This window comes from Anas platyrhynchos, chromosome 6, assembly GCF_047663525.1.
Source record: "Anas platyrhynchos isolate ZD024472 breed Pekin duck chromosome 6, IASCAAS_PekinDuck_T2T, whole genome shotgun sequence".
NCBI lineage: Eukaryota > Metazoa > Chordata > Aves > Anseriformes > Anatidae > Anas > Anas platyrhynchos.
In genome coordinates, this window is record NC_092592.1 from 36,267,101 (window position 1) to 36,555,458 (window position 288,358).

A 288,358-nucleotide genomic window follows, 5' to 3' on the forward strand; every position below is an offset into this window, starting at 1 on the left:
AGTTGATTTAGACAAAATCTCTGAAAAGTAGTACCAGACAGGGTGGTGGGCATAGCACAGATGTACTTGGAAAGACTTGAGCATCTATTTTTTTAGGTCAACTTTTAACAGTACCTTAACATTCACTTAAAAACCTGTCACACCAGGATAGTATCAGCAGTGACCAGAGAGGTGACAGAGAGTGCACGCAGCAGGGCAGAGTCAGGGCATAAGTTGCAATGGAAATAAGACACTGCTGGTAGCTGCTGGAACCAAAGAGGCAAAATGATCCAGGCAATTGGTAGGAAGCACTCGGATATGTGGACTGAAGGCTGGCGAGCCACATTGTACTGTAAGAGGGCTGGGGAGCAGATGTCCCCATATACAACTGAAGCCAGAGCAAATTCTCTTCTCATGAGCTTGCTGGTGCAGCTCGCTTACTCCCAGCTTTTTCCAAGTGGGCTTTCTTAATCAACCAATTAAAAAAATAAAAATAAAAACTAGTATGGGGCTTGTGGTTCAAGTTCTTGCTCAAGAAATAGAAAGGTCCCTTTCTTCACCTTCCTCTGCTGGCAGCACCTGCAACCTACTTGCTAGTTTGTGCCATGTGGGACAGCCAACCATGACCCTGAAAAAGATTAATGATGTCATTAAACATGTGCTAAAGAATCCTGTTCAGATACTCTCACTTGCCCAAAGACTATTTAGTTGTTCCATGCAAAGCAAAATACTTTTAACGTGAGAAATTCCCCACTTCAGAAAGCCATACATTTCAGTGGTTAGGGCTAGAGCATGTCTGTGGGAGGTCAGTGTTGAGTCGCCTCAACCAAAGGAAAAAAATGTTCCTGGGGTTTTACATTGCAGGTAAATTTACATTACTTTAATCAGCGGCCTATGGGAAATGGCTGAAATACACATTTTGAATCACTGCTTTGGAATTTAGGTGTCCTGGCTTTGCTATTGCTATTATTTATTCGGTTATTTAGGGATTTGAGGCACTACATTCCTGATGGACGTACTAGCGTTTTCATCTGAAATAACAGTGTGACATCCTTCTTTCAGCTGGTGTGGTTTTATATTTGATTGCAAGTGAAAGTAGTTTCTGTAAGAGTGGAGAAGTCTGAGCAAATCTACACATGGCTGACAGGCAGGGAATACTCTGAAGCCTGCTGTGACTGCAGGCTGAGGTAGGTATCAGGCTTCTCCATGATGTTAAAGCTCAGTTTCCATATGTACGGGAGCAGGGTTGTAGGCAGTTTGGAAACTTCACTGATAGAAGCCCCAAAACCTAGAAAAATTAGACAACTCCAAATTTTACTAGTTATTTAGGGGTATCTAAAACAGTAAGTCGCTGCTATGCATGTGAAAAATCCAGATTCAGAGTTTCCACCACACTTGTTCCAGCAACACTTTTAGTATTTGCTTTCAGAAGGATTACTTGGAAATTTTAGCAGAAATACAAAAAATGTTCATCCTTCTTGTTTGCTGCTTAGGGAAATCCCTCCTAATGAGCAAACCTGTGTCTACAGTCAGTAAAGTAGCATCTCTTAAAGTTGTGACATAAGTTGTAATAGGGTAAATACCCTTTCGTTTGTAGACTTCAGGGTTAGTGGCATTACCAAGACACCCTTTTGCAGATTCAGTCTAGTGGGAAAATCAGAGGACTGTAAGTTCAGAGAGAGCCCCAAAATCATTAAAAGAAGATGTGAGAGGCCTGTTCTTATCCAGGGCAAACACTTCTTGCCTCGTGTTGAGCAAGTTTCTAAGGGTTAGCTCCATGTAAACAGTCACAGACTAAATAGGGCTGCTAAGTCAAAAGGTGAGATCATGGAAACCACTCATCATTTATTGCCTCACCTCAGAGGCCTCTGAACTACACGCGCTGTCACTTTTTGACTTTAAAAGTTTCCTCTGGTTTTGGACCCTTTTGCAAACCCAGGATTGCCTCAGCCCTGGCCCAGCCAAGCAGCCAGGCATGTTGTCCACTCCACTGAGGCTCTGAAGGTAGACATTCCCCACCTCACCCTGTGAGGCCTCAAGGAGGGAAACATTCCCAGATTACATCTAACACATGCTGATACATTACTCTGCTCGGAGGAAAGCATAGTGATGGCCACTCTCTTACAAAAGTTAGTCGGAATGATAAGTCAGATTGTTATTTAAATATATATCTGTACGTATATAGAGAGCAAGAGTATTATCCTAGGAAAAAGGAACTCTTCTTGTCATGGTAGATGAGAAAAAACATATATTGAGCTGCTAGTAGTGTGGCCAACAGCCATGCTCGAGGTTCCTCTGAGTTGTAGTTCTTCCTCAGCCATCATGCTTAAGCTGTGTGAGGACAAGACAGAAGTCAGCTTTCTGTGTACTTGAAGGGAGAGAGAGGCAGAGATCTGGAAAACAAAACCATGACATTAGGAATTGATAGAAGAAGTGATCTGAGTTATTTAGCACCTAACATCAAGGAGATTTAGGTGCATACAACGACTGAAGGATAATCAGAAGGAACTAGTACCCATAAGCAGAAGTTAGTCAGAAGTTAGATCAGAAAATCACTGATAACTTCTACAAATGGTGTTTCTCTTTGAGACACTGGGAAGGATCTGAGAAGCTTCTTGTCCAAGCTTTAGTGTTTGGCTTTGCTAAATGCAAGACTCTAATGCTGCTCAGAATCTAGCAGCTCACACTGTCTTGGGAGTGCAGTATCTGTAGAAACCAGATTCTGAGCATTTCGGTTCATCTATTTATATGCAATTGACAGCATGTTGAAAAATGATAGAGAACATGCCTCCCAGAAGTTTTACATTTATAAAATGTAAAAATGGAAGCTTATTAACACTCTAGCTTCCTCATCATTATTCTTTGAGGCACCTCTTGTGGGTCTCAATGTTTCAAAATAAAAACTGCCACCCATGTGGTGGTACCAAAAAAAAGGAATTTCTTATTTACTTGAACCAAAATTGATTCTCAGAAATATATCTTTCTGCTGTGTATGTCATAAACTAAGCTGGCTATAATTGATGTTTCACAGACAGATATAAGCATATTTCTACCCTGTAAATTATCTCTACTATAGATTGTTGTTGTCCTTGTGGCAGTTTCTGCAGAGCGCTTGGGAGTCAATGCAATCACTTACTGGCTCCCACATTCTCTGGGGAGCATATGGTGCTCCGTGTTGTCCATATGCCTGTTTCTCAGAAACAGCGACTCACCCAGAAATGTTTGGAAATGTTTATTTGTGTGTATGTATATGAACACAGAGATAAGTGTGTGGGTGCGTGTTTATATATTTAACTATGCAGAAGTAAACTTTCTGGCTGGAAGTTGGCAAGGGTCAGTTGAAAGTGCTCTGTTGAAATGGTGGCTAAAATAATCAAAAGTCCTTTTCGCGTCCTCACAAAACCAGTGCCTCATTGACACTTTTAAAGCATGTAATTTGGATGGGAGTGGATATATAAAGGGGATGAATATATAAAGAATAATATTATATATCTTAATTAACTGATCAATAAAACAAAGAATGTGCATTGGGAGAAATCTTGGTGTTTTTTTTTTTTTGCATAAAGAAAAAGATTTTGTTGAATTTAAAGAGGAGCAGGTTTGACCCAGAGAGAAAACAACAAAGAAATAAGGAGAGCTGGAACACACAGATATGTGCATTACCATAACATAACATGTAAGACACAACAACCATGGCCCATGCATGCAGAAAATCGAACAAAGGAGAAAAGTTCAGAGAGCCTTACACTGATGAGGATATGCACTTATGTGGTCAGATGGGAGGTCTGAGTGCCAGGAGGCTGCTGGCATCTAACACCAGCTGAGGATCTGAGTCACCCTGGGCCAGTCACATGAACTTTTTGTGTTTCATGGAAACCAAAATGAGCTAGGCAGAACCTCGCTGGAAACGAATACTGTAGCTAAGAAATGTTTTCCAAGTCAGCTCATGAACATAAAGATTCCTCTGGAAAGTACCTAACAGAGCATTTAGTAGAAGGCGCTTTCAAAAAACTCCAAAGAAAGTCTTTGCAAAAGTATTCTGATGTTGCTGTGAGCAGTTTGGTGGCAGCCCCCTGAAAACTCTGCTCCCAGAAATCTCAAGCCTTCAAATTCCAGTGAGACCAACCCTTCAGAGATGCTGCAAATAAACTTAGTATTTTCTGAGATTCTCAATATTTTATTAAGCCCTAGACAGAGGAAGCCAGAAGAGAAAAAAAATCTCTGTGTAAATGTTTGGTCCTACTGAAGTCAATGACTAATCTCATACCAAGTTCTGTGGGCCAAGATTTCTTCCTGTACTTTTAGTATGTAAAAATACGTTACACAAATGAAATTAGAACTTCTCTGAATTCTGGTAATAATAATAGCAATCTGAGGTAAGTTTGGGAAGAATCAAATTTGAATGATTCATAGATTCAAGTACTATTGATCTTCCACATTAGCAGTTAGCCTCTGCTGGCATGCAGTTACTTAATTCTTTGTGTATTTATGATAGTTGCAATGGCTGTTTTTAAGTGCTATATGTTTCCATGCTTGTAAGTAGTATAGACTTAGAGTTTATTTACACTGGGAAGTTTTGGGAAGTATGTAAAACTGAGCTGCGTAATGTGGAACAACTGTTGTGCAATGAGTATGCACAATTTCTAGTTAAGCTTCTTCCATCTGAAATACTCTGCCTATGCATTTAGGGATTTTTCTTGCTGCAAGAGTATACAATATCTGCCAAAATTTCTTGAATTCTGGGTCTTTGGAGTCACAAAAAAAAAAAAAAAAAAAAAAATCCCTACTCCGTCCATCTGTTTTTTTACAAGTCAGGGCTGTTTTGCAGCACTGGGTCAGTAGGGTGGAGAAAACTGTTGAGCACTGTGAGCCAAACAGCTGTTGCACAAACCAAAGTGCTGCAGAGAAGGGCTGGTAAGCAGTGGTAGATGCCAAAGGCGCCTGTCCTCATAGGAAGGCCACCACTGGAACACAGCTGGGGAGACTCTTCCTGAGGCCAAAGGATGCATTTCCCAAGGACAAAGAGGAGCCGGCATTCTGTGTAGGGCTGATGCAGTAAATGTGACAAACAAAGGGGCTGCAGCTAAAAAGGAAAATAGGAGTTCCCAAAGGAGCAGACAGAAAAAGAACTAAGTATGTAAAAGACCTTGAAATGATGAAAGACATTAATGGAAAGTGATGGAAAGGGGGAGGTCATAGGCACATGGCAGTTGACAGGTGAAAGCTGATTTCCTTTTGGGTTTCTGTTTAGTAACAGATGTGGCAGGAAGTTCCAGCAGGAAAAAAACTCACAGAAACCACACCAGAAGTGTTGAGAGGTGCAGGCAGAACAGTGTCTGTCACAGAAACAAAGGCAATATTTGTATGCATTGAAAGGGCAATCTCTGATATACATGACAAGAAATGTAAAACGGCTCTTTGATTTGAGCCACAGACAGTCTGACAGCTTTCAAGGCACACGAGATTGGATCAGACCCTGTGTGATACAAGAGGTCTCCTAAGGGAAAAGCAGACCTGGTTTGTGGCATCTTGGTCGACGCAGGCTCCAGGCAGACCCCAGGGGCTTGTTCCATGCAGAGGCAGGCTGGGACTTCTCCCTTCCCAGCTGACACAGCAGGCAGCATGCTGGTGTTGTACCTAGGGATGAATTACAGCAGCAAAGGTAATGCTGAATATCACCACCCCAAAACTGAGAACAAAACCAATGGAAACATCATCCACCTTGAGTCTGGCTGTGCTGCTCCTAATCACCCTTCATCTCCCCCTTTAGGAGAAAGGGAAATTTAAATTTAGGGGGAGATGAAGAGAAATTAGGAGGAGCACAGTCAACCTCTGGGGGAGATGAAGAGAGTTAAGGATAAGAATAGTCAACCTCTGGGACCCTTTCCTCACCCCTTCACCTGGAAGTCAGATTTCCAACCAAGTACAAAACTGAACTGGGAGTGCTGCCCAGCCACTGCCTGCTTTGCCAAAAGCCGGTACCTGATCTCAGCTTCTCAGATTTTGTCATCAATCACATAGGAACACAACTATAGTAACACTAGTGCCCTACTTCTTGGGCTACACCATGATCAGCCCTGTAGGCTGCTGTGCTACTTTAGAGATCGGTTTTAAAAGCAGTAGGAGACTTGGTGACGACTGGGAGAAACAGCAAGCCTGTTCTAATTGCCCAGGGTGACATGCAGTTATATTTAAACATCGTAAGGCAGCCCAGCTGGGATTTTCTCACCAGCATTACATGTCTGCGATCTCCAGCTTGAGGGCTACAATTGTCTAGTTTATATTTCTGCTTGTCAGACATAAGCCTGAGTGTGTTCCCTAATGCTCTATGCCAGAGAGGGACAGGCGTGAATACAGAGATGGAAATTTCCCAAATATGTTTGTCGTAAGACCACGTAAGTGGAGAGAAGTTTGGCCCAGTTAATAATTAATAGCACATTTTTTAAGTAGAAAAAGTCATCCTGTTTGCTATAATTCATTGTTACAAAATGTGATTATATTCTGTTGAATTTACGAGGGAAATCCTCAAAGCTCTGCTTATTTTTTGGTGCCAGAAGACTCAATCTTGTTTTTCCCAGCAATAATTTGTGATATAATGAAGAATTTGGTATGATTTACACTAAAGAGTTTATATCTTCAATGTAAATAAACGCTGTTCATTTTGTGCCATTAAGTCTTGAAAGCTGAGCTGAGAAATATGTTTTAAGATGCAGTTTAAAAAACAGTGAAGATCAGAAATGATAAATAGCATGACAATCTTTTGGGAAAGGATGTAAGTCTTCATGCTTCCAGGACATAAGATAACCTCTAATTAATGGGGGCTAGTAAGAATTTTTCCTGTCAGCAAGTTATTTCATAATTGCCTTCTGTAAGGCTTCCTGTACTTTTCTCTGAACCAGCTGTTATGCTTCTGCAGGAACAGTGTGATAAAATCAATAAATCCCTGATCCAGTCCTATATTTCTGTGATTTTTTTAAATTTTTTTTTAAATGGGAACTTTCTAGCAGGCCAAGATCAGCTTTCTTTATTTGTGAGGCACAGGCTGCTAAATCCTAAGGCAAAAGAAATGACTTTCTTTCTTTAGTGATGCCTTCACTTGTGACAGGAAAAACAAAACCCAAATACTTCAAGTCATGTGTGGGCAAGCAGGAAGGAAGGCAAAGCAATTTTTTTTTTCAGTGAGTTTGTCTTGAAAAGCAGTTACTTGTCTTGTTAATATGGACACACAGCACACATATATTGTATCCTTCTAATAGGATGAAATAAATAGCTTATGACTTGTGAGGTTTGTCTCCAAAAAAAAAAAAAAAAAAAAAAAAAAGTATACCCAGCCTTCATTGGAGCTTTGAAGCTGTGTTTAGTAAGCTTTTGCTTAGAGTTGTCTACAACTCTATTATTTATCATTTTCCCCTAATATTTACACTTGTCTTAATCAAAACTACTTTTGGAGTAAAATCTCATTTTTGCTTTATAATAGTTAAGCCTCCAAACCTATTGACTGCAGTCATAGAGAATCATATGTCCATCAGTTCAAAGATAGATGGAGGAAATCTCTTTCTGAAAGTGCCCTTGCCCTTTTATCTGTTATACAAAGAAGCTAAGGGATTGGCTTAGGCTTAGGCTGGCTTAGTTTAACTTTAAGCTAATTGAAAGCTGGCTAAATGAATCATGTCTTATGTTCATAACGTGTCACTGGGAAAGAGAGTTTAAGATCTCTAACTGATAATGTAGCCTAAGAAAATAAGATATGTCCACCTTTTAAAGTATAGAAAGTGGACATGGGAAAGGGAATACTTCTAACAAGTGATAAAACTGTGGCTACGCACACCTTGTTTTGGAAGGTGATCCCTCATGCAGTTCAGGGTCAATCCAACAGCGGGACACATTACTGAGGTATATTTGCAGTTTACTCCATCCTCTCCTTCTCCCATCAATGTCATTATATTGTCTTTTTTTGTTTGTTTGTTTTTTCTTGTTTGGACATGTACCAGGAAAAATGAATGCATTCATGTTTCAGCTCCCTGTAACTTCAAGAAGTTGCACTGATAGTCAGTTGCTAGCTGTAAATGAAACCTTCATATCTTACCCTAACCCTTACAGCACTAATTACAGTTTCCTTAAGTCAAATGTTTATATAAACTGTCATTACCCATCAGATTCCATGTTGGCAGGTACACAAGAAATTGTAATTAAGATTCTACCGGGAGGCTGAGCTGACCCCATTCTTGCAGCCAATCCAATCTGAAGAAAAAAAAAAAAAAATGCAGCAGTTAGGGTTAACACTGGCAAACCTGCTATGCATTCCCTCCAGCCCTAATATCTGCAGAAAACTCATTTCATATTCAGTCTGCACTGTTTAGCTTACAGCGTTGGTCTAAATCCTCACCTGGTATAAACAGATGTTAATCCACTGAATATTGATTCTGTCACTTCAGCACCTGGCTCGTGATGTGTAGTTCTCATCCCTTTGTGTTTCATGAGAGCTGCACTGCCACCTAACAACTCTAATGCACTTTTTAATCTTTTTTTTTTTTTTTAAGAATACTCAAGGAATTTCGGGAGTAAAACTCTAGTAAAAATGACACTGTTGCCTATTCCCTTATGACAGTTCACTACTCACTCCATTCATTTGTGTGCATAGTTCAGGGCTGTATCACAACATCCCAGGAATAAGTGTACACTGAGGAGATGATGGCTCAGCATTGTAGCTGAGCACCCCTGCGTTAATGTCCTATGTCTGGTAGTCAGCAATGCTGACACTTAACAGGAGAAAGTGATCCCTGGTGTAACTCCAGTGACCCTGGGGAATTACCCTATGACAACTCCCATCTACTGAGTAGCAAAAGATAAACTAAACAGGACTGGAAATTTGGAACAAGTTCAGACTTCAGAATATATGGAGGTTTGGGGCTACAGCAGACATTCTCTTATCATCCTTTGTAAAGCTGCACTCCCTTCCTGCACATAGTCTAGTAGTTTCTAATAATACGAAATATACAAGTGACATAAAACCTCTTATTTCTGCTTATGTGAATGTTATTTTATGTGACGCAAGCCATTGCTCTTAGAACTGAATTTTGTTATTTGCCTCTAGAATCTGGTGGTTTGGCTGCAAGACATTGACTTCCAGCTAAAACAATTTATTCCCCAATTGCTTTAACAGCCAACATTTCAAGCAATTAAGAGAATTAATGTATTTTCTTATTGTTAAAAATATATCTGTGAAGAGCTTTAAAACATTTCAGCTCACGCTTCTAAAAGTGGCACGTCACTGCTCCTTAGATATTAGCTGGGAAAACTGTCAGAAGGTTCTACTAAATGTTTTATGCTCTCACACATACACGTACAAGCCAGTTACCAGATTTGAAAATGTATTTAAATGGAAGACAACCTGCTTTCTTCTGCAGAATGGTATTGTGAGTTGTTGGTCGTTGGTTTGTTCGTTTGTTTGTTTTAAACAATCTACTTGTGCCCCCCTTCTTGGGTGATAAAAAAGAGAAAAAAAAAATGTATCTATTCCATGCATATTCCTGCTGGATTCCATGTACCCAATGCTGCTACAATAGCCCTGGAAAGTTTTTCTTTAGCCATGCCTTCACTGAGCTCCTCAGAGAGCACCCCCTTGTTCCTTTGGGTCTAATTTAGAACTAAAACTGTGTATGCTGAGGGGTTGCTTAGAATTAAAAGACGTTTTGCATATGCATAGAACAGGGGTGGAAAAGGGCATCATGATGTGGAAGTGGGCTCAGTTACATGGTGATGATGAACATAGTGCACACTGACACACCAAAGCTGTAAGCCAGGATCAGCAATTTGTGTACACTGCATAACTCTGGTGTAAGAGCTGTTTCAATTTAAGAGCAAATTAAAAAAGATTGAGGAGTGTGCCTTAAAGTTACCAAAGCATTTCGTGATTATGAGAAGGACTTTAATTTAGGAGGCAATTACTCTCACATTTCAGCATATTGAGAACCCGAAGGCATTACAATTATCTGCCTGTGTGTGCCCCTGTTCTGCTTTTTAATAAGACCAAATTCTGGATTCTGAACATTTATGTTTACTCTTGTTTTACAAAGGCTTTTTCTCTTCTTGTGGCTTAGAGAGTTCTTGTTACTCCCCAGTTTTCTGGGATTTTTAAGAGGAATTAAAAAGAGTGATGATAAACTCCTGCCTGGGACCTCAGAGTTGTTGCAGTGACCTTGCTCACATCCATGGAAAACAAATATTTGGTTCAGAAAAGGGGTGCACCTCTAACTACACTGCAGATGAATGCAATGCTGAAACCAGTTTTATGCAGGTTCAGTTCCTTCAGTTTTGGTGGTGTATCTACAGATTCATTGGCAGAAGAGGTGAATAAATACACTGCAGCTTGAAAGCATTGCTATCACTGCAAATAAAGGAACTTACAGAAAGTCATCTCTTATTATTGAGGGTGAAGCATAGGAATTAATTAAAAATATATCTTTTTATTTATATATACACATATGCAAAATGACAGAGAAAGAAAGAAAGGATCCACTTCCTTGTAGTCAAACTTCCCTTTACAACCATGACAGTTATTAATTAGTATTAATTCTGCAAATACAATAGCCAGCATTTTTGCTCCCACATTCAGACTGACCTAAGGATACTATAGAGCTGTAAGCCTGGGCTTCTATTATTAGACCTAAAGCTCAGGACCTGGAGTTGTAAAGAGCCACAGCTATTTTAGCCTGAGCAATGAAGGGGCACAGCAAGAGCTGAAATCTGTGATTAATATAGTCTGGTTAATAACCAAATATGTAAAAATGAGCAAAAATCCAGCAATGAATGAGTCTAAGAGAAAAGGAAATGACTGGCTTAATTAGGTTTTAAAGGATGATTCAGAACAACATAAATCTCAATGAAAGGACAAAAATAATTACAGGTAATTAATGCCAAAGTATCTGAAGCTAAGGAATTTAGTTAGCCTTGAGCACAATACATAACACACCCAGTTCCTCCTTCTGCAGGTAACACAGTGCATCTGGTAATTTAGATCATGGAGTTTCTTTTACATTTGTAATTATTTTTAATGGTTATATTTCTTTTGCCATTAGGGAAACAGTGCTGATATCACAACTAAGCAAATTTTTCTACAACATAGAAACATTTTTACTTTATTATTCCTGGAGCTAAAATGGCATCAGTCAAAAACAAATGGCATCAATCATTCTGCCACTTTGTAGATTGGTATAAAATTAGTAAGATGAAAATCAGGCTAGGTTCCATAATTTTTCTAGCTCTGTCTGCAGCTCAGCAGCTTTTTTTAGCCAAGGATTCATTTATTTATGATAGTACAACAGGTGTCAAAAATCTAGCTCTTTAATGGCCACTTTTGATAGCAGTGTTATGGCCAAAGCTTAGCTTTACCTCCCAGTGTATTTAAAATACATTTCTTTCTTTCTAGTGATTCCATAGAACAAGCTAATATGAGAAAAGTCTGCAGGACTACAGTCTAAATAGACTTGATAGAGAGTATAGATCCTGTTGAATGACACATTTGGGTTTCAGTAATTCAGACAGAAAATCTCAGTTTCTTTTGTGAGGTCCTACACCATCTATTTCTGTTTCTTTGGTTTACAGGAGGTGAAAGCTAATGTCCATAAGTAAGCTTACACTTCACCATTTAGAGCACTTCATAAAGCCTAATTTACAAGAAACAAGGAGATGGAATTATGAATTAGGGCTTATATTTTCATACCAGATACTTGCATTTATGCTAAATTATCTATTTGAAAAAGCAACAAATTTTCAGATTTTTAAACCACAGCTGTAAGAATACAAAATCTGAGAGATGCTCATTTTGTAAACAATTACTACAAGAGACTTTTATGACTAGGGCTGTTCCTTTCTTACTATTGTCTTTGTCCCATTCTGCTGCAATTCTCTTTTCCTCCCTCTATTAAAGTAGAATCCTTAATATTAAACCTCTCGATTCAGCTACCTATATCCAAATATATCATTTTATTTTATCCATTTAGTAAAGTTATGTACTTTTAGTGATGTTAAATTTAACTTGGAAAATGATTCTCAGGAAACATTAAAAAAAAAAAAAAAAAAAAAAGCATCCCAGCCCTTGGAAATCTTCGACCATGATGGAGAAAAATGAGTCCCATCAGTGGCTGTAAATAGATCCCACTTGCTTGTGAGATAACTCTAAGGGGAACTTTGATTTGAAAAAGAAAAAAAAAAAATCAGTCTTAAGTTTTGTTGAGTGCCAGTTGTGGAAATATTTCCTTCTGTAGTCCTCAAAATGAACGGACAAGCTCCTGCTCCCTGCTCGGGCAGGCTTAGGCATCACAGGATTGCCCCTTGTCTAAATGACAGATGGCACAAACAGTGAATTGCCTAAAACCAAAAAACAAGGATATAATTTTCCCACTCAAAACTATGAGGGGTGCTTGGGTGCAGATGGGACAGCTGTAAGGCCTGGTGGCAGCCAGACAAGCACCAGCCTGCTTGGTAATTACCGGCGCACTCCCCTGCGCTGTGCGGCCCCTTCTCCAGCCCCCGGCATGAAATGGAGCCAGGGCTCCCCTGGGCTGCACGAGACCTTTAACACGACTCCGGTAGCGTGGCTGGAAGAGCCTGTGCCCACCACAGCTGCCCTTACAATGGGATGCACCCATGGGAGCCTGCAGCCCCAGGGCTGCTGCTGCCTCTGCACAGCCCCACTGCCCACCACCCTCCCGCAGCCCCTTCCCCACTCACATGTGAGGTACAGAGGTGTTCGAGCAGCCTCGCTTTCCCCACCTGCCCTTGGGACCATGACGTGAGTCACTCGTGGAGAAAGTCTGCATCCCATCCTGGTGTGCACTCCCCCATCAGGGCTCTCAGGCAGGAAGCAAAGCAGAGCCCCAAACCTCTGTGCTGCCCACCAGGAGCGGATGATCGGGATATTCACTCCGCAGGCTGAATGGGAGATAAAAGGCAAGAGATGCCAGTGCTCACACAGCTCTGGGAAAGGCATTTCTATTCTGGGCCAGGGGAGGCTTTTGAGAAGCCTCAGAGGGGTTCAGGCACAAAATTGCCATTGGCAATCAACAGAATGAGCCCTCAGAGGGCACATATGAAATGCCATCTATGACTGTGCTATCAGTTGCACTGAGATATCACAGGAAAAGCCTGCTGTGCTCCGGCTGTTCATCGAGTACCCAGCTCTGCAGTGAGGCCAGTACTCACAGTGCTGTTGCAGGAACTGGTGGCAGTCAGTTCCCAATCCCCAGTGAAGGAAAACAGTATGAGAATGCCTGAATATGTCATCTGTTCAGACCAGACAATGTATAATTAAGTACATCTTTTACATTGGCCACTAAATATTGGGTTGTGAACTCCTCCATGTCTCCGAAGACTAGATACAGATCTGGTCCCTGGGCCTGTGGAAGGAAATAGAGGAATTTGTATTTTGATCATATAAATGTCAATGCTTGAATTTAGATTTAGTCTTCACGTTTAAAAAATGGAAGTTAGGTAAAGATGTTTCTCTTGCTTTGCTCTGAATATGATTTTTGAAAGCCTGAAGAAGTCAGAATTTAGGCACAAGCTCAGTAAAACATAAAACCTCAAAACATGCAAATAAATCAATCATGTATGTTATATATATATCAGTAAATATGATCCCAAAATAATCTCGGGTGTAGTTTTCAAACTTTCATATTACATAAACTGAGTGCCCTGCAGCGCAATTGGACTGACGTGAATTACAAACTAAAATAAATACACCCAGGGATGTGTTTCTTGTTGCTGTTATTTTACTTTTCCTTCTACCTTTAAAAAGTTGCATTGTAGCTCATAAGACTTGATAAGTAAAAATTAGAAGTGTCATTTTAAACAGTGAAGTAATTCAATTTTTGTGCTGTAGATTTTTAACATATGTCCACAGGAATGCTCTTGCCTGTCCTAATTACTTTCCCCCTCTCAAATATTTAAGCAAGGATGGGACATGCCTGAGAGATGCATGTGAGAGCTTTTTTTTTTAGAAAGAATTTAACCTCTGACTTTTACAAGCAGAGACTCGATTTCTAGATATGAGTTCTTTGCCTGCTTTTCAGTAAATTTTATTTTACAATCATTTGTTGAAACTGTATCCAAGTCTTTATTGTGCATGACACTTGGAGTTCTTTTTTATTGACTTATGCTGCTCCTTGCCAAAGTCAAAATGTTGGAAGCAAGGCCACTGGCATGTGAAAAAAAATAAATGTATAAAGAATAAAATTACTCTGGGTGGAAAGAGAAGAAATGATACAAAATAAATATTTCCCTTTTTATGGTCATGTTTACATCACAGACTGTAAGAAAAGTAACAGAACTAAAAACTAAGCTTGTTGTCATGGGAAGATACAGGTATTTTCATGCATCTAATACTTTTATAGGAATCTCGTGACTGGGCAGAAGGGCAGTGTACGCCAGGATGGGTGCAATGGGAAGAGAGCTTTATCTCAGCACCGCTTATTGCTCAGACCTCTTCTTGCCCTTAAATCCCTCACAGCTGATTTCCTTCCCTATCATAATCTTTCACCTTGGGTTCCCCTTTTTATTTTCCCCCTTCCTTCTTTTTCTGAATTTGCATTGGTTATTTGATGATACGGATTATTTCAGGATGTGAATTATTTTAGGATTATTTTCCTGTACCAATACTTTTTAAAGGCTATTTCAATTTACATATATGAAAATAGAGTAAGTTCATACCATAAAGCAACTTTGCAGGACATTTGCGTTCATCAGATATTCTCAAATTCAAACATCGGTTCCCAAATAAAAGCTTCCTTATATTTAAATCTTCCCTGCACTTTCTACTTTTCCCATGTCTAGGAGACTTGGGCCTTGAGAGGGAGGAAGGAAGGAGGCCAGCTGAGATGAGGGAGATCTAATGACTTCCCAGCAATGCCAACAGCCCCAGCCAGTGTTTGCTGATTTTTTCCTAGCATGGCCTGAGGTTTGCAAATGCACCAAGCCACAAACCCACAGTTGATTTTGCAAAGGCTAGTGCCCAAGATTTTATATTTACAGTCACAGAAGCAAATATTTTACACATTTCTACTATGCCTGTATACGGTTCAGGAAAGAAAAAAAAAAAAAAAAAAAAGAATTAAAACATACCGCTTTCAAGGCAAAAATCAGTAAAATCCATCATCTCACCTGTGTTCATATTGAAATCAAATCAGACTGAGTTTCACATTGTTTTGAAGCAAAATCCAAAGAACCTTTAGTGCAGCCCTTAAGAGGCATAAATCCAGAAGAAGTCCTGGTGTTACAGCGTGTGACCAGTTATGTTTGTGCACTAGCAATGCCTCAGCTAGCTGGTTGAATGCTCACATAGGGAGCGTAGCCCATCTCGCACTGCCCTGCTTAAGAGTCATGCAGGTAGGAAGGTTGGCTGAGTTCTCAGAGCTCTGTACGATAACAAATCTGTGTAAATCTGTCTTCATGGTTTTCATCACCGGAGAATATACTCAGTCTGGCAAATGTGAAGACAAATGCCATAAACAGAAATACACAGTTTTTTCAGTTTTCATATTATTACCATCTGTGTCTTGGGAGTGTTTCATATCTATAGAAATACCTGGACATTCTTGCACATAAATGTAGCTGGAATGTTTTTCAAGGTGAAGCTGCGTGCTTCTGTGGTTGAGATGTTTTTGGTATGCAAGTTAGTAAAGGATTTCCCCCAAGTACCTCTGCACTACACTGTTCAGTGTAGCCACATCCTGCCAGAAAGGATTTTAAGGAGGCAAAATACAGACCATTTTTGACACTGACCGCCCCTTTCCTGGGAGAGCCTTACCCTCTGTCCAAAATAGTATTTTCTTTGGGCCAACTCGGAAGCCTCTGTTCCCCCTCCCCTTGAACACACCTCTAGCGGGGAAAGGGAAGGCAGAAAAAGTTTCTGTGAAGCTTAAAAGCATCTTGATGGCTTGTATAAATTTAGGATGATGCCATGCCCCTCCAGTGTGTGCGAAGAAAGGTGCTGCTCCACCTGCAAACAGTCCTGCCTGGCAAGGCACGGCCCACTCACCCGAGCCCAGGGACTGCAGGCCCAGGAACGTGAATGTGGAGCTCAGAAAATGTGGCTCAGCGATGGCCACAGGAGCAAACACAGGTACATCTGATGGCAGAATAAAGCACCTTCCACTGAAGTAACGAGACTGCTCGGTTAGCAGCTTTGGAAGCAAACCACTTGTGATCAGCAGCTAACAACACAATTGCATTTCCTGAATTAAAAATAAGACGTTCGGGAGGAGTCGTACTCATTAGCTGAGTTATGCAGGCTACTTCAGCTGCGTAGTTGGTATTCCACGGAGCTGCTTGTTGCTTACTGAGACTCAGACCCAGGCACCTGGACGTGTTGCTGAAGTCCAGCTGCTCGGACAGTGCGGAGCCGCGCACCGCAGGCCCCGATCTCGCTGCAGGACTCATGGCAGCTGCTGCTGCTCCGAGGCGAGCTGACCGTCCCTGCGGGTCAGGGGTGACAATGCCAGAATGATGTCTAAGACACACACAGGAGAGAAATTCTGCCCAGCTGCATGCAAATGTTGCCTTGTCCTCTCATGGCAACTGAGGTAAGAATGAATGCCATGCCTTTTACCAGAGAATATTAACATATTTCCTTTCAGCTTGCAGTGCTGTGTGTGGTAGGAAAAACAATAAGGCTGTGAGATAGGACAAAAAAAAAAAAAAAAAAAAAAAAAAACAAAAAAAACAACCAAGGAGAAAAGAAAAAAATCCAGTGGGATGAGATCTAATTGGACTTCTGCCTACTAGAAGTCTTTTCAATGTTCCTGTATAGGCCTTCATGCTTCAGTTTTGTGGTACTGACTTCTACTGTGACAAATTATGTGGTGATTGTGTTTATTCGGGAGTACGTCCTTGACTAGAGAGGTCTTAAAGGTAACACAAAGGTTTATTTGATAATAAATAATACTGCAAGGTCTAAACCTGAGCAGCCTGAACACAAAGGGTTTAGAGACAACAGAAATAATAACCGCTCAATCTGAACTAGTATAACTAAAAATAACACCTCACAGAGAACTCCTCTGGTTTTCTTTTTCTTTTCAAAATGAAAACATTCAGCTTAAAATTAACTTGTTTTGACTGAACAATACAAAGGCAAAACGTGAAAACAAAATAGTCTGCATTTGGCACCCCTGTTTCCAGCCCAAACTAGTGTAAATATTGCTGGAGCTTCTCTGTTCGTTCTTCCTGGGTTTGCAAGGCTGGCCTCACAGAGGTTTGCCTTCCCGATCACCGAGTGAGCTCCCACAGCAGCGGCGGCTGCTGGAAAAACACACTGGATGTACTGTACACAGGCACTCAGCCAACAGTACCTGGAAAATTAAAATAATATTTTAAAAGGGAAGTACACACAGCCTATGTGCAGAATAATTACCCACTGTATGTAGGAGAGAGTGGAGGAAAGCAGAGACTGATGTTTCGTACATTAATTTGCAATGTACTGAGGAATGATATACACTACCACAACCACCAGCCTCATCCAGTCAGATGCTTTTGGAGTAAAAGCCATCTTCTGGTGAGTCATTAAGTTCTTGGGGTATCTGATGCTATTTTTGACCACTGGCGGTGTGCCAGCCTCCTGTCTGGTTCAGATTCAATTAGGACACATCCAACACTGTGTGGCTCATACTAATCTTCCCCACAGCAGGAGAAGGAGGACCCAGATGAAGGCCCCAAGGGGAACTGCAATGAGTGGATGTCCAAATTAAACTGAGTGTGTGGAGTTATGGGGATATTGGGTCATTTGTGCTTCAGAACATAAATGCTGTGCCCTTGCTTCCTGAGCATTTACTCTCTCACTCTCCAAAAGCTTGAGGCAAGGAAAAGGGGGCAGATAAAATGAGGTCTGATGCCTTTTGCATAGCTGTAATGGTCCTGAGTGAAAGCCTCTGAAAGACAGTGAGATAAGGTAGCTCAGTGGAATTTAGCACAGGTTCCATATGTCTGAACATTGTTTATGGTGCTAGACCATGCTGTTCTGCTGGATCACCAGGGAGATATATGGGTTTCCTCTGCAAACGACTTTTGTTTTATGGGCAGCAGTTAAACAGTGCCAGGTCGCTAGAAGCATGTCTATATAAACCTCACATCCCTCACCAGGATCTTTCCTGTGAGCATGCACAATGGCCCCAGTGTCAATAAGCACCATGGAAAAAAAAAAAAAAAAAAAAAAAAAAAAAAAAAAAAAGATTTACACCTTCCTCATTGATGCAACCATTTTTACCCAAATTACTCCTCTTCCTTTCTTCCTTCCTTCCTTCTTTTCCTTCCATTCTTTCCTGCTTGTATTTACTGTCTTTCCTTTCTTGTTTTTCTTTCCTTCCCTCCCTGACTCCTACCTTCCTCCATTCTTTTCTTCTTTCCCTCCCTCTCTCCTCATCTCTTTTTCTTGCCTTCATATAGATCAGTTTGGATTCTCTGAGACTTGAAGTGGTGGAGACTGGTTAATGCCATCTTGCAACAGAGCTGTAATATCATTATTTAAGCAAAGAGAAGAGCTTGACCCTGCAAGGTCCATCCTGCCATAAGATAAGACATTAAAATTAATAGGATCAAAGAAGATTTGTGTCTTTCAAGACTACAATTCATGCCCTTACAACTATAGCATTTGGATTTTGATGGAAAAAGAAAGACCGAATGTATAATGACTTATGCAAAGGTTCTTTTGTTCAAGTCAGAGACTTCTCATAGCCCAAGGAAGAATGAAGACTACCTTATAGTGAGAAATCACTTATTCTATAAGACAGAGGGAAAAAGGAAATAAGCCTTCTTTAAATAAAAGAAACATGTGTTTTTTTTTTAAAGAAAAAAAAGTATGTAATTCCTTGGAAGAAAAATAAACTGCATAGCTTTAATGTTATGTGGAAGATTATAGTGTTTTTTTTTTTTTTTTTTTTTAAATAGTGTTAATTGCATTATTTTCCTTTTTTGAATGGACCAGTTCTCTCCATCTCAGGTGAATGGCTGGAATCCTGCATTGTTAATTCCTGTAAGACAACTGAAGTGGGAAGGTGCAGCCTCACAGAGACATGGTTGTATGGTGTTTGTTTGTTTGTTTTTTGTTGTTGGTTTTTTTTGGGGGGGGGGTTGTTTTGGTTTTATTTATTTTTTTGCTGTGAAGAAGTGATAAAAAGCAAACTGAACATGCAATGAATAAATGAAAGTGAAGAAAGCTCTTTTGTTCTTTTGACTAATCTTTACATTAAATCTTTTTTTTCCCAAGAAGCGGATGTAGCATCAGTTACAGCTCTATCTGAATATTCTCACATTTTTGTAGCAGAGCCAAAGAATATACAGTTTATAGAAATCTTGAGAACTGCTTCAGGTGAGATGACAGATACAGCAACAACTTCCTACCCCAAGTTCCCCCTCTGCTTGACAGCCAAAACCAAGCAGTGCAACATGTGATAGAAAACAATACAAAACCAAGCAACAGATGTTGTATTCACAGCTGCACTTTGGATTCAAGAAGATGGTATGGCAAGAAACACTGGCTAGTCTGTGCTAAAATTCCCACTGAATCAAATGGAAACATAATTTTGCCCCCTACATCAAGTACAATCTAAGCTTTCATACCATCCTATCAAAAGGAACAGGAAGAAAAGGCATAGGTCAAAGGAATTGTATGTCACTTTTTTAATCCATGAAAGTTTTCCTGTTTTTTTGTTTGTTTGTTTGTTTGTTTGTTTTTTAAGCTAAAAGAAAACTAACAATTTAAATGCATTTTACCACTACTCTAAGTAGCAAGCAGACATTCTATGATTTTTCTACCAAATATTTCATAAGAGGCTGTATCTGTTGACCACCTGACCAGAAAAGATAAGTCAGGCTTTAGTTTTGGGCTGTTCCTCTTCTAACCACAAAGCCAACTTAAAGCGTTTCAGCTGGAATATATTTTATCTGGATTAATCCATTGATCTGATGTGCCACTAAGGCTCACAAACGGTTAAACTCACAGAGGGAAAAGCCGAGCAGTGCATGACCGAATGGCTGTAAGTGGAAACGTCTTAATCTATCTCTCCTGGTGAAGAAAAGAGAGGAACAACAGCATGCCTTGTCCAAAGCTTCTTGTGAACCAGAAGGGTCCCACACACAACCTTGTGATCACCCATGAGAGCACTTGTGCTTATGTACACCTGCCCTCTGGGGAGATATATTGCAACAAGTTCCTGCAACTTGACATCATATGAAGGAATTTGACGTTTTTACAGCAGGAGTCTCTACTGCAACCAGGATTTTGATACGGAAGATGAACAGACAGTTCCTTGTGAAAAAGTTGCTTCTGTCTTTGCCACTGCCTAGCACAGGCAGCTAGAGCAAGCCCTAGGTCAGCGTAAGCAGCACATTTAATATTTACAGCAATAGGAAGAGCAGAGTGAGACACTGAGAATTTGGTTTATAGAAAGAACGGCATTGTAAACAGCCATAAGGGGCTTAAAAACACTGAGTTTTAGCTTGTTCCCAGGTGTTCTTTGATGTATCCAGGAGGCATCATTTGTCTTGTTGAGTGAAGCCTCTTTTGTGTATTACTACCTTTTCCTCTAGGAAACATTTATTAGGTTTTGGTTGGGAAATAACCATTGAGCCTTTGGGCAAGGCTGATTTGTTTAGCAGTAAGATATGGAATTTACTTACTTTCTTGTAATACTGTCCTCCTACAGAAATGTCAGTCTCATGGTGGTAAACAGCAGGTGACACCTTCAAATGTTTCATTTTTTTTTGTCTTTTATTTCAGATCAGTTTTGTGGAAATCGGGTGTAAAAGTTGCTAAGACACACATAAGCCAGGCTTATGGAATGGGTTAAAGAAGACACTGCAGGCCACAAGACAACCTCCTCACAGAACTGGGGTATAAAAGAGCTCTTGTCTCACTGTCATTCTGTGTGCCTGCTGGCTTAATTTCTCTCTGCCTGGTATAAAAGACCACCCACCATGTGGCACACGGCCACTATTTTTTGTGGAAACTACGATAATATCGATGTATTGTGGTTCTGTCACTGGTTTCGCAGCAGGAGTGGAGAACAGACTTGTTCTCATACAGCCTGATCCAAAGCCCACTGAAGATGATGGCAGTAGCTTTGTTGACTTCACCAGGCTTTGGAGAAAGCCATTAGGAAAAATACAGGATGCTGGTGAAGAACAAGCTTACAAGACCCTTGACCGGCAGCACAGATAGGTTGAAGGTTTTTGCTAAACCAAACAACAATTTTAATTTAATCTCCACTAGAAAAATAAGAAAAATTAAATGCTTGCCATATGGTGAAAATATGTTAAGCTTCAAAGAAGTAGTAATAATTAAATACAACTATGCAAAGTTTTTTTAGGTTTGAATAGTATGCCAGTTTCAATATTATAAAACATACATATATAATCCTATTAAAGCTCATTTGAAAAAATGAATGCTTTGAATAATGCAAGCTCTTAGGTCACATTTTTTCACCTGCATATTTGTTTTCATTTTAATCAACACTGCTATAATCACAAAACTTGGTATAATTTTGTGTAGCCTTCAATGCACATCAACAATTTCAGTTTCTTCTACAGGTAACATCCACATGAAACGACCTTTGAAGATAAAGAAATAAAAGCTGACAAATAAATACGTGTACTTAGAAACAGCGTATCAGTAAACTCTATAATCATAAGGAATATTAAACCCAAAGCCTTTGGCTGCTCTCAGTTTCAGCTCCTTCGCCTGGAGATGGAGAACTCATGCATTGTCAGTGTGGCACAGACACCAGAGACAGCCATGCAGCCTGGCAAGCAGAAACACCCAAATACACAAAGATCTCAAATGCAGGAGAGGCCCCAAGGCCATGAGCAGATGCTGTGCAAGGTGCATTTCTGGCTTGCAAGCTGGGGCTGTCCAGGCTGAAAAGTTGTGTCCAATTCTTTCACCGTAACTTTGGGTCAAATATTGCCACATCGGGGTGTGCCTGCTTTTGTGTCTTCTGCATATCTACAATGGGGAGAACAGCAATTACTGAAAGAAGGGCATTAAACAGTGAAAACCTAAGCCTCTCACTCCCTTTTTGGGTTTGATTTGCCACACAAAGAACACTGATAATCCAGATGAAGGAGCTCTGTGAATTCTTCTGGTATGAATGCTGCAAATGGCATGCTAAAATGCAGTCATATACACTAAATACCCATATCCCCACACATACAATCCCCTGCCTAAAATCTCTCTGTATTAAAAACTCATCAGGCACATAAGTGCTCTTGGACTAGCTAACCCAAATACTAAGGAAATGGCGACATAAATTTCCCCACAGTTGTTCTTTCCCAGACACAAAGAGGTGTTTCACATTCCTAGACCTTTCGGTACCTGCTCTCACAAGAGCCAGGATCACGTCAGGTCCTGTGGTAGATGGACAGGCAAGTCTGATGGGACAGAGGAGCTGTGGTACTGTGCTATGCTGTGAATGTTTTCTTTAGAGGTCCCTTTGAGCACAGGGCCTTTTTAGACTTGCATTCACATTTTTTTCTAACAGTAAAAATCACAGGTGATGCTTATCACTTACCCCTTCTCCTTGATTATTCATGCTATTTATCTCCATGGGGTGATGCAGAGAGACCTCAAACTTGACACCATTGCCCTGGTATATCAGGCCAAGATAAGAAAATGTCAGTCTGTTCCAAATAGTTTACAAACTACTTTCTCATTTGCATTGAAAGACTCGCCTTTCCTTTCTATTATCTGCAGAAATGACAAGTATAGCAATTTTCTAAACTGTTAGGTAGGCTACTGCCTGGCAAATTTCAAAGCCTTTCCCTTTCTGAACCTTTAACACATAACAAAATACAATAAATAGTCTCCAAGATAAAGCTGTAATTATTTATTTCTAATAGGTCTGTCAGTAATTCTGTAATTCAGGCCATATTTTTGCCACTGCTTTTCCTCAGGTTTGGATCTGTGTTGATTTAAGTCGAGACACTTGCACAGAAGCACATCCTCTCTGCTGAGGCCAGTGGACTTCTGCCAGCTTGTCCTAGCTGGGGAAAACCTGCCCTTTGCTGTTGTACCCACAGTTTCTCCTAGAGAAGTCTCTTTGCACACATGTGGCGCTCTCTGAATTAAACTGACTGCAGAAGTGCAAAGTGCTACCATTTTTTACCGCTGTTAAATAACAGCACTGACAGTTAAGAAAATCCTCTAGGAAAGAGAATCTGTGCATCTCTCCCTCAGCATGCAGCAAACAAAGAGCTGCACTGTTTTTCCCAGCAGAACAAAAAGTCAAGTTCCTAAAAGCTCAGTCAAAATTTTGGCTTTACAAAAGGAATTTGCAAATGTGTCTCTCAAACATTAATTTGGGTGGTCTACCTACCACAGGATTTGTGGTGCTATCTGGTTTGTTTTTTATAGAAATACAATCAAAAAGCTTGTATACATGCTGTTGTTTTGGGGATGATTTTTTGTTTGTTTTGTTTTTTGATGTGAAAAATAAACCATAACTGAATATTTCTTTCCTTGTAAAAACAGATTGATGCATTATAATAAAATAATGCTTTCAGAGTACTCAAGATGCTTCTTCCAGTAAAGAAAACAATAACTGACTTTACTGTTATTTTTAAATACGGGGTCAATATATTCTCTTTGACAGTAATAGATGCATTTACAAGCTTAAATGTTCCAAGTTTAGTAGGAGAAATAGTACAGAATAATGTAGAAGATAGCAAAACCCCATAAGACAGTAAGAACCAGACATGCTCCTGGGCAACCTGCTTCAAGTGTCCTTGCTTGAGCAGGGGGGTTGCATGTCATTTTAAGCAGAAAGGGAAAAGTGTGAATAACCACAGGTGATAGAAGGATCTGAAAGTTAAACTTAGTTTCATAGCACTAGATTTCCCTATAGACAGAACCATTCCTAGTGTAAACTCTCCACAGGCGGTGTGCAGGGTCACATGAAGCAGCACGTTTTCCAGAGTGGTGAAAAAGCTATCCTTTCTTATACTGTCCTTTGTGATTAATAACACTAATCAGTATTCACTTGGGAATACTTAATCTTCTGAGACATAGCTGGAAAATCTTTGAAAAAAATGTCACCATTCTCCTGGCTGGAGAGATGTACATGGATGTGTCAGTCAGTAGCCACAACTGTGCTGAACAGCAGTTTTCCTGAAACAGTTAAAGATGCTGTAACAAGCACTAGTAAAACCTTATGACACCCTATTAATTAACTCCTTCTGTGGATGGTCAGATGAGGTCATGTGGATTTTGCAAGGTCATGCAACAAGTGAGGAGAAAAACTTGAGAGTTTCAGCTAACCAACTCACCCTGATACACACTATCAAAGCAGAAAATTAGAGGAATCCCTTTTCAGGGAAGCTCATGCGTCTCTGCTCCAGTTCCTATTTTGCTTCACTAGCTGTATAGAAAAGAAAAGAACACCAGGAGTTTATAGATTCACATAAAATATCCAAACTGCTGACCTAAATATATGAAATGATCTCTCTGCATTAGTAGAACAGAGGGGAAAAAACAGTCAGAATTAATATTAGCAGCCAAAAATGGTCTGAGATTAGTGGTAAAGACTAAATAAATCCAAGAAGAAGGAAATGTGTTGACATTCTGGATGACTACTGTCACTTCCCACAGACTCCACTGTTGGTGGGAAACTCCTGTATTTGCTTATAAATGCATTCTACAGTAATCTAAATAATACAGACAGTAAACACTGAAATCCATTGTTTCCATGAGCACAAAACATCTAAGAAAAGGTCCCAAATATAGTGGGTTGGGTTGTTTTGTTTTGTTTTGTTTTTCCCCTTTTACAAAGACAGTGAATTATACAGCTTCAATTTGGGAAAAAAAAATATTGTTTTGAAAAGTTGTTCTTAACTGAATGGTTAATTTCAGAACTGGTCTGTAAACAGAGCCCTGATAACACCCCAAGATTTACATGTAACTGGGAAGATACTCTCCATAGCTGGATCTCCAAAAAAAAAAAAAAAAAAGACCTGTACCCTTATGCAGCTGTGCTGTGTTGAGGTAACAAGAATTTGTAGACAGCTACAGATTGTATCTTGTTTTATAATGGAAAACAGACATAGAAATAAACTAGAAGTGGAGATGGCTAACTTCAGCAAGGAATTTGGAGGCTGAATTAAGACTGAATCTCTCTCCTTATGAAGGAGGAGGACAAAAGTGTATAATCATGCTCAAGAGCAGGTTCCATTAATGGTAACGCACACTGGAAATTGTTACTACTAAAATATAACCCAGGTCTACATTAAAAAAAAAATAAAGGCTTAAGTAGTCATCTTTACATGGTTCAAAACTGAAATTTGGGGATCAGAATATAAAGTTCAGAATATAAAGTTATATGAAAATGTCAGCTTGGTATTTAATGGCTATTGGAAAAAAAAATGTTAGGAAAGGAATAGAGAGAAAGGAAAAAAAAAATAAAAGCATTCTTATGTCAATATATCAGTTTGTGGTTGTATGAATCTCATATGCTATCTGCAGTTTTAGTGTCTCCTTGTCTCAGAAAAGACATAAAAGAACAGAAAATGTCCTTACAAAGATAGCAGGGATAGTCAAAGTAAAGCTGGTTTCTGCACTGACAGATCAGGATGGTTCTATCTGGAAAGAAGACAGCTGAACGTATGAGAAAGTACATCTGCAGTAGGCTAAATACTAAACATTTATTCTCTGTTTGTGAAATTAAGTAAGCACGTAGCAAGTCAAAGCCAAATGCTTCTACATAGAGTGTGCAGGTCTGTGGTGGAAGCCCTTACACCAGAATGTCAAAAGTCTTCATGCATTAAAAAAGGGGCTGCCTGAATTCAGAGAAGAAAAATCAGAGGTGAGCTTGGGAAGCCCACAGGAACTACCCCTGATTTCTGGGAAGTCCCTAGGCGTCAAATGGTTGGACGTTAGGAAAGTACGTCTAAGAATTACTACCACAGTCTTGTTCTGCTCATTAAGTCTTTTCCTTCAGTCATAGTTAGAGACAAGGTATTGGGTTAAATGGTCCTCTAACCTGGTACAGCTGTTCTTGTGCTACATTAGATTCCCTTTAGTCCTGTAACAACCACCTCAATTGCCTGCAGAAAGAAGTAACATTAAAATAATTTGACAGAGCATATATATATATATTTTTAACCAAAGTTTAGCAGCTATAAATATGGGTACACAAACTGGTAGTCGGGGATCTACTCTCAGGTATTCTTCACACAGCAACGATCATAGAATAATCTGAAAAAACGTGCTGTGAGAAAAGGGCTGTAATATCCAGATACAGGAATACTATGCGGAAAAGGAGCCGCACAGATCATCACTTTCAGTTCCCTAATATTCTAAGGACTGTGTCATATAATCCCTTTATAAACTGCTCAGCTTCATTATGCTTAAATTTATTAGCCTCCATTTTTCCTGGAAGGCTGTTCCAGAACTTCACTGCTCTCCTGATTAGAAACCTTTTAATTTCCAAGCGAAATTTAATATGACAAGTTTATACCTTTCTGGAGAAGTGTTACAGTTTTGCTCCACACATACATCATAGAGCAAATACCAACAAGGGAAAAGAGCAATTCAAGTTAAAAACAATCATAGCACCAAGGCATTCCTGGCCAAGCAGTTTCCTCCAATTTTAGATGCAGATCCCACTGCAACCTTTAATTCTTTGGTAATAAGCTACTACTGAGGGAACTCAGTCTGTTCTGATCAGCTCTGTTTTACATCTACAAATGCATATTAACCTCTTTCCAACTAATGAATCACTGGGCCTGTCATAACTCTAACGAGCAGATTTCTTTCTGAGGGTGTTGATAATCTGAAAGTGCTCGCTTGTTTTTCCTGCCTTGAATTACACTGTAAGTGTAAGCACATCTCTGGAGAGTTTATCTATAGAGACTGAACCGGAGACCTTTGGATCTGAAAAGCATGAGCATTTCCATTTGGAGCTTAAAGAGCAGCTGTGTTGGCTCAAAGGGAAAGCCCACTCACATGCTTCTGTGTATGTGACCCGTTGGAGAGGTTTAGCTGGCACATTTATTGGGCAGGGCCCAAGACTTTGCAACAGTGCTGAGAAAACTGAAAAATGGGGTAGAGGGGTGGGCATGGCTGCTGCCACCTAGCCAGGAAGAAGAGGCAGAGCTGGAAGAAGAGATGGGGATTTGGGTGTGCTGCTCCTCCTGGTGATGGGGATTGGGCAGGACATGAGCCTCAGCGGGTATTTCCATGAGTGTCTCATCTCTGATGCTGCTCGATCATGGCTGCTTGGCCACAGTGGTGCACCTCCTATTTTGTGCAGGACTGAAGTTGTCCACATGCTGTGGGATGAGGAGTGTGCCTTCCTTGTACAGCACCGTAGCACAGTAGGGTGGTGGTCTTGACTGGAACCACTGGTGACTACAAAAATGTAAATGTAAGTGCCGCTTGAAGCTCATTTTCTCAGATTTAAAACCCATGTTGTTGTTGTAGGCATGCTTGATATTCCTTCAAGCATAGTAAGGAGAGATGGGTAGCTCTGTGCTCCTCCATACAGAAAACAGTGCAGAACAGGCTATTGTCAGCCAGTTTCCAGAAATAACTAGGAGTAAATGACTTTTAATTATAGTTCCTAAAATTTACAGACATTTACCAGGCTGCTTCTTGTGTGTTATTTCAATTAAAACCCTAGACTATACAGCATTTTCAGAGCAATTGAAAGAAAAAAGTTCTTTCCAGTTCTTTTACCATGAGGTTTAACAATATATTGCCTTTAATTCCGTTAATAATGATTAAAGGCTGCCAATTTGGGAGGTACAGTACAGTATCACTAGCACACAATAACTAGGCAGGCGAACAGCAACCTCCAGGAACTAAGAAAATACAGTTGTTATCTGAGCTGTATCTCAAAGCAATCGATTTTGTTCTCCACTTGCTTTCAAATCTCATTTTCTATCAGTTGTACTTCATTTGTGTCCCACAGCTCTATCAGCCCTCCAAGCATATGCTTTGTTCTCTTGTCTTGCAGATGGTACCTGGACTTAGTCCGACAGCTATTCAACCAGGTTATGAGATATTCCCTTACAGACAGGATTTTAGAATGGTGTAACACTGAAATAACACCACAGGTTACCTGTGCATGGAAAACGTGGCCATGAAGAAAGAGGACGACTGGGGCTGATGACGTAGCCTTTCTTGGTGGTCTTCCCATCTATCAGTGCCTAAAAGCAGCACATCACTTTGCAGCCTCACCCAACAGAGGTTGGGTAAGATGCCTGCTTGTTTCCTATTTGGATATAAAAATAAATGGTAGGTACAGTAATGGTAGTTGCAAGAGAGTTTCTACCTCTTTCTAGAGAGATTTCCTAAGCTCAGACTCCAACCCTGAGAGAAGTAAATTATAGCAGTGTCTTTCATTAGCTAAACTAAGGGAGTATGAATAGGCAAGTGCTACCAATTATATTTCAACACAAAGCAGTACCCACTTAGGCATAAGCTAAAGGCCACAACTCCATTGTTAACAGGGGTGTTCTCACGGAAAAGCTTTGAACACACTGGGAACATTAAAGAGAAGATGTCTCGCATGTGCAATTACTCAACACATCTTTAAAACTGCAAACACTTGTTCACATGTGGTGAAAATTAGAGCTGTGAGCACTTGGGAAAAAAAATCCCACCTGGCAGGCACTCTCTTTTTCACTTTAGACTTTTATAGGAGCTCTCAGAGCTTGTTGGTCCAGTGAGAGCTGAACCAAAGTCATTGGAGGAAACTGTGAGGGAAGCAAAAGAAAATGCAGAGATATGTGCTATTTTTGTTCTAACCTCAACAAGTTTTTGACTCTCCCAGTCTGGCTCCCTCTCATAAAAAACTAATAATAATAATAATAAACTATGCATCTCTAGATCTAAATATAAATATTGACAGCTCCTTGGCTTCTTTCTCTACTGGCCTAAAATGGCAAGGAATTTGCAAGCTTTTCCATGCTGTCCTACAGGTGGGTTTGCTCAACAGCAGGTTTGAGCTGCTCTAGGAAAACTGGGGCAGGATCCAGTAATTCTCTGAAAATGCATTTATTCCATGTGACTTAAGGAATAAGCATTGGTCATGAGTTCCAATAGTTACACAGAGCCAGTGTGCACCTTGGACACCTTGATGGATAATGAGCACCGATAGCTCACATTCAGAATATTATCTCAGCAGCAAAAAAAAGACTTAATAAATAAACCAAAGGGCTTAGAAAATGCCACAGCATTATAGTAGATCCTCCAGGTCGGTAAAGAAAGAATCATCCAGCCATCTGCGAGGACACTATGCCATGTCTAACAGCTAGCGGTGTAACTTTTCTGAATATCATCACAGCATTCCTCACTTTATGTCTCCTGCTACTATCTCAAAGAATATTTATATTATTATTTGGTTTCACACCTTACTATTCAATGTTCCTGTATTCCTAATACTTTGTCTCACTCAGTCATAAGTTCTGAGAGTAACATGAGGACACCAAACAACAAGAAACCATCTCTATTCCATCTGAGATTTTCAGTTTTATTTCACTGACTGTTTGAATGGGAAAATATTTTGGGACTAGAGACAGAGTTATTTAAATAGTTACGAGCACAGACACTTCAGTCCTCCTGTAACAAAAAAAAAAAAAAAAAAAAAAAAAAAAAAAAGAGCTCTATGTGATGAAATCATACATTTGATCCCTTTTTCTCGGTGTCATTCAATATCCATTGTCTTATACAAATACTACATTTCTAGTGTCAGCAGTCAGGTGTTTTCTGTAGAATGGCACTATTCAGTTAGGATGACACCAGACTCTCAGTTTTGGCAGATACTTCCATGTTAGGGATGCAAAGATTACAGTGTGAACTTTTTCCCCACATCTCTTCCATATAAATACTCTGACAAATTCATTAGTGCATCCAGTTCAGCTGAATTATACTACCACATTCAAAATGTCACTTTAAGAAGCCTCCTAAGCTTTTTACAAACCTTGCAAGGAAGTAAAAAGCTATATGGAGCTTAGCTGAGATGAAGACAAGCATTTTGAGCCAAAAAGCACGGAACGTGCTGACAGTTTAAAGAAAGAAGGAAGTTGGAGAACAAACGAGATTTGACTAATGCTTTTTTGGTCCATCCAGAGGCTTGTTACGATTACCCCTTAAACTTACCTTAGGGACTCATTACAGTTTAGATAGCAATATCTGTCTACTGTTGTTCTTCCTTTCTCTCTTCTAATGACAAAATGCTGATAGCCAGACATCATTCCAAACACATTTACTTGTAATATAATAAAGTTGGAAGAGCGTCTGTGGCAGATAGAGGTAATTTGATGGGTTACGTTAGCCAGGGAAACTAAAAGTACAGCTCCTGTTTAATATTTCCAGTCTGGAGTGGTATGGGTAATAACTGCAGTGATAGGAGAGCTCCAACAGCTACCATGAAACCACATGACTTCTACGTTGTGACTAATGAGGTGGCAAAAAAGTTAAATTCTGTACTTTTACAACTCCACAGGCTTCTATCATTTAATACATAATCTAGCACACCTCTGTAAGAGGCAGATACTGAGGCAACACTATACAAAGCCTTGTCTCAAATTAAAAGGGCACTTGTAGCAGTAAAATGAAGCTAGCCCACATTCTTGGGAAACAGCAAGTCCGAACCATAAGCTTTCTTATTTGAGATGTCGGTCTAAGCACCGACTCTTTACCATGGAAATTTTGAAAGTGATGACATACAGAAGGAGTCGTGTTACTTCCCCTGAGACTTGTTTGTAATGCCAATTTGCCAAATGATGTGGCAATTACGTTGAGTTCAGTCACACACAAAATGTGTTCTTGAATATGGGTATATTGCTAACATCTGTTGTTAGTATTAAGAAAAATTTGCATTGCTGAAAACTAAATCCCAGTTAAAAGTGAACACTTACCGTCTTTAAAAATTAAATAAGAAAATCGTTGCAGTTCAGAGATTCTGCAAACAGACAGGGGCCTTCTGTGTTCATTCATTCCTTAATTTTTATATGTAAATAGATCACAAGACTTGATATTATGCAATGCCAGGAGAAATTGCCTAACCAGCAACATTTTTTTATTTTTTTTTTTCCATTTGACAGTTACTCTGAAAATTATGGTTCAGAAACTACTATCAGGCCACTGAAAGATTTTGGAAATGTATCTGTGCAAAAGAAATCACACTGAAAAATTACTCCTTTCTCTTTGTAAGAAACTTTGAAAATGCAATTTTTCAAATCAGAAAAAAGAAAACGTCTGCATCAACTGTGTTCATATTTCTTTGCCTTCCTTTCTCTGCTGTTTCCACCCCATTTCCCACTCTGTTCCTCTACATTATTCCTTACAAACTGTGTCCCATTCATTGAGGCTTTTGTAACAGATCAAATTAATTCCTGGTATAGCACATTACTAATATTCCCTTAATCTGTGACAACCATGCTTTTGTTTGCCCAGTCTGTCTTTTAGCTGTCTTTACTCCAAACACATCCTGAAAAAAGAGGTCTGGTGGTGGCATCCTGGTGCCACTGCAGCCCCTGGGGACAGCAGCAGGGACGGAGGCTACCCAGTCCTTCCCCCTGCCCAGGACAGGAGCTGCTGCACACACCCAGCGTAGGCTAAGGAAGGCTAGGCTAGGCTTGCCGCATGGTTTTGCATATCAGGAAGATGCTGTACCTCTTGGCACACTAAGATTTCTGCTTCTGGATGCGAAATGATCCCTGGCATCCACAAAGTTAAATTAGAGGATTATCCATAATTTACTGCCAAAGAACAGAGCGCTCCGGATACTCCGTGTTGGTTAGGACAGTTATGCCAGGAAGCAATAGCTGTTTTTCTAACACTGACAGCAATCTGCTCAGTGGGCCAGGAAGGCCAAGTCATATTTAAAATATATTCTTGTACAAGCCTATGAAGTACCTTTGACAAAATATATAATCATATAAAAATGGATGCATTGTAAAGAGGTTTTTAAATTATATTTTTACAAATTTTTGAATTTCTTCTCTCCAGTATTTACTCAAACTCGCTGGAATAACTCAGTGTATTAGTTCAAAATTGCTGCCAGCATCCCACCTGAACACCAGCTCAGATCTCCGTGCTGGCGCATTTCGTTCACACAGTTCATCCTGGGCCAACAAAAGGATTGTCTGCCTCCCTAAACCACAACCCTGTAAAGGTACAGCTCTCTGGTCTGAAATGCACACTGCTATGGGGCTGCGAGGCAGCCACACAAGTTATGGTGAGAGAACGAGATGGCATCTGGAGCAGGGAACAAGAACAAGGAGAGACACACCAGTGGCAGGGGAGAAAAAAAAAAAAAAAAAAAAAAAAAAAAACCACAGTGCAAATTGTGTTCCTGAAGTCAAAGAGAAATGAATCACTCTCAAACAGTAGACATCTAAAGGCTGGATGGAACAATTTCTAAATACTAGTCAGACCAAAAACAACACACCGCTGAAATAATGAGGATATATAAGAAACCAACAAAAGCCAGGAAATTCAAAGCTGAGGCTAAAGTTCCACTCTTAATTTAGGGCTGTTTTCTTTTTTAGAGAATACTGTTCAACTTGGTTGGGGCCATGTAAGGTTGTTTTCTTAAGGTTTTAGCAAACGCACACAGGTTGTAACTTTTTGCTCTTTCTTTTTATTATTATTATTCTGTGAATAATAATAATAAAAAAGAGTCAACTTTCTTTTTGTGTTTTGTTTTTCTTTTTAATTTTAGCTGTTTTACTCGCACAACTCAAAGTTTCAGTCACAGACAAAATCTGCATTATGTTGGCTTGCTAAACACACACCAAAGGCCCCCATCCCTGGAGTTCGTAATGGAAATGACAAAAGGCAGATGACACAAGCAGAACAGGGAGAACCAGACCCAAAGCCGTTGTGGCAGGAACAGCACATCAGCAGCGCAGCTGCCTGAGTTTGGGATTTAAATGCCAGGACTGATTCTCAAGAAGGGCAGGAAGAAACACAGGTTACAGCAGCAGGCATGTAACCTTTCTTTGAAGAAGGATAAGGTCTTTCTTGCTAGTATAGATGCAGGATTTAGCAGAAATAGGCACTCCCTGTAGCTCCGTATGACACAGTGAACCCCACAGAGGTACTTATATATTGGCCATCTCCTACGCCAGGAGTGGGGGGAAAACAGTTGAACCATTCTCCATTCCTTTTTCTGGGCTGGAATAAAGGAATTTTGTTTATGTTTACTTTACAGTCTCCAGGCTGGTTTGTATTTATATAAGGCCAGACACGGGCTTGTTTACTCGTGTTGAGCAGCACGTCAGTTTGCAAACAGCCCCAGTGAATTCAGCAGGGCTGCTGGTGAGCAGCACAAATCCCACCAGCAGGGTCTGGCTCCAGAAGGGTATCTCAGAGACCTAACCAGAAAAGGTGATTTCTTCTCCATTTTTCCTTCCCCACAGACAATCACGTGATGAGGTCTCACCAGTGACAGACACCTCACTGGAGCAAAAAGATTTATTTCATCCCAGCACGGCTACTAGAGGCCGTGACCCAAATCCCTGACTGCCAGAGGACAACACCTTGGCACATACCCCATCCTGTCCATGCCTTTCCACCTGTCTCCTCTGTTGGGAGGACTCCAGCTCTCTGCTACACCTCCCTTCCTAGTGATACAATCACTGGTTCACTTTGTGCTCGCCTTTTCCCTCGGTGCTTTCCTCTGCACCTCCCCTCCAGGCTGCCTGAGGCTGTTTGCTTTCTCCAACCACAGAGGGCAGTGTTGGGGAGCTGTCAGCCCCAAACCCAGGGGAAAAGATTCAGGAAAACGAGGAAAGTTTGTCGGCTAGCTCTATTTTTGCAGTGGGACAACTAACACCGAGAAAACCAAGACGAAAGCCATTAATATAGTCAGGCTAAAGCACCCGATATAGACATTTCAAACACTGACTTTTTTTTTTCTTTTTTTTTTTTTTTTTCCAAAGGAAAAGCTGCTCAGGCATTAATTTTGTTATGAAAACAAATTTTGCATCCCTGCTCCTGACCTGGTGTTGGTATTGCACTGACATTCTTTGACGTTTTAGAAAAGAAAGGGGAGATTTGCAATTAGGTTTCATTTTTAATTACAGAAAGGTTTCAGAATAAAAGAATATATGATGTGTCCTGAGGCTACTTGCATATTTTACTATCGAGTTACCTCTAATTTAGCTATTGAAATGCAAGAAGAGAGCTCTTGCATATAACAACATGAAATGTCTATCTTAGTCTATCATTCATTTGGCAGAACAAGGAGTACTTTTCATTCAGGTGTGTTTATGATGAGTAAACTTGACCAGATGTTAAGTCTCCTTTGTATTTTAAAGTGTTTTATGGCTCACATTAGTCAGCTGGAAAAGGGCAGATCATTTATATTCCCTTGTACGTTTTTTCAGGTTCAAGATTCCCCAGCGGAACACATGACTATATGAAAATATATAAAAGGAAGAAAGGAACTATTGCAAATGTCACAGTGTATAGAACTGAATTGAATAAATCCCTCTAATTTACAGGATGAATTCTGTAAATATTGAGTGTTATGTGCTACAATTCCAACAGTTTATGTGTAAGAACAAGTTTCTCCCACTCCCTTGCCCACAAGGGAGATTAGAGCAATAATTAAAAGCATATTCTATTCCTAGTAGAAACAGTCCTGATGTTCTGATACACATAGGTAAGAAAAGAGCCATTCAATTTTCACACGCACACACAAACACACTAATGATGACCTATTTGAACACTTAGCTCTCTAGATGTCCTTGTTAAGGAATATAAGAATACACATCTCTAAGGGAGTCAGCTCTTTTCCCCTACAGAATAAACTGCTGATACTGAAACCACTGAAAAATCATTCTGGAAATCCAATACCAAAAAAAAAAAAAAAAGAAAAGAAAAAAAAATCATAGGAATTTAGACACTCAGATCCTCTAAAAATGATTGGCAGCCCTGAAATCTCAGCCTTACTTCTGGGCTCAAACGCTTCGTCGCGCTGGATGCCGGTTCACCAGCAGGGTTGGAGCAATGGAGCTCAGAGCACGCCCAGGGGGAAACACAAAGCCTTCAACTCCCCTCAGTCCTCATGTCAGGGTTTGCAGGGCCAGGAGTAGATTAAACCAGGTGGGGAGGAATGTCCTCGTGCTGTGCATATGTCAGCTCATGAGACGGGAGAGTTCCCTCCTGACAGTTATGCCTGCAACAAAGTGGTGTGAAGCTGAGGCTGTGGACCAAAGACTTTGGAAAGGCAAAACCAGCAATTAGTGTTTTGCTGATGCTTTGCATATCACCTTCTTCAGACCTTAAAACCACTTTGTTGCTCCCATGCTGCAAGCTGCCCAAAGCTGTGACGACGCTAGCAGAGCCCAGCAGAGGTAGCTTGCTTCACCTCTCCCCACAGCATTAGCACGGGTTCAGCACCCCACTGACCACGGCTATGTGGTGTTTGGTCAGCTCAGACTGTGGGTAAAGTGAGTTCATGTCTGCCCACAATCTGCTGTGTAAGCGTGTTCTCAAGTCTGCTGCTCAGTCCTAGGGACCGTCCCACTTCCAGTAAGGTTACCGTGAGGCTGTGGGATGCAGAAACCCTTGCAGCTACCCTTACTGGGCATGGCCACGGCCTCAGCTCCACGAAACTTCACAGATTGCTACAATGCAAAGTAGATTTCCATCATGTGGTGGCCAGGAGCAAGGTACTTCTTTGTATTATTATGAAAATTATGCTAACAATATATTTTTTCAAATATATTCCCCATTACTACTGCTGGAAACCATGGCAGTTCAGATCCCATTGTACCCCACTGCTTGAGAAAGCCCAAATGACCGGTGTGATTATTACTGAACTACTGCTATTGAAATGTTTTCAGTACTTTAGCTGGAAAGGCATTTTTAGCCTTTAAATATTTTGCATTTTAGATATTTCATTAAAAAAAAAAAAAAAAAAAAAAAAAAAAAAAGTAAGGTACAAAGACTCCCGTGGAAGTTAAAGGAAAAATCAATCCTTTTCCAGCTTTAAATATACAAACTTCTATAAAAATAGTCTTTAAAAGACCCTAATCGGTAGGAGGCAAACCCTTCCTTTAGCCTATATTAGAGTTATTTGTTTTTCTGGTATCTTTTGTAACCACTGGCCTCTCAGAAATACAAATTGGGATACCTCTTGCCTCAGCTGGGACCAGAAGCACCCCGGAAAAACATTCACAACAATATGTTGAAAAGAACTTTATCTAAATCCTAAGCACATGGATAAATCGATAAATAAAGAGTAATGTCATATAAATAAGGCATAATGGATTATAATTAATTTACACAGATTAAATAACTATTGAAAGAAATTAAATGGAAGGAATACAAATCTGTATCTTAGGCAATAATAACAGGTGTTCCATCTATTAGGAGAAAATCTTATTTAACTTACGTAAGTTGCAGAAACTAAATTATTTGAAAGCATCTCTGGCTATCTACAATCCATCATGACTTTGTCAACACAAGATGTGCACATTCTATTGTTCTATTGTATGAAATCAGCTAAAATTTTATCATCTATTTCTTTGATTTGATTTGATTGAACAGGACTGATCTACCCCAAAAGTATAGAATTATCAGATTCATTTTAGTATTTTAGGTTTTTTAATCCTTTCTAACACTATTTTATCACAAGTAAGGCAATAAAGAGCTAAACTTTTAGGGAGGAAGCCATCAGACTGCCACAAACTGTATTCATGAGGACAAGTGACATTTGAGGATATTTTTATTCAGTAAATAATTAAAGCCAGTTCTGGTACAGCAATGCAAACAGTTTAAGAATAATGTCCACCCTGGCAGTAATACATGTGACGATATGGTGTAAGATGAAAGAAGATTTATTTTTTTTAACTGGAAATTTTGCTATAGTTCCCATTTTGTCAATATAATCATGTAGTCTCTTTTGCCTTTAATACTATAGATGTTGACTCTTATATTAGGACATTATTGTTCTCTTTTTGTCTGCTGTTGAAGAAAACCTATGCAAATTAAAGGGTCTTAAAAGCTTGATAGATCCAAGGATATTACTAGACAAAAAAGCAAAATTACCATCTTTAGTTGTTTTCATGTATGCCTCAAGAGCTTTCAAACCTGAGGAGACCAAGAACAAAGAATTTAGACATGATAAGCCCATCTCTGAAAACACCTCACGCTCTCAACTGTTTTTGTGTTAGTGAATAAAATGCAATTGTCTAATACTCCCATAGTTCTCTGTTTGTTTTTCTGCTTGTGTTGGTTTCATTTGTTTTTTCCAGATTGTTCTAAAAGGTCTTTAGATGTTTCCTAATGCATAGGAATCCTTTCTAGAAGTGTCTACCGGTAAGAAGCATCCTTTGAGGAACTCTGAGTGGCATTGTATAAATAGATGTTTCTAATGCATCAGAAAACTGCCAGCAAAAATCAAGGAGTTAAAGAAAAACAGTGCACTTTCTCAACTGATGGAGACATCCAGAGAAGTATTTAGAAGTTATTACACTATGCCTTACATCAACAGCTAGACGTTTGAGCATCATAATGCTGCCTGTGTCAACACTGCAGAGATTTGGGAACTGATGTCAGTCACAAGCTGGCACTACAACGTACCTGGTGCCACCACTTTGCTGAAAAATATAGTAGAGCTCCCTAGGGTATTAAATGAGAAAAATAGCTCTGTATTCCAGGTTGCCACCTTTGAAGCCCAAACTCAGGACTCGCAACTTTGGTAAATGATGAATCTGCATAGGCGTGTTGCAACGCTCTTCTTACTTGTTTCTTCTGTTTGTTCACAGAGGGGGTAAATCTCTTCAAAGAAAACAAAAAATAATAAGCAACATCAAACTAAAATTTACTGGTCTTATAGCTTTTAATTTTCTAGAGTTTGCATGAGGTTTTGAGACCCATGCTTGCTATTAAATGTAACAAAGGTGACCTGGCAGAAGGTCTGCCCACCAATTTGCACGATGGAACTATAGCACTGAGAATACATTATTATATTCCTTTTAATATTATAATTTTATTAACTTAAAGAATATGCTTTGAAAGGATGCCAGGAAATTGCATTAAATCCCTGAAATGAATAAAATGAGTTAGATGGAGATGCCGCTCTTAAGTAGTTCCGTGTTGCCTCAAGATGAAAGCGCTGAAACCTTGGACCCTTTTGAGACTGCTTGCCTCCAGCCTGTATGCTAGGCATTATGGGGAAAAATGCTTTGCTTATTCCCACTGGTCTACAAATTGTTGGAAAAGGAGAATAACTTATAATGTGGTTCAGCACAACTGCTTATGAGATGACTGAAGGTCATTTTTAGGTCATGGACTTGCTGAGGTAGTTTCATGTTCATTAGAAGGCTAATTCAGAGATACAGATATCATATGAACAGAATGAAACTTATTGGTGGAATTTATTAGAGACGTTCATATAAAAACAATACCAAGGAAAGCAACTAGATCCAGCAAGTTCAGATGTCAGTAAAATTAATATGCCTTCTTTGAACTATAAAACCTACACATGATTGAGAAAATATCTATGTAAGGCAAAAGAAAAGTAGTCACGGTGCAGATGTGAATGAATCAGAAGATGCACTAGAATATCCTGGATCAAGACACACTTTCTACCTATTTATTATTAGTCAGTAAACTGGGGAATACCTATGAGATAGAAGCCATCCTTCTCAAAGGCAGATAAACAATGCAACCATGACTTATTTCTTATAACTTCCTCTTGCTGTGGCTGCTGTGACAGCGCTTCATGAACACTCTGCACTTCATATAGTGTTAAAAGTATAGCTGCCTACATTGCATAATATAGACTTTGTCCATGCTGAGTAGTGAGGGTGCACAGCTGTGTTCCCTCCACAGAAATTTGTCCTCCAGTAGGTCAGACTAGGGAATGTCCAGGTCATTTGTAAGCCACATGCTGTGGTTTCCTTTGGAAACCCAAAATACTGTAAAAAAAATAAACTGGTCTGTACCCAGATTTTGCTCTTGTAAGAAGTCAGGACACAGCAGGATGATGTAGGTCTACAAATCTTAGCAGCCAGTGGAACCCTTCTACTCAAGAGATTCACCTGGAGATCAAATCTGAAGCAAACTAAATTAATCTATAAAAAATAAAACTATAAATTCTAAAATCAATCAAATTATCAAATTAGATGACAAAGTAATTTCTTAGACTGGAATGTGCAGGCCAACAAGTATATACAAATTCACCAACATTTCTACAGTGTTCAGTATTCAAACTCCATGGAACTTGAAACCAACTAGATTTGCACTGATTTTTCCAAGTCTCATCAAACAAGCACAAAACAAAGTCATTTCATATTCTTTTGCAGTACAGCACAGATACTGTGACATCTGTCATGAATGCAAAATAGCAAAATACATAATCTACTCCTGTTAGATATTCCTAACTCGTACAGGGCTGATATTGTGAGAGCAAGAGTGATAATAATTTGTGATGTAAACTGATATGAACATTAATATATGTGTGAAAAAAAAAAAAAAAAAAAATCTTTAACAGCAACACATTTATCAATGGATCAAAATAGAAAAAGAAAAAAAAAAAAAAAAAGGAAAAAGGAAAAAAATAAGGAAGAAAAGAAAAAAAAGCTGGACTGTTTCTCCTTTTGCCTGCCTGAAATGCTGCTAATACAGAACTATTGACTCTGAGGTAGCTGTTTTGGGACATTGCTGTCTCACAGGAGGCACGATGAATACCACAGCCATAAGAAAGTAATGAATGTTAGCGAGTGTCAATTCAGCTATTTTCAGTAGTGTCTTCTGGAAAATGTTTTCAGAAAGGGAAAATAAATTGATTGCATACAGATAGAGAAAATAAATTGATTATTTACAGATTATACAAATATGATTTGATAAAACCACAAATTATTTCGCTCATTGCAGCCTGATCTAGTGATTTTCCCCTGTTTTGACTGCATACTGTGGGCTGGTATCAGGGCAGGCAATTCCTATTACATATATTTTCCAAGCATTCAGCAGTACTACATCCCGAATATTTGGTCATACTTTCTAGGAAAACTAGGAACAAAATGGGAGGTTTTCAGCAGCTACACTGCTAAAGTGGAGTAGCTCTGCTGGCTTCAGTGTTTTATACCAACAGAGCTGCACCTATAAGTTTCTTTGAAGCCTACAAAAATGAAAAGTACAACTGACATATTACAATGGAGGTTACTTTTGTGGTTGATCCACAATACTATTTCTAAAGTTACCTTACAGAAAGATAAACGTTCATAACAGTCTATGAGTCTGAATTCTCTAAATCTACTTCTGACATCAGGAGAAAACTTCAAATGGTTCAAACTGACTTTCAAGTGACTGATTCTGCTACCAGCTTTAACCAGTGTCAGTGTGCCATCCATTTCAAGTGTAAATAAAATTCATATCCTAAAAAGCCTATTTGTATTCTATTCTTTTACAGCAGACTTTTCATTTGTGTGATCATTAATTTTTAAGTGTTCATTAATGAAATACATCCTTGTCCAAAGTTAATAAATGGATTAATAACTGGGATAATGAGAATTCTGGCAAGACAAAAATTCAAGAGAGAGAAACGAGAAGAGGGAACGTGACAAGTTAATGATCCATTAAAGTAAATCCTGGGTCAGTTTAGATCCTGCAGGGTTCATTACTGCATAATAAATTTAATTGATAGCCATAAAAACCTGAGAGGAAGCTAGAGAACTTTGGTTAAATTCACTGGGTAGTCATTTAAGATGTTTCTTAAAGGTTTGAATTTATGCCTTTCTGGTAGGAAAAAAAAAATCTAGTTGTTAAAAGAATTTAGGTATTCAATTGAAAGCAAAGGTTGGCTGTGTCACATACACAGCTACCTACTCAAGTTCAAGAACCCCAGGAAACAGAGGTGAGAGATGGAAATCAGATGTCCTGTTATGCCAATAATTATGTTTAAAACAATAGCGTAGTAAGACCTGATGCACAAAACAAAAGTACGAACTGAAAAAATAAATGGTGTTGATTGGGATAGAGAGAAGAGGTACATTATGTCTCTAGCTGAGGTTTTAGCTGAGGGTTAGCCAGGTGCTGTGTTATTTACAAAATTGCTCCATGGCCTGATCCTGCTGCACTTCATGGGCTGGGGCTTAGACTTGGTCATCCCACTGGGACCTCTATTAGAGAATATCTCCTAGTATGTAGCTTTTGCCCAGTACAGAGATTGCTAACTAACCACCAAAATGTCTTTCTAGAAATGAAAGCAGCATAGCTGTGCTCTGCATTGCGTGCGATGAGAATGCTGCATCAAGCCCAGTGCCTGTGCTCACTGATTAAATGTGTTTTTACAGAGCTGTGCAAACACACTAAAGCAAGTTCATGCATGTATAGCCTGACAGGAACAGAGATACAAGTGCATTGAAATCTCTTGACCTTGCATCCATTTTCAAATTTTCCTATTTCTCCAAAGCTCCAAGATTTGGAGATGTTTTCCAAGTCCAGGACTCAGATAGGTCCTAAACTGTCATCCGCACAATAGATGTATTTCTGACACAATGAAGTTTATTAAATATATATATATATATTCCTAAACACTGCTAGTTAAACTACACAAAAGCCAGATTTTTTTACAGCTGCAGATTGTTCTCATGGGTGTTTAGTTAACATTATTAAACCCATGCTTGGTTAAATTCCTTTTCTTTCCACGACCACATTAAATTATTTACATATTTACAAACCAAGATGCTTTTCCTTTGTTGCAGATACAAGCCTTATCCAGCAACAGACTATGTAATTAGAAACCAGCTAACCAACATGACCTCGAATATGCAAGGCACATATTTGTTTAACACAGTGGTTCTGTTGCACAGACATCCAGGAGGACTGAAAGACAACTGAAGTTACACTATTAAGGATCTATTTTTAAGCATACACTTGTCTTTCAAAAGATGCTGTTTGGCAAGAATTGTGGGGCTACCTAAAAAGGCTCATCCTTTGTGGGAGGAAAAAAAAAAAAAAAAAGTGCTATATTAAAATAAAGTGAGTTCTGAATAACAAAAAAGGGTGGGAGACAATTTTAAGGATAGTTTTCCTAGGGAGTCTGAGGCTGCCATGGGAAGGGACTCTGGGAAGGCAGACTGGTACAAAAACAGCCTGCGGAAGGGTAGGATTGCAAGTAACTTCAGCAAGGAATAGCAAGGCAGGAATTTATATCAAAGCAAAAGAGGGAAAATAGCTTTGGTCAAAGAGAAGGGAGGAAAATCAGTGGTCAGAGCTTACACCCACATAATTGGGTAGGAAATGATTAAGGCGCTTGTGAAGCTGGGGGCTAGAACTGGCCAAAGCTTCATTCATCTGCCCCATGTCCTCATGATTATTTTTTCCTCCCTGTACACGTGTGTATTACTGTAAGGTCCGCCAAAAGTGTCTGAAAGGCTCATTCAGCCCTTAGCAAGGAAACCTTGGCTTAGGGCCACGTGGCTGGTTTTGCAGGAAAGGAAAAGCATAAGCTCTCCTTGAAGGCTGCAGCAGACCTGTAGATCACTCAGATGAAAACTTCAGACACAAGTCCCAAAATACACGTCCCGAACCTGGATGGAGAACACCCCACGCCAAACTAATTTTAATGCACCAAACTAAGAGGAAACACGAATCGAATTCTAATTCTTACAGCTTGTGAAGAAATATTGTTATACACAGGGTTAATTCTGAATCAAGTCTTGATAGGGGATTAAAATGGCACATCTCTCCCTGCCTCTCCATGGTTTATCTCACCACCATGCAATTCATCCTCTAGGAGGTGTTGGGAGATACTGAAGTAGGATACGGGTGGAGTTTTAGTTCCTTCTCCTAGCATACCAGGAGACACATCCAAGCTAGCAAAAGAGCTGCTGGAGTGTCCTGCAGTTAAGGATACACAAGACGAAATGAGATAGAGCTTTCTCCAGTAAGGTATTTTGGGGATTTTTGCTCAGACCTGAGTCTAACACCACGATCTCAAGGAAATTGAAATACAGTTCCAAGAAAAATAACGTATAACTTTTCAGTCTTTAAATAAAATTGCTCAAATTGATAGAATGCATTCTGCTCCAAAAAAAAATAAAAATTATTCATACTTCAAATTCAAAATATTAACACTGTTCAATAATTAACATACATAATCACAGTGCTTAAAAATACTACATATGATAATATATTTTCCTACTTTTGGATGAAAAATATAACTACCAACACAACACAGCACTTCAGTGTGTTTTCAAACCATTTCTCCTCATAAAGAACTGTCAAAAGTTATTTTCAGCAAAAGTATATATATTTTTTTTACAGAGAGATTTTGAAATATGTATTTCAGAATTATATATATATGTATATACACACATATACATAAGGTGGCTGTTTTCCTTCTCGTACCCTGGTTGGTCCAAGCACACGATCACACAACACAGCCTTTGTTACCTTTTCAGCAGGAGCTATTTATATCTCGAGACACCTCACTAGGCAGCTTTCTTTGTTACAGTTTCCCCAGTTTCTTCTAAAAAAACTACATAATTTGCAACATGTGTATAATGTCCCTGTCTGTATACACATACACTGCATGTTATACATTGGCATATAAATTTGCAAGTGAATATCTATTCCATTAGTATAAATTATTCCAGTATTAGTATATATATTGCTCTACCACCCTTAAGATCACTCTGCAATAAGGATTTTGAATTAAACTAAGCAGCAAAATTCAGAATAAAGCCTGAAATAAATGAAAGGTTTGATATTGATCTCAGTACTCCCAGAATACCAGAATTCTACTGAATGCATGGCTTTCTTTGTGTGTGTACATCAGATCAGCTTTGGCTTTTTTTTTTTTTCTTTCTCAATAATTTGTATTTGGTACTGAGTGTACTAAAATAAACCCAAAAATTACAATGATTCCATTAATACATTATTTCCAAAGCTGAAATTTGGGGAAAAGAAAACGAGCCAATGAGCAAACAACATTTTCCTGTTTTTTTGTTCTACTACATAAAGTGCATTAATTTAACTGGCCTTAGTTAAATATAACCTACTGCAGTTCCAACAGACTGAATCATCCTGTTGATTTTTAACAATGGGCATTTTGCATGGCTTCTTCCCTTAGAACAGAGGGGTAGATGTTCAGAATTGAAGGTGCGGAAAGCACTAATTGCCATAAGAATCCCAGCAAACTCCCTTACAGTAAAAACTCTACATTCGAACACTCACTATTAAAAAAATCCACCAATTTCAAGAAAAATACATTTGAAAAGAAATGTAAACACTTAAAAATTATTATAGGTTTAATTCGTTTCCATTAATTTCTCCTGAATATGACTAGCATATAATTATTTTAAACTTTTACACTCTCTTGTGAACAAGGAAAGTTCTTACTAGAACCCAAAACTTTTCTTGAGCCTCTCTAAAAAAAAATGCTAAGCAGGTGACGAGATGTATGGTTGTTGAAGGATTCATCTCCCCTTCTTCTGCTCCATCACCATTCCTGAGCAGGAAATCTGTACTGGCATGGGGAGACCTGCTCTTGGTTTCTCTTTAACACGCAGTAGCACCTTGCCCTTGACTTCTCCCTTACGAGTCCATGCTAGGCTTGCTTTGGGAGCTCACTGCTCAGGTGGCAGCAGGGGATGCTTTCCTACCTCTTCTGTCACCAGTTATAAGAAACACAGGTAGCTAATTCAGAACAAGGAGGAAGGTTTTGTGTACCTTCTTAATTGATTCAACATTGCTGCCAAAGTGGACTGTTTCTAACTACTTTATTTCACGAGTGCTCTTATAATAAACATATTAAAGATAATGAAATAATTAGATACTACATCAAAGACTATAAAATAACTTATATGAGTATTTATATCTTCGTAACTAGAATTTATATGTGGTAAGCATACACTTGAAGGAAGCTGACTAAAAACACTATTATGATGACCCCCCCCCCTTTTTTTTCTTCAAAATGCAATGTGCATTGAAAGTACACAATAGCTGCATTGTTATGATACCTTGTGTGCATACAATGTTTGTGCTAGTGAAGTATTAGAAATGTCCTCAGACTGTAAGATCACTGTTCATTAAATAGCCAAGTTCTAGCTGTGCTGCCAAAATTCCATTTCACAATAATGATTTACCAAATTTGGGAGCCTAACAGAGAAATGCAAAAGCAAATTCAGATTTCTTGCTTTAAACAAAGTGACGGTATGTGTATTCCCAGACATCATCAAGTGTTGCAGAATCCAAACTAGTAGGAAAACTGCAGTAAGATAAAACATTTGATTGTATCTGCTGGATCTTTCCCCAATAGCTGTTTGCAGGACATAATCTGCAATGTCTCCCCAAGGTTCTGTTACAATCATCCTTACAGTGTATTGAAGTCCATTTCCACTTTGTTTAGAAAATTGTGCTATTTTTTTTGGCTATTTCGTTCTTTGTTGAAAACATGCCTCATTGCTTTCCCTCTTCAAAACAGTATATTAAGCACAAGGGAAATGTGTGCAGGACTACAGACAGCCTGGAAATCAAGGAAATCACCTATCACATAGATCAAAGTATTTATGTGTAAGTGAGAAGTTGCTTACTCATTTCTCCATCCAAAAACTGTTACTGTGAAAACATAATGAAAAGAAAGAGTACTGAAAATACTCTGAGACATGCTTTACAATGACTCCAAGTTCAACATGATTAGAGTAACAGATACCAAGAGACTCCGCTCCTAACAGAGTGGCCTTATCTCTTGTGTGGGCATACTGCTGGGTGCCCACCCAGAGCTCAGCTCACCGCTTCAACCCCATCAAACTCAGCAGCTCTGATATTGTCCTGTCGAACATATAATATTGCTTGGGTTTTGTTCAGTGAAAGCAACTTCTATTTAATTCTCGTATCAGAGGCCTAATGAACCAATCTTCTCCAAGGATGTATAGAAGGATGCAGAATATTCTTTTATAAAATACTCAGCTCATCATGTCCCTGGAACAGGCAACCCCACCTTGGACCACAAGATCCACTCTTCATATCCTTTAACTTCAATGAAATAAGAAGGCTCATTGTATAAAAGTGTTAAACATCCTCTTCTTTCCAGCTACACTTATATGAAAGATGAAAAGAAGCACTGCCAACTCTTAGATAATTGCCCATATTATGAGCCTTCAGCCCCTTTTTAAAGAGGAATTTACCATTATCAAGAGTCAGCTTTCAGGCTTTCCACTGAGAAGTTTATAAAATACCTATAAAGCCAAATTTTAGTTTGTGCTAAATCTGTGTTAGGCAAATTTAATAAGAAACATTTTGAACAGTCATGTACTGCTGGGTCCCAGATGATTTTCTTATGGGACTAATGCATAAAAAAGATTGCCTTTTAAAATCCTTCTTGGGCATATCATTCTTGCTGGTATTTAGACCATTTATTGAGAGAAGGTTAATCTAAATCATTTTTCAAATGTGGAGCATGACAATTCTCACTATATCACTGCTCTTATATTACAAAAATGCAGTACTAGACTACAGGTAGACATGTACATCATTGCTGTACGATGTGAAGAGGAATATCTCCAAACTGAAGATTGCATTATCATAAACAACATCAGGAGGGAACTGAAAGGACAGTAAATACAGAATGACTTTTTATTTTTATGATATTTGGGTGTCTAATCTCCTAAGCTAGCTGTAAAAGAACTATAGTCAGAAAACTTCAGAGAGATCTGATGAGCACACTTGTAGTAGAGACAGAGTTGACCATTCTATTCTGGTCTCAGTTTCTCTCAACTCTGTTGCTCAAATTCATTTCCACTTCAGTCCTTTTTTGCATTTAGGTACCCTCTCTAACTGTCCATATATTGCAATCTGCGTGTATTTTGCAAGACTGTGCTACATACATGCTAACCATGCACTGTTGTGTTGCTGTGGGTGTTGCTATGACACATTAAAAAAATTATTTTTATTAAAACATCCCTTCAATGAAATATAACACAGATGAAACTTATTCTGAAATATGGCAATATAGGCAGTATCCAAAGGGATAAATAATGTCTGTTTCCTAGAAACTGGATAACCCTGGCTTCACTGGAATAGCAGTATAAACATACTAAACTGGAAATTAATGAGAGGGTATGAATCCAGACCAATACATATGACAACAATCAAAAGTAACAAGGCTCACAGGAGCACTGAAAAGGGCAGTGGGCAGAACAAACCGCCGGAAGAACACTCGGTTGCAATGCCAAAGCCCTGAAAGCCCAATTGACACAGGAACGGACATGTGGAGAGGAGAAACAGGAAAATCCATAGAGTAGATTGTGGATACACAGTGTGCTGAGAAGGCATTTTCAAAATACTTTCCACGCAAGGAGTATTAATTGAAAATATTCTACATACTCATAGAAGTGAAGTGAACAGGTCTGGAAGTTTTCCAGGATCTCTAACCAGAGAGTGCCCATAAACACAGAGGTCTTTGGAGACCCTGGATGTGGCTGCTGTTCTGCTGACTGTGCCTTTCCTGAGTACCTCATTTTAAAAGTTCAGGCTGTAATTATCCCCCCATCCTCTTTTCTCCAAGTAGTGAAAATTCTGGCTGTATGGTTGGAAGCAATATTATTTAACATTTTTATATGGCATTTTACATGTCCCAGGCACTGAGAAGACATTGATTCAACCTGACAGGACTGTATTGAAGTAGGCGGGTAATTATTACTCTCAACCCCTTGCAAAACACTGGAGAATTGAGTAGACTTGTCCTCAGAGAGCATCCAAGGCTGTGGGGAACCACCTGCATTTATCCGCTCAAACCAGCCCTTGGACCAACCAGGAGATGGGGAAGGAAGGAGAGGAGCTGCAGGGGAGGCAGAAATATTTGTCTAGATACAGCAATTTAGGGATAAGTCTTCAAACTTGTTTCCTTTTCTCTCATTTATGACTCAAGCAAAGATAATTGCATGGTGATGTTCTGCTATACAGTTACAGGACTGTTTAGTGTGTTTTTGGGGGGGAAAAAAAATAATCATAAATGTGTATCGAACCTGGAAAACCCTGTAAGCTATAAAGTTAACAAAACTGTTCCTTTATGTGAGTGGGGTCTGCCCATAACTTGATGAATGCATTGCCAGATTGAAAAGGAAAAAATCTTCAGTATGGCAAAAACTATGATGGTTCATATGATTTGAATTAAATTCAGATAATAACCATACTTGGCTCAGTGGTGTTTGGAAAGAGAGTTTGAAATTCTCCTCAGAGACATTTCTTAGCTTAACTTTAAACAAGAGCCCTGACTGACTGACTACTCCATTCAAAGAGGAAGAAAAAGAGTTCAACATATTTAAATTCTTTACTAGAGCCTCTTGCCCCTTTCAAAATCTATTTCCTTTTAAATATATATTTATAGATAAAAGAGGGAATGAGAGCAAAGGAGATGTACATCTGCACAGACATACTCATCTACCTATGTATCACACTCTATAAATATACACAGTATAAATAAAGATATATTGCTCCATGCGTGTCTGTGGACAAGTCATTTAATTTTGTCTGTATTTACCCAACTGTTAGAGCAGGCATATGCACAGGCATTTTGTTATTGCAATTGGTCTACTTGCACTTGCACAGGTAATAAAGATCTTTTGAAAACCATAGCAAAATACTAAAAACGTGATTTTAAACAATATCACTTGCTAATGAATTCATGTGAACGCATTTTATTGCATTGGTAGCAATGCTAAATGCTTTCTGTAATTAAGACTGTTACAGGTCTGGCAGCTGAGAAAAGCACAGAGGGAAGGAAGAGCCAAACCAACTTGATGCTATAAACACACTCCCACCATCCCAGCGCAACTTGAAGCAGCCTCCAGGAAGCTGTAATTTATGCTGGCAATGACAATTTCAATAAGACTAGAGATCAGAGTCATGTTACATGCTTGATCTGCCCCTTCCACCACCGATATTCCCTCTTTTCTCAGCTTGCTCCACAAAGAGCTGGTCTGTCCAAAGATTTCCAGGTCAGGAAAATCTCCAGCTACCCTGACAGCCTCAAAGCTGATTTGTGACAGGGGCAAACTGTTAAGAGTTGCTTCTAACATTAAAATGCACCACTGGCACCAAATTGCCCTCAGATCACAATGCCTGTTGTAGTTATAAAGGGATTAATAACAGTGAGAAAAATAAACTGCTAACAATGGAGGACATTGTTTGTCCACAACCACACTATTTTTCCTGCTTTACATGCATGGAAATGCATGGTTTCCCTTACTACATTTCACCGGACCCTGCCAAAATATTTTACAAGCAAGTAAATGAAAACAAACCGTGAATAAGAAAATAATTCCTTTAAAAACAAAGGCAATTGTGTTAGGATTTATAATATGTGTGTGTTTCTCATACAATACATCCAGTGTTAAATACCTAAGTCGTATTGCGGGCATTTGGAAGGGCTAAATTACGAACACATAACCACTGCATCAAATTTGTGCATATTTTGTCTCTTCATTTTTACTAAATAACCCTTCCTCAGCTCCAAAGGGAACAGATGTGTTTCAGCAGCTGTCCTTGCTTTCTCTGTAGCATAAGTTTAGTGGATGAGCATGCATATGAATGCCTTATCATCAACAAATTAAGTGATGCCTTCCAGATTACTGAAATGTATTTTAAAATGATGTTCTGCCCTTAATACCTGCTTGCAACTCAGCTAAGCAATGTGTTTCCTTTCCAGAAGACGTTTTCTGATGTGTTGCTAGCCATTTTGTGACATTGCTTATTAGATCACCTGTGAAAAACAAACCAGTTCCACATTGGTCCTGTCAGGAAGCAGCGTCTGTTCTCCTTATCCAACAAATTGGTTTGAGTTTGCTTCTCATATTCTTTCCTAAAATACCATTTCATCAGTGATTCATCTTGCATTATTCCTCCTCAGAAAGGAAGAAATAAAGGACATGTGCCAACTGGAGGGAGGTAATAAGGGACACATGCAAGCACAATGTGTTGGAGCTATGCTGAAACCAAATTCACTGTGAACGTGAGGCTAGTTCTTCCTCCAGATGGGGCTGGAAGCAGCAGGACCAGTGTGTGTGTGTGCTTGTGGGCTGACTTCAGCCACAGCGGATGGAAACCATAGAAGGGAAGGAGCAACAGGCTGCAAGGGTCTGGGAATTTATTGAGCCCAGGTCCCAAATTCACCTCCTCAGTGAACTCCAGGAACAGATGAATCCTCTTGCCCCATGTTCAGGTGTACCTTATGTCAGTCACAACTGATATCAGTACCTGAAATCAGGTGTACCTTATGTCAGTCACAACTGATAGTCCTGCCTACCTGTGAATGAGATGACGCAGCCACTCTAGAAAACAGATGAAAATGAGCAAACCGGCCTTTAGGGGCATCATGGAGACACCCTGTGACAGAGCAAATAACCACAGCTTTCTCCAGCTGGAGCTGAATGAAACGTCTGAGTAAATTGTTTGTGTTTGTGTTTTAAAGTCAAAACCACCTCACAGGCATCTGCAGCCCTCAGAAATAATAAAACCAGCAGCATACTGAGATATGGTAAAAAGGGAGGAGGAAGTGGCAAGGATCTGTGAAGCAACCGTGACCTTAGAAGGCTACATTTAGAAAAGAAGAAAGCAAAGCAGAGAAGCTGGGTAGAAACAGGACAGGGGGAACATGGAGGGAAGGCAAGATTATTTGAAAGAAAATGTGGCTTGGCAAATAGAAACCTAGAATGTGGCCACAGATGGGATAAAAGAAACCTGAGGTCTGGGGAGGTGCAAGGAAAGGCAGTGGCCAGGCAGAGCAGAGCTTCCTGGGCAAGAGGATGAAGTGAGCCCTGAGTGCTCCAATGCTGCCATTGCTGTCAAGGACTCACATATCATTGTTGTCCATTTTTCATATGTAAATCCTTCCAAAACCATCCTCCACCTCTTACACTGGTGAAATACCATTGAACAGACCTAGTTCTCCTAAAAATATAACCCTTCTCTTGGATATTATGTGTGGGGTCTGATTCAATTACAAGTTCCTTTATGTGCCAGCTTTCTCCAGTTTTATCTATCACTCTGAAGAACCTATGAAGAAAAGCAGAGTGTTAGCATTATACTAAGCTTCTTCATACCCCCAGTTTTGCCTTTTGATTGCTGAGTTTCTCCTGCCCATCGCTAAATGTATTCTTTGGGGAATCAAGCCTGTATCTATAAGTCTTAATAGAGCAAGGAGCTGCTTAATTTTGGGTTCAATAAGATTTAAACATGTTTGGCATTGGATGTGTCTGTTTTGCTCAGCAGGATGATTTGAACACCTGCTTCAATCTGTTCTGCTGGACTGCTACTCCTAATTGTGAAAGGACACAACAGTGAAAGGACACTGTGTTGGCTCACTGGTCATTCTTTCGTTATTCTCCAGAAAACATTATTCTTGGGAAATATCCCAGACACATTACTGTGACTGAGTCGGATTTATTATTCCAGAAGTGAAAATACAGCAGAATATAGGCAATGACTTTCTAAATGAAGAGAAGGTAGCTCAAGTAGCACCCATAGAAAGGAGAAAAAAATAGACCAACAAACAAGGAATACACTAGCCTGCAATTTATCCTAATCCGTGAATAGGATTCAGCATTTCTCTCTCCTCCTTTCCTTTCCTTTCCTTTCCTTTCCTTTCCTTTCCTTTCCTTTCCTTTCCTTTCCTTTCCTTTCCTTTCCTTTCCTTTCCTTTCCTTTCCTTTCCTTTCCTTTCCTTTCCTTTCCTTTCCTTTCCTTTCCTTTCCTTTCCTTTCCTTTCCTTTCCTTTCCTTTCCTTTCCTTTCCTTCCCTTCCCTTCCCTTCCCTTCCCTTCCCTTCCCTTCCCTTCCCTTCCCTTCCCTTCCCTTCCCTTCCCTTCCCCTTCCCCTTCCCCTTCCCCTTCCCCTTCCCCTTCCCCTTCCCCTTCCCCTTCCCCTTCCCCTTCCCCTTTCCTTTCCAGAAAGTTATTCAAGCTGTTTTGGATCTCCAGTGAGAAATGCTAATAATATTATTATTGATGAGAAAACAACAGGCTGCTTCCTTGTAAGCAATGCAAACAAAACCAGTCATAAAATTTTCTTGTGGAAAATGCCTGCCTGAGACAAGAATTGTGCCTCATTATACAGCAGCTGAAACACTGCTGATCAAACAGCTCTCCCTGGGTCTCATGCCACACAAAATATCCACGGGCAAACTGTGTGCTAAATAGAAGAAACATAATCAAGTTGAACCTGTGTTGAAATCAAGCAAATTACTTTTGTTTTCCTTGTAGTCACCAGCAATTCTTTTGTTTTAAATATCATTATGCCTCGCACAACTTGAATATTAATTTTAAATTAAATTCATACTTGTTCCCATTTATGATGACTCACATTTGTGGGTGGGTGAGGACTGTGCATGACCAGCAGCAGCTTTAAGCTACCTGTCATCCTGCTCTGGGCAGCTGGAGGCCTACCAACATCCTTGGAGAAAGTTAGAGCCAACTTGAGTCCTTCTACTTGCCTTCCAGGGCTCCCCAGAAGAATTAGCTCTCATCATCTTGGCTCTTTTTCCCCTGTACCCTACCCTAGTGGAGGTTAGCAATAAGTCTGAGTGGTCTTGCATTAGCCAGGGGTGGCTCCAATGCTGTCTCCGTGGGTTAGTCTGGCTTTGAAGAGCAGTTTTAGGAGCTTTAAACAACACGCACAGACAAAGGGCCCACTACACTGTGTAATTAATTACCTGGTTCTGTGTTTGAGTTCTCCAAAATGTTTCTCACATTATGGGTTCATTATAATATACTGTGTGGTTTCCACTTGTACGTTGAAGGCATAACAGGGTGGAGTTCCATGGAAATAGGGCAGGCTGTCCTTCCACCCTCCAGCAGCAGTGCTTTGCACAAATGTTGAGGAAAGGCCCAAAAGAGTCTTTCCTCAGATGAAGGAAACGTTCCCTTGCAACCAAAAGCAGCAATTGGCAGTCTCAACAGCCATCCTAGAAATGATGCTTTGCTGGCCTTAAAAGCAACCTAAATACTAGCAGTTTGGAGTTCTCATTTTTACCCCATACAATTTTACCCCATACAATTTCCTTCTAATATTCAGAATTATAACATCTGCACAACTCTTCACCTCATCACCTCACTCCTTATCTAATACCTTTTAAATCTCTTGAACAATTTAACCAAATCTGCCAAAGGGGTATATAGGCCAAACTAAAGTGTAAATATACATAACTTAAGCACCTCTCACATTGCTGCATGTTCAGAACCTTAGTGCCGTTGCTTTAGGGATAATATGTATAGAAGGGCATGTGGGTGTGCATACATATAGCAGGGATTTATCTCTCTAAGAAGGAATGTCTCATCTCTGAAAACCTGCTCTGTCACTCAGTCAGGGCACATACAGCCTGGGACACCTCTGGTTCCTGCAGGGGCTGTGCTGCCACAATAGCCATTGGGGTGTTTTGGTTTGGTTTGGTCTAATTGGGAGTCCCGGTCATCCACAAGAAACAAGGACAGTCCATACATGCAGATACGATCTAGCTAGGCTATTGATCTTTCTGTAAACTATCCAGCTGACTAGTGACATTAGGAAAATTTACAGAACATCTCCCAGTTTATTCTGACAGTTTTTGCAATATGCATGATGAGAGACCAGGCCAGATCAAATGATAAAATGGGAAAGAAAATATATTTTGTTCATAACAAATGATGCTTCCCTTTGAAATAATTTTTTCTACCTGTGTGAACATGATCCTTATTTCCAAGAATAATATGCCATAATTTTCCACTGAAAAGTTAATTTTACATAGTTAAAAGGACAAAGATATCACCTATTATTTTTTCTTCTTTGTATAGTTTTACATCTCCCAGAAATTAACAGAACTTTTTGTGTATGAAATATATTATAAGGCCATGTTTAAAGATATTTCCAACTATTTGTGAAATTTATCATTTAAAAATATTACAATGGACAGAATCACACGGCTCTGATAAATAGTATTACCTGTTTATATTTGTCTCCAATGATGATTTATCATTATGAAACATCCCATTTTTTGTTCAATGACTATTGAAAGCTTACATAACTCATCTAGTAATCCTTTGACCAACAGTTGTTTGGCTAACAAATGAGACTTATTTCAGAGTATTTCTGAGATTTTATACTACTACCTAGATGCTGCAATTAAATATTTAAATATTTATGAAATATTTTAAAAGGTAGAAAACATACTGAGAAACAGATTTTTTTTTTCTACAGTCAGGTTCTCCTATACCTAACACAACATCTTTCAATAAATCCTTATTACAATCAATTTAAAGTATTTTAATTTATATAGGCCCCAATAATTTTGTAATACATATTATTAATGCTATGGATTATCTAAAAAGAGATTTAGCAGTTAGTTCTTATTTAAAATCAGTACATTTTCCCTAGAATAAGATTTTTTCTTCATTCCTGTATATAATCACCCATATACATACAGGTCTCCTTGTTTCAATAATATGCATGATTTTCAGTAGTGCTGATGATGCAAGTTTGTGCATAAGGAACAGAAAAAGGCAGATTATGGCAGGCTTTAAAGGTTTTATTGTCTTCAATATACACATGCTGCTCCTACTGAAATAGCTAATGGAAGCTATGCAGGAATATCTACAGTAGAGCAGACCCCACAGCTGTTAACCTGAAATTATTCTCATTTATCATTTGAAGAAAGAGAAAAGAGACCTATTTAAATTTCTCATGGTAGAAGTTTTTACTGTGTATACATAAGCAATCTTTGCCTATTTCTTCTTACAAGTGTTCTTGTTGAGTAACATTTTAACACCTTTCCAGTTCAGGGGTGGGCACTGGAAGATCAATCTGATCTGGTTTGGAGAAGAGATTACTAGTATCGTCCTGAGACTCTGGAGGCAGAACTGCTTCCCCCGTATTTTCTGGCTTCCCCAGAGCCTTTATCAAAGGAATTTTGGTGTATGCATCTATCACAAACAACAAAAATGAAAAATCAATGATTCCCATTGTTTCCTTGGGACAGTTTTGCAGGGCTATATTGAAGAAATGGGCTAAAAGTAGAACTGTGGCAAAAAAGGAGTGATTTCTGGTCAAAGAAAGCAAACTGCAGTGCAAAAATGATCAGTCAAGTCAGAAACCTGATAAAATATGCAAAGCTGTCTTTTCAAGATCTGTTAATGTGATTGGGTCTGGTATATGTAAGGATCTGAAAGACAGTATAGAAACACAGATATAAAGACACTTCATACCTTGCCACAGATCTCTTGAGAAATCACAGCCTTTCAGGTGGCAAGTTCAAAAGCAATTCCAAACATTAATGCCCATGTTTCTCATCTGGACCCTGTCTCCTTGTGACACAGATGGGTGAGGGTCATGAGATACATCAGGGCTGTTACTCTAGAGAAGCAACACAAGGGGCATCAGGCATCTGTCTGTCTCATTCATCCCTCCTCAGAGTAAGCACGGTAAGCACTAGCAGTACAGCCTTGTGACCTAAAAACAATTTAAGTAGTCAGGGAACACAATTCATAGGTAATAGAATTGTGCATCATCAAATGTGATTAATGAAGAACATTCTGGTCTCTCCATCAGGCTGTATAGAAGCCAATAGCTCCATGTGCTGCTGAAGCTTGCTCAGTAGGATGGCAGACATCTCAGCTGAAACCACCTGCCTGGCAGGCAATGACCAACTCACTGGGGAGGAAGAGTCCATCAGATTCTTTATCTTTTTCACCTCCATTACATGGAACATATGGTTGGAACAGCAACACATGCACACAAGCCACCGCCTCCAAGTTTTGCCTCATCACTTATGTCCTTCACCTGCTCTTGACAACCTGTCCCTACTGATGAAGCTTTCCCCAGGTTTGTTAGAAAGGTGGGTGGGGAAGTCTTTGAACAATATGGAAACATAGGCCTGGGCTTCATCTCTAAAATAGAAAATAAGAAATATATTCCCTGGTACAACTGATTAGATTTATAGAATGACCCACCTGCACCCAGAGCAAATACATAACCTGCATGAAAATTAATGTCATGTGTTCGTAATCAGATGGTTGTTTTTTTTTTTTTTTTTGTTTTGTTTTGTTTTGTTTTGTACTGGATAAACCACAAGCAAGTGTTAACTAGAAAGCTTTAATGAACCATAATGATTTGGTTGAGGGAAGAAGTCAGCAGGGGCCAGGCATGTAGCCCCAGCACACAGGTCTAACGGTTCCCACCGCTCATTTGGTTTTGTGCCACTCGGTTTTATGCACTTCTCTTCTGTTCCTCCCAGCAGCAAAAAGACATATAAAGTCAACATGCCATGCTGCATCCTGAGAGGGCAAATGTGTGAAATTCCCAGGCTCTGCACAGAGTCACTGCTGTTGACAACTCTTCCCCTTCTGCACAACAGCAGTGTGAAGCAGCTGCTGGCTGGGCGTGGTGCGTGGTCAGACAGAAAGCTGCTTTTCCTTACTCTGCCTGAAATGGTGGCACTGTGCTTGAGCCTCTAAATGAAGTCACAAGAAAATATATATTTTCTAAAATGATCTGTTTCAGTATGCCCACCTCATCAACAATTTTTTACTACTGTCTTTAGTAAAAATGAGAGATTGGCTCAATAAGGTTTTTTGTTGTTGTTTTAAAATAAGCACATATTTCCTAGAGCTGACAGAGCTGAACCTGAAAAATACGCTTTCCTTTACAGGACTAAGAGGAGGCAGGCTTGGGAAAAATATGTTCTGTATTGCATTTAGCCTAAAAAAAATACATGATGATCAAGGTAAAATCATGGATAGCTGGTTCATTTTCTTTAACTCAGACACATCTCACTTCAAGCTCTAAAGAATGCTAAAAACACATTAAGCAGAAAATTACTGAGGTAGCTAATTAAGTTTTATCAAAGAACACATCTGCAAGTATACATGCACTGGCAGCTCTTCCATCATAAGTTGGTCTTATTACAAAAAGTAGAAACCAGTCCTTGTGGGGAAAATCAGGCAGTTACTTCAAGAAGAAAATATTTATACATTATTAAAGGACTGATTTTTCAAATACCTGACGTTAATTTAATGAAGATGGAAATCATGCCTATATTCACCCATCTGTTTGATGAAGTTTTTGATGAATATTTCAAGAAGGAGAAATTGGGTTCTTTCAACACCATTAGGGAGACTTAGTCAAGAGCAGGTGCTACAGAAAATTATTTTTGTGGATTGCTACTCCCAATTTTCCCCTTAGATTCAAATAGCATGAAATAAATGCAACTTTCAGTTCACCTTGTGAAATGCCTATATCAAATATGGGTTCATTTATCCTTTGAGCCAGATGAAATCCAGGTCCCTATCTTCCTCTGCTTTTCTGAATGGCCTATGACAAATCACTTGAACTCTCTTGCCTATACCAAACAAAAAACCTGGGTCAATGGACACCAATGGAAGCATTACAGTCCAGAAGAAGTTGTGCTGGGCACATTATAATGGATTTGGAGCTCTCTGGCATCACACCACCAGCACTGAAATGCAGCTAGAGCTTTTACCTTCCAGGTACTGCCATAACCAGCACTACCTGTGCTAGACATCCACAGCATGTGTGTTCCCTGCAGGCAATGCCAAGGAAAGATCATCTGCCTTGCTTCCAACATGGGAACCTTGCCTTTCACACAGGGGTAAAAGCTGCTTGGATTAGCTTGCACTATTTTATACAAGCCATTGTTCCGAACGATACAGCCAGGATTTGCAAAACCTTTCAAAGCATATTTAAAAGGGGAATTATCTGCATTTAGCTAGCTGGAAAGTACCAGTCACTGGAATTCCTCCAAGAATTCTTTTTACAAAGTAAAATATTTGGAAAGTACATTTGCAATCAATTTAAAGGAAAGGCACATTTTATATTAAAACCCTCATACTCTGGTTAAAACACTCACTTTGACTATTATTTTCTAAAATGGAGTGTTACGAGATCCAAGCACAATATACTGTGGCTCACAGACCAGAGTTAATAAACAGGATAAGGTTTCACCAATGCAAGTTGAGATTCTACTTCTCTTTGATTCTTCCCCTTTTCATCCTGACCCATGCCACTACGACGTAAAAAGAGCATGCATCCCAGTAAATTTTGAAGATGAAAGCTAGGGCCACATTTATGAAAAACAGAAACTGAGACTGAGTTTCCCAAAAGCAGGTCTAGATCCCTAAAAAAGGGAGATGATTTCCAAAGCTGCTTATCAGACTACTCCTGGAGAACTTCTGGCACATAGCCTTTCAGAAATTTCTGACATTTTAGGTGTTTAATGCCTGTCAAATCTTACAAGTTAGTTGGAGGACACATCCCACTGAAAAGCTCCTCCCCTAAATCACACAGATATGTTTAAAAAGTACCACTCTTTAGACTTCTTGGCCTAGATCAATGCAGTGGCATGTTTCAGTGAATAAACACTGGCCAGGGCCAATGCCTGATGCAAACGTCTCATTCAGTGATGCTCATTTTGCAGGGCTGCTCTTTTCAAATGAGACCATAACTTTACCTGTTACAACAGAAGGCAGAAATCATTACTGCTACAGTTATAAATCAAAAAAAAAAAAAAAAAAAAAAAAAAAAAAAAAAGTCTTTACATATTTTTAAAAGCAAGTAAAATGAATCAGGTTGTTTATTTTAACCTTTCTTGTTTTAAATATGCTGTATTGGATCTATCTGAAGCATAAGAGGAGAAAATAAATGATGCCAGGCTTTGGCAGTGTTAAGCCTAGGTTTTATGTTTTCTAGAGTAAAATGTGCTCCATTAAACGTGCTAAGTGAAGGGACGATATAGCATTGTTATTGTAGGGGGTATTTTGATTCTTCCAAATGGCAAAGGGTAGACAAAAATAACAAGGCCTCCTTACATTACGTCTCACTTGCTTCTTGGAGGGTCTTAATGCACTTTAAAGACTGCACTTATGAGGATGACTTCACCCAGCACTGATACGTGTTGATCCCACAGGAGCCAACGCAGCCCTTATTAACTGCAGCACTGCATTTGTAAAGAGTGGAATAAGCAATAATGTATGCAGTTGAAAATGCAGTGGGAGTTGAGGTAAAGGCACTGGGGAAACTCAGCCAGAACACGGGGACTAACACCCAAGCTCTTGCAAAACATGCTTGTGGGGGTCTTTAATGACCACGAGCAGTTCTAGCAGTACAGTAGTTTTATGTTTGAGCACAGCCAGGAGCACGGCTCCATCCAACTATCAGTCGTTGTGACTCAACTAACAGTGCTGCTCACCGGGTACCAACTGCCAGAAATCCCTGCGTTTGGAGTCTGTGCTGCGCAGCCAGCCCCAAGCTTTCACTTTGTGTACTGAGACATCTCGGTCGGATTTCATCTCCACACCCCTTCAGCTACTGATGTACTTGCAAGACTGCCAGCAAGACTAAAAATTAGTTCCAGTGTGTGTGGCAAGGCACCAGACATTTCTTACATAGCAAGGGCTGAAGTCTTCCAGACTTCGTGGTGACTGAGGTATGTCTAGGTGAGTGGCACACCTAATACCCCGGGTATCCTCCTTCCTGATGTGTTTGGTTTCCACAGACACCAGACAGACAACACCTACTAGAGCCCAGCCCTCCTTGAGACAAGTCCATTTGCAGGAAAAAACTCTGTTGTTTACCACCATCTGCACCAAGACTTTAAAGCAAGCACATTGTTCAAAACAGCTTTCCAAAGTGAAATATTAAGAGGTGTAAAAAGAGCGATTTAGTTTGGCACCTGGTGCCATCTCACAGTGCTGCAAAGCCAGGTCCAGCGTGTATGAGCCCTCATATTACATCCCTGCTTTGTTCCTTTGTTCGCTGTACCAGAGCATTCCTATTAAAACTCATGCAGAATGGTGTGAGTTCATTGGTGACATGCAAAAGGACAGCAAAGCACATTGGGGCTGCTTGTTCCCTTCTCAATGCATGCATTCTCTGCCAAGCTTCTCGGAAAAGGTACGCTTGTTCTTGGCAAAGTCAGCGATGTGTATAGCCCTCCTCTGGAACACGTGCAATCAGAAATGTAGCAGATACTTGTCCTGTCTTTTTCAGTGTATCTTGCTCAGTTCTGTCTAAAAATATCCAGCATGAAAGCTTTTATCATGAGAATTGCTGCTAAAGGGTGTGGTCCCATTTAGAGGTAAGAAATAAGAATTCAGCAGATGTGAAGGAAAAGGGAGCTTAATTTGCAATTTCCATAGAACTAAAAAATCAAATCTGATCATGAGTTTCCTGCAGAGATAAATGGGGATTTGGGAAGCAAGAAATCTGCGTAGAAGACCAAGAAGAAGATACACAGAGAGGAGAGCTGTCATTATTTGGAGGTACATCAAGCTATGATCCCCTGGAGATACCCTATGAGCTGAAATCATTTGGGTGAGAGGACTTTTCCCTCCATGTTCCTATGCTCTGTTAGACCTCTCCCTTGGCAGCCTGGGGAAAGATGAGTTTGGTTTGAGGCCTGAGTCTTCAGCCCCCTCCCACTGATCACCCAAAATTTCCCAACCCCAGAAGCTGGCGATTACGGGCAGTTCAGATACAAGAACCCAAAGCTCTGTCCGTGTGGCAGGGCTGTGGGCTTGGTCCTGCCTCACCGCTGAGACCCAGATGAGCACATCTCCAGCATCGCTGCAGCCACAGCTCCCAGCAGGATTGCAGGGTGCTGGGCGATGCCCCGGGCAGTGCTTGCTGCCAAAGAGTGCTGCAGCCCAGCCAGGAGCAGCCAGACCTGTGTGCAGAGTTATGCAGCCCCCAGGCCAGCCACAGAAGCCCCAGCAAACAGCAGCGAGCAGCTCCCCAAGCCCAAGGCAAGCAGATGTCAGCTTTCAGTGCTCGTAATGTGATCCAGACCCCACCTTGTCTAGGCAAGGAGCAAGCTGAGGCAGAGCCTCAAAGAACCCAGCTGGCTTCAAGCCTGGAGAGATTAAAATGCCTGCCAGGAGCCCAGCAAATCTTGTGCTCCCAAAAACCTCCACCACGTTCCCCAGCCTCGGATTCCCGTAATGAGATTGAACACGGTGATGCATATTCAAACAACTTGCAGATTAGATCACGATAAAATGTGCATGAACTCTGCACCATTAGTGTTACTGGGTATATGGGCAGGGCTTGAGAAGACATGATGAAGCCTGAAGCTGTAGAGAACCTGAGAGTAAACTGAAATAACTTCTGTGTTGGCAGCACTGATAGATGCAGCAGATGACACCAGAAACTTTGCAAAAATATTTATCATCACCTTAGTTATTAAAACCAATGGACTTGCACTAGGGATCAGCCAGGATACTTTTGGCCCTAAAAACAGAGACAGGTAATTGGTTTCAAGGCTAGAGGAAGTGGAGAAATGAAAATCTGAGCTCAAGTTTGGTCTTTAGCACTTTAGGTCTATGTGGTGTCTCTCTCACCACAGTTTTTGCACCCAGCACAATGAGAGGTGAAACTCCAGAAGATGCAGCAGCCAGGTGAGACTGTAAATGAAAATAGCATACTTACATATTCTAGGTATGTACATATTCCCACTTGTCTGCCTCTGAAACTACATGCTGATATGCAAGAAATTCAACAGTGAAGAAACTGGCAAGGATCCCTTCTTTCTCCCTCTCTGGCATTAACAATATTTGTCTGGGATAACATACAGAAAAGTACACTTTGCCTTAAAAATGAAAAACCCCCCCAAGATGTCAAAGACTCCAATCCCCCAGGGTATTAACAGGCCCTAGGGACCCACACAACCTACAGGACATGCTTGGCATCCACGTAAGAAGCCTGTGCATACACCTGAAGAAAAACCCTAGCCTGTGCTTGGGTACCATGCCAGCCCAGGCTGACGTTCACATTCACAGCGAGCACTGACCCTGAGCTAAGCCTCAACTGGTTCAAGGGTTCACTGCAAATGTCTCACACAGCTACGTAAACGGCCTGATATGGGCAGAACCCTGGATTCAGTTTAAAAGTCTGTGGTGCTCCAAGAAAAGCAACTGATGCTTTGACAACCGTGTCTTAAATGGAACTAACAATTACCCAGGTTTGAAATTATTTTATTCCCTTTAACCAAAGAACTACTGCAGCAATGGAGATTCAGACACTTTAACAGCACAGCAGGTAAGAACAGCTATGGAATAGTGTCTCAAATTTAAACCATCACCTAATGATACTGGTTGTGGGGGTTTTGTTTGTTTGTTTTATTTTACCTGTTTATAAAAGAAGAATATTCAGTAGTGTCTCAATGTTTCAAGGAAAATTTTAAACATACTTCATCTTCTTTTTACTAATGCCTCAGTCATCAGAAATATATAACTCTACTTTTTTTCTGGTTTTCCTTTTTTTATTTTATTTTTTTATCTTCTCCAAACTGTCAAAGCAATTGGAAGCCTCATCTTTGCATGCAGACAGTGGAATGAAGAGTGATTCTGTTCTGCGGACAACAAAGCGAGCTGTTCAGGCTGACTGCCCTTTGAGAGCAGCTTGCTGCAAGATAACGTGTGAGATAAGGCATTGCACTGACTCTTTTTCCTGTTACAAGTCGATGCTTGTGCAGTGATCAACCTGCTTCTTTAAGTTAGACACGACAGAAGGAAGACGGTAACTTCTGGGAATAACAGAGAACTGGGAAAAACACACTTCTGCAAAGTTTTGATTTCCTACCACTGGTGCCCTTGAAACAGAGAAAAGTGAATTTGAGCACCTGTGACAGAGAACATGATTTTATAAGAGGCACATGTTACTTCGGAGTGCACAAGGTATGAGCCTAAGTTCGCTGCAGTGTGAATAAGGTAACAGACTGATGTATCCTTGAGCAGGTAACCCTTTATACATCATTATTGTTGAAGATAAACTGTTACACATCGAGCTGCAATGGAGAAATGATGGTCTCTGCTGGAACATGATCTCCAGTAGCACAGATGCAGCCAGTGTCTGCCTGTGCAAGAGCTTTTTCCTCACCTTGCTCCCCAGCTGAGGTTAAGCTGCCCCATCTTCCCTCCTGTTGGTGGGGAAGGTGTAGCAGAAGGAGGGGTAGGCACTGGTCTCTGCTGATACCTTTGCTAGTAGTTGGTTTCCTGGCTACATCTGTTTGAATATTTTTCTTCCCAGGAAACTGTTGAAAAAGGCATGTACACCAGGATGATGTTAATGGGACAAGAAACTACAAACCCATGCTGAGACATGAGCTACAGGTCTATGTAAAGAGTTCATCTGAGCTGGCTACCACTGAATACTTGTGTTGAGCTACATCAGATGGAAAACATCTTTTTCAAGTCTTATTTAAGTGCACTTCAGTATTTGCCTCAAGGGAAGTGGCTCTTCCGGGTATTTACATAAGGTCAGATCCTGTCACAGACCTATTTGCCTCTTGGCACAAATGTCACCATGAGTATGCCTTAAGGAAATACAGCTATAAAGAGGAAAGCTTGAGTGTTATGACTCAGCAACATAAAAGTGGTCCAATGAAAGAAGAGCTTGAAAACTATTATTAATGGATGGGAAATTATTTGGAAAAAAACATTTGATGAAGCAGAATATTTTTAGATGATTATTTTAAATGATTGCTTGGTAGGTAACTCAAGAGTGCCCACAAAGGTCAACAAGAACATTTCCACTGACCTCCAAGAGGTAGGATCAGATGGCAAATATACTGGGACTTCCAAAGAAGTACAGACTGGAAGCGAAATTTTGTGCGCACATTTTTGAACTTCCCAACCACAGCTGTTTGTAATCCATATTCAGCATAAATATTTCATCTTCAGAAGTGCTAGGCATTAAGACAGTGAGCTGAGCTCTCACAGGGTCTACTGAGGTTCATTCCTGGCACTATAGCTTGAAAATGTTTGTTTTAATCATTTAAATACATGCATAGATAGCCTTCATCAGAGTGAAAGTCTGCTCTTCCATGAACAAATGCAGATGAATTAGACTACATGAACTACATTAAACTGCATTAAACCACATAAAGAAATCATGTAACAGAAAGGTGAGCAGTCATTTTCTCCAGTGGTTAAAGGGCATCAGTTGTGTCCAGCCTTAGTAACTCCATCTGTTCATATTTTTATAAAGTTTCCAGAAAAAGTGACATTAGTGTTCCTTGTTTCAAGGTGGCTTGTTACATATTCTTTTTTACAGAATGAAGCAAATGTGGACTTTGACTTGAAAACTTTATTACTAACACTGTTTACCAATAAACTTTATTACTGAAGTGCCTTTAGAAAAGAGAAATGCCAGGCAGGTTTACCCATCACTTTTAATGTTTGTCTTGGATTTATCATACCCTAAAGCCAAGCATTCTGGGATGTTGGAGGCAAATACCCATTGAAGTCAACTCTCCTTGAAGAGTAAATCATTGCCATTCTTCCATCTCTCTTGAGATGCTCAAAAAATGTAGAAGAAATTCCAACTCAGGAAAATTTCAAGCTGTCTCAAGTTTGTGTTCCTTATTATTAACTCCCAGCCTTATACACAAGACACAAAAGTCCATGGGGCTCAGCACAGGCTAGTGTGTTCCAATACCAGGCAGCAATAGCCTCAGTCTCAGAGCAGTGAATTTGCATCAAAAATGAATTTTACCAAGCTTAGCTGAGGGTTTTAAAGTTTTCCTGAGTTTAAGTATGTGTAATGGTTAGTGAACAAAGTCCTGTTCTTATGGTAGATGTCAAGATACTATTCAAATATAAATAGAGATGGGGGAGGAAAAAATCTGAATAAGAGCCTCTTTCAGAAATGAAAAGTTGGATTTCTTCCTTTTCTTTTCCAAGTGATGCAAAGACCAATAGTAAATTGCTTAGAATTGCTGAAAATAAAAAATAAAAAAACTTTTTTTTTTTGTTTTACAAATATAAGCTATTATGAATTATATGAAATTAATCTTTATCTGCAAAATGTTGTATTTGCACAGTTCTTACAGTGCCCCTTTCTAGTTCCAGATGCAAAGTATGTGGTTGTAAATATGGGATTTCACTTGTGTGTGTTGCTACAAAGTAAAACAGCCTGAAGAGATGACACTTAAACAAATGCCAATTTGGGATACACAGGGACCAGAACGTCCTGTGACTGAAACAAATGCAAGATACAAAAGATAATTTTTTAACCAAGAGTACATGACTGTCCAATTAGGAACATCCCTTAAATCAGGCACCAGCAATTATTCTGAATGTTTTGAAACATGAATCTCTGAACAGAAATGTAAATATTGGCCTCTAATTACTTAATTAATTAAAAAAAAAAAAATTAACCTGTATCAATGTATTATTATTGGGCAAGGAAGATATTTAGATAGCATGAATTTTAATTTCACAGCAACATATTTCCATATTTCTCTCAATATATCTTTGTGCCTTCAACTACAGAACTCTTCCCCTATTATGCCATATACCATCAATTTTTTGTCTTCTTGCCTCTGTATGCTATGCACTAGCTATTTGGCTTTTTTTTTCTTTATGTACAGATACTAATTGGATTCAGAACCCAGCAAAGACCCCCAAGAACCTAAGGTCATTTGGTTTAAAAAAAAATCAGCCTTCCTAGTTTCAGCTCTTTTCTATTATCTAAATTTGCTGCATGTTTCAAATAGTAAATTACTATATATTGGGGTAATTGCTGTTTTATGTCAAACCTAGCTTGTCAGAGAAGTAAAATTTTTCTAAAAGATTTCCTGAAGATGAATTAAAGGCCTCTCTAAGATGATACAGGCTCTCAGCTCGTATCATCATTTTTTGAACACTTAGATCATCGTCTAGGTGGTCAGGAGGGCTGGTCAGTATTTAGATGGAGAGTCATGACTTGAAGGGAAATTGGGTTAGGGATACAGTAGGAGGCACTGTGAACTGAAGCAGCATTGATCTAGCGCCCTGGTAATGTGTATTGTCAAAAGGAAGCACGCTGCTGGAAAGCTTGACTGCTGGCTGGGATGGAAAACCTCATGACCACTTGGGGTGATTAATGGAAATGGAATGGAAAAATTAAAGATCTTATTCCACTTTTCACAAGAGCAGGGCTGTTAAGCTGAGTTTTGTGGCCAAATTCCAGGTAGCTACATTCAGCCTACCTAAATACTCCTAAAAGTTATATTTGAATATACTGTATTATTCTTAACTTCCTACCCTCCCCTGGTATGTAGCGTTTCTACATGCAGCTGAACAACAGCTTCATTGTATCTTTGAGCAGCACTGCGACTACATGGGGTGAAGAGTTTTCAGTTTATTTAAAGTGTTCTGAGATTCTTGAAGGTGAAACACTCTGTGTACACATAGGGTGTTTCATTCTTAATTTTAACTGAGATGGTGAAGCTTGCCCTAACTTAGTTAAAATTAAACACGATATTATTTGCACATAGTTCTCTCCCTCTTTCCTGTCTGAAGAAAATTATTGAGATTTTTCTCACATAACAGAGAAAAAATACCTTCTACTTATCCTACTTTTATGATTTTCATCTGTAATGAAATAATAGAGATAGTTTAAAAAGAAATTGTGAATTAAATTGTTGTAAAAGTAGCAGCAATATCCTATCTAGGAATATATTCCTGAACTCACTACATATCTATTTTATTTTTTAAATATCTAAGACAGAGTGATATCCTTGGATATATTCAGTGACATTGCAGCTAAAGGTAGGACTTCATTTGTTTAACATCCACAGAACACAGAGAACAGTACTTTCATAGAAACATAAAATATATCAAGTTGGAAAGGACCCACAAGGATCATAGGGTCCAATTCCTCACTCCCCACAAGACTACCTAAAAATCAAACCATGCATTTGAGAGTGTTGTCCAAACACTTCCTGAACTCCTGCAGTCTCAGTGCCATGACCACATATCCGGGGGAGCTTATTCCAGTGCCCGACCACCCCTCTCGGTGAAGAACCTTCTAATATCCAGCCTGAACCTCCCCTGGCACAGCTTCATGCCATTCCATTGGGTCCTATCACCAGTCACCAGAGAGAAGAGAGCCTTGAAAAATCACCCAATGAAAGTAATTGATAGTTAGGTTCCCAAGAGGAAATATAAAATGCTGGTCTTTAAATTAAGTTTGGGCTAAAGTTATGATGTATTTTGACTAGACTCCAAATTTTGCTAAACTTCGCTTACTCTTAGAATGTTATAATCAGAAAAGGATGAGACCTGACATATCCATACTTTCTGATTCTGGATCTATTTCCAGAGGTCACAGTAGGCTTGGAAATAGTATGATCTTTTTGAGATAACTTCATTTCAAAGCAAGCAAAAACAATGCAGTGGTTAAAAAGTTTAAAAATAGGATTACATTTTTTTGATTATTTGTTGAGGACACAAGATTTGTATCTGGAAAATCAAATCCTTTGCTGGAGTTGTTTTTTTACCTATGTTAGCCTCTTGTCATGGGGGACTAAGCTAAATCTGGCAGAGGTATGGCCATGTTGCTGGACAGAAGACTGATAATAAGGTTCATAACTGTAGGAGCCCCTGCAGAATTCATCCCGCATCCCATATCTATTGAACTACCCTTGCACCTAGGGAAGCCCCACAATATTATAGCTGTTTTTTTGATTGGACCCAAAGACCAGGTTCTTCCAAGAATGAAGAGAACTATAATTCCCCCCAAAATGGTGTCACACTTACTGGAGATACTCAGGGCTAAAAGTACAAGCGTATGCCTCACTGGTGGTTTGAGAATAACTTAATCTGCTTTGCCAACACTCAGAGGCATCAATTCACATCCATTCATTTGCATTCAGCTTCTCTGTGAATTTTATTGAATATCCATAAAAAGGAAAAAAAAAAAAATGTTGAAGATATACTGCCTCTTGTACTGGAAATCTACATAAATCTGTTTGTAATGATTTGAACGATTTGTATTATACAGCAGCCTTAGAGTTTTCTTACTATGCAGAACATCAACATGATGTGTTTTTTGTTTGTTTTGTATTGTCGTTAGTGTTGTTTTGTTTGTTTGTTTTGTAGAATTTCTGCTCTTTGTTCACAAAGTGACCCCTATGTTCCACATCCAGTCATACAACTTTTACATTTTAGGCTCCTTCTCACTTCTTGCAATTATTTCATTATCAGATAAAAACGTGAGAAGGCTTTTTCCTATATTCTGTTTTTTGCATCAGCTAGGAGTAATTGGTCTGGACTTCTCTGTAAAGAACAAAAAGGAGAGGCAAGAGTGTAAGTTGGCACAGATAAGGGAAAATAAATACAAAATACCTACTAGACCTATACACCAAATAAGCCAGGAAAAATAAACATGGAGAAAGCCACATTTATTTGGCAGGTCTCCCATGGGTTAAACGAAGTAAAATATTGAGGCATCCAACCTGCTTTGAACACTCTTATTTTAGGCATCTACATTAAAAACACCACTGTTTTCAAAGCAAGTCTGATTCACATGAATACTTTATTTTGCCTTGCTGTATATAACATAATAAATAGTGTTGCCAAAACAAAGTATGGTTTTAGCCTATTTTCCATTTTTGTGTAATTCAGGACTTACACTAAAGAGATACACCTGTTTATTTGATTTTAATTGGGAGGTCACAGCAAAACCTGTTAAACCTAGAGATGGAACTGAGCGATGTATTTAATCTGATGCCCACATCCCCTATCATCACAATTTTTCCATGCAAGAGCCAGTGATTCACATTGGGTGGATGCTCGTTTCAAAGTACCAGAAACTTTTTGACCTTAGACCTCACCTAGACCTCACCTATTTAGAAACCAAAGGCAAAAATCACATTAAAATCTCTTTGACTCACCTATGACCAATTCTTTTTTCCAAGTACAGCTGTTCTCAAGCTTCAAGATACTTTGAGTTATGAATGCTTTAGGATTCAAAAACAAGTAAATCATCACTGAAGTTTTCTCATCAGCATCTGCCCTGGTTTCTTTCTTTATGTTTTGAGGAGTGGATAGGAGTTTGTCTCTTTTGTAGGGTAAAAATACTCACTAAATCGGGAAAAATCTCTGGTTCTACTTGTACTTGCAACAGATTTCTTTCTATTACCCACATTATTGTTCTTTCCATCTCCATACTGTTGATTCCTTTCATCAGAGACAGTGGAATGCCTTTGCAAATCTGCAGCTCTGAGCTCAGATGGTTTGTATCAACTCCTGGGATCCTTCTAAAATTTTTCATGACACCATACTTCAGAAAATTAACAGATTTCACCATAAACTAGGCCATACTAATTCTCCTTTTGTGTTTTTAAAAAAGATAGGATTTTAACACAGCTTCCGTCACTGCTGTTTATTGGTTCTGGCAAAACATTCAATTGAACCTTATTTGTTCCTGGTTTGGAAAGGACCACACTGACATTTTGTTTCCTTGGAGGAGAGAGGAACAAAGAGAATCAAATAAGGATGATTAGAGGATAAAAAGAAAGTATGTTTGGAATGAGTCCACTCTTGCTGGTGTTCAGCTTGCCTCTATCTCCTACTTCTTGAGGTACGATTTGTAAAGTACCTTATCACTCTGGGGCCTCAGTTCTTATCTGACATAATGACAGCACTGAGACCAGGCATCATTTTCACCACTGATCTATTCTTCCTGAGCACAGGGAGCCACTGTGAATAGGTTCAACCAGTCAAAAATGAAGAACACATGAGAGTGCTGACCATTATCAAGACGACGGGGATGCCAGAACAAGTTTTATCTGGCAGTTGTGCTCCTTTTGAAATGTGACTGTGCAATACTTGTCAACTGAACAGAAAAATTCAGGATGTAAGCTAAGGAGACCTCATGTCAGCCCTCTCAGGATTTCTACAGCCTGCCTTTCTATGCACTACATTATTAAGTGAAATTAAACACACTGCCTTCTTTCCAGAAGGAAGGTAATTTTTCTCTGAAATTTAACATGCACTTTAAGATTTTGTATTATAAAATATTCATTTATAATATATATAAATACATTTCTAATTTGTATGTGATTCCAAAATTGTATTTACTCTCCTCATCACATCTCTTTTTGTACACAAAATATTAAAGTACGTCAACCATTTTAAAAGACAACCTTCCTAATGAAGACTAATTATTTCGGTAAAAAATAGTTGTTCATGCCCAGTATTTGCCAATTTCATGCCAAGTCATAGTAACCCACTTCAATTGAAACAGTTGATTTCCAAAACCATAACTGCTATTTTTTCCCAGTCAAATTCTGGAACATTTTTTTGTCCGCTACATTTGATCTTGCTAGCTCCTAATACTAACTTTAATATTGCCAATCAAAGCAGCTATGGGCACAATGAATGTTTCCTACAACTATCAGTCCAGTGCACAGTATATCAATCGTTTGTTCCAGCTGCACAGTAATGCTTTCATTTACTTTAATCATTTCATTGTGTTCACGTTTACCATATTTCTTCTCCTTCTCCCTCCCAGCAATTTGTGCTATTTGTTTTTCGTGATTTTTTTTTCATGCAATTTCTGTAAGCAACCCATAGAAAATGAGAGCATACGATCACTCTAAAATACAGTAATATAGTTAATTAATGTTTCACACATCCCTGTGTTGTGAAACTGTTCTTGAAATAATGGTAACCCCAAAACCAGGCCGATTCAAGAGAAACCCCCAAGGTTTCTATGCTATGAACATTTTTAATGATTTTTTTTCATATTTTAATTAAATAAGTTCAGTCTGATCCAAAGAATGAAAAGGGTTCTATTTGTCACAGGAAATTTTAAAAAGCTAACAAAGGGATTTTCAGTGGCAGGCAGCCAGCAAGGAAACTTGATCTCGGTCAGTTTTATTAAAGTAACTTTACACTTTTGACATTTGCCTTTTCCCAATAAAACTCCTTGAACACTTGCAAGGATAAGGAAGTTAATATACATAAGCACAAGGGCAGATGGGCAAAGCCCTTGCTCGTTAGCCTAATATCGGCCTTGAGTCAAAATAGAGAAGACTTGTATTAGCTGCATCGGGCAAGCAATAAATTACAACACACTTGAAGTTCATAGGCAAAGTCTGGACTTGAAGAACTAACGTCTGACAAATCAGGTCTCCCTTTACAATATGGAAACCTGACCTGCTCCAGAATATTATGATCGCTCTAATGGCTAAGCCTGGACAGAGATTACCTCCTAGAGTTTTATAAATTATTTAGATGTACTGAAACTGACAGGCTGTACATAAAAATTCTTCTACAAAAGCTTTCTCTCCAGCAGAAGCTAGAACTATGTGAATAATGACTGCAATCCAAACTTTCTCAAGTCTTTTCTGAGTTTCCTAGAAATCACATGCATGTTGTTGCATGCTGTGCTTTTCCATTTCTGAAAACATATGTCGTGCAGTGGAACTAATTCTGGAATTCTGTAGAGCTTGTGCATAATTCTGTCCAGCTTAGCAGCAGAGCACTTTGTTTGCAGCATATAAAAGAGAAAATCAGTGGAACCTTATTAAATAAAGTATTTCAGATGGTCAGAATATCATTTTGTGAAACACTTAGTAAAAACATTTAGTCGTGTTAGTAAAAAAAATGCACTGTTTAATAGGCAATTAAAAAGCATTAAGCAGCTTTTAACTTAAAGCTGACTCCTGCTGTTTTAGGTAACAAACAAGTGTTAAAATATAAAATAATTTCAGCTGCTGTTGGGAATCTTTTAGGAATCTCGCTTGATTTTTTTCCTTGTTTTTCTGTTTGTTTGTTGTTGTTGTTAACCTTTGGCCTCTAAGTTGCCCTTCAAAGTAGCTGCTGGTTGTAGTATTACTCATAGATAATAAAAACTCTTTTTGTTCATAAGATACGTATAATAAAAGGATTGTAACTGAATCTTTTTGATACCATAATTATGAAGCAATGCTGTCAGAATAACTGTAGTAATAACCTCCCCAGTAGCACTTGGGAGTGCAGTGATAAATTCTATAACACCTTCTGGAAATGAAATGCAAAGCCATGAAAATGAAGGATAAAGAAGAGTTCATTTTTTGCTTCTGACTTTTTCTAATAGGTTTTTGAAGCTCTAATATTACAATGAAGCTGTGAATGAAAAAACTGTGTTATAGTAAGAAATAAGAAAAGAAAAAAAAAATAGGAGCAGAGACTATCTTAGGGAAAGAAAGACCACAGTACTGCACTTGTGTCTGTCAACTAAAAGGATGGTTTCTCAAATAAATTATGCCACCCATTATTTGTGGATCTCCACTGAAATTTTCTGCTTTTACATATGGACCTTCAAACAACCAAATGCACTCTTTTTGAGTTAACTGCAGTCCTGCTTTCCCTCCATCAGTTTTCACTTAACACTCTCTGTTAGGATCATCATAATTCAAAAAAGGTCAGCTTTGGTAGCCCTCATCCGTTTTACATCCAGCCCATGCTCTCTTCAGAAAGTTCAAAGTATTTCCATATCTGACATGACTTATCTCACAAAAAGGTCTGCTTCCTCATCACTGCCCTTTGAGCAGTTCAGTTTAACTGCAAATTCTCACTTCATGCACCTTGTGACTGGCTCTTTTTCCAGTTTCTAAACATTGCTCTCCTGGCTTCATTCATCCCTTGGCAAGAGAAGGAAGGTAGGAGCAATCCTCTTGGAAAACAGGGCTGCACAACATGTCAGTGTGTTTGAGATCTTTTCTGCATTTTGCACCTAAAAGAGAACATGCTGCTAACGACTTTCTCAGCAGGCATCAGAAACAGAGGGGGGAAGGAAATTATAGCTGGCAGTCCTGTGGGACTGAAGACCAGTGAAGTCTGGTCTAGGCTTGGAAAAGGCTTTTTGTTCAGCAATTTGGAAGTTGTTTTCCCTTTGCAGAAACATAGAAAAACATAAGCAGAAAAATTCATTGTGGGGTTGGAGGGCAGAAAAGGAGGAAGAGAAGAGGGAAATAACAGTATATGGTTTTATTGTTTTCTTCTGTATGCCCCCTTTTCCTCTCTAGCTATGAAGAATAAAAACTTAATTTTCAAAATAACTAGTATCTGTTGTGCATCCTTGTTTAAAAAAAAAAAAAAAAAAAAAAAAAGTAATTTACTACGAAATAAGGTTTCATTTGAAAAATATTGAAAAAATCTAAAAATGTATTTTAATGCATTTGCAGGATTAACAGAATGATGCACATTTCTTCCCTAAAACATCAGAATACAGGCTATTTTTCTAAAATGTTAGAGAGGTGTGAAAACTGAGCTTAATGGCTGACTACAATGATTTTTTTCCTATATTTGCCCCTTATTGTCCCACTGGGAATTTCATACTTGTAATTGAGGGAGGAACTGGGTTCAGCATTAGCAATGTTAGTTAATGTCTTGTTATTAGATTTTTAGAATCTGCTCTTTTTCTTTTCTTTTAATGTGTTATATAATCACTACTATAATGAATGTTCAGCCAATAAAGGTGGAACAAGTTACTAACTTCTGTTACTTTTCCATGTCTGCATTTGTAACTTTCCACAATAAAAGAGTGAAAAATTGAGGAATATGTATTTATACAAACCTCAAAAATGCGGAGTCAGAAAAAAAAAAACATGCTTTTTTCTTTGCTAAATGCTGATTGTCACAGTCAAAAAAATAAAACCCTTTTGCAGCAGAAGGTAGCAGTCAGAGAAAAATAAATATACAACATGACATCAGCATTAATTTCTCTCCAAACTCCAACAACAATCATCTCTGAATGTTTTCTGAATGTTGTGAGGTTTATTTTCACAAATGCTGTCTGGCATGGTAGTTCATAAACTGATCAGCTGGCTGGATTTTTGCAGAATAGATTTCCTGCTTGTGGGAGCTATTCAGGGTGGGTCTTGAATTAAGGCATAGAGCTCCATCAGTGTTAAAATTAGAATGTATGACAGCCTCAGAGACAGTTATATATCACAAAGGCAGCACAGCTCTGCAGCAGACAGCCTTTGAACTCAGAGGGGAAAAAAAAACTACAGGGAATGAAAGCAGATGGAAATTTGTCAAAAGCTTGTAAATCACCACTTCTAATTTCTGAAGCTTCGGTACAGAAAAACTTGCATGCGGCCAGGCTGGACTCCACAACAACTCGAGTGGATTCCCCTTGCTCCTACTGTCCCCATCCCAATGGCTGCTGGTAACAATGGATCTAACGTGCAATAGCAAAAAGTCATTTTGTCTGTTTATTTTTGTTTGGCTTTGTTTTTGCTTTGTTGTTGTTGTTTTGGCACGTGACAGAGGGAAAGGAAGAGAAGTTATAGCAAAGCAATAAGGCTCATGTTGGCCATCATGCTGTGTGGGAAGGGCAAAACAGAGAAATTTCCATGCCAAGATTTCAAAAACATTGCATTTTAAGTTTTTAAATAAAATTGAATTGACTTTGTGAAAGGAGAGGTAAATGGAAACAAGGGCATTCAAGGTCCTAGCTTAGTCATCAAAGAGACCTATTTTTGAAAAGTATGAAAACATTCAGCTTGCAGTCACAAATACTGTGCAGTGAGAGGTCAGGTCACTGCACATAGATGACCAAAAAAATTGTCAACAAGAAGGAAGAGTCTGTCCTTGAAACTTCACAAGCAGCCACAGAAACCCCAAAGCCATCCTTTGAAACTCCCTTTGCATCCTATGTCTGTTTTCATAAAATAAGAAAACAAATAACCGAGGAAAGCAGAGCATGAATAGCTCTGAAGCTTCACTATGTCAAGGTGAGTGGTGTCTCCAGTACATCCTCCGCTTTAGCAACAGGCAACAGAAAATCCTGAACAGCCTGCTCCAAGCAGAATTCAGTTTTCATGTGGAGACTATGAAGTTTGACTGTTTTAACCTTCTATGATGTTTCCAAATCCTCTTATCAAACCTCTACCTTGCTAGAATAAGTTGGTTTTGACAACCGTATACAGCTGACACACACCAAAGACAACTTGTTCCCATGGGGACAGATGTGCTACAAGATTTCCCAAAGGACCATCGGCTTTCCACCAAGCTGTGCTGGCTGGTAGATCTCTTAGTGACCCCCAAGGAGATAAAACTCCCAGAAAAACATCAGCCAGACCTGCTCAGCAAGTGACAGCAAGAAGCCTTGTGGGTCTCATGCTGTTTGTTCTCCCACCAAAAATCTTTTCTCAACACCCAGTAGATTCCCCACTGAAATCTGCAAGTGTTTCTATAGTGGTGATGTTCTCTCTCTCTTTTGGGGAAGTAACCCCCAGTGCCTGCATTCTGTCACTGTTTCTATTAGCCAGGAAGCAGAGAAAGGGGAGCTGCTGGATGGAGAATTTCATGAGGAATAAATTGTCGTGACCTGCCTTCCTGGGGCACCATAGCTTTTGCTCTGACAGCCAGATGGACAAGCACATAGCAACCCCATAAAGAGACTGCCAGCACTCATTTTCATTCCCTCTACCTTCTTCCTTCCCCTCCCATGTGTTTACTGCAGGAAGGAAACGTTCAGTCCCCAGCTTTAAAATTAACCCTGGGTTACACTGGCAGTATTCTGCTTGCCCAGTGTATCTTGTAAGCACTACACTTCCATTCCTGAGTCGCATCTGTAGCTCTCCTCACCTCTATGCCTTAATATTTCAATTATTCACTGTCATTCCAAAGCACTTATTATGTTAATCCTACATCGTGTACCATAACAAGTCCAAGATATGGTTCATTACTATTGTTAGCAACAACTGTGTTTCTGAAAGTGTTAACTGCTCCTGGCTTCCTCTCCTGATGGTTAGCAGACTAGCAGGTCATTAACTGCTGGAAGTGACCATTTTTTTTAGGGATTATGTTTTAACCTTTTGAGTACATACAGTCCACACAAGTCATTCTAATGGGCATTTTCCTTTTGTCCCTCCTATCACTCTTGGATACCTCTCACAGTGGTTTTTGTATATCAAAATTCTGGGGGGGGGGGGGGTGTCTTTTTGTTTGTTGTTGATGAAGACCTATTGGAAAAGTGGAGTGAGCAGGTGTGTGGCACGGAGAATGTGTACATGGATGTTCAGCTCTCGTCATGTTAGTGTTGCTCTGTGGACATTCTAAACCAGATGCCAAACTTTTGGAGATGAGCTGTAATGGGAAGTATCTTTGTCTGGTTTTAGAGAAAGAGATCATCAGGACTTTGTTTCAACCCCTTAGGTGGAAATCACTTTCCTAGCCCCAGGTTTGGAGAAGGGCTTCCCTTTACAGACACTCAGTTACTGTGTTGGCTTCTTGGTAGGGACCAGGCACATGTCTACTGCTGGCCGGCTTTTCCCCAGCCAGTTGATAGGGAGGTGAGGAGAAAGTAGAAGGAATAAAACAGAGGTTATGGATTCCTGCACACTCTCCTCCTTTTTTTCTTTCAAATCTGAAAGAGTCCTCAGCTTCACTTGTCTTTTGGACACTCTTGGTTCCTTCTAAATGAAGACACAGAAATGCTGATGCCAGAGAAAAAGCTCTGCCAATCACAGAACCTTTCAGCAGATAACGTCCGTTGTCAACCACTGCCCATCACAGCCCTTGTGATACTTGCAGGTTTCATGTGATTGCCTGAATAATAACTCAGGCAATTTCCATTTTTAACTTCCATTATAAAAGTAAGCTTTCACAGTAGTCACTCAGAAAACTCAGCAATGTGAAGCTTATGCTACAAGTTCAGAAACTGGGGGAAAATAAAATAGCCCAAATACACATAATTTACAAGAACAACAAAAAGAATAAATAAAGAAAAATAAAACAAATCTTACAGGTTTTAAATTGCTCAAGATTTTTTCTGGTCTTACTTAGGATTTTTGAATGCTTAAGGGTGACAATTGGGATTTTGTGACACTACTGAAATTGTCACTTCATACATAGTGTGCTACTATTGTGTTTGATGCCCTTTCCATAGAATTTGCTTCACATTTATCACTTACAGCAATAGTGTTTAATCACTTGGAAGAGAAAGACATCTGGAAAATGGATACAGTACCTCTATAACAGAGGAAACTTTGTGATATTGAGTGTACATATGAGATTAACGAATTTTAAAAGATTTTAGTTAAGTGTGAGGTAAAATGAGTAACTTTGAGAAGAGAGAAGACGAATTTCTAGCAGAGCTAATTAAGTGGTTTGAAACTTCCAGAAAGTTACTAAAATCTATGGAATTACCCTTTTTACTTTTAAGCATTGATTGCACAGGAGATTTATCTGGTAACACTGGAGTTGAACTTTCTAAAATAGAACTGAAATTCACATAGAATCTACACAGAACGAAGGATCTTAAATCCAAACCTACAAGCTTGTAATCAGCTGCTCTTGGGGTAATATGACCTTCAGAAGTTTCTTCCTTTTTCAATACAATGTTTGCTATTTTACTGGTGTTTCCAGGCATGCTATATATTGCCCAGGGACATGGCCAGTCATGTTCCTCCACCCCTTGGCTAGTTCCCAAATGCAATTAGGAGAGGAATATACCAATAGGTACGTTCCCCTAACCAGACATAGAAGGGTCAGTCCAGAACATTTACCCTCAGACTCACCTCGCACATAGAAGCCAGACCTGGCTCCCTACTGCCTAGTATCTAGGGCTGTCATGTTAAAGTGGTTCTTCTGTATAATATAGCAACTTGTCAATAAGTGGGAAATGGAATAGGAAAAATTTTGTCTACCAACTATTTTTCTGCCATCCTATTAAAAAAATAAAGCTAAGACTGCACAAATAAAATAAAATAAAATAAAATAAAATAAAATAAAATAAAATAAAATAAAATAAAATAAAATAACCCTTATTACAAAAGACAGTGGGCTGCATCTGTAAGGCCAGTCCTCAGAGGGAATAACAGGTTCTCATCCCTGCTCCCAGGACTATTACTGCGTGTTGCATTAAATGGCCACCGAACAGAAAACAGAAACATTTCTTGACCTATCCAAGCTCACAACTGGGCACAGCTTCACTTAAAATGTTAGTGAACTTCGGAAAGCTTTCCACTGAATTTGTAATGACATTAATATTCATAATAAGACCCCATGGGACATTTCCATGGCTGTCTGCTGAACAGTGTTTGTATCACTGGCAGATATCCCATCAACTAGATGCAAACCTCAGCCCTGACTAGATACAGAAATCTGAAAGCACACTCAAGCACACGAGCTTTCCAATGGAGACAGGTCACACTGGACAACTTCCAGAGCCACAATTTAGGCACTTCCATGATTTCTTTCCAGCCTGATACACCTAATAAATATTTGTGCATTAGAATGCTCATGGATTCATTTTCACCTCATGACTCCTCCACGCTGATCCTTGATTTATTCACATGCAGCTCTGCTAAATGATTTGTGGAGTAACATCTCACTCATTGCAAGCTGATTAAGGCAGGAACCGTCACGTTGTTCCACGCTTGTTTTGAAGAATAGGCTGAAGGACCACTGTAAAAATATTTGCTTTTCTGATAGCCAAAGACAGCTTTCCTTTGATTAGATGTACAGTCTGGCTATGCTTGCTACACAACCTTTTCTGGGCGGACAGGGGGAACACACACATCACCATTAAAAATGCTTTATATGTCCCTCAGTGTATCACTGATTTACAGTTTTCATAATTAAAGCCAATTACCTGACATGGAGCTGAGTTCACTTCCCTGTTTAAGAGTTTATGTTTAGTTTTCTTCCTTCTCCTCCCAAGGAGTCTCTCTGAGGGAGAACCACTTGGGGGAAGAAAGGGCAGAGCTTTCCTTCAGTGCTAATCAAGACATCAGCCACCATGTAATGCTCCAGCGTTTGGGAGTGCCACGTAACGGTACTCTCAAAATACTCTTATATCTCACTGACCCTCCTCCTGGAGCCCTTTCAGACTGACACATGACAGATGACAAAAGATCCACACTGCAGACAGGGCTAGTTTGAGTGCCAACAAAACACCCAAGGGCCCACCCGATCCATCCTGCTGTGACATGCTGTCAGGCAAACTGCGAAGTCTGTCTGCTCCTCTGCATACAAACTCTGCTTCAAATATATATATATATATATTAATATTAAAACTGGACTCCATTACATGTAAGCATATTCTCTTCACAATCTTAAAGTTCATCTTCAGAACATAAGCAAGCCAGCGGTGCTGCACAGCAGGGAGATGGAAGGGGAGCTCAGCACTAAAGGACAGCACCGCACCATGCAGTGTACCCGCAGCCAAGCAGTGAGGTTACAGAAGGCTGGCCAGGACTGAGGAGTCGCATGGAAATGCTCTATTTGACAATTATTGGAGGGTCTGTGGGACTCAAATAGGTTTGCAGGGAAAAAGCATACATAGCCATAGAAGAACCAACCTGTGAGGGTTTTCAGTCAGAGATTATTAGCTATCAAAAAGCTTTTAAACAATGTCAAAAGGCTGCATTAATGCACAAGATATTTACAATTCCTTGTCTTTAACTAGGAATCCTTTCTTCACCCACAACAATTTCCACTGCTATACCACAACATGCCCAGGATGGGACCTCTGGTAAGAATGAGTATCCTTACTTGTGAACAGAAAGAGAAAAAAAAGCTGTGCAGCAGGCTCAGGTACTTAAAATGAGACTCGGGCTTAATTTACCAAAAGTAAAGTCAAGACTAGTTTGATTACAATGTGCACTTAGGCCAGAAAGAGCAAATATCCTTTTCCTAGTTTAATAAGAGAGAAAAATAAGGAAAAGTGATAATAGGGAGATGAAGCCAGACGCAAAATGAGAGAGCAATGAATTTCAAACTCTTCAGAAAAATAATAGTTGGAGCATGCTTTTGAAGGGAGTGCTAGCCTTCAAATCTTCAAATCAAGATGAAATACCCTTCCTGGAGACGTTTAGCTAAAGAGGAATTTACTGCCTTATGGAGAAATCTTACAAATCCGTAGTGTACATAAGGTCATACTATGCATACTAATACTTCCTTCAGTCTTTAAACATTATTGATCAAAAGCTTAAGTACTTGTTTAAATTATATTGATTTTAGTGAGACAGAGGTATGGCTTTACATTGAAGAGGCAAATGCTTTTATGATTTAGAATGGGCAGTATCTTTATTGCACGGGAAAAAATGTGAATTTTTAAAGTTAGCAGACTGGCGTCATAGTAAATAGTTTGAAGCTGCGTAAATCTAACAGGTTTCCATTTTTAAAATGCCCCAAAAATGCAACATTTTAATGTGAACAATTTTCTTTTAACTAACAGGTTTCTTAAAACTATTCTCTCTTAATTGATATTTTCAAGGTATCAACCACTAAGACTTAGCAAAGACAGAAAATTCTCAAATCATAGTTAGGTACGTAGCTCTCAAAGAAAGCTGTTTTTGGTGCATGGTATAACGCAGTCTTATCTCAAAGCTATTTTCTCCAAGTACTATAACTGAGGCACTACTTGTGAACATCAACCTCTTGACACAGTCAATGATTCATAGCTTTTAAACTATCCAGATTACTTTTTTTAAAGATAACACTGAAATGAATTTCTCTTGATTTATTCAACATATATCTATAGTGTTTTCTGAAAAACAATATAGTTTTCTTAAGTAGTTTTCCTAAGTGAAGTGGGAGATCAGTTATTGCACTAGTTTCTTCTGTAGCTACAAGAATAATATCTAGAAGTGCTATGCTTGGGATAGGATAAAAGTTTAAAATGTGATTTATCATTTTAGGCTCTTTGCTTTAGAAATTACCTTCAAATTGCAAGACAAGTGGTATCTGAGACAGGAACCACTAGTCACTGCCTGTTTTTGCATTTTAATTCAGATTCAAGGGTTGAATGGGAAACACAGTTTTGAAAGATACAGAGCCTCAAAACACGCACATTTAACCTGACCATGAAAGCATTATCTGATATTAGTTCCCAAATGTTTGGACTTTGTCAGTGTCTACTACCACACAACCACTTTAATTAAACTAGGGAGAGGAAAAAAAAAAAAAAAAAAAAAGTCATGTATTTTTAATGGCAAACGTTGCCATGACAGAATATTTCCACTAGTTTTACAGTGACTCACAGACTTTGTACAACGCCTGCTGAAGCCACTGAGCATGCTGCTGTTGACTTCAAGGGGCTTGTACGCACACAGTTCTGAGCAGCTTTGTGGGGGCAGCATGACACTGGGGATTTGCCTCATTGCCTCATGATCTGGCTCCTCTTAACGACGAAGCACCTCCCTCGCCCAAATCTGTTAGGCCAAAACTGCCTTTAACTCGATGTACTTTCAAGCATTTGGCCAAAACGGCGTGACACAGCTCAGTGTGTCACGTCTCAGGAACAAGCACCAGGATTTGATGAAGAAGAAAGCCCGTGCAGCAGGCAGCAACTTCAGCATATCTAAGACTTGCCAACACTTCTAAGACACCTTCAGTTTCCTACAGCTCAGTGCCATCCATGTCCTAAGAGGGGAAAGATTAGTTCAAAGGCCAATCAAATAAGGCTCTTAAGGGTCATGAAAATTACTTTTACATGCACAAGTCTGAGGTAAGCAATCACACCTGCAGCCTGCCTGAAAAGGCTTGTTTCATTTTGACAGCACATCAGTTCAGAGTAGCTATCAAAAAGCAATGATTTTGTCTTGCAATTAAAGGGTCTACAGAAAGATTTGTAGCAAGTGGAAAACCTGGCTTGCTAATAGCTGTCCCCGAGCTACAAGTTGATCTATCACCCCTCATCTGCATGAAGAATGACCCGGCATATTTCTGCACTTTTCTGAGAGGTAGCCACCAGGTGTGACCCAGAGGGCAGACCCAGAGATACCTCATTTTAGGGCTGTCTTAAGTGGATGAGGATCTGAGCACTGCATGTACCTGCCACCAGGTCACCCTGAACATATGACATTGTAACCTCTGCAGATGCACAGGTCAGCTTAGTGCCAGGCACACAGCAGGTCCAGTGACCCTCGACTTCAACCTCCTTTAACACAACCAGGAAATTTGCTTTAAACTGTGTTTCCTGGGATTTTCCTTTAGGAAGAGCAGTTCTCTTGGGATAGGCTTTCGAGTAAGAGGGAGAATAGACTGAGGCAAAGATATTAACTAGTTGTCTGAGGCCACACAATAAATCAATAGAAAATCTCAACAAGGAATCCAGAGGCTGACTCAATCACTCACTGAATCTCAATCCTTTGCTTTAACTATTTGATAGACAGAATTTGTTTGCATACAGTACACCAAAAAATTGTTCTTGGTCTATGAAAAAAGAAAAAAAAAAAAAAAAAGGAAAAGGAAAATGATACAAAGCAGGTTGCCTAGTAAAACAAGATTTAACCCAGTGCCCTTCATCTGTGCTTTAAGTACTCTCTTGGGAGCCACAAATCATAGCTGTGAGATTATGTGAAAGGGAACAGCATCACAAGTATAACTCTGATGTATCATAAAAATAATAGAAAAGCCCCTTGGGAGTGAAAAGTTTTGACTGGATCCAGTCGAACCCTTTCAAATCAGTTGTTGTTGTAGCAGTGTGGACAAGCTACCGCACACAACCCTGTCAGCATCCTTTGGGGAATTCAAGAAGATGGGAAGACAAGCACTTTCCAAATATTTGAACAAGGTGAGAGGAAAACTTGAAGGTTAAATTCACATTTATACTCTTTTTTTATTTTTTCCTTAAACTTAGCTCTGCTAGGATGGCCTATATATTAGTCCTGCTGAACTTTGATTAGGGGAAAATCTGTCTAAAGCATCTGCTTTTCTGTTAAGTTGCGCATGTTGCAGCATTAATTCATCTGCCAGCTTTGTCTGCACTGCTTACCTCTTTTATCCACCTGTTTGACTTTACCTGACACCTAGATTATGAGCTTTTGGAGAGCTAGGGAGCTTTTCTATTTTTAGCACTTTTACTGTGCCTTGCCCACGCAGCCTAAGATTTGACCAAGATTCCTCAGGGCTCTTGTAAAATTATATCATCATAGTTATCAGACTTGGTGCTTTCTTAACCTCTGTGCTGCTCATATATTCTGGCCCCATACATACAAAAGCTCTGTTGGCCAGATTCTGCTCTCTTTTATATCAGTGTGCAGCACAGAAAAAAATAAACTGCCCTTTCTGTTCTTAACTTCAGTATCAGTGCTCTTATTTAACAGAAGAAATAATCACATCACTGACACTCTAATAAAATATCTAACTAATTTTCATATATTAAAAAAAAAAAAAAAAAAAGAAAAAAAAAAGATGGCCCTCTATATTGCTTGCCTCTAGCTGATTTCAGGAAAAATGTTCCTCTCCATCTAGAGACTTGGATAATAAAATAGGTTATTTATTGGCAGTGGGTGATGTGTGGATGATTACAGTCTGGTAGGTATTTAAGGGTAAAGTCCAAAATTGCAGAACAAAAGCTGTTTTCTATTCACATTTGGCTCAAAATGCCTCAAATGAAACAGACCACCCACAATCTGACACTTCAAGCTGCAGCACATTGAATCTGCTGAGAGCCAGTTACAAAACTTGATTCAATAAGATCATGCTAAACACAAAGAAAAAGGAAAAAAAAAAAAAAAAGTGACCCAAGAAGTGCATTAAAAATATCGTATATCAGACAATAATATGTGCACATTAGAATAGGACCTTTTGAGCAAACTCATTCATGCTAGAAGGACAAATAAAGGCCCCTATCAGGGATATACTCTGGTACAATCAGGATGAGCACCATAAAGAACCTTGTTTTATAAGAGGTCAAGGCTGGACACAAAGCAAATACCCCACCATTCCCACTGCTCTAATTATTAACCCAAGCGCTAAGTGTGGTCATCCCGAAACATTCTCCTGTCTTGCAATTATGACAAAAATGTAATTCTCTCAAGGGACAGATCAATATTTAGCAAATACTTCTCTTTCTCCCAGTTTTTCCTGGTCAAGCTGCTCTGAGTGCCCTGCTTGTGCTGGTGGCTTGGACCAGATGACCTCCAGAGGTCCAACCTCAACCTCAACCATTCTGTGATTCTGTGAAGATCACTAAACAAAAATTGCACTGGAAGTATGGAGATAAAGGAATTGTCTTCCATCATAACATAAGGCTGTTTTGGAAGAACATGAATGCAGTTTGAAAGCATTATGAATAAAACAAGCAATGGAGCTAATATTCATCAGTCATCACCAGCACAAACAATCTGGATTATATTTTTCAGAAGCAATGAATAACATAGTCACTACATCACCCATTCAAATATATATGTGTGTGTATTTATTTTTATATATTGATTAATTTTAAGAGTGTGGGTGTCTGTAATTAGTCTTATTAACTTAATCTTGCCTGCTGCTGAATGACTTAATGTGTGCTTACCTCTGTCAAGGAAACCACTTATGAGCTTACAGTTGAGCCTGTGCTGAGGAATACCATTAGATTAAAACTCAGTCTCAAAATTTATACACAGGCAGTCAGCTCTAGTTATAATTTGGCTTTCAAATCTCCTTTAACTGTTGCTGCCCAGAAATAGAAAATGCATAACTAACTCTCCTTTACTATAAACTCAGTCCTGAAAATTGCGATATACTACTCTTATGCACACATGCAACAGCAAAATGAGTTTCTTATACTACAGTTGTAGTGAGGTGTATGCAGTTTTCTCATATTTCTCCAAGAGATTTCCAGGAAGCTACCAGGAAGCCAGGGATGCACAAACAGCTGTTGTGCACGTGTACAGATCACTGTATGGGACCTGAGAAAAGACTTCCTGCATGGTCCAGATTTACTGTGCATGAACTGTGGAGCTCTTGTATGCTAATGCACTTGGCAAGTCCACATTTCCAGATGTCCAGAAACCCTGTTGGAACAGTATGACTACTAGATGGCTGAATATCTTGGATGAATGCACAAAATCCATACTAGTGAAAAAAATAATATATATATATATAAGCCAAAAAGCAGGGCATGCTAAGAGTCACAGAACTGTAGTTGCTCTCAGTCTATCTACCATATAAGTCCTCTCTAAATATTGAGTAGTATCTTCCAGCACACCAGAGCACAAGCATTGAGTCATTTTTAGTTTTTTGTTTTTTGTGTTTTTTTTTTGTTTGTTTGTTTGTTTGTTTTTTGTTTGTTTGTTTGTTTTTATGGGCATTAAAAAGGTATTTTGCTTTATGAAAAACAAAAAAGGGTTGAAAAGAGAAAGCATTCAAGCCTCCTAACTTGAGATACCAAAGTCATTGCCTTTGTACACATTTGGCTGTTTTATTACCGTTACTCATACTAATTTCTCCATGAGATACAGACCCTTTTTCAAGTGTTTTGCAGTTACAGAACACTATCATTATTTTGTGTTGATTTTTTCTCTAACATTCATTTCTGTAAATAAAAATACAAAACTAACACACCAGTTGCAAGCAGACATTGCCTTCAGTCACATGCAACCTATCCTAAAACATATCTAGCTTCACAATTCCCATTAACTGTTGGTTTTATGATCCTAAAACAGTTGGGCTCTTCTCAGAGACTATGTAAGTGCCCTTCAGAACGTACGCCAAAAGAAAACCTATCTTGACCTTCTTCTGTTCTGTTAATCTGTTCCCCAAATTCTAGTTATTAAAATGCTTCATCTGGAATGAATTTTATAGAGAAGCCTAAAATACTATGGAAATTTGTATGTCAACACAAGAGATACACAGTAAACAAAGAAGATGAGCCTTGAATACACTTTCTAAATATTTTACACTTTTATAAATGGCATTTGGGGTAGTCTTAATCCTCTTCCAAGTCAAGCCATTTAATTGTATCGTTCTGCCATTGAGCAATATGTTTTGCCTAGAGTTAAGGCTGTATTCACCATCTCCTGTGTGCGCATTGGGGTTCATATCAGGCACACGAGACTCACCTCTTCTTTTTCCCACACCAAATTTCCATTAAATAAATGCTTTTAAAATCCCTGGTTTGTCATCTTTGTCCTTGTTGGTCTTTCTGCTGCCCCTTATAGAGAGTGTTTGGGAGAGAAGCAGTCCTTTAAGCAAACCACTATAGCAATTCCTGTTGTTTAGAGCGCAATGGAGTAAAAGGTTCCTCAGTGTCCCCTGTCTGCTGGACACATAGCAAACCTTGTCAGCAAAAGTAGCATTCCACATACCTTGAGCAAGTCCAGACTTTGGATGTATTTAGCAACTACTTCCAGATACGAAGCAGAACGAATAAATTACGACTAGACAGATTCCCCAAATAACAGCGCCATTCCCTACGTATTATTCTTACTCTTGTCAAGAGCTTAAGACACTCCCTTACTTACACGCTGCTGATACACAGAGAAAACACGCTGAATTCAGTGTGTATGTGAAAACTGTTTCCTCGGGCAAGTGATTATGGTCTCTGCTGCTTCTCTTGAGTGGTAATGGAGTCCCTAATTGCTCTCCTGACTGATTATGCTGTTCCTGGTGTTTCATTTTCAAAGTACTTAAAGTTCAGGTAAATCACACTTACCACATGACCTCTGCTATTTTATGGCTCTTTTTGCCATGGAAAGGCAAAGCCATATACATTTCCTTTGTGCTATTTACTTTTACATTAGCTACAGATTTATAAGTGGAAAAGCACAAGATACTATTATTGTGAAGCTATTATTTTATTGTTAAATTACTTTTTCGTGCAAGTACTTTGTCGGTTAGCAACATATATAAGCATGTGTTTATAATTAGGCCTGTGCTTAAAAGCTTTGTGAAAATAAAGGTCTAATGCTCGTCAGGCTTTGGACGTTCATTCAGCTTTCTAAAATTACTTACAGTATTCTAGTGTAATCTTGATTTCCTTCTGGGTTTCTTCTTCCTGTTCTGGAAAATGTATGCCTGTTTACAGCATCTGCTGCTGTAACCTCTCTGGTAAACAAGCTGGCAAAGCCCTCGTTCAATGAAACACACAAAGCCCTGGTGCTCTCTCTGAAAAGTGGTGGCACAGTTTCTCAAAGAACATATATACAAATTCTAGGGAACCTTTGTTCCTACAGATAAGATATCTGCAAGATGTACAGAGAGGCAGAGCTGTTCTTCCTGCAGAGAAAAATCCTGAGGTATTTAACAACAAAGAGCAAAATTTTAATAATTTTGCATGGCAGTACAAAAGGATGTGTTATCCTAGTGCATGGTTCTAAAATTCTTCTGAAAAGATGACCCCTCTCTGCTAAATCCTGGAGGCTTACAAAGCAATGTAGACATAACCCTATTAAATATCTGTACAGCCTTGTTGGTTTAATGTATGCTATATTTATTAGGAATTTTCCATTTGAGCTTCAACTGCGTGTAAATCTAGAGCATGCTATTTGGGTTAATACAGATATTTCAACATCTCAGCCTATCCTCTCTGGAAATGTTTGTTTCATTTCTAAAATCACAGAATCACCTTGTAACACAGTGACCCCAAGCAGGGATGGGACAGAGCAGAAGGCTGCAAAGGTGAAGGACCAGGATGGTGCAGGCACAACCGCTTTGCAGAGCTGAGGTTAAAGATAGCTGTCTCTTGGCACAGGTGAGAAGTATGAAAGACATAATCACCTCTCTGAATAGAAGATAATCACTTTGGGGCACAGCCATCTTTTGGTTACGTTTATTCAGCTTCTGGCACAATGAAGTTGGGATGCTACCATAAAACCTATGAGTACAAAATCAGTGAGAGCTTTAAAGTAGTTACCAGTATTGCTAAAGGAGTTAAACTTTCCTTTTCTTTTTTTTTTCAGCTTCAATTTTTCAACAATTTCTAATCATTACTGCAGTGTAGTACCTTTCATATTCAGCTGAGGTATAAGATGTGATTCATGATACAAGACAGGAAACAGACATCAGCAAGGGGTACTGAAATAGCAAAAGTTTACTTAGGACTGGAGTTAAAGGTGCATTCAGAGTCCAGGATTTTTTGAAGCTTGAAGAAATTCCTCAACTCATTTGGAGTTAAGTATCTAAAAGTTCTTAAAAATCCCTTCAACATCTCTAATCATTATCTTATTTTACACGTGAGAAAGCTGAGAAAGTGATTTTCACATAAGGTTAGATAATAATCCACCTACTCCATCTTTGCAGTTGGTTTAAAAAGTTCTTATATTTAATCATTATTCAAAATTACAACACCATTTCCCAAGTCCATAGACCATCTGAAATCTCTTCTTCGTCAACATTTGAAGAAAACTGTATCCACATTGCACTGTTAATTAAATTCATAATTAAATTCATTTCTGGGAGGTCCCTAATAGCATAAACTGTAAAGTGACAATAATACATACTTTAAATTATATATTCATTAGATTTTAATTTTTCAGTAATTTTTTTAGTTTGAATTACTAACTGTATTTAATTACAACCAATTCCCGTGCTGACATTTGAAAAAAGAATAGATCCATACCTTACACTATAACATATATTCAAAAAAAAAAAAATACATGGCATATCAACATGGAAACATGAAGGGAAAAAATTAAAAAAAAAAAAAAATAAATTAAAAAATCTAATGTTACCTAGCAACAAAATTCACTGAAAAAATATACGGGAAATAGAAAGATTAATGCTCCATTTCTTGCTTTAAAGCACATCCAAGCTGTTTCAGTCCAAACAGAAATAGCATACCCTGGAAACTTAATGATCCATTCACTTATTTTTCTGTAACCAATAAAACAGTGGTGAGCATTCAGTGCAGGCTCTGTCACTGAGTCACAGAAACTTCTGCTTCAGCAAAGGAAGTTTGACTACTGTTGGTACAGAGGCGGGAGAGTAGCTGCTGGCTAATATGAAGAAAATCTCTGAGCTTCTCAAACATGGATTCATATTGGGGTTTTAACAATATGCAACACAAAAGCTGACATTTTCATGTACATTCAGTACATATGGCATTCATTTATTCTGAGACGATCCATTTCCTTATCATTACAAGAAACAATAAAAAGAGCAGCCAAAGACCAAATGACAGGGAACTTGGTACTCTCAAACAAACAGATACCATATGTATATCATGTATACCAAACTGAATTCAATTTTGAAACACAAGCCATTTCTTCCATAACCCCACACTCCAGGTGTATATAAATTCTTGCTTCTACACCACATTTCTGTTCTTAACTACCTGGCATTGCTGTACTACTGAAATTAAAAGGTAAAAACACAGCAGGAACCTGTTTTTCAATGATACCAGATTTCTCAAATCTATCTTGTATTCTACGTTATCCCATCTACTCTTGCATTAACATCAGTGCTGTACAGGCCATGACCACAGGTCTAATCCTCCTTTTCTTCATTCACAAGAAGTAGCATATTTTTGAGTGACTCTACAATGAGAATTTAACTACACATCAAAATGTTTTCCACCATGCCCAATATTTTTCAAAGACAAGGTTCATAATAGATAGGCAGTCTGGTGAGATCTACAGACTCACTGAAGCATGATGACTTTGCTTGGACCTGCTCCAAACGTGAACCTCAGCTCACAAGAACATGGGAGACCTCAGCCTCAGCATGGTGACCAATCTTCCTCTAATCAGATCAAGTTCACTTTATCACATGGTATGCCAAAAATGAATTGCAGATCTAAGATTGAATGTCTAGGTTCAGAAATACGTTAGCGCCTCAGTATTTCAAAGAGCCACAGGTCCACAGCCCAGCAGCAATTTCTACAGTTGGTCTGTGTGTTTTTTAAGGTGTGCTGTTGTGAACATGTTACAAAAGAAAAGAAAATACTTTCAGGAAGAAAAGCAACAATTCAAACAAAAAATGGCACTGCAAACATGTCAGATCATGTCAGCTACAACATCAATGTCTTTCAGTACTGGTATAGCCTACGTTTGTGTTTTCTCTGTCTTTCCATCTATTTTGATGACTTTCTCCATAACCTGTAGATATCACTGTTACCTATCCTGTTAAAACTTGACTGAACAGGTCACTCTCTATCCCTCAGCCGGAACAGATGGCAAATAAGTAAATGTTTCCTACTTCTCATTTTGGGAGAGAGAAAAGTTATCTCTGCAAAGAGTGAAAAATTAAATAAATAAACCAATAAAAAGCAGGATGACATTTCTGCAGCACCAGGTTTTCCATCCCAGTGAGCAGTCAGACATCAGGATGTTCACTTCTTTAAATACAAAAGCTGTCTAACTTTCCACAGCCAAACTCAAAGTTAATGTGTAAAATGACCCATAAGAGCTCCCCAGCCAGCGGGTAGGACCCTCACAGAGCAACGCTCTTCCTGCCAGAACAACGGAGAAGCTGAACAAAAGTAGGACTCAGAACACAGAAAAGCTAGAAATTAAACAAACTTGGGTGTTCAGGGGCAAATCACGGCATGGTTTAATGGCACAGACACCGCTTGGCTCCACACCCGCTGCAGCGTGTGAAAGCCTTGCTGCTGAGTTAGTGCAGGATCAGACCCTGCAGTGGGAGGGAAGGATGTGCAGGTCCCACCATCCTATCTGCTGCAGTAGTCTGGATGTGGTTGGGACATGAGCTCCATCCCTTTCCAGGCTGGAAGAGCACAGCACACTGCTCGCATGTCCCTGAGTATGTCCCCACTTATATTTATGCATAAATATATAAATTATATATATTACATTTCTACAAAATATCATTTTATTCCTACTTTTCATCTCTACGAGTAGGTTTAAAAAGTTTTTGCAGTTCAAAAATGTGTCATGAATTCAAGCTGCAAACATAACATAGACTACCTGGACAAATAAGATAAGAGACTGATTTTTGTTATGAGAATCTGCAAGATTTCTGAATTAATTGACAACATTTTAAGATCAGGGCAAAAAAAAAAATCAAACAAACCAGTTTTCATGAGGTGCTGCAGTGTCTCAACAATATGTGAAGACCAAATAGTTTATAAAGGATCTATAGCACAGCTGGATAGCAAAGTTACAGGGAAATACAGGGTCTCAATTACATATCTCGGTAGAGATTCACGGTCCAGAGATGCTATTCTGATCCCAAAACTTATTTTATTCTGATCTCAAAACTGATATGTTAATATATAATTTAAACAATTTTTTTTCCATAACAGAGCATTTTCATTTTAGGGTATTTTGTCCCAAAATAGAATAAAACAAGGGATGAAATATCAAAATACAGAAGTTCTATTTTACTCCCACTTCTGCCTCCAAGAACACTCAGTACTTTTGAAAGTGTTTCTTCTTTCTAAGCAGCTGGTCAAATACCTACTATCAGATAAATATTAAGAAATAAGAAACCCTGACTAAGTCAAACCCAGTCTTCAATTACCAATTAACTGTCTACCAAATTATATCACAATCAAGGTCATGGTTTTCCCTTTTAATTTCTGCTTTATTTAATGGTCTCTTTTTAGGCTGTCAGAAACAAAAGTGTCATGCAGACAAAGCTAGAACTTCTATTTAAATGAGCTAAGAATGTTTATATAAACCATGCACAGTCAAACAAATGTGTAGCACATCTATAATATGCTTATTGTTCCTAAACATAGAATTTGTCATTGTACTTTGACAGATCAGATTGTTCTCTTTTTTAATGCTCCACTTAATCTGTTCACACTTTCTATTCTTAAATAATTCTAGTGTCAGCTTTTGTGATGCCATAATTTAAAGGCCATGTTATAATTGTTCCAAAGAGGGCATGCTGAAAGGGAAAGAAGCAGCAGAGATGTGCAGGAAATCCCCCTCTAATGCCAAGAGAGAAGCAGCCAGGATGCAACTGTCTGCGAAGCCTTGGCGCATTGGGGAGAGGAATCCCAGAGGCCAGTAGGGCTGACCTCTTGAGAGGCCACCAGTGAAAGGGCTGGGACCGTGGCCAAGATGGTCTTCACCAAGCAAGAACTTGCTCTCATTTGAAGTAATTTTCTGTTCTACTAACTCACTGAGCTCTCATTTGATTTCCTGTTTCAGTAAGGGACCTATGAATCCCAAATAAATTGATCAGTGAATAGTGGCAGGCAGAAAAACGCTCATTTATTTTTTCCCTGAAAGATATATGGTATTTTAATGAACTGCACTTGCTTTTCTCAAATTTTCTGACTCCCAGTTGGAAGACTCCATTTTGAAACTAACACAGTTTGGTCAAGGTATTTTTTCTGTTTGTTTGCTTTTTTAGCTGCCATCTCTGGTTAGAGCCAAATTCCTTTTCTTTCTCTTTTATTGAATTGTTTCACTGAGGTTTTGCCTAATTATTTTTCCTATTTTGACTGGCGGGTGGGTGAGCAGGATTATTTTTGCTCAATTCTGTCTTTGAAACTTTTATTTAAACACTGGGCTGAACAAATATGAGCAATCCATCATGACCACTAGAACTGTATCAACAGCAATTCTGATGTGGCTAAAAAAATCTGGGGAACAGTCCCCTACACCCAACATGCAGTTGGTGTTATTTTCTGAAATAACAGTTCATGTTATTTCTGAACTATTAAGTGTTTAAACTAGATGGGGTTAAAAGAAAAAAAAAAAAAAAAAAGATACTCAACAACCAATGTAGATACAGAACATCTAAAGCAACACTTTGATAGAAAATCATGATAAGCCACACTCATTAATCTTCACTGACAACATAAAACTTCACATTTCAGCGAGGATAGAACATTATTATGGAAAGCAGAGAGAGCAGAAATACCAACAGAGGCTAAAATTTCTACATGCTCCAAGAATTTCCTCAAGAAAAGTTCCAGATAATTATTTATCACTTCAAGAAGTTATCATGGAGACAACACTAAAGTGACTGGAGGGAAAAACCACTTGGTCATGGCACGTGTCCTTTTGTCGGTATGAGGTAGTTTCCCAGCAATGACTTTTTCAAAGAGTGATTCACGTGAATTGCAAAGAATTCACTCAAACAATCCCAATACCTGTTTTGAACATCAAGTTTAGCAGGCAGTGGGTTGCCTCCTGGAGACATTTATTTCCAGCAAACACAATGCCAGCACCCAACTCATGGGCAATGAAACCTGGGCGAGACGGAAATCCTACCAGTGCTTCATTCAGCGAGTGGCAGCTCTGTGCGGGCTGCAGCTGGTGCCTTGCTGCAACAGTACAAAAAGAGCTTAAACACCAGCATTTCCTTATGCATTTTGGTTCTTACACTTCCTTCTGGACAGATCAACTAGTCCCACAGGAATATCCTGCGGTGCTGTGAAACTACTTTTCTGCAATCACATTTGTCCTTTTGTTCCATGGGCTCTCTTGGCACCAAGTGCCCTGTTCCTGTGCCGATCTGATTAGATCGAATTACATGCTTTTACTGCTCCTACAAGCTAATGCAGCAGACCTACAATTAAGTGTGGGATGGTTTAAGGTCTAAAAGGAACTAATGTCTGGCCTGAGCAAATGGCCCAGATTCTGTTTTTTGTTTTTTTGTTTTTTTTCTTTATATTTTCTTTGATATTTTTTTAGGCTCTTTTCCAAAAGTTAAGCCCCTGAAACAAGTCATAACAGCGAACCCACTCACCCTATTCACAATTATTGTTGCTCCCAAGCCATTTTTAGTATCTCTGACAAATTACTGAACATACAATATTGCCCTTGTAAGGGAAGAATGAACGGGAAGCAGCAGTGTGATGTCATTCAGCCTTATATAATATCAGCACTTAGAGGAAAGACATTTGTTAGTGTCACCATGGACGTATGATAAATACTGCAGCCTTATTTTTCTCTACCTTGAGAACTGAATATAAGAAATTATTAAGAGAAGGGAAAGGGAAAGAAGGAGAAAAAAAATAGAAAAAGAAAAAAAGAAACTAACCCCAAAAGCCCTTCCTTCAGAGGCAAAAAAATAAAAAAATAAAAAAATAAATCAGAGGTGTTAGAAGCCCTCTGGTGCTGCAATTCCTGAAATTATGACAGAGCCTTCGAATTTGTTCTGGCTAGTTAGTCTGAAAACTTCCTAGAGGGAAACAGATAAATGGATAACAACATGATGATTGCCTACAGGCCCCATATGGAAAAGGAGTGTAATTTCAGTGTGCTGATATGATTACATTTAATTTGCTTGCTCTAAGTTGCAGCATGCCATGTGCTAGGAGGACAATCAGATAACCCTGTGAAAGGTGCTCGTGGAGCTTGAAGCTTTTGGCACCAGAGCTCAAATAAGATTAATGGAAACATGCTCCATTTTGCCTTGAAGTAGGGTTGCATTGCATCTTTTTTCATTAGGTATTGTTCCAAACACCATTATTAAAAATAATAATAATAATAATAATAATAATAATTAAGGATCCAGAGACCTGGCATTGTGAGGAACTGAGGTGCCTTTTGCCTACATCCTCCTCGCTGATACCTAAACATTATTAACCAAGCACTCAGTGTATTTTCTTCACTTGGGCTTTTAATGGAACAAGACAGAAACCTTGTATAACCTGCACTGGGGCCCCAAATTGTGCAACCATCTAGCTCATCTATTGGGCCTTTCAGCCAAACGAATGGCTGAGTTTTCTCATTTGGAATAAATTCCTGAATAACCTGACTTACACTGTGGTTGCTTCCCTTTCCCTTGTTCCCTCTGCTTAAAACTTTTTACTCCACCCTTTATAACTAAAAGATCTATCCAAATCAAGGTAATTTTTTATTTTTGAAATTTTTTTAATTTGTGAGATTGGGAAGCTAGATTTTCCAAGAACATCATGGTTTATTTCCTACTCTTACTCATTACACAGCTTTATCTCCTGCATAATGATAAACATAAGCATCATTTCATGTGCACAGTATGAAAGTGCAAATAGTTAAATGAAAGTTACAAATACTGTTTAATTAATTAATGATTGATTGTTGAAAACATGAAAAGTTAATATAAGCCCCTGCCTCTTTTTTTTCCTGCTCTGTGGAGGATTGTCAGTGTGTAATTGTTTTCCACACTGATGAGTTTAAATTGTTGGATCCTTTCCAGCCATGCTCAACCTTTGGATTCTTCTACTTCTTTGTGACAGACAGAGCCCCCTTAGGTAACCGGCCAGCCCAGTCTTTTCCAGTCTTGCTTTTTGGGAACTCCACCCTTGGTAAGATTTGTACCCCTGAGCCATCCCATTGAACAAGAAAACATTTTTATTGTGTTACACACCTTTCCTTGTGCATTGCAAGGGACTTGGAGCTTTCTCAAGGTCTGGTCTTGACCCCCATCTGTCACACACACAACATAGAAAGCAGCAGCGAACATTCCTTCAACTTTCAGTGCACTACACTGGGACAAGGCCTGTTCGTTTTTTTTCCCCTCTTTTCTTGCAAACTTTGAAAGCGGAATGAGCACAAGCACTCACAAGGTATCAAGGTTATTTTTATTGCATGTATCACTTATCTGGAAATGCAGGATGCTCTCAAACAGAAAGTGAGGGTAAACAAATGTGGTCTGGTATAAGCCTATTTTTTCAAGCTAAAATGGGATATTAGTCTTTATTTACTTTCCCTTCATTCATTCATAGCATATGCTGTTTCACTTCCATTTCCAGACTGTGCTGCTTTAAATACAAAAATGTGGTGGTCTGATGGAAGACATTTGAAATTAAAAGTGGCTAGATTTTCCAGAAAGAAATTGCCATGGCATTTCCCACTAATCCTGATGGTGTGCAAGGCAGGCTGGATCGCTGAGACTGTCACTATTTGAATGCAAAAATTCTTTTTTCTTGTTTCTTTGAAGTGATATTTTTTTAACTATGTGCCATTGAAAGCAATAATTCAGGGAACTCCTTTTCCTTTTTCATTCCTTGATGCTAGCAAAATTTCAGTGCTTGCAATCTATTTCCTATCTTTTATTGTCCTAAACTCTTCTCTAGACATCTGCTAAGAGCCATTGTCAGTGAGAGGAAACTACATGATGGACAGACCTCTCATCTGACTCTGTTTGACCTTTTATAGGTTTCCTGAATCATATCTCCACAGAAAGCTTTGCATAAATCAATTTTACCTTTATATTTCCTACTAAGTCTGTTCAGGCTTCCCTCAGTTCTGAGAATGTACAGCTCTGTGCACATCAAAATTAGCACTACGTGGCCAAGATAATTCATCCTTCTCCTTCACACTATAGAGCATATCAGTCATTCTTTGGGGAAAACAGCACTGTTATCTCTGTCCAAATAGACGATCACTCAAAAAATAAACCTGAACTGTAAACAGATTGTTGGACAGAGGTGTGCATGTGGGACCTGAAAGCCATCTGTTGAAGTCTGGTCTTTTTTTGTTTGATTTCTCCTGGTCTGTTAATACACAGTTGACTCTTGATAGCAGAATAATTCCAAAATGCTTAAGAAAAAGCCTGTTTATCTGAAGAAATTGTCTTTTCCCTAAAAGTTACTATAACAGTCAGTTTGAATTCCCTCCATCCCCCTTTCTCTTTTTCTTTTTTCTTTTTTTTTTTTTTAGCAATACAATGACATTGTAGGTATGTTTTAACATACATTTTAATATACTATTTGCTCACAATTAAAGAAGTATCAAAAGAACAGACCGTAACATCTGAATTACCAAAAAAAAAAAATAGGGAAAGAATTAATTAGGAAAATATTGAGGCTTGGTATCATGGAACCATTGCAGGAAATAAAGTAAAATGAAGGAGGACAATGTCATCCAAACCAGGCTGTTCCTTCTGATACCAGAGACACGTTTCTGTCCATAAGGGGTCACACCGTACAGTATTGTCCTGTCTTGGTCAACGTTTCTGTCAATACCATCTAGCCTTGGGCAAGATTTTGCTGCTGCTTCTTTCTCTGACAAATATCAAAACCCTAAAAATTCTCCCAGCAGGAACTGGAAGGAAACAGTCCAAATCCAGACCACAACATTGGTGACTGACCGCTGTAAGGTGGCTGCTGCCCCATGGGTAGAGGAGAAGAGAAGCACAGCAGCAGCATGCTACCACCTCATCCTATTGCTCTGCTTCTGACTGCCCAAACACTGACCCCTAGCACAGGGGAATAAGTAAGAAGGAAGGAAGGGGAACACCATAACAGATAATTGGAGGGAATTAAGCTGAATGTAAGTTAAAAAGAAAGTTTCCTTTCCTCTAGACTGGGTGAAATATGGAAGATCTCAAGTAGAGATATCTTCTCTATTTTGATTTATAAAGCAGACAGAACATTGTTTTGTGTAGATGGTGATGTTGTATGTCAGCAGGAGTTGTCAAAAGAGGTTTAGTTTTATTCATTTTTCCAGTGTGCTTTCTTTCCTTTGCACAGTCATGTTGGTGATGTGATTTGGTTCCTTTCACATCTCTCTGGATTTCAAATCTTCTGGCTTAGAAAAAGAGCCTCCATAAATCCCAGAAATTTATCCAGACCCTTGCATGCCCACAATTGCCACAAAAATATTTTTTTTCTTCATTTATCCCTATATTTGATTATCCTTACAATAAAAGACCAGTGTACATTCAAAGAAAGACTGCTTGAGACTATCATTTTTGTTTTGTTTTCTTTGGCACCAGTGTGTCTGTGTTTAGCTGTATGTCCTCTTGCCAGATCTGGGACATTTGGAGTGATAACACTAACATCACAGGAGACAGAGCAGAATGTACTAGTAAGGATAATCATACAACAGTTTTGTATATGATATAGATGTTAAAAAGAAAAAAAAAAAAATCTTTTAAAGAAAGAGAGGCCTACAGAGCTGTTGAAAATACACTACTTAAATGACTGAAAACAGAAAAATGAATGAAATTTCTGTAATGACCTAGGAAGAAAGAGTCTGGCTGCGCAGTCTGCCACCACTGCCATGGAAGCAAGCAATTCATGTAACAGCCTGGCCAACAGAAGTGCTGTCATCTATTTCTAAGGAAAAAGATTGTGTAGAAATAAGCTTCCCCACTTATCTGAGCAACAGAACTGCAGCTGGTCAAGAATTTTCTGGTAAATGAGTACAAGTATTCTTTGCCAAATTAACATTTTGTCTACTGAAATTCAGATTATATCTTTTTTTTTTTTTTTTTTTCCCTCCAGTTTCCTATTCAGATAACTAGAGTTTCTTTCTGGGTGAGTCCAATGAAAATCAAAATATTTCACTTTATCAACTACATGATATTTTTTTTCAAAACATTTTGTTAGCAAACTCTTCCTGCCATGCTGCTTCACGGAACTTGCAGTTGGGTAATTTTATTGCATCTTTATAAGGAGATCCTAGTGGACTGTGATACATTGGCAGAGCAGGTAAGTCACGTTACCTCACTGAAGAGGCAGTCTAGGTCACAGGGACTATTTGCGTGAGGTACTTAGACATCTACTGGTCTGGCTCTAATGATTCTTTGTATACCTTTGTAAGAGATTATTGGAGGGGGAAGGATTTAATCCTGCTTCCCCTGACAATGAATTTTGCTGTTTCCCAGGTGGCCTCTTTGCTCTGTTCTAGAGGGAGGCTACGAAGCTGAGTTTCACCAAACCCTTAGCAAGTGGAAATCTGTCAGCTCAGGTAGTCCACCAGCATTCCTATACAGCAACAATAGCAGCATTCATCAGACCATTTGGGACCCATCCACTGTTCATCGGTGCATTTCAATAATGATTCTCCAACCCTATTTCCTTAGTCTTTAGTGCTCTTGCCCAAGATAAATAAAAGTTTATCGCTGAGCAAAGAAGAGTAATGTAAAAGTCTCTGAATTTTAGAAAGCTATTCAGCTGTGACAGTTAGAAGCGTTATTAGGTGAAGAACAGGGATAGGACATTCAAAAATAACTCAGGAAATAACACAATAAACAGCATTGCCTTATATTTTCTGGCTGTTACGAAATGTCTGCCTTTCTTGGACTAGTAGCTTTTGGTCCTTTCTGCTTTTTCTTTCCCTGCTTTCAATACTAGGACAAAGATTATCACTTTACTTTGTGAGAGAAGAATGTCTTGAAATAGATCCAATCCCTCCATCCCTCAAATATTTACACACATAACTCCACATATAACTCCATATAATCCACACCCTAAATTTTACTGTCATGCAACCATAGATATGCTAGTTAGAAGGGACTGTGCTAAAGGGCTGTAGCCGAGTTCCTCTGCTTGAAGCAGAACTGTCACCACCTCTAGCTCAGATCTTAGGTAGCTGCCCTGAACAATACCAAGCTGCAGAAGAAATCAGGGTTTGCAGGATTAAGATGTACTTAAATGCATACAAACACAAGACCAACCTGGTTCCTTTCCTTTTTCTTTTTAAACAGGTGGTGCTTTCCTCATGCTGCCCCTTTAAAAGCAATTTTCTGCCAAACATCAGTAAAAGGATGCTGGCAACACTTTTTAATAAAAGGAAAATCCCACTTACCACTTTTGATATTCATTTTAGTAACATTAATCATGATGAATTCATTCAGTATGTCGCATGACTGCTGTGTGTAATTTCTTAGGAATTCCATTTTCATTTAACATTAATTAAAGAGCACTTATTATAGTGTTACCAAAATTAATTCCCGGTCTGCAGCCCTGTCTGCCAAGTTTCAACCTTCAGCAAATTATTATGGGTGAGTTATAGACCCTGGGAAAATGAGGTCTATAATGGAATATTAACTATAGTGATGCATTCATCATCATATTACAGTAAGGGCAATGTTCAGGGAGATGGTGATCATTCGGAATAATGCACTCTATGATCCTGCTCCCGTCTAGCCCTTTAAGACAGTTATTGGAGCCCACAGAAATTACAGATAGTTAGCAAGCTTGTTTAATCCAATATGGTTTGTGAGACACTCTATCCTTCTTGCTTAGAGTCTGTTTGATTATGATACAATGATCAGACTCAGGATATTACCTCTTTGGCAATTCGGCTTCCTGCTGCTGAAGAGACACAGACACCGTGGCAATATTTTTGATATAGCCCAGCATAGCTAAGTGTCGTTCATTAAAAGAAGATTTATTCACATGCATCTGTCTTGAATCTGTCATATTCTCCCTAAAGGGATTCAGGCATTTAATATGTCTTTTTTTTTTCCCCCATTTATGACATTCACCATGGAGTGTATAATCTTAGTTTCCCCATATTTTTAGCACCAAAATAGCAGTTTTGTATATCTTAAAGGATTTTACTATATCCTGTTTTTGCAAGAAATCCTAGAGAGACCATGAATTATATAACAGATATTCTAGGAGGAAAGGAGGTTGGCCATTACTTTTCTTCTTGTTTTATACAAGTTCACACACCATTATTTGGTCCCTTGTTCTGGCTTCTTTCCCATAAAATTCTGAACAGCTCCAAAGCTTTCCTGCACAGAAAAAAACACACACCAAAATAATAATAATAATAAAATAAAATAAAAAATAAAAAAGTTCATTTTTGCTAAGATTGGGAAAGATTTTGGAGGGGAAAAATACAGGGGAAAGCCATGTTAATTTTGGACCAGCACAAGCAGACTCTGCTTGAAAGAAAGGCACACGGTCACTTATTTAACACCTGTCTTTAGGAAAGCTGTTATGCAAAGAGTCACCTACAGATTGAATTTCATTCCCTAAAGCAATGCTGAACTTTAAAGGCATCTAAAAGCCAAGTCTGTCTGCAATGACAAGAGAGAAGGCTCGTCCTGCCCACAGGCCAGATGGATCCATTATAACCCAACTGAGAGTGTGTATGCCTGGGGCTGAAGCATCCGTCTTGCTTCTGGTCAGAGCTGCCTTAAGCCCCAAGGGCTCTGGGCAAAGTCAGAGGAGCTCAGATTGTCTGGATACCTCCAGGAAAGCAGGTCCCATGGTTCCCAGCAACAAACTTGTATAGCTACCTGTATAGCTCCCAGCCCTGGAGGAGGGGGAGGGAAATCCAAAGCTAAAACCAACAAACCTTGACTTCTATCTCATGTATCAGCTTCCTGGAATTCAAAGTTGTTTGAGCCCCCATCTATTGCACTTCTGAGGGTTCCTCCCGTAGCACAGCTCATCACCCCATTTCCTAACAAGTCAGGAGGAACAACTGCCATTCAGCTAATAGACTCAATGAGGAACCAGTTTCAGATCCTCCAGTTGCCTGAAAATATTTTATCATGCATCTTTTCTAACCCAGGACTTGGTGTCCTACCCCGAGAGGAGACCAAGGATGTAGAGAGACCAGGTTGCCAACACAACACCATGTATTTCAAGAAATTGTCGTTATAGTATTGCAATGCCAAGCCTAAACCATTCTTTTGGTCTCAACCCTTAGCATCTCTATAGTCACAGAATCAGAATTTCTAGGTTGGAAGAGACCTCAAGATCATCGAGTCCAACCTCTGACCTAACGCTAACAGTCCCCACTAAACCATATCCCTAAGCTAAGTCAAGACACTTTCTCTTTATATACAGCTACACAAGAAAACTCAGATATGAAACCATAGCTCTGTATTTGTGTGGTGAAAAGGATGGTCTTAAGGTTATAGTGACAGACAGGTATATCTCTTGGTTTCTATTAACTACATGAAAAAGCACCTTTCCCAAGCATGGGACTCTCTTGCTAGACTTCAGAAATAACTCACCACACACAAGTGCCTTGAGGCTTCCATCAGCTCTTCCCTTCCCTGGCACCTTGGGCACTCCTCTGCTTGCCCAAAGTCTGAAAGCCACCCAGCCAGGGAAGAGAGATATTACATCAGTAGCTGCTCCTGCAGACAACAGTCAGAGATGTTAATTTAATAAAGAACTATTAGTCTTGCCACATCTGCAGAGCTGGAGCAAGGGGTGTCAGTGCTGGAAAGACAGCTTCCTTTTTAGCACCAGTGCCCTGGGTGTTTCAGCATTTACGCTCAAAAGATGACTCAGCTCTGACGCAAACATGGGAGAGGAAGGAGGGAAATGCAGTGCTTGCCCCCCTCCCAGGCTGGAGGAGATGCAGGGATACACTCCATGTGCAATGAGACCACCCCAAGCGCTGATCCAGTTGACAGTTTTGGATCTATGATACAGGGTTTATCCCATAAGAGTAGTAGCAATATATCTAACATGAAACCACAGCCCCCACTTATTAAAATTTGGCAGATCTCATTCACTACAGTACTTTCACAGGTATCTCTGAGAGCACCCAAGCTGCTCTTCCCACAGCTTGGCTCTTGGGCATCTCACCCTTGCATGTTTTTTCTACTTAGCCAGGAACTTATGCCTTTCAAAAGTATGTTCTCCTGAAAGGAGAATCAGGAAAGACAAACCTAATGACTAAAAATAATTCCTTGAAAGTGTTCAGCAACAGCTTACAAAGAAACAGAAGTTCTGAAATTGCCACAAGAGAAGTGCCTGTGAAATGAGCTGCTCAGAACTACAGGTCCTACTTTGATGAAATAATACCTGTAAAAAAGAGTAAGGGATGAGGCTGTGATTATCAGACTGAATACACTAAAATCTGCCCTGACCTGAGCCAGAAATCAGAAATTAACTACTGAACTGTTAGTTCTTCGTGCACATCTGATTTTTACACTTTAAAAGTTTGAAAAGAAACAAAGCAATAAATAAGCAACAGATCCTCAGATAAAAACCCAGCTTCTCTTAAACCCTAATACTGGGAAGCATTGAGTCACACGGATGCTGCCATTTAACATCCTACCGGAACATAAGAACAAAATAATTTAGGGGATTTTTAAATTTTATTTTATTCTTTCCTTGCAAGGTGACATCCATTCATTACCTTCAAGCAATGACTTGCAACAGTTTGCTCTAAAACACATTTTGTGAGTAAGCACCGCAGGTGGAGTTCAAAGCACATATCAGTGGGTTCCCAGTCATGCACAGGAACAAATCTGAGAGGAAGAGGAGGTGTCTGGCATTTTCAGGTAAGAATTTCCTATGTACTTTTCACAGACTTCCTCTAAATTCTGCCAAACTCTGCCAACACATGCCATCGGTATGAATAAAAGACTCAGCTAAGAAAATATATCTATCATGAGCAGGAAATGCGCTACTACCTTGTGACTCATTCAATTAACATCTTCAACAAGGATGCGAGTTTCACCTGATGGATAACAATAATTGTGAGAGTATGTTTCACTCCACTATTCAATTTTAGCCCACTTTAGGCTTTGAGTAATTGGACAAGAACCTAATAAAGCATACTACTAATCACCCTCTCTAAATAGATGCCTGGTTCTTCCCGGTATCAAAAAAATACATTTAGAAAAATGTCACTGAAGTAATAAAGAACAAAGTAAAGTGCTGTGGTACTCTTGGTACTAACAAATATATAACAAATAGGCAAAGGGTCACAAAAATGACAAGCTCATGGAAAAATAAACAAGAGAAACCAAAGTATCCATCCTTCTTACCTCTGTTGCCTGCAGTATTCTCTGATCTCATCATGAACTCCTTTGCTTTTACTATTTGTATGGCAAAATAAAAATAAAATAATAATACATATTAAAAAAAAAATAAAATAAAAGCCCTCAAAGACCAGAGCTGCATTATGCAAATCTCCAAACCTGATCCCAAGAGCTGAGGTCAGGCAGGCAAAGGGAGTCATTTCTGTCCTGTTTCAGCCAGCCTAGATTTCACTTAGGATTACAAAAGGCGTGCCAGGAACTTCCTGCAAATTCTGTATCTTAGTCAGTATGTACTAACTTCAGATGGGATTACTTTAACTAAACTCAAACTGCTTGCATAAAGTGAAAAATATTTCATCTACAGTTTTTCCTTAAGTTGATCTTTTCTGTTGTTTGGTTGTGTGTTTTTTTTTTTGTTTGCTTTTTTTCACTTGGTTGGAAAGGACACTAGGTTATCATCAGTCACTACAGCAAAAGGCAAGCAAGTACATGTGCCTGCACTAATATATTTTCCACACTTTAACTTTTGCCTGGTCGTAAAACCGCATTTTAAAAGATTGTTTTGAGTTGGTTTCCCAGGCTTTGGAAAGAGAAAGGAGACTTGGCTTAGCAGGTCATTCTGTCCCCACCCAGCTAATTCTGCAGAAGATATTGATCTCCTACAACAATATCACTAAAAAAAATGCCATTACATCTTCTGATTTTCCTCCCTCTTCCCAGCTCTCCAGTGAAATGAGGCTTCATCTCAGTACTGCCAGTCAATAGAGTATTTCGGTCTGTGCCTCAGCAGGCTTTATTCAAATCCAATGGGCAGAGTTATTTTATCTCACACAAGCCATGAAAAGTCTTTACAAAGCTTTTAGACCATCTAAACTTCATGCAGTCCTTCTAAAGTTACTACTTGAGGGAATGTGGCACTGAAGCATCCAACTGAATTTATAATACCTTCATCTCAATGTCTTTATACCACATAAGGCATAGGTCAGTTTTCCTTTTCAGAAATATCCTTCATTTGAGGAGAATCAACATATGAAAGGAGATATTGCGATCTGTTTGTTATGAAGTAGGAAAAAAAATAAAAATAATAATAATAAAAAAAAGTATATGGAAATATATAAAGGACAATATCCTTTTTCCAATAATCCTAATTCTAATAAACTGATTATAAAACCATGAGTTAGTCTGTGCTTTCTGCGATGACTCAGTCCACAGCTATAGGCATAGCCATCAGAATGACTCAGACATCAGTTTCCACTGACACTTTGCTAGGCTTGGTATATATAGTGAGGACCCAAAAATTCCCCAGCCCAAAATTAAACTCCAGAAAACAGAAAGAAGAATCTGAAAGAACAGAGAGATTGCAAGTTTGTAACCACAATTACCCTGTTGCTCAATTTTATATGAAATATCCAAAAATAAATATCTATTATTATATGGGAACACTGCTGTTTTACAGGATTTTAGAGCCTCAAATTTTTCAATGAAGTCAGTAGGTGTACCGAGCAACAGCTGTTTAACAAGTTAACTCCCATTTAACTCACAAAAAAAAAAAAAAAAAAAAAAAAAAAAAAAACAGGAAACACAAATGAATAAACTGACAATTGGTTGTAAATCACACCAATCCAGATGCTACTGTTTAGCAAAAAACAGTAAATTTAGTTCTCTTTATTCTTTGAAACTAAGAGTTTCTCCACAGGAGCTGAAGAAAAGTATAGGGAACACTGAATTTCCATTTCTCAGACAGTTCACTATAAGAATTAACTTGACATGGAGACATTTCTTAATTTCCTTTGAAAATCCTGGTTCCTGAGTCTACAGAGTCAAGAATCCCCACTTCTGGCTAAAGATCAGAGCAATCTGAGCAGTATATCTCCCCTGGGTTGCCTGAAAGACACACGCTTTGTTAGTTCAGATCTGGTGCCAAACCAAGACCTTCTGAGTTGGGCTCTCCTGTCTGTGGAAGTGCAGGATGATCTATGTGACCAGAGGGGTTTCCTTTGCTCGTCAGAAACCAGGCTCCTTTTCACCACCAGGGGTTGGCAACGACTGGTTGAATTGGGGAAAGGATGCCAGCATGTTGTTAGAAATGAGTCAAAACTGCCAATGAGGTGACAAAATGGGAGTGCTGAAGGTTGAGAGATGCAAAGCAATCCTTTCTTCCCTTTCTTCCTCCCACCCCAAGGCACACACCCCACATATTTCAGGACAGCTTTTGCCAGCTGTTGCTGCCTAAGTTTCAGCTTGCTGATGGAGTCCTGTTTATGAGCTCTAAATGAGCTGTCACTACTCTGTCCACTTCACAATTACACAGGAGCTGCTATGAATTCCAGAGATATAGAAAACCTTTATTTTTTTCTCATGTCATCAAAGAAAGATATGAAGCATTATGGAAGTATGAAGGAAGGACCTTGTAAAGAATGGGCTTTCCAAAACAGAGCTGGACAAATCTACATGATGTAAATGTGGTCAGGCAGAAAAATTTTAACAAGGAAGGTTGATTTTCACAAAACCTCCATTACAAATCTTCCTTTGGTCTGAGATGTGTTTCCCAGTCCAAAGTCAGAAGAAAGAATCAACTTTCAAAAAACAAAAGCCTTCTTAGAATAATGTTCCTCTCAGAGATTACCTGTGGATCTAAATTCCACTTCAAATCCATCCTTGGAAACAAGCTACCTCCCATGCAAGTTTTCGTCTCTGTTATTCTCCACAAAATGGAAGTGACCCTCTAACAATGTTTGTTTACCCAACAGATATCCTCAGGCTTTAACTCTCCACCTGATATCAAGAAGAGGATCCTCTGTGCCACTGCACTGAGTTGGCTTCATCTCGTATCACACAGGACTGGGAAGTTCTGATTTACAACTTCTCCCTTCAGCTGTCAAGAACAGGAGCTGTTTTCTTGAACAGATAGAAGCTTACGTAAATAAAAATACATAATATTTGGAAAGTTGCTCTTACTGGCGTAGTTGGGAACACAACGCTATTTTTCCAGAAGTAAATATCATAATCTTTTAACTATTTGCTAAGAAATTTGTAGTCATAAACCTGTCTATCTTCAAGAGCTCTACAGCTATTTCTGCTCCTCAGGATTCTCTAGCATTTATTGTTATTACCATTTAATTGGATTTATTCAAATACATTTATTCTGTCTTCCCTGGCTTTCCCTGTAAGGTTTTATAGTTCACACCTCTTCCCATGTGGCCCACTTAATAAAACATGTCTTGTGTCTTATGAAGAAGAGATGGCTTTGGAACTGTGGTTGTTTGAGAACCATCTGTGTCAGCCATATCACACTACTGCTGACACAGCACTGGGCAGTGACAGCACCAATTTCATCCCTTCATCATTTGTTAGCTTCCTCTTGGTTTTCATTTCCCTTTAAAACACAGTTTGTTGCAGTAAAAGATGAGAAGGGGGAGCTCTCTTCCATCACAAATTTAAAAAGGAGATAAATGGGTGTTGGGAAGCCAGTGTCATTCAGCTGAAATGCTGCTAAGATATCCAAAATGACTTTTCCTCACATTAATCTTTCAAAAGGGTGTTCAGCATCTATCAAGGTTTCTTCTATAAACAGGATTAACTTTTTTTTTATTTTTTTATTTTTTTTACCATTTCAGGTAATGATACTTGACTTGCTGCGCTACACGCAGGGAAGTCTGGCGAATGTTACGATTGTTTGGCAGACAGGAAGTGACTGCATCATTAACACTATCCAGAAGTGAGTGGTGATAAACCCTGGCACAGCAACAAAAAGAATAGCCAGGCAGAGTGACACGAGAACTTGTGGAGTACATTCTGCAGTCGAAGGCAGAAACCCACATGAACTCAAAACATAACCAGTTCAAATAAACCTTGTCCCTTGCAGGCTATAAACAGAAGGAGTTCAAGAATGAATGTATTGGGTATGGCATGGAAGTGAAGTGAGATAAGATGTTTTCTTTCACTACTATTTTAAATTAAAAAAAAAAAAAGAATCAAGTGCATTTTAGGTTTACTGTATGTTTCACAATATAATTATAACTGTAAACAGTTCAGAGAAGTCCAGTTGTAGCTACCATCTTGAAATTATCTTTCAAGAATTTCCTGCTGTTATTATCTTACAGCTCTGGCAGTTTAATTGAGGCTGAATGGCAACTTGCTCTGTTAACATAACACAATATCAGACTTACAATTTTGGAAAGAAACAAAAATGCACCAGATATTTCCTCGGATACTGACATGCCTCATGTTTTAACTTTAAGTTCAATAAGCTACATGACTTTCTGCATGGTGTTCACACTCCTATATGCTGCTTTTGCTGAATTATTGCTGTCATTCCCCTCTAAGCAGGAAATATGAGCCAGTTAATGGATTTACCTTATTTCCATTCAAGGTAGAAACTCAGAAAGGATTGGGGAGGGCAGGGGGAAGCCTACCTATAAGCGATGAAATATCAAAAAAATATTTGTAAACTAAGAATGTGTTCATAAATTAAGCCACATCTGACCTTCCAAAAAGGAAGTATTAACTGCCCATAGACACTGACCTGCTTTATGCATGAATTCCCCCCATCCTAATCCATGTATCTATTATATTCTGGAGTAATAACTCACATCCTATCACACCTAAAATAAACTTTTCTAATGAGTTCAAGGGAATCGGAATATTTGCTTTGGCATCCTGGATATTTGTATTTCATAGACTTAGTCCATTCTGACATAATCAGCAGCAGGAGAACACATTAACCTATCCTCAGTGTTCCTAAACTCAGCAAGTTTGATAACCAAGCACAAAGTACGGTAGCCCAGATAATTTAGAAAAACAAGAATTAAGATCTCAGAAGAATATTATGAGATTCTAACCTACGCAGAGAAAGGTTAAATATGGATAATATTTGAAGTAGAAACACGCTGGCCTAGATTGAATTATTTCATCTATCTCAATATTTTTCATATTTGTTTGCCCAAATAATGTACAAGTGATTAACTTTTCATATAAGGACATCAAAATAAAACCAAAATGGGAAAGTAACTTAATTTATGGTAAATATATGAGTCAGGTGCTGACGGTACCAATAATGCAGAGGAGTTTGTATGTCAGCATATAGTGCACGCCTACTTCATATTTTGGAAGCTCAAACAGCTTTCTAGCAGCTGTTGATGGCTGGAAGAAAGAACGACTTACATGAAAAGCCTTAAGCTTGAAGAGTTGCATTATCACAAACATCTGAGTTAGGATCCTTTTGAGGATCTAAGCAACCTAAATCCCCATGAACTGGACCTGAGCCATATATCATCGTTAAAATGGATTTTGGATCTCCTCTACCCTAGACACTAGAGCAAAGTGGAGAGATCTCAATTCATTTCTTTCCCAAGCTGGAATCTCCCTATAAAATAGCACTGCATTAATGAAAATTATAATTTTGTTCTCCTTAGGTCTATAGGCATGTAGAAGGTTAGTGGAAGCCACTTATCAAGGGCTTAAAGGAAGGCTTAAGTGTTTCATTAAGGGTATTAAAATTCACCAGCAGTGCAGTCTCAGTACAGCTGTAGTGCTTTCTGTTTCTCTAGGTTCACCTGGGGACAGCTCAGAGTTATCTGCCATGAGATCTGTGGGCATCTTCTTGGGTGTCTATGAAGCACATGTGCCATGCTAATATACTTTTGTAAGTCCCACTCTTCACATTCAGAATATTTTCATAATATTTCATAATAACAAGTCACTTTACTTCATGTCTTCGTTATTTTCTTTCCCTGAATGAAATCAATTTGGTGTATCTAGACGCATGAGTTTTTGATTTGGAGCACCAGGGCGTTTGGGGATATGCTTGATACTAAAGTTGCACCAGGGGTGTTTTAGTTTGAATGTTAGGTAGAACTTCTTTACTTCTTTTAGGCATTGGAATGGGCTGCCCAGGGAAGTGATATCGTTTAGTGGAGGACTTGTTAGTGTTAGGTCAGAGGCTGGACTCGATCATCTTGAGGTCTCTTCCAACCTAGACAATTCTGTGATTCTGTAAAAATTATTGACATTTTTCCTCACAGGCACGGCAGGAACAAGCTTCCGGCAGCGCTGGGCACCTCCCCTCCCGCACAGCCTCGTCCCCATCCAGAAATGTCTCCTCCCAAGCACTGCGCTGTCATGGCACATGAGGAGCACAGCATCCACAGGCTCCATCACCCAAATTTCTCTCCGCAGATGGCGCTGGGGGCTCCCACAAGCCGTGCAAGGGGAACCCGAGGAGCACCGGCACTCAGGCAATGCCAGTGGTTGTGTGGGGACTGAGGGCAGGGCCGGGGGGCTGTGGCAGGGCGGGGGCGCGGGTGACAGCACAGAGGACATGTCACAATGGGGGGACTGCTTTTAAGGCAGCCACAGGCAGCGCTGCTTCACTTTGTCCTGAGCCACTGGCGAGGTGAGTGAAGCAGTGGGGGGAAGGCTGGGCTGGGCCAGGGCCGGGGCACAAACACCAGCCCCCCGAGGGCTGCTGAGCCTGCAGCAAGGGCCCAGCCATTCTGGGCAGGGCTCGTGGCTGTCACTGCCAGCTCTGGCCACAGTCCCTGCGGCCTCCCAGCTCCCTCACTCCTTCTCCTACCCGACTCCGGGGGGCTGTAGCTCCTGCCCTGGCTCCCTCGGCCGCCAGGCAGCTCCCACCCAGCCCCACTGACCCCCTTCTCTCTCAACTCTCGCAGACCATGATTTCGGAACTCTTCTTCGTGTTGGCTTTCCTGCGCTTAATTCAGAACACACCAAAAGTTGGCTATGAACTGGATGAGGCTACAACCGCGCGCATGCAGCAGCGTGCAGAGGAGCTGCAGGCTCGCATGACGCAGCTGCTGCTGGAAATCGAGCAGATTGAGCAGGAGCATGGCTGGGCGCGTGTGGGAACCCTGCTCCTGTCGCTGCTGCAGCAGTGGCAGTTCTGGGTCCTGACCGGAGAGATCCTCCTGTTCTTTGTGCTCTGCCGCATGCTCATGAAATTCTGCCGTGAGCTGCGCAGTGCAACCAAGAAAGGCGTCTCCAGAAGTAAGGAAGATGACTCCTCTGAGGAAGACCCCGACGACATTCTGGATGCCTGCAGATTTCTCAACGAGTCCCTGCAGTGGCCGGTGAGGAGCCTGGAACAAACGTGCATGGTCGTGGAGGAACTGGTGATCAACCTGCTCGCCGCCTGCCAGGGCCTCCCCAGGAACAAGTTCATGCCACAGCTGCAGCCAGCCATTGCGGTGGGCAGCGCCTCCGGTCCCACTGAGTGTGACACCATCTACCGCCTGCTCGTGCCCCTGAACCCACCGCCCGGGCACGCCTTCCACCTGGAGCTGGGCACCGAAGGGGAGAGGCTGGCCAGGAACTCCTGCATCCGCGTGGAGCTGCAGTGCCTGTGCATACGGGAGCGGATGCTGGGCGACGTGCTGTGCTTCCTCCACCGTCCTCAGCACGAGCTGAAGAACCAGGACCCGAGCCTCCTGGACACCCTCTGCTGCGGCTCCTACTTGGATGTGCAGAAGACAGCGAAGTGGTTCCAGGAGCTGGTGGCAGAAGCCTGGGAGGCTGTGCCTCAGTCAGCCCGGCTGAAGCTCACGATGCTGCCCTCCACCCGCTTCTGCAAGTTCAATCTCACCAAAGGCTCCAATAAAAGCCTCTCCATCGAGCTCATGCTTGGCGTGAAGCAGGACGACTCGGACACCTACCTGACCTTCGAGTAGTCAGAGGCCGGCATTCACAGCAGCACGAGGTGGCCCCAGAGCTGCGCTGTGCCAGAGACGCTCTTCTTCAGGAAACACCTCGGCATGCTCGGCACACCTTCCACCTCTGACATCTGCAGCTCTGTGTCTGTATGCTGGTAGGCACCAACTTTGCCACCCGTGCTTTGACGACTGCTGTCACCCACCTCCTGACCTGACCACCATCCTCGTGGCAAGCACGCACAGGAGGGATTTCACCAGCGATGATTTTGGTGGCTGTGAAGCTGAAGGAGTGACACCCTGCTTGCCACATGCCCCAGAGCTGAGCACACTGCTCATGGAGACGATGCTGCTCAGCTGGGAATTGCTCCTCCATGTCATCTCCGCAGCAAAACCACCCCTGGGGGAGGCACACCCCGTGCAGCTGAAGACACCGCTGCAGGGAAGCTTGAAGCAGAGACTGCTCTTTCCACCTGGACAGTGACCATCTGGGCTCCTGGGGAGTGTCCACTCACTCCAGGAGCTCTGAGCTCTGCAAAAACTGCAATATATATTGCAATTGTTATTATTTTGTTTATATATTGTTCAAATAAACAAGATATATTACAATAAATAATAAACAAACGCTTTGTCTGTGAGTGTCTGTACCACACCGGGTCAGGAAATCACAGAATCACAGAATTTCTAGGTTGGAAGAGACCTCAAGATCATCGAGTCCAACCTCTGACCTAACACTAACAGTCCCCACTAAACCATATCCCTAAGCTCTACATCTAAACGTCTTTTGAAGACTTCCAGGGATGGTGACTCCACCACCTCCCTGGGCAGCCCGTTCCAGTGCCTAACAACCCTTTCAGTAAAGAAATTCTTCCTAACATCTAACCTAAAACTCCCCTGGCGCAACTTTAGCCCATTCCCCCTCGTCCTGTCACCAGGCACTTGGGAGAACAGGCCAACCCCCACCTCGCTACAGCCTCCTTTAATGTACTTATACAGAGCAATAAGGTCACCCCTGAGCCTCCTCTTCTCCAGGCTGAACAAGCCCAGCTCCCTCAGCCGCTCCTCATAGGACTTGCTCTCCAGGCCCCTCACCAGCTTCGTCGCCCTTCTCTGGACCCGCTCAAGCGCCTCCATGTCCTTCTTGTAGCGAGGGGCCCAAAACTGAACACAGTACTCGAGGTGCGGCCTCACCAGAGCCGAGTACAGGGGGACGATCACCTCCCTAGCCCTGCTGGTCACAGTGTTTCTGATCCAAGCCAGGATGCCGTCGGCCTTCTTGGCCACCTGAGCACACTGCTGGCTCATATTCAGCCGACTGTCCACCATCACTCCCAGGTCCTTCTCTGCCTGGCAGCTCTCCAACCATTCCTCTCCCAGCCTGTAGCTCTGCTTGGGGTTATTGCGCCCCAGGTGCAGGACCCGGCACTTGGCCTTGTTGAGCTTCATGCAGTTGACCTCAGCCCATCGGTGCAGCCTATCCAGATCCTCCTGCAGAGCCTTCCTACCCTCGAGCAGATCGACACACACACCTAGCTTGGTGTCATCTGCGAACTTACTGAGGGTGCACTCAATGCCGTCATCCAGATCATTGATGAAGATGTTAAAGAGGACCGGCCCCAGCACCGAGCCCTGGGGGATGCCACTAGTGACTGGCCTCCAACTGGACTTGACTCCATTCACCACGACTCTTTGGGCCCGGCTATCCAGCCAGTTTCTAACCCAACGAAGCGTGCGCCAGTCCAAGCCAAGAGCAGCCAGTTTCTTGAGGAGAGTGCTGTGGGAGACGGTGTCAAAAGCCTTGCTGAAGTCAAGGTAGACCACATCCACAGCCTTTCCCTCGTCCACCCAGCGCGTCAATTTGTCATAGAAGGAGATCAGGTTCGTCAAGCAGGATCTGCCTTTCATAAACCCATGCTGACTGGGCCTGATCGCCTGCTTGCCCTTCAAGTGCCGCATGATGACTCCCAAGAGGATCTGCTCCATGAGCTTCCCTGGTACTGAGGTCAAACTGACCGGCCTGTAGTTCCCCGGGTCTGCCCTCCGGCCCTTCTTGTAGATGGGCGTCACGTTTGCTAGCCGCCAGTCAGCTGGGACCTCCCCCGATAACCAGGACTGCTGATAAATGATGGATAGGGGCTTGGCCAGCTCCTCTTCCAGTTCTCTCAGTACCCTTGGGTGGATCCCATCCGTCCCCATCGACTTGTGCACATCCAAGTGCCGTAGCAGGTCACCAACCAGTTCTTCGTGGATGGTGAGGGCCACATCCTGCTCCCTGTCCCCTTCCACCAGCTCAGGGTACTGGGTATCCAGAGAACAACCGGTATTGCCGCTAAAGACTGAGGCAAAGATGCCACAGCCCCGGGGAGCATTTAGCTGAGGAGCTGATTCCGTGGGCTCCAATTGCACTCCTGGAGCTACAGCTCTGCTGCCTGTCCTGGCTCCTCCAGCAGGGCAAGGAGAACAGCTCAGCAGCCTCCTCAGCGCCGCGTGTTGCCGGTGTGCTGCATGGAGTCTGAAGGGGGGACTTGTGCAACAAGAGGCGAACCATGCCCTGGGAGCCCGATGGCTCCCATCGCAGTCCAAACGCTTCTTAAACTCCTGTCCCAGTGTGTGACCACCCTCTCGGTGAAGAACCTCTTCCTGATGTCCAGCCCGACCCCCCCCCCCCCACCTCAGCTTGATCCCATTCCCTTGGGTCCTGTCACTGGTCACTAAAGAGAAGAGATCTGCCCCTCCGCTCCCTGTCGTGAGGAAGCTGTAGGCCGCCATGAGGCCTCCCCTCAGCCTCCTCTTCTCCAGGCCGAACAGGCCCATTGCCCTCAGCCGCTCCTCGCACATCTTCCCCTCTGGGCCCTTCACCATCCTGTAGCCCTCCTACGGTAGCTCCTGATGAAGTATTTCTCTACCGTGGCACCTCCTTTCTCTTTTTCCCTCTTTCAAGTTTTCAAAGACTTTACTGTCATGCATGGAAATACTGTATTTGTGTCTCTTTGAAATTTGTTCTTTGTGAAGACCTTGTCCCGGGTTTGTCTCAAACTTAAGAAGTATTTCACACTCAAATCTCTGATGTAGCTTTAAATAGATATAAAATAACAAGAATATAAAGCATCAAGACAACTCCATTATATCATCAAAAGAAATTATTCCTCAAAGAGGCCAGCATTAATCCAAGCTGAGATAGGGTCTTCAGAGATTCCTTCTTTACTTTTGTGAGAATTAGTCTTGGGGATTGTTTTACTGCTGGGGGGGGGGGGGGGGAAGGGGGGGCGGAGGCTGCTGCTATTGTCAGAAGTTAGTTGTCAAAACTTTTTCTGGAAAACACTGATAATATAAACAACCTGATGATATAATCTTGTAGTATCCTCGTGTTAAACTTATGTGTCTTCACATTAAGGAGTGCTTTCAGCCCTTGAAACCCACATATAAAGCCAAACTCATGGTTTGTTGAAAACTCTTCTTTGCGGAAAAGAGAGAAGGGTTCAAAATGCCATATTTCAAACAGTTACCACACAAGCAAATAAAAGCTTACCTTTTCTGGGAAATGCCATATAATGGATTTAAAAGATGAGCAAAATCCCAATGTTTATTCAGTCTAATGGATAAAAAGGACAAACTCATTGGCTTATCACAGCGGTCAATTTTACAAGAAGCTGAGATAGGTTGTTTTTGACAGACAGTGAAAAACAAGCATTTGTGCTCAAAATAAAAAAAAAAATAAAAAATAAAAAACCAAAAAAACAGCTCATGTATTTCATATGGAAAAGCCAATAATAGTCCTCAACCAAACTTTAATAAATAAACCCTCTGAACTAGTTTGATTATACGTTGTTTCAAATTCTTACAATGAAACCTTCAATCTCACTCACTAAAAGCAAATTTGCCTTAGGTAGCTGGGAAGTGACTGATGTACGCAGTTTGAGCATTCAGTCATTACCGGTAGGACAATCGAGGGATGACTCTTTAATTTGATAGAATTATTGTGACAAGTCTGCAAATTCTTACCAATAGTAGACTATCTAACTCTGATTTGTGAATGTGGTTTACAGAATCCACCCATATTCTGAGAAAACTCAACATCACTATTGGAAAAATGCACAGTTCATTTTATATATTTTTAGTTACCTATTAACAGTTGAAGCACTGATAGTCCATGTGTATCCCTTATAATAAAACTTTCCCATTATATCATAATATTTCTTCTTTAGATTTAAATGGTATATTGCAGGACAGTTCAATAAAACATGGCTTCACTACATAGTTTATTTGGTTTATTAATTTACTGTCATTCATATATGCCTCTTGCCAGTGGGGAAGGGCAGTATTTGTCATTTAAACTATATGATCTATCCCCTATCTACTGAAAGTGTGTTTTAACTGTTAATCTGTTAGCAGGATGGCTGAAGGGTAAATTATTTGTCTGCTGCTAGTTAGCAAATGTCGCTCCATCTTGCGTATGCTTTCTCAATGGATAGGTGAAGTCCCTTACAACTTAGTGGGAAGCACAAATAGAGACTATCATAGCCAGCATAAGGAATACAGAATGGGATCTAAAGTCTTGACTACAGACTGAACGTAAGAGGATATAAAATAGTCTTCCCTACTCAAACACTAAAAACATATCCAAATTTCATTAGAAATGGTTTGTGGTACCTGACTGCTGTGGGACTCTCCAGGTCCCCACTTACTCTTTTTCTTAAGATTCTAAGAACTTCCACAGCAAAAAGTCTGTTGTTTAAAATGCCTGAGACTCAAATATGACCTATACAGTTGCTACTGAAGTCAGACTAGGCCAACCAACACTCAAACCTGCATGTTGGTCCTGAACTACCCATAAAAACATACCTAAACTAACAATAAACAAAGCCTCTGCACAGAGAGGCATTCAGGATAATGAATTGATGATCTGTAGGTCAGAAAATCCAGATTTACTCAGACCTAAAGGAAAGGAAGAAGTTCAAAGGGCCCTTCATAAGAGGCTCTCATCCCTATTTTCTTCCATTAGAATTGCCATACTTGAGCAACTACATGGACTTCACTCTGAAAGAGAGAGAGACAGGCAGTCTCTTCTAGAAGAAAACTAACACACCACTATGCTACGAACTATTCACCTTCCAAGTAACAGCTCTTTCTGTATTTTTTTTCCTACTCTTTTATGCTTTTTTTTTTTTTTTTGATCTTATTACAAACAAAGATATGGAAAACAAGTTCTTAATCTTTCAAGCAATATTCACTAATTTCTTTCAATTCATTCTAGCTTCATAATAGTGTTGTACCAAGGCCAGTCCTGTGAGATTGCATGATTGTCAGCTGATATATAAAAGCTATATTCTTGGCAACTAGATACATTACCTGCAGCACATAATATATAGAGAAAATTTCATTGTTATCCTACTCATTAATGGGTTTGTTTCCATTTTTCTGTGCTTTAACCAATTATCTTATGATGTTATTTCTTAATCCAAGAACTATACAAAATTGGAAGAGAAAAGTAGAAAAATTGTAATCCATTGGATTATCCCTTGTACACAGGTCCTGATGTTCCTCGTCGTCCTCAACATTTCTGCACACAGCTTCATATCTTTGAAAAAGTATTAGAGGCTATTTAGCTCAGAACTTCACAAAGCAGACCAGAAAAAAAAAAAAAAAGGAAAGATAGAGACATCTGAATTAAAGACTGAATGTTCAAGGAGCTCTGCTCAGCTGTTGGGCTTATTTTAAGCATTAGTATGGACATTTTTAAACCTATAAAAACAACAAATGCTGAAAGTTCTTTAAGCCTCAGAACTGGGTAAACACTGTTTATGCTACATTGCAAACTGCTTCAGAAAAGGTGAAAGTTGTCTTGCTTTGAATGTACACTAAATTAAAACACATAAGGAAACTATTGTGCTTGCATTCAGTAGAACAAAGTATGTGTTGTAGAGTATATTCCTCAATAATTCAAACTTTAAAAGGTACAGCATTTCAAGCCTTAAAATAACAAAGCTACACTCTTTCAGAGGTTATACCACATGGGGGTGTTCATTTCCCTTTGTCTTAGTTGCATAAACTCAAAGTCAACCCTATACAGTAAATGATGTCTGCCCTATTGTCTTATGTAAACACTCTTTTGTTATTCTTCATTGAAAAGCTGTGTTTAAAGAAAGCTCTGTATGAATTCCAATAAAGAAACTAGTGTAAGAAAACTGGATTCATAAAATGAATTAGAACAGCTCTACTGTTTCATCGACTGGTGCTGGAAAGCCAGCAAAGTCAGATAATATTTTATTTGGAGCTGAAATGAACTGTTGTGAACTCTGACAAACCAGCACTTCAAAGCATTCTGAACATACTGCCACCAGCATACGGAAATTTATCGTGACTGAGAGACTGACTCTGACCCTGTTTACATCGTCTTTACTCTGCTGACTTCAGCTGGATGGAAGATCAGAATTAAGTCATTCATGGCTATCTCTGTTCTTCATGATTTACAGAAGCATTAAAAGAAAAAAGAAAAAAAAAAAAAAGAAAAATAAAGAAAGGGAATCATGCTTGATACATATATTCTATTCTCAACAAAGTCTGGATCACAAAAAACTCAGACAAAATACTAATTTACACCAGGACAACTTCATGGGTGGCCCATGCAGGAATCAAAAGAACTGATGAAAAGTAAGATGTCAGATCTGGTGATATTGCTGAATCTTTAAAAATTTGTATTTCTGGGAATGGGATATAGCCCACTGCTACACAGTCCACGTGGTTCCATTATTTTTATTGAACCTTAGAAATACTTCACTGTGGCTGAATTAAAACATAAATGGTGGTAAAAGTATTCTAAAGCTTTAATATTTTTACAACCTCATGCTTATTATGAATTTCAAGGAGACTAGCATATTGCAACTTGACATTATTACAATGATAATTTATTAATGATTTGTATATTTCAGTATCCCTCTAGTTCTCCTGGGATGACATCAAGACTTATTTGTGCTTTGTATTTCACAAAGTATAGACTTTTTTGTCCTCATAAATCAACAGAATAATGTAATTGCTGAACGCACAAAAAAAAAAAAAAGCCAGAACATAAGAGGCTTCATGTACAGAAGGGTATAAATTGTATTGGTAGATATCTCTAAATGCTCCCTTTTTGGATCTCTACAGGTTTTTGTAGTCTATCCTATGCACAAGTCTTCAGACACAGAAACATTTCAAAACTTGTGAAATTCCTTGATGGCACACAAGTGAATTAATAGTAGATATGACGTAGCCGCTAAGAAGAATTCAAAGGGCTTTGAATCTTTAGATCTGATGTGTAATTTAGCTGACACATGGCACGTGAAACTTAACAAAGTAATGCAAATTGGTTACAGAAATGTAATTCAGAAGTAAAAAGTGAAAGGGGAAAAAACACAGAGAGGTTTAATAACACTGGACACCCAATAAAACAATCATAGAAACTGGTCTGCTGCCAATACAACACAAATATACATGTCCGTGAAACTGATAGAGCAAAAATTCCACCACCACCCCACAGGGGAGCAGTTTTAATCTTAGCCATAGCTATGATGTCATCAAAAGTTATTATTTCATTCCTGATTTCCCCTCCCCCCCAAAACTGAGCACAGCCAAGACAAATTGCACAATGAGATTGCTCTCACTACACCAACATACATGTATGCCAATTATGTGGTGGCCTGAACACGGATTTAGGTGAAAAAAATGCAGTGTTTACAAAAGTTATCAACATTGTCAACCTTTCAACAGTAGAGTCCATTATAGTTTTGAGGTGACCTGTCAAGGCTTGGGGGACCATCCACATATCATCCCTGTACAGAGGACAAACACAAAGCCTGTGTACCACTTATCTCCTACTTACATCTCTTTTGATGACTGTCTGCATAGTGATTAATTTAATTCTTGATCTATTTGTTCAAGCCAGTGCTACCTCTTCAGCCCACAAACTGGCAAAAATAGAGAAATAAGGGAAATTTTGTCTCTGCAAAATGGTAAATTATTGGAGTTAGTCATTCATTTAAAATACCATTTTGAAACGTCCCTGGAAATTATTATTTTCTTAATCACTTCCAAGTCCCCTCAAACTCTCCTAGATAGTGTCTCTCTAGTGGGATTTCATAAAACACTATTGTCTCTCTGCCATTTTATGAACTTTCTCAGACAAAATACTTTTTCATTTCTTTCAGTCCTACTATCTCTAACCATTCAGAAACACAGATAATGATGCCAAAACCAGCAAAGAATCTTACATTTCTATGTGCAGGATGAGATAAGTGCTTAACCCTGCCTCTTTGCAATTAGAGCTTTGCAATATGACGTTGCCTTGGTAGTTTAAAAGTTCCTTTCATAGACACACCACTGTAAAGCACTTTTGCAAATCTCTTGATGAATCCCAGGTTAGTTGAACTGTTCAATTATAGCTTTATCCTAATCCTACTAGCTAAGCATTAACGCTAGCAACCTCCCACATCCTAATCCTATCCCACTTGACATTGACCCACACTCTGTCCCAAATGTGTGTGTTAGCATAGAGCCATGCAAACAACATATTAATCAGGAATGCAACAGGAAAGCGAAAAGATGTGTAACAGAGCAGTGGTGAATGTTTCAGTAGAAAGATGCTATGCTCCAAACACAGATTTGGCACATACAGGCTTAAATACAGCTAATGAAATAGCATAAATATAAACACAAATCAGCTGAATCGTTACAATTCTTGTAACTAAGCTATTAAAAGGTGTCTAGAGCATGATTTAAAATGAGGGAAATCCAGTCTGAGGTCAGATTGAAACTATTAGAATTAGATACAGACACAGAAAATAGAAAAGCTTATGTATGATAGAATCCCATCCTCTATAATTCACTGCATATTGGGAAAATGATTCTTTCAGATCTGCTGTTGACAGCTTAATATTCCCAATGATAACGTTGTCAGGTGATAATACAGAGTCAGCCTATTTGCTTTGATCCAAATGGAAAGTTTGCATTGACTGCACCATTCGGAGAGAGGTTCTGTTTGGAAAAGAATTTCAGCTAAGCTGAAACGTTACCTGAAAAACATTTGATTGTGGTCAAGATAGAAGGGCATCAACTTCAAGAAGGCCCAGGCTGCCTTCCCTGAACAATTCCTGAACTGCGACTGAAATTCCCTCTCCAAAAATATTACTGACGCAGCCAAAAGCACACAAGAACCACCCTAAAGAACCTTGTATCCAGTTTTTAAAATGAGTGCTATTGTCATATGTATTCTCTCAAATTTCAGGAACATGAATATATGGCTTGTACAAACTCTGGTTTAAACATCTCTTCCCATCTTTCCTTAGCTAACCACAACACCAATGAAATTCCTCTAGGTTTCTACATCCATACAGCTAAATATGCTTTCAATTATTTTCCTGGCATGGTAAAAGAAGAATTTTCATAGACTAAGGTCTTTATGTCAGGATAGTAAAAAATGCGTCTTTTTGAATGACATTGATACTGTTCCGTTGCTTAGCGCCTGATACAGTGATTGCAATAGTGAAAGGCTGGATTGTCCCTGTGGGTACTTAAGGAGAGGGGAGGAACTGAGCAGCACTCTCCATCCTGCACAGAGACTGATAATCATTCCCTGCCTGTAGGCAAATGGTACAGAAGGAGAGAGAGAAGAGTAAAGTAGTGCAGAGGCATGATTTTCCTCCTCAGCTACAAAACAGCCTTTGGAGAAGATAAGTATGCCAGAAAATCTGAAGAATGGTTCATAGTAAAGAAAATTTCTCCATCTTCTAGGGAGCTCTACACTTCAGTAGGAAAGGTCAAATAGGAATGGCCAAGTTCTACGCTGAACTCAGGACTAATCCATTTGTGTCTTCAGGAGGTCTCTTGCCATGAAAAAACGCCCTAAAGGCTTTCAAGCCCAGTGAAGTTTATTTAACCTGAAACAACAGCCAGGGCTTTTGGCTAGCAGAAAAGTGAGAAAAAGTGATCCTTGTCTTCTACTAGGAGCCAATGGCTGGTAATTCCCTGTCATATGCCAAATTTCAGTCTTATGCCTCATATAGACGTGCCATTGCATCAAATTCCATGACATTCCACGTCACGTTTCTATTTCCAGCATAAGGTGCATTGTGACAGCTTGCTCAGAAAATTACCTCATCATTATAGCACATGCTGAAACTGAGGGATTTGAGCTGGTGGGCAATGTGCTACTAACAGCTGAAAACCACCAACACAAACTGGAAATTGAATTTGGAAAATAACCTGTTTTGGAGATCACTATACATTAGGACTCAGGGATTAATCTGAAAATTGCTTTCAGGTATTATGTTTACTAAAACTGCTTTCCTACTTTGACTGAATTGCAGAGTTATTATCACCTACCACACTGAGAAGATAAGCTGTAGCATTTGTAACTTGAGCATTATTCATATCATACGGATTTCATTAAGAGCTTCCATATGATACTCCAGTGTTTGCAAGTACGCACACGTGCCTCATTGGTCTGTGTGTACATCATCAAATTACTTTGCTTTTAATTGCAAAACTAAGGCTGGCTTTGTGTTTAACACAGGCATTCTGGAACTATCATTGTTGTGGGGATAAAGAACAGCATAACAGCAACTAGATATCCTGAAATTCAAAGTACTGCTGTGGCTGTTAAATACACTCAGAGTGATGAATTAATTGAAAAAAGAAAAAAAAAAAAAGTAGCACCCTTTTTTAAAAAATAGTAGTACTGTACCATTTAAACACAATAAACCATTTAATAACATAGAAGCCTGAACTTCAGCAAGGAGGAAGACTGCAGGCACTGCAGTTACCAGGATCTGCTTTTGGCAGCACAGTGGAAACAACAGATCTCCGATCTATTTCTCGTTAGATTATGATTTTTTAATTTTAACCCTAGCATACAAAGTTGGTGTTTTGTACTGGAAATCCAGAGTTGGTAGAAGAAAAAAGATGTCTAAGAACTGCAGCTTCATTCTTCCAAGTCCTGGTGCAGCTGAAGTCCCAGTGTCATTTCCTCACAGAGAGGGGTGGCACCACAGCCTTCTCCTCATTGACCCCCATAGGATTCATCTTTAAAGGAGTTCCATAATAAAACTAGCTGAGTTTTGTCTACTCTTCTTACACATCATGTTTTAAAGTGTCTGACTGTACTTACCTTCTTGGACAGCAAGACTGTGTGTGTTCAGAAAACCAAAAACAAGAGCAGAAAGTGCCAGCTGTCAACAAGTCTCTGTGGAGATGCTATTTGAAAGAGGCATTCAATCCATTCAGGCTGCCCCGCAGATTGCCACTGAAATTGCTCATTACCTCAAGCTTTCGCCTGGATGTATTTTTGCTTTCATTGCTCGTCACCTGTACTAGTTCCCAAAACTTAAAGGACCGTGTATATTTTGTTTGATTTGACCTGACAGTGCCCTAAAGGTGGATGACTACATATTATCAGCCCGCTGGGAGTACTGTATGAAAGGCTACAAAGATAGAGCTATCAAGTCCACATGAACTTGGCTCAAACATGTTTCTTTCATGTAGAAATGATAAAAGGCCTGCAGAGTAAAGGTAGGTCATGCATCACCAAAAAGAACAGATGAAAGTTGTCCCTTGCACAGTTCTCCCCTTCGACAGTCCATTCTTTATTGTAAGTACACCTTATGTCACTGCCTCTGTCACTGCCACTAACCTGCTCGTGTTAATAAAAAACAGACTGACACAATACCGTTCTCATATTCATGAAGAAAACATCTATTGATTTCAGAGCCGTCCATGGCTGCTAAAGTGATGTTGGGCTTAAATATTAACATACAAATGCTGGGCTGCCACAGGTTTTTTTCAAAGGAATTTTTCCACATGGTCTTCTCTTAAATTTTCTGGTATACTAATTTTCCAAGCTTGTATTAAAATCCCATCTAACTCGCCAGATGAGATGGCCTTCTCAGAACTAGCAAATGTCACACACTAAGAAGTGCAGTTAAAAAGGAAGTCAAAGAATGAACCTCTCTAGATAGGTAACAAAAGTTCTCTTGCACTTTGCTCTGCCTTTACTACCCTTGTTTCTTCTTTATGAATGCTATGTTTCTAAAAAACAGAGGTGGTTTGTGTTTTCAGTCGTGCAGGTATATCACATAGCACATACATGTTAAGTGAATGATAAAAATGATAGATTTATTACTTCAAGTTGTCTCATCGATATATTTTATTACCTGTTTTTATTTAGCATTGCTTATTAACTTGGTTATTCTTCTTACTTCCACAGTTCTATTATATACATGAATATTACTGGGTGAGCCAGTGAGTGGCTATGCTACACGACAGACTTTACAACTAGAATATTTCTAATACGTGTGACTCACACCAAAAATTGATAAATACACACATGCTATGTATGTATGTGCCTATATCTCCACATGCACAAAATAGTTGTGCACGCTCACAGATTAAATAGGAAGACATATTTCTGAAGACTTTCCTAATTTCAGACAAGCTGGACTACTGCCTAGGTCACCAGGGTAAGAGTGAGAGATGTGGGGAGGAAAATTATTTTTCCTCAAACCAATTTCACAGCCCCTTCTGTAATGTAAATCTGACAACAGTTCCCATCATTTTCATTCTTTCTTTAAACACTCAAACTTCTGATTTGCCTTCTTACCCTCAAAACTTATTCACAGGATTTTGGAAAAGTTTCTGATCCTGGTAGGGCTGCCAATATCTGGTGGCAACTTCTGCATGGGCAGAGATTTCCTGCAGAGAAATGGCACTATTTCTCTCTTCCCAGAATACTTTGTACCCTTACTGTTGTGCTCAGTGTGGGGTTCCTAGCCAGGAGAGCATTTTGTCCTCAGCGTAATAAACTCTAGCCCTCACATTTTCCTGTTTATAATCTTAAGATTTCTGCTAACAATAATAACGTCAACATTCGAAATTTACAGAACAAAAGCCACGGAGATTAAGTCTTCTAATTAATCCACTGAAGGGATAGTCCAGACACTGCTGCTGGAGATACCCTTATTATTTAAAAATATTAAATTTATTTCCATAATATTGCAAACAACCAAAAACTGACTAGCAACACAAACCCCCAGTGCTCTTCAGTAGATCCAATGCACAGACACAGCAGGTGTTTTGAAGCAGCAATGCTCAGTGCTCAAATGCTCTGCTCAGAGCTACCCAAAAGTGATTTTAAAAGCCAAGGCAGCGTCTTTCCATCCTGATACAGGGAGATACGCTGTCACACATGATAGAAGCATCCTCTCAAGTGTGGAAGGCGAAGGCATACATATCACGTGAGGTGATTCAGACACTGGCAGTACCTAACTGGGACAGTCCTGTGAGACACAGCTCTGAATGGACTCAGTGGATGTGTTAGCACAGTGCAGTGCCAGCTCCAGTGCTGCTGTGCTGTTTCCTGAGAAGGCACAACCAGCTTGCTCTGCAATGAACAGGAGTCTTTCTCCTGTCCTTTAATGAACAAGAGACTTTTTGAACAGGGTCTTTTTTCACCCAGCTCAATGACTTGCTATGAGTAAGAACATTACATCTTCTTTTAAGCATATTTGGTCACTGTTGACTTTTCCAATATTGGTGCCAGCATTTCTCATCTTGTTGGAAAAATTTTAAAAACCACAGTGAAGACCCTGGCAATGCTAGAATGGAGGTTTCATGGTTGTAAGAAACCTAAAACTATCATGTATTCTTCTAACACGTGTGTTTGGGAGTGCTGAAACACTGATTTCACCCACAAGTAGATGAGCTTTTTACTAAATTCCACTTCCCTGCCCTCAGGAGTTTTCTATCTTAACTGACAAAAACAAAAGAAGCAAAAATAACAGAGTAGAACTAAAGGGAGAAAGAAAAAAAAGACTTCCTTTGTCCCATTATTTTGTCAGCAATTGTAAACAACTTTTATTGTGACAGTAAAGTACCATGAAAGAGCACTGAAGAACTTTATATAATATCCTAATTTAACACTAACTTGTTTTACTTCTCAGTAATAAAATCTTTCTTCTGACCTTCAACAAATGCTGAAAATGCCTTGCAGTTGCTCTATAGCCTCTTACGGGAGACTCCGTAAGGCTGGGGAATTATATATAACCCTAGAGTACTGGTAGACTGAAAAAGTTTTTATTCTTGTTTTTAATAAATATACTAGCAAATATTAACCCTGGCTCTACTCAAATTAAAATCAAGAAAAATATCTTGCTAAATGAAGTGTATGGAAATACTTGAGACTTTTGCATTTGTTCATTAAAACAAATACACTTTGGAGTGCCAGTATTAAAATAAGGGGTGTGTTTTTGTTGGTGAATAGGACAAGCAGTCCTGCTTAGTGCTATAGATAAGTTTGAAAAGAAATGATCCAAAAGTTATAAAGACGTTCAGAGGCCAGCAACAGAAAGCTCAGTACACACAAACCTCAGCTCCTGAGAGGAGACTTATCATCCAGCCAGCTGAACTACTACTGGGAAGGGTTGAGAATGAGCAAGTAAAACCACTGCAGTGGACCAAGCAGGGGTTCTGGGGTGGTTTTTGTTCTCTGACTTGGAACAGTAGGTTTTGAAAGCATTTTTCCATTACAAATACACAAAACAACAACAAAGAGGCCCAACTTTCAAGTCAATGTATAAATATCAGCACTTGGTTTTGAAGCTTGTGGTCCTTAAAACCTTATATTTTATTTTCAAACAGCATACCCCCTGCCAAGAAGTTACATTTTTTCCCTCTTTAAATAAGCAGCTAGGGTAATGGCATGATGAACAAATTTCATTTCTTTCTGCTCAGTTTTTTCCATCTTTAATACAGCCTCCAGCAGGCCAGATGGCACCAATGCAATTGCTAGTAAGTCAATACATCTGGCTGCATTCCTGAAATGACAAATCTGATGGATAGAGCCCCAGCTCCTATACAAAGCCTCTTTTCAGAACGCTCTCCCTGGTACTTGTCTGCTCTAAGCAAAACCTAATGTGTGAAAACAAAATAAAATTGAGCTCTTTCACCACCCCACGCTAACGTTTCGTTTGCAGTGTTTTCATTAGTGCCGCTCGCTCGCTGCCCTGCTCCTGCTCCTCAGCCCACGTCAGCAGGGAGCTCTGCTCTGGGCATGGGATGGGGCTGGTCGGTGGCCCCCATGCTCTGCCTGCGCCGGAGCTGCTCACGGTTCAAAGCAGGTTACAATAAACACTCTGGGCTTTTCTCATGAAAAGCAGCAAGATTGTTTAGGAAGTCGGCCTCGAAGAGAGAACACGCTGGGAAAAGCAGGAACGAAGCCATTGCTTCTTTCAGCCTCTGTAATCTCTCATCAGGCGAATTATGAGGTAGAAATACACGCGACCTCTTCCCATCATCGGGGCAGCAATCTGTCAGCAAGGCGCTGCACCCAGGCAGCATATATAAGGCATCCACAGAAGGTACAAGGACTCCTCAGCCTTGCACAGCATCTCTGGATTATTTACACATCCACTAGTACCTGGAGGTGGCCAGTGTGACCAGCAGAAGGACCCATAACAGAAAGCTCCAGGCCACTGTGTAGCAGGTGTTAGGCAGCTCTTAGGCAGCATTTAGTCTTTCCTTTATTTTTCTTTCCTTAAATATAATTTGGGAAAGCAACTACCACTGAATAAAATGCAAAGGCACAAAGTGTGTCACTGCTCCCAAAGAAGAGCTACTCTTCCCCCATAGCTATTTTGCAAAATAAAGTACCACATGAGGAGCAGGGCTCCTAATTTGTGTCGTGCCATGTTTATTAATCACTGGTGCATGACAGAAGTTATTTCTACGTTCATGAAGTCACTGCCATGATAAATATCAAACAACTGACAGTTTCAAGTCCCAAAGTCCAGGTTACTTAAACAAGAAGTGGCTGAAATTCTGCTCTCCAGAGCAGTCTGTGAAACATTTGCCCTTAAAAATGAGTGCCTTGCCTCCTCAGTAAGCCTGCTGAGGTCATTGAGATGGCTCAAGGAGTAATGAAGGCTCAAGAAATCAAAATACACAATCAAGAACCTAGAATCTGTAAACATGAATCACAGTAATTAGCAGCTAGTGGCGACCCACGACATCCAAGTGGGTTAATCTGAAATGGTTCCATCCCAAATACAAATCACGCTTACGATCCTCAGCAACCCCATTGAGAGCATTTCTGTCTGCAACCTGAGCTGAATGCAGTCTCAATCCAGAAAGTTAAGAGTGCAACAGACAAAAAAGCCTGATTTATTTGGTACAGTCTTCGGGCATAAGAACAAAAATGACGACAGCGAAGCTTTTCCAACCTTTCTACTACACACCCCAGCTATGATTCCTTCAGAATTAGACTTTATTCTTAAAGGAGCAAAGCAATCCAGGCTGAGCATATCAACATGCCTGATGCAGCTCTGCTCTCCTCTCTGGACAGATAGCACTGGGCATCCAGGTGCAGATCCTCTTTAAATACTCCTGCTTTATTCCATATAGCAGGCAGCTTTCAGGATTTATTCTACTTCAGCTACACCCCACTTAGAGAATGAAACTACTTGCACTGGGACATTTTGTTTAGGTCAGTCTTGTCAACATTAAATCTCTTCTTAAGTTGATGTCATTGTGTCAGCTTTTTCTACAAATAAAAGTGATTGCAGCCACAGCTTGCACTCAGCATCAAGGATGTGCAGCATGGATACAGCACTCATCCACATGATTCTGTCCACAGGCTGGCAAAATATATCACAGTATCCTCAGTCCATTTCCCATATGTGACTGGGGAAGATAGGAGTAGATTTTCTTTTTGTTTTTAATTTCGTACTAGATAACATGTCTAGTTCTATCAGATTCACGTTTTTCAGCAAGCAGTGAAAATAAGATCCTTGGTCTTATCAGAAAATTATGTGTAAACAAATTCAGCATTACTTTAAAAAAAGCAGTGCAAAGAATACTTCAAATACCTCAAGTATCTGCAGCCAACAACAGAAAGAACCAAGCATTTCTCTTTATCATACAAACTGAAATATGAGTATCTACACATAAATACACATATGTAAACATCCAGGCAATTGGTTGCTGTATGCTTTTATCAGAAACAGAAAGGATATCTCAAAGTTTTCACCTTATGATTAAAAAAAAAAACAGAAGCCACCACAGACATATCACAGCCTTGTTTGCTCTAGTGAAGATTTTCAGACTTATGTGCATACCTTTTCTTTTTTCCCCTGAATCTGATCTGAAAAGGCTCATGCTTGGATATCACCTCCATACTCTCACCTTGAGCTTTTAGCTTTCACCTCTGAAGGTGGACTCTAAAGTAGTAGAAATTACTGGGAACTTCTGCTGCTTCTGAAGTATCTACCATGGTGCAATCAATAACAGAGTCCCACTTCCATAACCTGTTATACTAAATACCACCAACCATCAGAGATCTGTATGACAGCCTGGAAACATTTTCACCTAAAACATTAAAATGAAACACTGGTGATTATGGAGAGAGCATTTAGAAGAGGGAAGAATCAGTGGGCAGTAAGGGAGACATATTCAAGTGATGGCCTCTAGGAATGAAAGAATGAAACCAGAGACTGAAGAGGCTTTATTTATTCTTAATGGCTTTGCATCACACTTCTTTCACTGGCTCACTGTTTGGGGATCTCATCTATTAATCATTATTTCACCTTGCAACCTACTGTGACCATTAATTCCTTGACTTTTATATTCCTTTAATCTCCCTGGGTTGCTTCTTTGGTTGTCCTTCCAGAATATATTAAATATGGATAATATATAACTTTTATTTATTTTTCCATTCATATCAAATGATACATTTTAAATTGCTTTATTTTCCTGTGCAACTTTCACTTACCAGTGTAATCGTTCCATGGACTTACACCATGTAACACTAGGACATTCAAGAATAGCATTAATCCATAAAACTAAAAATAGAGAACATTTCAGAAAAAGGTTTCAGTTCTGAAGAATCCAAATTGTTCTGATTTCCAAATATATTTAAGTAAACTGTAGATATGTTGTGGAGTCTGTCTAAGCAATTTTTCAGCACCACCTTCACATTGCACAGGCTAGCCACACATTCCACTTTGATCTTCTGAAATCAAAACTTCACTGGCCTCATCACCCCACTTAACTAACCTAGTGAAAACACACTGAGAAATTGCTTTGTTTTTGAATATTTATCTGTTGAGTCATATATCGAGGCTTAATTCTGCAGAAGGACTCTCAACTGATTAAGTCACCTTTCAGGATTTGGCACAGATCAGACAGAAAAGGACAGCCATATTTTGAAAGAGATTCAAACCAAAAAAAAAAAAAAAAAAAAAATCAAAGCAATGACTTGGATGTGTTAATAGCAAGATGAGTATGAAAAATACAAGTTTTATAAAATCCCATTACCCTCCTTTCCTGCCCCCAACCCCCCCCCCCTTTTTTTTTTTTTGTTAAATTTAACCTGCCATATTAGGGTGATATGAACTGTGGAAAACAGATGGTACCCAGCCCTTGGTGTTCTAATTACTGGAAAATTTGCATAGCTGAAAGTGACATAATCCAGGTGAAGAGCTATTGTACATTACCATTCAAACATTATTCAAAATAATAAACATACTGAACAGGATTGTCTTCCGATTAAGTAACTAGACAGGAACTCAGGAGAGCATTACTGCTCTTCCCAGATCTGACACAGGCACCTTGTATCACTGGGCTTGCTAAACTTTCCTGTGTGCTACCAAGCATGGTGCAGCCCCAACCACAGCTGGAACCTCCAACTTTACTGTAATACTACTGCTAATAGAACAGAAGTCAGTTTCAGCTATACTAGAAATGTGAGGGTATCTGAAATTTGGATGGTTTGTATTAGGATCTGATGCCAGCAAGGAAAAAAACAGCTTCAAGAAAACCAGCTTCACACTGTAATTTATTTCTAAAGGAATTTAATTAGGTAGATCAATGTGGGCACTAATGCTTTATGATTAGCATATCACAGGGATTCAACATCATTAGCAAAGGTAACGACCATATTGACATGCAAGATCACCAACCACCTCCAAAAGCTTCACATCTCTTATTTTCTAGTCTGAGTTGTGTTAGAAAAGTATTGAGGGAGGCTATGAGATTTGGAAGGTAGCTCCTTAGCAAATATTTTGACTGTGCTCAGTAAGCAGATGCACAGACACAGCTGATGCAGGTGTGTCTGTTTTTCTGTGTTTTAAAATCTAAAGTCTGACTCACAAGCCTTTATTTCAACAGAGGAAATGTTGCTGAAATCAGAGTTTGGGGCATTGCTCTGTTGGGTTCATTTTCTTAAAGCCCTGTGTCCTAGATACTTTTATTCCTGGATCTCAGCACGTAACACAAGGCAGATAACCAGCTTTGACTCACATAGGCTTATATTTTGAGCACTTCTGAGCTCTTTTGTATTCACTACGTTTTGCTGCACAGAATGCTATCTCTTGCTCTCATTGCACCTCCTCAGGTGCAAAGTGTCCTGGACTCAGATGTCCTCCTTCATGAAAATGCTTCTTGGCATCTGATACCCAAGTGTATCTATGTAATGGACACCGTGTTATCAGTACTGTTCAGCATAAAGAAGCCCATTGTTTTGACATAAACGACATTATATATAAATTATTCTCCAAAGAAGGTGGCTCCAAAAAAAAGTAGCATATATGAACATAGTAACAAAGTACACATCCCATTATTTGGGGGTTTGTTTCAAGAGAAAACATAAAATTGAAGATCATATCTAGACGAGAGTAAACTCTGGCTCTTATTATTGCCATAATCTCTGGCAATTATTAAAGAAAGGGAGGGGGGACTTTTCAGGGTCCATTAAGCTCTAATCATACCTTAGATTAAGGGGAGAAGGGAAAACCACAAGTCTAAGATTATTTAAAGGGTAGATTTCATACTATTAAGAAATTTAAGACAGACAGGTCAGGCTGAATTCTATTTAATTTAGAAGATATTCATCTCTTAAGTGTTAGTCAGAGGTCTCAGGGTACTGTGTACCCTTCTTATACCTACACACAGGAAAGTAAGCAGAAAAATAATCAGAAGAGGAATACAGTCCTGATTAAGGCCTTGTTTCCTCCAATCCTCCTCTCCCCCAACCTCAACTTAATAGTTGAATTTACAAGTTGCTTATCCAAAACACGCATTTAAAATATATTTAACCTCCCCTAACTTGCCAGCTGACTATGCCAACAAACAATACATGCTGGGAAAACATTTACTTGAAACAGCATGGCTTTCCAGAGAACAGATAAGTTTAAAAAAATTATTTTAATGCCAGCTGCTGGGGAAAGGCAGAAATCATGTGGTCTTACATTGGTGCTCTGTGCTACTCCTCTAGAGAAAAATGTTTGTTTTCTTGCAGAGGGAAGAACCTCTGTCCGAATTCAGATTTATGACAGACAGACAGTTATGCTTCAGTGCCCCACGTAACATTAGTCTGGGCAAGTTTTGAGGCTCCGTAGGAGTATTTTTCTTGCATTACTTCAGCGCTTGTGGAGCTCAACCAGGCAGTGGCCATCTGTGTAGGTACACACTGCACCAGTGCCTGCAGACATGACCATGATCTGCTCCCCAGGGCCTCCTCTGGTATCAGATACATCGCTATGCTGTTGAAGTATTGCCTCCTACTGAAAATAAACCTTTCAACTACAGCACGCAGCTTACGCTCAAAAATTTTTTGCAATAATTTGCAGCGATGAAGTTCTTTGATCAATTTTTGTTGAACGAGATAAGCAGGAAAGTGTTAGCATTAGCCTGAGGGATTTAATGATTTAGTGTAAAAGGCTGGCAGCCTTTTCAGAGCACAGGTAGGTTACCCAAGGGCTAACAAGCTGACTGGCACCCTTCTCTTACCAGCCTCAGCACCAAGCAATCCCTTGGTCAGGCACTAGCCCACACCACCTCTCCTGTAGGCAGAGATCTGACCCACAGATCTCTCTCCCCAACTCCCAGCCATGCCAGACCAGGCTTTGCTACCACTTATCAAATCCCCCTTCTGTGTAAAGACCCAACCAACACACACCAGTGCTGGGACAATTACAGCTTTCCGTTCTGTGGGCTTGTTGAAATCATCTCAAGACAAGGTCAGAGAGGGAAATGTCACCTCTGAAATGGAAGGAGGTTTCTGTAGCACATTATCACATAATGTAGACAACAATGACGGCACAGGCAGCAAAAGTTTGCAGCTGCATTATAAACTCAGTTCCATCCCCCCTGCCTAAGAATAAGTCATCCAAACAAGTCCTGGCAGTTTTGACTGCTCAAGAAACTTTATGGCTGAGAGCTGCACAGATGATTTACTGCTAGGTCCCCTTTCCCCCTTCAGCTTGCATTAAACTAGAAATTCACAATTGTTTAATGGACAACAGCATACTCGCCTTTACTTTTTTTTTCCCCCCTTCTCATGAGAAAACTTGTTTTATAGTGCTTGTGAAAGAATTTGTGATGCCCGATTACAACACAGAGCTATAAATTCAAGTCTTTAAAAAAAAAGAAAAAGCACAGCGTCTGTCTTTTTGTGCTCAGCAGTAACACTTGTTTTAATGAGCCAATCGTCTAGGTATGAAAACACATGACTGCTGAGAAGATAAGACAAACCACCCCACTGCATCCCTGACATCGTCGTGATGGATGCTGTTCTAACAAAGCACATAGCTGATGCTCAAAGCTGTCTAAACTTCAGGGCAGCTAGCTTCTGCTTGTGAAACAGCCTGGAGTATAAAGCCAAAAGTAGGCCATGATGCACTATGGTACTTCAGAAGATAACTGACTTCAAGCACACAAGTGCACTGCTTTCAGTGGTCAGAGATTTAATTATGGAATTATTAGAAGGTTCTCTCTTACTTTACCATTCATTTAGCCAATAAAGATAATACAAGAAAAAAAAATATTTTTTTGTTGACCTGAGTACAAGACAAAGGTAATGCAACCACCACTTTTCATCACTTTTATGGAAACAGGCATAAACAGTGAGGATCAAAATGTCACAAGGGAACATTAACATCTATTCAAAGGGAAGTCTGCAGGCTATATGCAGACCACCAGTTACAGTCCCTTCTGTCACACAGGCGAGCTTTTATAGCAAGCACACTTCCACAGAAGCCAACAAAAGCCAGCCAGGGTCAGCCCACAAAGAACTGAGTAAAGGCACTAGATTGATATTTAACACCATCTAGTAGGCACATCATTTCTGCTTTGATTTCCTAAATCAATATCTTTTTCTTTAAGCCAGTTGTCAAAATAAGATTTAGCAATAACAGACTTAAGAAAAAAATCCCTTCCTACATTGTTGTACAACAGAAACCCTGATAAATGTGTTTTAGATTGAATATTAGGAAGAACTTTTTTACTGAGAGGGTTGTGAGGTATTGGAATGGGCTGCCCAGGGAAGTGGTGGAGTCACTATCCCTGGAGCTCTTTAAAAGATGTTTAGATATTGAACTTAGCGATATGGTTTAGTGGAGGACTTGTTAGTGTTAGGTCAGAGGTTGGACTCGATCATCTTGAGGTCTCTTCCAACCTAGACAATTCTGTGATTCTGTAAAAATTATTGACATTTTTCCTCACAGGCACGGCAGGAACGAGCTTCTGACAGTGCCAGGCACCTCCCCTCCCGCACAGCCTCGTCCCCATCCAGAAATGTCTCCTCCCAAGAACTGCGCTGTCATGGCACATGAGGAGCACAGCATCCACAGGCTCCATCACCCAAATTTCTCTCCGCAGATGGCGCTGGGGGCTCCCACAGGCCGTGCAAGGGAAGCCCGAGGAGCTCCGGCACTCAGGCAATGCCAGGGGTTGTGGGGGACTGAGGGCAGGGCTGGGGGGCTGTGGCAGGGCGGGGGCGCGGGTGACAGCACAGAGGACATGTCACAATGGGGGGACTGCTTTTAAGGCAGCCACAGGCAGCGCTGCTTCACTTTGTCCTGAGCCACTGGCGAGGTGAGTGAAGCAGCAGGGGGAAGGCTGGGCTGGGCCAGGGCCGGGGCACAAACACCAGCCCCCCGAGGGCTGCTGAGCCTGCAGCAAGGGCCCAGCCGTTCTGGGCAGGGCTCGTGGCTGTCACTGCCAGCTCTGGCCACAGTCCCTGCGGCCTCCCAGCTCCCTCACCCCCTCTCCTACCAGACCCCGGGGGTCTGCAGCTCCTGCCCCGGCTCCCTCTGCCACCAGCCAGCTCCCACCCAGCTGACCCCCTTTTCTCTCAACTCTTGCAGACCATGGTTTCGGAACTCTTCTTCGTGTTGACTTTCCTGGGCTTAATTCAGAGCCCAGCGAATGTTGGCGATGAACTCGATGCGCCTACAACCGCGCGCATGCAGCAGCGTGCAGAGGAGCTGCAGGCTCGCATGGTGCAGCTGCTGCTGGAAATCGAGCAGATTGAGCAGGAGCACGGCTGGGCGCGTGTGGGAACCCTGCTCCTGTCGCTGCTGCAGCAGTGGCAGTTCTGGGTCGTGACTGGAGAGATCGTCCTGTTCTTTGTGCTCTGCCGCATGCTCATGAAATCCTGCCATGAGCAGCGCAGTGCAACCAGGAAAGGCATCTCTGGAAGGAAGGACGACGACGACTCCGAGGAAGACCCCAATGACATTCTGGATGCCCAGAACACCTCCAACGAAAGCCTCTCCGTCAAGCTCATGCTTGGTGTGAAACAAGACAACTCGGACACCTACCTGAGCTTTGAGTAGTCAGAGGCCGGCATTCACAGCAGCACGAGGTGGCCCCAGAGCTGCGCTGTGCCAGAGATGCTCTTCTTCAGGAAACACCTCGGCATGCTCGGCACACCTTCCACCTCTGACATCTGCAGCTCTGTGTCTGTATGCTTGTAGGCACCAACTTTGCCACCTGTGCCTCAGCGACCGCTGTCACCCACCTCCTGACCTGACCACCATCCTCGTGGCAAGCACGCACAGGAGGGATTTCACCAGCGATGATTTTGGTGGCTGCGGGGCTGAAGGAGTGACACCCTGCTTGCCACATGCCCCAGAGCTGAGCACGCTGCCCATGGAGACGATGCTGCTCAGCTGGGAATTGCTCCTCCATGGCATCTCCGCAGCAAAACCACCCCTGGGGGAGGCACACCCCGTGCAGCTGAAGGCACCGCTGCAGGGAAGCTTGAAGCAGAGACTGCTCTTTCCACCTGGACAGTGACCATCTGGGCTCCTGGGGAGTGTCCACTCACTCCAGGAGCTCTGAGCTCTGCAGAAATTGCAATATCTTGCAATTGTTATTATATTGTTTATTATTTATTGTAATATATCTTGTTAATTTGAAAAAAATGCTTTGTCTGTGAGTGTCTGTACCACACTGGGTCAGGAAATGCCACAGCCCCGGGGAGCATTTAGCTGAGGAGCTGATTCCGTGGGCTCCAATTGCACTCCTGGAGCTACAGCTCTGCTGCCTGTCCTGGCTCCTCCAGCAGGGCAAGGAGAACAGCTCAGCAGCCTCCTCAGTGCCGCGTGTTGCCGGTGTGCTGCATGGAGTCTGAAGGGGAGACTTGTGCAATGCGAGGCAAACCATGCCCTGGGAGCCCGATGGCTCCCATCGCAGTCCAAATGCTTCTTAAACTCCTGTCCCAGTGTGTGACCACCCTCTCGGTGAAGAACCTCTTCCTGATGTCCAGCCCGAACCTCCCCCACCTCAGCTTGACCCCATTCCCTTGGGTCCTGTCACTGGTCACTAAAGAGAAGAGATCTCACTAAAGAGAAGAGATCTGCCCCTCCGCTCCCTGTCGTGAGGAAGCTGTAGGCCGCCATGAGGCCTCCCCTCAGCCTCCTCTTCTCCAGGAGGAACAGGCCCAGTGGCCTCAGCCGCTCCTCGTATGTCTTCCCCTCTGGGCCCTTCACCATCCTGTAGCCCTCCTCTGGACACTCTCCAACAGTTTCACGCCCTTTTTGTGCTGTGGTGCCCAGAACCGCACACAGTGCTCGAGGTGAGGCCGCACAGCACAGAGCAGGGCAGGACAATCCCTTGACTTCTCTTGATGGACTGCATGGGTGATCTGATCAAAAAAACAAAACCAAGTTTGTTAAACAGGACCCACCCCTCCTGAACCCATGTTGGTTGGGACCTATGACTGCACTGTCCCCCAGCTGTGCACCAGATAACTCCCAGGAGAATGTTCTCCATAATTTGACCAGGCACTGAGGTGAGACTGACAGGCCTGGAGTTGCCAGGGTCTTCGTTCTTGCCCTCCTAGAAAACCGGCACAACATTTGCCAGTTGACTGCGACCTCTCCAGATTCCCAAGACTGTTGAAAAATAATTGCGGGAGGTCCCACGAATAGGGAACACAAAGTTATGACAGACTTTTGCTGGGTGCTCCTGCAGGCAGGACACTCAACATCACAATCGCGAATAAAACAGCTTCACAGAAGATCCTGTATGAAAAGTCAATGGGGCCAGATGGGATCTACCCGAGGATACTGAGAGAACTGGAAGAGGAGCTGGCCAAGCCGCTTTCCATCATTTATCAACAGTCCTGGCTATCAGCGGAGGTCCCAGTTGACTTGCGGCTAGCAAACGTGACGCCCATCTACAAGAAGTGCCAGAGGGCAGACCCGGGGAACTATAGGCCTGTCAGTTTGACCTCAGTGCCAGGGAAGCTCATGGAGCAGATTATCTTGAGTGTCATCACGCAGCACTTGCAGGGCAAGCAGGCGATCAGGCCCAGTCAGCATGGGTTTATGAAAGGCAGGTCCTGCTTGACAAACCTGACCTCCTTCTATGACAAAGTGACACACTTGGTGGATGAGACTTTCTGGACTCTAGTCCACCCAACTTCCTGGAAGCCCTGCACAAGAACAGTGGTTGTCCTAACAGTGTATCTGATATCACACAGACTGAGGCATCCCACAGTCTTCCTCTCTGTAAGATTTCCAATCCACATTTGTGAAGTATTGATGTATGAGAGTTATGAGTAATATTTTACAGTATAATATTCTTCTGAAGTTATATGAAGAAAGTATATATCAACAAAAAGCTAAGATGCAAAGACTCATCACACCACATATTACTAATAGCAGAATATTCCACCACCACCCCCAAACCCCAGAAGAGGTGCAGGAAGAATACACTCAAAATGAGGTAGTTGAATGAAAGTTCCACGTCTTACAAAATATTTTTCTCTATTAGGAGAAAAGAAAAGAAGAAAAAGTATTGCTATACCCATAGCAGACAGAGCTGCAAGAGAAAGAAGTTGGCAAACACCTATAGAACTGCTTTGAAAAGTTTTCCCCTTCATTTTTCACTTAATAAAATGCTTCAATTTCAGCTCAAAATATTTCAGCTTGGCTTCTTAAAACAGAAAAAATGTTATTTTTCCCATTTTCTGGTTTCAGGTTTTCTTCTCTCTCTCCTGTTATTACTTTCCCTTCTCCAGAAAGGGTAAAGAGGTACGAGATACTAGGAATACAAAGTCACACTTTTTAATTTGTGTAAGATTTTAAAGCTAGAAATATAAGTTTTGTATATTTATATACAAAATATATATGTAACCTGATCAATCGCATTCACACCCCAAAAAAAAGTCAAATTGATTAATATTTTATTCAAGTCTAAATATCTCAGAGGTCTTGGGGGAAACAACTTGTTTATTTTTCTATTCATTGTGACAAATGCTTGGCTACACCTGAGTTTTTGCTGTTGATATTAACAATTTCTGTTTCAGACTCACATGCTACCGCTTTAAAAACAACGGGGCCTTTTCAGTCAAAAAATATCAGTGGAACAGTAATGCTTATTTACAACCTTATCTCAAATTTGCTTTACTCAAGATAGAATGGGACATCAGCAATCGTTCACAAACTGTAGGTATGGATAAACCTAAGTGATTTTGAACAGCAGTGAGGTGTTCAGAGCAGAGATGATGCATCAGAGATGATTACTCCAGTAATTAAGGTAGTAGTAGACTGTTTGCCTCTTACAGATGAGCTATTAGAGGCTGCATGGTCATATGCATGTAATTTTGGATCTTTTGGATCTGCATTCAAAGCAGACTTTTGGCTGTGGTACCCCACATTTGCCCATATGCAGGAGTGACTGTAAAGATGCACAACAACGTTGTCTCACACCTACAAGGTCAGGATGCTCAGACACTGTACTTTGCTCTTACCTTTTTATTCCCTCTCACACACATTGTAAATACACATACTAGATCTGCACTACCTACTGGTCTCCCAACCCAGCAGTACATGAAGTTAAGTCTTCTGTACTAACAGAGTTAGCATTAGTTGAAATAAAATCTAGGACTTCCAAGTCTTACTACTTCTCAAAAAATTTTCAAAGAATTAAATATTCAAGGAAACAGAGAATGTCCTTTTTAGAAATGCATGAGGAAAGAAGAATCATGGCAGGGTGGACGAAAAATAGCATGCCTATTTGGAAGGGAAGCCATTAAAGTAAACAAGATACTCTCATTACAAAAGTATGCGAACAATGGTTAGTTTCACTTTAGTGAACTTTCAAAAGACTGCCTGTACTCATAATACAAGGTGTACCAGCCTTAGAAAGCCATCCATCAAACAAAGCAAGCTCAAGATCAAGCACAAGCATTTGTTAGTTGAGCTTTTTGACTTCAGCTGCACGCTTCTGAACTAGAATCTGGTTTTAGCCTGGATCTACAGCCTTTAAGGTTGAATATAATGTCCTGCAACCCACCACTCCATCCCCCCCACACCTCCTGCTTTCATAATACAGGCTTCACTTTTACTTGCGACTGGACAAATACTCCGCAGCATACATTTCTGGCTCCTAAGGAAAACATTAGGGAGTGGGCGTGCTTCCTTAAGATTGTATTGTGCTTAAAGATAAGCCAAGCAGAAAACAAAGAGCACATTATAAGCAACTGGAATAGTGGCTTCTGAAGTTTCCAACACTTAAATAAGTTTAAAGTATAGTGGATATTAATGACAAACACTTTTTTGGTTAACAACTGTACCATTGCTTTTCACTGGATGAATTGGCAGGGTACAGACCTTTCTGATAATGATGCATTTAGCCAAGGCTGTGCTTATGATACTAAGCAGTGAGGTGAAAATCAGTGATATTGTAGCACGTGTCTACTGTAGGAAATACAACCTAGAATAGAGATAATACAGATACATTTACTTCGGTAAGCGAGACACCAAGTTTATTACTTTTCAATGCAGACCAGAGCTCCAGAAAGTCTTCCAAGAAGCTGATCCATTGAAATGGAACAGTAGATAGGTGAGATAGGTTAGACAAGGCATGCTCTAAAATTGAAGCACATCATTTACTTATTGCATAGTCATTATTAAGGAAGCCTAGCAAGCTCTTTTCAAAAAAAAAAAAAAAAAAAAAAAAAAAAAAAAAAAAAAAAAACACTCTGATGTTTGCAAAAAGCTTCTGACAGCTGGCAAGCAGAGTATCTTTCTAACTCAAAGAGCCCTTTTCTTTGTCTCAAATTCTTTTCTGTTCACATTGATATGAAATTCTTAAAAACCTCCATTTCCTTTCTCTAGTCTGCCAAAATAGCTATTAAATGCAAAGGTGGCTGATTAAGGTCTCAAAGGAACACAAAGTTTGGCATGATTTTAGTTTTAAGTGATAGACTCTGCAAGTTAAACCATTTGTTTTAAATTCCATTATCTGAAATATACTACCTTAGAACAGCTTGTAACGCACAGGGAAGATAAAGAGCAGTGATTTTGGAAAAAAAAAAAAAAAAAAAAGGAATTCTCCACCTACGAAGACTACATTCAGATCTGCTATTTGGAAAAGGAAAAATCTCCTCCTACCTTTCCACTGTAGTGGATTGGTTTTTTTTGTTTTGTTTTGTTTTTTTAAAAAAGTTCACAAATGGAAACCATGAGGGACAAAATGGAGGACAAAAAAAGTAGCTTAATTATTTTGTTACATGCCTTTGAAATGCTTAAAATCCATCTTGTAATTCAGGTAATTATACATCAGATAAGCCACACGGACTCTGTTTTGGGCATATTATGGGGGTACTATTGTCAAAAGAAAGATTGAGAACAACTGACATGGTGTAATATGTGGTTCTTTGCAGCCTGCCAATAAGCAAAGCGGGAAAAGACTCAAAAAAAAAGTCACATTTAAAATTAATGGCAAAGGAAATTTAAAGTGTCATGGATTTAACTGTATTAGAAGGAAAAAAAACATTTCTTAAAACTTATGTTTCAAATGTCCACTAGACAGAGACAAATACGGATTTTGAGAGGCAAGACATCACAGAGAACATGCAAAGGAAAGCACTACAATTAGGAGCAAAACAGTTTTCCCCTACTCCACCAAAACTGCATTGAGTCCAAACATTTATCACAGGCAATCTAGGAAGAATCTTTCTTGCCACCATACATCAATTCTCTTACAAAGGTCAAAATCACTGACAGGATACTGGATGTTGGATCTATCATTTTCATAATAAAAAGGATCTAAGACTTCAGATGGTCTAACACCTGGCTAAATGTTAGAGACAGGGGGGATGGACAAGATGTTTTATATATTCATGTTGAGCAATACTGAACTGCAGTATTCATTTTTATCCTCAGAGGAGATAATGCTAACTACTACGCTGAGCACTTTAGATCCTTATCATGCCATAATGTAACGTCCTGGCAAAATAAATAGTACCCTTTCAATAAGTACTCCTTCTGGGAACACACATAAGAATTGAAGTGATTATAAAGTAATTAAATATTTAAATCTAGCATTCTGGGATTGTTTTGGCATTTCTTGTGTTGGTAAGAATTGCTCTGAGCTACTGAAAAATCTGGATTAGAAACAGGATATGAAAGAAAATCTATTTTGCAAACAAAGGCCAGGCTGGGATTTGCCACAGCTTGAAACTAGCCAAAATACTTCCAAATATCACCTTGAAAGAAAATTGAGATTTGTCTGTCTGAGGAGAAGGATGAAAACTGTTGGCTTGCTTGCTACACACAGCCCAAACTCTCACCCTACCTCTCCTGCATTTTTGTGCACCATGACAGCAATTTAGACCCCAGACACTCTTCTGAGTAACAGACATTCCCAATTTCCTTCTGCACGGCCTTGTGTCCTCCAGATCTATGGGCAAGTTCCAAGTCCAGTTTCTGCAACAAGCCTGGTCAGATATGGCAGAGAATTTGAAGGCATAGCATCTGTGCACCTCCTCTGCAGAGAAAGAGTTCTTTGTTCAAAGCTTGCTGCCTCTTCTTCCTCTCTTCAGTTATCTTTATGTAGCTTTAAGTTATGGTGTATGCGCTCTTTGCACATTTCTTCAGCTTAAATATATATTTATATCTGGCTGTAAGCCAGGTCTTTAATAATGAGATTTGTATTAAAAGCATCAGCCTGCCATCTAGAATCTAGTTTCTACGGCCCTGCGATGCATAGTATAGCCATAAGTAAGCTACTTTTGGTTTGCACTGTTGTCTTACTTCATAGGACTAAGACACAAAGTGAAGATCCCTTTTGTGTCTTGATACATGGGTTTCATTTTGCTGCCTATTTATTCCATGCCCCAGAGCAACACAAAAATGGTGAAAAGCAGATACATGGATTAAACTCACAGTAGGGAAAGAAAAGTTTGAAGCAAGATCATCTCAAGGGATGCTTTAAGGAAGCAAAAATGAATGATTAAAGTACGTAACTTCCTCAAGAGTTATTTTGTTAATATTGTCACGGGTTGGTGAACACAAGATATTAAAAAGAAACAGCCCTTTTTAACGTATGAACAGATTCCAGGCAAAATTATCCTAACTGAGCCTCTGCACATTGCAGGCTTCACAGCTCCATGCTGCTGCTCCTCCCACATGGGCAGCTTCAATTAAAAAAAAAAAGTCTTCATAAACTTCTCCTTAATTGCCACTGTAAAGTTTTTAAGGTGTTATGGTAACTGCATGGCATCTTCTACCACACTAGGCATCAGGCCTTTAGATATGTAAAGCAGCAAGTTCTAGACTGACAACTGCTTCTGGGAAGAGCCTCTGAGACTGGGGTAGAGAGAAACAACAGTGGTGATTTCTGTGTGTAAATCAGGGCAGCTTCATTCTTTCTCCCAAGCATTCCTACAGAAGTCCCTGTCCACATTCTCAGCTTTTTACAGGGTGATGAGGAGGAAAGGAGAGAGAATTATATTAGCAAATCTCCTCTGCAGAGGAATTTTAGGAGTTCAGACAAATATCCATTAGAAACCAGCCAATAGTTTAATTTGCCTCTTCATTGGAAAGGAAAAGAAGTTGAAGTGTCCTAGATCTTCATGAGGTCTCAACATCTCCCAAGCTTTGCCAATAACTGAACCTGAAAGACATGGGTGTCAAAAATAGCTTGCATATTTTTCTGTTTACTCATAGTAAGTACAGACCACAGGAGCAAGTTGAAGTCCTGCTTTTTCTTTACTCAATTTTTCAAATGAAGCAAAAATTCTCTTTCCAAGGTGAATAAACTTAAGCCATAAGTAAAGTCCTGCTTAAATATTGACACAGAACAGTATATTCTCTACTACCCACTGTTTAGTTAGCAATTAAAGTATTAGATAACGAGGCACATGTACACAGCTGGATGGAGAAACCTCAAATTTCTGAACAGTGTCCCAGTTTCAAGAGTCGGCATGGAATCAAAATGACCCGTATCTTGCCACTGCTAACATATTTAGATTAAGTACACAGATACCAAATTCCTCACATGATTTATTGACTATGTAATGCTAATTTTCATACCCACTCAATTTGTGCAGTCTCATTTTTTGCTAGGTACTGTGTGAAGCAACTTCTCCAGCATATGACAATATTGAAGACGAAAAGGGTCATTGACTTATTCTTGGTTTCTCCCCAGCCCCAAGAATAACCTGTGAATGCCCCAGTAACTGGACAAAGCACGTGCTTTACTTTGCAGATCGATAGGCAAAGGACTTGAACAAGATGTTGGACTACAGAGCAAGGCCTCAGTCCCAGGGCACCTTCCAAAACCAAAGCCCTTTTCAGAGGTTCCTACTTTCATGCCCCACACATGCACAGGCCTTCCCTATGCCCCTTGTTCATTGCCCACCACTTGCACTGGTGCAGCAACTTGCGATGCTATGCTGACAATTGTGTTAGCACAGTGATTAAAGTTAGAAAACTGGAAGCAAGAATAAGGGGCAACTGTTTTACAGAGCTATTTCTGTTGAATGGGATTCTCAAGGAACAGGAGAGAGGTACCTATATTCCACTCAAATGCAAAGGGAACAGTTGATCTGATGCTTCACTACAACATAAAAAAGAACACAAACTTCAGCATAATTCACCCAACACTCTCATCGTTGAAGTATTTGAGACTCAACATCACAGTATAACAATGCACTGCAGCTCTATTTCATGAGATATTACTCAAAGAATGGCAGCAAAGTTATAGTTAAAAATGACATATTTAGCCATAGTCACACTGATGAGGAGAGACAGTCGTAAATAACATTTATGCCCTGACAAAAATAAGGTTCTTAAATAATGTTCTTTCAGTGCTATTGAAAAAGCTAGCTTGCAGCTTGGAACGCACCAAGTTTCTGACTCATTCCTGTGAAAACTCAATAATTATTTTAAAAAATAACCAAACACAGGTTGTATAACAGAAATCATTGAAGTATACAATTCCCCAAATACAGCTGTGAGGTCAGGAGGTCAGACCCGCTCCCACTCACTTCCCTAGTTATATACTGAAATATCTTTACCAAATTACACAGCAAACCAAGCACATAAGACTGTTTGATTATCAGTTGAGCATTTCACCAGAATTGCAGTGTTTAATAGGCTTGCGCAAGCCTTGGGATATGAGGAGAAGCTGAGAGACCTGCTTAACATGCTTGTGTGGTGCACAAGTCTCTGAACTATGGGGTAGGCTTAGGGGACAGAATGACTGACTGCATGGGCCTTGCTGCCTGCAGCAGAAACGTCTGGTCCTCAAGGGAACATAAATTTACTGTTCTTGTTTTCATATCCATTTGTCACAGCAAAGAATGTATGCTGCCTCCTCCCAGCGCAGTTCAAAGCTACATGGACTGAGCGTGGTGTACTGGGGCTGCTACAATAAAGTTGGAATTGTTCATTCTCTGAACTCTGTGTTCACTTAAATAATTTGTGAAAAAGATCCATCACAGAAGAAGTCACGGTGTATGGTCCTATTTAACAGCAGGTCTTCCTTAGGATAGCATGAATTTCACAAAGCAGCACTTCAGGTATAACCAGGAACCAAAGGTAACACAGCACAGGATCAAAACCTGGCTTCTTCGGGACAAAAATTTGGCTTTCTGATGAGGAAAGTACCTTGCAGCAAGCGGGGGAGCACTTGAAGAGGGACAGTAAACGCTCCTCTACAGCTCCAAAGGACATGCTTTTGTTCTGCCCCTCCAGGAGCCCTGAAGCTGAGAGGCAGCTCTCGCACAGTTTGCTCACCCTTAATCTTCCATCAGTGCAGCAACACTTATTACACTTAATTAAAATCATCTACAAGCTACAGGGGTAGTCAGAGCAGATCTTTCAAGGCCCTGTGTGAGCTCATTTCTGGCAAAGCCCCCATCCCAGGATACAGGGCTGAACGCTACTTTGACCTGGTAGCTCCTCACAGGACCACAGCTCTGAGAGCAACCCTGCTCCCTTGTCACCTACAAAGGGGACCCATGAAGCAGCAGAATGAGCGTTTCAAGCATGGCCCACGTGCATGAATGGCTCTTCCCAAAAGCAGTGGCCCCGGCCTGGCTTTGGCAAGCTTCCTTTGCTGTGACAAGGCAGCAAAGTCGAACACTTTGTAAGAGCCCAGCCAAGAAAGCCATTTGCAGATGCGTGCCCTAGCAGTGAATCCCCAGCCCTCCATGCCCCCATACCTCCTGTCTCCAGCAGGGACAAACCCCCACACTGCACAAAGCCCTGGGGATGCAGTCTGTCACACTGACACAGAGAACACTGACTTTCCCTCTGGGTGCTGTGTCGGCAGGAATAGTCAATACAAAGGGTTTGAATCTGCTCTCCCTCCTCTCAGTGAGAATCAATAGTAATTTAATTGAAATATAACAAGCCATTAAAGCCAGGATCAGGATGACAGGATGTATACAACAGAAAAAGCATAACATGAAATTAAATACTGTCTACAATTTATAATTGTTTGACAGGTCATCTTTGAATGAGCTCTAGGCACCCTAACATGTGAAAACATATTTGTATGTATTACTAGAGAGCATGTCACAGCATTAGGTGCAAGCTTATAACAGAACACAACTGTAAAATACAAAGAGATTGATAAAAATCTGACTTAACAAGGAAACAGATCCAAACGATACCTGGCTACTTGTAAATTCTGACTAGCTGCAATGGTGCTTATCTGGCCATATCAACATCTATAACCCCATTCCTCAGAGAGGGATCAGAGGAGCTATTCCCAAAGATCACTTGTTGTCTATCACAGTTTCACAGAACAGCTTGGTGACTAACCTAGAGCCACTGCTATTGCAGTATTACGCCAGCTGCCACAGTGACCAACCTTCAGCAACTATCAAACACAAAATTCAGATTTGCTTCAGCACTAGTTAAAAGAATAAACTGATAGGAGCTTAGAAACATCACACTATTGCTACACAAGAATAAAAGACCTATATTTATATAGCTATTGTAAGAAAACATATTTACATAGCTTGCTTAAGTTTTTGTTCAAGAGGAAAACAGGTGGGACAAGAGAGTTTGATCACTTCACCGATATGAATACATAAAATTATCAGATATTAAAATTTTTTATCTTTCACATTCCAGAGTACTTATTTTCCAGCCCTGGGCCTCAGCAATATCTCCCGCTTTTACAGAAATAAATACTTCTACACAAGGCTTCAAGGGTCCTTCCCAAACAGGTGCCACAAAGCCAAGCTACTCAGTCCTCCAAACAAGCCCCCTACCAAGCACCCACTCGGTGCCAACAAAGCAACACAAGATAAAAGCATCACGGCATGGAGCCAGCAGCCCAGCAGAAAGAGGACCTTAGGCAAACAGAGACCGAGCTCTCCAGAGCTGAAGCACCACCTCAAGTATGCAGAGACTTGCAGCACGCTCACATGAGGATCTAGGGACCAGCGGGCACACTCACCTCACAGGCAGGTGGACGTGGTCCGGTACGAAGCAGAGCCAGTCCCAGGGCAGATATGAGCCAGCGGTCCAGAGCCCCCTCCTCCAGATGACCCCTCCAACGTGAGGTCCTGCTTTCATCCCTGCTGGCATACAGCCACCACGCTTTAAATCTTGCAGCCCACGAGGCCAAGGCCAAGTTCCACTGTTACAAAGAAGAAAACAAGAACAAAAGAGACTGATCAGCTCAAGGAGAAAGCTCAGGTACGTATATTACCACTCCTCAAGAGCCACTATCACACCTTACCTCCTGTGTCCCAGCACCACAGCAATACAATGACCCCACAGAGGCAGCCCTAAGCCAGCGACATCCAGCTGCAGCCTTTTTGCAATCACCAAACCATGCAACTCAGTGCACCTGCTCAACCTGATTGCCAAAATCCCCACCAAGGGGTGGCTGCTCTCTTTTCATAAATAAATAAATAAATAAATAAATAGCTTTCATTTGTTCTTTAAGTTACGTTTTTAATAAAGTAGCTGAGAAATGCTTCTTCTGAATAATAAATGAAGTAAAAGTAGACCTCTTTTTTTCTCTCTGGAATTTCAAGTTTCCTACATAAAAGCATCAGCAAAGCAGTTGCAACCCAGAAAAATGAAAGACACCCCAACCTCCAAGTATTCCTAATTACACAACAGACACTATTAAAGACACTAGGAACAAGCATCTATTCTGAACACAACCTCATCCTGCTTTCAGCAAATACTTTTGAAATCCATGTTGCTTTGGAGCTCCACATTGAGCTGATGTTTCTCATTCGATTAATAGTAATAGATATAACAACAGCTGTACCATGTGAAAGATAAGTATAAGTGGGAGAAAAATCTAGTCATGAGGAGAAATAAAGGGGTGTGACGAGGAGTTCAGAAAATCGCTTTGGTTTAAAGCTCACATAGGGGAATATTATCAAACACTACAGCATGGCATCTACAGTCCCTGAATATACAGATTGCCTCTGAGAGCACTGACTCAGACTGGCACTGAGGCCTGATTATACCATCTGGAAGACATCAGTAGATTGGCACTTGTTGGTTTTGATCTTTTTTTTTTTCTCCCAATTAGCCATTTCCAGGAAAGACATCAATATAATTTTGCTTACAGAATCATAGATATAAGAAAGACTTTACATGTAATCTAACATCAGTAGATGCTGAACTGTTCCTCAAACCCTGCACATTTAAAAGCTAGGTTAAAAATGTCTCTAAAAATAATCTCACCTCCCTTGAACTGTTTCAAAATGTACAGGCCTCCTGTTAGGCTGTCTTCCAAAAGCAAAAGCTTAGAGAAGATCTTGAAATCTATTGTGCTCAAGGTTATATTCAAAACTATGAAGTAATGATTTGCTTACTACTTGGTATTTTCACAACAGAAGAAAATCCTGAACACCAAATACAGAATCTGTGCTAAAGACAGCTTTTTTTAAAGACGGAATTAGTTTCTAATCAAGTGGCCACAGACAGAAACCATAACAGCAACTTAATCCTGCTTTAGACACACAATGTAGGAGGTACAGCTGGTACTAAGTACTTTTCACAGATTCAGCATGCATGCATTGATGCAGCCTTCTCTGTTATTCATTTATATTACTTTATTCATTCATATCTGCTGAAGCTCTCATTTACCTTGATAATTCAGACACTTAAATTGTTGGGCTTCCAGAGATTCCTTCCAACCTCAATCATTCTGTGATTCTTTAGTTTTAATATGACCTCAGGATCCATGCCTTGCATATCCAATAGCTGATCAATACAATGATAACATGGGCATATATATTTCAACAGAGTACAAGTGAAGGCTTGTTCTTTAGCTTTGGGATACATTCGGTAAAGTTTGTGGGGTTTTTAATTGTTCTTCTCTGAAACATATACCTAATCTGGCAATTTGTGATTTTGCTTCTCCAAAAGGATAAAGGAACACAGATTTACCAGACTGGAACTGGCATCTCAGCTTTTGGCCATTTGACAGTTAACCAGCTTTGAAAAGAATGCATATTTAGGAGTAGAACAAATTCACTGGTTGCCCAAATGAATGCTTCAGATAATAAAGTATTTGACAGATTTAATTTACCTGAATTTAGAGAACCCATGGGCAGATTACAACCCAACTGGATGTTCTCATTATTAAAAACAGGACAGGATTTCTATTCTGACATTTCTCTTTTTCTCTTCTTTCACCAACTGTTCATAGAGCTGCTCAATGCTCTGTCCTAAAGCTGTTTCATCTGGCACTGACTTGTAAACACAGAGCTGCTCCCCACCCCATCTCCCCAGCAATGTTTTCCAGACACTGCGACCAGTTCTTCTGCCCCTCTCAGACCAATACCTCCAGGTGTTTGGGAGCAACCTTGGGAACCAGCCCTCCCCATGGCTTGAGACCAAGCACACAAAGGTTATCTACAGTAACCTTCTCCAGTGGCAGCAAAACTGTTGTCAAGGCCCTCTTTTCCAGTCATGTGCATGACATCTCCCACCCCTTTGACAGCACCTACTGATTTAAAAATTGACGCAACTGCTCTCTGAGTTGTTCATATTCAGCAAAAGAAAGGAGCAATTATAATTCTCTATAGTTTTCCTTTTTTTTTTTTTCAAAATTAATCTTGCGTTACTATTACAAGGCAAAATTATTGACATTAATCCCTTCCTCGTTATCACTTCAACACCTGTTGCAATCAGGCAGGAGTGCTGCATTCACATTTTTCTCTCTTCTTTTTAGGGAGCTGGGCAAGCACCTGCAATGCAAGCATGGCAAATGCAAAGCATAGCTTCTGCTGAAGCCACTGACTTTAAAGGTTGTTTTTCTAAATGTTCAGAGATGGTAAGAATTGAGCTCTCTTAGTGTGTGAGTGCCAAAGAAGTGGAAGCAAGGCCAAAGTGAATTCTATTCAAAATCCAAACAAATAATCCTGGAATATTTTGGCAAACAGTTGCCATGTCTAGTTCCTATCTACATTTCACATTGCCAAACTGATGAGAGACTCCTGCTGTCTACAACATTGTCCAGGAAGACATCTTCATATATATTATGAAGATAGGAATATTCATATATTCCTATATATATATATATAATATATATTCATAGGAATTCACATATATTATGAATATATATTATGAAGATGTCTTCCTGGACAATGTTGAATTTGGAAGGTGATTTGAAATTTACAAAAAAAAATAAATAAAAATAAAAAAGGAAAAAATATCCAGAATTAATTGACAACCATTAAAATTTATTTGTCTGTATTTGCTATGGAGCTTTTCCTCCTTGGGACAATTTTGGCATGAGCATCATTTGCATTGGCATGGAGATGGGCCCAGGCAGGTAATCTAGGTCTGCAGGATGTCCTGCTTGCACTGGATTCATTCCGGTTCATGAGAAGATAACCCACTCCATGGCCACGGGTGTGTGTGGGGGGTTGCTTGACATAGGGCAGTCAAGATACCTAAAACCCCTTTCCCACAAGCCATCTCCTTCTCATTTACACAGAAGACACTAAAATAATACTGCTGATAAAGAATAAGCTAGATGTGTATACAGAACATACCTTATCCTCCAAAGAATGATTTATAGTACAGATAGGGTGTAGTGACTCAGAGCAAGGAGATAACCTTTCCCCTTCTACTTTAAAACATGCTAGCTCCAACTCATTCTCATAGCCATGGTTACCTTGGAATAATTAAATTGTTCTGTAATAGTTAAAATAAGGACAACTTCTTCAAGCTGGAAATCTGCTTTATATCCTTAACCACTTAGTTTTGCAACTACAGTCAGCTGGCATCACTTGCTTTACTTGTTAACACCACCTGATCTCAGTGTGTATGCCAGGTTATCAAAAAAAATAATAATAAATAAAATAAATAAAAATGCAGTCATGACTAAATTGCTTTGGATGTCTATTTAAACTTGCAGAGTCCTCAGCAGAGTTACTGCATTGTTGCTGGCAGAGAGCAGGATGCCTCATCCAGGAGCTGTGCACTGGCTCCTTTTAGGTTCATGAGGTTGCTGACATTTTTGCTGCGCTACATGCCAAGTTCATATTATTATATCTGTATTTTTTAAAAAAAAGTCATAGGTATCCAGATATCCTGCTAGTCACTATTTGAAAGTGAATATCCCATGAGAAGAATTTATCTAAAGGCTGTTCTAATAACTTAGCAATCATTTAAAAAATTTGGAGTGTTTTTTGCATGTTCCTCTTACAACATCAGTGTTGAAACTACATTTTTTTATAAACTCATTTTCCTCTTTATCTAAAACAAAATGTTCTATGCTGATCAAATTGAAGAGCCAGTCTTTTCAGATACAAACAAGATGCTTCTATGCTGTGTGTGAAGATTACCTCTATGCAGAGAAGGCAATGCCTCCAGACAATTAATTCCATCCTTATCAATTAGCTGGTGGGGTGGAAGGAATTTTATCTGGTAGAATTGGAAAGGGAGCTGCTCTGAAAATTTGGAATATTTTGCTAATTGACCTCACAGTAGGGACACTACTGTGTGTATACAAGATCTCAAACCATTTGAATAACTCCTCTGCCCAAATGTAAATAAAGCACAACAAAAAATGTCTAACAAGTCCATGAATGTTTATATTAATTTAATTAGATCTCAGTTTTAGGATGAAGTTAAGAGCCTAACAACACAGATAAAAGTATAAGCCCTCATCCAATGAAAAAGTCATCCAAAATATTTCTTTACACCATATCTTTCAGTAAGTCTCATTAGAGGAGATGAAAAGAAAATAACTTCTCTAATAAAGCAATTATTCAGATATGGCAGTAATGGTAATGGTGTTCTGGTAACACATCGTGTTCTTGAGGACCTTGTAGAACTTAGGAAAAGATGGAGAATTTCTTGTGCTCTTTGGCTATCTGCAGATTGAAGTGACAGATGTAACAGCAGCATATGATATTGGTCAAAGAAAACTAGCCTCAAGTGGGTGCTTTTCACTGACTGCCAAAATGCAGCAGCCTTGAAATGTTCCTGTAAGAAGAGGAAGATTTAGAAGTGTCTCTCTGATTCCCACTGTTCCAGCTGCTTCTCAGACTTATGGCTTCAAACTACAATCCAGCTGCTGGTATTTTCATTCCAATTAAGTTCTGAGTGTTTTTTAAACAAAATATTTTCATAGAGTGACTATTAAGAGATTTCATCATGGTCTGATTTCAAACAGCAAACACTTACTGAATTGCTGAGACGGAGTCTGAGAGATGAAGAAACGTATGTTTGGAGATTATAAAAATGCTAAAAGGATTTAACTTGGCAGGCAGAAGCCTGAGAGCTAAATTTGACTCAAGGGATGCCAAAGTATTGAGGGCTGTGATAAACAGTAACCCAGACCTCGTCTGTAAGCTGTCCATTAATAAGGGACCTGAGGGACACATTATGAAATTAATAATTGACAAATTTAAAACATGCATGCAGAGTCCAGGTTATATGGTCAACACAGTAGCTGTCTTTAGAAGATCATATTGCAAAGGCACTGGAAGGTGGTTATTTGTTCTAAAACAAAATTGAGATTCATTTTTAAGGAGGCCAAGTGGCAGCCAGTCTGGCCAGGAGGAAGGCTGCGTGCTCCTTCAGCCAGCAGCACTGACGTGGGTCAGGTACATGTGACTTGGGGAGCTTCAACAAGAACAGGGGTCCCTTTGGGGGAAAAGAGCAAATGTGAGAGAATGCACTTCTACCCCATCAGCTGCTTCTTCCTGTGCTGCTGCTGCTGCTGTAGGAAGAGCAGCTGTGGATGGCTGGTGCTGCACCAGGGAACAGAGAAGGTGTTCACAGAGAAGGTGTATATTATAAACAACATTCTTCTCAAGGACTTGGTTTTGGACTTTTACTGCCTTTTTCCAAATCCTCTCAGCAGCCTCTCTGTGGAGAGACAGCAGACATGCTTACCATATCATACCAGTTACCACAAGATTCCAGGAGAAACCAACTCTTAAATCTATTAAATCTGAGAGCCAATAACTGCTGCAGCAAGGCAGCTCCCTTCTGTAACTCCTGACTGTGATGCCCAGAGTCACGTTAGCTAGGACACAGCATGGCTGTCAGCTCTGGAGCATCTTCCACACAGCTGGGGGCATTGTGTTTCTGTAGGAGTGGCTGAATGTTTAAAAGAGGTCGTTCCTTTCATGTGAAGCTTCTCTGTAACTAATTATTATCATGAAATGGCCAAGAACATGGGTGATAAATACACAGTGATAATTTCCTGCAGATTGATGGTCTCAGTATTTAAGATGGCTCACAGCCATCTACATGCACATGGCCACTCCACCTTCAGGAGAAGTTTACTGGTATGTGATGCATGTTTTTCAAAATAGTGTGGTAAGAACCAAGCATCGCACCCTTCATATCTTCTTTGCCTTTCAAAGAATAGCACAAAATGGGGATTTTGAGATGGAGACAACTTCCTTACTGCGTCACTCCAGCACCATAAGAAGCTTAACCATGGAGCTACTGGCAAAAGGCCGACTTCCAGTGGCATCAAACATACTGAGATTTTGCTGAGTTAGATCCTTATTACTTTTTGAAGTTGTCTTGATTACTTGCTTCATAGCAGATTCAAAACAGGAGTTCAGATAAAGATGGGATTATAATGAATAATACATTTTCAAGCATAACTACTGACCTTTCATGACTATCAACCACAAAACTAGGTGCCAGAAACACCAAAAGATTTATTAAGTGACCTAACACACAGATCAAGAAAAAGACAAGGGTGTTTTGTCATTATTGTTTTCTAACTTTCCTTGTTCATTTTGGAAGTTGAGTCTGACCTTTCATTGTCAGAAAAGCATTGGTTTATTTCCATTGGGTTTAAAACCTTTTGGGATATCCCTTTCCCAGTGTGTGCACGAATATATTCTTGATCTCCTATATAAATTCAACTCAGTATATGTAGCCAGCATAAGGTGCACAGGCACTAATATTTCAGTATCTTTCCCTTTTGTACAATATGAGGAATACATTTTAATTTATACATGCTTCTAACTGCAACAGATACAGCAACAGCAACAACGCTATTGACACTGCATTTGTTAATGCATCTAACCTGAAGGAATACCAAGCATTTCTCCTCAAAGGTTATATAATGGATGGAAGAATATAACCTAAAGATGCTTGGAAATCATTACATGACTATTGCAGCTAATTTGAGGAAAAATAATTGCATTCACTACTAGTAGTAGTAGTAGTGAAAGTAGTAATTCTAATACTAATGTTACTTTCACTCTTTGGTATTTTTCTGGAAGTCTGTTGCTGGGGTATGGCTGTACACAGAAACACTGTGGAAATCAAGAAATCCAAAGCTATTTAAGAAAGTGTTTACAAATTCAGCGTGCAGCTTTGACATGTTGGGATCATATCTTTGCTGTGAATTAATTAGGTAGGAATGTTCCCCCCCAAAAAGAAACATGCTATTCATGCCTGCTGTTCCACTCAGAGTGAAAGCAGACATTGTGCCTGCAGAAACCATAAAAACGTAGTGACTTCCCACTTTGTCATTTGGTGTTCCTTTTACCCCCACTTTTACCCCAGGAGGGAAAGCAAACCCCTAGCTCTGAAACGGCAAAGAGATTCTTGGCCCTTTATTGCCTAAAAAATACTGTTAGAACCTTTTTTTTTTTTTTTTTTGGAGTGACGGAAATAATTTGGAAAAACTTCCATCTTTTGTTTTCACTCCATGCTTCTCGAAGCCCCTGCTCCAATGACGTTTGTAAAAGATTTCACTCGCAGTATCTGGAAACTTCAGCCGAAGCGGCTGATTGTGCTTAATTGCATTTTGGTTTCATAAACGCGGTGCCATAAATCTACCGACTGTCAAACAGAGGGGGCTGATGAACGGAGCAGCGGCTGTCTGTAGTCGAGTTACAAAGAAGTCTCAACACATACGCAAGCCTTTGAGGCCGTATGTTCCCCAACTACTGATGTGGCGTGCGCTCTGGCAGGGGCTGGGCCTGCGGGTGTGAGGGCGGCAGGAGGAGGCTCCGCAGGCAGACAGCAGGCCCAGGGCTGCGGCCGGCAGCTAAGCATTGCTGCCGTACTTCTCATCTGCCTGCAACCGGCGAAACAAAGCACGAGGAAAACCACAGCAGATTTTCTCTTCTTGTTTATTGCCCTAGTAAAAGGGAGTTCAGCTCTCGTTTCATGAAGCTGCGAAGCCAGGTTGTATACGTGGAGAAATACCGATCGCAGGCTTTTAGAGAGGCCTGGGAATCGATGGTTTCCTCAAGCCTGGATCCGAGTGGCATCCTTTGTCTTTAGGACAGCGGGGATTGAAAGGGAGATGAGGCACGAAATTCTGGGGTGATTTTAAGACTGGTTGGAACTGCCCTGTGTGTAACTGTTGTTTCCCAATTACTAAGCCAGATGAGGATCCGCAGAGTATTCATGAACAATGATGCAAAAAGTCAAATGAGAGGAGCAAGCAAAGCACTGCCAAATACTAAGGGAAAAACTGCTTTTAACTTGCATAATAAAAACATTTCTCCTTCGGAATTTCTTCTGGTTAGTTACATTTTTATTGAATCTTCCAAAACCCTGTCATGATTACATCTATTATATGACTACTGAACATTTAAATGACATTAACATCATGATTTAGCAATCTATAGGGCTGGACCCACAAGAATTCTTATACAGATCCAGTCTTTACAGATAATTAGAGATAAATAATCCATTTCTACTGGAAAATAGCCCCAAAAGGCTACAGAATATTAAAAAACAAACTAATGGATCACACTTCATTGAACAGCTGATAAATAAGTAGTACATCTCCTCTCCAGTGAGTAAAGGCTTAGATTACATCAGCTGTAGAAGTCTGCCATTTGCTATAACATCAATCAGGAAAAAAAGCCTTGGAAATTTTAAATGAGAAAAATAGAAATTTAGGAAGACAGGCATATTTTTTTGAATTTACAATCCTTAGATGAATTCAATTTCTTAGCAGAAACCCTTGTTTTTCCCACAAATTTGTGATCTGAGAAATGCAAATACTTTTTCAAAAATCTTATTGAAAAATAAAGATAGCTACTAAAGCTGGAAAGAAGCGTGTGGATTCATGAAAGAAAATGCTTCAGAAAAGTTGGATACAACAGGCAAGTTATATGCTTATTTCAACCCTGTTGGCAGTTCCGCAGGAGATGAGCACAGAGGCACTCAGGTTGGTGGCTTCCCAGAGCTGGTGAGGAGGAAATGAGCAGTTTCACAGGGAAACACTTTGAATTAAGAGCCAGTACCAGCTGTGCAAGGTTTCTTCCCTCACCTCATAATGTATTAGCTTTTTGCTTGCTTGTTGCTGACTATCACTCTCCTTCTAGTTGAAGGCCTCTGCGTGTATCTTCTGCACCACTGGTATGATGCCTGCACCAAAACCATCCCTCATCTCCCAACTAGTTTTGTGCACGTGGGAATCAGGCACTGTGGGCCCTGTCTTCTCCAGAAATAACAGCAGTACTTGTAATAATTTTGGTGGCAGGAGGCAGCTGCTATTGAGAAAGCTGCTACAGAAAGCTTGGGTGGAGGAAATGTATAAGAAGTCAGCGAATGCATTTTGTGCGAAGAAATTCAGTTCTCTTTCAAGGACTGCAGGTGTGATCCAGCCAGTCAGAGTGAAGAACAAAGGTGTCCTCCTGCTGCTGTGCCCGTTTGCTCTCCGGGAAGCCTCAGCAGAGGCAGGCTGCAGGGCCACGTGGCCAGCGTTTCCTCAGATGCACTGGCACGAAGCCTCTGCCATGATAAACTGTTCCCAAGTGCGACTGGCACTTAGGGCTTAACACATCACACTTGAAATCTTTAGGAGTGACCGTCAGGGATGATGTAAGAAGATGCAACTCCATTTTCTCCAGTGGTGTCACGCCCTCTCCTTCCAGACGTGGATGCAGCCCTGACCATCAATCCCATCTCAGATCCCCTACCTTCTGAATTTAGTAATATAGCAGCATTCGGCTTTCAGTTTGTGCATCTCTGTGGCAACAAACCTTTGGAAAGGAAAGTAATGTATGCTGCTGAATAGACCAAAAAAATAAAAATAAAAATTACAGCTGTGGCAGGGAAACATGTCTAGACAAAATACTGCACCTTGGCTACCTTTTCCTGAGATGTCTTTAAAACTGTCCTTGGCAGTATTGATTTTTTTTTCCCCATAAATTTTAATTCACTTTGGTTCCAGTATAACAGGCCATAGATTTCTCCAGAAAGCAGTGACACCAGGGCTCTTGTTTGCTGCTCTGTGTCTCCATTCTCTCCCTATTGCCTCAGACAATTCAAAGGCACGATGCCATAGCAGAAGAGATGAGTTGCTCCACTGCCTCAGGGAAATATTAGTCCTCCTTGGAAAGCCTCTGTGTCTTTGGAAAAGCTTGTCCAGTAATGAAGCTCTGCCAGGGCACATGGTGGTGGTACCGGGCTCCTCACAAACCCTCCCGAGGCACTGGCTGCTGCCCTCACTTCCATCAGGGGTTCTGGGTATATTGTGCCACACCTGGCACATCAGAAATTTCCTCAAGAAATTCTGGTACTTGGAGGGGAAGGGGGAACAACAACAACAACAACAAAATTGATCTTCAGCCTGAACTGGAAAGAAAACATTTTAAAAGCAAAATTACTTGCAGGACTTGCGTGTCACTTTGAGTTAGTCTTACCATTCTGTTTGGACAAAAATCAAAATACTAAATTTTTACTTTGGCTTCATATATTATCATCTCCTATTAAATAATTTCAACATAAAGTGACATCATTTCCTTCTGACAAGATAACTCTGATAGAGTCATGCCATTCTGATAAGGTCAAAATACTTTATCTTTCTCAAGACACTCATACTTTAAAGTTTTTGACAAAAACTGTGCAGTTTTCCACTGCACAGGAATTCAGTCAGAAAGTCTTTGGCCTGCTGTAATAATCAAAGGCAAGCCAGGATCTGACTCTTAAAATTCAAGTGCCTCGATAGCGGACAATCTCAGTTTCATTAAGTGCATCATTAAATTGAACGTACTGAACAATACATCCCCCTGACAAATCCAACACAAGCCACTCCAGCTTTCAAGAACTCCCCTGCAGACCGGGGTTACATGTAGCCAATAATGCAGATTTGCAGAATCAGAGAAAAGGCTAACCTGGAAGAGACCCCGGAAATCATCTTGGCCAACCTTGTGTTGAAAGCGGGGCCTTAGATGAGATTATCAAAGCCCTGTCAAGCCAAGTCTTGAAAATCTACATCGAGGCAGAATTCATCACTTCTCCAGACAGCTCATCCCAACGTTACATTGCTCCCACCGTGAATCTTTTGTTTTATAGCGCCAGACAGAAATTCCCTGAACCAACTGGTGCTTCTTAACCCTTGTTGTATCTCCAGGCACACCTGTAAAGGAAACACCTCAATCTTCTCTCCTTTTAGGAGTTTCATGGAAAACATGGTTAATAGGAGCGTTGTGTGGGTGGCGTGCTCTATAGAGTCTACCACATTGAAGCTGCACGTGACATTCAGGACACACATTGGTGAAAGTTCAGAAATATACAGACATGTTTACAGGCACAGAAGGGCTGACAGCCTTTCCAAGCACAAACTGTTGGAGGTAATTTACGCTTTATGTCTCATCACAGCAAATTTATTACATTTACTGGGGGGGGGAGGAGGGGGAAATCAATGAAATATTTTTATTATAATTAGATGAATTTATGCAGATAGAGAAAACCTCCTGGCTACAGATGGACAGATGACCTTCTAAAAGTACATGTTGGCTGGCTTTCTTTTTTCCTTCTGTAAATAGCAACTTTTTTTTTTTTTCAGTTGTTCTCTCAAGTATGTAAGGATAGTAAAGTAGTATAACATAAGCTTTCCTATCACAGACGTGGAGGACAGGAGAGCCCACTGCAGCCAGCTCACCCGATTTCTGGATTCTGCTCACTGTGGAACCACAGAGGACCGTGGGGCAAGCTCAAGCTTTCACTAGAAAGATGCCCTCCAGATCTCAGAACCTTGAAGTGCTCTTTTCTGAATACCCTTTCGTGGATAAATCGAAATTACTGGCTTTCTACAGTTTTACACGTTACTTCCAGAAATAAAATGATAAACCTACTTGTCCTTTGACAACTTTGAAACACACACATTTCAACTTACTCTTGTAAAAGCTTAACATAAAACAGACACTGAATGATATCACATCAACAGATAGCATGACAGAAGTTGTCTTATCTACTGAGTATAGCCCATGCTACTTGCTGTAGTACAGTATAACAGTGAAACAAAAACAAAACAGGCAACAGGAGCTTATTCATGGACTTAAGCCAAAATAAACCTGACTTCTACGTCTATATATTCTCATACAAAAACAGAGTTGATTTGAATCAATACCTAAATGAGAGACAAGACACAATTAGATGCTGCAGGAAGCAGTGATTATACACAGAACATAATCCTTACTACCCACATCAATATAAACTCATTTTCTGACATAGAGCTATTCTTCATTGTTGCTCCTATGTCATCAATGGCAACTATTTTTAGATGAGACAGCAATCCAAATTCCTAACCTCTCCTTCTCATGAAAGAGCCAAAGGTAGTCGTGGTAATAAAGAATGTATCTTCTCTGGATAAGCACAAATGCTGGGGTTTATTTTCTGCTGCCTAGTTTCCTCTTGCAACTCCACGTTCAATTTTCTGCTTTTCCAGCAGAAACTGAGTGCTTCTGTGCCCTAGTCTCCAACCAGTGTATTCATAGAAGGAAATTAATCAGCAGGCAACAGAGAAGAAAATCTTTAGATAACAGAAAAGAATAAAAGCTTAATCCAGGGATTACACCATAAAATTGGAAAAGGCAAATGGTGTAATACACTTCAGCCAACGTTTGCAAAATTGTGGTCTATCTCCAAGGTGCAAATCTAACACTTTGAGAGATAAAACAAATATGAACAAGGAAAAAAAAAAAAAGCCTATAACTCTATAACTAAACCAGCTCAACTAGACAAACTTACATTATTTAACAGCTCCTTTCCATTAGGTTTGTCTTTACATACTTTTATTTTTAAAAGATATGGAAATAGTAAGCTGCTTTAAAATTCATCTCAATATGAGCACAGCAAGATTTATGATCTCCTGATGCTCTGTAAGAGAACCTTAAAAACACCATGTCATTAAGGATACTGAGGTTTCTGTTGGACAGTAGCTACCATTGCTGCTAATAAGGCTACAGCTGACTAAATAAACAAGGGAATATATTTTGTCTACACCATGAACACTTCCAACCTTTCAAAGCATTTTCCAGCAAATGCTGCCTCACCTCACAAATGCCAGAGATTGTACATATATTACTCAAATAAGCCATGTTATTCATAAGTCGACATTTTATAAGGCAGAAGCAGAAATATTATTCCAGAAGGAATTACTTGGCAATGGAAGATCTACGATAAGGACAGAAAGAAGCATTTCTGGATGTATTCCATCACTTGGTGCTCAGGAAACCAGTTAGTATGACACAAACGATTAGGAAAAATAAGCTGCATGACATTTATTTTGTAATTTTAACATTAATATTTGTAGAAACATTTTATTGTCAGTACAAAAGTTAACAGATTTTAATACTTTTTACCCAATTAAAAAAAAAAGAAAAAAAGAAACATAAAACAGTGTAATTTGCATTCATATTGCATGGCCGTATCAGTGTAAGTGTTCTGAAAGAAAAAACACAAGACTTCCGTACAAAGATACAAACAACAGTGATATTTTAGCAGAGGCCAGTGCTATACCTACTGTTATGGAATGGATCAGAAGGAAATACTGGAGTCAGCATGAATTAATCCCTTAAAAAGATGCTGATATTCTATGGCAAATTGTCATTATAAACAACTTCTCTCTTTTTAACTTAAGTTACAATAGAGGGATAGTCTAAAATGCAAAAGATCCAGGCCAAAAGATCTGGAACCTATTATCCAACCCAGAGAAGAGAAATCTAGTTAATTTGATGCATGTGCAACTCAGGGTAGAAGCTCAGCTCCTTTTAGAGCAGTACATTCTGCTATGGTTATAGACAAATTAATGACTTTCATTGCTTTAAAAACCCATTTTAAGTTTTTCTTTTTTTTTTTTGTGAAATGATTCTTTTTTTTTTTTGTCATTGCCTAAAGAGTTAAGTTGTTAAAGTGACAGGTTTTGAGAATAAAAGACATTCTTGTTAAAGGATTTGGTTCTGATAATAATCATTTGACACTGAAGTTTTTAAACACAAATAAATCAAAAGTTTAATTTCCCCAAATTAGTTATATACTGTAAATATTTCTTTTTAAAAAAAAAAAAAAAAGATCTGAAAACTAGTAAAGTCTGAGCAATATATCTACTAGTTCTCTGTGCTGCCTGCATAGAAATGCCATTTAAATTACAAAAACACAACAACCCTATAAACGATTAATTGTTTTGTACATTACCAATTAGTTAATAAATTAATGATATACCATTTTCCCTGAAAGCAAAGTATTTTCCACCTTTGGATGGTGAAAATTAAGAAATTCTGTGTAAGAACAGCATTTAGCAAATAGCTGTTAAAAAAAGAGACTAATTTGCTAGGTGGATTGGGACATCCATTTTTAAATCAATACAAAAAATAATTCATTGTAAATATATATAATATATATTTATACATATTTTGAATATATTTACATACATCCAGCACCTATATACTGCATTTGTGCTCTGTAAGTGTGTGCCAACATATATTTTCTCCAAATATTACAAAATAAACAAGAAAGGCAGACACAGAGTTTGCCTCAAGTCCAACTTGTCCATTGTACAAAGTCTGTTGCAGCTTATGGTAAGCCAGAAAATTGAGAGGGATGAGGATCTAGATATAGCTCATAAACATTCTTCTTTGTTGGGAATATTTATTAAAAGTTGCAAATTTTGAGATTCTTCTGTAGGATCTGACTGCTTTCCTCCAAGTTTTCTTTTTTCCTTTTTTTTCTTTTCTTCCATATTTCATATGTACAAGCAGAAACATTAAGGTCCTGGAGAAAAGGTTTTGTTTAGTATATGGTAGGTAGCTTGATGTTCTTGTTCCTTTATTCCTCTGTATGATTCCTTTTCATGTTTTAACACTTCCGTTCATGTGTTGGTACTTGGGAAGACAAGGTTCATAAGGCATTGGATCGGGAGAAAAAACAGAGTCATCACCTGAAGAACACGAACTCCTTGTGTCAGGGTAGCTAGGTGAATACTGCTCGAGAGGTCCACTGAGGTCCAGATACTCCTGCAACAAAATAAATTGCATTTTTAAACAGTGCATAAAACTGGCAAAAGCATGTAACTACTGCTCAGATTTGACTTGATCACACAGTGGGTAAAAGAACAGTTTAAAAATGACAGACATTTCCTTAAAGCAGTTGCATTCAAAACTGCCTGTTGCTCAAATATCTAATGAAACAAGGAGCTCGAACAAAGAAAGAAAACACAAACCAATAACACAGTACTTTGGTGAAGTCCAACATCACCCGCATTAGCCGCATCAGTGGAATAAACATGCCAACCACATCAAAAGAGGACTTCTCACTTACAATGATAAAAATGAAATTTCATCCTAAATAGAACCATTTTTCTTTAGCACATGGTAATGATTTGGAGAGGGAAAGATACTTCCAACTTTATATTCCTTTGGTCAGTTTAAATATCTGTTTTATATTCTGTGATATTAAATTTGTGTTTAAACATGCAGTGGCATATGTGCAAAAAAGAATTAAAAGGAAAAGAAAATTAAATTCTCTAGATCTGCCTTCTTGCTACATTTTCTTCTGTGTGTGCGCACACGCCTGCATCCAAGAGTAGCCATCACCAAGGCAGTCATTAAAAAAGGAAATAATATCTGCTGAATCCAAGTTTTGGGTTAAGGCTCTTTTGCTAGAAACAACAGTTTTGGCAGGAGAATAAAGTTATTTTTCCCCTTGAAATGTTCCTTCTCTTTCAACTTCTAAAGGCAGCTGCATTCATTTAAATGCAATCTCTTCATTTGCTAAACCGCAAGTTATGATCATACAGACGAGACAAGTCTTCCACCTCAGTCACTGTTTTATGCTGCTGTGCTTAGGTTTGGGGTAATTTTGTTCTTTGGTTAACATTTTTTTTTTCCCTAAGTCAGAAATTCAATCATTACCATATTACTCCCTAAATATGGGCATCATTTTAAAAGGGAGGAAAAATAGAAGTTTAAAAATGCTCACAAAAAAACAGTCGGCAGCAAGGGAAAGCAGTTCAGATCGATGATTACTTCTATCTTGCTGCCTAGACATTCAGAGACCCACAAAGCCAATCTTGGCATACATTCATGTATAAGCAGCCCAGTCTTATGTGACCAGAAATGATCGAGCACTTTCTAGACAGGAGAAAGTATTCCAGCATTTAAAGAAACAGCTTTCTCTTGGGCTTGCAGACACAGCTTGTCATATCAAAAGACTTAATATAACCCATCCATGAGTTCAGAACTCACAACGGGACCCTTATCTCATCTCCAGCCTCTCCATCCCACGTAAATGGCCACAGTCCCATTCAGGGGCATATGAAGTCCCCAACATCAGGATGGTTCCTGGTGCTGATACAAAAACACAGCCATGAGGCTGACTCTTGGTGACTTCTGCTTATGCAGCTCTGGGAAATGGTGGGTGTTACTCTGGAAACATGGGGAAGAGGGAAAGATTCAGCAGGGTGAAGAGCAAGACTCTTAAGCAAAAATAATCACTTTCACAAATTCAGAAGATGCTGTTGGGTGACCAGTTTCAGAGTTGGTGAGAGTTTTTCAGGCTGATGCTGTATCAACAGTGTCATTTGGTGGTGGGGCGGGATGCAGTTGTGGAGTGGATAGGCAGTACGGTCACACCAAGGCATGAAGGAGCTGCCCTTCAGCAGAACTGCAGATTACTCAAAATCAGTGGTATCAAAACCACAAAAGCTATAGACAATGGGACACACTGGAGCTCTCCTCAGACCCAGTCAGAACATGGCAAGGTTTCAGGAACATCAAGTGTGCTGCAAACAAAAGTGAAGTCGTTTGCGTTCTTTATCCAGCGTAAACAGGACAAAAACAATATCTTAAGTTGAAGGCTTAGATATTAGGAAAAAGACTTCAAAAGGTAAAGCTAATGAAACAGAGCAAGGCACTGTCACGGGGTGATGCACAAACACAGCACTGGAGATCTTTAAGGACAGGTTACACAAACATGTCAGGGATGACAAACGTATAGTGCGTCCTGCTGCACTCTGATCAGATGGACTGGGTATGTTCCTGAGGTTTTTCCAGTCTGTTTTCCTATGATTTGAGCCCAAAGTAATTTACATAACCTTAAAGGCCTTTTCAGGTTACCTTTGAGATCTTTCCAGGTCTACAAGCAGTGCAAAATTGGGAAGGCAAGATGGTTAAACACACAAGAGGAAGAAATATCCTCTCCCAGGCTTAGAATTGCAGCCCAGAGCCTCCCTCTTGAATTCACAAACGCAGATCCAGTCCAAGCCACCAAGCACTCTGCGGTGGCAGCCAGCCCACCGCCAACTGCCCTTGTGAAATCGTGTATAAATTAGGCAGAAAAAGATTCATCTGGTATTGGATGAAGGGAAAATAAACTGTAATGGTACACAAGCTACAGGACTGGCTCAGTCAGGAGCATGTACTCCTGCCTCATGCCTGAGCCACTGCTGAAGTGGTTGCTGAAGCCACTGTGACACTTTTTGGAGTAAGCCTTAAAACAGAACCCAAATAAATTTATAGCTGCTACTGAAGCCAAAGAATCTTTTCAAACAGAAACATAAGCCTACTACACTAGGCTAATGATGTTCATACAAAATGGCATCTTCTTACTCAGGTTCCCCTGTCACGTCTATAGCATAAAGGCTTTCCTAAAGCCTCTTATTTTATTTGTGTTGTTATTTTCTGACAATTCTGAAAAATCAGAAATTAATATCGGTGACACATATCATGTGATCCAAACCTTCTTTTCCCCTTTTTTCCCCTACATAAAGAAGTGCTATAATCACAGCAAATATGAAAAATTTGTTCTGAAATGGTCAAAGAATTCGTTGCAGTGCCTTGTCCCCCTCCTTCTCATTATCTGTCATTATCATTTGTCAGAAATCACAGGAATTTGTAACACATTTCTGGGACACCAGGATTTTCTCTCAAAAAGTATCCACCAAAAGAGTCAACATTTCCATTACTTGTGATCTTCCTCAAAGGTGCGTGTGATTTAGCGGGAAGAGAGCCGATTCCTGTGTGAATACACTAATCAGCATGTTCATTGCTAAAACTAATAATATTCCAGACCTCTGTAAGAATGCCATTCAAATGAAACCTTTCTGCATTCATATATCCCAACCTGAAGCAGTGTGAGGCAGGACCTTTGGATAATTGGATGGCTGTTCACATGCTCCCTGTGGGTTCTTGTTCCCTCCGCTGAGAGCTATCTCAGTGAACCTAATTCACTCTCAGACACACAATCTGAAATCTACCATTGACGATTTCTTCTCTTCTGACCTAGATATCACGGCTGGGAATCAGACTGAGCTGATAAATGAAAAACACCATGAACAACTCTCCTCTCCGTCACATGAAACTCATGTTGAAGTATAAACATTGCCTCTCAATCTGCCACGTGTATTCCTTGGATACTGCTCCGCTAAAACATCAAAAGATGCAAAGAGAAATAAACAAAAACATTTTAAAGATGTGTTTGTTTTGTTACATAAACCAAGGCATAATGGCAAGAGACCGAGTATTTCATAGGATGCATAGTTTAGCTGCGTGTAACCTCGGAGGACAGCAACAAACAGAACAAGAAGAGAACTTGAGCAGGATTTCATAACTGAATAAATTCCATCTGTCTCCTGAACCGTTCATCCTGATCAGCAGCTTATGGAGGGAAACAATTTACCTACCTCGTTAGTTGTGAGAGTGAGAATCCGATCCAAGTCTTCTACCAACTGTTTAAAAGTTGGTCTCTGTGAAGGCACAGCATGCCAGCAATCTCTCATCATCATATAGCTGTAAGAAATGCACATTTTCTTGGGTTAATTAAAATCACACGTCCTTCTCATAAGCCTTTTCATATGCAGCCCGTGTTCTTCATCACAAGCAAGGCAGTGAGCAGCCCGCAGCCCTACACATGGACCACTGTCTTTCCCAAAACCATGCAATGCTGTCACTTCCCTTGAAGGTGCATTTCTATTTCTGTTTCTCTACTTGGCTCAGTGTCTAAATTTCCTCTTTGTGGACCCGATTCCACAGTCTTCTGTGACATTTCAATGGTATTAAATTACATGTGCTTAAATATTTTGTCACGTTAGGGATTGCAGCCTTTGTGAAGAAATTAAAATGAGGGGGGAAAAAAAGTAAAAACAGCCAAGGGCTATACTGAAATAAGAGAAAGGGAAAGCTCTCTCACATTATCACTGGTAAATAATGCAATGTTAATGCAGTTCCCAAATGCATTTTGTTACGTAAAAAAAACAGCTTGATGTAGCTTACACAGGATTAGTGTATGCGCCATTAAAGAATTTTCATGTGTTATGAACTAAAACCAAAAATAAGGGTGTAAAAACACTGACGAAGTTTAGATGATCTCTTCTCTTTTCAAAGGGACACAGAAGGGTGTGTAAACAAGTGTCCTCTATCAGAGATTGCCTGGAGACCCTCCCACGCTGTTTCTTTATGTATTTATACACATGCACATATATCTACATGTATATGCTCATATATCCACAATTTCAGAGTCAACAATTCTGAAAATGCTAGGGGTGTGAAATGTGCGATTGCAGGACGGTTTGCACCCCTCGGGTCCTTGTACAGCAAATAAGGGTCCTTACAGTTCATTGGTGCAGTTGGCAGGTTTATCCATTCGGTGCCCTTCTTTCAGCAGCTTAAAAAGTTCCTCCACTGGGATTCCTGGGTAGGGCGATCCTCCTAACGTGAAGATCTCCCACATTAACACACCAAATGACCATCTACAAACCAAAGACAAAACTGCATTAGTCCATCTGCCTTTCTGCTGAAAACAGAGAGGTTTTTGCAGCGGATGCAATGACTGTCAAGACCTCTTCAAAAAGATCTAAGCTTCTCCTCATGCATCTGCTCAGCTCTGAACATCATGGGTGGGACAGCAACGTGTAAGCATATCAGGTGCATCGGCAGCACACAGAATAGAGACCGACCTGGGCACATTCTCAAACACATCCTTAGCCTCTGTCTGGTGTGCTCTGGGCACTCACGTTTCCAGGTCTACTGCAAAGAACTACATCTTCACAGCTCAGCTATTACAGAACATCCGTACCGTCGAGCTGGTTTGCAAGTATAAGGCGGGATATTTTGGAAAAAGCAAGCTGTTCAAAACTAAAATATTTTGCATTATTCTGCTCTTAAAAAAAAACTTATTAATTTTAGTCAGGAAACAAAGGAGGGTTAATTTCAGAAAGTTTTCCTGCCTGCTTGCCACCTCCTCCACGCCTGCCCCATCACGTCGCGCTGGCAGCCAGGGGCTCTCTGGCCGGCTGCTTTGCCAGGTGAGCACAGCACAAAGCCTGCCCTGGCTCCCGAGCTCTGCAGCTCTGCTAGCTTTGCAGCAGTATTTTAGTAAACTGTTTGCACACACTTACAATAATATTATCCTTAGCTGCCTTCAAAGCCACCATGGGGCCAAAAGCCTCCCAGCTCCAGCCCTGAAATCCTTGTGCTCGGTGCCTGTTGTGTGCTTCAAGTCCTGAACCAGTGAAGCAGTTTACTTCACATTCACTTAAATATTTTGTCAAGATGTTATTTTAAAGCAAAAGTTTGATCCACCCTTAACGTGTGTATATAGTTCCCTTTATAAATAACATAAAGATGGCAGGAAAAGGCTCAGTAAATGCTTTTCTTAAGGAGAGAACAGCTTGGGAAGAACATCCAAGTTAAAGGAGGAGGAGACACCTCTTATTTTCTCCTTGCTGCTCTTTTCTATTTTAACTCTGTGCTGACTTACATAAGCTTTTACACCTGTGCTGGGCTGCATCCAGCCCTTTACGGTTAACAGCTTCTCTCAGAGAAATAAAAAACGTAAGATCTTCATCTGCACTGCATAAAGAAATACACATCTTAGAGCGTAACGCGTGCAAGCAGCGAGGATGGGCCTAGGGAACTTTAATGGGAAGCAGAATAAATCTGAGCTGTTGCATCAGCCAGCTACACCGCACACTTTAAAAGATTCTGGAGCAACAGAGCCCAATGATTTCCTACTACATGTGAAGCACTGCTGGGAAGCAACGACGTCTCTAAAATCAGGGAATACTCTTCTGGAAAACCCAGCTTATGTGTTACTGTACCTAGTCTTAGCACAAAGTTTGACAAGAAATGTTCAGGATCTTCTTTCTTTATTTTTTTCTTTTCCTTTTTTTTTCCCTTTATTTCTTTCTTTCCTCTCTCTCCCTCCCTCTCTCTCTTTTTTTAACCTGTAGGAAGTGCAGACTATGTCAAAAGCCAAGCAAATTAGATAGACTCTTTGTAGCTGCACATCCGTAAATAAGTTCAAGGGGGGAAACTTCCGCACTGACAGAAGGAGGTTAGCATTTTCCACCTTTCATGTGCTTTGAAGCTGGGCAGATTAGTAACAGAGCACTGGTTAGCAGTCTACCATAAAATCCTCACTTTCTAAGGGCAAGTCCTGTTCCATCTATTAATATGTGAAACAGAATGAAAACACTTAAAGGTAAAGGACAGCAGGGAAATATATTTTCAAAATATCCCAAACTTTAACAAATACAAACCAGCTTCCCCTTCTGCCCCCCCAAAAGGCACTCAAATAAAACCACTTACACATCACTTTGATGCGTGTAAACTCTGTCAAACAGAGCTTCTGGAGCCATCCACTTTACTGGAAGTCGTCCCTGTACATTTGGAGGGGAAGGGAAGAAAAAGTAAAATTAAAGCAATTTGCTGGATGATTTTAACACTGATTTAAAAATATATATATATTAATCTATTCTCAGGGATTAGTTTACTGATGCAAACAGTACATAGTTTACCTTTAAAATTTCCAGGGGAAAAGGAATAAAATAAAATGGGCAAAAAAATGGCAGATCATTAAGAAAAATGGATATGACACTGAAAATAAAATTAAAAGCACTGAAAGCTCCAAAAATGTTCCCAGACTGTTTGCAAGTAAAATCATAGGATAAGCAGATCTAAGAGGAAAAATCATTCAATTCCATTCCACATTAAAGTGCAACACAATAAGGCTCTGAAGAACAAGAAGCTGATTATTGAACCCAAGAATTTCATTTTCATTTCCACCTTCTGTAGTGGCCCAAAGCTTGCAGCCACAGCTACCTGTTGCTTTACATAAAAACTCTGCTCAGAACCCAGAAGTCACACCAAATTTGATATGAAGTGGGTTCAAATTTCCTCCAGCACCAACAAACCCATACCTGGTTGCTCTGCCTTTTGGAATTATGCAGACAGATATTACCGTTAATAGCTGACTGCTTATTTTTCATAGATGAACCACATGAGATGATTAATTAGTGTTCTATATAAATACTATTTACTATTAACAAAGTCTGAAGAACTGAAAGAGTTCTGCAAAGTTCCCATCTAAAACTTTGTCTCCTTGAGTTGGTACAGCTTAAACAATAGTTAAAAGGTTAAAAATAGTGACAGAGAGGGGAAGCAAAAATCCATTTTCTCAACCTCTAGCCCCACTTTGATACTACTGCCATAAGTATTTTTACAGCAAGTACAGCATTACCACACATAAATAGGATTTTTATTACAGTTACTACTATCACTGTTTATACAGTGATTTTCAAGCTCCAAGAGCTGGTGCGAAACAAGCTAGAATCAATTTTCCCCTTATTTCAAGTGATTGAAAGCAGGGACACAGAAAATTAATACTTATATTCTAGCAATTATAATAAATCATAAAAAAAAAAAGCCTATTTGTTTATCTTTTAGCTATCCATCACTGTAGGAGAGGGACAGAAATGCTTGTCCTTGATCCCTGTTTTCTGTCTGTGATTAAAAGTGAGTCTGCTGGGCAAGAAGCCCATTAAGATTATAACCATAGTTTTAAAGTGAAACATTGAAAGAAACACTTGTTTCCAGAGATAAGAAAACCATCCACTTACATTAGTAGTCTTTTTATAATAATCTATATTGTTGATGTCTCTGGCTAAACCAAAGTCTGCTATTTTCATGACATTGTTTTCAGTTACCAAAACATTTCTCGCAGCTAGGTCTCGATGGATACACTGGAAGGAAAGAAAGACAAGACAAAAATGCGTACTGAAATAAACTGTTGTAAAAAATTTAATTATTTCTACAGCATAACTCTGTCTCCTTTATGGATTTTAACCCAAATCCCAAGGTGTGAATGCCACATTTACTGTAAGTCCATGCAATATGTATATTGTAGTTACTCCACTGCAACCCATCCACATCCATCCAAGTGCTTCCAGGTGGAACAACTGCCCAAAAGTCTCTTTGAAAAGTCTAATTTTTAAAACCTTGTATTTTGCTAAGGCTTTTGGGTGGCAATCCAAAGTGTTTCAAGCTGTTTGTGATTCACTTTTTATTACACATGCCCAGGTACAGGTACCGTAGCATTTTCATTACAGTTTCTTCTTTTAAATTACATTGGATCAACAGGGTTAAAACCTGATAGTCTGGGTAGGTACAACCATTTTTAATATACAAGATCTTAATAAGAGGTATATCTACATATATAATTTAAAGCCAGATGTCTAGGGTGTGTGTATTTACTTCAACCATGAGACTACAACAATATCACTTTGAAAAAAAAAAAAATACAATACGGGCTGGGCTGTTTGCTTTTTAAACAGCTCTGATACTGAAAGCAAAATCAGTATCTGCTCAGATTTTTTCCTTCATGTCAGCATTATCCTGAAAACTTGCAACTGATATTCCTGACACTGAAAGGAAGTTGTGACTGCTTTACATACTACTCCTATGTTTTAGCAGCTTTAATGGGGTTGATACAGGGTGGCACAGCAGGGGCATTGTGAGAAACATTGCATTTGGAGTTCTCCCAGGACATTTCACTTCTTTTTAAGTTAAATAGCCTTTTCCCTTTTTTTTTTTTTTTTTTTTTTTAATTTCTTTTTTTTTTTTTTTCCCTCCTCAATTTTGGTTTATTCTTTGTGTTCTCCTCATTTCAGGATGTGCACAGACATGCAGGACTGAACCACTACAAGAAGAAAACAAAAAAAAACAAACAAACTAAAAAAAAAAAACACCACCACAACATTTTACAACACTCAATGTTTTTCTCACGTTATACCTTGCCCCAGCAATTTTCTGAGATCTCTCAGCCTGTACAGGGGTAAAATGAGTCTACAACGTTTCTGCTCCTTGCTGGGACAGCCTAGAGCAGATGCCAGGAAAAACCTGCTTCATCAGTGCCTTCATGTACATAGGACCAGACAACAGCACGTGCTTTCAGTGTCAAATCGAGCTTCTAATTCAGCATCAACAATGCTACGGTAGCAGAAATAACACAGGCCAGGCTTCCTGCTTCCCTGCCCCAGTTCGTAAACCCTACAAGAACATTCTCCAAGATACCAGAAACTCAATGCACTTGCCCAGATACAAGAAGCTAACATCCTCTGAGATGCCAAGGTATCTTGCCAATACTGCCTGGTGTGGCAAAGGATCTAGAGCACATCTTCCTGTTCCAGAACAGCAGACGGAGCATCTCAAACACGGTGCAACATTTCTGCATGAGTCCAACAAGGGAACCAAACACCAGTATCTCCTCTCAGGGTATCTCTGCTTTCTCACACCCCGCAATTTTGCAAGTGAGTCTCCTCCCGTCTTCAAAACGGTGCCATTATTGATTGCCACGCCTGGCAGGCTTCACAGCCAGCTTTCTGGCCCCAGTGATTTGCTGTCTTTTTTGCAGTGGTCTGGGTGAGCCCCTGCATCTTAAGTTTCCCTGTGGCTCTTGCACTCTACCGGCATGTCAGACAAGACACATCAACAGAATTTTAAAAAGCATTCATCCAACTTAGAAACAATACCCCATTTGCAAAGTACAACTACTTGCAAGGCAAAAACTGAAGTAGGCACCCCCGTATCTTTTTCACATATTAAAATTATATTCTGAGAGGGTACTGTGTGTTTTTTGGGTTTTGTTCTTTTTTAAAAGGGTCAGTAAGCAATTTATTAGATTGAAATAACAAGAACGCTGCCCTTCTCACAGTTCCTGCATGGTGGAAATACCGTGAGAAGACCAGCTCTCTTATTATTCCAGCTCAGTAAATGGATCCCTAAGGGGAAAAAAATTGAGAAATACAAACAGAAATGGTGGGATATCTGAAGAACTGGAATGCACAGTTTTTCTATGTGCTGCCTTTGTTTTCCCTCTTCCCCGTGCCTTGTGCAATGCCTTAACACTTTGTCAAGTTCAGCACAGCACCAATCAGGTGTTTTTGCAAAGGAACTGGACCACAGATGAAATGATTCTGCCATGTGCACCTGTGGGAGCACACACCTTGAAGTGTCCTTCAACAGCACTTCAAAGCTTCTCAAGATTTGCCAAAAATATATTTTATTCCTTTCGCAACATTTTTTTTTCCTTGGGACATGGTTCATTTCCAGCCAAATGTTTCACTCATCTTAGGAAAAGATATCCTAAGGTGCTTTACCTAATACAATACTCATGCTAACTCTATTAGAGGGTCTTGTCCTGGGGTCACACATCTCCATGTTTACCCTACTGCGCTGAGAATTAGTTTCCAAACAAAAGAATAAAAGCAAAATTAGACTTTTCTCACCCTCAGTCTCTACAAGCGCAGAAAAACAGTAAAAACTCATGACTGGAGGCTCATGATCAGCTCTACTCTTTGGTTAAAAACATACTTGGGAGTGGACTCACCTGGAAATTGGTATAAATCCCACTAACCTTGCAGGGGGCGCTTGGCATCAACATCTGATGCTCTGGTTTAGACACTGGGTCCAAACTCAACCCAGGGTGCGTGTGGTTGCCTGCCCACCAAGCCACAGCATGCTTAGGTGGTCATACAGGGCTAGTTAAGGTTCCATGACTGTAATTTAATCAAGGTACTCGTTGAAAAAACTGTTTGAAAAAAAGCTGAAGCAATAAGTGTCTAGGGACATGACAGGATAAATAAACTCTTTTGACAAGCTTTTTATCCTGACAAAGGCCAGCTTCAAGTACAGTGCATAATTTACAGTGACTAGTTCACTCCACTTATTTTTGTCTCTTCTGTTCACAATTTCTGCCCGAGCACCTTGTGATCTTCTGCACTCTGCCTGTTATCATTCTGTAAACCCTTTCAGTAACTGAATTAATTTATTTTACTTTGTTGTGTGAGCCTATTTGATAGGTCTGATTGCAAACAGAATGCAAACGATGCCTTACTGTCTCATGGGTGGAGTAATGTGACTTGTATAACCAAGTGATTACCTGTGCTTATGAACTCAAAGTGCAGATAGATATGCGATATTTACTTTAAATGATTGAATCCAGACCTCATTTTAGCAATGTTGTTAAACATTTGTATAAAACTAAGCGTATGAGAATTTTCCCACTGATCTTCTGTATGGATTATGCAACCTGTTTGACAAAGGTCCTTCTCCCCGTGAATTCTTGACCGTAAGCAACACAAGAACAAAACCAAACTTAAAAACAAATACGCACCAAGTACTTTGCATGCTATTTACTGAGTTCTACCTACTTTTTGTGAAGCCAAGTACTCCATGCCTCTTGCCAGCTGGTAAGTGCAGGATACCAAGTCCTTGAATGTCATCTGTTCCTCTGGCACCCTGTTAATATCAAAGGAATACTCCATCCCAGGGGGGCGGCGTGCTCGCAGGTACTCACGCAGGTTTCCTTTTGAAGCATATTCCACAATCACATAGAGTGGACCTTTGGGTAAACAGAGCCATGGAAAAACCGGAGTAAGGTCAAAAGGTAAAACGATTTTCTGTAAAAAATCTTCCAGTGTTCTATAATAAATGAACTGGATTAAGAAATGTTTAACTGCAAAACCAGTAAGCACAACTTGAATGAAAAGGAAGTCCAGTGTTTGCTAAGTGGCTGGCCAAAGCTACATAGCAGCATAGTGGTAGAGCTACAATTAGCAACCAAAGGCACCTTAATCCTGACCCACTCAGCATCTATTCCCTCCAGACCATGCCATGGAAAGCAGACATTTCCAGACGCAAAATATCACTAGATCTCAAACAAGGTGAAAGTGTTACATTAAATTTTCTAATTTCCAGATTTTTCATGCCTTTCTGCATGACTTTATTTACATTACATAATTACAGTTTAACAAAAACACTGTGGTCTACAGAGAGTAAAATTACTCATTTCAAATTCAAGGGACACAAAAGCAGAACTGACAGTTCAGAATGACAGATGTGGGTAAAGCCACTGGAAAATGCCATTTTTCCCTACAGCAAGGGATTAGAGTTTTCATATGATATAGTACCCTTTCTCATATTAAAGCTGCAAATATAATGAGACACAGAAGTTAAAATATCGCTGCTAAGCTAGGGAAATATCTAAAAATCCCATCATGGCATGACTGTTTCCTTAAAAACTCTTGGAAATGATGATTAATGAGTTTCAGAGACCTGTGTGAAAGTTCTGGCTTACTTTCTTTTCTCTACTCACCATCCTGCGTACAGGCGCCAAGAAGATTGATGATATTTTTATGCTTTCCAATCATCTTCATCATCTCCATCTCTGATACCAGGTCCGACAGATCCTTTTCTGTAGCATCATCTGCACAAGACACAGGTGCAGTTCATATTTCCTATCGTGCCAGCTTCTCTAAGGCTCACCAGCTGCTATAAAGTGTGTGCTTCAAAATGTAGAATATGCGATCTGTTTCCTGCTATACACTGTGCATTATACAAAGTCATGTGTTATGCCCTAATGAAAAATCTCTGCCTCTTTGATGGACTGACTGCCTCTTCAGTCATATGTTAAGAGTCAGTAATACAAGACATAAAAATGCTGTCTTTAACTATCAACCCGTAATAACCGTGCCTTTCCTAAAAGCTAGCTTTATAATTAAATTCAAAGCAAACAGACCCCAAAACCACCTACTCCAGGATCTACGCGAGGACTGCTGCTGAACTGAACTCAGCTAAAAGCAGGGAGACCCACGCGATGCCAATACATCCAAATACTCGCGGCTAAAGATAAACAGGCTGTCAAGAGCCCAGATTTACACCGCAAACCACCGAAGGCTGAGGTCAGCTATGTGCACTCTGACCCCCCTACTCTGACAGAGCTCAGATGCTGCAAAGGAAACTTTTCGTGGCTAAAAGCAGCCTCGGACCCTGCTCGGACAATTTTCTTACCTTTCAGCATCTTCACGGCCACAGTCACCGCTTCTTTCGGCCGGTCTTTGTCAATCCCCACCGCTTCGGCCATGACCACTTGCCCAAAGCAGCCTTCCCCCAGGGGTTTACCCAGCGTCAGCCTGGAGGTGTAAACAGGAGATTAACACACAGCATCTGGGGCAGGGGCGCAGGCAGTGAAATTCCAGAGCTAAATATAAAAACCTTTCAACAACTTGCTGCGGCACGAAGCGCTTATCATATGGAACTAATGAGACGCGCGGCGCGCATCGGCTTTCACGCATGCTGCGGTCTGTTTTCTTAGGGACAGAGCAGGGAGTGTCTAATACAGACAGATCAGTTGCTAAACCCGGCTTTTAAGCTGCCCTTGTGCTTGTAACGGGAGAGGCCGTGCTCAATGGCTGGCTGGAGGGATGCACTGCTTGGAGGGGAAGAGCTTGCAGAGAGCATCGGGCTGCAGCCGAAATTTAGGATGCAGGAACAGGCAGCAGCACCCCAGCCTCTCATGTCCTCGTGGATCGTTTTCTTCTTTGTATGTAGACTGCAAGGAGATGGAAGAATGGTTTCTTTGTGCACGCTGCCATGTGTTTGCTGTCAGGCAGCTGATGGTTCGTATGGCAAAGGGTGGTATCAAAACCGGGTGGATGTTTTAGGTTTTACTAACTCCTGTGGTACAACAGCAGAGAGGAAACAGTCAAGCATACTTCCAGATAGCCTAATTTTAGCTCAAACTTCACATCCTTGCTTTCTGTTTGGGCATGCAAACCACACGCATTTGCTTAACAATGTCCTGTGCTGAAGGGATGACGCAGGGCAGCAAGAGCAGTGCAGCAGGCAGCAGCTGCAGGCAGTTATCACACACCGTTATCACCCCGCTCCTCTCCCCAAAACTGAGGAGGAGGTCAGGGGCCGCCTTCTTGGGAGAAAGAGGAGGGAGGACGATGGTGAGCGGGGAAACGAGGCCGGGGATGGGCGTGCAGGGAGGGGTTTGTCCCTGGGGGATGCTGCCGTGAAGGCACTTGGCAGGGCTCGGCGTCCCCTACACGCTGCCGTCTCCGCATCCACCCCGTCCACAGCAAGATCGCTCTTCTTACATCTTCACGCATTTCCCCAGCACTTTGATCCTTTAAGGGGCGAGACGGGAGCCTTTATCCGCCCACAGCTGGCTCTGGTACAGTCTGTTTCTTGGCTGCAGGCTCGCTGCTGCCACGGATGTCATGGCTGAGGGTAGCAGAAGACGCCTCCTCCCTGCAGCACCCGGGCTCTGCTCAGAGCGGGAAGCAGACTGGGGGAAAGTGGAGCCCCGTTATCATCCTGTGTTGATGTAAAGACCCTTTTAAGAGGAGCACTCACTATCTGGGCCAGCTGCCTATGCCACTGCACTTTGTGGAGCACATCTCCGGTTGCAAAACTCAGCTCTAACAGACAGACTTCAATCCCAACTCCAGGAGGATAAAAAGATAAAATACAGCAAAAACTTCGGAGCCTCTAGGCAAGATCTATTTTTTGTTCCAGCACAATGCTCACAGATTCTGTCTCCTTTTGCCACAAAGAACATTGTTTAACTCCAGAAGCAGGGCTGAAGCAGATGTCACGGAGAATGCTGAGTGAACTTGATCCAGTTAACGTTATCCACTGCTGGGGCCAGACTCGGACAAGCACTTTCGTATCCAAGTTCTTATGGTCGTGGCTTCCCATGGTCAAAAGCAGGATTCACAGATACAATGCAGGTAGGGGCTGGTTGCCAAAAGCACGGACTTCTGTCCTGGCCCATGAATCCCAGGGGGTTGTCATACCACCAGCAGAAGGCTGTTAGACCGAGGCTAAGTGGTTTGCAAACCCTCCTTGCTTATCTGCTCAGGGAAGAGAGAGGAGCGAAGGGCGATGCCTCCCCAGGGCAGCCCACGGACACTTTGTCAAGCACGGTCTCAGCCGTGGTGAGAACTCCTCAATCTGTTTTGGATTGGTTTCTAAAGCAAACGCTGGTTTAAAAAGGTGCAAAGACTGAAGGGCAGCATATGCTATGCTGAGGTCATCCTGCACTTTATCCAGAACTGAAATTGAATTTAGGATCTTGGCAGAGAACAAACATTTGCATTGGAAACTGGTTAATTTATGTGCTATTGCCCTGCTAGGACTAAAGTAACAAACCCCTCATTGTGTGCCTCTTGCCCCCCAACCTAATAAACTGCCTCTAAATAGCCTCCTTTCATTGGAAATCTGCTCCACCTACATTTGTGCTGAATGTCGGTTTTTAATGTTTAGCACTCTAAAATTTTCCGCATTTAGTGTATCCCCCAAGGGTATGGGCTGACAGAAGTATGTATACAGGCCCCCACTGTTGACTAGAATCCTGCAGGTGGCAATTACTGCTTTTTGCACTAATTTTCAGCTACATAATTAAAATAATTTCCAGAACAGTTGTCAGGAGGTTCAAAATTACGGCTCTGCTATCCAAAAGTTACAGTGCTGAGCTTTCAAAGAAAACTGTTCATGATAAAAGGTGTTAGTTTCTCAAATCCACCTAAAGACTTCTTAAAATTAGTATCAGATTTCATATATAATCCTGGCTCTACCTGTATTACTATTATCTATTTTACATGCCAACTTTATATTAAGCAATATGATCATAGCTCTGATTATTCGGCAGCTCATTTTGTATGTTATTCAACAGACTTCAAAGAATTATTTAGCCCTGTTAATTTAAATGTATCAAAATTCAGTACATTCTGCTTGAAACCTAGTCCTTTTAAACCACAGAAATTGTACACACAAGTACATAATATGCAAAATGCCCTGCTAAATTAAAAATGATCACCGCTAATATAGGTTAATACTAAAGCACCAGAAAAACCTTTCCATAAGATCTAAGTGAAAGAAAAGGTTTTCTAATTCCATATTCCAGACTTTCTCTATCTCCTACTTGACATTCTATTACATATTTTATAAACATTGACCAATAATGTACCAAACTAAAAAACATGGTTTAATGTACAGAGATAATGCTTGGGCAAATCTGCCCTTTAACTATGGTTGTACACTGGTATCTCTCCCAGTCTAGATCATATATATTTTAAAATAAAGTTTCAGATTCACTCCTAACTGAGGAGTTAAGATTTCAGCAGAGTATCTGAAACCCTTTAAGAAATCAGAAAATAAATCAGAGCAACAGGCAGAGAAAATTCATCTTCCATTTAAAAAAATAATAATTCAGATAATTGAATTGGATCTTGATCTTCAGAGAAGGTTCAGGTAATTGAGATTTTCTTTCAGCTAAAGAAACCCTGAGAGACTTTGGAAAGAAGCCCCCTCTCATACTGAGTCAAGTTGTATAGATGCACGTAGGTAGTGCTAAGGGAAATGGGCAACATACTTATCTCTCGGAAACTCCCATTTCGGGTCTTCTGGCAATTCGTATTCCGAGACTCCTGCCAGCATTGGGGCATCAGCAGTAGAGGAGAGGCGAGTAGTTATCCTCACCAGAGGCGTGTTGGAGTTCATGGAGGAGCTCGAGTCGGCCGACACCTGTTGTTGCAATGCAAGATACAAAAAACAAAAAGAGGAAGAGATGTAATCTTGGACCAAAAGCTGAAAAACAGCAGTACATGAAAACCAAGCCAGCTAGGAACAGTGGTATGAGGGACTGAACCTCCAGTCTTGTTTGGAGTGAACTCTTCTCCTACATTTACACTGCCCCGTAAGCACAAAACTGACTGCAATCGCTGCCCTGTCAGTCTGTCCCATGAGCTGTAAACCACTGAACAAAATTCTAAAATACATTCAACTCAGAAGGGAATTTAAATGTATGTTTCTTATAATTTATCAAATTATTTTTTTATTTTTAATCAAGTGAGTATTTACATCACCACCCTCAGATACGTAGTGGGCAGCTTCTACTGTGAGCAGATAAGCTCTCTCCTACTCATTTCTAGCTTTCCGCATCATCATTTCTTTTTTCCAAATCAGTACAAAATTTAATAGCAACACCTAGAAATACTAAAGTGAAATTTTCATTTATTAATTTAAAAATGGCGTTTTTACAAAGACTCCCCTGATTTTTTCCACCAGTGCCAGTGACCAAGGTCACAGGCGTGTTACCATGTAGAAAATGGAGGATATCCCTTCACATGTTTTCTAAATGTTTAATATTGAAAGTATCAAAAAAAGCTATCACAACAGTTGGGGTACCTCAGTTTTCAATGAACTACATTCTTAAGTAAATATTCTGTAAGTGAGGCAGAAAAGAGTTCATAAAAAAAACTTTCACGTCCAACACTTCAAAATGTAATTCACTTTGGAGAATTACTTGTCATCGTCCTTAACAAAAACACATTTTCCTGAGAGCATCAAAGGTAATTAATGATAGCTGCTTTGAAAGCAGAGGCACGAGCTATTCCATCCACGTTACAAAAATTCTGTTGGTGAAAATGGTTCATTTTCCATAAGGTTCTTCTCTTAAACCTGCAAACAGCCCACTGTCTGCAAAAATGCATACAAAAAATGCTTGTATTGCCACCATGTCCCCTCTTGTAAGAGTTAATCCTCCTTTCTTCAGGTCAAGAGAATCTGTGCCAAGCCTGTAGCTGGTGGCCACGATGGGATGAAGGTCACGTTGCAATGCAGTTGGTGGGACCCATCCTCACGTCAGGTGGCAGAAGATGCTTCTTGTCCAGCATTGTCAGGACCTTGCCTCCAAGCTGGAAGCCTAGAGCATCGGTATAACCACCCCTCTTGACCTTTCTCCTTGTCATCTGGAGTCAACTTTCACACCAAGTTTGCTTATGTAAAGTGTCACCAGGTCACAGTTTAGTTTCAGAGGTCGTAGAGCTAGGTAATAAAAGCTGTTATAGGCAAACAGATCCTAATAGCATTAAAGTGCAAGTCAGCGATATACAGTGATACGAACACAAAATCCTCTTGTCTCTGTGACACCTGGTAATTTAAGGGAGCAGGATGTTGCACTCACATCCAACTAACAATTACAAACCACCGAGTTACTCGAGCTTCTCAGCATGGGGCTGAAAGGCTGTTGCAACCACATCGTGCTCTTACACAATGCATTTTGACAGGACGAGGTTATGGCTCTCAGACTTCTCATCATGATTTTGACAAACGTTTGGCTTAGAGGTCTTTTTCCAGGTAGACAACTCCAAGCCCATCCCAGCAAACAGGTTTGGGTTCTCGGCACATTTTCCCTGGGCCACAGATTAAGACTGGAAAGGGGTTTCAGAAAGCACAACATGTTAAGGACTGCTTTCAGAAGATTAACATTGGTAACTAGTTTTGCAGCTGACTGACAGACTTTCCTTGACACCAGAAACTCCACCTTCTACATGCATGGAGATGTATGTCTAGGAAGGAGCAAGTACAACCACACAAATAAAGCATCCATTCAAACACGAGAGCTGGACCGCCTTCCCCCTCGCCCATCCCACTGTCGTTAGCATTAGTGTTTGCTTTCTGCAAATATAAGTACCTGGCACATTCCTCTAGCATAATAAATACAGTGACCACTTGGGATACATACAGAAAACAGCTATTAATGTAGACTGTGTAGCCATAAATAAACCAGTAAATGAATACTGAACAGAGCCCTTAGAGAGGGGCGCTGCTGTGCCCAGCCCATGCAGAAACACACCTGCAGAAGCTGAGTTGCTTGCTCAGAGCTGCACGGCAAGTCAGCAGGAGAACCAGGCCCATAGTTACATTTTTACTTCTTTTTTTTCCCCTCATTTTCATGATTTCAGCTTTAACATGATGCTGAATGAAATGAACCACCCATAAATATACAAACAGCTTTGCAACTCCTCTCTCCCTGAAGTCTCCCCCTGAAGTCCAGTTCTCCTATTTCCAAGATTTTTATTCAATATTTATTATTTATTTATTTATTATTTATTATTTATTATTTTAAACTTCATGTTTACGTTCTTGCCTTCCTTTGTCATCATAGACGATGTTTTTGTGGGACAATATGAAGGCATGGAATTGAAACTGTAAAATTGAGATGATACCCCTTGGGCACCAGAAACAGACCAAAATGTCCCGGGGTCTTTTTCTTCAGGGATATAATATTTTTATTAGACATTGTCCAGATCTCTGCAAAAGCTCCATCTTTCCACTAGCTCTTACACTCACAATTCAGAACCTTAGAGTAGTAAAAACTGGTAAATGTAAACATGCAATAAACCGAAATACTCCAGTGATGCATTTCAAACACAGAAGTTAAATAATAATAATGCTATAGAAAAATAAATGAAAGACTTTGCCAATTTCCCTTTCAACGCAATTGAACATGTTTACTTCACATAATAAATGGACAGTTGGCTGGAGAGGCTGCAGCTAACCGAAGTACATTAGCTTGGAGAGGAACGATGAGAAATCCAGAGGAACTACTCAATGTCTGGGAGAATTAAAATGGACTGCACTCCCAGGGAATATTCTTCTGATTGACTAACTGGAGCAGTGCAAGTGGTTACAGGAGCTGAAGGGCTATAAAAGTCTGCTCCAGAAAAGATTAAGCCAACCCAGGCTGGACTTCAGTTGGAGGAGATTTTTCTGTTTTCAAATGGCCTTTTCCCTTTTATGCAATAGTAAAGAATTAACCTTTGAACTCACCCTTTAAGCATCTCTTTTCATTGCTTTAGAGTGCACTATAAAACAATGAGGAAAGCCCTACATATTTGAAGGTCAGTAGATGTGGTCAACTTTAATCTGCAAGTGTACACATAAGTAATAGCGCGTAGAAAGCCTTTTTCCAGCCTGCAATTTTCCCCTTTCCACCTGCAGCACCACCCTCCGGACCCTTACCACGCAGGTTCAAGAAGCAGTGATGGTCCTGCGAAGAACCCCACATCTCTTTCTTCTTGCTTTCAAGTATGTGAGTGCTTTTTTTATGGTTTCAATGCAACAATTCAAGGCATGTAGGACTCAACCTTCTTAGGCACCCCAGCCCACCAAAACATGCTGCTATGCTGTTATGTTGAGACATGACAAAGGAACAAAGCAGAGCTGGGACAGAGAAGTAAAGGTTCACCTTGATGTGGGCGAATGAGCCATCCTCATGCTCTACTCACTGCATTGGTAACGCCTGTTTTAAGCAATGACACTACACTGAGAAGACATTTTGGGAGCTTAATTAACATAAGGAGGGCAGAAGTCAGCTCAACAGAAGCAGAACACTGAACGGATCGTTGTGCTATATGTCAACCTGAACAGGAGGGTAGCTCTCCAACATAAAAACGTTTCTTGTGCGCTTCCTTTCCACTTCTAGGTCAGAACCAAGAAGTGTATCAGCCTCAGCCAGATCCTCAGCCCCATTCCTCGACTGTGGAAGGAGAAAAGCCCACTGTCTCCAAACTTCATGTACTAAGGCATTGTTACATCCCCATTTTAACAATATATTTGTTCTTCAGCCAACATGCTGTATTTAATCAGCTTTGAGATAATACTTCGCAAGCATTTCTAAGCAGTGGAGCATTTAAAACTTAAATGAATCTTTAAATGCCATGTGGCAAAATCAGCTGCAGAGCAGTGTGTAATTGTCTGTAATTGATTATGAAGGGTGTTTTCCTCCACTGATGATTTATACCATATCCTGAAGCTTAGATCTGTCAGTTCTGGCACTCATGCTGTGAGTTTTTAGCAGCCATGCAGTGATTTCCTATAATTGTCAGTCTTTTTGAAGGCTCTGCTATAAAAGTTAATTTGAAGTCATATGCATATATGTATATAAATATAGCTGGTAAGAAATGCAATTAGCTGTTGATAGAAATGCCCCATCTCAGTGACAGGATCTAGGAAAATATAAGGTAAATTCACTAGATGGAATCTAAGGATTCGTGATAGAAGTACTTGCATTTGAAACGCTTGCACATGCACAATCCTTTCATGAAAAGATTGCCTTTCAAAGCACTTGCATAACAGCAATAACAGCAATATAACAAAGAGTACAACTAGGCAAGTCAACAGTCTTTATATAGAGAAAACCAAGGATAAAGCAAGAAACTAAAGTATGTATTGCAGTAAATTCCTTGAAACACCTCCTACTGCAAGTTATCTATTAATCTTTGTATTTCAGAGGCTATTCCTTGAAATGAATGATACTTTTACAGCTCAACACTACATGCAATACTATGGTTCTTTACTTGTTCCAGATTACTCTTCTTTTTCTCAGGTTCCAGATGCCACCATCATTTTGAATACAGCTACCTGGGTTGGTGAACCTCAGTCTTACTTTAGATCGATCAGTCTTTGCTCATCACAAACATGTTCACTGTGTGTTTATGAACAACCACAGTACGTATGAATTAACATGAATGTATTTAAAATACTAAGCAAAAGAGATCATTCCTCCTTTCTAAGACAAACACACACACGTAGCTGAGTGGTCCAAAGTTCACAAAATCATCCTATCAACGACTACTCTTTACCCTTCAGTTGGAAAAACCTCTCACATAAAGCCCATGGTGCAAACCAGCTCACAATGCTCACTCCTGCAAATCTCTCTTCCCACCACCTTGTGAGCTGGTGCTCCCATGCAGAGCGTGGCTAATCCCAAGGGAGCACTGCAGCTCTCTCTGCTTGCTAGATTTCCCTGAAAGCCGTTTCTGTTTCGAAAACCAAGTACCAGATCCGAGTGAGGCATAGGACTGCAGGGGGAGGGAACTGATAATTCCTGACTTCATCATGACCCTTCCTATGAATGCGGAGAGAACCACATTTTGGCAGGAAAAAATGCCTGCATGTGGGGAATGATACAACCCTGTAGTAGCTCAGACTAAATAGTCAGTGTACGAGAATCCAGGCCTGCAAATCAAACCATATGTTACTCAGCAAGACTCTTATCCCACTTAGACGAGATGGCATCACGGCCATGCAAATGCCTCCTCTTGAACTGGTATTATTTTCATATCCAGATCCTTAGGGAACTTGACCTCAAAGTGGAGAGCTTCCAAAACAATATCACAAATTCCCCAATACATGGCCTCATTTCCCTGGAATCCCAACAAATCACATCCACTGGCCCCGGCTCTCTGCCACGCTCACACCATCTACCTGTCACAAGCACTTCCCCTGCTCACTCACACTTATCCTCCCGACAATTTGGCCACTTCTTCTGCTCTTCCTCTGCACAGCACAGCACGCAGCCAAAGGAGAGCCCTCTGCACCCACGCCTCTAAATATAGGGTCTGTGACAAAGCCCTACAAGGCTGTAAATACAGTTATCTGAAATACAAATAAACTCCAACCAAAAAGCAAGCCTGGTGGTACAACAAACCAATCTGAACTACCCAGGAGAATACACCCACTAAATAAAACGCCGCCTGGATTATTTTTTATTTTAATTATTGATTTGTGACAATGGTTCTGAAACTGAAAACCATCTTTTAAAAGATGCAGAAACTAAACTGCTGCAGCCTTACAGGCTGGCAAGACTGATAACTGAAAATCTACGAAATCTTCATGGTTGATGAGCAAGTTTCCAGGGACTGCTAGTCTCATCCTGCCTTTATAATCCAGAACAATCAGTGAGATGACCGGTGAAATCATAGAAACAGAAATACAGATTTCTTCTTAATATTTATAGTAGCTGTTTTCCCCTGTAAAAATATGACAGCAGTGAGCCCTTGAATGAGAAACTCCTGTAAATGAAAGGATAGTCAGGAGAATTGAGAGTGATGGAATTTTTGCTCCTGGGTTGAAATAGGATTCTCACTTTCAAATGTGTATTGTTTTTCAAACAAATAGTCCCACTTTTAAAAGCAAAATGCCTTTTTTCCTGCTAAGAAGTTTGAGGAAAACAAAGTTAACCGATAAAAACTGACCTGACAAGCATGTTATAAGACAGAGATGTTTCCCTCTGTGAAAACAATAGCTTTGGAGAAGTTCCATATTGCATCATTTAATGATAAACAGCAAAACTGTGGGCAGTGGTTGGCACTGGAGTCACACGCCCTGAAATAACACTTTCCCCTCAAGGAACCATTTTCAACGGACACAACTGAGCTCACACCAAACCCTGGGCATTTTTTAAGCCATCAACTTATCTCCGGGTTATGATGATGCTTTTATTTTCAGGCAGAAGTCTAATACATGCCTTTTATCTAAGTAGCTACTATTTCTCTTTCTCTTTCTACTTAAGTATACAACATTTGAAAAGCCGCCTTTGTCCAGAAATCTACATTGAATTTTAGCCACGGAGATGTGTAAGCTGAGCTGAGGGCTTCTCACTCTTTGCAATATACTCAGAGTACGTCTCCTCTCCAGTGATTTTCAAGCAAATGCGTAAAATCACAGAATAAATTTAAAATATGGCAAAGCAAGTAAAACAAAATAAGATATTTTTTTCTAAAATATATATATACATATATATATATATATTTTTTTTTTTCAGATTGGACAAAGCTCCTGTCCCCCACCTCAAGGCTTTGTGAGACACCACCCCTTAGAGGATGACAGCTGATGCATTACAGGAGGGATTTCTCTGCTGTATTTCTAACCAAGTAGATTCAGAAAACAATAACACCGTTTGAAATCCCAACACTAAGCTCCACCCTAACTCTAAGCACATCCAAACTTTCATATACCCACCTCTACTGAAGAACTAGTTTTAAGGTAGGGTATTACTGTGACAGCGATAACGTGCTGGACAGGCTACAAGAACCACCTGCAGAAATGTCGCCCCACTCATTAACGTTGCAGATGAACCAAACCCTCAGATCCACACTGCCCTGACCAGATCCAAACCCCACAAAAGGTTCCTGTTGTTAATAACGAGGTGAACCAAAGCCTCAGCTGCAGACTGCCCTCAGCCTTGCAGCGCTGGCGGTCTGGGTGTGGGTCTAGCTGTCTATTCTAAAGACTCACTGCAAGACAATCAAAACATATTAAAAGAAGTCTTTAGGAGACGATAGTATGTGGGAATCAGGGCTGTTTTGGCAAGCGATGGCCTGTGACAATGCCAAAGGCCTGTTACTTGTTCAACTGGTTTGTTGTTCGTGGCGCTGCCCCCTCCAGAAATGCTTGCTGCCAGTGACAAGCGATTGCAAAATCTACTTCGTGCAATCCTGTTGTGTGCATCTTACATCTGGCATTCACTTTTGTTTCTCACTCAGCAACATCAGAATCTTAACCAACTGCCTGAGATCTGATTTAGTGTTGCCCCTATTTTTATTTTATTACAGGCTTTCTATTTTGAGGTGGATTCTGGATGCTGAGCTATGAAATTCTCTCCCCTCAGTTCTTAAAATTTTTTCCCGAAAAACACCTCTCCGTATCTGGTACCTAGTTACTACAATAATAGTCACCTTAGAAACATTATAAATACACAATTAAATAGGATTCTGTTCCAAAGTCCATTTAAGTCACTAAAAAATTTTCCATTGACTTCAATAAGCTGTGGGATCAGGCCCCAAAATACTTCAAATAGATTTTTTTTTCCATCTATAGACTGCTAATACAGAATGTATTCCTTTTTTTTTTTTCACATTTCTGCTCTGACATCCCTGATTTCCTCGCCTTGAGACACACACTGCTGCATTGGGACGTGCTTTCTTCCCATGCCAGCCTCCTAGGTGCCAGCCTAAAACCATCCCTAAATGTGGTTTGGTTTAACGCTCATTTATGCCCCTTCCAAACAAAGCTCCCATCAGAAGGATGTGCTGGCTTCGTGCTTTGGTAAAAGTTCTTCAAACTCTTTATCTACTTTCTGTTACCTGTCTGCGCAGAGGGATTCGCTTTGTCAGCTTGTGGACAGCCGGCTGGCTGCTGAAGTCGGGCTTCTTGGTGGTGTTCTTCATGCGGCACAGGATGACCGTCAGCACCATGCAGGCGATCAGGAAGACCCCTATGCAGTAAATTGCTATTTCCAGGTAGTCTGGAGATGTCGGATATTCTTTCTCTTTTTCAGGAGCTGGATCGCAGGTTTTCGGGAGGGAACAATCACACCACAGAGTTAGCACACAGTACAAGTATAGTTCAGCGCAGTGCTTGGAACAACATGACATGGTAAAATATCAGCAGTTCTTGCCGTGACTTCGTGACACTCAGAATACTGTGGATATTTAGGCTATTTTGCAATCTGGGAACAATGCGTCTCTCCAGATCACTGGTTTAACTTCTCATTTTGCCATCGTGTGTGCCTGTGTACCTAAGTAGGCACATATAGACACGTACATGTGTCTGCCTGCTCAGGTAGACAAACACACATCAAAATATTGAATGATCAAGTCTAATTTCAGGGGAAAAGAAGGAACTGAAGTATTCAAACTAGGTTCAGGTTCATTTTGTTGCTCAAGTCAAACTTCAAAAGCACTGTAATTATTTTTAACCACATAAAGGCACGTTTAAAGATGTAATACTGAATTTGCCAGCCTGAAAGAATGTCTCAACTCGCAAACAGAAGTTGGGGCTTGAGTCTGCATTGCTTGTTTATCCAAAATTCTCTCTGGGAGCTTATAACACAGAAGGAAGGTGGGATGGTCCCTCGCCATGTTTCTAAAATTTCGCTGAATTGCTAACAGCATGTCGTAGTGAGTGCTCCTTTGTCAGCCATGCTACAGCTGGGTATTTTAAGGAACTTCAACAGCAGTTGCTAGTCTATGAGATTAGGTTTTAGTGGGAGTGGTTCTACCTAGCTGTTACTGTGACTGAAACCATTTTGAAATCGTCTTTGAGACAGTTATATGTGCAAACACAGTCCCCTAATCCCTTATCTGGGATTTACCCCCCAGATAAACAGCATTCCACAGCAATCAGCAGTCACTCCACAAGCAATGCACGTTCAAGCTGAAATTTTCTTGTGCTTTGTTTGAGGCTTATAAAATATTCCATTCAAGAAAGTCGGTTAAAGTATGCTGTTCAAGCACTTGCAAAATGCAAACACTGCTAGCAAAGCAAGCTTTACACTGGTACTGCCTGCCTGCTTGGTGACAGACCACGCAGGCTTGGTGTTCACGTATGAGTGAAATGTAGCAATGTTGCCTCATTCAGCATATTTTAAAAAGGGGTAAGAAATTATCTGCAGAAAGTTTCACTCATGTACAATGAATCTCAGCAATATGCACATGCAGGTTTTGTACTTCTTACTCAGGATTAACAATTAATAAATGGTAAGCACAAGATGACCCAGCAAACCTCAGGTGGTTCACATTTTTTCAAAGGAACTCTTAAGGCAGCTGCCAACAGTTATAAACAAGAACATTTGACTAGTGTCAAAACCAACTATGGTTACATCTTCTAACAGCTGATAACAATTTTCAGGCAATAAAGCACATTGATGTTTGTTTCTTTTAAGGACAGAAACATCATCAACCCCAGAACAGCAAGACATGCTTTGCAGTAAAAGCAAATGACTACTTGTTTTCTTAGTGCATGCAATGTTTAAAGATGCATGGAGCTGATTCCCAAGATATGGAAGGCACTGCTTCTGTACATAATCCATCGACATTAAAATTAGAATTTTCATTTAAAATTTGGATGATAGGTAAAAGTGAATTTCAGCATATTGAATAGCTTAGGTACTTTGACAAATTAGTACACGATTATGGCCAAATCAGTCCCAAAGCTTCTTAAGAAACTCTGAATTTCCTCCTCTTGAAGTTTACAATGATTGATGTGGTGATTTTCAGTTATCACACTTAAGTGAGAAGGAAGCGCAGCTTCCTATTGTTTTTGATGAACATTTAACAGATGTAAAAAATAATTAAGTGCAATAGCATTTTACTTTTTTAATGTTTTTGGAGTTGCAAATTACAATGTCACAAGACAATCTATTGGCTTGAGACAAGTGTCTTTAAATAAATATTCATATAAAATCATTGTAAAAATGTTGAGGAAACCTGAAGTCATTTTCTGAGACAGAAGCTGTGCTAATTCTGCAGCAATCAACAAGGGAAAAAAAGAGGAAAAACCACTGAAAGAGAGCAGTGTATACCTGGCAGAACTGTCAACCATGCAGTGTGAAAGGATATCCCAATAGAATTACCCGCCAAGCATGTATACTCCCCAGCATCCTCAAAAGTTACATTCCGTATATAGAGAACCTCAATTTCTTTGTCCGTGGTGTTAACACCGGCAGCCTAGAAAAAAAAAGAGGGAAGCAAGAGAAAAAGCTAGACATTGAGAGAATTCTTGTGGACAGGGAGATGAAGCCACAGGGCTTTGCACTTTGGAAAGGCAGAGGTGGAGAGATGCAAAGCTCCTTCCCCATCCACAGTCCCTCATCCAAAAGGCGTTTACCAACAGGTCCCAGCTCACCTCAGAAAGTCATCAACACCCTTCACCAGACCTAGACTCACCACCTAGACATGCATGCAATCAAATGACATGGAAAAATTAACCCACAAAGGTTTTTTTTATTCTTTTTCAATAAAAGAGTTGAAAGAAAAACAGAGAGAAAACACAGTAGGACAGAACGTGGTATCCTTCACATGTAGTTGCCTGTTTCAGAGGAATAAAAATATATTCTGAAAGGATGAAAGAAGGTAAATTCTGCTCCAAAGGCCACCACTTAACACATGTCTCCAGCAATCTGTGGATTGCATCATCCACTGCACTAAAATGCTGTACATTTTGCAGTGTTGCCAGATCTCAGAGTTCAATCTGAAATCCAGTAATATTTGATGGTTTGCTTAGGACCACAGTGGACAGAGTCACGTAGGAAGGTATCTATGCTCGTGTTCAGAGAGGATCAGTTGTGGCTCTCAGATGTAGAGAGAAACTGGATCCCAATGGTGCAAGAACCAGGGAGGATAAATATATATTTTTCTAAATCTTAGAGAAAGAGAGAGAGAGACAGGAAAAAAACAGACTTTCTTTCTGCTCTTATTCTGGACTTGCTAGATCTCTGTCGTGACAGGTCATTACATGGCTAACCAGTGAGTGTATCAGTGTTTATCCAAACTTTTACAAATAGATTGAATCGAAAATCCAGAGGCTTTTAGACCTGGGACTTCCCAGCTGTCCCAGGATATGCACAGCAGGGCATCAGTGCCAATGACTCTCTTATGGAGACTTAGGGAAATTATTTTTGAAAGAGATGCTGTTGGGTTTTGTCTCTGTTCCATTGCAAAATATCACTTTGAAGTATGTGATGAGAGAATGAGCAAATTTTTAGTAAATCACTTTCACGTAAATTTAGTTGTGAGTCGTAGACACATCATTGCCAATCTGTATTGTTCGCGAAGGATTATAACCCAGGCAATAATGGGCAAATACAACTGGGAAACACTCCCAGCCCTGCAGCACTGCAGGTGATGTAGGAGGCCATAAGTGACTCAACTGAACTGGCCTATGCTTCAGTGGCTACTTACGTGAATGTTTCATATATATATATATATATGTATATATATATATATATATACACACACACACACATACACACGTATGTGTGTAAAATAGGTAAATACACCAATTAGACTGTAATTATATTTCCAACAAGTACCCTGTATGTGAATTGCAGAAGTATGCAGAATTAAGAACAAAACTGAACATAAATGTGTACACACAGAGAAAGCAGACACAAGACAGAATGAAAATCAGCATCAGAAACCACAGCTTGTGGTGCACACAGAATATTGTGGGAATTTTTCCATGGCTGCTGGTTTAATACCAGTTGCATCACCAAAGGAGGATTACAAATATACCACAAGGCCAAGGAGTTATCCTACAAGCTGCCTGCAGTTTCCCAAATCACCATTTTTTCCAGCTTCTACATCCAGCTTTCTTTAAAAAACATTGTTACCTTGTATACTCGGCAGAACAGAGAGCCAGGCAGACTGGTTGGCCTCCCCTATATAATTGGAGACCTTACAAATATATTCTCCAGCGTCCGCCTCTGTCACATTGTACAGTGTCAGCACTTCAGCATTGGAACTATTTATCCCCGAATGCTAGAATAGACCAATAACACAGGAGAACAATGTAACTGCTGCCCAAAAAGGACACAAATCTGTCTACGGTCCCACCACCAACACATCATATGAACACGCCTTCCACTTCACGCAAGCATCAGGGTCAAAACGTTGAGGGTTTGGGTTTTGCTTGTTTTCTGCTTATTTTTTTTTGTTTGTTTGTTTTGTTTTTAAATCCAAAGCCACACCAACCAGCTCAGAAAACTCCACAGTGCAGAACAACCCGATGCCACTGATATGCCACACATCACACTGGGGAAAAACAGACATCTTTGAAGGCTCAGCATGCGGAAAACCCAACCCTCCAACAAACGTTTGGCAGCAGGTGTCACGTAACTACACAGTCTTTGAAATAAATAGGCTGAGGGAACATGAAAGGAATGGAGCACATACTCCCAGTATGTTATGGATGCACTCTAACAATATATAAACGTCAATAAAGATCCTTAAGAGGGTTTTTGTTATTATTTTTTCTCAACAAGTCATTCCTGGAATGTTTAGATACAGGACTTCAAGGAAGTTTAAAAAAAATGTGTCTATAAGCTGCATAATTAGCATTTAGACTACCAAACGTTTATCTAACTTATTTTGTTTCTGATAAACACTTCCACTTTCAAAAGAGGTTCAGATCTCAGAATTCTTGGATTCACATCAACTAAATACAATACTTTATAGAAGTTGTCACCACCGCTAGCATCTGCAATGCCTCACCTTTAAAACCTGGAGATACGGCAGTCCATCTGGTCCGTATTTACTGCCATTCTTCTCTACATGCTTTATCCACTGGATATGAGGTTGAGCATCACTGTAGACTTTGCAGACAAACTCGACGTCACCTCCGACTACCGCAGAGGCGTTTGCAGGAAGGCCAGCTTGGAGGATAGGCCTGTGCGGTGATCGCTCTGCTCGGATGGGGAGGGCGAGTGAGAGGGAGCAAGGGAGAGAAAGAGAGAGAAATAAAGATGCATAAATAAGCAGAGCTGCCAAGAAAACTGTAAGTGAACTCGAGCCAAAAAGCCCTGTAAGCCTGTTGGCTGACTCCTCCGAAATAACACTGCAGCCAAAACGTATAACAAAAACTGCAGTTCAAAGGAGATGACTTGAGCACTACACTTGTAATATAAAGAATAGCTATTTGGGGGGAGGGGAAAAACCTTGCCTAAAAGGTTTACGCATTTTTCATAGTCCAATCAAGCAAGAAATAAGTAAAATGCCTTCTTTTCTTTTTCAAGAGTTACTGTAATAAGTACCTCAGAGTTTTGAAACATACTAACTGGACTAAACCTCCACAAGTTAGGAAGGAGGATTAATATATATATATTTTAAAATGAATCAACAAGGTATTGAAATAAAAAGGAATTTCTCAAAACTAGCAGAAGCCTCAGCACTGGAAGGCACCATGGAGGACACATACCAGATAGCTCAGCTTCTCAAAGCACTGATCCATAAAACAATGACGGTAAAGCATGAGCAAAGCATGGATGGGAGGGAGCCTTGCCCTCAGCTATGATGATGAGGCAGCTTTCCACCACCCTCACCAAGCCTGAAAGCTGCTCAGATCTCCTGGGTGGTAAGCAGGGCACCAGCCCAGCTCCCAGTTCTGCAGGGCCACCAGCAGCCTTTTTTCTGGACAAGGCAAGTGGGCAAAGCAGAAGGACTTTTCATTTGACCATCACATAAGGAAAAGCCCTCCAAATGACAGCACTAATTACCAAATCTTTTTATTATCCACTGAGCAGTATGGACAACACCACTGCCCCCCCAAAAAACCTTCAGAAAGATGTGGCTTTCCATCATCTAAGTGGGAACTCCCTCTTCATGAAAACTGAACTCTGCCTTTTCCTTTTACAAGAATAAAAAGTTAATAATGACCTATGTACACATTCAACCTATGATCTAAAGTGAAGAGCCCATTGCCCGTCACTGCCTGAGCTTCTCTCCTGCTCCAGGAATTCTTTCGAAGATCAGGAAAAAAAGAGAGTGAATCTAAATATTTATTTTTAGAGGCTGTACACTGGAAAAGCTTTGACGTTAAGAGCCAAATCAACTGAATTTCAAATCAAGCACTCCTTAAACATACTAGTTTCCAATAAACTGTTTCACAAGCAAACATTGCGAGTGTAATAGCAAATAATGATGCCCTTGGAACAATGGGATCTTTCATACAGTCCAATATATTTGGCATGCGGCAAACATCTACTGGGAATTTATTCACCGAGGCTACGCTGGCAGCATACTACAAAGCAGCAGTCTTATTTTACTTGTGGCAAAAGTGCATTTGTATTGCATTTATTAAATTATTCCATGGCTATGCATGTCATTTTCAAAAGATCTAGGAATGGTTTAACCTTTTTTTTTTAATTTGTAAATTACAGTAGAACATATAAATTACTATTTTACAGTTCTGGAGAAAACTTTTTAAAGTTTCTCACCTTATGCTAAATAAGCTCTAATTTCACCTCCCTCGCTCCTTCATTTGGGTACAAAAACAGCAAGCAAAATCTCTCTTTAATAGAAACCTTACACCATCTTCCAAAACTTATTACAGCTGCCTTCAGTATAAAATGAAACCTTAGAGAATGTTATTTAAAATGTTTTTTAGAAGTCAGTAGGCCTCATGTTTCATTTCTCCACATCAGGGTTTGATTTCCTTTGTGACCTTACTTGCTGCCCTTAAACAAACCAGAGAATGAGGCCCGAAACATCTTGGAAAAGTTCCTACTATGCCAGCATCAACACACGAAATGTGTTTAGTTTATCCCGATAGCCATCAATGATTTAATCTTTTATTGATGACTGTCAAACGTTTCCTCTACCAAAAAAAGAAAAGGTCAAGCAAAGAAGTAGAAGGAAAGTTCTTGCATTCTTGTCCCAGATTCCTTAAAGTCTAAAGAGAGTGGGTGCATATACAGGTAAAACACTTGTGAAATTTCTTCTGAGGGTAAGATTATTTTTTTTTTTTAAGTTAAAAAATGAGCTTTAGTTACCCTCCAACATGTAGAGCATTGATTATTGATTGCTCAACTCCCCCAGTTCAGCAGAAGGGAGTATTCCTGCATGCACACAAGCAAGCACAAAAGACCATAACATCATGATGCAAACTCAGTGGGGTTTCATGACAAACCTGAAGTCCAAGGACCACAGGAAAGGCCATCAGCATCAGGGAAAATAATAAAATATGGACAAACTTCCACTAATTACAAATGACCAATGATAATCCTGTACAGAACCATTTCATGGCAAGTCATTTCAGAATGTTATCCTGTCTTCGCTATTTCTCAGCAAACCATACACATTTAAGGACTCTGTTTAAGTACAGGTACTGTCACAAACCATATCCATAAATCTCACATCACTATTTCACATTTAAAATACAACCCTTACATTTGTAAGCAGCTATCACCACTCAAACAACTGGCTACACTAATATTGGATGGAAGCAGCGTGGGTTTTTTTATTACATACTAACCAAAGAGTTAAAGTTGCCTAAAAATATCTTAAAAGCCGGTAACACTGATTTTATCACTTGCCTTAAATAATACAATGATCATAATTAGGATCATCATGAAACTACAGTGACTACATACGTCTCTAGTCATTTCACTCAAATAATTTTTTGATATGAAACGATTTGACAACCAAGCTTGCAACTCTATCACTCTATTGATCTCAATATTCCCCTTCATTCATTGCTACTGAATTGAATCTGAACCTCAAGAAATAAATCTTTGCTATCTGACTCAAAATTTACCATTCTACTTTCACTGCTAACACAACACATTTCAAAAATAAGTCAACAGCATAAGCTATAAAATGGAAAATTGCCCCATGGATTAGCTGTTTTCAAGCATAATGAACACTACATCACAAAGACCATAAAAAGTAGTAGATAATAATTTTACTACCATAAATATTAGTTACTTAGTGAACTACAAACAGATTACAAGATTTTTCATAGATATGCTCTGCTTGCTTAACCAGTCTTTTCTGGTTCAACTGAAATGTTATGGATGTTTAAAAGTGAAGTATATTTTCTGTATATTGACCTGAAAGTGAACCGAACTAATAATTATGTATACATCTCAACACATTATATTTCATTTTTGTTAGCATTCTTCCCAAAGAGTAACTTTATGAGACTTTTAGACAGAAAGCATGCTCGATTCTGGATCCCACTTTACCAAGCAGACACCAGTTTGCTTTCTCCAGTTTGCAGTTTGACTAAAAATAGGACAGCTCCATTTGAGGAGTCAATTATCTACAAAAGGCAGAGTGGAACTGATTGTTCATGGGAGGAATATCATATTCAAGGCTACAAATATCTAACTAAATTTTACACCACCATAAAAGTATCCAGGACTTGAGCATTTCTGCTCAGAATTGCTTTGCTAATTCTGCTTGCTTATCTATAGGCAAACAGACTTGCTATCGGAAAAGATGACTGACAAAGAGAACTGCTCAATGACTCAGAAGAAACTGCTGTTTAGGCTGTAAATGGCAAAACTTCAGAATACCTTCCTCCAAGAAAGGAAGCTACAAAGAATCCAAGAAAGCTGGAAAATACCACGTTTCTTAGAAACGCTCACAATGGAGGGAACTGCACAGGAATCTCCAAGCCCTGTAGGACACGTGGAGATGGCTGGGAGCGCATCCTGCCACCAATGGTGGAAGAAGAGGATGGAAGAGCCACCCTTGATGTGACTCCTGAAGCCCACACACTTCCCAAGGAGGTCCTGAAAATGTTTAAAGCTCCATCTCTAAAGCCCCAAGACAGGTGTTTCCTACAGAAGCTCCTCATCTTTGATGGTTGGTTTCATCTTCCCCAATTGTTTTGCTGACCAACTGCAGCCAACACAGAGCGAAATCAAGGAGGTGAGAGACAGGAATGGCACGATGCAGACGCATGAGATGAAGATGCCAGGGGAGGGAAGACAGTGAAAGAGCCAAAAGAATTTCACAGCCAACAGCAAACGGAAGGCCAGATCCCACCACCCCAGTCCTAGGGCAGACGGGTACAGGGATGGAAACACAGAGGGAAGAGAGGCTGCCTGTCGAGCGTGCCAGCTGAAGGAAGATGTAGGACAGGACTTGTGGCTGCCAGAGGCTGAAGGGGAGCGTATTGTGACTGAAAAATTGCCACTGCCGCTACTGGAGTGCGCTGGCAGGGAGAGGAGACAATAACCCCGGAAGGGGTGAACTCCGGGTCCTATCCAGAGGCCAAGTCTCCTTAGCAACCTGGCTGTGCCAAGGGCTGAGAAGAGCTCTGGTAATTGTCTATCCAAGCCTCCCTGTCACCCCAGGACAGACAGTTCAGGACCTTTCATGGGAGCTAAAAGCCAGAACCAAAGCCCATTGAAGTCAGGGGAATAACTCACATGGAATTCAATGGGCTTTGGATAAGGCAATTGATTCATTTCAAAAAAATGAAAACTACTCTTATTTTCTCCTTTTGAATGTGCCTGTTTCCTCTCCTTGCAAATGTGTGATTCAAGTGCAAGCTAAGGAAATAAAAGCTGAATAGCAATAGCAAATGCAAGAGTTCTGGGGACAATGGAGAGACCCTCCATTAAAATGGGAAAATAAAAGAAAAAGTAATCCGATTCTTTTCCACAATTTTTCATTGGACAGACACATTCTCCAGAGCCTTTAATATCAATTTTGAAATGTTACTGAAAGCTAAGGAGTCATGACAGCTGACATTGTCAGAGCTCCCTCCAAGGATGCCTCCAAGTGTGGCATCACCGACCACTGTGGCATCAGTAACCACTGTGGATCAAGAGCCTTTGGTAGAGGTTCTGCATATCCAGCCATCATGCAACATCTATTGCTTTAGAAAATGTCAATTATCCTTTAAATGATGGGTGTCAAAAATCATCCTATAGTCTTTTATGCTAGACTGCAATCACATGCACTTGCCATGGCTTTGGCTTCCCAAACTCACAGGACTGACTCTTCAGCCTTTTCATCGCAGGCTTTTCTACCATACATTTGGACTGAAATATTTCTCCCATGTATCATCCTCACCCTGTAGGCAGATGTCTCCCAGTGCTCCCACTGTACCTAACATGGGAGGCACCAGAAGGCAGCCTTCAGCCACAGTTTGAGGGAACAATTCTCTCTACCTGCACAAGTCACTCGTCCCTATGCTCATTCAATTTTTGGCATCCCTGGTGAGACTGTACACATGCAAACTGTTACTGCTGGCTCTGATGATTTTTTTTGGGGGTGTGGATACCTACCATCAGGTGAGGGCATATAATAGTAAAGCCACTGGGCTGAGCACAGTAACACCTGTCTATGATCACTACCAATCTGAGTTAAACAGCAACCATTAAAAAAGATAAATTCTTATGAATCCCTCACCATTCAGTGAGCAAAGACCATTCATGTTTCTGTCCTCTTCTGCCTGACAGATGAGGAACTGGTTTGGAAGGAGAGGCATGAGCGTCACTGTCCTTCAGGAAAGACCCCACCTACACAAGCTGCTAATCCAGCCTCAGTTCACCAACACTTGGAGCCTGGATTAACTATTGCTCTCTGAATTACAGAGCGCCTTTGAGGAGAGTTCCAGGAGCAGCCAAGGCCTGAGGAACTGCAAAACAAGTTTCCCTATAAATCCAGCATTATCCAAGTTCATGTGAAGGACCTGCCTTGAAACGACACTTGCTTTCCATACCTCTAGGTGGAGTGGCATAGGAGGGGTCTAACCAAACAGATGTCGGAGTCCCCACAGGAATTTCCTCCTTCGGGGTAGTTTTCTACACACAGGCCAAGCCAAACCTTCACTTCCCTTCTCCAGCAATAAGCAATTGCTTACGGGGGCCTGTGCTCTATGAAGGGCTGGAAGGAAAACACTGCTACCTCCACTATTTGCTCAGCAGTGCAGAGGAGTAAGGTTGGGCGCTGGCTGCTCTTGCAGAAGATCAGAAACAACCGAGCAGGTGTAGGCAAAATGCCTCTACTAATGAATGTCATACACGGCGTATATGTGAGCCAGGAGCTGAGTAGCTTCTACCAGATGCACGTCAGTTTGGTTTCCCTTCTGCATAATATGAAGCGCGGCGTGTTGTTTATAGCCAATTCAGAAGTGCTGCTGAACTGTCATGTTCCATTTATATGAACATACATACACACCCCTCAAATCACCACCCCGGCGGTAATTTATACACACCAAGGTATCATCCACAGTGTGTCAGGGACAATGCTCTCTTCGCAAGCTCTCTGCAAAACCAGAAGATGCTTTAAGGCTACAAGGAGTAACAGATCACCGTCATTAAACGCTAAGAGATAAAGACCATCCCTGGCCAGAGCACTTGACAAAGAGCAGGAGCCCTTCAGACAGACGAGCAGAACAGCCTGTGGATCAGACCAGCATTACCAGCGCTGATGAAATCATGCCTTACAAATTTTGGCATCTTTCACCAATAGGTACTAGCCAACAAGCATTCGTGCTATCCAGCATTCCTGTGCAGCAGGAGTCTCCCTGTGTAGCTTTTCCTATCAGGCCAACGCTACTCGAAGAAGCAGCCTGAGAGCCAAGAGCTCCAAGGGGTGTCACTGCAGCTGGAGCTCCTGGCCCTCACACGTCAACCCAGCTAGGCCCAGAGCAGCACAGGGACCTGGCCATGGGGCTAGTGGTGGGGCTAACCCCCTCAACCACTTTCTATTCTCCCTCTCTGCTCTAATTTAGGTGCCTTTATATAAAGTTCTTTCCACAACTGTGTCACACACTTCGTCAATGCTAATTACAGGGCCCAAACGTCCATCAGGGACCAGAATCAGAAATCAGCCTGAAGTAAGATACCTAGGGATCAGGCCCCGTATATTCCCTGCTGTCACTGAACAATATTTTCTCATTAAATTAAGCATTTTAACACTCATTATTAAACAACTTGCATCCTAAAGGCTAACATTTTGTCACAGGCACCACAAGCAGGCATCTTCCTACCGTTAGCAAAGCGTTTACCATCCCATCCAACCTCCTGTGCTACCTAAACCTTCCTTCTAACCAAGAGCAGTCGAGTAGAAGGCAGTGCCTTTTTAAATCTTTGCAGAAACAAATCATGTATTTTCAAACTCTTTGTCCTTGGCTTTACCACCTTCACCTCCAACTGGAAGTAATGGCAGTGTTTTTCCAGCAGGCAAAGCACCCGCTGATGTTCTCCCATCTGTCTCTTTGGATAGCTCTACAGCATAGCTTTCACTTGCTGTCCTATGTGCATTTTAGCTAAAATTCATCTCTGCATAACACCTTTACAGCATCGGTTCATCTGCACACCTTTTCTCATATGGCAGCAAGCCGGGAGGAAAAAAAAAAAGCTGCAGCAAGATTGATTTGGCTCAGCACAAAGCTTGATGTCGGTGGAAAGAGTAGAAAAATCACAATCAGGACTAGCTAAAAACTATCCCTTCAGCTCACACATATATGGGGGGGGTTAAATGAGACAGAGGAATCCCCAGCAAGACGAGGGCTAAGGCAGACGACATGAACAATCTTGTTGTAAAATATGAAACCATCAACAGGGCTTGAGGACCAGTTTGTCCTTGTCAGGCTGACACAGCATGAGTTTCACCAACACTGTGGAACAAAAAAAGTCACATCAGAAAATTGTACAGTGCTAATCCTGGGGCTCCCTTTCAATACCCCTCACATAGCACATGCATAAGCAAAAGCTTCATGCGTGTCTGAACAAAGAGGGGAGAGTCCTCACTTTGGTGTGAGAAAAGCATGGGAAATGGAACAACGAGGAGCTGAAATTTTCATTGAAATTCTTTCCAATGTGCCCTAAAAGAGACTATAAGAGAAAATGAAAAACTACTTGTAACTTTCTCACAGACAAGTGGTAAAATTTTATTGCTCTGGCCATTTCCAGAGATTGCATTAATTTTTATGTGTGGAGATATCCTTTGTACTGTACACAGCTCCCAGCACTCAGATGGTCCACCACAACCACAGAGACAACGCTGGGGTTCAGCATGGCTGCTCTGGGCTCCCCAGCAGGCTTTGCCAAAGGTTTACCATATGCCTGGCAAATAGCATCTCTCCTACAGGGATGATGCCCTCTCCCAGCTGCAGTGGGTTTAACTCATCAGTGCACCCACTGATGCCATAAAGCATGCAGCAGGAGTGACTTTTTCTGCTGTTATTGTGACTTGACTGCATATTTTTTCATCCTCCAAATTTCCTTTCCTGCAAGCAGTTCTGCCTTTAAAGTAGAAACGAAAAAGATTATGTAAACCTTCCAAAACTTTTTTTTTTTTTTTTCCCTGCAGCACACTCACTATATTGAGGTACAGAGGTTTGAAATTATCACAAGGACATCACAAGGGATTTTACCATCACATGGACGAATGTCCCACCACAAGAATCACACTTGTTTCTGCTACGCAGAATCCGCAGCCTCTTCTGAGCATTAGACCAGATTCTGACATGCTCCTTTTCTGTTCTCAGGAAGACCAGATTATATATTATGTGCCATTACATTTCCAGCAATTCAGGCACATCCAGGCAAAGTTTTCAAGACAGAATATGCAACAGCTTTAATGAAAAACACTTAGGCTGGGCATGCTTGAACACAAACTTTGTGCTTCAAAACAAGATTTTTTTTTCTTATTTTTTACAGGTTTTGATTTCTCTTCTATGCCTGTTTTGTTCTGATTTGCAGCATACACTTCTTAATTGGCAATTTCTTACAAATACAAAATCAGCACAGATATTTATTCCCATCTGTCCATCTATCAGTTGTTTACAGTGAATTAATATACTTATCAACTTTTAAATACAGAACACAAGAACAATTTGTGAACAAGTGTTTTGATCACCCACTTTACAATGGTGATCAAAAATCCCTGAAAATGCATGCTTTAGACTTCCACAAGTATCTTGTAAAAATGGCAAAAACCAATTCTATTCCAACTACTACAAAGTTGTATTGAGTTCTTCATTCAGATCAAACTCTGATGGTATTAGTATTTTTTCTTCCATGAACACAAACAGTCACATTTTTTTAAACACATTCATGCAACCTTTTAAATAGCAACCTGAAAAAATAATCATAATATTTTATATTTACAGAGCAGTTCAATATTCAAAAGTGCTTAGCAAACTATGATTTTTAATGTGGCTTTTAAATTATATTTGCATTATATTTTACTTCATTTTTACATTTAAATGCAGCTATTGCTGTTAAAGCTGCACCATGGGAGCACGAGTAACCCAAAGATGACCTAATGACTCAAAATCCAGAAAAGCTATAAAACCCAGCCACCTCTGGATTTCAAGTGGCACAGTGGTTTGCACAGAAGCGAGAGGAGAGGACACCCGCGTGCAGGCTGTCAGGACAACCTTTTCTGTAACAGCCACAGAATTCCACATTTCACTGATTTGTGCACCCTTTGGTACTCCCAGGTGTCTCACACTCTTATCTATCTCCCTCCAGTACCTTTCCTTCAAGGTCTTTTCTCTCCTGCACTGTAAAACTCTGGGAAGAGCCCCCACACCTTGTCACTGTAGCATTTTTCCAGTCCCGTTGTCCCCAGCCTCACTGCAGCCACACACAACCCTTGATAACTATCACTTCAATCAGTGCCATCTCCGTCTACTTCCACCACTACTACATCTCTTTTACCCCTAGTTTAATCCCCCAAACCCAACCTTGGGGGTGAGTGTCCCTGGAAACACTCGCCCCCCAAGGGTGAGCATCCCAGTTAAAATTCGTCTCACCGGTGGTGAGTGGCAGTGGGATTATCTGCAGGCACATACATGGCTTTCGACACGTGCCAACTGCACGTTGAACAACACAAGTCTGCCTAGCATCTTCAGGCAGCCCCTGCGAATTCCTACTTGCATTTCCGCGAGTGTGATGCTGCATGAATTAGGAGGCATGATTAAAAATGATAATAGCAGGGCTGAAACAATATCCTGTTCATCATTCATCAAAAGGAAGAGAAATACCTGCCTTGGGGCTGCAATAAGACAGAAAGTGGGACAGGGAGACCAGTCCTCCCACAGCAGGCTCCGCAGGAAGCGCTCCAAACATGACAAATGCAGTGCTCACCCAGCAGATGAAGTAATGACACCAGTATTTGTCCATAAAATGTAATTTAGCCAGACTACTCCAATGAAATCAGAAGCTTTAGCGCTATAAAACTAGGGTTTGGGAGTATTTTTGCCTTATTAAGGAAGGCGGGCGGGGGGAGGCGCGAGCTTGCCTTTTCCCTCAGCTGAACCATCACACTGCGGCCTTTGTTTTCGGGAGCGAACCGCACAGCCTCCAGCACTGAACAATTTGCGTAATTTTGTCTCAGCTACACGCACCTTGCCAAAAGCCTAGTGCCAGGTGTAAAGTCCACACTCAGGCTTATCAGTACATGAAACAAAATCTTCTTCCCTCTCGGCCTAACCAAACACCTAAGGGCAAGCATCGGCGTGGATGCCTTCACGCTTGCAGCCCCTGTCTCGTCATGTCCTGGGCCGCAGGCACCTGGGTGAGGATGTCAAGCCGAAGCTTGTCTGTGCTAGGATCGTCAACAACTATAGCCCCATCTGCCAGAAACACAAGCTGAGGCTTGGTAGCAATACCTGCATTTAACTCCTGACAGGCACCAAGTGATGCAACGCACAGTGCAGGTATCTAGCTGGTGTCAGTGTCTTTTCCAGATGTAACCTGAATCCTAAAAACAATCTCTGGAAATTAATGTTCTGTGGTTAAGGCAAACTAATTCTGAATTTTGACAAAACAACATCTTGGCAAAACCAGATGAATGAATTCAGGAATGACAAAGTGGAAACTTCTTTAAAAATAATATTTATATATATATATATATATATATATATATATATATATATATATATATATATATATTTATATATATATATATATATGTATCCATATCATGGTCACAGCTAGAGACTCATAGGAAAACCCGAAAATAAAAACTGACTAGAAACAAATGCAAGCCAAGTTTTTCTTATGCCTATACTAAAGGAAATATAAACAGTGAATAAGTGTCAAAATCAAAAAGAAGATTCCATTTTAATGAAATCTTGTTTGTTTAATAACATGCTGTAAAAAGCACGAGTAAAATTCACCCTTAAGCCCACTAAACCTCCAAGAGTTCAGAACACAAGTGCTTTTCTGCACACCCACCAGGAAAACCACTCATATGCAGAATTTCTAGGGCACAAGCTTTAAGCTGAGAGTCATTTAAAATGCTTCCTGGGCTAGAATTTATCCTTACCATGTTTTTATAGGAAAATACGAACTACTGCTAAGGGACAACTGCATGGTACTATTCTACCTCTGGAGCTTATTCCTGAGTGATGTGAACCAAAGGCATGGCTATCAGGTGAAACAGAAACTCAATGTACAGCTAAACTGGTTGCAAAAGGACTTTATATATATGTATGTATGTATGTATATTATATACATTGTATATCTTATATATTATCATGTATATTATATATATATATATTATTTGTGACACGTTATGTTCGGTTTTATAGTAAACTCACTCCACATTCTTGAGAGATGTGTCGTGCCATGGCAGCTGCGTGTAAGACCCAGTAAATGAGGTAATGTGCAGAACTCCATCTGAAACCAAACCAATCTTTTGTTTCCCTGGATGATGACATTAAATAGGACAGAAATGGCTACCTGCACCATGCGTGTTAAAGACTAACCTTTTTTGCTGTTAAAATATAAATTCAATTAGTTACTTCCATGCTCAAACAGAACTGCCGCTGCTGAAACAGTACTCTAGCGATAATTGCAATCCAAGAGTGATCTAATTATGTACAAGTCTCAGTGGCTACATTCCCACGTTGCTTCCTACAACCCGGATTCACTACAATACGACTCGTAAATGCAAACCACATAGTTTTCAATCATTCTCCCTTAAGACTGTATGACTTTATATATGTTTAATGAGAACCGAGTTAGTCTATTAGCAAGCTTACTATAAAAATGTGAGCTTCTACCTGCCATTAAATGCACACACAAAAAAAGAAAAAGGCACTTGAGCTGCATGTAAAAACCAGCTGATGGGCTGAACTTTACAAAGGAAATAATTCTTTTAATTAAAGAGTTGGAGGAGGATCCAAATACTAGCTTTCTTTTTTGTTCTGCCACCAGCTTCCTGTGTGACCCAGGGCTAGAAATTTCAACGCTCCACAGCTGGTTTTTCATCTATAAAATGGACAGTGACGTTTCCTTCCCCCAGTCTCTGCATTTAGGTTGTAAGTAATTACTGTGCGCTGGCACAATGCCTTGGGCAACAAATATCTGATATTAATTGAAGCCTCTGGGTAGTACTCCAATGAATAGCTGGAGACCACTCCTCTCCCTTCCCAACAGCGTTTTGCACGGCCACAGTTTGCCACTGGTACCATCAGCACATCTGCAGAACCTGCAGCCTGCTCCAGTCCTTGCTTAGGGCAGGAGGGGCGAGGAGAAGGCAGCCCATGCAGGTGTCCTGAACTTTTAAAGAATAACATCGTCCAGCACAGAATATCCTGTCCAACTTCTCCGGACTGTTCCCTGCTCACGCTGTCAATGCAGACAAGTATTTGGTGTTACACAGAGGAGCTGCTTTATTCGGCAGTATTTTCTACTCCCATTGTAAAAAATTCAGTATGACTCTTTTGCCAGGTTTGTAAATTTGAATGAGACCATCTGAGCAGAGCTGACTGTTTTAAGAGAGTTCTTGCAAGTAATTACAAGGTAAAAACGAGAATACTTCACACCTAACATTAGGGCTGAAAAACTTCTCAGCCCTGCTGGCTCCAGGCTTTTAACTGTCGAAAGAGTTCAAGGTTTGGAAAGTAATTGGCATCAAGTAATACTGGATATTCCTAACTAGCATTGTGTCATTATTTGGCACGATTTTTGCTGGGATACCTCCCAAATCTGTGACATAATCAGAGGGTTCTCTACATTACACCATATAGTCAGATGCTCGTGTTCATATAATACATTACCATGTTTAATACCATTTGCTATTACTTACACTTAATCAACTCTGGAATCAGTTAAACCATGTAGGAAAAGCAATTGCAGAGGCTTTCAACTGACAGTTTTCCACACACAACCTGGCCTAAAATTAACGACCTGAAGTTTGTAAGATGCGGTCTACATATGCAATAGCCTCTAAACAAACATCCATAACTCTGCACAACCCTATGGGAATGGAAAATTCATATGGAGAAAAAAAAAATAAAATAAAAAAGGCAGAAAATTAACTTCTGTAGAACTGTCTTAACTAGAAAAAACAGTCAGAGTTTCCCCTTCTGGCCTGTTGTAATTTACTGCTTCAGCAATTTCTTGCCCAACCTCCACAATTATTGAAAGCTTTCAGCAAGAGAAATGGACAAGCTCTCTAGCATCAATGCCCCTTTCAGGTTAAAGTCCCTGTGCAGCATCTCTTGAGAGACTCTCAGTAAATTCAATGCATGGTTATTAGTTATCTTAGGGTGCACAATCCCATGTGTGTGTTTGCAAAGTAAACTAACAATTATACCCTTTCACTCAAACTAAATGCAAAAAGGGAATAAAACGATGAAGCATGCTGAGCTCCAAAACACCAGCTGTGCTTTGCAAAAGTGACTTCTGGACATTTGCTTTCCCATCTCCTAGGGCCTAAGTACCAGAAAATGCTGAATATTCCCCCAGGGAAAATCAGGTCTCCCCTGGGTGCCATGAGTATGACAGTGGTATCCAGCACCCCAAGTCGCCAGTTGCTTTTGAAGAACTTGACCTCACTATTTACTTTTCTGCCTCTCTATAGGAAAGGAATAGACATTTAAATAAATGACATAATCCTTATTGCCATTCCATTCATTCATGCAGGTCGCTATAATTTACTGCCAGGAAAAATAAACTCCTGCATAATATTCCTCAATGTAAGGCATTCAAAAGGCTCAAAGGGAGAGGAGGTGAGAGGGCTTCTGACAAATATTTGCTCAAATGACTGCATCATCCACGAACACATTTGCTAGAAAGAAAAACTGGGTACAGAAATTTACAGTCACTGTGACTGGGACCTCAAAGGCAACAAGGAGAAGGATCAGGGGACAGAAGGAAAGGGGGATTTTTAACTATTTTTGTTTGAGCAAGGTAAAATCCCAGTATTGCAAGAGACTTCTTGCACCCCATCACAAAATTCTCTCCCTCCTGCTCTGCTGCATGAATCCCCTTCAGATTTGGGGGTTTATGGAGATTTAAGTGGTCCAGGACAAAGTAAGGTACTAGCAAAGAGCATCCAAAACAACATTTTCATTCATGTAAAGAAACAATATACAGAATGCAAAATGAAAATTTTGTCACTGCTTTGTCCAAATGCACCCAAACTTACGATAAGATTTGCTCTAGAAAACAAGTTGGGCTTCCAATCACCAGACAAAAATCATTTATAATAATCAAATTTATTTTTGCTTTCAGTACTGATTGACCAAAGTTTTATTCCCAGAGACAGTGAAGATCAGATCACCCCACAAGCCTGGGGAGACCAAAGTCCATTCAGACACACATCAGAAACTGCAGCTCAGATCCCTGAAATTACTACTGTCCTGTTATAATAGAAATTACTACTAGCCCTGTTGTAATAGCCAAACTGATTGCTGTGGATAGAAATCCCTGCAGATTCAATAAAACTACTCACACCCATCCAGGCTAATCAGCAAGACTAGGGGTGAATGGAATTAGCTCCTGAGATTTCAAGCCCTAATTTAGCTAAGCACTTTAATAAATGTGTAAGCCTTATTAAAGTCAACAGGATTTTGGTATTAAGTTAATATTACTAAGCATATGCTTAGTAGTGCTACTAAATCACAACACTGCTGGCTCCTAAGAACTCACACAGCTTTTTAGAATTTGTCCTCAGGTGAAACACGTCTTCCCAATTTTTACTGTCTGTGTTTCGGGAACGGCCCATAGCCCACCTAACAGGCTGCATTCAGATCTGCTGCAAATGCCAAGTACCTTCTCTGCAACTCCAGATCTTCCTTGGCTTCCCCGAAGTCAGTATCTAGCTTTCCTAAGAGGATTATTTCAGCTGTAGTAATCAGCCATCTCAAGGATCACTTGACAATTTTCACAACTGCAGTTATTAAAATCGGTGCCAATACAATCGTACCAGTAATAATTAAGTTGTAATACTAATAATTAAAATTGCATTAGTATTTACTATTTGTTCTTCATGGTAAGCCTTTAGGTGTATCACAGCAATGAGCAATTAACAAGAGCTTACTTGCACACACAGATATTACAGCTTTGCCTAGGTATGGGCAGATTGGTCATACAGACACAAATGAGACAAATGAATACATTAAGTTACGCAGGAATTGGTATGCAATGGATTCCTACCTTCAGACTACCATCAAATCATCTTCAAAACTGACACAAAATGTATCAGTCTAGTCCTAAATGTTTTCATGAAGAAATGCAGCCATTAATTAAAAACACCCCCACGCATTTGACAGAAGGTTACTTACCGACAACGTCAAGGTGGTACGTGTGATTGATGGAGCCGTACTGGTTTTCCACGATGCACGTATAATTTCCTTTGTCGGACGGGACTACGCTCTCCATGATGAGACTCCAGTGCTGGTTGCGGACCTGGTGGGGTTGCAGACAGAAATTGAGATCTTCCCTAGCACAGTGTCCCCATTTCACCCTCCAAAACAACAGTTTTCGCAAATAAATCCATCTTTTGTAGTCCAAGTTTAAAATTAGTCTCTTTGCTGCTCGTTTTACAGTTCCAGATATTTAAATGCTTTATTTATGCCTCATCAGGTACAGCACAAGTACAGCAGTTTTCATGTACCCCATTATAAACATATCTCCTCCCTAATTTGAGCACTTCAGACTTCAGTGCACATCCAGTCCTACCAGGCTTACGACGATGGCACCAATTAGCAGCAGTCATCGTACCAGGCTTACCTCTCAATCCACTCCAATGTGAATTCACACCCTCCAGATATTTCTCATCTGTCTCCAAACAATCATCCGGTAATATTAACTACCCACAAGCAATATGGGATGGATACGATCCCCTAACATCCCAGTCTGCTTTGTGCTCTAATAGCTCAATTACACAGCCCGCATTTTGGAGAAACCAAGCACAAAGAGGGGCAATGCCTGGGCTCCCTCCTAAAGAAACAGCGGGGCCACATCTCTTACTGCTATAGGGCTGAAAGAAATGAAGGAAATGAAGGCCTCCCGAAAAAATGCTTGAAGGAAACCCTCACTGAAACAGAATATAAGGATATATGCTTATTTCATACAATCCTTCTCGGACACAATGTATTAAAGGTGCTGATTCCTTTCCCATTTGAACTCAAAAGGAGCGTTGGCAACGGTCTCGCAGAAAATAGGATCCGGCCCAATACTGGAAGGATATAGAGTCATCCAGTACACATATATATTCTCTGCATCATAAATTGGCTCCCAGAATGACCTCTTGCTGGCTATCCATTAATCCCTTGTTTCAGCATTACATTTTTGACAAAGTGCTCAAAAATCTTAACATCATGTAGCTGTAATGTACAGCTTTTAAACTGCGAAGTACATGTTTTAGCAAATGGAATAAAATACAATCTGGTACAGTAATTTTAATCATCCAAATGGAAAGTAGTAATTCAGTGCCGTATACCAGAAAAATTTATTGACCATACAGTGACACTTCCAGTAACTACATGTTCATGAAAGTTTATTACAACCACAGGTTTGAAACCCTGTTTCGTGCTCGCCTATTGTATAGGTCTTCCTCCAGCAGGAACAGGCTGCTAGGGCTGCATCCACGCTGCCAGCAGCCCTCACACCTGCTGGAGTAAAAACACCTTCAGCGCAAAGCTGAGAAGAGCCCTCTCTAAGGGTCTCCTGCTAGCTAACGATTGCCCATGGGGGCTTTGAAAAACAAAGAAAATGTGGGTGAGCCCCCAGGAGTACGTAAAGGGCATGGATGCTGACCAAATGTCACAGAAATGTGACAACAGGACCCCAAAATCTCCAGCCGAAACTTAGAGTCCCTCTCCCCAGCTCCCCCTTTTGGTGGTATGCATCAGACCAATACATTGTTTTTTTGTTTTTTTTTTTCCACAGCATCAGGAGCTCAGAGAGAAGTTTATAAAGCTAGAGTTTATCAATACTATTTTATTATCTCCTTATTCTACTAAACGACACTCAAAGACAGCATTTGGTCAGGAATAACTACTAACATAAAGCGCTGGCAAATAAGAAATACAACAGCTATATATATTGCATATTTTACTGTATGAGCTCTTTTGGCAAAGACTTGGTCAAAGTTACCTGAACTTCTAAAATTTGTAACTTGTAATGGCAAAAATTCAGAATTAGAGCATTTTTTAACATATTTGATTGCAAAACAGGAGAAACTGAAGACAGATCCAGAAAAGCTACATTTTTGTTGCACTTTAAGTCATCAACTGACAGGAAAACACAAGAAATTGTGTGGCATTCAATAAGAAAACATAACTTACAGCCACAAGTGGATACACTGGATGGCAACATTAAAAACTATTTGTGTAATTTCCCTTCTCGCAACTCCAACGAGAAAGAGATAATATCTTTATAATAAAACAACAGCTTAGGCCTCTTTAGTTTTGAGCTAAACAACTGCTGCGAAGGCCCAAAGCATTTATGACACATCGTCACACAACTGGATTTATGTCACGAGTCTGGATTCAACTAGATTCAGCTCATTGGCTTGCTGCTTTCTGGTTACAACTGCAGAGCCCAGCTGAAGGCGCCTTTGCTTCCCCTGCTGACAGCTCCCAGGCTGAGCCCCTCGGTCCAAGATCCTGCCACGTCCCTGCAGCCACCCCGTAGGTGACACCGTGACCACGCAGGCTGTGTTAATGGGGCCTGGTAGAATAAGCAGCCCTAACCACCTAGCCCCAGCAAGGGCTCTCTTCGGTGCCATTACTGAAAAGCATCACCAAAACCACGTCAGATCACGTAAAAGCTCATTTTAAAGCAGTGCTTCAACAGCATCCAGGCCCTGCTTTCTGCATCTGGATGAGGTGCAGCAAGGATGGTCTTTTTGGGAAAAGCAACCCAAAACAGCCCCATGCCTGATGTTGCAGAGGTTAGAGGTACCTGAGAGGTGCTCTCTTAGGGAAGGCAGGTTAAAGCCCTCCTGCTGATTTCCCTGGGTAATAGCAGCTGGGTCCGTTTAAAAAAAAGGATGACATGAGCTAGTCTGGAAGGCAAAACATATTGGGGAGTTTGTGTGAACCAATCCACTAGAAAGGGGAGGAAAAAAAAAAAAAAAAAAAGAAAAAAAAAGACAACACACACATGAGAACAGCAACAAATCACTGAAAGTGGGAGCATCCTCACCAGGCAGATGGACTCCGGGAAAGGACAAGTGCCCACAGCCAGGGATTTGTCAGTTTTAGGAAACTTCAGTTCTCCAACCTGACTAAGCCAGTTATTATCCAGTTATTTCTGCTATTTTGTTTCCTGAAGCCCTGCTATTAAGTTTGTTCAAAACCCTTGAGAATACCCACACAGCCCATCACATAGCCTTCAGAGTATCCCTTCCAATTTGTCATGGCCTTTTCTTTAAATAGGGCAAAATTCGGGGAACAACTGCATTCCAAGTATCGTGAATCATAGCTTGACCCTCCAAATGCTTCGTTGCCATAGTGTAATAACTGTTTTTGCACTGTCTTTAAAAAAAAATACCATGGTATTTGCAACACCATTTTCATGTTGCATCCGTGCTTCACAATACTTAACCCCACTCCCCAAGAGGGCACTTTCTCCACAAAAGCATTAGGATAGTAAATATAATCTCAGTATGGGTTTTGCTTGATCAGGCGTTGACACTGCTAGCATATTACTGAGATGCTTTTTGGGGCAATTTCCTGCACAAATCTTTTTTTTAACCAAACCTTCTAGACAATCTCTCCAAACAATTTAATTTTTAAACTAAATCATCAATATCAAATCTACACAACTGTATCCTTTACACATAGCTTGGTAGTGAGCAAATCCAAACTAGAAACAAAATGTAAAAGGGTGAGGAAAATCTCATAGAAATACTTGGCTTTTGGAGTATCATATAAAAAAATGTGGAAAGTTCTGCTTAATTTCAAAAATACAAAACATCCCTAGTAACCGCATATATGATGAAAAGTTATCATTTAGCAAAAAAAGTAATAATAATAATGGTACAAATGGATCATTTTTAAATGAATTAAAAAAAAAAAATCAACACAATGTCAGAAACCAAAATCTGATACCCCACAAAAATCAGCACAGTTCAGGTAAGCTGGCACAGCTCAGGCAAAGAGTACACGTGCAGAACATCCACACAAAAGCCGCAGGTTTCTGCAGTTCCTATAGAGTCACCTTTCTTCCCTTTTCTCTGTATTTGCCTGACTGAATTTAAACACATTAAAGACCACTGCAGTGATGAAGCTTATCAAAACGCATATGTGAAAACACCCACCTGTTAATACTTAAACAGTAGCCACTGACACAAGTACATTTGCTTTCTGGGTGGTGTACAGAAAAGCGAAGGCTGCTGTGGTCTCACATAGATGGTGTAGAATATTCACCCTAACAAATCTTAAAATGCCCTAAAACACACAAGTAAGAATTATCACCACTTCTGAGAAGGCATAAAAAAAAGTCTAAAAAGGGTTTGGAAATTCAATAACCATTCCTCTTCTCCTCGCTGGGGGAACTTCAGATATGCCTTGAAAAATCAGAAGAGGTTCGATTTTGAATTTCACCACCCAGAATTAGTCACAGCAGAGGAATTTCGCTCTGGGAGCTATCTTGGCCAGCGCATACGCCCTTCTGCTAGCCTGCCTGAATGTAAATTGACTCAAGACATTCCCCAGTCAGAGGGACAAAGTGCTACAGGCCACTATCTGATTGCGATAAAGAGCATACAAGGAAGAGATTTCCTAGCAGCAGGAGAGAGGTGGCTGGAGGATTACGGGAAAACTTTGCATTTTCTTTCCCTTTCTTTGCTCTTAAAGTCATGACCATCTCTTCCGAAAGGACCGGACAGCGTTAGGTCAGCTGGTACTGGCAGTATGGCTCAGGACAAGCCGGTGTACAGGAATTATCATGGGTTGCCATTACAGCTGGCTGAACATGGGCCAAGAAGGCAAGACTCACTCCTTTCTGAGGATTCCTTCACTGCAAGTTTGTTGATATGTGGTTAACAAGAAAATACAATTCTCCCCATTCCATGATAATTTTGGCTTAGCCCAAAGAGACCATATACAGCCCCTCCAACAAATAGAGGACACAGCCTCTAGAAGCTCTGGAGACCTCATTCTTTAACGGACATCCATTGGAAAAAAAAAAAAAAAAAAAAGAAAAAAAAGATTTCCACCTTAAAAACACAGGTATTCAAAACACCAACTGAATCTGGAACATACTTGGGTTTGGTAAGCAGAATGACAGTAAGTAAATGCTTCCCGTTCATTTTAAATATGATGCATTTACAAGCAACAAAAAAGCCTAAAATCCACAGCTGTTCCCTCTCTTTTTTTCCTCTAAATAGATGTTAGAAGTTTTATGATTTAGAATTATAGGTATATACTTCACTTATCCAGCTGGCTTTAAAAATTGGCATCTGTTGTTTCTTCCCAGAGCACATACATAGCTAGGAAATTGTACACATTTCATATACAAAACCAAAATTTAATTTGTGCCACTTTGTGTGTGTCTATAGCACAGTCTGAATGAGCTTACCCAGGTGCCTGACACAGGCTAGCAGTGGCAGTAGGTTTACCCCACCACAGATCAGTCTCCCAAACCAGAGAGAGATCAGGTATCTCCATCCTGTCTTGCAAGACACTGATTTTCCTTCACGGTTTTCAAGAGTAATATCTGCATTTCCCCTTCATGAGACGTAAAGAGTGCAAACAATGTCTCAGTCAGTACTGAAACAGTTACTATTATTTTCCAAGACAGGATTAAGGGGTTTTTTAATTGGCCTTTTTTTTTTTTTTAAATAAGCACTGTGAGAAAGGTGAAAACCACTGAATTGTAGCCAATTCGTTAACACTCCATAGCATTACGAAAGGCAGAAGGTGCTGCCAGGTGTACACTCATAAGCAACAGCAATTTATGGTGTAAGCAAACAGATGGAAAAGTCTACTTAGATAATTAGTGTTCACGCGGGGAGATTTTCTGGGCTTCGTTCTCTGCTAACACAAATGTTGGAAAAATTGACACTTTCTACAGTAAATCTAGTTAGAGAGGAAAGGAGGCTATGGCTTGTCCTCCTCTGCACTGGAAAACATATTTTTTTGTACCAAGCAGGATCTGAGTCAACAGCATACGAAGCAACATCCATGCTCCTTCCATCAGGGCACCAGGGGCACAAGGAGCCATGGATGGAAAGCTCCCAGAAGAGATCCAGGTAGCTCAGAAATCTGGGGCAGGATGGTGAGGGGCACGTATGAACAGCAATCTGACATCTAAAGCCATGCACTGCCATTCCAGGGATAAGATGACCTAGTTTTGACTTCTGACCTGCCCTAGGCAGATACCTGGAGGTTAAAGGTCCGTGCACTAAGCCAGAGAAAGAGCTGGCCTCCCCGAACCTCTCTCTTAATCAGTAACCACCAACTTCGAATGAAGCGTCTAATCTGAAGCTATTTAAAATTCAAACAAACCCCTGTAAGTAATTGCTGTTACTTTCCCTCAAATTCTGCTTCCCATTTCAGTTTCACAGACCATAAACTCTATAGAAAATAATAACTTTTGACTTCCGACCCTTCCGTTATTAAACTGCCTATAATCACCACTGCAGATAGTCATGGTTTTAACAATGCAGCTGAAAACAAATGGAGAAAAGCCTTCACATTGTACTGTGTTTTGCAGTGTCAGTCTTTAGGTTTCCAAATAAGTCTTTATAAATAATCCTTAGCTGAACTGGTATTGAATTTAAGAAAAAAAATAAGTTAAAGCTCACCAACAGCCAGAGAAACCACCCACCATTCCCCAGAAGAAAACAATTACTTTTTTTTTTTTGCTTCTAAACTTGATCCAAGCCCATTAAAAAAGATTTTCTGTTGACTTCAGCAACTTTTTTTGATTTCTTATTCAAGCCCTGGTCAAGAACAGCAATTGCAAAATAACATAATGAGATCTTACCTTATAGCCGCCAATACGATGTTCTTGTTTAAATTCTTTCCCATTTTTCAGCCATCGCATGGTTGGTGTTGGGTTTCCCATGGCTGGGCAACGAAACTTGACAGTGTTGGCCGCTGGCACTGCGTGTAACCTTTTCTCCATTTTGTCCGTATGAGTCCAATAGGGTGCCCCTGTTGGAAAGAGAGGTATCCAGAAATGTCAGTGCTCAGCACCCGAGCTCCCTTTCCAGCCCCTTCCGCAGACGGGAAGAGCTGTCCGCACTTGTTTTCGTGGGGACAGTGTGGTTTAGGAATGGAATATTTAGGAACAGGAATGGAAATCACATGCTGCAAGTGCCAACCAGAATTTTGCAAACGGCTCAGTCTGCAGCCTGGAATGGATAATTTATGACAAAATTCCAATAACTAACCACAGATATCCTTTGTTTTGTGGATGTCGAGTAAGGCAGTTTTCAGCAGACCCCACTGATCAGAGAGGCTTGAGACCTCAAGTTGAGTTACTGAGAGAACTCAGCAAACTTTGAATTCTCTGACCCCAGTTTTGAAGAGAGACAAAGGCAGAAGACCAAAACAAAGCTTCAGCCCTAATCCTCTCCCCACGTGTTTGAAGGGGGATCAGCACACCAACCTGCCTAGGAGCCTGCTGAAGCTTACAGACCAACACGGCGAACCTAACTGTGCTGGTGAGAAGCCATTAAAATATATTTCCAAAAGGAATATACTCTGAAATACTCTTAACCAAAGAGGAGGAAACCAAACCAGAAAGCATGGATGAGCAAAACTCAGCAACTGATTTTGTCGTTTTTGTCAACGCAGCGCATCAAAATACACATCTGCCCATCTCCTTTTACCCAATAAATTTTCACTCAAAATATCCCAAGATCGCCCCATGCTCTGGAGCCACACACCACTTTGGCTACGTTGCATGGTGCCTTCCCGACATTGCTTTGGTTGTATCCCCATAACAGCTGAAAAAAAGTTAAATATTCAAGATCCGTTTAATACTAGGAAACATTAATTCCTTCTACAATGGCATTTTCCTGAAGCAAATCAGATTAGCGTGGAATTTTTAGGACTAGAGGGGTCCAGAAAAATAACTCCATTTCTCTCAGCCCTGTTTCATTTCCTTCATTAGCAGCCTTACACTCCACTATAAATAAACTCTTCCGCTCCTCAAATATTTATTGCCGTTCTTGCAATCAGCGCAAACTCAGAAATCCTGCCACCCTCCTCCCTAAATAAAAATACAGCTGGATAGAAAATACAGGAATAAATCCTTTAACAACATCTCTCTCTGTATAAAGAAAACATTCCAAAAGCAAGCCTTAAAATGATGCTAAGAACGATAAGTGATTTTTTTTTTTGCCCGAAGTAGCAATTAGTGTTAAAATTAATGAAGTAGAAAAGCAAAGCAAATTTGTGCATGTAATCAAAACAGAAAATCAGGTAACTATTGGAAATTTAACTACCGCGCTAAGAAATTGTTACATGGACTAAAGTGAATTAAGAGATGCAAGGAAATTCACCGTTAATGCTATTTGCTAAAACCAGGATCGCATTAAAACAACAGAAGCCTTTAAACAAAGCCAACCAAAGGAATTACCAACTACACGCGAAGACCAAATTGCATTAGGTCTGTACCAGGTGAAGGCAATTACAGGTTCCTACTGATACATTACAAGGGTGTTTTCCCTGGATGGCTAAAAACATATCACAGGGCCTACCCATGGTGTCCATAAAGCCAACCGAGGCAGCTCAGGTCATCAACCACCCCAAACTGGTTATACTGGAGTCTCAGAGAGCCCAGCACAAGAAAGACACGGGCCCAGCTCAGCGGGAAGCTCCCAGCAGACACAGCCCAGGGCCAGGGCATGCGAGTTGGTCAGGATCTGGCCACCAACAAGCAGCTCCCACAGCCAGGCCACTCCACGCAGCCAGGTTTTATACAAATAGTATAAAAGTACCAGCTTGCAGTGAATTATGCTCATGCTCCGGTTGTCTGGCACGTAATCCCTTGTCCAACAACCCCCACACCCTTTAAAAAAGCTCGTGTATACAAGAGACACACAGAGGAAACACTTTGCTCCATGGAAGAGGAGGGAGCAGAGACAAGGCTGGGAGGATGCAGGTAGGAACGAAGAGGAATGGACACAGAGAAACAGGAGGGAAACTCAGGGCTGGGAGGAAGGACTGTGCTTGGAAAGCTTGCACAAGGCTCACATCAGCAGGCCCTGTAATGTTCCTGAATTACAGGGGAACTCTGAGGAAAAACATGCGGACATCACATGCCGAAACCACGGCCTGCGAGCACGTCAGGATACCCTGCCATTTCTCACCGGGTAGCAGCAACGCGTACTGGCAGCTCACCAGGGTGGTTAAGGGAAAAAGAGAAAGGCAGCGATATCTGCAAGCCCTAACGCTCACACCCCTTTCGTGACACGTGGCATTTCTCCTCACAGATTAACTTCTCAGTGCCTAAAAGCACCTTTTCTGCTTTTATTTCTCTTGAGGGCAAAACCACACAGATTTGCTAAAACGAAGAACAAACATAGTTTACCAGCACACACCAACCACTGCTGACCCCATACAGACCATCTCCATCCCCCCTTTGCCTATGGGATGGGCGAAGGGCGGCAGCACCCCTGGTAGGAGTTCCCACTAACATCGGGGCCAAGCCTGGCACAGCAGCAGCGAGCAGCAGGGGAAGGGGTGGGAATTCCTGATGGCTTTTCGAGCTCTCATTAGGGAAGAAAATATCCTGCTGACCCACACCACGCTCCGCTGCAAATGCATTACATCTAATCAGGCAAATCTCCTGCTTGTGAAATTGAAATTAGGCAGCCCAGGGGACCACTTCACTTCAGGATTCCCTGATTATTATTTTTTTTTTCTGCACATATCTAATACGAAGAAATACAGGAGTAGCCAAACCCCAGCCTGCCTGAGAAGCACCTTGAGCACGTCAGTGCACCTGAAATGACCACCCCAAGCCACCCCAAGGTTTTCAGTACACTTGTATATGACCTTTAATTAAAAACCACTTCTAGGCAGCATCCAATTTTTGCTGCTCCCTCGAGTGGGTTTCCACTCCGCAGGATCTGATGAATTTGAACCTTGTTTTATCCTTTCTGAAATTCTTCAAGGCATGAAAAGCACAGCATGTGGATTACATTTAGATGCTTTTTGTTCTCAGTGCCAATTTACCATTGCTTGGCCCAGAAGAAATTGTTTAAAGGGTGATAAGGAGAAAAAAAAATCCGCCAAGCTTCCAGTCGCCTGAGCAGAGTTCAAGGCGGAATAGCAGCATCTTCAGGGCTGCTCTCTAGAAAATTCCTCTTGGTCTGAGCAGCTCAGCCTGAGCGCCGCCATCACGACAGCTGTTGCCTTGCCAGCAGTGAGCACAGAGAGCCAGGACAGCAGCATCCTTAAAGTCAGGTCATGATGACGATGAGGCAACAAGTACCAACAGAGTTTTCTTCACTGCCACCAGCGGGAACTGACGGCCAGGCTTTTAATAGGTCAAAATCCATGGAGGTGAACCCCTAACACCAAGCTAAGCACCTCTTTAGGGCAATGAAGGTAAAAACTGAGTTGCCAACAACGCCGTTTTGGGGAGAGAGAGGCCTGTTTTGCAGGGGAACCAACCCTGCACCTTCGCCACGAGCGCTAATCACTCCAACAAAAGCTGGAAGTAATAAAAAGCTATTCAGGATGCAGTCTGGAACACATCTAGCACGGTGTTTTTTCAGACAGCTGAAATCTCTGTCAAGCTAGGAGGACACCAAACACAGACTGAAGTCTTCTGTGAACGCCTTTTACTTAAAAACACACACGGGCCAAACGGGCACGCGTACGTGCGAACGCCCTCGCCTCCCTGGAGCAGGCTGCTGCTGAGCCACCTCCAGCCTCCATCCTTCGGGAGCACTTTTATTTTCGGGGCAGCCTTGAAAAGCAGCCTAGATTTCCTCCTTGGTCCCTCTGCCTGCCTTTGAAAACCTTGGCCTCGGAAAACAAAACATGTTTGTAACGGAGGCAAAGCAAATAAAAAAAAAAAAGCTTAAAAGAATACTTCCACTCGTAAATAAAACAGCTCTAAAAGGTTTGCTTTGGTTTTAAATATGCAGGAATGAGAATGCCAAGGTTCAGTTTCCTGTGGAAGGCACTACAGCCATTTCCTGCCTCATCACATCATAATTAACATGCCAAGACAGCTGGACTTTATCAGAATTGTTTCATCAAAAAGCAACAACCTTTGAAGACTATGGCCTTTTGTTTCCATCACTGAAGACATAACCAGGCCAATTTCCACCGCTTATCCTTAATGATCACAGCTGTAATTTGCATGTAAATTATCAGTTAAACGGTTTTAGATCTGCGATGCTCAAACCGTGATTTGGGAAACCCTCCAAGAGCTCTCCTCTCAAAGAGTAGCAACCAGGGACTGGTGGGACTCTGAGGTCCCCAGGCTCTGCCCAGGAAGGTAGTTAGGGATGTTTGACCATTTCACACCACTGCCATCCCACAGCACTCTCAGGATGGACTTAGACCACTCCTCAGCTCCACCTTCACTTTGCAACCTGTCCTGAAGTTCAGCTTCCTAAATTAGATCAGACCTTCTGGACACGGCATAAAACCTAGAAGGGGAATGGCCAGGAATACTGCTGGGAAGGCTTACAGGATATCAGGCTCACAAGCTTCGGCAGCTTGCAAAGACACCAAACCAAGTCCCACCCCAAACTATCATGCACCTCTGATCTTGCCAAATCACAACCATCTTTCAGTAAAGTCATATTAATCCGAGTTACAGCGATGCAAGCTTTCATGGAAAACCGACTGTTTGCAGGGCTGTGGTGCCACAACCCTTCCTCTGGCTCCCGCTCTCACCGCTGAGAGCTCAGACCCCAAAAGGCCGGTGGTGCTGTGCCCTGCGTACATCTGCAGCCTGAAAGAAGAGCCAAAACCTGCGGACACCTTACTGAAGGGCACTCTCAGCAGGATTTGCTTCCTTAGTTCTACAATACAAGGGTTTTTTGCACGCTCACCGCCCCCCCGAGATGTTTGAACACGCACGCTTCAGAGGCATCTTTCATTCTGAGCAGGGAAAGTGTGCCTGAGCCCTGCTAAAGCACACAGCCCATCCCCGGCAAACAGAGGCAGTCAAAGGCTTTTCACCAACTCCTGACTACGGATGGATTAACAGTAGCTTGAAATGATGCTTGTATTACAAGAGCACAACCAGTGTTACAGCAGATACTGCAGGATAGCTCTCCCCGTTCAGCAAGAGGCAAGGAAGTTACCATGAGCTGCCTTGAAATCAGGTCCTCGTCTTTTTTCTCCCACTATATGCACTTTAAAATCTCTTTGCTCACTGTTCATCCCCATTAGCACAGCTTGGAAGCACAGCAGTATTCCCTCGCACACCGAAAATATCGCAAGCCCTTTTCTGACAAGCACCAACGAAACTCCGAAGCCATAACAGATACAGGGATGTTTCCTAAAAGGAATGAACCCATGAACCCTTTTCAGGGGAACACTAACGCTGCCTGGGCTTGGGGGTTTTGCCTATACAACTCCTTTTAAAAGCACTGTCCCTTTTCCAAACTCGCCAATTATCTCTGCCACCGCATTCCTTTGTCCGAGCAGCCTCCAGCTGCTTAATCTCAGCCACTTCAGGCTGCACCTGTGAATCGGGCTGGGTTAATCACACTAACAGATGGCGGGGCCACGCCGGCAGCTAACTACTTCTATCATTTTAAAGAGCATCTAATGTTTCACAGCTTCAGAGCAGGGGCAGTCGTATACAACAGTAACTAACTAGGGTGGCTGAAACGAGGCTCGTGCTCCATCATCCGAACAAGTGGCTCAAGTCCCAAGGATCGCCGCCGATCGCTACCTGGCTGAGGAGCAAACGCACTGCAGCCAGCTGACATCTCTAACGAAGGCTTTCTGTGTTCACGTTATCGACTTTCCAAAGCATGAGCAACAGCAAACGATCAGCCAACCAAGGGGATTTTGCAATAGCGCATGGGGGCATAAGGAACCAATATGAATTTTACTTTTCTTTCCTTAGTGACTGTTCCATTTAGAGCCTATTAATAGCTTTCTAAATTCTCCAAAGGGACTGAAGTTTAACATCCAGCTAGGTTTAAGACTCTTTTAGCCCATTTTCATCATGCGTAAGTAACACTAAATGTATTTTTAGTGCTGGATTGCTTTATTTGTGACAAACCTTGAGGTCCTTTTTTAGACAAAAGAATCCCATTGTCTCCAAATCCATCTTCCCCAATGAGATTTCTGCTTAGGTTAAAGACTGAGGGATTTGCCTCGGTGCAACTTAATTTTTAAAGTTTCCATGCTACCTTTTAACGAAGTGAGTTGGATCTTTGTTTCTTCTGTTAGATTTCAGCCCAGGTTCAGGGAAAGGGAAAGTCAGATTTCTCAAAGATCAGCTAAAACAGACAAAGACTGAACTTCTATTTAGGAAGATGGGAAACTTCAGAAATGCTAGCAAGAAGGGAGACAGAAAGTACAGACCAGTAAAGCATGTTTAGAAGAATATTAGTTTATTTTTTTCTTTTCTTTTCCAAGTTATGAACCATGTGAAACAGAAAACAGGAAAGGACAAAGATACCACTACTTGACAGCACATGCAGCTAACAATCGAGAAGCTCTGAAGGCAGGAGAGCAAGCAACTGGACGTTATTTTCCACGTGGATCTTGCTAGTCACCTCCGGCAGTTTGCTGTTACTTACTCATCTGGTTGCTGTCATTCACAAAGTCTTCAGACCCATCATTGTCATCTTCATCGTCCCCAGAGGAAAGAGCATCTGCACATTAAAAATAACCAAGACTTTAAAACAGCATATTTTACAGACAAATAAACCAACACGCTACATCTTAGTTTATCTATCAAGGAGAACAGATGTCATGTTAGTTGCACAGGTGCTACAGTAAAAGAAAATACATAAATTTATGTTATTGTTATAAAATTCTAACCAAACTAGCTAATAAACCTTACATGCTACAAAGCTTCAAAAGAGAGCTTAATTCCAAAAAATCTTTCAACTAAAAAATCTTTCTTCTTCCTTAAGACATTCAGCTGACCAAAACTGAGCGACTCTGGAGTAATTTGGCTCTAAGCTTAAAGCAGTGCAAAAGGATGTAGGACACCCCTTTTCCTCTTCTGATGGAGGGAAGAAAGCTGACATTCATTTTAGTGGCCTTATCATCATCGTCACCACAGTGACCATCATTTAATCCTGTCCACAGAGGCATAGAGTCAGGGGGCTACTCAGCAGTAGCATTAGTCAGCACAGACCCCATTAAATAGAAGGGGTATATACAAACGGATGCCATTTCAGAATCAGGACAAAGGGGAAAATACCCAAAATACCACAACTACAGATCCAGCTGGGCACAGTGGGTTTAGCTGAGGCTGTTTCAAGTTATATCACAGCGTGTCTTTACATCACATTTTACAGCTTCTACATGCAAAACCTACATTTAGCTCACTCACCTGTAACATTTACAATGAAGTACAGAGTATCACTGTCTAGGGTCCTAACAGCAGTGCAAGCATAGAGGCCCGAATCTCTGGGTGAAGCATCCTTAATTTGTAAGTACTCCCCAATAATCACTGTCCTATTGTCAGGCCCCAAAGGGACCCCATCCTTAGTCCAACTGATCATGACGGCGTCTTTCAATTGACAGCGCAACTCAAGTGGTTCTCCTGGAAGTGCTGAGTGTACATCTGGCTGAGAGATTTGGTATTTGGTTGGCGGCTCTGCGAAGGTGGAAGGAAAGGAGGAAAAAAAGAAGAAAGAGGGAAAGGAGAGAATTTCCAACACAAGTCAGTGACGACCCTTTTTATCCACAGCAATCAAGTTACGTTAAATAAAAAGTTTCATCCAGATTAGCCCAGCCACCTGTCTTGTAAAACTGAACCGCATGCAGGTAGGGGTAGGCTTTATTTTCAAAAGGTTAACCACACAGAAAGCTCATTCTCCTTTGAACGGTGTCTGGTAGTGTCCCTTGTCCCAAATGCCACACAAAGTCACAACCCTTCCTGCCAGCCACTGTGAGCCAGCCCCGGAGAGACGAGAGCTGCTGGGCCTGAGGGCTTCACAGGAGCTTGGAGGAGGCAGGAAGAGTTCAATAACCAAATTCAGTTCTGTATCACAGTGTTTGTGTCTGAAATTTAGTATTTATCTTCCCTCATCTGACTGTAGATATAGGGGTTTCTTAAACTTGGAAAGAGCTGTTTTAGAAGAAAATGGTAGCCAAAAAAAACCACAAGGCCTCACTGAGCCCGTAAAGATGAGGTCCTATACACAGCATATAAGATGTCCTTTATTTTTCTCCCTGCACCTTTTCCAAAGCCTCTGCACTTGCCTTTTGCACTGCCAACTCTGCTCCAACCGACAGTAATTTTTTCCTTTATTTTTTCCCTCTTTTCTTATTTCACAGCCTCTCCTGAGCAGGCAGAGCAGATGCCCAGGAACACAAATGAAGCTTTCAGAGGCATTGTGTACCAGACGTTCAGAATGAAACGGCTCATCCATCAGGTCCCCTTTGTAGCCAAGTGTCAGGAAGGATGTCAAACCACAGCCTTTTTCCAGAAAAAAAAAAAAATCCTTGGAAAATGACATCTGCCTGTAGTTACAGCTTCATCATCCCCATGGGGCAGTGGGATGGCTTGGTATGGGGTGGAGGGACCCCCCTCCAAGCCACCCCCATGAAGCAGCCAGGCTGTGCCACACATAAGGACTGTTTTTTTTCACTGGTTTCTCCTCAAAACCGCAACAGCCCCCTCCCAACATCCTCCTTTCCTTTCCAAGGCTGGCATGAAAAGTAAATAGAGGAGAGAAGCAGGAACACGCTTTGTTTGCTCCTGGGGAGGGTCACATCACCCAGCCAGCTGCTGCCCAGCTCTCACCCCCACACAAGTCCTGCCACAGACACCAGCTGTGCAGCCGTGTGTGCACACAAAAATAAAACACACCGCTTTCTGTATGTTGCCCAGAGTCTGAGGGAACACTAAAATAGGCAACTCCTTGGTGCCCACCCTTGCTTCTAAGAATACCGAACCCGGAAAGCCACATCCCTCCTCAGCGTGCTCGTTCCTTGCATCACACCTCCAACAGAAGACTGAAACAAATATCATGTCTGGGGTAGCCTTTAGGTGAGAGTTTGGTCGTGCTGAAGTTGTCCAAACAAGCAGCAGCCACCAAATGGGACACTTGGGCACTTAAGTATTTTGCTGATCTTGAAGTTCGCTGCATTTGAAACCAGGGAGCCCAATTTCTCCTCCCACTCATTTGGGAATCACATAATTTCAGGGAGCTCAGAGGCAGCTTCCCTGAAGCAAAGAGAGAACAGATCCAGGGATGTGCCCCTACAAAGCCAGCAAAGCTTCTCAAGCCTCCTTCCCTACGGCGAGTTTTGTCAGGCAGACCTGGCACACATCGCACCCAGACGGTGGCCAGGAGAGTCCTTTAAGCAAAACCCGAGCAGGACCATTGCTGGAAACTGTAATGCTTCTCAGATTCAGGTTTTATAACTGGGTCTCTACGTTTTCTGGAGTGCAAAATTCCATCTCGAAGCCCAGGACAAGCTACAACACAGCTTTACACGTTTTACAAACTCATTGAGCCTCGCCGATGCAGTCAGGAATCCACGGATCTGCAGTGCAGGTGTTTTACCGAGAACCACGCTGTGCTGGTCCAAATCTCATTTCCAGCAGGAGCACGGCCCATTGCTACATATATTTCATATCAGTAAGGAGTATGCTGGAGAATATTTTTAATTCATATTCCACTGTCAGATTAAAGTTAAAAAAAAAAAAAACAAAGGAGCTGAAACCAGCTTGCTAATTTACTCAGAAGTTTATAAGACTTCTTTGCAAGCACTCTGCCTGCAAAGTACATTTCTTTTACAGAGTTTACACTGTGCCAACAATGTACAGGAGTCTTTTAAAATGTCTTTGTTTAAACTTTTTAAAAGCCACCATGGGTGAAGATAGCTCGGCCCTCCTTCAGGTGCTTTAAAGGCTTTGCTGAGCAGCCCCAGGACACTTGTAGGGTGCTCGCACAGGTTGCAGCAGCCTCCTGTGCAGTCTGCCCTTCTTCCCATACAATCGCAATGAAAACTATTTTGTACCTACCACACTTGACTTCATCTCTTTTTAAATTACTAACCCCAGGTTTACTCTTTCAACACAAATCCAAATCCAAACTCAAATGCAGCTTTAAAAGGAAAATTACTTGCAAACCAAAAAAAAAAAAAAATTAAAAGTCAAGCGGGTATTAGAGTTTGGTAAACATTATCCTCCTGCATTTCTTTCTCTTTGGAGGATCAGGGAAGATCCAGCGCTAAGTGTTGTCATGAAATAATGAAGTCATGTTTGGAAATAGTGAGCTCTTTCAGGTGAGCATTTGTGTTGCCAAACTCAAATGTAGCAGCACTTAAGACTGTCACTTTTTATAATGTTTGCCTATAAACTTTTCCAGTGCGGGTTTGAAATGGTGCCCAAATGCAAACAGAGAACAGGTGGGATTCGGAGGCATTAGCCCGTCCAATAGCTTCACAAAGCAAACCAACGAGTTGAAACTGTTCACAAATTCCCTGCAGCACATAAATGCCTAACCCTGCAAGGCAGCTCCCCACAGGACCCTGCACCCGTTCACAAGCATTTGCACACTGCTCTGGGATTTAGGGTCAAGTCCTGCCTCACTTGCACCTATATAATCCCAGCAGTGCTGCCCCTGAGGCTTACATGAGGATTATTCCCCCATTTCCACATCTTCTGAGCATAGCCAAGAAGCTCAGCCTGCACTTGTACCCATCCTCTGGCATTTGCAGAAGCATCCCCTGGAGTCTTCCCAAACTGTAGGATCCTAAGTGCAAACAACCAGCTATGTCTGAGGAGCAGAAGGAGACGGCCCAGCAGAGGCCAAGCAAGGCCTGATGACCCAACACCACTTTCATGCTCCTCCTGCCTAAAGCCCCATCCCTGAGCCATCACCATAAACCTTAAGCCATCATCCAGCACGTTGGGCTCCCCACAGCCCCAGGACAGCAGGGCAGAATTCCTCAAAGGGGCTCCTGCAAATCCTATAATTGTGGCATTAGTTCCTACCGCCAAGGTGCTTTAACTCCTGCGAATAACACCTGCCTATCACCCTACGAAAACAATCAAACAACAAAGGCATGTGTAAAATTTCTGTTGATGTTCTTAAACACTGGAGGAGGGAACCTCGCTTCTGCTGCTGTTTACTCTCAGCTACATCCTTGTTTGCAATAGTGCTGCACACAATGTGAGCATATTTAAACTTTAGAGGTGGAGCTATCGAACAACACCCCATGGAAACCCAAGCCGCTGTTAAATAAGCAGACTAACTTTTTCTTTGCCTGGTCATACGGTCTCGCAGAATGGTTTATGCCATCCAGCCATCAAACGGAGTAAATATTATTTGTATAAAAGCCATGACCACAATAGGGGACTGGGACATTCTGAAAGCTGTATTTCATGTTATTATGAGGTTCACAGTTATACTCCAAATCACGTCTCTATTCACGACTGGTCACTGAAACAAGAGATTTATATTTCCTTAGGTTTTAAATTATTATTATTTGTTTCCATTTATTAAAATGTTAACAAAGAGCTACTTATCTCAAGGCTCAAGGCATTTAGTTACTTAGTTACAGAGCCAAATAATTAAACAATCAGCTAATAGCTAACCCCAGCAAAGATTCTCACACAACTCTCCATAACACAAAAGCCTCAGACCCCATCAAGCCACTTTCACTTCAAAAGGCTTTAGTAAATAACTAAACGCTCACTACAGCATGCCCAGAAGGGTCAACAAACCTGACCTGTCAGGAATCCAAGAGGTTCATTGCACAACTGAATGTCCCCATGGGGGATGCCAGGCTGCCAACCACTCCTGCTGCTTCTCCTACCCCTTCTCCCATACCGGTTTGTCCTGGAATTGAGGAAGATCCAGCAAGACCACGCTGGATGAGCATCACAGAATGGGACGCTGAACTAGGAGAACAGCCACAGGCCTCAAACCACACTCTCCCCAGGAGAGGACAGGGAAGCTCAGGTGTTGATCTGGTTTGCAACTTTCTCATCCGTGGTACAAGCTGATGGGCTTTGCCATCATTAAATCGGCAGCCTAATATGAACAGTGGATTCGTGTCTTCTGGTAGGATGATGGATGGTAAACTCAACCTACAAAGGCAAAATCCACTGGTTCAAAACTGCAAAGAGTCATTCCTGGCCGCTGTGACTATCTCCTGTTAGCTAGCAGCAAACTGAAGTCACAAAGGCTGAGCACGTCTCCTTACACAAAAGGGGACAAAATAGTGTTTGCAATTCATCCATCTGTTCCTCCAAAGTCACTGGATTCCTGCTGTCTCATTTGTGTGGCGTTTCCGTCAGCTAGCTGCCAGCTATGCCCAGCTCTGCCTCGGCCAGGCACAATCAGGAAGCCTCTGTGCTCTGATAAAGTACTTTCCTTTCAAAGTTACTCAAGTTCCTTCCATAGTTTTAAAGCACAAAAATCCCTTGTCATTATGAACAACGCTCCAAAGAGTGGGAACCATTCCCCCTCTGATGCTTACAAATGTTAATTTTATGCCTGACGAAAACAATCCAGGCCTTGCAAAAAACCTGCACCAAACACACGGCACCATCAAGCAGGAGGTACTTGTGACAGCCACAGGTGGTGTGGTCTAAGTCTTCAGTTCTTTCTCTAAAACAAGTTCCCAGCTTGCTCTATTTGAAAACACAATGACTTCTACAAAATGTTAAGCAGCAGACTCTCCAAAATAAACTGAGGTATTTTTTCCTGGCATCTTCTTTAACCCTATTACCCTCGCTCTATAAGGACCGAGTCCTCTGATGGCTGCACAAAGATGAAACCAGGAGACAGAGAGGGGAGATCTGAGGAGCAGGAGGAATCCTTTAGCCCTGGAAGTGAAAATTTGCAACCTGAAGCAAGCATTGCCACATCACATATGCATGGTACTCTAGCAAGTGTAGGGCTTCCAGCTACCCTGACCTGCTCCAGGCCTACAGCATCATGTCAACTCCTATCAAGTGTTACATATACTAAGACCATTAAAAAAAAAAAAGAATCTCCTCCAATTGAAACACTTGCCAATGTCATCACTGGTGAGGGAAAACATTACACCACACTAACGTGTTTTCCTAAGCTTTGAAGACTTAGAAAAATAAATAATTCTGGTGAGCAACGAGGAGTTCCATCCCTTGCGGATCCCCCGGTCACCAGAGAAGCTCTGCAGATGCACGGAAAGGAGTTATCCCCACGTGCTTACATCTATCTGCTGTGTGTCATGCTCTTTAGCAGGTCAACAATTACAGAACTGTGGCTCCTCTAGGTAACCACCCCCGGTGGGCCTACATCAGAACAAAGCAGTGGAAGCAAAAACAGGCCGCACGCGGTGCCCTGGGGCAGGCCCCACTCTCTCGGTGTGTTGGCTGATGTGGCACCAGGTCCACGAGGCATTACAGCACAGTACCGATGGCTGCAGAGCAGCTGGGTTGATGTCTCACACCCCATTTCCATGTTTACAGAAAGTAGACTCCTTCTCAAAAGCAAAAAAAAAAAAAAAAAAAAAAAAAAATTGTACATGTCTAGGCTTCATGCAGAGATTAAAATTCCTACGGCTTGTTGCCTGCTTGCTCCTACCTGTCTTTATAGCTGTGATCCTTGAGTTACGGCTGCACAGCCACGCAACACACGTCAAAAATGCCAACTATCACATGCTCATGGGCTTGGCTGTGTGCTTTATGCTTGTGGAAGCCAAGCCAGGGAAGACTCGGAGCATGCCAAGTTCAAAGTAAACAGCAGAGAGACCAGCACGGCCACCTCCTGCTGCTGGGAACTGCCCTGCGATTTCTTCCTGTTTGTCCCCATTCTTCACGGTCTGCTCCTTACAGGATGAAGACTTTTTTACACAATAGACACCGTAGGACTTGTCTCCAGATACAGGACAAAGCAAGAAGCAGGGTAGCATCAGTACATCTTCTGCGTAAAGGCTTTGTAACAGGGAGGGGGAAACCACCCCCAAGTGGGAGTTGCCACACCAAAAACCCTAAAATCATTGCACTGTGTTTAATACATCACTGGTACGGTGAGAAGCTAGGGGCCATCTTCAGGACTTGAACCTTTGGTTCCAAACATGAAATCTTGGCAATTTCTGTTCAAGTCAGAAACTCCATTAGCTGCACAAAGCAGCAGAGTGCTGGCCCCTGTGCTAAGTAACTGTACTGGGGAGTACACTATAAACCTAACACATGTAACACAATCTCAAAAATAATTAACTAATCTTCAGACTCATTACAGAAGATTCTTCGTGTAATCTATTATACAATACAAGGGGGAAATGTATCACTTTTTTTTTTTTGCCAGAAATTCAAATGAAGAGCTAAGGAAAAAAAAAAAAAAGAAAAAACACTTCTATATCTTAAAGGTAGATTCTAAGAAGAGACTGGGATCATTTCCTCACTGTTTTTACTTTCAGCAACAGCAGAATATCAAATCATCCTGCCCATGTTCTGCATATACCCAAGTACTAGATCAATTTAACCAACTCCACTGTCCAGCTTAGTGTTAGAGTCTGCTGGGAAAGGCTCTGTATAGGATAGGAAGCCTTGGGAAAAGTATGAACATGTATACTTAGCTGCACAGGGTTTACTATTTTCCATATTTTCTTGCATCTGTTCCAAAGTATAGCTTTTTTTTTCCAGGTCCCTTATTTGCATTTCAAGAACAACAAAAAAACATGACAGAACAAAGCATAAATGCAACCAGAAAAACACAACACTTATTTTTCCAGGTTTGCCAAAGGCTGTGCTTGGGACTATTACTACTCAACATGCAAAAGGAATAAATTACAACTGAGAGGTTAAAAATTGCACAATTTCATGTTCAAGCGCTAGTTCTGGATGCAGAGAACATCCATCCAGATTCCCTATAAGCAAGTCAGCAGTTGTTTCTTTTGTACGTGGTCCCATTTTTACTTGACTATACAAATCCTCTTAATTTTAGCAGCTTGTCTGGAAGTCTCATCTTGCTTATTCCCCCCTCTGCCTCTGAAATCCATCTTCCCCCGCTTCCTAAAGTGAGATTTGGAAAAAGAGCCACTGGAAACAGTATCCCCAAAACATCCCCTCAGCGCTTGTATAAGTCCTATCCTCATCAAGTATAAACCATAGGATGTTCTCCAAACACTTCAAAATGACCGAGCTTCAAGGCATGCCAGGCTCCCTTTGAACTGAAAGCAGTATTTAGTCAAAAGGCATCCCGAAGCAGCTCGGGGGTCCCTGGCAGCTCGGAGGAGAAGCCAAACAAGCCCCAAAGTGAAAGGCAGGCTGGTGATGTGCGCTTCCAGGTGGCCGCAGCCATTTAGGTGACAAGGGTTATTTTTAACTTGCAGGCACCTCGGCCGCTGGTTGTTGCAGCAGTCACTCCTGGGCGCTCTGCCACGCTAATGGAAGATGGTTCGGCTCTTTCTGAATTGTTAGGAGAAGGGCTATTAGTGAGCAGTGGCACGCTGCAGATTTATTACAAAGCCTCCACGCTCAGTCCTGCACATCTGAAACACCTGTGCTCCCCTGCGAGTAAACAGTATCAGCTAAATCTGGATACTTTCACACTAATACCTAAGCGGGATTGTTTTGCATGATTAAACAATGCTTAACACAACAGAGCTCGAGAATTGCTCAAAATTAAACTTTTTTTTTTAATTATTATTTTTTAAAATGGCTGTGTGGCCTAAAGCAACACTCAGAATTATAAATGTTACTTTCCTTGAAACGAATTAAACATTGCAACACAGAGACACTGCACAGGGCCCTGCACAAACTGGCAAAGCCGGTCCCATGCAGCGCCAGCTGCTCACCACGCACCTCTCCGGGCCATCCCAAAGAATATAATGAACCTTAAGCAGTTTTTCTGCACCACATCTTCCCGTTATGTGCAAGAACTAAGTCACAGCACGGTGCTCGGACCAAGTTCTCTTCCAGCCAACCATGATTTAACCTCCTACAGACTTGTCCTGGTCAGCACAGACTGCGTGAGCACGCCTGGCTCCGGCTCCAAATTCCAGCCCAACTTGGCCACGATGTGGACGAGCCCCCCGGGAGAAAGCCTGAGGTGATAACTACTACGTCTACTATGTCACGAAACTCTCTTCCAAACAAACTCATGAAAAGCTAGGAGGGAAAATAAAAAGGACAAAAAAATCTGGATTTTCTCCTGCCATCTCATCCTTCCTTTCCTCCTCTCCAGTCGCCCAGCACGTCGCAGTGCCCATCCTAGCAAACCCTCCTAAATGAAGGCTGTTTCCCTCGTACAAATGGATTTTCCCCTCCTCTCGGTCCACGTGGGTTTGCAAGGCGGCTGAAAATCGGTCGATGTCCCAAACCGATGAGCCAGTTCTTTTGCGGGGGAGGAAAAGCAATAATTACACAGAACTTGCAACAACACGCGAGGCAGGGAATTAAAGTAGGTCACATCTACGAGCTCCTCAGCTTCTCTGAGGTTCACCAAATATGCTTGCACTACACTGATTTTAAGAATACAATTAAAATAAAAATAGCATGACAGCTGAAGGAAGCCACACGGTAGAATTCAGCCAGCGCTGAGCTTGCCCTCCTGTCCCTCTCTCTGATATGGATATTGTCATTTGTGAGGAGACGAGCAGCAAAAGGACCTGAGCCAGCAGAAAGTGAAGTCCATGGGGCACGGCTCCGTACCAGCTGCTGACTGCTCCGAGGCTCTGAAGCAGAACCAGAAAACCAAAGCTCAAATACTCCCGAATAAAAGGGTTTCTTCTTACCAAAACAGCAGTGATACTTAAGAGATGGGACGGGACACACCGCAGATGTACGTTAATCAGTAAGTGATTTATAGCCTGTTTTTAGAAGTTTTAAAAATATATATATCTACATAAATATTTACTCCTGGTCCTTTTACCGAGCATCTCACCCAGCAGCTGGCACTCGTCAGAGGCGCAGCCCCCAGTGCCCTGTGCCTGCACCCCCAGCCCCGCTCCCACAGCAGCTCCCCGTGCACCCCTCCTCATCATAACAGGAGCCTCAGATCTGCTCTCGTTTTAGGATGTGCCTCTATTCAAAGTCGCTCCAACTTCACTGGAAATCAGCTTAAAAGCCAGCTCTGCTCAAAGGTAGCTCTGATTCTCGGGTACACGGTGACAAATTTAAAAGAAAAAGCCACAGTCAAGGGGCACAGTGTGTGCTGAACCTCACCTCCAGCCTGTTCAGATCGCATCCCAAATTGCCGTAAGGATAATTTTACCCCGCAGGCTCCGTGCCAGGTCGAGCACTATCTGGCTCCCCACTGCCATCACAAGCACACGTTAGGGTACCGTGACCACCTGCACCAGAACTGCTCACGCCTGACCCCAGCCAGCAGCACAGCACAGCCAACACCAATAACCAGGGATCCAGGCCCTCATTCACGTTGGCGCAGCCCCCTTCATCATTTCAGACGTGCTTTGGGTTCCTGCTGTCTTTTCCGCAGAGATTTTGCACTTAACTCCACCGATATAAGTGTTCTCTTCTGGTTAAACAAGGTGCACCACCGCAAGGAGACAAGACAAAACTTGCCTAAGTGGGAGATGGCTCTTTGAAAATCCAGATTTATGCTGCTGCGGAGTGCTGCTTCCAAGAAGTCTGTTTTCGCTGCAAAGCTTCAATCTTAAGGTCTCACAAAACATTTAACAGTTTAAAATCTGACAGCTAAGGGTAGTTAATTAGTTCTCTCATGTTTCCATCTCTACCTGAACTTGATAGTTACTCTAAGAAAATGCTCGTCTTTGAATTTAATTCCTGAAAGGCAGGTGAACGTTTCTACTGAAGCTGGATACAGAGACACATTCATTAAGAGCTACACCATGGTTGTTATTACAACACCAAACAGTCCATCATCACATGCATACACAACCTTGCATAACTGGAGTTGTCAGCATTTTCATGGCTAATTCTGCTTTCGAAGGCTTGTAGTTTGCCCGTAAAAAGTTCCTACAGCCTGAAATTCACCACGTGCTCTCTGCCAAGGAAGAGTTATTTCTAAATTAGAAAACCATGCTGCCGTTGGGTCAGTCACTGGTTAGGGGTTTTATCAATACCTGTGTTTAAATAAAAAAAAATAATAATAAAAATAAAAGAGGTAAAAACTCAGCAGGTTTGAAAATCTTCAGGCTCCAAAAATCACTCAAGGCACCCAGTTCTTCAACCTTAGCTACCCCCTGCTGCCCTCTCCCCCCAAAAAAAGAAAAAGCTGTGATTTTAAAACATGGCAGATAGGCCTAAAATGTCCAGTTATTTGTGCTAGTTTACCAAACTGTTACCATGCTGACACATCATGAGCTTGCACCAACACCACTGGTAAATAACAACCCTACCCACGCCTCATTAGTCTCCAGCCCGTGGAGCTGCTGAAGGATGGTGGATTGGACCGATTTAATCTGGCTGCTTGTCCAGTTCCCCACGATCTCAGCTAGCAGTTCCTGCACTGGGCCAAATAACTTAGTGAGATGTAAGCTGTGGAGGGCATCCAACCCGAATCTGTGCGGGTGTCACATTCCTCCGTAATGGGCTGTGATAATTGCCCTTCCTTACAAAAGGAGGAAAAAAAAAACACCCTCTGATTTAACTAATCAGTTTGAATTGTTACTCATAACTCGGGCAGATATCAAAGCCACTGCTCTTTAAAAAAAAAAAAAAAGTAACATTGCACAAGAATCTTGGGTGGATTTTTTGCTTTATTTTCCCTACCAAAGCGGAGAAAGCATCCTGGTTCTTCCCAGCTCTGCGACCTCGTGGCAGGGCAGGGAGAGGACCTGGAGTGGGCACACCTGCTGTAGCCCTGCAGGGTCCCTGGGAGCCTGAGAAACACCTCGCAAGACCCCACAGCCTCATCCAGGTGGCTCACGATGGTTAATGAAGCATCTCCGACCAGCCTGTGCTGGGACCACGTGAGACATTAGCCTTTGAGCACTCTCCTGTGGATAAAGCAACTTTTTTTTTTTTTAAATGAAGATGTGTGTACTGCTCTGGGTATGGCACTGAACGTGTTTATATGTTGTTCCGTGTCCACAAACGGAGGTAAAGCTTGGGTGACAGAGCATTACTCGCTTTGGAGCCCAGCATAAGCACACCACACCGCTCATTACAGAAGGTCTCACTTGCTGCAGCTCCTAGGAGCCTCCCAAACACGCATTTAAGGCCACTTCAAACTACCGTGTTTTTTCACAGGACGCGGAATTAGGCTGTCCCTTGTGGAAAGCTTAAATGAGTCCTTTGAAATTTGACCTAAATTAAAAGAACTGAAACACATTGTTATTGCACAAGGCGAGGGCTCCGAGCGGGTGCTCCAAGGACAGCGTCAAGGCACTGGATGGGGGAAGAGACTAAATTAGCTGCCCAGCAGAAGGATAACACACAGCCTGGGCAAGGGAAGGTCAAGGGAGAGCTTGCTATTTATCAAATATATGTCTAAACTAATTATTCAGTTCACAAAGTAACCCTTCAACCTATGTGTGCGGTCAAAGCCCTTGTGAAACGTTGGCTGTCAAAGGCCTTCGCAGGCTGGGTACACAGAAAGAGAATGGCTCCTTTATACACGCCGGGGTAGACTTATTTCTAAATATTTAAAAGCAGAAAGTCTTTATGCTCCCTGGGATAAAAAACTAGTGCTGTAAACACTTGATGCGAGACAGAATTTGATAGCTGACAGTCCCCAAACCAGCTCCTGCAGGCCCTGTTTCTGCTCTGGCCGCCCACCAGCCTTGGGTTTTCCTATCACTGCATGAGAAAAGAAAGCACCACAACCACTAACAAACAGATTCAGCGCGTGTCCGCGATAGCAATATTGACATTATCATTTACAACGGCTCACGATACCATCTTCAGGGTAAATATTTTTATAGGTACCAGAGTAGTAACAGCTAATGGTCACAGTCCCGGCGCCCAACACATCCAGCAATTTCTGACAGCACCTTAGGGAAGCGTGCTCCCAAAGGGATCAGATACACTGTGGGTAACCAAAGACAGCAGGAACTATCTTTTGGGGTATCTATCTATCTGTGTACACATGTGTGCACCCAGCTACGCAGCCGGTTACCCCAACAGATAGTTACTGCTTGTGCTAACAGAGGTACGTAGCCTGATACTCAAGGAAATGGTTGCAAATATCCCTAAAGTTGTGTTTAGCTAAGAGCCGACAGCATATTTTAACCCGAGGTTATTTATTGCAGGCAGCAGAACAAAAAGCCACGCTCTCAATTCCTGCTAATGGTGCATACGGCTTCTTGAATATTCTGACTCACTAAGACAATAAATAGCAACAATAAAAGCACTTAACACCAAAAAAAGACAAAATTCGGGGCATGCCCATGAAGGAACAGATCAACATATGTCACAAAAGGTCACAGCCCTGGCGACCTTCTCAGCTGGTCCGAAATGTCACTGCTCTAATGACTGCACCGTCAGCAGCCCCGCCGAAAACACACATTATTGGAGCACCTGACCCCCCTCAAATTAGCTCTGACCAAAATGTTTGGCATTTACTAAACTAAAAATAATAATAATAATAAAGCAGCTTTGTCTTTGAAGAGATTTTTAAAGTTTTTTTTTGTTTTCTTTTCAGCTCAGAGAGCTTGTGGGTGGTAGTGATGGAACCCAGAGAAGGTGACTATTTTTAAGGGGTCTAACGAAGTACATAAAGGAGGTTTTATTTCCCAAATCTCAGATATAAGTCCTACACAATTCACTGTATTCTGCAGCATAAAAGCTCTTATTATACCATTAACTTAGAAGCCTTTTTTCCCCTTTCTGGTAATGATTCAGGTTCTCACGTCTAAAATTATCTCATGTAAGTTAACATTCCTACCCAGGGAAGAAGTTTTAAATAGTTTTTAGCAATTTACACTTTGATAAAACCCAGATTCCCACCCACTGGATATTCATTGTGGAAGAAGCGTATTTTTAAAGTGTGCTTTTTAAAATAATAGAGCTATTCTTTCCCTGAAAAGTTATCAGGCATAAGTCAAAAATGTTACTCTTCTCCCTGCAAAATACTACACCAATCATGCAATCACATTCTTTCTGATTTAACCCTAAAACGAGAGGATCTCACTACAAGCAGCTAATCTGAAACCAGAATTATTCCTGATTTTGTCATCCCTCTGAAAAGCCAAAAAGGCACCAGATGTGCAATTAACAAATCATACGGTAAGTGGTGATGAGAGTTGGGCTTTTTTTTTTTTTCTTTAATTCTCAAGTTACCCTCAGAAGGGGAGGGGAAGAAACAAAAAAGCCTCGCTATCAACAATCTCTGTCCATGACAGATGACAATATTGCTATACTGTGTTAATTTTTTCAGGAATGCTTGCTAGGGAGGAGGGCTCATCGTCTCTACATAATTCTTCCCCTGCCATCAATAAAAATGTACTTGGAACAGATTCTAAAAATGCGTTAGCTGGTGACGTCTATTTTTAGAGGCAGTGGATAGAAACAAATACGTTTTGCATGAAAATGGATTAAACAAAAACAAAGCTGTATCCCTGGACATCAGTAGCAGAACGTGTAAAGGCCAAACTCTCTCCAGAACGCTCGCCTGATGAAAAATGTTTTATGGACAATTGCATTGTTTTGACAGTTGAGTTATTAGAAATGTAAGCACTCTTCCGATGAGGGATAAAAACCTTATGAAGGAAGCCTCGCTTTCCCCCAAGGTGTTCAGAGAGCAGAAAAGATCCCCCACAGCATAGTAAAATCAATCTTAAATACAATAAGACAATGAAAATAGCAGCCCTTCCTTAGCTCTGAGAAGAAAAACAACTTGAAAAGTCTGAGGAAGGGATATACCTACAGGAACGTACCAACAGGTGCAGGCTCAAAATAGGAGATTTTATCAAAACATCTCTTTTAAAGCAAAGGTTTCAACAAGTTTTCGCTTTCACAGTAATTAGCTGCTATCCTTGCCGTTCAGATCTCCAAATCTGCACTTCCAGAGTTTGCAAACCAGACAGCGTGCCAGTTGTTCTTGGATATTGACAACAATAGGAAAACCTGTAGCAACCAGCTACAAACAATAAAGCCATGACACCTGCTTTTGCAGAGTGCCCTGCAAAATTAAACAACCACGGCACATGATTAAAAGCAACTGTGATTTTTTTTTCCCCCTCTCTTAACCTTCCAGGTAGCTCAAATCACAAAGACGTCCAGCCGCGTCCTTGCCGGAGCAATATGCTACAGGTATACAAGTGCAACAGACCGGTTTCCTTAAAGACCCATTCCTGAAAACTTTCATCTGTACACTTTGATTATACAACGTGATGACAGTCCCAAGTGAAATCACTGACACCACTTGCTTGCACAAGATTAAATAAACACATGCTTGCATGAACATAGCCCGCGCGTGAATAGGAGAAGTTGGAAAACATAACTGTTGAGGACTCGTCTGTTACTTGCCTGGTATTTACCAAAGCATAGAAAGGTGTTGACTTTAATTTCAGATGTTGAGGCATTTCGAAATAACTTCTTTTGCAGAAATAAGCACTCTAGAGTGATTTACCTTCGGGTTCCAAAGTGGCGTCTTCGACAACTAAGTTAAATGACGGTCGAGCCAGGGAAATTCCAGCCATGGTGACCACCACCAGGCATATAAGGCAACCCGAATCCCAGCCGACCATCTTTTTAGAGTAAATTCCTGGTCCATTTCCATATCTCCATGTGGACTTTAATCCCATCTGAGCACTTCTACAGAAGCATGGACAGGACGCGGTGCCTTCGGCCAGGGCAGTGCCTCCTCACCAGGAGCGGCGGCTGCTGCTGCGGGGAGGAGAGATTTAACACGGTCAGTGCAACCATCCTAAATGCAAACCAAAAAAAAACACCTTACAAAGCCCTAAAAAGAGCTGAGGTGAGAGGGGGAGGAGGAGGAGGATGGGAAAAATAGTTTTCCAGCTTTGAGAATATGTGAAAAGTGAGTGACTTTTCATTTTCTGTTAGCAGTTTCCATCATCACCTGAGGCGTAACCAAGTCCTCCTTGTTTTCACAAAATCACTTCTCAGCACATATTTAGAGAGCTATTTTACTGACAGAAAGATATACAGTTTAAAAAAAAAAAATAAAGGCACACACATGTGCAGGCACATAACCTGTAATGCTACAAAATTACCACAATTATACAAATTATGTTCGTGTTATTGTTTGAAGGTTTATGTAAGTTTGCCTTGTTTTTCATTCCTTTACCTAGGCAGTTCTGCAGCCAGCTGAATTTTCCCTAATTCAGTAATTTTCCACTATAAAACGGCTGAAAAAAAATACTCTTTAGGCTCTGATAATCCATAAAGCTTCATTGTGCCTCAGCAGTTCCAGCTCTCCTAGGGATGCGCCTTCTCCTACCTCAGCTCAGTGTCCTTGCGACATCTGAGAGCCCCCCACAGGTAAAAGGGTCCAGTCCCTGCAGAGGCACTGGTTAAGACTGGTTAACTGGTTTAACTAGCAATTAAAATCCATTAAATATTGGGTATGGGTTGCACAGGAGACCTCCGCAGCACCATTTTCCATTCACACATGCTGAACTGCCCAGCCTGCTCACACAGGTTGCTGTTCCCTCTCGCTCAGAGATGCTTTTTAATAGATGCTTTTCAGTTGGGGGGCAAAAAGTTTAATTAATTTCCCATTAAACTAATTTGAATAGATGGAGGTGACTGCTTGGTATTGCTGCCACAGGCTGATGGAAGAGAGAAGAGGAACGGTGCCAAAGCAGCTTCAGGGGACCTGCTGGCACCACAGCCAGGAGCTGGGCGGGCGGTGAGAAGAGAAGAGCATCCTCAGAGGGTGACCCAGCAGCTCACCCGGACAAGCACACCTTGTTCTCCTCCCCAGGAATAAAAGATGGTGCCCCTCACAAAATGGGTACGTCAAGGGACCGCAGCAGTCCTTCTGATCTGGCCAGTGATTCACCTGAGATGTAATGAAACCCAACTGAGGCTCAGAGAGCGCTGGTCTTGAGGGAAAGACCAACGTAAAACCTCTCTTCTCCCTCCTGCCCTCACCCTTCAGAAGGAAAAACAAAAAGTAAGGAGCCTGTCATTTGGATGTGCTGCGGGTCCTCAGCATCCAGTACTCAGAAACACGGACAAATGTTCCCCTTTGCTGAGCCGGCCTTTAAGGGGTTTATTGGGATTTCCTTAACCTTCAGCTGAGAGCTGGAACACCCAACCCCTGTCCCCAGGGCTACGGGCAGACGTGCTGTGGAGGTGTCTTGTACCTGGGGTATGCAGAAACCTACAGAACTCCTGGGGTCAGCGGGAAGGGGTTTTAGAGAATATAAACAATCAGGGAAACACACAGTGCTCCAGGGGAAACCCCGACACTTTGGGGCGAGCTTGTCCCCCTCAGCCCCGTGCTCTGTCCCTGCAGCAGGGGCTGAAGCAGAGCGTGACCATGAGCTAACACCCAGCACATCTCCACCACCACCACCACCAAACCACTGCACAGACACTCACAAGGAGCTCGCTGAGCACTTCTTTAAGCGAGGGCAGAGCAGGTGTGGAGGTGGCCCGGATGGGTCTGCCTTTGGTGAGGGACCCAAGCGAGCCCTCGCGGCCACCGCCACCTGACTGCCTGACAGCCCCCGCTCTGCGGCTCAGTTTATCCAGCTGTAAAGCGGGCATAAATCCTAATTAACAGGCTGCCTGCGATGCTAATTTCATTTCCATAAATCATCCTGAGAAGCCTGATTAAAGGCTACGTATACAAATGCAAAAACTTAATCACATTTTCGCCAAAAGACAACATACCAGAACGCTCCCATACACCCCAGACTCCTTTCCCAGCAGCATTAATTCCACCTACATCTCGGCGGAGGAAGATTTTTAGGCAGTGCCCGATGCTGTGTAAAGCACGTACAGGGCTGCAGCCCTCGCCACAAGCCGCGGACTATGGCACGAGGCCACCTGACGAGGCGGCTCCTCACCTGGAGGTTTCTGCCCACTTCTGCACCTGAACATCTGCCAGCAGCAAGACGGGGCTCTTCCTCCACGGGGCGACAGAAAAGCCAAAGCCGAGGCTCGCAAAGGTGCAGCAAAGGAAAAACAGGAGCTCGGGGCCCATCCGTGGAGCCGCCAGGCTTTACCACCGCCACTGCGACCGCGGTGCGAGGGCTGCCCCTTCCCAAACCAAGCAGAGTCCAGCGAAGATGAAACGAACCCAAATTCTTTTCATAGCTCAATCGCCACAGTTGCTGGGGGACAACTCCCTGGAAAGACCTCCTGCGCCGGGTAATTATGTACCTCTATGGCAGTGTTTGGAACACAGCCCCAGCATGCTTTTTGGCCTCCACAATTCTGGCTTCCTGACTACAATACCATAATCCCTCCTGGAGTCTCAGACTCAGTGAAAGCCACACGTAGTGTTTATTTTTCCCCTTGAAAGGGAACTCTGTCTCTCTTCTCAGCCTACACTTCGGGGAGGAGTTGTCAGCCTCCCATGATTGATGGCTCTCCTTGCCACTCGCTCATCAAGTCAATTTTCACCTCGTCACATACCTGCCCAAATTTCTTTGCCAAACTGACAAGCATGGGAAAGCAGACGGGTTTGGGAGCCCAACCAAATTCCTCCAAGCTGTACTTCAGTTTGAACGCGCTCGCACACAAACAAGTAGTACTTGTTCAGCAGTGGCATTAATTAAATTCAATGCTCAGTGTTCTTTTTAATCTACTTCCATTGTTGTTTATAAGATGTTTATCACTCCCCAGGGAGAGCACAATTTGTAGAGTATGTTAACCAAATCAATACAGGGCTCCTCTACGGCTCTTTAGCATCTTTCTCTGCTGAGCAGGGAATGGGAAAAGCTGAATGAAACGGGGCTCACACCCCGCAAAGCAGCACCCAGCAGCCGAGTGGCTTCACCCCAAAACACCCAGGTGGGTAGAGCTCTCAAACTAGCACTTACTTATTTCAATATTTACACCTGTTTACACATCGATGCATATATATGGACGCACACACGGATATATCCGAGTAGCCTCCTCATCCCGGTTCAGCTTCCAAGCAAATCTGAGCATCACAGCTATTAAACATTAATTCTGGGGGACTAATGGGAACCGGCTGGCAGCTTCAGTACTTTTGCATTGTTTGAACTTCTTTCATTTGCTTTCCAGGACTATCCTGTTTTTCTCAAGTCTTTTGCCACTAAGAGATGGGGGGGGGGGGGGGGAGAAAAAAAAAAAAAATCTGCATTTTAATTGACATTCCAGAGAGAGAGAGAAATCCAGAGGCTGCTGATTGCTGTCTATTCAGCCCAAACAGGCTTTTCAGATGAAAATGAGTAAAGGCCAGTGGAAGATTTACAGGGATTTGGTACAAAGGAGACAATGAAGTTTTAAATGTTGATAGCGTTTCACACCAAGCGCATAATGGCTCCCTGTTTGAACGGGCCGCTTTGCATTTAAATCTCTCCATATAGCCACATAGAGCCCAGCGAGGGCTTCTCGCCCCGGGACGGGGCCGCTCCGTGCCGCCGGCCCCTCTCCGCTCCGGGGGGCTGCTCAGCTTCATCCCATCCCGATCCCATCCCCATCCCCATCCTCCTCCTCCCGTCCCGTCCCGTCCCCGTCGCCGTCCCGCTGTCAGCGCCGCGAAGCGTCCCGCGGGGTTTCGCGGCAGCGGCAGGGAACGGGCAGAAAAGAGGGGAGAAATACAGCAGAAATAAGGCAGAAAGTGGGAAAAAAAATAAAATAAAAAATAAAAAAGAGGGAAAAGAACCGGCAAAAAGCGGGCATGGAGCAAACCCCGGCCGGCAGCGGAGCCCCGCGGGACCCCAGCCCCGCATCCCGCCCCCCGCCGCTCCCCACCGGGGACCCGCAGCGGGTCCCGTCCCGCCGGGGTCCCCCCGTTTTGCGTCCCCTCGCTTTGCCCCCCTTTTTTCTGTCCCCCCCCCCGTTACCTGCAGGCGCGGAGCTCCGCGGGCGGGCTCGGCGAGCGGCGGGGGGCTGAGGGGAGGCGCCGGCCGGGGCAGGGGCGCTGCTCCTCAGCGTGCGGGCAGCCCCGGCCGCACAGCCCGCAGCCCCTTGCGGGGCTCGGGGCTGGGCAGGGAGGCGAAGCAGCGGCCGGCCCGGCGGCCCCGTGCCCTGGCTGGGCTGCAGCGGCTACCGCCTCACAGGGGCGAGCCCGCCGTGCCCGGCGCCAGCAGCCTCCTCCCCCGAGCGGGCATCGCCGAGCAGAGCAGCGCGGGGCCCGCTCCGCTCCATCCAGCCGCCCGCAGCTTTGTCAAGCCGACAACCCCCTCTTTTTTTTTTTTTTTCTCTCTTTTTTTTTTTTTTTTTCTTCTCTCTCCTTTTTTTTTTCCCCTCCCTCTTCTCTCTCTCTCTCTCTCCTCTCACACACACACACACACTCCTCCAGCTCCTTCCTCCCTCCCCCGGTCACTCCCCCCGCTGCAACCCGAGCCGTTTCCTGGACGGCGCTGCGAGGCTCTGCCCAATCGCGGCGGCCGCGGTGCGGAGCCCCTGCCCCTATTCCTGCCCCTATTCCTTCCCCTAGCCCTTCTCCTGCCCCTTCCCTTGCCCCTAGCCCTTCCCCTGCTCCTGTCTTTTCCCCTGCTTCTGCCCGAGCCCGTGCCCCCGGAGCTGGGATGCGCATCCCGCAGCCCCCCACGAGGGGAGAGCGCGGCCCCAAAACCCGCACGGCCCCGGGATGCTGCCCAGGAGGGGTTTGGGATCAGAGGGTTTGGGATCAGAGAGCGCAGCTGGCAGCCCCACAGCCCGCTCCGACAGCCCAGCTGCCTCTCAGTGCCCTGGCATTTCGGGCTGACCCCACGCTGCACCTTGCTGCGTGGTGGCTTTGCAAACAGGATTTGCCTGGGCACCCAGATTTAGGACAGTCCCTAATATTACTATGTAAAAATTCGGTATGACTTAGACCGATATTTGCTTTGCAAAACGTCGACTTGAGATACCATTAGCTAAAGGGTTGCTAATACAGAGCCCGTGTTGCTGCTTGCTTTGTGGAATCAGCTTGACAACCGAATCGATAAGTGGGGGTTGCCTCAAATTAAATCACTGTTGATCAATTTAATGTTACTTTATTTAAGCATAGCTCGACTGTGCATTTTATACACTGCACGCAATATCGATCGAGGGGATTGTCGAGGGCTGTGGCTGCGCCGCACGGCGTGACCCCGTATTTACATACTTCCAGGCACCAAAAGCACGAAAACAAGTTTCCTGAATAGTACGCACTCACCTCCCAGAAAGTACTTTCCCACTGTCACCAGCAGCAACGTGAGCTTTGTGAGGGGCAGCAGACAAATTTGTAATTGATTAGAAACACAGGTTTAATTTTTTTTATATTTTTTTTTGTTGTTCCTAAAGCAACAGACGTTTGAATGTTCTAATTGAGAAGCTGCGATGTCACCGTCAAGATCCAATTTTCCCAGCTCTAGGCATGTCCACTGCCCATTGAAAACATTGTTAACGCATTCTCACATAAATTATTGTCCGGCACAGGAAGCTGCGATACCTTGCCCCATTCATCGATATCTTTGCATGCTCTGAAAGAAAAGGAAGCATTCCACTAAAAATGACAAATCAGAACACCTATTCCCAATGTCTGGAAGCACTTGGCAGAATTTATTCTTTTTTGGGATGAAAAGATAGCAGTCTATCAATAGCACCCTATTCTCCCCAACGAGCCACATTCTCTTAAAGTGGCCCACAGCAGCCGAACTCCTCCATCGGAGAGAAAAGCAGAAGCATGTTTGGAATTAGAAGGGGGGGCGGGCGGGGGGATCAATTCTGTCATCATATTTAGGCTTCAAGAGATCTCAGTGGGCCCAGGGAGCCTTTCATAGCAGTTAGGCTGCTGAATGAGAGCATAATCTCTTTACAGTTTTTTCCTCCTCCTCTCAAAGTGGCTGGGATCTTTTTTGTGAGCCCTCCTGCACGTGAATGGTGTGGCTAATAAGCCTATTAATGAGGTTCCACAGAGGAGTGTGAATAGGTAAATAAGCCCCAATCTGTTGAGGTTCAGGAGCAAGGGCAGTAAAGCCATCATGAACTAAAGGTGACAGTTTGAACTGAAATAGGAACAACAGCTCCAGGTTTCAAGCGAAAGAAAAGACAGACAAGGCGCACATTCAGGCTCCTTCTACCCCCTACCGAGTTCTATTTTCTTTCCCATTCTTCCTCCTTTATAAAATGTCTTGAGTAGTCACCCATTTTTTCAAAAGCTCTTGAGACGTCCTTTTTCATCCTGGCAATGATACATCAATAGGGAGGAAGGAAAATGAGGACACCAATGCTCCTTTGCCCCGACGGTTTCAAAAGCACGAACAGTGCTGTCCCCTCGCATATGGGAGCGGGGGAGGAGAAAGCAACTTAAATTGAATCTTTCAGCGCTGCCAGCCCTTTGTCACCGCTGTCAGCTGGGCCCTGGTCCCCCTGCCGCACCGCACGCAGCCAGGGATGGGGTAAAATGTTCTCCAGGGGCACGGCACCAGGCAGCTGTGGGGCCATGAGGCCTGGCTAGGCTCCGTGAGCATGGAGAGGTGAGGAGGGCAAGGAGATGTGCTGGTCTTCACCAAGCATCACCGTTACGTGACAGGGTAACCCTAAACACGAACCCATCCTAATATAAAAACTGACTTCAGGCTGCCCCTGGGCTGGATCCACCAGAGCCCAAGCGAAGCGCTTTGAGGAGTGAAGGTGGAAGTTTAAGCAGAAGACAACTTGTGTCTGTTGAGATGAGGCGAGGCAGGCAACCAATTCCCTCAGATAATGAGGGAAAGGTCACCTTAGAAACAAACACAACACGCAGCTGCTGAGCACTCCTCAGTCCCAACCCTCACAGAGTCTCTGACCCTTTTTGAAGTGCTGGTGAAGTCACGATCCACAGAGACCTCCACAGGAGCTGTGCGAGGAAGAAGTCACAGCCCCCACCACACCACAAAGGTACCTGATAGAAACACATTTTCCAGTGCCAGCCTATTCTCCAGGTGCTGGACTTGCTAACATCCAACACTTCTACCAGATGAAATAGGAACACAACACAGGAAAAAAGGAAAGGAAAAACTACACATTAAAGCTTGAGAACTACTGGGGAAAAATTATCTGCATCCTAATTGAGCCATGAACATGGCTGAGGACTTTGCTTCTCCACATATGATAATGGGAAAGCCACATTTCTTCCCTGCTATTTCTGTCGAGTCCAAAAATTTTCTTGACCATGCCGGATACAATTAAATATTTGTCCTTTTTTATTATTTTTTTTAAGTTCTTCTGAAGCTAAGTGCCCAAACACCAACAACTGGTTTCCAAAGTGTTTATGTCTCCTTTTCCTGGCAGCTTTGAACTGTGTTTTTTAGGGTGCCAAAGGAACCCACTTCTGAAAATCTGGTCTCAGTAGATTGTATCCTTTAATTTTCAGAGATAGGCAAAATTGCTTCATGTATTTGTCTGAGTCCTGAGGGAAAATCACTTCATGCTGATATAAACACGAACCCATCCTAATATAAAAACTGCTACTGAGAAACTTCCATCTCTAGTCTTCTCTATGTTACTCCAAGATGCTGCTTAACTGAAAAAATGAGATAAGAATTTCTTTCATGTCACTACATTCAGTAATTATCCATGAAAGTGTGAACCATTGTCTACCGAGTTCTTTTGCAGCAAAATGTGCATAGGAAGGGGGACTGCCATAAAGGGATAGTTTTACTGGGTGTTTATCAACAACAAAACTCGTTTTGGTTGAACTACAGCATGTGGAAAGTTAACGTCTTTTGCTTATTGATTTTTGATCTTCCTCTCCATTATGCACAGCAGAATCTTCTAAGAGAGATTAATTCAGGCAGTACTGAGAAAAGAGATTATTTTCACCATTGTAGTGATGTTTTGTAATGGCACTTAATGCCAGAACTCCCTCCAGATTTTTATGCCCTGTAGCCATGTAACTTCTCTGGTACGCCTCTCATTTTGTATGTCTTAAGGAACAGATTCCAAAAAATACTTGTTGTTATTAATAAATGTTGTGAGATATATTTAAACAGGAAATGTGGTGTGTTATGATCAGGGTATTACACTGGGGTACAGGACATTTGAAGCTTTCTGTCCTTCTACATCAGTTTTCCTATACAGTCCTGGGAAAGTCACTTAATCTGCCTATGTCCAAACTTTCTAGCTATGAAATGAGGATAATAGATGTTTCCTGTCTCCCACCCTTTATTCATCTCATCCATTTAGATGGTAAGCTCCTCATTTCTGACCATGCTTTTATGCATGGCTTAGAACAATAAGACACTGAGCTCGGCTGGAACCTCCAGGCACTTCCATAATGCAGATATTGAGTACTAAATTATCAAAATAAAAGAAAATCCTCAATTTATTATATATTCCTTCATTAAAAAAAATGTTACAGAGTGTCCTGGTAGAGCACCTCTGGCTGCTGTGGAATAGCATCTCTTCTAAGACAGGGGAAGGAAGCACACGTTGGAGAATAACTTTAAAAAGTGAATCCCCCTAAGCAGAAACCATGTGAATAAAACCCTTCTCAGCGCTGAGCAGGGCACAGCAAGACAGAGGCAGACTTACAAAAATGAGAAGACAAAGGCTGCAAAGACCATTTGTCTTTCTGTTACAGATCTTGAATACATTTGGCTTGTTGGCCCGCGCACTTTCTGTTTCCAGTTGATCAATACATGCTGGTTTGTTTCACTAAAGCTCTGTTGTCTAACTAGACCAACTGGTGGTTGTGGCAGCTTCCCTTGCAACGTTACATCAGATGGGATTTTTCTCTGGTGACACCACAGGGTTCAGCAAGCGAGCGAGCGATGACTTCCAGGCACAACCTCAGAGCAGGAGGTGCTCAGCGGGGCTTGCACCAGGGCTCCTGTTACAGTTTAAGCCCTGGGAGTGGCAGAAAACTTGGTGGCAGGGATCCACGGGGCAGGCACTGTGCTCTTCCTCATGGGCAGGGTCCCAAACCCAGGGTACCACATCCCTGCAGACCCCTCCTGCTTCTCACCTCCTTCACTGGAGAGCCACAGTCCACATCGCCAGCTCTCACGGAGGCCCAGTCACAGCCAGGCATGGAGACTGCAGAAGTTCAAAAAATAACATAAAAGTCTCTTTTTTTTTTTTTTCTTTCTACAGCCCTGGAGCATACGACAGTAATGCAGTACTAAATGCCTGTGACTATTTCCCTGCCTCATTCTCCTCACCCCTCCAATGGCTGTAAGTAAGAAGTCTCACCTCATGTTCCCTCTTCCCTTTCCGGCCTTCACACATAATTTCACTCCTCCGTCTCCTACCAGAGTTTTCACAGGAATTTGCTTCATCCACTGTGTGTCTCTTCCAGCGAAAGCCATGCCTTTTGTCACCCCAGTCCCCAAGGTGAGAGGAGCTCCTCGCCCCCTGTGCCAGGTGATTGAGGCACCCACCATTTCACCTGAGAAACCGGACTGCCTTGGAGAGAAGCCACTGTCCTGCCCAAGAAAGCCTCTGTGTAAACAGAGGTGCCTCGAGGTTTAACAGCCCTTGTTTGTTAACTCCATAACCACGTTCACAAGTCCAAAAATGAGGTGAAAAGGTAATGGTCTGGCAGACAAAGCTCAGGCACAAACAGAGATTTGCTATTTGATATAGACACGCGGAGTTCCTTAAACAAAGGCCGTAGGTTTTACCCCAGAAAGGTTTTCCAAGTCACCGCAGGCCCAAATCCACCTTCATGCAGACCCAGACACACTTTTTTTCCTTCATGTTTCTGTGTTTTAAGGGGAGGATTAGAGGACGGCTCAGTTTGCATGAAATCTAGACTTGGATCGCTGAATATTCATGCCCACAGCAATGAATGTTCTTACACCTATGAACACAGAGCAGCGTTTCAGGCCTTGAAGAGAAGGCCTGCTTATGATTTACATGGCCAGGTCGAGGTCCCAAAGATCCTTCCCGTCTCTCAACAGGTAGCACCGTTTGTATCAGCGCTTGCTGGATGAGAAAACCCAACAACAATCACGCAGCTCTTCTGATGCCAGCTGAGCAGAGAAACAGATACTGCGGGAGGCTTCCAGGGCTGCTAAATGCAATAGATCAGGAAATGTTTTACATTGTGGATACAAGCGAGGAGGCCAGAAACTTGATTACAGGGGAGACTTAGTTAAATATTCACTGGGATTCATTATGTGAAAACCACTAGAAAGGAACATGTTTCTACAGGAAGGGTTGGGCTGCTTTATTCGAGCTTCTGTTGTAAAAGGCTGCTGATGGCTGTGTACAAGAGCTACCGTCCTCTAGTGGAAGGAATATGGCAGGTCTGGTGGGTGTGCAGGAGCTCTTCTGCTCGCTCTTATTGTTAGCTAGGGTTACCGCTCCTTTAATTTGCTAAATAGAGCCTCGCAGAGCCAACGGGGCTTGATTATCTGACGGCCTTACATTTGACAAGCAGGTAACATGAGCATTTTGGGCAAAAGGAATGTTATAAACAAGATTTCTAAAGTCTTAAATCTGCTGCTCACTCAGTCTGAAATAATCTTGAGCGCAAAGGCTGACAGCAAGCTGCACAAAAGCTTTGAGGCTGAGAAAGCCACACAGCACCCTTGCTTCAGCCCAGCCATGGAAAAGTGGTGTCTGGGTCCCTTCATCTGGCCCCGCCAGCACCGTTTTGGACAGATGCTGGTGGACAAGCACGGTGCTTATCCCACCTTGCAGCGCCTGCTTTCCCCTTGGCCGTGAAGTGCTGAGTGAAGACCGAGTGCTGAGGGACCTTGCTGCGTGCTGCCTTCCAGCTGGCTGTGTACAGCAGGAGCAAAGCTTCCTGGCCCCGGCCCTGTGTTGAAGATCAGATCCTGAGAGCAGAAACACAGGCAGAGAGGTAAAACATCCCCAAGATCCCCCACAGCAGGGACACGGATCAACATTGCACCCCCAGTCACAGCAGCACTAACAGCTTTCCATGGCGTGCAAAGGGTGAAATGCCATGCTGGCCAACAAGGTGTCTACCCAGTAAAAAAATACAAGGCAAGTCATCTCCTTTAAATTTTATTCCCTGAAGCTCTACATTCAGCAATCTATTTTCTGAAGGAAAAAAAAAAAAAAAAAAAAAAAAAGACTCCTGGTCCCACCCTGCTCAGCATGTAGCAACAGGCTCCCAATTAAATTCTGGAAAACAGAGAGGCTGAGACATTTTAAGCAGAAACTACTGTGATCTGCAGGGTACAACGAAGAGGGAGCTGGGGGGAAAGCAAGAAGTGAAAAATTAAACCAAAAGCAAAGGAGCTGCATTTGGAATTGTGCTCAACAGGAAAAAAAAAATCATTTACAGATAAGAATTAACACACTACTTAACCCTGTCCCCACAAACAAAGAGACGCCAGTAACTACAAGCAATAGTCAGCATTAAATTCATTTGCACTTAAAACCTTGTATATAGGAATAACCTGGTGTAACAATGCTGGAGATTGCCCAGGCTAATTAATGTCCAGAAGGGTTTTAATTCCACGCAGGGCAGAAATGCAGGTTTGGGTCTTGTCTAGAAAGGAAAAAGAGCCTGTGAGAGTTGCAAGTGTTTGCTCCATAGCAGGTAAAGGGATGACAAGAAGTTCACCAGGAATGAGAAACACATCCTTCTGCTGCTCTACAGCACAGGGTGGTCTTTGGTTAACCCCACCTGCCACAGGCATTGACTTGCAAATGATCCCAGCGGAAAATCACGCTGTGGTTCCATCATGTTAGAGAGATCCAGCTGCTTCGTCCTCCAGGAAAATCTGTCCAGCCCTCAGCTACATCACATCCAAGCTTTAGTGCCGACGCCCCCTCACCTCAACTGCTGAGAAGATCACCAAAGGGGCCCAGGAGAAAACTTCTCCTCGTGCCTTGCACCCAAAAATCTGACAGAACTGTTACCCACTTACAGCACTTCTGTTAATGCTGAAGAGAAAGAAATTAAAATGAATAGAGGGAAAAACAGTTTTCTAAGATGTAGGTGTCCATGTTCTTGCCTGCTGCGCAGAGCTCCAGCAATGGGAAACGTTCAGAGCCAGAAGCAGTGCAGGGTCCTCAGGAGGTGGTTATGGCTACTGGCGGGTTTTTAATATAGGATTTGAGCAGCAAGGGAAAAGGACACTGCTGAAAATGCCCTGGGACATCTGGTGTAGGTTAGACTTGCTCATCAATTTACACCCACTAAGGTGCCAGCCCACCAGCCAAAGGGCCCTTCAGAGACAGCAGAAAGTGAGTGGTTGGCAGAACTTCCCTCACCTTGCTCTATGCAGCGAGGAAGCCTCAGGACGTGCTTCGTGCTCGGGAAGCACAGCACAGAGAGCCAGCAGCCTCCCGGGGAGGAGGATGATCCTCCCAGGGAGGCTGTGCTAGCTGGGGGTGCCAGGGGTGGTCTGCCGGGGTCGGGGCTGAAGGCGGTAACGGAGCCGTGAGGAGAAGCAGCTCGCAGCTGTTTGCATGATACATATCTCGCGAATAAATAAACGCCATCGCCAGTGCTGCCACTCTCTAAACATCGATAGAGACATGCGTTCACTCAAAGCATTCAGAAAATAAACAGAAGGAGTGCTGCTTGGCTGAACCCTCCTCCAGCCAAGAGCCAGCGCTGTGAAGCTGTCACCTTTCAGCAGATCGGAAGGTCTCGTATCTGCCCCCCCAGACTCCCTGTTCCCAAGGAGTGTTGTCTCCTTTTTTTTTGATGTAGAGACCTCAGAAGCTACAGACCTGGGGGTTCAAACATGATGTGCATTTTTCTACACATTCTAGCAGGCAGGAGGTAGAGAATAGTTAAGTGAAACGCAAGGGAAGATTAGCTCAAAATGCCGCAAGCTGTAATTCAGATGGATTACAAAATAACCTCAGTAGTTTCAAGAATGTAACAAGAACAGCCTTAAATCAGCACAAACCAACTTGCTCAGCCTTTTTCATCTGAGGATTAACATTAGACTTTCTTCTGCTGTGCTGTGGCAGTAAACCATCCTCTAGTCTGCTTGGGGAGGGCATCCATGGTCCCAAGGACAGGGGCCCATAGCTGTGTGGGATGCAGGGGCTCCGGATCCCCTCCGGATAGCGGGCAGGGGAAGGCTGCCACTGGGGAGGGCACCCAGAGGCTTGGGGTGCTCTGGAAAGGCTCGGTGGGTGTTCAGTGCTGGCTCCCTCTTGCTTCTTCCTCATGCTCTTCCTCATGCCCTCAGCAAAAATGGGCAGCCTTTGGATGCAGCCCTTTATTCTAGGATAAATTGTGGAGATTTCTTGATAGCCATAAATAAATAAATAAATAAATAAATAAATAAAGCAAAGAGGCAGAGAGAGAGAGGGAGGCACCTGTGGCCTCTGGGGTAGATTTCTGCTTTACAGTCGCATGCAAGCTGCCCAGGAGACACACCCTGTCTCCCTGGAGTACAGATAAGCTCCCAAGGACTTCAAAGGGATTGCTGAACCAGACTGCAATGAATTTCTGCAGAAATGTAATGTGCAGCATATGTCTGAGGGACTGGAGAAGAGCTGGGGTGGTTTAGATTAGATAGTGCTGTTTGGCTTTTGAGGGGCTCGAGGAAGTGAAGGACACGTAATTGTCTTTTAAAGTGTAATATTTGACTTCAGTTCACCCACACTGCAGAGGGGCTTGCAGATAAGCAATGGAAAGTATTTCCGTGTGAGGGCTGGGTATCTAATCTCCCGAAGATCAGTTTTCCATTCAAAATATCATTGTGCTGGAGAAAGGCTTGGTTATATGCATTTGGTTTTGTCTGTCCCTCTCCATTTATTACTGAGTGGACCTGCTGCCAAGGAGCACCTCAGAGCCATGATTTCCTGTACTCAGCATCACCGCACGGCAGGGTATTTAGCAAAAAGGGTCTGGAGACACCACAAAGAGCTTTGAGAAGGAGTTTTCTAACAGTGTTTACGTGTATCCAGCATTCCAGGCCTTCTGCATCCTATAGAAATACCAAAAAAAAAAGGTATCGGCAGCTGGCTGGCAACACTATCTACTTTGTCTACAATTAGGGCTTCTGGCCACTGCATGTGCCTCATCTACTGGAATTTTAAGGATTGTCTTTATCATTACAAACATAAGCTAAAAATATACAGATGTTTGTCACGACCTCACCGTGTTCTCTTTCTCCATTTTTTTTTTCTTTTTGATTAGAAGTCAACAAAATCTTTCAAGCTTTCAACATATGGATGTGCTTCCTCTTGTGACTGAAGTGGGACACAAATAAGTAAAGGCACACCCTTACTCACTTTCTCCTGAGGTGAATATTCCCTTCTTGATATAAAGGCAAAATTGTTTTCCTTGAAGAAATATGTTAGACCACATAAAAGATGTGAAAAATCACAGTGAATTTGTAAACAGAAACATTTGCTCTAGAGGTAAGTATGAATTTGAAGAACAGAGAGCCAGAGTCAAGCCTAGGACAATAAAGATTGACTGCTGGTTCCAGAAAGCATTTTAAAATAGTGTTTCTCAGGCCAACGTGAAAACGTCTGCCCAGCAAAAATTATCTACACAAACTTCTCAGTTGTGTGCTTTGAAATTCATTGTATAAATCAACACACTGCTCGTCTTCAGGGTATTCTTCCCAACTTAATATGTACCCTCCTGGTGAGCCACAACCTTAAAATGCCACCCCGCCTGTCTGTGCTGATGAAAGCCATGAAGTCAGAAGAACATAAGAATTTTCCCAGCTGCCAGCCCTGAGTGCCAGCCAGGGATTACAACCCAGCAGAGCTTTGCAGGTCTGCATTTCATTGCCAGGAAAGGCAGCTTCTGCAAGGAACAATCTTCTGTCTATCTATTTATTTTCAGTAAACACTGGCAGATAAACATATACAGTTATCTCCAACATATTTATCAATATTTATCAGTAAAATATTCTTTTTTTTTTTTTTTTTAAGAAAAAATGCAGGTAAATATTTTTTTCCTAGAGTGCTCTTTTTTTTTTTTTTTTTTTAATGACAACATGAATTATTCTGTTAGTTTAAATGAATACTGGGCAATAGTCTCTAAAAAGTCATATGAATTTGTGAAGCTGTTTTATACATAATGAAGAATAATTTAGCATTGGCAAAATGATGAATCCTGGCTTGATAACAAGTCAAATAATCATTTTTCTGGTATTTCATCCCTTGAGCATTACCTGCTTTTCACAAGACCATCACATGAAGAAAATAGCTAATTCAGTAATTCAGTTCTCCTCTAACCCTTCTCTGTTTAGAATAAAATTAAAATAATCTACAACACTTATTAGAATTATTTCTTAATGTACAAAAGAGGGAATCTGATGGAGTTGTGACACAGTTTGAGTGCTAATCAATCAGAAAACAGAATAAATTTAATGTAAAATCATGAGATATACTGGAATCTCTACTCTGATTTCCTCAAAAAACACCTTCTTATCTACTTTCTAATTCTGGAGTATTAACAGAAGACTCCTCATTCACACACAAGACAAACAAGTTTCCCAGTCCCCAGCTCCCATACACACGCATTCACTGCTACCATTAGTGACAGAGAAAAGACAAATAGGCCGTGCAAATGGGCCTCTCTTTTCCTTTTTCTTCAGGGTTCTCATGTAGGAACAGCTGAAATAATCATAGAATATCCTGAGTTGGAAGGGACCCACAAGGATCATCGAGTCCAACTCCTGGCTCCACACAAGGCCACCCAAAAATCAGCCCCTATGTCTGAGAGCAGTTTCCAAACGCTCCTTGAACTCCAGCAGGCTCGGTGCTGTGATCACTGCCCTGGGCAGCCTGTCCCAGTGCCTGACCACCCTCTGGGTGCAGAACCTTTCCCTAACCCCCAGCCTGACCCTCCCCTGTCCCAGCTCCATGCCGTCCCCTCGGGTCCTGTCGCTGTCCCCAGAGAGCAGAGCTCAGCGCCTGCCCCTCCGCTCCCTGTGAGGGAGCTGCAGGCCGCCATGAGGCCTCCCCTCCGCCTGCTCTGCTCTGGGCTGAGCAAACCCAGGGACCTCAGCCACTCCTCGTATGTTTTCCCCTCTAGGCCCATAACCATTCTTCATAGCCCTCCTTTGGACACTCTCCAACAGTTTTATGTCATTTCTATACTGTGATGCCCCAAACTATACACAGCACTTGAGGTGAGGCTGCAGCATTGCAGAGCAGAGCAGAACAATCCCTCCCTCAGCTGGCCAGCAGGGCCATGCTTGATGCACCCCAGCACACTGCTGGTTCACGTTCAACTTGTCATTGATCAGAACCCCCAGACTTCTTTCTGTGGGGCTTATCTCCAGCCTCTTGTCCCCCATCTGTACATCCAGCCAGGGCTACTCTGTCCCGGGTGCAGAATCCAGCACTTGCTCTTGTTCAACTCGATAGAGTTGGTGATCGCCCAGTTCTCTAACTTGTCAAGATCTTTCTGCAAGGCCTCTCTACCTTCAGGGGAGTCAACAGCTCTTCCTACTTTAGTGTCATCTGCAATAAACACAAGGGTTCATCTAGGTCATCTGGATCAAATTATTTTAGCAGATCTTTACATTGCCGAAAGAGTATGTGGGGTAATCCTGAATTGAAGGTGATGCCTCTACATGGTTGTAACAAAGACCATCTTCTTCCTCCCTTCTTTCTTCTCATCAGAAACCTGCTAACTGTTCACCAGAGCTGTGAGAGCACGGCTTGGGCCCATACTGACCCCAGCTAAGCTGCAGGGGACTATGGACTGCTCGAGCAGGTAGCAAATCCTTGAATGCAGGTACAACTACTCTGCGGGGCACTGGCTGAAGAAAAGGCAGCAATCCTGTCCTGAGGAGGCAGCCCTGGGGCCAGGGAGCTCTCTGCCATGCCAGACACAGGAGCTTTTGTGAAACTTACTCTTACCCAGCAGCATGCTAAGGGAAGAGTAGAAAAAATATACTTTTTAATGGCTCAAAGTCATTACCATTACTTTATTTTGCATTCCTGAAATACTTAAACACATGGATTGTTTTTGCAGGAAAATGAGTAGAAAGAAGGCTGCTGTACTGTGCAGTTCATTGCTTGGCCTGGGGTATTTCCTGGTAAATTATCCCTCTGCTCCAGCATTCTACCAGGTAGGCTCTGTACTGTTTCCCAGGACAAGGAAAGAGATTAAGAAGCCCTTCTAAAGGTGATACAAAGCCTTTCAGGTCAAACACATTTAATGTCAGTTCAAAGTTACTGAGGAGCAGACACACACACACAAAAAAATACAGCCCAGGAAAAAGAAATAATCTGAAAATATAATTTGTTCTCACTTTTTTGTTCCCCATTCCTACAGGTAGGGGAGGTTGAATTAGCTAAGATCCAAAACATTCAGGTAAGCAATGCTTTCATATAGTATCCTAACACTTCGCCCGAGTGGAGGCTTACAGGATCTAGTCTGAACTCTTACATTGCCTGGGTCATATGTTCGATCCCAGAAGCTCCAGCACCAAGACCATAACTTCTGGTTGAACCAGATTGTTTAGAAAAAATCACCCCATCTTAATTTAAGTTTTCAAAGAGAGAATTCATCATGTCCCTAGGCAAATTGTTTCAGATATTAAATTCTTCAGTGGCCAAGAATGCACACCTAATTATTGTCCTGTATTCTTCAGCTTCAGCTTTTAGCTGCAGAACCTCATTATAACTTGGCTTACTAAAGAGCCCTTTCTCCACGCAAGCAGCCTTAAGCTAATGTTGTGTCCACACAGAGAAGAGAGGGGTAATGCACAAGCAGTTATAGAGGGTTTGCGCAGAGTAAGATACAGTGTAAGTTTACTATGCAGTAAATTCCTGAGCGACCAAAATTAGAGTTGGTCCTTTTCTTTAGACCCAGTTACCATTTGCAAGAAAATAAAGCATGGTCATTGTGGCAGGGCATGCTCCTAGCACACCCCAGCTATGCCACCTGTCCGATGAAGGTACAACACATCTCCTGTTCTGATGGCTCCAGGCTCTCAGGTAGGAGCAGTCTTGTGGCCCCAAGCCCTCAGCCCACACAGGGTGGTGGTGATGGGGTTTCTTCCCACCACCGAGCCTTTGTTCTTAGAGGTTATCCCCGTATGCCACGATCTCATCTATCTCCCACAGCAAAACCTAGAGTTACACCACTATATCACTACTGCAGCAACTTTCTTTTTCAATTAAATAGCCCAGTGGGCTTAGGAGAGAGAGAGAGAGAGAGAGAGAGGCTCCAGTTGGAGCAAAGTTGTGTTTCAGCAGCCTCCTAGCCCCGCAACATGATAGGAACATTGGCAGCTGGTGGCACAAGCCCCTGCAAGAGCCCCCATCCCTCCTACCAGTAGGGCACAGAGAATCAATCATCATTAAACCACAAGATGCACACAACACCGAAGCCCCGCAGCACAGCACACAGGCAAGGAGCTGTTGCCTTCACCACAAGCCCAAAGCGCACAGACGTGGCCGTGCATAGTCACAGATCAGCAGGAAAACGCGCTGCACGTAGGCTCTTTCTGTGACCATCTACTCTTGACAGCACGGGGAACGTTTATTGTGTTTGGCACAGAAAATCTGAAAATAAACAATACACGGTACCTGATCGTTATTTTCCATTCAATATTTGAGCGCTAAAGCAATGAAAGGCGAGAGAAGGCAAAGCACAGCTCCAAGAGGTGTGTCTCGGTGCCTCCTGCGTGTTGCAGCTTGACACTGGGTAGCAGTCAGGCAAAGAGGCTGCCTTGCAACCCCGAGTGATAGCACACCGCAAAGTTAACTCACTGCATGCCTCGTGACACACTGCACGGGGCGAAATAATGACAGGCACAACAACATCACTGCACTCTCATTCCTTTACGCTGTGACACTCAACCGCGTTGCAATGCTCTGTGATTCATTACCACTTCAGAGCCATACGTGCTGCTGGGTGAAGAATAGGTGAAAAAATAGACATGTAGCTTTGGGCACGGCAAGTCACTGGTTTTCTGTGTAGAAAAAGTGAGTTTGGAGGCCATAGTTTCAAGAAAAGCTCTGCTCCAAGGCAGGATGAGCTTCTCTATGTCAATGCCACATTTTTAGGAGGGATGAGAGGGGGAAGCTGCATTGGTAACAAGCAGCTGGTTGATGACATCCCAAATCTACACCATCACGGACAGAGAGTCTGCATTTTAATCAACACAAGGTACTTGAGGTGCTGGAGGGATCCCAATGATAAGTATCCATTTACCTATAATTCTCATAATCTCAACATCATTGTGAAAGAAGCAATTTATTTCCACACACAACTCATTATTAAGGCTGACAACAAGCAAATGTGTTTTGCCTCTGAGACAGTTCCAGATCCAAGAGTTCTGCACTTTCTGATCATTTTTATATTAAAAAGATGTACTTCTTGGCCTCGTATTACAGAGGCTGCTTCTTGCATGTCAAACGGTGGAAGAGGCTTACAACATATTTCAGCCACCTCAGGGGACTATAAAACACAGCAGCCTTACAGAAGTTGGTTACGGGTTGGTGCTTTACCTAAGTCACCTCCTGATTCACTCCCTCCTTCACCTGGTTCCAGACGACCTTCCACTATTTTTAGGTAGTCAACAGCTGCTTATTTTATTCATTTCTACAATAAAAGGGTACTCCGTGATTTGGAAATTGGGTCTTTTTAAGGCTTCTTAAATTCTTTCAGTACTGCATAGAACAAATTAATTGAAATGACTCACTTCTTTGAGCTTCCTTTTGGTAGGCTGAGCAGTAACAAGGGATGGAGGGACATTGCACTTGAACAAGCCAGCAGTCTCACCCCAGGTCATGGGCAGCTTTTGGGCAGAGGAACAGATAACCCTTCCACCAGGGAGGCAGAGGTTTTTAGCGATGCTGTAGATACCATCGGAAATTGGAAGGGGGTTGTCAGTATGGAGGGAGTCGAGAGGAGAGCTCCCAGAAGAGTCTTGGGGCTGGGTATATTTGATATTTCATTAATATTCACAGGAAATTAAAGCATGTTGATGAAATTTATTGATAGCCTGAGATTAGAAAGGACCGTCAAATAGAGAAAGATGGGAATACGCATTCTGGGAGAATGAGATTAGAACAAACTAGAGAAAAATAGACAATTTAGTACTGGGATGAATGCAGTTGTGCGGCTCAGGATTAACAATGACACTTTGTGCTAAACTCGTCAGCAGGCAACGACATGGAAATGTAAAAGACGTGGAAGTCAGAAAGTTTCTATTGATGGAGATTCTGAAAAAGATTTCCGGGTGGTATAGTGAGGGCACATTCCTACCCAACCGAAGTCTGGAGCTCCACACATCAGTGGGTGCTCTTGCTAATTAAACCCTTTCCACGATGACCATCTCCATTACTATTTTGTAGGGTTGGTTGTGTGTTTTTTTTTTGTTTTTTTTTTAATGTGTGTGTTTTTTTTTTTCTTTTTAGGATCACCACCATAGTCAAGCCGAACATCACGTCTCCATAAATACACATTTCTTTGCAAAATATTTATACCTAACTGTTCAAAGCAGACCTTCCTCCAGACTGCAGCATCTTCTTTCCCAGCAGCATAAATTTTCCTCGTCCTCAGCAGCTGCCTGAGTAAACTTTCCTCTACAAACAACCCAATTGCCGAGACACCAGCCTTTGTGTATATGAAACACTCTTACACTAAACACACCGCGTACTTCAGAGGGAAAAGGCAAGGTACGCGAGGGCACCAGCTTCTGAAGTTTCTGCAGTATGGTGAGATGAAAGGAAAAGACATCTGCAACAAGATGGTGTGATAGGCACCGAGCAAACCCGAGGAGGGACAATGAGAGCAAAGCTGGGGTGTGAGTGAAAACAGGACTATGCTGCAGTACGCGCTCCCTCCTAAGCAAGTTATTACTCTCGGTACATGAAGGCTCCGTTTCTCCTCCTAGTAAGATGTCTCCAGCAAAACCTGGGGTAGAAATAGAGATATTTGCAATGCTTTTATTACCATTATAGTTCATCCAAGATGATGTGTCTGGTTTGAAAGTCACAAAAAACATATTCTTGTTAAAAATGCTGCCAGAAAGCTAAATGAAAACAGCCCGCTGCCGAATCCTGTGTTTGCAGCATTACCAGTGCGTTTTTTCAAGGGTGTTTATATAGACTGAGTTTCATTTAACAAGGCAAAAGCCGGAGCTCTCACATACTCCATTATTTCTCTGCAGGTCCTTCTCACCAGGGTTAAGTCTTTACACTACTTCCAAGCAAAGCAGCCAAGAAAAAGAAGAAACAAATGCTACTACTACCGAGCACAGAGGCCTCCTTTGCAAGAAATGTGATTTACGGAATGAAGTTCCTGGCATGTCTGCCGCGGGCTGTCACAACGTGTGCCTAAAAGCCGAGGCTGAAATCTGATCCCCGCTCCTTCCAAGGCACACTGGGGCTTCTAGCAAGTTCTGCTGAAAGCACAAGCAACCCTTTAGTCGGGAGCTGGGCTCTTTCTGCCCGTTGCCCCCTTCTGATCATCAGTCGTTGCCTCTCTGAGAGGTTTGGGGTGGGGTCCCTCCTCTTTTCCTACACCACTGGTGTTAGCGAGCATTGCTTTATTGAAGTTTTGGGAAACGAAAATATTTCATATAGTTTGGAGAACTGACGCACTTGGAGAGACAGAGAGCAAAGCTTGCCCTGGTACCTGAGGTTCTCTCTGTTTGTGGTCTGTAGCTCTCACTGCCCACAAATTGTACACCTGATTGCCAGGAACCGAACCACCATGGGGCTGTTTCTCCATAAGCTGCCAAAATGGCAAGCAGGGAATAGCGCCCTGAAGGCTCCCTTGCATTTATTAGCCCTAAGCAGCTGATGCAGAAGATGTTTTCAACTCCTTTCTGCAGCCCTCTAGGAGTTCCTTGTCTCCTATACGAAGCAAACACTTCTCCAGCACGGAGCTTTTCCTCAGCCATATTTCAAACCCAGAAAATATTTGACCTTCGATGAACATTCCTCCTGATTTTGCTGCTGTCTCTAAAGCCAGTGGGACGTCAGCATGGGCACATCCTCACAGCCCCCCTCGCGGTGACAGAGACCCCACCACCGCAAGACCTGGGTGTCCCCAAGCCACGAGGAGGCCCAGCCCTCACCACAATTTTGTATAAAATCCCATGTATCAGCTGCAAAAAGCATAAGAAAGGAGAAATGCTGCTGCTATTACCTGCATGATGAACAGGCTTTTTCTAGCAGTAGCTGCCAGCGAGCTGACAACCCTTTCCTTAAGACAGAGGCAGACAGAAATGAGTCAAACGAAGTCAGCCTGACCATTGACTTTGCATTCGCTTCAGCAGGTTTTGGCGCTGACCCTGCTTGAGCCACAAAGTTTTGAAACTCATGCGTTTCTTCATTCTCATCTTTCAGTTTTACAGTAGACTTTTCTTCCCACAGATGTCTCCGAGGCCTTGTGGGACGTGGTCCAGCTCCCATTAAGGTCAATGGGACTGCTGCCACTGGCTTCCCTGTGGGTCTCAGCCCTCTCCCATTGTATTACATTTCCAACTGCAATTGGAGACAGCTTATTTCCATTTTTCCCCTCTCATAGTGCCCACAATGGGCAAAGTATTTTCCAAACAGAAAAGAAGGTCCCACTGAATGTCCCTGAATTCTCTGGAGATACTGGAAAAATCCTTATAATTAAATACATTTGACATGCAAGATCACAACTGTTCTTTCATAATGTCTTTTTTTTTTTTTTAAGGCTTCTCTCCCATGTAGTTTTACTGTAAAATAGCAGGGATTAAATCCTGACTCTGCTGAAGCTTATGTGAGTTTTTCCAGTTTGCTTCACTGGGGCCATGTTATCCTCCTCTGTCTCAACCCTTAACGCTACGGGAGCACTACAGAGAACACCCTGGTAGGAACCAACAGTGGCACAGGGGTCAGTTTGTCACTGCCCATCACACACGTGTTCGACAAGAAATCAAAATACATCAAAAAGATCTGCAAAAGGAATGGAAATGCACAAAAACTGTGCCTGTCTTCAGAAAAAAAATGAAGTTTTGTAGAGTTCATCAGGCTTGAGGAGCGACGTGCACAGCCTGGCAGCAGGAATGCCAGGGCAGGGTGTGAAACACCCCAAAGCCACGAGCTATTTGGGACCCCACAGGGAAGGTTTGAGAGATGCAGCAGTGCTGAGAAGCGCTTGGGAGTGGAAATGTTAAACAGAGTTGTGTTTACAGAAGGCCTCATCCTCGTATTAACATCTGTTTGGATGACCTGTTCATCTTCGGAAAAAAATTAGTAAAGCTTCCCCCAGACAGCAAACTAATAAAGAGCAAAATGTTAGTTACTCCGTCTGATGTGGAGTTTTAAGAAAAACTGCTACGGGCAGGTGTTAACCTTGAAGCTCTCTCTTAAAAAAAGATACTTTAAAGACATCACAGACGTCCCAAAGTGGGGATTTTGTGAAGGAAAAATGAATTTACAGCAATGAAGAAAAAAAAGTCATCTGTATGCATGAAGTGCTTGGTCTCTTTTCCATAACGAATTGATTAGGGGCATGTATTTGGGACTCAACCTAGTTATCTAGGAAGATCCAGGCAATGGCTGCCAGCCACCAGGCAAACAACCAAGAGGGACCGGGCCCCGGTCCTCTGCCTGTGCTCTAGGGATCTGCAACATCTTGCTCTCATTCCTGAAGTGAAAGCAGCTCGGTTACATGCTGCATTCACGATCCAGGCTTTAATGCAGAAATGGCTTTATGGATGCTCCTAGCTACTCAACTGCTTCCACAGTTTGGGGAAAACACGTGGATTCCTTGTTATTTTACATACACTACAGTGCCACAGATGAGTTGCATCATCTACCAGTGCCACTTCACCACTGCCATACTCTACCTCACCTATAGTTTTTATTGATTACCCATATTATTTCATATATCAGGACTTAACATTCAGCAGCCTGGCAGGGCTCTGTGCCCCTCCAGGCTGTCCTTTCACAGAAGATCCTGCTCATAGTGCTGCTCCATCACCCTTAATGGCATCGATACTGCCTTTTTTTTTTTTTGCTTACAAAACCCTAAAACCAGGCTGTGGTTGCTGGTAGCTCCCTGGCTTCCAGACCAGCCTCTCGAAGCCATGAACTCTGCGCTAGCGTCAGGCTTACACATACACCCCCACTGTGTTTACCAAGGTAAAGTAAACTGCACGCATTCTTTATTTACCAGAAAAATATCCCCATTTCGGTGGCACGGACCCAAAGTAGGATCTTTGAAACCACTTCCTGCTGCTGCTGGAAAGAGGCAGAGCCAGGATGTCTCCAGCCACATCGGTCTTGGCTGAACTTGTAGCTGCTGTGTGGGACTTGGAGCATCCTCAGGACTTTGAGGCACCTTGTTGGAGGGAACCTGGGCAGGGCTCCGCAGAGCCAGCAGTAAAGGAGGGAGATACGTGGGCATCCACAAAGATTCACTGAATGGAATTATTTCCATAAGAAACACACAAACGACGCCTGGGCTATCTGGCTTGTACAGGAACGTGGTAACTGCCTTTTCTCTCCTGTGCATTTTGGTCGTGGGGAATAAAGAAACACACAGCACGTCAAAAGTGCAAATGCCCCAGGAGGGAGCTGCTTCTGTTCCTCTGCCCCAACAGCCACCTGCCAGGTGGACTAGAGATTGAGTCCTGGAAATGCACCATCCTTGGTGTGCAGATCTCCCAGCTCAAATGAGAAGGCAGGTGGGAGATGTTTTAAGGAGCACCGTGCTTTAAGCTGATACACTCAGAAGCACCAGCAATGGTGGCAGATCATCAGCCACATGAGTCAGGCATCTCCAGGGAATCCAAGAGGGAGAAATACCCTTTGGCTATTTCTGTCGCATATTTAAGCATGGCTAATGATACTTGGAAGACAGAGAGTATTTTTATATGTAAGTATCAAGACAAGCTGGACAAATACCATTATCCATAATTTAAAAACAAAAGCTGGAGCCCCAGCTTAGCCAAATGTTTATTATACATTGTTATTGAAAATGTGTAAGCCCCATTGAACCTAATAAAACTGAAATATATGCCCACATTATTTGTTCAGTGGGGATCATCTCAGGGATGTAAAGTACTTCCAGCGTTCACGGAACTGAGCTAAAGTCACTGTTCCTGCTCTCTCTCCAGTTCTCATTACTTACTCATTAGGCAACTTCTTCACTTTTTCCTCCATCCTGTTAATGGCTCTCAGCTACAGCTGTAAACAAGATTCCCCTCCCATACGAGGGTACATCATGCTCAATGTGGGCAACATAAACAGAACCAGTTGTGTAAAACAAATAGGGATTTTGCTTGTACTTTTTCCATATCTAAGAAAACCTACACTTTTTTTTTAATACTCAAAAAGTAGAAAAATCGAGCATATGTGGCCAAAAGTAATTATATGCCTTCTAAGTTTATTAAAAGTTGGTGTTGTTGCTCGTGAACATACTGAATGAATTTTACTAGTTTCCCATAGCAGAGCCTGGGCTGGCATTGCTTTAGAGAGTTTACTGCAGAAATGTCAAGCATGCACTCATCCCCCCGACTGCAATTTAAATCAGACAAACTAGACTAGACATCTAATAACAAGCTTTGTTCACTCGAGAATGGCAGCTATGGAAATATGCCTAGTTATTACATGCACAATCCGAGAAGGACACTGAAAAAAGCAACAAGCGCTGTTCTTCCTTTGTTTGTTTGTGTTTTTCTGTTCCGTTTTATTTTTAAATGACCAGTTTCATGCTACTTATTTGACCAAGAAAGCAAACAAACAAAACACAACACAGACTCTCAGTAAAAATGTCTTCATAATTCAGTTTTTCCTCTCATAAACTGCAGTTTGCACAACTAGACTTCTCCTACTAATAGAAGCTGGGGACATGTATGGAAACTGGAGTTACCAACATTTGAAAGTAAATTACAGCTAATTGTTTTGGATTAATTTATGAAGGCAATATGACATGGTCTATATGCAGTCCCAGTGCCAAAATAAAGACCAAGCACAAGTTATAGTCTGTTTCCTATGTAAAAAGTAATATTTAAACGTCTATTTTTTTTTTTTCCAGCTATGTTTAAAAGATGGTCTGAAGACATAGGAACACTTTGTAAGGTCTGCTGCTGCTCTTTCTTCAGGGTGGTTCGCTATTCCCTCTTTTGGAAACCAAAAGCCCCTTTTCTGACATCTGACAGCCTGACACTTTCCACAGAGAAGATGGGGGAGAGGCACACACCCCTCATCTGAAACCCTCTGCTCCTTGGGAAATCAGCTCGCAGTAGTCCTGGCATGGCTGGAGATGCCTCCAAAACTGAGTCCTCAAAATGAGCGATACAGCGCCTTCCATAACTATATACATTCGTCTGTTTGTACTCCTGAATTCCTATGCCTAATTTCTAAATATTTACCCTAGCAAACATTATCCAGCCTGTGGAGTCCAGCTGCGAGCGGCACCGTGCCTCCCTCCGAGTAGCTGGGCCGAAGGCTTTTCCAAAGGCCCCTGGGTGTCCAAAGCGCTAGGCCTGCCCTCCTCCAGAAGAGCTCCTTATCGTAGTAATGCGAACAAAGGTCACAGCAACGAAAGGAATAAACGTGCAAACAAAGCCATTAGCAGTTTCCAAAATAAACTCCTACTCTCGGTGGCCAGGACTGCAGCGTGCCACATCGGCGCTGCGCAGAAATGCCTGCTCATATGTCAGCCGAGCAGCTGCACAGAGCTGCAAGCCAAAGGAGCACTCATCTCACCGCAGAAATGCCACCTTAATTAATTATTTTGATACCAGTAAGCTTAAAAGCATTAAAGATAAGCACAGGGAGATCAAGAGAAGGGTTTTCACCTGTCAGCCCACTTCTTTATTGCTCTCTCTAATTAATACCCACATCACACAGGTGTCGCTGAGAGGAAAGCTCTCCTGGAGGAACATATTTCTGAAAGGATGTGCACGCAAATTACCAGGGAACCATCTGTGCCACAAAAATTTCAGCAGAGGTGCAGCAGCCAGAAAGAAATCATCAGCGGTGAAAGCAAACATTCTGATTTAAGATAGGGCAAAAACGTTTGAGTCAGCTCTAACGAAGATTTTCCCCGATTGTTGTTTTCCTTACAGAGCTGGTGGGGACACCTCACCCCTCTTGTGCTTGCCTGGGACAGGCCACCCTCCCCTGGCCTCCCAGCCCAGCTCCTGCCCACTTGTAGTCCTTGTTGTTGTCCCCTTTTTTTGCCTTCTCTCCCCTTAGCACAGGGAGTTTGTTTTCCTGCTGCTATGGTTTTCCCTCTCCTTCAGACAGCAGCAGACATCTCCCGCCTGGCTCGGGCTCCATACTGCTCTGATTCACCCAAGTGAGACCTGAATCAGGTCCTCAAAGCACAAACCCTTTCAAACACAGGCTTGTCCTCATGCTAGAAATCTCCCAAACACCTTGTATCATCAAACCAAAGATGTGTTAGCACACTGCCCTGACTCTTTCTCAAGTTTCTCTCTTAATCTCTTACCTTCACGTTACAGCCTGGGGAGCAGGAAGCATGTCTCCTTCTAGCTGGAAATGGCCCTAATGCATTCTGGCAGTACCAGAAACAAATTAACAAATCCCTGTAAAGCCTAACCTGAAACAAGCATTCAAACAGCTGAGAAGGAATTAAATAATTTATAGTGAATGCTATCAGTGGGGCAAGCAAATTTATTGGGGGTGCGGGTTGGATTTCACTGATACGTTAAGTGTCTGATGAGAATTAACACCCTGCTAATTAGCCTTGAAAAGTAATTCCCATATGCCACCACCTGTATTTACTCACAAAAGGGGAGCAGAGTAGCTGGCAGCTGCTGTGGTCATTAGTCCAGGAGCAGGAGATAATTTCTGTTTTATCCTCATCGTTACCTAGATGCACGGACCATCCTAGGGCAGCTGTCTGCTCTTCCTCACTCTCCTTGCTCCCCAGCCTCCACATATCAGATACCACACTCTTCAGGCTCCACAGGTGACTGTCTCCAAGTATTCTCTCCCCTTCATCCACCCAACAGGAAAGGTAGCCAGGTTATCCATCTGGCCTGAGCACCTGCCCTCCTGGGGCATGGTGTGACCTCCAAGGCCCCAGGAGGAGCTTTTCCACTGCTGGACTTAGTTCTGCAAACTGACTGCCTCTCCTGGAGCTGAACATGTCCAGTCCTCTTCAAAAATATTCCTCTGGCTCTTCTCAGCTCATGCCTTTTACCTCCTGGAGCACTTCCAATGCATCTCTTATTTTTATGCCTCTAAATCTTGATCTCTCCATTTGGAGCTTCCTCTCGGCCTACCCTCACCCTCACACTGAGTTCAGACATTTCCCCTGGGATAAGCAAAGCAAACACCCGTTGTTGTCCCCAAACATGATTCCTGGCTGACCTCCCTGGCCCACGAGGCCTTGGTCTGTCCCTGGGACCCCTCTCCATGCCCCAGGCCCCCTCCTGCCCCTTGCCAGATGGGTGCTCAGGTGGCACCTCCAGCCCGTCCTCTGTCCTGCCCTCTTCACCCTCACAGCTCCCCATGCTCTCCAAGAAGCTATGGTTAAACTCAGTAAAACAGTCTGATCTGGCTAAGGTCAAAAGTATTACAAAAAAATCCTTGAAAGATGTGAAATATAAATGACTAATACAACCAAGCAGAGAGTGTGCAACAAACCTGCAGGCTCTGGTCAGGGGCCCGTGGAGAGCTGTAACACCTGAGAGGTGAAAATGTGCAAAGATCCATGCCAGGAAGCAAAACTGGAGAGAGTAATCCACGAACATTCAAAGTTCAGTTTATTTCAGGGAGAGGTGAGGAGAATAAATGAAAACCATTGTTGGAGCCTTGCATGAAACGGTTTGCAGATTTTATTTATTTAACTTTAGTGGGTCCTTGGACTGCTTTTTCCACAAGGCATGTGTCTTTTCATTAAAAAGGTGGCAAGGTACAGCTTTAAAGAATATTCTTCAATACTCAAGTAATTTTACCTGCATAGCAAGGAGCAGTCAGGCTTTCTTCAAGCCTGCAGAAAGAAACAAAGAACGAGCTCACACCTGTGTCCCATGCCAAAGTAAGTAAATAAATGCGCTGTGAGTTATGGGACATTCATCCTCTCAGCTGCGTTTGCTTGTTTGCTTGCCTAGCTCTTTTTCTTCATGGCAATGGGCCATTTAAAAAACCCTTTATCTGCCACTGTTTACATTAAGATTTCTGTTTTACAAAGAATGTCACCGAGAGTACAAACCAACCTCTTCAAGCCCAGCTGCCCGATGCTGGGTTTCTCCGTGCATACCCTCGCTCCTAGGCAGTGATCCGATTTCTCGGAGTACAGAACCCCATCGGAGCGTTTTTTCTCAGGTGTTGTCATTACCTTTCCTCCACTGGGAGTGCCCCAGGCCAGCCACCCACTTTTTGGTGTGTTCAAAGGCTGCCCAAGCTGCTCGAAGCCACCCAGGGGATTTCTGGCTGTATCGATCCCGCTGGCTCTGCTATGCCAGGAATCCCGTGGTCGTGTTGCTGCCTGATAACCAGGAACACAACCAGATGAAATGAGATGAGGAGTGACTCAGGGAACGGGGAAAGAGGCAGAAAATACCAGAAAATAACCTCACCAGCATCCTACGCTAGCTTAGCTGACTAAAAGCCCTTTCTGTCCGCATTCTTCACCCAGCATCAACTGACAGGCCCAATAACATTGTCATGTGCCAGCCTGCACAAGCCCAGCTTTGCTCATCTCCCCTCATTCATCCTTTTCGCCGCTGAATCGCCCCGTTGTTGTTTCAGGTACCCTTGCAAGCCCTGGTACAAACCCATTCCTCCTCCTCAGAGCCCCCATTGTCCCCGTGGCTGTTTACTGCCGCCCCCCTCGCGCCGCGCAGCACCAGGCCGTCTGGTGACTGGCAGCACTCAGCGTGGTGGAGACGCTGCCCTCCTCAGCAGGGCCCTGAAACAAACAGCCCGTCAGTGTCTCTTTGTGACCAAGCTTCTCGAAGGAGAACGGGCCGGATAAATGTGCTTGCTGCAGCAGGGGCTTCTCTCTGCTTCCCGTTCCCTCGCAGTGTTGTAGGCCCGGAGAGGAAAGAGCGCGGCCGCAGCTGACTGCGGCCTGCAGGATCGCGCAGTGACGCCACAGCGCCGTATAAGCGACCAACAGCCCCGGCACAGCTCTGTGCTCTGTTTGCAATATATGTTCTCATGCCACGTTGTGTAACTCAGTGATCCCCGGCCAAAACCCTAATTCAAAACAACTAGTGGGTGGGAGGTTTTCAAAGCGCAAGAGCCTCATGGAAAGAGCTGTCAAGCACTCAGCACTGGCCTCACTCCTTTGTGAACCAGGGTTTCACCAGCAGATTCTGTGACGAGGGACCAAACCAGGACCAAGCTCTTAGCAAAGGGCAGACCAATTTGCCAGCTTGATAGAAAGCCTCTGTGTGGCACTTACTGTCCTCTGGTCAGAGGAGGAGGCGAAGGAGCACGGAGAGTCATTGTTCGTGCAGATATCAAGGAGCAGAAGAAAGTAAGAGTGGATTAATAGAGCTTGGATGAATAAAGCTTGGATGAATAAAGCTACTGTGCTTTTATTTTTAGTTGCATGAGACAACCTTACACAGTCATATCCCTGAAGCGCACACAAACAAAACTTACCCCAGCAGAGCAGGAGAAATACAGTGCTGGGCAGAAAAGGAGGGAACCAAGAGATGAAAACGTGAAAGAACTGGGTCACTCCATCCGTACGACAAAGCCTTACCTTAAATTAACTGCATTCGGACTGTTCGTAGTGTTGAGCGATGACAGTTTGCAATTGTTTTACTCCTAATGGGTGGCAGAACTGGATGGGTGCTCTGAGCCACCCGCTTCCTGCGGGACCGACAGTGAGGCTGGCTGCCCTCACAGCTCCGACCAGCTTTCTGGTGGCTTTCTCGGCAGCGTGGTTCGTCTGAGTCACCAAGTTTACCAACAAGTGATGAATCCAGCCTTCATTCATTTACTTAGTTCCCTTTTTAAATCGTTTCTATTCCTGTCCTTCTCAACATCCTGTGGCAATGAGTCCCACAGTTGATTTTGTGGGGGGCAGAAATTCTTCTACTTATGTTACCTGCTGCTTGGTCTTGTCACTACCTGTGCCCAGTTTGGTTTATCGTAAGAAGAAATCAACTCTGCTTTTGTGGCTGTTGTGCAGACTGGATCAGGTTTCCCTCCCTTGCCAGATCAGTGTGAGAATTGTTCAGCAAGCAGCCTTGGGGACAGTGTATTTCCTCAAAGCGTAGGCAGCAAGGAAGGAGGAAAAAAAGAGACATGAGGCCTAACGTGATGGGAAGAGCAAGGCTGGGGGAATCGAAAAGGTGTGAGGCATGGCTTGGGGTTGAGTGATTGATGTGAGGTCTTACAGCAAAGACCAGAACGCGATGAGTTTCATTTTCATAAAAAACACTGCCGTCATTATGTGGTGGCCAGGAGGCTGCACGGCACTAAATATTGCTGATGTTTAAGAGCCTCTTTTTAAGAGCTCACATCTTAAAATATCATGTGTGGGCACCAGCAGAGCAGTTATTTGTGGTGAGTGGTTACCAACGGACAGAAAGCCCGGCTGCCATAAACATCGCAACTTTATTTTCTGCCTTTGTACTGCCATTCCCCAAACGTGCCAAATAAAACACATTCTTCCAAACAGACCCGCTATTATTTTACGGCCTCGACATGCTGGGTTAGAAATTGCAGTGTCATGAAAACATCCCTTAAATAAATAATAAAACCCAATATTGCTAGGACAGGGTCTTTCATCTGGAAGGAGCCTGCACAGCCTCACAAAATCTCTCTGCCCCCACTGTTCCAGCCAGCGCCTCGCATACCACTGGGACAGGTAAAGGCGCTCAGCCATGCTGCTTGGTATTGAAAGCCAGCAAACGTGGAGTAAATCCTGCACTGGAGATGCTAGCAGAAAAAGAAATCCAATTATTCCTGCTGGGAAGTTGGCCAAGAGGCTGGGACAAACATCCCTCTGTGGGAACTGCGGTGGGCTGCAAGGGAGCAGGGTCCTACTGTGACTTTGCCTCACGGTGGTTGCCCCAAGCTCTTGATGGTTCCTAGGAAAAAGTGTTTGACATTGGGGTTATAGTTATGAATGCCCAGGTCCCAGGGGGGAGTGAGTGGCCTTCCACCCAGCCACCAGCTACGTGGTACCCGGCATTGTCTGAGCCTTGGTGCTCCATGTGGTCTGAACATGACAAAAAGCACAAATTAATCAGTCTCTGGGAATGGAGCTACAAATTCCACCTGATTCCCATACTGTTTGCCCATCTGCGAAAAAAAAAAAGAAAAAAAAAAAAAGAAAAAAAAAAAAGAGCTTTTCCTGAAAACACACCAGCAGCCCATGAAAATACACAATACGCCTCCTGCATTGTTATTTGCATACCTCTGTGGGTGTGTTTTGTACACACAGGTGAAATTACATATTCCTGCCCGATTGATTTTACAGTCTAAGTTGCAACAAAGCAAAGTGACTTTTGCAGCAAATCTAAATTGCAGCAAAGCAAACGAAGGGTGGAAAAAATAACACGAATCTCAAGGCATACAGAGTAGTGTCTGCTCATGACAAAAATACACGTGCTACAAGTTCCAGAGTGAAAGGCAGGAGGGAGAGGAAAATCAGAATCTTTCCACAAAGAAAGCATGATAAGAGATTTACGAAGCTTTTCCAGGGGAGGAAAAAGGCTTTGCTGGACATGGTTTCAAATGAGTCAGCAAACAGATAAAACAAATTCAATGCCTGACTCTACAAATTCTAAGTGTGCAGCCTGCACACAGCATTAATCGTGATCCAGACCTAGAAACACAGCCGAGACCACCGCCTCAGAACAAAATGCAGCTCCCCTCCAGTGGCTTCAGTGTAGCCTCCCTGGGCTCGGCCACCTTCCCCAGAGCAGTCTGCAGCAAGATGGGTGCAGGGCAGCTGAGCACCATGATCACAGCCACTAGCATCCATCCCAGCTTGAGATCAGTCTCAGCTCACCGAGACCATGGTCCTGCTGGGGAGGTGAGCAGACACCCAAACCCTGATGAAACATCGGTTCTTTCTGTGCAGACTCTCATTTTTCTTAAAAATTGATGCAATACTCATGAGAATTACCCATTTCAAGGTCAATCCAACCATTTTGCTCCATTCGACTTCACGGTATGAATGAAGTTAGTCAGACGTGACCGCACCCAGCAGTAAACTCAAATTTCATCGATTACTTTGGTTACTCTCCCAGCAAAAAATACACCTTCCCCTTCATACATCTTGCATACACTCGGGCAAGAAATAAAAAAGTGTGTTTCTTCTTTTCATTTTGCTCTCAATACTTTTTCTTTCAGGTGGGGAGTGGTATTTCAGGTGAGGTTACAGACCAAAGGACCAGTTTCTCATCATTGTCAGAGAACAGAGGCTGCAGGGATTTTTCACCAGTTGTGTTCAGCAGAGACAAGAAGAAAAGCAGGGCAGCGCCATAAACCCTTCCATGCCCCCCTCCCAGTTCTGCTGCAGTTTCAAAAAGGCCAAGTTTCGGCTGGGCTGAGCAGAGCAGCCCCTGGCAGCAAAGCAGAGGCTCTGGCTGCCTGCAGGCACAGCCCCAAGCCATGGATGTGGCATCTGCTGCACTTGAAATGTTTCTGAAGCTTGGAGTTGGAAAAAGAAAGAAAATACATACTTTTTAAAGAACTCCCCTCTAAACTAAGTCTCATTTTAGGAAGTGTGTGGGTTTGGGGTTTTGTTTTTAATCATTAAACAAACAATTCTGTAGGGAGCAGCATGTCAGAGGGCTCTTTTTAGGAAAGCAGCCTGGGACAGAGTGGGAAAGCTGCAGGGAGCACTTACAGACAGAGCGAGTGACCGGGAGATACAGGCTAGGGGAATCTGCTTACCCAGCTTGTGTGCAGAGGACCCAGTGCCTTTTAATTCTCTGTTTGTAATTAGAGGTGGAAAAATAAAAGTAAAGGCATTTAGACATTTAATTATCTAACTGTTCCTCTGGATTAGGCAGGCAATGTGCACCGTGATGTCCTCAGTGCTCCTGCAGATGGGAGCTGCAAATCCACGCTCGCATCTGATTACGGGTTCAAATCTGTGGGTGCAGAATTAAAGGCTGGATTCCAACCAATTTTTAAAAGCTGCCTTTCAAGTGGGGAAAGCTGCCCCTGATTTATCTGGGCTGTAAGCTTGCCCAGCATCATTGGCAGGTAACGAGGACCTCAAGCCTGGTATTTGGGGCTAGAGAGAGAGTCAAGGGTACTTTTCCACGTAAAGTGTGTTGGGGAAAGGAATGCCTTGAATTTTGATGATATTGGCCTGGTTCTCAGCTCCTCGGTGGTACGGCAGAGCAGCGCTACTGCATTCCACTTGCCGTGCTGAGGAGCAAGTACGAGCCACGAGTGAGCAGTAAAGGCAAGCGATTAAACAGCAGGGCTGCATTCCTCGTCCCTCCCGCAGAAGGATGGAGAGCGATGCAGCAAATAACAGGAGGGTTGCAGCAGTCCTAGGCAGAAGCTGAGATGTTTAAAAATCTCTTTTCATTTCTCCTTTGGCAGCCCCCCACAAAAGCTGTTTGCATCGCACCAGGTGACCTCTGCAGGCCCATCACCACAGCGGATATTTTCAGTGGTGTGCCTCTTCCAAAGCTGGACCGTGACAATACCCAACAAATCTCTCACCATTTCAGCCACACGTCCTAATCCTTGTTTTGAGCTCTGTGCGGTTAGGAGCAGAAAGTGGGGCTGGTTTTGCACAACTTTCTGGGAAAGCCGGGCAGAGCTGAGAGCTGGCACAGGAGACACAGCTTCTGGGCAGAAAGCTGCAAGGAGCCTCGCTCAGGGGTGTGCAGAGCTCAGTCTTTCCATTCAGAGCTCCAGGCCTGAACGCAAGTCTCGAATGTTGTCTTGCCATGCACTGAGCCACATGTTTGTTATCCTGGGGGGAAACGGCAACAGAGGCACTGGGATGATAAAAGTGCCTCCAACCCAGCCGTGTAGACACTGTCTCATCCTCATAGATGGAGCCGGAGGAAGGTAGGAGCTCTCTGATCAGCCCTGAGACTGCATTCCAGGTTTTTAAGCGTGGGGAAGACCCAGAGGGAAAGTCTGTCCCAGCGCCACATAATTTCCTCATGACTCTCAGCTGCTCCGCTCCCGCTCTTCCCCGCTGGCACTCACCCTAGACAAACGCCGTCAGCTCACCTGCCTCCTTCACCACTGCTGGCACGCCAGGGAGACACGAGCAGAGAGCCAAACAGATAGGATTATCCGTGACGCCAAAAGGAGAGACATGTCTCTCATCCCTCTTCCAGCAGCCAGCCGTTCAGATACAGATGATTGCTCCCTTTGGCAACCTTCCGACGAAGGCCTTGCTGCTGTGGCCATACACAGCACTGCAGCGAACCCTGCCTCGTCCCTGCACCCTGGCTCCACTCCGTGGGAGTCTGGCTTTTGCCCTGTTTACTGTCCCAAGCAGGAGATGAGCACATGGCAGAAGTCCTGCAGCCAAGCTGGGGACGCTGTTCTTCATAAGGTCCATCCCGTTTGGTAACATCCACCTCTTACCTGAGGTCTGAGATGCTGCTGAGGATCCCAAGGTAGCATTTGGCTGCACAAATCAGCAGCAGAAGAGAAATGGACCCACACAACAGCCAACAAAGGCATTTTGCCTGGGGAGCAAACGAGGACTTTCCCAGGACACAGATGTTTCCCATTTCTCTTTCTCCTGTTAGCTCACTTCAGGCAGAGGGGATGGTGTTTTAGGAGCTAGCTCTTTTAAGTTTGACCCTGTTTTTCAGTCCTCAGTAGCTCTGGACAGCCCTTGGAAAGCCTCACCCTGCTATCCAGTATGTGGATAACATTATTCTCTTACAACAATCCTCCTTCAGCGTCCCAGGCAGACACCTCTCGGGGTGCCAGTGGAACTGGGCTTGTGAGCATGGCACTGGCCATTTCCTTGGTAGTAATTATGGCTCTGGTCACACCACTGATTTCAAATCCTCCTTTGACGTACATTGGAGTGGGATGTTTCTTTCTTCTCCCCATTTTCTGATTACTCAAGTTGAACTGAAGAGCCAAGCTTCAGAATTAGTCCCAGTTTCCGAATTACCTTTCAGGCTCGCTGTTCCTACCGTTGGTATTTCACGTTATTCCCATAGATACCGCACCAGGCAAACATACACAGCTCCTGCCCTGAAGAAATCGCGGCACAGACCTGAGGTGTGACAACAAGCAAGCCCTAACAGAGTGGGGATTGGAAGGAATGAGGTAATGAGCAGCTGGTTGGTCATGTCAGGCACGTGCACTGCTCAGTGGGTTTCTGCTGAGAGATTAAATACTTTTTGTTTATTTAATTATTAAACTCAAAAGAATTTCTAGCAACCCTTATGGGACCGGGAAGCACAGGTTTGGTTCAGGTCTATTCCTAGCGTCTGAATTAAAATTGAAAACCCGCTGGTGGGTTATTCTGTGGCTGTAACAGAAGCCGACAGCCTATCCTGTCCCTGTGCATGGTGGAGAGCTGCGGGAAGGGAATGGCACAGACCGAGGGCTTCGTTCCTACCTGTGTGCCGCAGGGGCTGAGCTGGTGTCTGCGCATAACCGAGGCAGCCAGGCCCACGTGCTCTGGCCGGGACTCTCCATCTGCAGCCCTGCTTCTGAAGGTTACTCACAAAGGAAGAGGGAGAAGATTAAAGGGTACTGGTAATGTGCATCCCTGAGCTTCACCAAGGTTAAAAACCCAACATTAATGAAAAAAGGCAGAACCTGCGTGGTCTGTAGAAGAGGCAGGGTGGAGTTTAAGAAACCAAAATATTATCAAATCCTGTTTTGTTGTAAACGTGTTATCAACAGAACCAAAGAAAATGCTGGTGATAAAAGAAATGGTCTGAATGCAGAAATGAGGGTTTTACATAACAAAAAATAAATCAGGTTACTGCACAGGGAAAGAGCACCATTGGACTTTTGAGAGGAAAAGGATACAAGGTGAATACGCTCATGCAATGAAGGATGAGGAAAGGCTGATCTACAGGGTGGCCACATAGCTGGCAATCATTTAGGAACCCTTTGGAAACCTCACCCCACCTGGCAGCAGCATTTTCTGGGCCAAGCAGAAGTGGCTGCATTGCCACCCCAGGATGATCTCCATTGTGACTTATGTAGCAGAAACCCTTGTAACAGGGAAAGGGATTGTGATGCAGATCAGGGTCTCAGGGGACCAAATTTCGAAATTCAAAATTCCCCTCAAAACAATGCACGAGCCACTTCACTCTCCTTTTTAGGTCTTTTTTTAAATGGGAGCATCATTTCTCCCTCCCACATGGCTTATGCAACAGAAGGAACATCACTGACTGGTAGATGCTGCAGAAATGGAGATGGCAGTTACTGCAGGGAAGTGCTTTAAGCTGTAATGTAAAATGTAAATTTTAAGCTTCAGCTTCTAGGCTTTAATGCTCTAGGCTTTATTGCCTAGAAGCTGAAGTCCTTTAAAGCTTTACAGAAATTTTCCTCATTCACTCGTGGCTGGCCCGCCATGCAAGGCAGGTGGAGCGCTCTGCCCTTGGGGGTTACTCTGCTGCTGGATGTTGATGCACGATGCACCGACTTGAGTGCTCACAGATGTTTTTTTTCTTAGCAGATAAAGGATGAAACAACCTGAAGACTTGGGCAGATTTCATGAAGTATTTTCTAGAGCTTCCTATAGGGGAACATAGGACAATGTCTCCCTTGTTGCCTTCGCCAGGGTGATGCCTGGTACACAGAGGTTTTAATTCTCTCGACAGAAAGACGCTGCACAGTAATTAAAGCTGCACATCCCTCTTCTCTGCAGTGTGGAGTGAACAGACATTTCTTGCAGTTAGGGAATCATGAACTTCAGCAGGCACTCCCTTCTCTCCCAGCCCATTGAATACCTGCCAGAAAAGAAACCCATCATGTCTGTAACAGCATGCATCTTTTGTTTGCTGTGATGTTTTTGAGGGGGAACATTAAACTTGCCTGAACAACAAAAAGAAAAAATTAACATCTGGAGAGTCTCAGTTTTAAAATAGCAGGTAACGTGTTTGGCAAAGGACAAATCCATGACAAAGAATTCAATAAAAGTGGGAGATGGGATAACTCATGGGACCAGTACCTTAAACTTCCAACAGAGCTATGAAATGATGCTTACAAATGGTAAATTGAAGAGTATTGCTAAAAATTAATAACGACCATGTCATGCCACCATCCTCCTATTTACATATATATTAAAATGACCGTGACTTTCCCAATTGTGTTTTCTCTCTGGATACATCCTGGGACTCATAAAAATCAAGGATTACATGAAAATATTGGAGAACATTTTTTAAACTGGAAACTTGTGATTTGTGACCATTCACATTTTCTCAGGAAGTCTTCTTCCAAGAGTTGTCCTCGCAACCAGTGCTGGGCATTCACAAAAACACATGCACTGCAGCCACAGAGATGTTGAGGCGATGGCTGGTGTGCCGGCAGATGGTCTCACGCTGGGCAGTGTTTCTCACCTCCTCCCAGAAAATGGCAGTGGGCCAGAATCTGTGGTGCTCTGCAGTGTGTAATTATCAGGGGTGATGCGTATGCCCAGCGCTTGGGAACACTTTGTTTTGCTATTTGCAGGTTAATTTGTGTGGATTGTATTGTGACACAAACGCATATGCTTCCAATGACACCTATTATATTTAATAAAAGCAGAAATTGCCTTGGCATGCCAAAAAATCCAGTATTTTTTCCCCACAATGTACTCTTGCAGTTCTTAACAAACTCATGACCTATGGATACCATGCCCAGCAAATGGAAGTTTAATTCCCAGATTTCTGTTTTATAATTTCTCAGGACAGCTACCTTGGCCTTTTTAGCCATAGATTTTCTGGGATATCCCAAGAAGAAAACAGGTCAGGCTCTTCCATCCAGAAGACGAGCAATTCCTCATTAACTACTATGCAATGGGAGTACTTTTACCAGCCACCCATTTGGCAATTACTTGCTGCTTTCACATGTCAGATAAATTGGCACAGAGCTTGTGTATTTAGGAGCCCTGAAAGTGCCAGGGAGCTTAGGACATGCAATAAATGTTGATGAAGATCTATGGACCGAGTTCACCTTGCTAGAAATTGAGAGATTAATTTGATGGATCCATTTGGCTCCAGGTGCCTACAGCCATCACCACATGCTGAAAAGTGTCAGATCTTACCAGCGCTCACCACGTTGCCCATGCGGTCATCCAACAAGAAACTGATCCGCTGTGCCCTGAGCAAACAAGCTCTGAGCTTCCAGAGGCCATCACCTCGCTCGCTGGGTGAAGGACAGCTCAAATGGAAGAAGTCACGCTCGAGACTGGCTCCTGACTTGCCAAAGGAAAAGGTGAAAGCTGCATTTTTCACTCTCCCCTTTCACTGGTAAAAGAGAAAAACAAATTAAATTGAGCTACAAAAGTATTTCTAAGCTTTGAGAACCATAGGGAAGAGAAGGAACATGTTTTGTCATCTGAAAAATCAAATTAAGTGAAATGCAGAAACCACAAGATTTGTTTACTACAGGAAGCACTTATATTTCCAGACTTGAGAGCAGTTTCTCCTCAATCCTGATTAAAATTACTCATCAAAACATTACACAGAATTAACTTCATTTCATATGGCGAACAATTATGCAGTTTGGGTAGAGTGGAAAGGATCCAGAATGTTATTAGTGTTCAGCAGAGGCATGTGGTAAAATTTCTTCTTTTTTCCTGTCAGAGCTCTATGCCAGTACAGATTTTTACCAAGAAAAGCAAAGGTGAGTGTAGATGAATAGGAGCTGGAAAGACTCAGACTTTAAAACAGCAGTGCAGGAATGAACAGCGGCGAAACCCAGTTTTTCAAAGAAAAGTTTCACATCTTGCTCTTCTATAAACCAGTTGCAGAACAAAACAACTAGAGGAAATTGGTTGTGTGCTGCGTGACACAAATAGCTTTCAAACAGCTTTTTTTTTCCAGTAGCTATCTCAGTTGTTACAGAGCTAGGATTCAATCATGCAAAGATTCACACCCCTTCTTGACTTGAAGAATTAATAGAGGTAGGATACACAACGCCTTAGACATATGTGATGATCACATTTGGAAAAATATATATATATCTCAATTTTGATTAAGCTGATCAGTGTGTTCTCCTCTATCACCTTTTCTGTGCTTAGGGAAATTACAGGATTAGACTCCTCATGATGCCTTTTAGCATTTCTGTGTTAAAGACAGCTTGACGAGCAGCTTACAAAAGAGAGACATAGAAAATAGATCCATTGCAAACTCAGTCGTGGCTGGGACCTAAGTTCTGGTGCAGTTTGTTTTAGTAACACAGCTTGGACTAGTGCAGTACTTAATAAGCAATGTTAATCCACAGTGGATTAACATTTCACCTAAAGTATAATGTTTATTGTCATAAATCCATCACGAAATTACAGCAATTATAAATTAAAATAATGGTCTTCAAGAAAATAAACTTACTGCAGAAGGAAAAAAAATATTTTTCCCTTCTGCTTGGGCACACGGCTGGAAAAGCCTCATGCTGACAAAGCATGTTAAAGATTTCACATAGAACTCTTATCATAGCCAGCCCATGTTTGCACAGCCTTTCAGTCAAAAGGGTTTTACTAAAGGATATTTGAACAAGAAAAGAACCCTTGAATCAGGCAGACACCGTGGATGAAAGATAATTTTGACAAAGCTCATACATGCAAGCTTAAAACAAAAGCATGAAACTCCTCCAGATTTATAGCCAACTTTTTTCCTTTCACAGTGCTGGCTTTCACATACTTTGTGAAAAAATGTTGTCATAACAATAAGGCGTGAATAGGCAAATCCGTGTATTCCCAGTTGTTGTCCCAAGCAAACAAGAAAAACATTTCACACTTCACAATTAATACAATGTCCCTTTGTCCTGACACATGAAAGAGCTATTTGAAACAAATAAACGAAGGGATAACTACATTTTTATTAAAGTCTGGATTTTAGAAAAATATTCAATGTATTTTCACATTTTCTTTTTGAAATTGAAACTTTTCCACCAGTTCCAACTACATAACACCACCAGAAAAGATATCAAAGGGCAATATATTGTATGCTCCAGTCTCCCCTCATCAACAGAAAATGTATTAAGGTAATTAAAAGCCCTGCTTGTAAACCCTGGGGCCTCCTCCCCAGAGTGCTCCAGATGAGTGCTGATGCATTGACGGAAACATTTAAAGACCAGAATCTGTTGCAAGGTGTCAATCTATAAGTAGTTATTGATATGTAGCTCTGTTGACATACTAGTCCCAACAGCCACAGCTTTGGTCTCCTCCTGATGGGCATTCCTGCTGTACCTACCACCCCAACATCACTCTGAGAGCCACCTAGCAAGGTGACTTAGGACTCCACAAGAAGGCATGGCCATGAGAAGCCAGACAAGGCCAAGAAGCAGATCACTTTGAGTGAGTTGGGGCTGCTGCTGATGGTGGTGGTGGTGGCCAGTGCCATGGAAAGACTGCTCCTTTGACCTTGAGGCCTGCTGGATAGCAAGTGGATGGAGCTGAAGATCCCAGAGCTCACCAGGAGACACAGGACTTGACTGGTGTCATGCGTCCTATGGTTTTGTTATTTCTGTGGACATTTATATACAAGTTGTAGTATTCAGTTAATCAATATACACTGTTCCTTTTTAAATACTTTCACCATAGATAAGCCAAACATTGGAAGGTAGATTAAAAGAAAAAGATTCTGCATTTTTCTCCTACCTCTCCCCTTTTTTTGTCTTAGCAAAGGTTATAGTTTTCTATACCCAGGCATAACGTAGCTTAACTGAGTCACAGCCAGTATAGCCAGTTCTTTATTATCACAGACTGTGTACTCTTCTCTGAACTGTGTGTCTTTGCTGATTTTTGCCATTTTAAGTATACAGACTTTCCTCCTAGGCTCACACAGACTTTTACAATAAGGATGGTCTCTGAGTACTGACAAAAAGAGGTCACTCAATTTACTCCTTGTTCTCACTGCCTGCCTCTCTGCCTTACTTTTACTCTTTGCTGTCATGCATTATGCTCTGCAAGCTAGCCAAAACTTGCATTTACAAAACTACACAAGCAGGCAAAATCATTATTGGTAAAAGTTTGGCCTGCCTGTATCAGTCCTAAATTTTTCACCCATTGTTGCTTGCTCAATGCAACCACTTTTTTTCCTGGCATATCACTGCTTCTCTCCTGGTTACTGTCACGCTGAGCCCACCAGGAGCCCAGCCTTCCCCCATGCCCAGGCGCATCCCCAGGAGCAGCACGTAGCTCCGGGACACGCTCCATGCACACTTCTCCTCCAGAAGCCAGCAGGAGCTGCAGGGTTGCTAGAGCTTTGGGGGCTGTAAGACTTTGTTGTGATTCACCAGACATTTACCCTCCCGATTCCCAACACCATTCCACTTTTGCATGGCGTTCAGCTTCCCAGAGCTGGCTTAGGAGGCTGACATTTGCACAGGGAAAAGCATAAACTTGGGGTCTTGAGCCTAGAGCCCATGGTCTGAGACAAAGGCCTTTGCGGGAGGGCTTCGTTTCTGTAAATTGAGCGGGTGCTTGTGAAAGTGTAGGTGTGTCGAGCAGCTCGAGTTAAGGGCTGGAGTCGCTGTAGCTGTTACAATTTGACACTTTCAGCCCTGAATGTTTTATGTCTGATGGCTTTGCCACTTCTCCCCACCGAGAGAGAAAGAGCAGAGCATTCCTAGTTCTCTCCTCGTGCTCCTCACTGCTCAACTTGTGGGCTAACAGGGCTTCCTCCACCATGACCACCACAGCCCCTTGTCCACACTGAGGCAAGGGGTGAGGACGGGGCAGCAGCTGCCGTACCTCGACGTGTTAATTAAGCAAAATGTGGCGATGGCAGCGCAGGCCTCAGGCCTTGCCGCGCAGCAGCCCGGGCCTCTCCGGCAGCGGGGCGAGCGCGCTCAATGAAGACGCTGGGAGTTCTTAAGACATCTTTTGAAAGGGATTAAACAGACCCCACATTGGATTAGAAAGATGATGCCTGACACATTTAGTTTCCGTTACCTTTTGTGTACCCGCTCAGTGCACAGACCTGTACCAAACAGTGCATTGTAATGCAGATTTCCTTGAACCGCTCTGGGATTTCACAGCATCCATAAGACCCTCACAGCAGGAAACCCTATTATTAAGCTATCTGCACATATCATGCGGTAAGCTATGCCTAAGGGCCATCTAGAGGATGCTGAGTTACAAGAAAGCGGAGGGGTCAGGGGTTTGTTGTGAGAAAAAGAAGAACTTTAATCTCAGGGTGCCGGTAGCGGGGTGTGGGGAAGTGCTTCTGCATTCCTCAGTTTTCCCCATCCCTCCACCTACCGAAGTGTATTGTGGAGTAAATTAGAGAAATTCCCACACTGCGATGTCTGATCAGAAAAAAATGGTTTGTTCCCAGAGGAATCACTTCAACTATAAATGACAAAGAATTGATAAGGCTGAGCAGAGCAACCCAATAAAACACTACAACTAAGTACGATTTGGTGAAGATATTTTAATACAGTTCTTTTCTCCAGTGGAGGAAAAAGAAGGCTCATGTGAAGTTTCCAAGAGAAATGTGTGTTTAATAGCTCTCTTGCACTCTCTTGTAGGAAACCGCTCAAAAATCTGAACCCCCTTTTTAAGAGAGGGGCACAGGAAAGAAAGAATCACGCAAATCATTTATCTCATGCATGCTAAGGAGAAGGAACAATTTCTGCCCTCAACTCATGACCACAGAGTTATTTTGAGGGAGGTCTGCTATTTAAGCCATGCCGTTTTTCTTATTTTTACTGGCACTGAAGAGGCAAAAGGTTGTGTGCGGAAGGGAAAGGTTTTGCTGCCTCTGTGAGAAATGCCAGCACACAGCTCCACTGGGGAGAGCCGCGACGACCTGCCACGCAGGCTGCCTCCCTGAACCCAGCCAGCAAGCTGACCAAGCTCGGTCTTCTGCGATAAATAAATCAGTAAATGTGACCATTTCAAATCCCTGAAATCCAAGTCTGCCCACCAGCCCTTTCAAATGTTCTTCCCCAAGCCCCCAGTTCAGAGGAAGCACAGACCTCGTGGCAGATGCTCAAGTGCTTTGCTGCTGCACGTGCCAATGCAAACAAGCCAAGGGGAACTTTCAAAGCCCTCCCTAAAAGTTTCACTTAATACAAACAGGTCCTTCTACACACCTAAAATGTCAAAAAAAAAAAAAAAAAAGACTCTATCCTATTCTTTCTTGCCCTCAATTCAATTTCAAAATCCAAGAAAAGCTGGCAGGCAGCAATGTTAGTTTAGCTGTCATACTCTTAAAAAAATAAGGAGAAAAAATTAAAAACAAAATCAGAAGGGCTCATTTTCTCCACTCAAGCTGCAAAGAGACTTTGCCATAGACAAAGCTTTAAATATAAAAGAGTGGAGAATGCTTTATTCATTTATTCACAGGTATTCATTGCCATCAATTGAATTCAATGAGAAGTTCTTTGTTTGGAATATACCCATCAAAACATCTAGGCAAAATCTGACAAGACAAAAAATCACAAATCTCAGTAGGTTTGTAAGGGACTTTTGTTACATCTTCATTGCAGTTTATTGATCCAACTCCTTTGGAAAACCTTCATATGACCATTCTATATGCCTTCATAGAGGCAGATATGGCTACTTGGCTTTGGAGGCTCTTATTCTACCAAAATCTCAAATTAAAATTAACAAAAAGAAGTGCAGTCTACTAGATAAATATAAATCCTGAAATAAGCTGCATTTTGTGTGATAAGAAGAAAAGCATGTTGTTTCTGATACTTCTTTTGTTCTCCTTAGTAAGTTGCTAATGAAAAATATAAAGGTGGAAGGTACAGAAGGAAAAGAAACTAATTTCTCCTGAACCAAAGGGTGAGCAGAGAACAGCAGACAGGTATTACTACATCTAAAACTGCATGATCTAGACCTTTACTGGAAGGGGATTTAGCCACTGCAGTTAAGTTATGCTGCCTTACTATAGCATAATAAAGTTTATGAAGTTTCCTTGATAGTAAACTACCATGCATTCATTTTATAATTGTTAGTAACATAGATCCCATTTAAAGATTTTCCTTTGATGTGTGTTTTTCTTTTCTTTCTTTCTTTTTTTTTTTTTTCTTTCTGGGTGACTGATCTTTATGAATTACCCTCCAGTAACATTGTCCTCAAAATGTGGATTTTGTTTTTTAGACCATAGTACGTTGCAAATTAGCCCAGTGGAATTCACAAGGGGCTTATAGGAGGTGTCAGAAAAGAGAGCTATTGTATCTCAGATGATTTATGATCATCTTTAAGACTCCACCTTGCTTGGACTTTGCTCAGGGTAACCAGTTATTTTCAGCTGTAGCAGTGAATCAGACAGGGATGTTAGCAGAAACCAAAAAACTAGGGTTGAAATCTAACCTCACGTGGTATATTTTTCTGCCCACGAAATCAGATCGTGTAATGTGCATATGTGAAGGCTAATTTTACTTGTAATTGATTTGCAGGTACAGCAACACCACCTGGGACTGACAATAAGTAGATAGTTTTTAAAGATAATAAACCTTGTCCAAAGCAGACACTGCCAAGAGATACTGGTGGTAGCATTTCATTCCATTGAAAGGCTCGGTAGGATGGACAAATTAACCATGCAATAATACTGTCTGAACCCTATGCCACTTCTTCCACCAGTACCCACAAGATCTTTCCCAAATGCAATAATAATATTCCACCTGCAACTTGCCTGAAAGACCATTTGGGAGCCTAAAAGCAAAGGTAGGTCGAGGACTCGGCAAGTGGATCCTAACTCCCAGGGGAAGTCAGTGACACCACATTTCCCTTCCTGTATTTAGATGAATGGGGGGATTCAGCTAAATCTCCTCTATAAGAAGTTTCTTCAACATCTCTGTAAGAGGTTTCCTCTGACAAACTTGCTATCGGGGAGCCCTTTGTTTTGCAGACCCTGGAGTTGTGCTGGCAGTCCACGCTCCACGGAGCCGTGGAGCCGTGCCATGAGAAAGCCGGGGAGAGAGGTAAAATGAACAATGTCTGCCTGGGAGAAAGTCCAAGATTTATTTCTGACACTGGCCAAAAGGCAGGAAGAAAACTGTTGCTGTTGCCCAACTGGGCAGCACTGTGGTGAGGCTGAGGACTTTTGCCTTCGGAGTGTACCAAAATAAGGAAACCACAACGTGCAACACAAACTCCAGTTTACTTCTTCAGTGATATGCACAAGTACTGGTCAGATCATAAAGTTTATTCTGTTTTCTCAAAAACACACTGACTTCTACCTGAACCCTATTCTTTTTCAAATCCAAGCAATACAGTGGGAGAACCAAGGGTGTCTGAATGGACTGAGTCCTAGGCAAGCTCTCTCAGACAAATGGTTCAAAGGAGAATTTATTCTTTTTCTCTAACTACAGCCCCATAGAATACATAGAACATAAACATTCAAATTAGAGAAAAAATTTAAACGCTCCATGCATTAGAAAGGAAAGTAAGGAAAGTTTGCTTATTGCCACGCTTTTCCTTTTAGGCACCTTGGGTGGAAGAAATACAAAGAAAGCTTTAGCCCAAATGGACTCTCAAGTTCACAGAATATGTCATATTTATGTTACTATTTTAGGGCTTCTTTTTTCCTTTTTTTTTTTTTTCCCTTTTTCTTTTTTTAATAAATTGCCCTGTGGGAAAAGCTGGCTGCAAGTCAACACCACAGAAACCTAATTTTAACTCCAATGAATACAACTATTTACAAGGCCCCCTTTCTGCAAAGGAAAAACCCTGCCATTCCTGGCAGTTTTGATGTGATACGGACACATATTTCTAAGACATTCAAATGGACTGGCTTAAAAAATACTGTTTTTTTACTCATGCATCTTTAATGCTCAAACTGTTCTTGGCAGTTCCCAGTCAGAAGTACTGTCATTCAAAATAAGAGAATGACAGACATTAATATGGAAACATTCAAGCTTTTAACTGAGCCGGAACAATAATTATGCCATCCGATTTTATTTTGAAGAGTATTGACCTCGGTCTCCGCTAGCACACAAGAACCAAAAGACAAAGATATAAAAAGGTGTTAAAGGAAAGAAACACAGAAGTTTTTTGACCACAGCACATTGCACAGCATCATAACCCGCGTTTGAAACTAAAAATATCACTGGGCGGGTATCGGGGGGATTCATGTTATGACACAACAGTGAATCAAGTCTTTACTACAGGAAACACTAATGCTCTGAAAACACTGTGCTAACACATCAAGGAAACAGCCATCCAAAGGGGAATTTAACATTGTACAACCTACACCACACTTTCCCTAAATATAAATAAATTACATGAACATATGCTGTGTATGCTGCTCCCAGATGCTAGAAGTGCAAAGACCAATAATGAAAACCAACGCCGGCAGTGAAAGTCTGTCATTAAACACAACACTCGGGGAGTGTGGGGGGGAACAGCTTTTAATGAAACAGGTCACGACAGTCTGAAGGAAGCTGACAGCAACAGGGAACACTGGGGCTGACGTCTCCAAGTCTTCTCAGCACAAAACCATGGATAAAAATAGCAGCCATAACCCCTCAGACAATGAAGTTGTGTTTTATTACACCTATAAAAACACGTGTTTTTTTTTTTTTTTTTTTTTTTTCTGAGATAATAAACAGATGGTTGTATTAGGCTCAGAAGCAAATGGAAATGGACTATTTAGTACTGACATTAGATTATTATTAAAAATTAATAGTAAGCGTGGATGTTTGTATGGACGTTTGGCCAGTGCTGTCCCAGCAAAGGATGCACAGCCCTGCCTGCTCCTTCCTTCCAAACAGGAGGAGGGAAAGAAGGGGACAGGGGAGCTCAACCTGCAAAAGCAGAAGAGGAAAAATACCCCCAAAACCAGAAGGCTGATTTAAATTTGACTTTGATTATCCTATTTATGGAGATGATCTCCAGCTACACTTGCCTGTTCATGCAGTCCATGAGGTGATGTCTCTGCTTACCACCTGCTTGTCTGCAGTCCAAGCCTGAATGACAGCTAGTGTTTTTTTAGCTAGTGCCAAGGGAGAAAAGAGGCTTTCCACTAGCCTGAATTAGGCATTTGCAAACATCCTGCAATGTTTGTGGTCCTAGTGACTGATAGTCACCTTACAAACCACAGGGATAAACCTGCGAGGTAAACCAAATGGATTTTTTTCCTCTGTGTGTGCATCTGCATGTGAGTGCACATTTACCAATGCAACAGAAATCTCTGTGAAAATCTTTATTATGTTTCCAAGTTGCAGCACACACTAATTTGTCAGGATTTGGAACCTGATTCAGGCACTAGTCTTGTCTAGACGAGACTATCGTAATTCTCTGACAAATGGCATTTTTTTTCCAGCTGCTTAAACAGCCTTCATGGAAGTCCTGTCTCCCCATGCTTGCCTGCATCCAGGACAAACTTGAAAACACTTCTGTCCCTCTCCCTTTTCTTCACTGTGTAATCTCCTCATTTATAGACAGACACTTGAAATTGCCACACAGCATAGATCCACAAGTAAATCATCAGGAGCCCTGGTACTGAAATCCTTGTGCCTGTGCTTAGCCTCTAGGAAATAAGCAGTGTCGTTTCCCTTCAGGATGCTATTCACATGCTTCAGAACATGATGAAGCATTTGCAGAGTCAGGACCAGGATGGATACCTCATGCACACTCTTCTGTACACACACACACACACACAAAAGAAATTTCTGACCTGTTATTAATGCGGTTATATTCCAGGCAGCAGCATCATAGCGCAGCCACTGCCAGGTTTTCACAGATTGTCCTATCTAGGCAGCTTCTCAGGAGTCTGATTCATGTTCTCACCACTTAGCAATTCAAAGGCATTCTTCGATTTGATATCCAGCTCCAGTGAAACCTTCTCTAAACTTGTGATTTTCTTTGAAGAAGTCTCTATATAATTGGCCTAGAAGGAGCTTCCTGACTACTGTATGAGACAGCAAACTTTTAAAGCCAACATTTCTGGCTGAAATCTACATTGCAGCAAAGCCGGAAGGGAAAATCTCTACAGATACCCAGCATGGTTCCTATACACTAGAAATTGTCTTTATTTATTTATTAAATATCATTAAGGCGAGGGCATCTGGCCCCTTGCAAAAACACTGCTCTGGTCCCATCACAGTTGTAATTAATGTGGCATCTTCATTTGGGAAGGAAGGGCATAAGCCCTGAAAGTGGTCAGAAGGCAGTTGTGTACGTCCTTTTTGTGCTGCTAAAAGGAGGTGCACAGAAAAAAAAAAAAAAAAAGAGAGTTTTAACATCTGCTGGCCTGTGCCAGCTTCTTTTTCTTTCTGCCCCTCTGGTCCATGTTTGGACACTTCCATTCTGCTCTCGGTGCCTGGATATCTTGGCAAATTTCCTGAGATACGCAGTTAACTATTTTCTGGGAAGGAGGATGGTAATTGGGGGGATATTCTGCTTTTGATGTGCAGGGCAATTAAATCCTCAATGAATGGAGGAGAAAATGAAGCATTCGGTGTCACTTGAAAGAAAAGATGTGTAGTGCCATTCCTACACACCAGTGTGAAATACAGAGGGGCACAAGGGCAGAACAGAGCTCTTTATGTTACAGCCGGAGCTGCCTGCAGATGTAACAGCACAACAGCCCATTCAGAAGGGAGACTATACAATAGGTCATGAGAAAAACCTGTTGCTCCTGATTAAGTTTGCAAATACTGTATCTGTAGGGATTCGGAGACGTGGCTGTGCCAGATGAAAGGTCCCAACTGGAATTAGAGCGAGCAGCAGTGCTACGTCGCCATCCAGTCTGATTAAACGGGTATTCACCAAATCACTCTGTTATTGCCTTGTACAAATTACCTAGATACCAATTATTAGATACCAGTTATTTTGCCTAACTTTAAAGTAGTTATAACTACTAGTAGTTAATAACACACTCTGAAGCAATTAGTTCCATTAATTAAAAGAACATACTCTAATATTCACTTCTTTCATCCAATCATAAATATTTTCAAGAAGAAAGCAAACTGCCTCTGGGATTCATTCCACCTTCAAAAGCTCTAATATAAAGAATTAGAGGAATGTCAGCAGATCATGATTCTTTCTTAAATGTCACAGAGGTTTACTAAATAGAGTTTAAGTACTACATAGAGGCAACTTCCTTATTAAACAGAGAGAAAATTGGGAAAAATCACAGCATTATTGGTCAGTTTTTGCAACGTGGGCTTTAAATAGCTTCTCAAGCCACATACGTATGGCATTGAAGGATAGATGAGGGCCTTTGTATAATGGCTAAAGTATAAAAATCAGCATTATTCTACCTGCAAACCCAAGAGGACAAATTCAGGCATAGGCTAGGCAGAGTCTTTGGTAGGAAAAGTATGAGTGGTGAGGAGGCCTGGCTTTTCTGATTTGAGCTCAGTGAAAAAGAAGAAATTAAAACAAAAAAAAAAGTGAGAAAAAAAAAAGTGTCTGATTGAGGGGGGCAAATCCCATTAATTCCCAGACACTGCATGCTTACACAAATCTGGCTCTTAGCCATTGAGACTGCACAAGTATGACCATAACTCAGTATAAGATCAGGCTGAAACTCAGATATACATCGTCCCAGGTACCCACACATAAAGAGCTACCTGAACTTGCCTGTGTAATAGGGGTGTCACAAAATGCATGATATTGTAGCTATTCTTCCTAAAATGCTTCTCCATCTCTAACGAAGATGGCATTTCCCACTGAACAACTTGCACTGTGTCTAGCTGACTTGCACTTTTTAAACTGCCTCCATCTTCAGTTGTTGGATTTAAAAGGCCTCTGAACCTATTTACAAGCCACATCAGAAAACAGGCTGCGACTGTCATGTCACCACACTGAAACCAGAGGATGGTCAGCTGCTGCACAGGGACAGAAGGAAGTCAGCTACATACAAAATACCTCCGGGAATCAGCTTCATAACACAGTGACTGTGAAGAAACCGGGATATGATAGCTGTGGAGGACAACGAGAGCTGAGCCATAACGTGAGAGATGCAAGGCACGCACAGGAAATACCACAGCTACGGCAGTTTCTGCTCTTGCTGCAGAATGCTTTTCATTTGGGGCCTGATGCTCGGCCTGTCGAAACCAGTGGGAGATCTGTCACTGGCTGGAGTGGCAGCAAGGGGAGAGTCAAGAGCACCAGACGCAAGAAGTGGCTTTGTGTCAACATGAAGCAAAACTGCTAATGCAGAAAGAGGCAATTTACTTACCAAAAGAAAAAAAAAATGTTATTTGTTCAATTCTATAAGGATTTCAGAACTTAGGCTTTTAAATGTACATTAGCACTCTTACACCACCAAGTATTTACTTTTCCTGTCTAACTCATTTTCTTCATTATTGAAGATCCCCAGAGTCTTACCTAGATCCAAGTGGGTTTATACTTTAACTCTCAACATACCATTTTAAAACAGTTTTAAAAAGCCTCTCCTGCTCTCCACTGCTTATATATCAGACCCAGGGTCATGACTAAATGTCTGTCCATAATGACATGAAAAAGATTGCTTCAGAAAGACAACTTTATTACTGTTTTCTTATATACGAATTAGAATAAAATCCCTCGCTTTATTTTGCTACAATGAATCACAAATCTTTAAGAATGTCTTGGGAAAAGGACCATTTGCTTTGTTGTTTTTCTTATGTAGCTGAGGTGTTTTCAGATGAAAGCAATCAAGTGTTATTTGCCAAAGCAGTTGCATTGAAACTCTTTGTAGTGACTGCCTTTCTGGAGGAATTACATTATAAATTAAAGCCAATGCAATTTGGCTACTTTTATGCCTATGCTATTGCATAACAGAAATGCAACGTTCAAAAATCTCATATACGAACCATGTATTTATGGAAAACATACTGTCTATGATAACTGTGCCCAGAAAAATCACTGCAAACCAACTATTCTGCAATGTATTCTCCTCATATTTCCTTCCTTCCCTTAAGTCGATCAGAAGTGGCTCAATATTTGATGAACAGAAAACACAGATTACACAATCAACTTGCTATTCTGGATAATATTTTATCCATCAATCTGTTTAAAAACAGCAGAAAAGAAATTATAATGACCTCATTTTCTACATCCAAAGTGACAAGCTTTTTGGCCTATGCCCTGCAGCCTACCTAAATTTTTCCTCTCAAGTATTGCCAAGGAGGTATTCATACTTTTCCAAAAAGCACATCTTGGGCTTCTGGTTATACAGTTTCACACACTGGTTAAATAAAATTAGAAATCCAGCCTAAAAGAAATTAAACATGTCACAGACATCTAGACACGCTATTCCATTACAGAGATTATTTGGAAGTGCTACAATTTGATGCTATGGTTTCCTTAATTTAATTTAAAATTACCTCAAGAATGTTAATCATCTCCCAGCAGTAAATCCCCCATGTGCCAAGCGTATTTCGTAGTACCTACAACTCTTTGTCCACGCTGATTGGGATCTCCAGGGGATTAGGTGGTCTACCTACAGAAAGGCCAAAGAGAGATGATTATTCAAAACGGCCTTTGAAAATCAGA

The 288,358-nt window shown here is 41.6% G+C and overlaps 2 protein-coding genes and 3 long non-coding RNA genes across 23 annotated transcripts in view; 2 read left to right on the plus strand and 3 right to left on the minus strand.

Annotated features, from left to right (window-relative positions):
* Positions 1–957: 957 nt before the first annotated feature.
* LOC140002756 (uncharacterized) lies at positions 958–145,871 on the minus strand. 5 transcript variants are annotated; one of them, XR_011810165.1, is made up of 6 exons: positions 145,736–145,871; positions 145,451–145,633; positions 13,183–13,376; positions 8,129–8,220; positions 5,494–5,616; positions 958–2,372 (listed from the first exon to the last, which is right to left on the minus strand). It is a non-coding gene; the product is annotated as an uncharacterized lncRNA (long non-coding RNA). The 5 variants fall into 5 exon arrangements; XR_011810166.1 differs by lacking the exon at positions 13,183–13,376; XR_011810167.1 differs by lacking the exons at positions 145,451–145,633; positions 145,736–145,871 and adding an exon at positions 15,139–15,276.
* Positions 61,782–63,973, plus strand: LOC119717389 (uncharacterized). Its single transcript, XR_005266810.2, has 3 exons — positions 61,782–62,007; positions 62,267–62,645; positions 62,998–63,973. It is a non-coding gene; the product is annotated as an uncharacterized lncRNA (long non-coding RNA).
* LOC140002845 (inositol 1,4,5-trisphosphate receptor-interacting protein-like 1) lies at positions 109,520–110,967 on the plus strand. The gene has a single exon (XM_072040236.1). It carries the CDS (start codon positions 109,544–109,546, stop codon positions 110,456–110,458), a length of 915 nt encoding a protein of 304 aa, XP_071896337.1. The 5' UTR covers positions 109,520–109,543; the 3' UTR covers positions 110,459–110,967.
* Positions 145,872–158,969: 13,098 nt separating the features above from the next.
* FGFR2 (fibroblast growth factor receptor 2) lies at positions 158,970–254,479 on the minus strand. 14 transcript variants are annotated; one of them, XM_072039854.1, is made up of 18 exons: positions 254,461–254,479; positions 235,517–235,773; positions 220,399–220,665; positions 219,635–219,709; positions 212,884–213,053; positions 206,226–206,349; positions 190,448–190,638; positions 189,568–189,715; positions 185,533–185,736; positions 177,199–177,349; positions 173,826–173,947; positions 173,131–173,241; positions 172,187–172,377; positions 168,596–168,718; positions 167,286–167,356; positions 165,308–165,445; positions 164,381–164,486; positions 158,970–160,715 (listed from the first exon to the last, which is right to left on the minus strand). In XM_072039854.1, exons 2-18 carry the CDS (start codon positions 235,689–235,691, stop codon positions 160,551–160,553), a joined length of 2,532 nt encoding a protein of 843 aa, XP_071895955.1. In that variant the 5' UTR covers positions 235,692–235,773; positions 254,461–254,479; the 3' UTR covers positions 158,970–160,550. The 14 variants fall into 14 exon arrangements, with proteins under 14 accessions (XP_071895955.1, XP_071895957.1, XP_071895953.1 ...); XM_072039856.1 differs by lacking the exons at positions 189,568–189,715; positions 254,461–254,479 and adding exons at positions 187,759–187,903; positions 239,901–240,352 and having other exon boundaries at positions 177,199–177,350; positions 185,540–185,736; XM_072039852.1 differs by lacking the exon at positions 254,461–254,479 and adding an exon at positions 239,901–240,351 and having other exon boundaries at positions 235,517–235,770.
* Positions 254,480–273,101: 18,622 nt separating this feature from the next.
* Positions 273,102–288,358, minus strand: part of LOC113843950 (uncharacterized) — a 19,631-nt gene continuing 4,374 nt past the window's right edge. Inside the window, exons 2-4 of one of the 2 annotated variants that reach the window (XR_011810170.1) lie at positions 288,190–288,305; positions 275,021–275,222; positions 273,102–273,725 (exon numbers count right to left, since the gene is read on the minus strand). This is a non-coding gene — a long non-coding RNA (uncharacterized lncRNA). Of the gene's footprint in view, positions 273,726–273,939; positions 275,223–288,189; positions 288,306–288,358 lie in introns of those variants that run through there. The other variant, XR_003497914.3, reaches the window with a different exon arrangement.

What these genes read in the sequence shown, in the direction of transcription:
- LOC140002845 (XM_072040236.1), top strand. Translation starts at nt 109,544, where the DNA reads ATGCAGCAGCGTGCAGAGGAGCTGCAGGCTCGCATGACGCAGCTGCTG.
- FGFR2 (XM_072039854.1), bottom strand. Translation starts at nt 235,691, where the DNA reads ATGGGATTAAAGTCCACATGGAGATATGGAAATGGACCAGGAATTTAC. An exon ending in ATTATAAAAAGACTACTAAT is followed by an intron (nt 167,357 to 168,595) that starts GTAAGTGGATGG and finishes CCAAATGTACAG; the next exon opens with GGACGACTTCCAGTAAAGTG. An exon ending in GCCAACTGCACCAATGAACT is followed by an intron (nt 164,487 to 165,307) that starts GTAAGGACCCTT and finishes CATTTCTTACAG; the next exon opens with CTATATGATGATGAGAGATT.